Genomic DNA, 288,358 nt, shown 5'->3' on the forward strand with positions numbered 1-288,358 from the left:
TCATCTCTAAGAAATATTTGCTTATCCCCAAGGTCATAAAAACATTCTTTTTTGTCCCTTAGGGCTTTATAAATTTTACTAGTCTTCTTAAAGGAAAAAACTTTTGGCTTTATTGATGTTCATTTGTCTTCTATTTCATTCAATTCTTATTTTATCATGTTCTTCTTTCTAATTTCTTGGAATGTTATAGTTTTCCTTCTATCTTCATGAGATGAATATTTAGATCATGCATGCTAAGAGTTTCTTCTTGTCTGATAAGTTGCACTTAAGGCTATAAAATTTCCTCTAAGCACAGTTGTAGCTTAAGTCATGAGTTTTTCTTATTATCTATGTTTTTCTCGAATGTCAGTCCATTCTTATCTTTTAACGCCTGTATGGTTTTGATTGAATGACAGCCTCTGTGTGTAAAAATATCAAGAAAACATTTGAGGCTCTGGTAATGGTGTATTCACCCAGAAAGGATTTACTTTTTCTTCTAGCAGTCTGTTACATTAATGGCAGACCACTTTAATTCAATCAGGGATTAAGCTGATTTGAGGCTAGAATTTTGGCTCCGTGAGGGCTCAGATTATATCCAGTGTACTCTTACTCCTGTGGTACATAGTTCTTTATGTGTCTCCTCTAAGCCAAAAGTGTTCAGCAGCAACTCTCCACCTTGACAAGCCCTGAACTCCATTGATTTTTTTTCCCTTCACAGTCAGACCATTGAGAGCTTAAGCAATGCTTGTTTATCTCTATGCTGCCACTTGAGAACTGGCAAAATACCTAGAGGAGACCATCAGTATGAAGGTTTGGTTTACCTCTCCTTGCTACATTGGTCTTTGATACCTCGGCCACTCAGTGTTGATTGTTTTATTAGCATTCTTATGCCCTCAAACATATATTTTATCCACCTTTGTTAGTTGTTCTTATCTTTAAGATTAGTCTGATAATCTACCATATGCCAAAGCAGGATTCTCTACCAGTCTTCTGCAGAACAGCCAAAATAATGTTTTCAAATCATGGATCAGATCAGATCACTTTTCTAATTAAAGCCTTTTGAAAGCTTTTCAGGGCACTTAGAATAAAACTCAAACACCTTACCGTAATCAACAAGGCCTCACATGATCTGGCCCCTACATACCATGTATTCTCTTCTAACACTGTCTTCATCTTTTACTGTGTCCCACCTATCATGGTCATCTTTCTGTTCTCAAACACACCAAACTCCTACCTGTCTTGGAATTTTTTGTTCTTTTTTTTTTTTAACATCTTTATTGGGGTATAATTGCTCTACAATGGTGTGTTAGTTTCTGTTTTATAACAAAGTGAATCAGTTATACATATACATATGTTCCCATATCTCTTCCCTCCTGCGTCTTTTGTTCTTTTTGCCTGAACACTTCTACTCAAGAGGGTCACACGGATGATACCTCCTGTTATCCAGGACTCCACTCAAATGTCATCTCATCAAAAAGTCCCTTCCTTGACCAGCCAGGGCTATACAGTACAGTTCAAGGGGACATTATTCACATCATGGTCTGCACAATGGCACTGGAGTTGAGCAGTGCACAGGCTGGTGCAGCATTGTACATCCATCATGAATCACCCTGTCTAAAATTGCTCTCTACCATGCTTGAGCACAGAACTTTATCATTACCTGAAATAATGTTATTTATTCATTTACTTTATAGAATGTGTAGTTGCATGCTGCCACTCTTATCCCAAGAAGGCAGCGTCCTTGCCTTATTTTTCACTGCTATATTCACTGAGTTTAAACCTGGAACGTGGTTTGGCACTTCATATATATTTGTGTAATGAATACAGGTGGTAGGAGTGTCTTCATGCTGATCATAGGTTATAGATCTTGTCCCCCAGGTCTCGTTTGCTCTGCTCCTATAGGGGCTCAGTGGCTTACACTGGTTTCTTATAACAGATGCTAGGTGCTTAATACATACTTTTTGAATAAAATTATTTTAAAGATTCATTAATTAAGATGGTATAGTATTCATGCAAGGATAGGTAAACAGAAATATAGAGCACAAGAATGCAGACAATTTCAAAAATTTTTATGTAATGAGAAACAAAATGAATGTTTTGTCAATTAATGGTACTGGAGAAATGGTAAATTCATATGGAAAAAAGTGATCCTTTACCCTCTAACTTACACCATACATAAAAATTTATTTTAGATGGGACATAAACTTTAATGTGAAAACAAGCTGTAGAATTCCTTGAGGAAAACAAGAGAATAGCTTTAAGACTTGGGGTATACAAAGATTTCCTAAACAGAAAACTAAAACACTAGGCATAAGAGAAAAATAATAAATTAGACACTATCAAAACTAAAAATCTGCTAATCAAAAAACATCATTAAGAAAGTGAAAAGGCGGACTTCCCTGGTGGCACAGTGGTTAAGAATCCGCCTGCCAATTCTGGGGACACGTGTTCAAGCACTGGTCCGGGAAGATTGCACATGCCGCGGAGCAACTAAGCCCATGCGCCACAACTACTGAAGCCTGCATGCCTAGAGCCCATGCTCAGCAACAAGAGAAGCCACTGGAATGAGAAACCTACACACTGCCTTGAAGAGCAGCCCCCACTCGCCGCAACTAGAGAAAGCCCATGCACAGCAACGAAGACCCAATGCAGCCATAAATAAATTAATTAATTAAAAAAAAAAGAAAGAAAGTGAAAAGGCAAGACATAGGCTGGGAGTAGATATTCATAATTCATAAATCTGACAAGATCTTGTATCAAGACTATATAAGGAAAAATAAAGACAACCCTATTTTTTAAACACAAGCAAAATAAAATATCTCCAAAGCTGGTAAATGTATAAAAAGGTGATCAGCATAATTCATCATCAGGGAAATGTAAATTAAAACTGTAATATACCACCACACATTCTCCCAAAGGACTAAAATTTAAATGGCTGACAATACCAAGTGTACTTCCAAGAATTTTGAGCAGATAGAAAGCTTTTTAAAAAAATAATAGCCCAAACTGGAAACAATCCGAAATGGAGAATGGATAATGGTGTGAATACACTATAAACACTTGACATATGCCACATCATAGAAGAATGTTAAAACATTTTGTTGAGTGAAAGAAGTCAAAAGAGTACATAGTATGTGATTTCTTTTGTACGAGAGTCAAGAACAGACAAAAATGATCTGTTAGGATTGATTGGGAAGGTACATAGGCAGTGATGAAAATGTTCTACATATATATATATATTTTTAAATTGGAGTGGTGGTTACATGAATGCCTACATAAGAAAAATTCATTGAACTATACAATTAAGAGTTGTGCGTTTTACTGCATGTAAATTATAGTTCATTAATAATTAGACTAAATAAAAAAGAGAAAATATGTATTGAATTGAGAAAAAGGAAATTGTTTACTACATAAAAAGTGCTCAACAAAGGCTGTAATATATTTTTCCTTTGGAACCACATCTCATTTGATTTTAAGCACTTATTATTGCTGCATGTTGCTTTAAAGTAATGACATATGCTAAAGCAACATCATTTATATTCAGAATTTTGAGCCAAAATTTTAAACTCTTTTTAACTGAAGGAAGAAGGAAGCCATGATTTCTACCCTACAAACAACAGAAATTGTCCTAATGTCAGACTGTTGCAAATAGACTACACCATACTGTGGACAGCAGTTATGAACCTATAATAACAGCAAGGTGACCTTCCCTCTGGTTCTATGAGATAAACAGCTTAACATCCTAATAAGTTACACAAATACTTAGCAGCAAAAATGGGACATATTTATAAACCATGTTTTGTACATTTCACATATTTCCTTTTATGGTTTTCAAATTCTGTCATTTTCCTTCTCTCTGTACCTCTTATACTGACCCCCTACTTTTTAATTCTTAAGAGTTACACCATCATTCAGGACCTTGAACATTTCTCAGGGAGAGTGAAGATGATATAATAAAGAAGCATGATGACACTTTCTCCAATTATTATTTGATTTTACTTTTAATAATGGCATCCACAGATTCAGGGGCTTCTGCCGGGCCCAACTAAGCATATTATGACCCATGATATTTAAACCAATTTCCCACTTTATTCTCCATCTTCATCAGGTGTCCTCCTTTAAGCCTTCATAATATTTTTGTCCCAACTCTTTTCTCCATCATTTTTCTCATAATCCCCTTTACAATTCAAGATAATGACTTCCTACTGCATTTTTTACTGGTGCCTTTCACTCAGCCTTTCTGGATTTGTATAGTATTCTGTGTTTAATATGTACCTACTGTCTTAAGATATGGTATAAATACAGGGTTACCTAATGTTCTGGATATTTCTGTTTGCTTTTCCATGTCTGCTCTCCAGCTTTGCCACTGGGCTCTGTGCCTTAGGAGACTGACTACTTTAACTGTATCACTCATATTCCTTCACTCTCTAGATTCTGGTTGGATTTTGCAGGTGACTTTTTTTGGCCATATATTAGTAAACAGGAATAGAGAGAAATGGGGGTATTTGTTCTGGGGGTATTATAGTGACTGCATTCCTTTATCTAAGGACATGGTTATTGTCATATGACGCCTCTCCCACAACTATAAATTTTGCTGAGTTCTTTTAAAAGCTACCTCTCCTTACCCCTTCAAGCCAAAGGAGGGTAGAAGCATCCTGTGATTTCTAGTCCCAGGATTCTTCACCACTCCTTATGAGTTCCAGGACTTGCCTAAGACTCTTAAATCATTTTTTCATAAAAGTCTCTTTCCTTTCTTTTGGTGTGCTATCTCCCAAGACCGTGATTAATCTGTTTAATGTAAAACAAAAGAAAATGAGACTTGAATATCTGACCATCTCAGAAAACATGAGTTGTTTTCCTAAGTTTTAAAATAATTTATCTCTATTGCATTTCTAGAAGATGTGTATAGAGTGCAGCAGCAGCCTGGCAGCCTCATGGAACTCTGTCTAGCCTTTTTTTTTTTTTTCCCCCGTTGCGGAGCACAGGCTCCGGACGCACAGGCTCAGCGGCCATGGCTCCGCGGCATGTGGGATCCGGACAGGGGCACGAACCTGCATCCCCTGCATCGGCAGGCGGACTCTCAACCACTGAGCCACCAGGGAAGCCCTAGCCTTTTTTTAAAAATGAGATTTACCTAGCTTGCAGCTTTGGGCTCCAGGTTCACTGGAGATTTGAATCACAGAGCCATGAAATCAGAACCAGAAGGGACTTCAGCTATCATCTAATAAAATACGATTTTTCAACCATATTAATTGGAAGCAGGTCGGATCCTAGGCTGTGGAACTAATGGAGGAGCTGAGCATATAAGATTTCAACATCCCTTGCAATGTTGAAATTTGCATGAGCAGCTCCCCTTTTGTCTGTCTTGCAGCTTGAGCTTTTATAAGTAGTTGGGTTTGAAATATGTCATTTAAGGTCAAATCCCTGAACACAAATATCATGGAAATAGTAAATAATATCTAGGATTATCTAATGATTACCATATATTGGGATAACTGCTTTACATTCATTATGCCATTTAATTATGACTACATTTCCCCCCCCCCCCCACCCCACACACACACCCTGAACAAAAAAAGTAAAGAAAGCTCACTCCAGACTGTGGGGATTTTACTGAATATGAGTATATAACTCTATGCTGTAATGTTTGGCCCTTTCAGTTGACAACTGTCAAGAGGTTAAGAATATGAAAAGGTACATACTGAGATATCCCAAGATGTCTCTAAAGCTTACTCACTGGAAATATTTTATTTCTCTAATTAAATTCATCCCTGAAACAGTATCCCTAGTTGAATTTTCTTCACAGTGAACTGACTTGTGATGAGGGTTTGCTTTCAATTAACATTTACTGAACATTCACTGAATATCCTCTATGTGTCAGATACTGTTCTTTCAGTGATAGAAAGATGAACAAGGCCAAGCCCTCAAAGAGTTCACAAATGTGAATAGCAACAAAGTGACCATGTGAATATGAAGTGTTATTCACATGAGCTAGGTCAACTGTAGCTCCTGAAGGACCCTTGGAAACCACCTAGTCCATCCTGCTCATTTTATACATTAAACCCAACTCTAAATGATGTCTGCAGTTCCCATGTCTTCTGAATTCATGGGCTCTTTAGTTTAATGTTAAAATTTAAATGGCTACAAGTCCTCATTCCTTGTATTGAAGGACTAGTGTGTCTTGCCAAATGTATACAATTTGTCAGGGATTTAAATTTTTATGGGTCCATTCCACTCCTATGTTTTTAAGAATGCTTGGTCTTATTCAAGTCTTTCTTTCTGCAATCATTCAGTCCTCTGTCTCTGAGATGTTCAAGAGATGGAGCATAGTTCCTCGTCTTTGATGTCTCTGAAGCATCACCCACACAAGGTTGTCAGCAGTTTTGAGTGTAAGGGAGTGGCACACTGCAGCATACCAAATCACATAAAATTTCATATTTAACATTATGGTTCATAAAAGTCACTCGGGCATTCCCTATGTGAGGAATCATGTGGAAGAAATAGTGTAATGAGCTAGTACTTGAAGAACAATAGGATTTATACATTTAAAAACTGGGGAGAAGGGCATTCCTTTCTCTAGAGGAAATGCTAGAAACAAAGGTAAGAATAGGGAGTGGGACATGAACAATGATCTTTCATGAAAACACCTTTCCGGATTGTCCACCACTATTCCTTCACATACGCTCTTAATCTGGCCACAAAAGAGGTTTTCACTGGCTTAGGGATAGTGGTTTGGCTAAATTGAGGATGCATGTATGAGTACTGTGGATGAAACTTGGGCAAGGTAGTTTGGGGGAAAATAAAGGAGAACTAGCCAAATTTAATTTTATTGTATTTGTTAGCTAGATGAAGGTTTTTTTGAACAGTGGAGTGTCATGACTAAGCCTGGCCTGTCCGGAGATTAATCTGGGGAATCTGGGATAATATGTGTGGTGAACTACAATGTGGAGAGGGTGAAGGGGGAAGCTAGTCATGGTAAACAATGGGATGTGCCCCAAAATTGGGGAAATGCTGCTGGGAGTGTTGTTCATAGACAGCCTTCAGTTGTCCAGCTTGCCATGGATTGGCTCAGCTACCTTGGCCAAGGTCAGGCCGCTAGCAGGATCAACTCCTATCCAATAACTACTTATGCAGGACTATAAAGGCTTGCATATCTTGTCCCAACTTGGTACAACTCAGAAGAGTCATCTTGGCTTCTGAGCTTCCCAAGGGGTAGGTGCTGAGCTCAGGCTGTTCTTGGACCTGACTGTTGCTTTACTTCTCTCTCTGTCCACTCCTGCTTCCTTCTTGTCCTTTCCACAGGTATTGATCCCAAGGAAAATTCTTAATAAATATCCTGTATCCTAAACTCCATCTCAGAGCCTGTTGTCCAGGGAAAACAATCTGTGACATTACTCAGGATATGATTACACTACTAGTCTAGATGACAGGCAATAAAGACATAAATTAGTGTCATTTGGAATAGAAAGGTCAGACATAAAGAAGTCAGCTCATCCATTGAATGGTTTTGCTATCATGTAGACATCACTGGGGATTCTGTAATTAGGATTCACTAGGACCAAATATATGTGACTGCAAAAATGATTCAGCCTAGTCCATCCAAAGTATATGTGAAAACATAATGAGTGAATAAATCAACATGTGAAACAGATGTGGCAAGTTCATTTATAGTTCCATGGATAGAGTGGGACCAGAAATACAGATTCTACTGTTTGGAGGGCTATAGTAATAAGACACAGAGAAGCTGACTGGCTGTCTTTGTTCTCGAATCTGATCCTGCTGTACTTGTATATACAAAAACTGTGATGAGTAAAGCAGTGCAGAACATTTTCAATGAGATATTTACTATGCTACAATTGCAAGTCCCATGAATGCTAATCAGGGATTTGAGATACCCTAAATAGGTGCATCTTATCACAGTCCACTGCCAGCTGGGAAACCTGAAATGGCCTTTTTTCCCAATTAAGTCACAAGCTTTATAAAAAGGTACACTGAAGCATCACCTAACCAGATCCAAATATTTGTAAGTGTGAAGCATCCAGGATTTTTTTTTTAAATCAACACTTTTATTTTATGATCTAGTTAAAAATAAAGCAAGATGATAAACAGAATTTACAGTAAATGAGCTTGTTCTGTTGTAATGTGTTTCTTCCTACTAAAGGTCGAGAGTAAATAAAACCTGACTAATTTTAAATATTTTAGTTGGGCACCAGGTAACTGGCTTTTTATCCTATTAAGGAAAGATAGTTCAGAGGATAGCATAATTTCTACACTGGTAGAGGCAGCTTTCTACCCTGAGTGTGTCCATACCTCAGACATAATAGTTCTTAAAATATACTTAATACCCAAAAGAAATTCATTTTTGCTCAAGATGTTATCATCAAGGCCATGTTTATTAATTTCAAAAATATTTACTGAGTACTAAACATGTACCAAATACCATGCTAAACAGGGGGATTTAAGTTTATGAAAGAATAAAATCAGCTAAGAAGAGAGGGAGGAGGAAGGAGATGAGGAAGGAGGAAAAAAGAGAGAATGTCTAAAAATAAGTAATTTTTGACAGTTTCAATGTTTCTGAGGGTTCAAATACAGTAAGAACCAAAAAGCACCCATTAGATTTGATACCTGGCTCATTATAAGTAACTTTTGAAAATTGGTTTCTGCAGTGAAGAGGCCAGAGTGTAGTGGTTTCATATTAAGGAAGAAAGTGAACACAGCAGGTTCTGAATAGCTTTCAGAGAACTTGGTGTAAAGCAAAGGAAAATGCTGGGGGTGACTTGGGGAGAGGAATCAATGTAGAGGAAGAAGATTTTTTCAGATGTGAGAGAACTGATCTATGCTGAGAGGAGAGAGCTATTAGAGAGGAAAATTTGGAAAATACAGGAGAGAGACAAGATAAATGATGAAGTGAGATCCCCCAGGAGGCCACCTGAGATAGGACTTTGAGGACAAGTGTTGGGATCAGGTTTGGACAACAACGGTAATAATAACAATGATGGTGACTATTAAGTATCGATCACTGCATGACACACCTGCCTCAGTATTACATATTATTTACTCTTCCCCTCAAAGCATTGTCAGATGTGTATAATTATTACTCCATTTTTATAGCTGAGGAAAGTGAGACACAAAGAGGAGAGTGTAGATGCAGATGAGTTTTTAGTTGGGAGAAAGATATCAAGGTATTTATTGCTTGTAGACCTCACTTTGGTCCTAGAAAGCAGAAGCCAAGGAAATCTGCTGAGAATGAGGAGGAAGCTTACACAGTAAAAGACTGGAGTTGGATTTTGAAGGTTGGAAATAGTTGTGAAGGGGCTGAGAGTGAGCTCTACCTAGAAATCACAGGAAGCTCCCTGAGCAGAAATAGCTGAGGTTCAAGATCACAGATTTTCACTATTTGCAATTAATTTAGCTGCGAAACATTGGCTCCTAGAAGCCGAGGAGGTGAACATTTAGCATTGACACCAGGATCACAGTCTTTATCTGCACCACTAAGAACTTGTAACATCGTGGAGGACATCAGTGTGCACATGCTAGCCCATAGAATACTCCATCATCAACGTTCCTTGACCCTCTCTATTCCAATTGCATTCCTGGCCACTTCATTTCATCCACTCACCCCATGGACGTTTCATGAAGTTTATTATGAAGCTTATTCACACAATATATCTACTGGCACCTCATTACTTCCAATAACTTAAATTCCCTATCTTCCCCCAAGCTATATGATTCTTCTTATCTCATTCTGTTCCCAGGTTTAATCATTTTATTAATTCATTGATGCCTTTCCAAGCTATTGCCTCCTACCTCCTTGCACATGCTCCTCCCTCTGTCTAGTATATACTTTTTTCTATATATATTTTTTTGCCTGACAAAAGCTGTTCCATATCAGCTTTTCCAGGAAGCCCTCCAAGTCCCCTCATCCCTAAGTTTATTTTTTAGTTATGTGTCTCCCCCTATGCTCCTTCCCAGCTCTGCACAACTCCTCACATCCTGCAAAGTGATGATTAGTTTATTTTCTGGTCTCCCATACAACTAAATGATCAGGCTCTTGAAGCCTGGGATTGTATTTTTGTTTAATGTCTGTATGCATGTAACCTTGCATAGTGACCTATAGTTTATTAAGTAATTCCTTAATAAACACTTGAAAGATATAATCAGTTTCTTTTTCTTTTCTTTTTTTTTTTTTTTTTTTTTTTTTTTTTTGCGGTATGCGGGCCTCTCACTGTTGTGGCCTCTCCCGTTGCGGAGCACAGGCTCCGGACGCACAGGCTCAGCGGCCATGGCTCATGGGCCTAGTCGCTCTGTGGCATGTGGGATCCTCCTAGACCAGGGCACGAACCCGTGTCCCCTGCATCGGCAGGCGGACTCTCAACCACTGCACCACCAGGGAAGCCCCAGACACCCATTCTTTTTGTAAGAATTTAATAAAACTGATTAATATACCAATTTTTAGTAACCTATACCAGTATTCAGACTCTTGATGCTGTGTTAATCCTTTTATTTGTGATTTCTTAAACAGTGATACATCACATGCAATTCCTGAGAAAGTATCTCAATATTAACATCAGTGATGATAGCACTGGACTGACAAAGTTATTATACTTCAAGGAAAGTTTTATTTTGTTTTTGTTTTTGTTTTGTTTTGTTTTATGCACTGGGTATCCAGTGCATAGTCTGCCTGATTTACCTTGTGTGGAGTACCATATACAGAAACTAGATTACGGGTCCATTATAAACAAACATAACTCAGGAACAGCCATGTGGAAGAGATGCATTAGGACAAGGTATGGGGAAAGTGTGTGGAGCTTCCATGCCTTTCCCTAATATGCCACTCTCCCAGCACCTCCACTGGTTCACCAACCTGGAAGCTTGGAAAGAGTTTTTTAAAAGGGAATTATCTTTAAATTCCAAAGCTTTGTGCTAAGTTTTGCAATTACAGAGAAATTATCTGTGAGATCCAACAGGGCTCAGCCTCACTCTCTGCATTTCTTCTCTCTTGGTGTTGCTCTCACATCTATCCTCAATGGAGATGAAACATTGTTTTCACCATTGATAGAGCATTTTGCTATTTAGAAATGGTGATAAATAGTTGGTCTTTAAAAGTTAAGTTTCACCTATTGAAGAGTTGTTTAGCATTTTTAAGAATAAGTAAGAGTATAGGAGTAACAACGTAGTACAAAAGTTTGAAGAAGTTTAGAATTGCATCATTTAAATCTGGAAGTTTATGTTGCAGTTCTCACCTGATACGTCACTGCCTTGCTCCATAACTGATCTAGGTACAGAACTCACAGGGTGGTGGTCCTTTTGACAAAAGAACAATCTGATTCTAATGTCGCTGAGCTGCCTGCAGATGTCACTCAGAGATAAGACCAATGGCTCTGCACCTGTCTTACTCTCCTCTCTCTGGACAACTGTTCTCTCAAATAAAGGGGAAGAGAACTAACATTTTGTTGTCTATTATGTACCTGACCTTCTTCTAATTTATTTTATGTTATCTCATCTCATCTCATCCTCACATAGTACTACAATGTAGGCATTCCCTAAAATTTATAGACATGGAAAATGGGGGCTACCTACATTAATTAGAAATAGTGAGACACCCTGAAAAGGGCACAAGCTTTGAGTTCAAGCATTGGCCTTAACCATTTCCCAGATATTATCTGAGGCAAACTATTTACTCTCTCCAATCCCCAGTTTTTTAATATGTAAATAATGATAATAAATATCTCTCTTAGAGCATGATTTTGAGAGTTAAGGTAACATATAAAGCACTTAGCACAGTGCTAGGAACATAGGTATTACTACACAGATATATATTATTATGTTAAATTATTTACAGTATAACTTCTGTATGTATCTATTGCAGGAAAATCAAATATCTCTGGCACTTATTAACCTGGTCTTGAGCAGGTCATTTAAGTTCTGCAAGTTTCTGCTTCCTTAGTTGTAAGATGGAGATAATGTAGCTATTATAAAGATACAATGAGATGATTTGTATAAGAGTATTTGCAATAATAATATTTTAGTGTTTTCCACTAAAATTACCATAACTTCTACCACTCCTTCTATACCTAGTACTTATATTTCTATAACCATGCCAAGAGCTTTCTCCACATGATTTCATTTAAAGCTCACAAAACCTTTGATATAATGACCCTTATTATCCAGTATTTACAGATGAAGAAATTAAAGCTTAGCGAGTTTAAATCACTTTCTCAAGGTAACAGAGCTATTAAGTGGTAGAGTAACTTGGGACGTAAAGGCACTTTACAAAGTAGTTTGCCAGTAGAGACATGACATGGCAGTAGAAGTTAATTGTATCGTGTGACAGAATGTTTAATACTCTCAGCAAGTATTTGGGAATTTTCTCAAGAACTCATACTGAAGCTTCTTACCTCTGAATTAACAGGAGCTGTGGGCAGTTATGATTATCCCAACATAACTCACCCTGGAAGGATATAGGTCCACTGCTAAGGCAGTAGAGGAAAACTTCACATACATGCCCAGAGCAATGGGGGCTCAGACATTGATGGAGGCAGTGTTAGGCACTGGAAAGAGCCCTGACTTTGTTCCACACACAAATGGACTAGAAATCAGCTTTACTATCTTGTGGCTTTAGAAAGTTAGCATTCTATACCTCATTTTTCACTGTCTATAAATTAAGAATGACTATACATTAATGACTTCATTAACTTGATAGTACAAAGAGTGACTCATAAGCCAGAAGATTTGCAAGAAAATAACTAGAAGGTCAGGGCATGTCTGCAAACCTTCACCAGGTATACGTCATTAAAATAATTGTTCATTGGTGTGGCCCAGCTTATAATCCAAATATCCATCTTGAACTGGAACTTGGTTCATGAAAGGTAGAAGAGCCAACATGAAGGGGGAAACCTATACAAATTGTAATCCGAGGAATGGGAACAATACATAGAAATACTTGTTACTTAATAACCCTCACAAATGAAATGTGTCCAATCTGTTAGGATGAAGCATTACCTGAAGATATTCCTTGTTTTTGTATGTGTGTGTGTGTGTGTGTGTGTGTATCATTTTTTTTCTGCTTCATTAATATATTGGTACTTACTAACCCAAATCATTCTGGCATGCCCTTACTGCCGCCTCACAGAGTGGAGTGCAGAAGAGAGAGCCTTTTGAGAAGGAGCCTTCAAACAATACTAGAATAGCACTCACTCCCCTTGTTCTGAGTCAGAGTTAACAAAGGAACATCACAATTCACATTTAGATCTGCCTAAGGGGGAAAAGTGCATTGACAATAAAGTGTTCAGGTATTTTCTATCTCTAACACAGAGACTCTTCACAATTTTTCAATAGTTTCCCATGCTGCTTACCACAGGAAAAGAATGTGTTTGTCCTACATCTGCTGTCACTGTGGCAGCTGTTTTCCACTGGGTAACGCTAGCCTCTTGTGTATTTTGCCCAGCATGAGTCAGGTTCTCAGGGCTTGACCACCTTGAGGCACTGACGAAATATTTTCTCTGGGCCTATGAAGCAGAGGTATTTTCTCAGAAGGTGCAGCTTCCCCCCACACATTAGCCTACTCTTACACAGAAAGCATGCACATTTTGGACAGGAGAAATAAATGTACTTGGAGAACTTCTTGGACCCTAAGGTTAGCATGTAAATGCCCAGAAATTTATAAGAAAATGTACTCTTAAAAGAAATCCATTTTGTGGCCCTAGGCAGGCCATGGGAAAGGTGACCTATGTCAGTACTTCCCATCATCCCTCCTGTGACCTTGTTCCTGCTTCTTGATTCCTCAGATCTGTGTAAACCTGACTGAATCCCAGTGTTGCAAGACAACTTCATAGCATAAATTCAAAATTCACCTGAATATTTTAGTCTGACTTAATAATTTTCCAACTCTAGAAGTAAGTGAACACTGAACACACTCAATGCACACATGTCCACGCTACATCTCAGGACAGGAGATGACCGTCTGGACGAATTAGTGAAGTCTTCTGTTTATGGAGCATTTCATAAGTTCAAATTCAGATGAGCACAAAGTAGACAGCATACTCATGGAAGCTCAGTTAGACACATTTTTCTCTTAAACACTGTCCCTCACTTATTAGTTTTCTCCTATCGGCTTGAGTTCACTTGTGTAAAATTCACTTTGAATTTACTTGCATAAAAACATGAGTAAAATACAACTTTTTGAAGACTCCCTAGAGGATACAGAAGAGGTTTACCTTACAAATCCCACAGTCAACAATTTAGAAGAAAAGACAACTGAAAGAAAGAAAGACTTTTTTCAAGTTCTTTCTTAGCCAGGGATCCTGGGACTAGAGGAAAGGGAGTGTTTTCTCTCTTTTCTTCAAGTAGCATCACTGACACCTCCCTGATGCTTGTTTCCTTCCTTTCAGATTTTCCCTTGGGAATTTGAAATATTCCAGCCCTTTTGGAGGATTTCTTTGTCTCACCTCAAGAAACTTATAAGCAAATTGGCCTTGCTGTGTGAGAGATTCTTATACTAGGTCCTAAGGGACAAATTGCATTATTATTTATTATGTAACAATATGAAGAATATTCTTATTGTCATGTGATTGTGCAGTAACATTATGCTATAGAGTGAGGAAGTGTTTTTTTTAATATTTAGGACAATTAAAAATAAAGATAAACCACAGACTTCTATTATTTATAGATTAGAGATCTATCTAGAAATAGTACTCTATACTCTTCTGTGGAATAACTGGTTAATTATAATCAATAATTGAAAAATTATTTAAATATCTAGTACACAATGTCATAATCAATTATCAATAGTGATTCTGAAAAGAAAAAATTACAATGTTGTTAGTCTATGTTTTGGAAAAAAATTTAGCTGTACTGTATTTGAGAATGTTTCTCAGACAGAAGACATTTGATTAAGGTTAATCTATTTTGGCACTGGGATCACACCTTACATGTGGTCATATAAATGGTTTAAATGGGATGGATGCTTGATAAGTCAGCATCCAACTGAGAAAAGAGAAACACTTTATCGCTTTCAAATAGATTATATTTAATACAAGAAATTGGTTATACAGGGGTAGAAGTGATTTTTTAAAAAAAGCCAATAGGAGGTGCTGAGGCAACTTAGAGATTAGCAACAGCAGGAAGATAACAGAGAAATGATTCCAGACTCTAAAAGCAAGGGCTGTTTGGAAATTGCCAGAAGAAGATAGGAGTTACTGGTTGAGGCAGAAAACACAGCTTTTTAAGATCTTGAACTCTAGTGAAGATCTATCTGCTGCCAAATACCATAAGAAGAAGAAAGAGAGGGAGGGAAAACAACACCCTGGCTTATCCCTTCCTTCTGTCATCCTTTCTTCTACCAATGACACCAACTAGTCAAAATTACCATGAAACCAGAGGGAAGAGGTGCTAGGAAATGTAGCTCCCCATAACACAGAGTACAGGAAGGAAAAGGTAGGAAGTTAATCTAAGAGAAAATGGAGTGTTGACCTGCATTAATGCTATTTTGATAATCTGCATTTGTGCTAAGAGGAGGCTAATAAGGCATAAATTTTGTGAAAAGCATTTAGAGGGGACATAGACATTAACTTTTTCCATTGTCCTTCATCACTCTACCATGCTCTTCTTCATCACACCCATCCTTACTCTTTTACTTCCTTTCTTAAAGAAAAGCTGTCCTTACTTAATCCAAGTTTCATAAATCTAACTGCACTCAGATGCTGTATTGCCATAATATATTTCATCTATTAATTCATGGATCCTCCTCTAACACCCTTCTCTCCCCCAGTCTCCCACCTCTCTCTCTCTCACTTTTTCTTTTCAGCCAAGACTGTAAATATTTATACACACATCAGATAACTTAAACATACAAAGCAAATACTAACAGAACTGAAAGGAAAAGTAAACAAAAATACAATAATAGTAGGGGACTTCAATACTCCATTACATTAGATAGATCATCCAGACAGAAAACTCTAAGGAAACAGTGGATTTGAACAACACTATAGACAAAATGGGTCTAACAGACATAAACAAACATTCCATTCAACAGCGCCAAAATACACATTCTTCTCAAGTACACACAGAACATTCTCCAGGATAGACCACATGTAGAGTTTCAAAACAAGTCTTAGCGAATTAAGAAGATTGAAATCATATTGTATCTTTTCTGATCACAGTGGAATGAAACTAGAAGTCAATAACGGGGAAAACTAGAAAATTCACAAACACCTGGAAATTGAGCAACATGTTCCTGAAAAGCCAGTGCGTCAAAGAAGAAATCAAAAGGGGAATCTGAAAGTACCCTGAGACAGACAACAGAACAAAACAAAATAAAACATATCAAAACTTATGGTATGCAGCAAAAGTAGTTCTGAGAGGGAAATTTATAATGACAAATGCCTATATTAAGAAAAAGAAAGATATGAAATAAACAGCTTAACTTTATGCCTCATGCAATTAAAAAAGAACAAAGTAAGCCCACACTTAGCAGAAGGAAAGAAATAATAAAGAGTAGAGCAGAAATCAGTGAAATAGAAAATAGTGAAAGAATAAGAAAAAATCAAATTAAGCTTTTTTTTTAAGATCAACAAAATTGACAAAATCTTAGCTAAACTACCCAAGAAAAAAAAGAGAAAGGACTCAGATAAAAGTAATAAAGAAAAAGGAGACATTACATTTGACACACAAAAATCAAAAGCTCATAGGAGGCTACACTGAACAATTATATGCCAACAAATTGGACAGAAGAAATGAATAAATTCCTAGAAATATACAGCATACCAAGTCTGAATCATGAATAAACAGAAAATCTAAACAGATTAATAATGAGTAAGGAGATTGAATCCGTAATCAAAACCCTCCCCCAAAATAAAATCCAGTATCTGATGGTTTCGCTGGTGAATTCTAACAGATATTTAAAGAAAAATTAACTGAAATCCTTCTCAATTCTTCCAAAAAAATTAAAGAGGATGGAACACTCCCAAATTAATTATTATAAGACCAGATTACCATGATATAAAAGCAAAGATAAGGACACTACAGTAAAAACAACAAGAACAAAAGTCCTGTAACCCTGATGAATACAGATGCAAGTCACAAACCTATAACTCTGATGAATACAGATGCAAAAATTCCTAAGAAAATACTAAGAAACTGAATTTGACAGCACATTAAAAGGGTCATTCACTATAACCAAGAGGAATTTATCCCTGGGATGAAAGGATGGTTCACTAACACAAATCAATAAATGTGATACCCAACATTAATAGAATGAAGGATAAAAATAATAGGTTCTCTCAATAGGCACAGAAAAAACTGTTTGACAGAAAGCAATACCTTTTCATGATAAAAGCTCTCAACAAATTTGGTGTACAAGGAACACACCTCAATGTAATAAAGGTCATATATGATGATCCCACAGCTAATATCATATTCAATAGTGAAAAAATTAAAAGCTCTTCCTCCAAGATCAGAAACAAGACAAGGATGTGCACTTTCACCACTACTATTCAACCTAGTATGGAAGTCCTAGACAGAGAAATTAAGCAAATAAATACATACATACAATTAGGTTAAAAAAAAATAAAAGGTATCCAAATAGGAAAGGAAGAAGTAAAATTGTCCTTGTTTGCAGATGACCTGATCTTGTATATAGAAAACCCTAAATATTCCACCAGAAAAATTTTAGAACCAGAAATGTTAAGCAAATTCAGTGAACTTGCAGAATACAAAGTGAACATACAAAAATCATTTTCATTTCTGTACACTAACCACAAACAACCTGAAGAAGAAATAAAGAAAATGATTCCATTTATAATAGCATCAAAAGAATAAAATACTCAGGAATAAATGTAACCAAGGAAATAAAAGATCTGTACAATCTTATCTGTAATATACTGATGAAAAAATTGAAGAATACACAAATAAATGGAAAGATAGCCCAGGTTCCTGGATTAGAAGAATTAATATTGTTAAAAAGTCCATACTACCCAAAGTGATCTACAGATCCAATCTAATAGTGAACAAAATGGCAGTTTTCACAGATATTTTAAAAATCATAAAATTCATATGGAAATACAGAGGATCCCAAATAGCCAAAGCTATCCTGAGAAAGAAGAACAAAGCTGGAATCATCACACTTCCTGATCTCAAACTACAGTGCAAAGCTATAATGATCAAAACAATAATGGTACTGGCATAAAAATAGATACATAACCAAAAGAACAGTATTGGGAGATCAGAAATAAATCCATCCATACATGGTAAACTAATGTTTGACAAGGGAGCCAAGAATACTCAATATTAAAAAGACTCTTTTTAATAAATGGTATTGGGAAACTGGATATTCACATGCAAAAGAATGGAACTGGACCCCTATATCTTTCACCACAAAATTGAATTCTAAATGGATTAAAGACTTAAATGTAAGACCTGAAACTGTAAAACTCCTAGAAGAAAATGTAGGGAAGAAGATTCTTTCTTTCTTTCTTTTTTTTAGGGAACACAATATTTTATTACTCAGATTCTATCTTTTTTTTTTTTGCTGTGCCACGTGGCTTGTGGGATCTTACTTCCCTGACCAGCAATCAGAGGCCCCCTGCAGTGGGAGCATGCAGTCCTAACCACTGGACCACCAGGGATTCCCTGGAAGAAGTTTCCTGACTTTGGTTGTGGCAATGACACTTCAGATATAACCCTAAAGCAAAAATAAACAAGAAGATAGCAAAGATCAATAAAACTAAGAGCTGGTTCTTAGAGAAGCTAAACAAAATTGATAAGCCATTAGCCAGACTAACAAAGAAAAAAAGGGAGAAGATTCAAAAAACAGAATTAGAAATGAAAAAGGAGAAGTAACAACAGACAAGGCAGAAATACAAAGGATCAGAAGAGATTACTACAAGCAACTATATGCCAATAAAATGGAAAACCTAGAAGAAATAGACAAATTCTTAGAAAAGAAAAACCTTCCAAGACTGAACCAGGAATAAATAGAAAATATAAACAGACCAATTGCAAGCACTGAAATTGAAACTGTGATTAAAAGTCTTCCAACAAATAAAAGCTCAAGAGCAGGTGGATTCACAGGCGAGTTCTACGAAATATTTAGAGAAGAGCTAACATCCATCCTTCTCAAACTATTCTAACATATAGCAGAGGGAGGAACACTCCCAAACTCATTCTATGAGGCCACGTTCATCCTGATACCAAAACCAGACAATGATGTCACACACACACACAAAAAAACTACAAGCCAATATCACTGATGAACATAGATGCAAAAATCCTCAACAAAATACTAGTAAACAGAATCCAACAGCACATTAAAAGAATCATACACCATGATCAAGTGGGGTTTGTCCCAGGAATGCAAGGATTATTCAATATATGCAAATCAATCAATGTGATACACCATATTAACAAACTGAAGGATAAAAACCATATGATCATCTCAATAGATGCAGGAAAAGCTTTCAACATCCATTTATGATAAAAACTCTCCAGAAAGTAGGCATAAAGGGAGCTTACCTCAACATAATAAAGGCATATATGACAAACCCACAGCCAACATCACTCTCAATGGTGAAAAACTGAAACCATTTCCTGTAAGATTAGGAACAAGACAAGGTTGCCCACTCTCACTGCTATTATTCAAATGTGGTTTTAGAAGTTTTAGCCACAGCAATCAGAGAAGAAAAAGAAATAAAAGGAATCCAAATTGGAAAAGAAGTAAAACTGTCACTGTTTGCAGATGACATGATACTATACATAAAGAATCTTAAAGATGCCACCAGAAAACTACTAGAGCTAATCAATGAATTAGAGCTAATCACAGGAATCTCTTGTATTCCTATACACTAAAGATGAAAAATCTGAGAGAAATTAAGGAAACACTCCCATTTACCATTGCAACAAAAAGAATGAAATACCTAGGAAGAAACCTACCTAGGGAGACAAAAGACCTGTATGCAGAAAACTATAAGACACTGGTGAAAGAAATTTAAGATGATACAAACAGATGGAGAGATATACTATGCTCTTGTATTGGAAGAATTAATATTGTGAAAATGACTATACTGCCCAAAGAAATCTACAGATTCAATGCAATCCTTATATTACCAATGACATTTTTCACAGAACTAGAACAAAAAATTTCACAATTTGTGTGGAAACACAAAAGACCTCAAATTGCTAAAGCAATCTTGAGAAAGAAAAATGGAGCTGGAGGAATCAGGGTCCCAGACTTCAGACTATACTACAAAGCTACAGTAATCAAGACAATATGGTACTGGCACAAAAACAGAAATATAGATCAATGGAACAGGAGAGAAAGCCCAGAGATAAACCCACACACATATGGTCACCTTATCTTTGATAAAGGGGGCAAGAATATACAATGGAGAAAAGACAGCCTCATCAATAAGTGGGGCTGTGAAAACTGGACAGCTACATGTAAAAGAATGAAATTAGAATACTTCCTAACACCATACACAAAAATAAGCTCAAAATGGGTTAAAGATCTAAATGTAAGGCCAGACAATATAAGACTCTTAGAGGAAAACATAGGCAGAACACTCTGTGACATAAATCACAGCAAGATTCTTTTTGACCCACCTCCTAGGGAAATAGAAATAAAAACAAAAATAAACAAAGGGAACCTATTGAAACTTAAAAGCTTTTGCACAGCAAAGGAAACCATAAACAAGATGAAAAGACAACCCTCAGAATGGGAGAAAATATTTGCAAATGAAGCAACTGACAAAGGATTAATCTCCAAAATATACAAGCAGCTCATGCAGCTCAATATCAAAAAACCAAACAACTCAATCCAAAAATGGGAAGAAGACCTAAACAGAAATTTCTCCAAAGAAGATATACAGATTGCCAACAAACACATGAAAGGATGCTCAACATCGTTAATCATTAGAGAAATGCAAATCAAAACAACCGTGAGATATCCCCTCACACCGGTCAGAATGGCCATCATCAAAAAAATCTAGAAACAATAAATGCTGGAGAGGGTGTGGAGAAAAGGGAACCCCCTTGCACTGTTGGTGGGAATGTAAATTGATACAGCCGCTATGGGAACAGTATGGAGGTTCCTTAAGAAACTAAAAATAGATCTACCATATGACCCAGCAATCCCACTACTGGGCATATACGCTGAGCAAACCATAATTCAAAAAGAGTCATGTACCACAATGTTCATTGCAGCAGTATTTACAATAGCCAGGACATGGAAACAACCTAAGTGTCCATCAACAGATGAATGGATAAAGAATATGTGGCACATATATACAATGGAATATTACTCAGCCATAAAAAGAAATGAAATTGAGTTATTTGTAGTGAGGTGGATGGACCTAGAGTCTGTCATACAGAGTGAAGTAAGTCAGAAAGAGAAAAACAAATACTGTGTGCTAACACATATATATGGAATCTAAAAAAAAAAAAAAAGGTTCTGATGAACATAGAGTTAGGACAGGAATAAAGATACAGACTTAGAGAATGGACTTGAGGACACAGGGAGCGGAAAGTGTAAGCTGGGACGAAGTGAGAGAGTTGCATTGACAAATATACATTACCAAATGTAAAATAGATTGCTAGTGGGAAACAGCTGCATAGCACAGGGAGATAAGCTCGGTGCTTTGTGACCACCTAGAGGGGTGGGATAGGGAGGGTGGGAGGGAGATGCAAGGGAGAGAGGATATGGGAATATATGTTTATGTATAGCTGATTCACTTTGTTATACAGCAGAAACTAACACAACATTGTAAAGCAATTATACTCCAATAAAGAGGTTAAAAAATAAAATAAATAAATAAATACGATTTCACTGGAGATTGCAAACCTCCCCATTGAGGGAGAGTTCCTGTCTCAGTCAGTTTACTAGTGAATGTTGAAAGAGGAGGAGAAAAAAATCGTTCTCCTCTAGATAGTAATGGTTAAAGAAAAAGGAACATAAGAGACATTTTTATGCTTATTTCATTTTAATGTGGTAATTCTGCCTTTGTCAATGGACTTTTTGGACTTTCCCTCATTCCACAAGAAAAGACATACTTCCTCCTAACTTCCTGAAAGTAAAGGTTATGGAATGTTCTAGAATGTTTATTCTAACTTTCTTCATGTGGCAAAGAAAACATAAATTATTTCTTTATTGATCTTGGCAGGAACACGGGAATAGCACCGCCCCCCCAACCGTCTCTACATTTATGATTCTCAAAATGTAGTGTGCAGAAATACAACCATGAAAGTTTATTAAAATGCAAATATTCTCATTCTGAGAATTCTCATTCAGTATTTGTGAATGAAACATGCTGAAGTCCAGGAATATGCATTTTTAGTAAGCTTTTCTCTGGATTGTTTTTCAGATGGTCCTTGGATTCCACTTTGAGAAACACTCAACATAGTGTCAAGCACCTGTACATAAATTTATAAATTCAAAGAAATAATAAACTCAGAAATAGCTTCAGAAAATAAAAATAAACAAGTTGGACCGCATCAAACTAAAAAGCTTTTACACAGCAAAAGAAACAACAAACTGAAAGGCCATCTATGGGACAAGGTATCCACTAACCATGTATCTGAAAAGAGATTAATGCCTAACACATATTAGAAGTTCATACAACTCAATATAATAACAAAAGAAAAATAATTAATTCTATTACAGATCTGAATTGGCAAAGAGTCTATGGGCAAAGGACCTGAATAGGCTCTTTTCCAGAGAAGACATACAAATGTCCAATAAGTACATGAAAAGTTGCTCAACATCAGTACTCATCGGGGAAATGCAAATCAAAACCACAATGAACTATCACCTCATGCTTGTTAGAAAGGGTATAGTAAAAAAGACAAGAGATAACAAGTGTGAAGAAAAGAGAACTTTTGTGCACTGTTGGTGGGAATGTAAATTGGTACAGCCATCATGGAAAACAGTATGCAGGTTCCCTGCAAAATTAAAAATAGAACTACCAATATGAGCCAGCAATTCCACTACTGCGTATATATCTGCAATTATATGGAATCACCATTTCAAAGGGATATCTGTACCCCCATGTTCATTGCAGCATTATTCATAATAGTCAAGACATGGAAACAACCTAAGTGTCCATCATAGATAAATGTATAAAGAAGAGGTCATATATGTATACAATAGAATATTATTTTGCCATGAGAAAGAAGGAAATCCTGTCATTTGCAACAAAATATATGGACCCTGAGGGCATTATAATAAGTAAAATAAGTCATACAGAGAAAGACAAATACTGTATGATCTCACTGTTATGTGGAATCTAAAAAAAGCTGAACATGTAGAAACAGAGAGTAAAATGGTGATTTCTAGGGACTGAGGGGTGAGGGAAATGAAGAGATTTAGGTCAAACAGCACAAACTTTCAGTTATAAGATGAATAAGTTCCTGGGATAAAAGATACAGCCTGGTGACTATAGTTAATAATACTGTATTGTATATTTGAAAGTTGCTATGAGACTAAAGCTTAAATGTTCTCATCATAATAAAAGCAACAGTGACAAAATGGTAATATGTAAGATAAAGAATGTGTTAACAAACTTTTGTGCTAAATATTCTGCTATATATGTGTGTGTATTAAATCATCACATTGTACACCTTACACAATATTATATGTCAATTATATTTCAATAAGCCAGGAGAAAAATAATTTTGCTGCTGAATTTGCTTTTATTGGCCTCTCTCTCCTTCATATTCTCTCTTTACTTGTAGCTGTGAAGCCAGTTCCTCTAAGTTTTCCTCTTTCTTCTGAAATGGGCAAAGGATAAATTTATTATCTTGATGGGAAGGAGACAAGAAGAGGAAGGCAAGGCCAAGTGGGGAAAATAATGGACTTTCTTTCTTGGAAAGAAGTCGGAAGGTAGGTCCCAACAACTCCAGTAATCTCTCAGGGCAAATCTTCTATTTTGTTCCAACTAAATGGATGCTAGTAACTATGAGATTCCTTGGAAATATGCCACATTTCCCTTGAAAAAGAAAGAAAATCTAATAAAAGGTCATATAGTTCCCAGTAGAGTGGATGCTGTCAGCCCCTAGCCTCAGGCCCAGCTACAAATCAGATACCATATGCAAGCTGTGCTCATAATGCGATGAAGCTGAGCTGGGTGTAATGTCACCCTTAGCAGTGGTTGTAAATTACTCAATTACTCAATCAGTATTATCGAGTCTTGTATAGCATTATGTCAAATGGCTAAAATATTGGAAGGAATTAAGTTCTTTGGTGTGAGTTTTAGTAACACTAACAATTGGCCACTCCCATGGAAGATAGTCTGTCCAATCTTTTGGGTTGCAGAATTTCTTCCTCTCTGCTAGGTCACTGGACTCGGCCAGGCATCTTGTACTGTACTTAAGCCAGCTGGCTGGGACTTGCATTCTTTTCTCATTCCTGCTGAGCTTTGTTTCTTTGGGCTCAGCTCTGTTATGAGTATTCAATGGTTCATCTCAGAAAGACATTATCCAGGGCATGTCTCTGCCATCTGGTTGCTATGTTTTTCTCTGCTCTGCCTTCCTAAAATCAAAACTTTCCTTTGTTTCTTGAACTTGAGGCTTTGCTACTTGATGAGAATCCTGGTAGTCACCTTTTCCTAGGGTCAAAAATTTCTAACCCTGGTGGTGTCTCCTTACTTCTGCTAATTCTTTCCTCCCTCATATGTCTTCCTTGGAAGAGAGAACATGGATGGGAGCAAGCAACTGAAATAGTTAACGCATGCTCTTAGAAGACAGGTTTTCTGTGGCTGGAAACTGCTTATATAATTACTCAATAATTATTATCGAGTCTCTACTCACACTGTTCCCAACTGTGCCAAATATCTAGGAAGGAGACATAGGAAGGATACCCATAGACCCAGACTCTAAAGAGTTTATGATCTAATTGAACAGATGTATAAACAAGTAATTAAACCTTAGTTCCAACCTGAACTCTGTCACTAACGGTGTGACTTTGAGACTTAAATAGATAAAGCACTTGTCTTTCCTATAGTATATGAATATAAATACATGGAGCAGGAATTGGAACCCCAGAGAAGCTGCCCTTACCACTGGAGAAGGAGCCCTTGACACAGAGAGAGGGAAAAAAATACCCTGGTTTCTCCCTTCATTCTGTCCCCCAATCTTCAGGGAATGTCTCCCATTAGCTGAATCCTGCTGGAAGCCAGTTTACTCAGAACTGGGAAATGAAGGTGGAAAAGTTTATCCTCCATTCCCTCACTCTCCCTTCAATAAAGCCAGGGAAAAATATTTAAGGGCAAGCATGACATTGGCACAAGCACTTGCTGTAGGTGTAATGTGTTGGGTGGGGTGGGGAGTAGGGTTAGGGATGTGTAGTGTATATGTGCTGGAGACAGAGGTGACACTGGTGGGGGACAGAAGTGCATGTGGGGGCCCTAGGAAGAGTAAGTCTAGGACAGTAGCCAGTGATCATGTTTAAGAAAACCAGATTGAAGTGATGGCAATAGGGAGTCATTGCTGATTACTGAGCGAGAGCAGCAACAAGATGTGTGATATAGTGTCCAAGCCAGGGCCTTGCAAACACTGGTGACATTTAGAGCCAAATAGGTTTAGTACTTAAAATTTAAGTGGTGGCTAGTCTCAATAATCTACCTGCTGGTCTATCTGGGTAGTAAGAAATGGAAACTGTACTTTTTAAAAAAAGGATTCTGATTTTGTAGAGCAGTTTAAGTTCAAAACCTCATACCTTTCATGGCAATAATTTAGGAATGCAAAGGAGACTCTCTCAAGAGTGTTCCTGATTTAGTCATAATTAAAATATACCTGAATTTACTCGGTAAATATAAGACAGGATTAAATGATTATTTACAGAATTTTTTACACGGCTGCTTTGAAAATTTACAGTATCATAAAATTCAGCTCTATTTCTAATGAATTTTCTTAGCTGTCTCTATGTAATATAAATCTGGCTAATTCAAATGATGGATCATGAAGCAGAAAAACCTGTGTGTTTCTTCCCACACAGTAAATTGGTAGCGGTGAGGTTCATACTAAAGAGTTTCTGGACTACTCTACAATGTTGTTTCCTTCCCATTTATCTTGCTTGCCCACTGGGCGCTGAGCTCCTCTGGGGCAAGATGTATCTTATTTTCTGATGCCCAGGACTTAGTGCAATGTCTGGCACATAGTAGGGTCCAAGTGCACGTTTGACAATTTGCTCTCATTTAATCAACTGCAGAATATTCTTACCAATGAGGTCGCAAGAGGATACTGTTTCTGTCTCTTCTGTTTCTCTAAGGAATTGTCCAAATGGGACTTGAAGTAGTGCTTCTGACAAAGGGTGGACTCATTTTCCCCTCTCATGCCCTCTGATCTGTATTCAGATTTCCTCCGTACCATGTAAAACTAGTCTCTACTCATGCGAAATTAGCTTCTCTGACTTCAGCATTCACATTTGTGACCTCCCCATAGCTACATTCAGAGAGCTGTGAAGGTGAAAGAAAATCACATAGTTGGAAGCGAACAATGATGATTAAGCACTTACTATGAGCCTGGCACTGTCAGCCATTAATCTGCTAGAACACGAACTTATTCCCAGTGGGGTAAAACTTTGGACTGCTTTCCAGGTGATATGGAAGCCTCACTGAATTTGAAGCTACAGAGTTAACTTCAAGGAAGTTGGCTAGGTGTACTATAGCTGTTGAGCTAAGTATATGAGCACCACATGCATTCAACAATTCTTTTCTTCTATTTATTTGCCATGGCACAAAGTCCTACTGGTTCTTCCTCTGAAATATGCCTTACATTTCATCCCTTCTATCTATTCCCTTTGCTACCATAGGCTCTCAACCCCATGCTGGATTACTGCAATAATTTCATTATCTCTTCAACATCTATATTTCTGTCCTTCCATTTCCATACATGCCTGCTAGATTTATCTTTCTGAATAATCTGCTGTAAATCTTACTTTGATTAGAATTGTGGTTATAAAGTTTAGGATTTCCAAGAGTGTTTCCAAGCAGTCTCAAAAATAGAACAAAATAAAAGCTAAAAACAAGTTTTCCCTTTTTTTGTGTGGTACGTGGGCTTCTCACTGTTGTGGCCTCTCCCGTTGCAGAGCACAGGCTCCGGACGTGCAGGCTCAGCGGCCATGGCTCACGGGCCCAGCCACTCCGCGGCATGTGGGATCCTCCCGGACCGGGGCATGAACTCATGTCCCCTGCATCAGCAGGCGGACTCTCAACCACTGCGCCACCAGGGAAGCCCTTTACTTTTTTATTTAACATTTTAATACAATGATTTTGAAAATAACAGTATAGACATCTTTCAGAATATAGGATATTACATCAATTTGGTAGTTTTTGTTTGATATAAAATGCATTAGTGCTCATATTTTTCTCTCCTGACTGAGATCATTAAAAAATTTACCATAGACCAGTATTCAAAAACACTAAAATATACGTGTCCTTTAACAAGTGTTTTGAATCAAAGGCAATCTCTAAAACCAACTCTAGTAAATAGTCGAGGAATTTGGGGGCTGGGAAGGCAGGATAAAGAAAGGGAATAATTTCTCCCATAAACTCCATTGAACTAGTCTTTTTCCCTTCCTATTTCCTCCCCACCTCTCTAACCTAAGTGACTGTCCCATTGTGCCACTCACTCCCTGGAAGATTTCCATCCATCATTATCCCTGATCACATACACCCTGCCTCGCTCATCACTTAGACTGGGGTAAACAAAGATGGAAAGGCCACGTATCCCAGATCATGAACTTTAGATTCGAGTAACTCTGTGTTAGAAATCTCAGGTCTACAGCTTAACTGTATGACAGGAAAGTTTCTTAAAATATCAGGGTAAAAATGCCTAGTACGCATGGTTCTTGATATATCAAAATTGCTCAATAATTTGTAGCTCATATTATAACTATTTTAGGACATGAGAACAGGAATCAAAAAGGTGAAAATATTGTTTCAAAGCTGTTTGTAGGTGCTTAGTCATGAACAAAAAATAATTAAAGATTCTGAGTCACCTTCTTTATTTTCTTTCTCTTGAGCCATTTTGTTGTTACTTTGTCTATTTTGTACAGAGCAGAAACTGTATTTCCTCTCACCAATATGCAGAGAATGAGTTCTGATTTTTCCTAACATCTATGTTAGTTGTCACAAGAGCTCTGACTTATTAATGGAATATGTCACATTATTTCAGAGAAACAAAAATTAACTTAAAATTCGCCCTTAACTGTTAATTCCATATATATATATATATATATATATATATATATATATATATATATATATATATATATATATGGCAAATCAAGGAGGATGGGAGCAGACAAATCCAGGAAATAAGGATCACAGGACTGCTGGGGGAACGTCCAATAAATCCTCAGAGGGAGGCTCAAAGGAAAGAGGTGCTGCTTAAGCAGAATAGTAAAGGTCACCCTTGCTTATTTTTGCTGTTTCAGGGAGAGAAGAGGCAGACTTAAATATATTCAAGGGATTAAAACAGAATGAAGTTGAGACTGTCTGGGTTATCTGACTGCTGGACTTTTTTAGTTCCACTGCATTCTAAATAGAGTCCATCTGTGCAAAGTGTTGAAAACACACACTGAGAAAGCAGAGGACACGGAACCACAAAGATGCCGTGGAAAACAAACCAAATTTAAGAGAGCTGAGATGCAGGGTTTATGTCCTTGAATATGTAAATATCACCTGTAAATGTCATAAAACAAGGTACATCCTGAGCTGGCACCTTATGAAAGTTAGTTTAACTCTCTTCCCGAAAAATCTGTGAATATGTGGACTTTTAAAACAAAATCTAAGAAAGCAAACATTACATTGAAACATAGCACCAAATTTCTATTTTATTTTATTTTAAAAAGTTTTATTGGAATATAGTTGCTTTACAATTTTGTGTTAGTTTCTATTGTACAGCAAAGTGAATCATCTATACCTATACATATATCCCCTCTCTTTTGGATTTCCTTCCCATTTAGGTCACCACAGAGCACTGAGTAGAGTGCCCTCTGCTATACAGTAGGTTCTCGTTAGTTATCTATTTTATACATAGTATCAATAGTGTATATATGTCAATCCCAATCTCCCAATTCATCCCACTCCCCCCTTTCCCCCTTGGTATCCATACTATTGTTCTCTACATCTGTGTCTCTATTTCTGCTTTGTAAATAAGGTGGTCTATACCAATTTTTTCAGATTCCATATATATGCGTTAATATACGATATTTGGTTTTCTCTTTCTGACTTACTTCACTCTGTATGACAGTCTCTAAGACCATCCATGTCTCTACAAATACCCAATTTCGTTTCTTTTTATGGCTGAGTAATACTCCATTGTATATACGTGCCACATCTTCTTTATCCATTCCTCTGTTGATGGACATTTAAGTTGTTTCCATGTCCTGGCTATTGTAAAGAGTGCTGCAATGAACACTGGGGTGCATGTGTCTTTTTATTTTTTCGGTACGCAGGCCTCTCACTGCTGTGGCATCTCCCGCTGCAGAGCACAGGCTCCGGACACACAGGCTCAGCGGCCATGGCTCACGGGCCCAGCCGCTCCGTGGCATGTGGGATCCTCCTGGACCGGGGCACAAACCCGTGTCCCCTGCATCTGCAGGCGGACTCTCAACCACTGTGCCACCAGGAAAGCACCCATGTGTCTTTTTAAATTACGGTTTTCTCAGGGTATATGCCCAGTAGTGGGATTGCTGGGTCATATGGTAGTTCTATTTTTAGTTTTTAAAGGAACCTCCATACTGTTCTCCATAGTGGCTGTATCAATTTGCATTCCCACCAACAGTGCAAGAGGGTTCCCTTTTCTCCCCACCCTCTCAAGGATTTATTGTTTGTAGACTTTTTTTTTAACATCTTTATTGGGGTATAATTGCTTTACAATGGTGTGTTAGTTTCTGCTTTATAACAAAGTGAATCAGGGGTACATATACATATGTTCCCATATGTCTTCCCTCTTGCATCTCTCTCCCTCCCACCCTCCCTATCCCACCCCTCCAGGCGGTCACAAAGCACCGAGCCAATATCCCTGTGCCATGCGGCTGCTTCCCACTAGCTATCTACCTTACTACGTTTGTTAGTGTGTATATGTCCATGCCACTCTCTCACTTTGTCACAGCTTACACTTCCCCCTCCCCATATCCTCAAGTCCATTCTCTAGTAGGTCTGTGTCTTTATTCCTGTCTTACCCCTTGGTTCTTCATGACATTTTTTTTTCTTAAATTCCATATATATGTGTTAGCATACAGTATTTGTCTTTTTCTTTCTGACTTACTTCACTCTGTATGACAGACTCTAGGTCTATCCACCTCATTACAAATAGCTCAATTTCATTTCTTTTTATGGCTGAGTAATATTCCATTGTATATATGTGCCACATCTTCTTTATCCATTCATCCGATGATGGACACTTAGGTTGTTTCCATCTCCGGGCTATTGTAAATAGAGCTGCAATGAACATTTTGGTACATGACTCTTTTTGAATTTTGGTTTTCTCAGGGTATATGCCCAGTAGTGGGATTGCTGGGTCATATGGTAGTTCTATTTGTAGTTTTTTAAGGAACCTCCATACTGTTCTCCATAGTGGCTGAACCAATTCACATTCCCACCAGCAGTGCAAGAGTGTTCCCTTTTCTCCACACCCTCTCCAGCATTTATTGTTTCTACATTTTTTGATGATGGCCATTCTGACTGGTGTGAGATGATATCTCATTGTAGTTTTGATTTGCATTTCTCTAATGATTAATGATGTTGAGCATTCTTTCACGTGTTTGTTGGCAATCTATATATCTTCTTTGGAGAAATGTCTATTTAGGTCATCTGCCCATTTTTGGATTGGGTTGTTTGTTTTTTTGTTATTGAGCTGCATGAGCTGCTTGTAAATTCTGGAGATTAATCCTTTGTCAGTTGCTTCATTTGCAAATATTTTCTCCCATTCTGAGGGTTGTCTTTTGGTCTTGTTTATGGTTTCCTTTGCTGTGCAAAAACTTTGAAGTTTCATTAGGTCCCATTTGTTTATTTTTGTTTTTATTTCCATTACTCTAGGAGGTGGGTCAGAAAGGATCTTGCTGTGATTTATGTCACAGAGTGTTCTGCCTATGTTTTCCTCTAAGAATTTGATAGTTTCTGGCCTTACATTTAGGTCTTTAATCCACTTTGAGATTATTTTTGTGTATGGTGTTAGGGAGTGATCTAATCTCATACTTTTACATATACCTGTCCAGTTTTCCCAGCACCACTTATTGAAGAGGCTGTCCTTTCTCCACTGTACATTCCTGCCACCTTTATCAAAGATAAGGTGTCCATATGTGCATGGGTTTATCTCTGGGCTTTCTATCCTGTTCCATTGATCTATCCATTGATCTATCTTTCTGTTTTTGTGCCAGCACCATACTGTCTTGATTACTGTAGCTTTGTAGTATAGTCTGAAGTCAGGGAGCCTGATTCCTCAAGATTGCTTTGGCTATTCGGGGTCTTTTGTGTTTCCATACAAATTGCAAAATTTTTTGTTCTAGTTCTGTGGAAAATGCCAGTGGTAGTTTGATAGGGATTGCATTGAATCTGTAGATTGCTTTGCGTAGTAGAGTCATTATCACAATGTTGATTCTTCCAATCCAAAAACATGGTATATCTCTCCATCTATTTGTATCATCTTTAATTTCTTTCATCAGTGTCTTATAATTTTCTGCATACAGGTCTTTTGTCTCCTTAGGTAGGTTTATTCCTAGATATTTTATTATTTTTGTTGCAATGGTAAATGGGAGTGTTTTCTTGATTTCACTTTCAGATTTTTCATCATTAGTATATAGGAATGCCAGATATTTCTGTGCATTAATTTTGTATCCTGCTACTTTACCAAATTCATTGATTAGCTCTAGTAGTTTTCTGGTAGCATCTTTAGGATTCTCTATGTATAGTATCATGTCATCTGCAAACAGTGACAGCTTTACTACTTCTTTTCTGATTTGGATTCCTTTTATTTCCTTTTCTTCTCTGATTGCTGTGGCTAAAACATCCAAAACTATGTTGAATAAGAGTGGTGAGAGTGGGCAACCTTGTCTTGTTCCTGATGTTAGTGGAAATGCTTTCAGTTTTTCACCATTGAGGATGATGTTGGCTGTGGGCTTGTCATATATGGCCTTTATTATGTTGAGGAAAGTTCCCTCTATGCCTACTTTCTGCAGGGTTTTTATCATAAATGGGTGTTGAATTTTGTCAAAAGCTTTCTCTGCATCTATTGAGATGATCATATGGTTTTTCTCCTTCAATTTGTTAATATGGTTTATCACATTGATAGATTTGCGTATATTGAAGAATCTTTGCATTCCTGGAATAAACCCCACTTGATCATGGTGTATGATCCTTTTAATGTGCTGTTGGATTCTGTTTGCTAGTATTTTGTTGAGGATTTTTGCATCTATGTTCATCAGTGATATTGGCCTGTAGTTTTCTTTCTTTGTGACATCCTTGTCTGGTTTTGGTATCAAGGTGATGGTGGCCTCGTAGAAGGAATTTGGGAGTGTTCCTCCCTCTGCTATATTTTGGAAGAGTTTGAGAAGGATAGGTGTTAGCTCTTCTCTAAATATTTGATAGAATTCGCCTGTGAAGCCATCTGGTCCTGGGCTTTTGTGTGTTGGAAGAGTTTTAATCACAGTTTCAATTTCAGTTCTTGTGATTGGTCTGTTCATATTTTCTACTTCTTCCTGATTCAGTCTTGGCAGGTTGTGCATTTCTAAGAATTTGTCCATTTCTTCCTGATTGTCCATTTTATTGGCATAGAGTTGCTTGTAGTAATCTCTCATGATCTTTTGTATTTCTGCAGTGTCAGTTGTTACTTCTCCTTTTTCGTTTCTAATTCTATTGACTTGAGTCTTCTCCCTTTTTTTTCTTGATGAGTCTGGCTAGTGGTTTATCAATTTTGTTTATCTTCTCAAAGAACCAGCTTTTAGTTTTATTGCTCTTTGCTATTGTTTCCTTCATTTCTTTTTCATTTATTTCTGATCTGATCTTTATGATTTCTTTCCTTCTGCTAGCTTTGGGGTTCTTTTGTTCTTCTTTCTCTAATTGCTTGAGGTGCAAAGTCAGGTTGTTCATTTGAGATGTTTCCTGCTTCTTAAGGTGGGCTTGTATTGCTATAAACTTCCCCCTTAGAACTGCTTTTCTGCATCCCATAGGTTTTGGGTCGTTGTGTCTCCATTGTCATTTGTGTCTAGGTATTTTTTTATTTTCTCTTTGATTTCTTCAGTGATCACTTCATTATTAAGTAGTGTATTGTTTAGCCTCCATGTATTTGTATTTTTTACAGATCTTTTCCTGTAATTGATATCTAGTCTCATGGCATTGCGGTCAGAAAAGATACTTGATACAGTTTCAATTTTGTTAAATTTACCAAGGCTTGATTTGTGACCCAAGATATGATCTATCCTGGAGAATATTCCATGAGCACTTGAGAAAAATGTGTATTCTGTTGTTTTTGGATGGAGTGTCCTATAAATATCAATTAAGTCCATCTTGTTTAATGTATCATTTAAAGCTTGTGTTTCATTATTTATTTTCATTTTGGATGATCTGTCCATTGGTGAAAGTGGGGTGTTAAAGTTCCCTACTATAAATGTGTTACTGTCGATTTCCCCTTTTATGGCTGTTAGTATTTGCCTTATGTACTGAGGTGCTCCTATGTTGGGTGCATAAATATTTACAATTGTTATATCTTCTTCTTGGATCAATCCCTTGATCATTATGTAGTGTCCTTCTTTGTCTCTTCTAATAGTCCTTATTTAAAAGTCTATTTTGTCTGATATGAGAATTGCTACTCCAGCTTTCTTTTGGTTTCCATTTGCATGGAATATCTTTTTCCATCCCCTTACTTTCCGTCTGTATGTGTCTCTAGGTCTGAAGTGGGTCTCTTGTAGACAGCATATATAAGGGTCTTGTTTTTGTATCCATTCGGCCAATCTGTGTCTTTTGGTGGGAGCATTTAGTCCATTTACATTTAAGGTAATTATCGATATGTATGTTCCTATTCCCATTTTCTAAATTGTTTTGGGTTCGTTATTATAGGTCTGTTCCTTCTCTTGTGTTTCCTTTCTAGAGAAGTTCCTTTAGCATTTGTTGTAAAGCTGGTTTGGTGGTGCTGAACTCTCTCAGCTTTTGCTTGTCTGTAAAGGTTTTAATTTCTCCATCAAATCTGAATGAGATCCTTGCTGGGTAGAGTAGTCTTGGTTGCAGGTTTTTCTCCTTCATCACTTTCAGTATGTCCTGCCACTCTCTTCTGGCTTGTAGGGTTTCTGCTGAGAGATGAGCTGTTAACCTTATGGGGATTCCCTTGTGCGTTATTTGTTGTTTTTCCCTTGCTGCTTTTAATATGCTTTCTTTATATTTAATTTTTGACAGTATGATTAATATGAGTCTTGGTGTATTTCTCCTTGGATTTATCCTGTATGGGACTTTCTGTGCTTCCTGTACTTGATTAACTATTTCCGTTCCCATATTAGGGAAGTTTTCAACTATAATCTCTTCAAATATTTTCTCAGTCTCTTTCTTTTTCTCTTCTTCTTCTGGAACCCCTATAATTCGAATGTTGGTGCGTTTAATGTTGTCCCAGAGGTCTCTGAGACTGTCCTCAGTTCTTTTCATTCTTTTTTCTTTATTCTGCTCTGCAGTAGTTATTTCCACTATTTTATCTTCCAGTTCACTTATCCGTTCTTCTGCCTCAGTTATTCTGCTATTGATCCCATCTAGAGTACTTTTTATTTCATTTATTGTGTTGTTCATCGTTGCTTGTTTCATCTTTATTTCTTCTAGGTCCTTGTTAACTGTTTGTTTCATTTCGCCCATTCTATTTCCAAGATTTCGGATCATCCTTACTATCATTATTCTGAATTCTTTTTCAGGTAGACTGCCTATTTCCTCTTCATTTGTTAGGTCTGGTGCATTTTTATCTTGCTCCTTTATCTGCTGTGTGTTTTTCTGTCTTCTCATTTTGCTTATCTTACTGTGTTGGGGTCTCCTTTTTGCAGGCTGCAGGTTCGTAGTTCCTGCTGTTTTTGACGTCTGTCTCCAGTGGCTAAGGTTGGTTCAGTGGGTTGTGTAGGCTTCCTGGTGGAGGGGACTAGTGCCTGTGTTGTGGTGGATGAGGCTGGATCTTGTCTCTCTAGTGGGCAGGTTCATGTCTGGTGGTGTGTTTCGGGGTGTCTGTGGCCTTATTATGATTTTAGACAGCCTCTCTGCTAATGGGTGGGGTTGTGTTCCTGTTTTGCTAGTTGTTTGGCATAGGTTGTCCAGCATTGTGGCTTGCTGGTCGCTGAGTGAAGCTGGGTGCTGGTGTTAAGATGGAGGACTCTGGGAGATTTTCACCATTTGATATTACGTGGAGCTGAGAGGTCTCTTGTTGACCAGTGTCCTGAAGTTGGCTCTCCTACCTCAGAGGCAGAGCCCTGACTCCTGGCTGGGGCATCAAGAGCCTTTCATCCACATGGCTCAGAATAAAAGGGAGAAAAAGTAGAGAGAATTAGTAGAAGTATGAGGAAAGAAAGAAGGAAAGGAGGGCAGGAAGGAAGGAAGGAAGGAAGGAAGGAAGGAAGGAAGGAAGGGAGGGAGGGAGGAAAGGAGAAAGAAAGAAAGAAGGAAGCAAAGAAGGCAAGAAGGAAAGAAAGGAGGGAGGGAGGGAGGGAGGAAGGAAGGAAGGAGGAAAGAAGGAAAAAAGAAAGAAAAGATACAGTAAAAATAAAGTATAATAAAGTTATTGAATTAAAAATATTTAGGAAAAAAAAAAGGGACGGATAGAACCTTAGGACAAATATTGGAAGCAAAGCTATACAGACAAAATCTTACACAGAAGCATACACATACACCCTCACGAAAAGAGGTAAAGGGGGAAAAATCATAAATCTTGCTCTCAGAGACCACCTCCTCAATTTGCGATGATTCATTGTCTAAAAGAGGGAGGGAAGGAAGGAAGGAAAGAAAGAAAGAAAGAATGAAGGTAAAGTATAATAAAGTTATTAAAATTAAAATTAATTAGTAAGAAAAAAATTTTTAGAAAAACCATGGACGGATAGAACCCTAGGACAAACGGTGGAAGCAAGACTATACAGACAAGATCTCACACAGAAGCATACACATACACATTCACAAAAAGAAGAAAAGGGAAAAAAATCATAGATCTTGCTCTCGAAGCCCACCTCCTCAATTTGGGATGATTCCTTGTCTATTCAGGTATTCCACAGATGCAGGGTACATCAAGTTGATTGTGGAGCTTTAATCCGCGGCTTCTGAGGCTGCTGGGAGAGATTTCCCTTTGTATTCTTTGTTCTCACAGCTCACAGGGGCTCAGCTTTGGATTTGGCCCTGCCTCTGCGTGTAGGTCGCTGGAGGGCGTCTGTTTTTCGCTCAGACAGGACGAGGTTAAAGGAGCCGCTGACTCGGGGGCTCTGGCGCACTCAGGCCGGCGGGGAGGGAGGGGCACTGCGTGCGGGGCGGGCCTGCGGCGGCAGAGGCCGGCGTGACGTTGCACCAGCCTGAGGCCCGCCATGCATTCTCCCGGGGAAGTTGTCCCTGGATCCCGGGAACCTGGCAGTGGCGGACTGCACAGGCTCCGCGGAACAGGGGTGTGGAGAGTGACCTGTGCTCGCACACAGTCCCCTTGGTGGCGGCAGCAGCAGCCTTAGCGTCTCCCGCCCGTCTCCGGGGTCCGTGCTTTTAGCCGCGGCTCGCGCCCGTCTCTGGGGTCTGCGATTTTAGCCGCGGCTCGAGCCCGTCTCTGCTGTTCCTTTAAGCAGCGCTCTTAAACCCCTCTCCTCGCGCACCAGGAAACAAAGAGGGAAGAAGAAGTCTCTTGTCTCTTTGGCAGGTGCAGACTTTTCCCCGGACTCCCTCCCGGCTAGCCGTGGTGCACTAACCCCTTCAGGCTATGTTCAAGGCGCCAACCCCAGTCCTCTCCCTGCGCTCCGACTGAAACCGAAACCCGAGCCTCAGCTCGCAGCCCCGCCCGCCCCAGCAGGTGAGCAGACAAGCCTCTCGGGCTGGTGAGTGCCCGTCGGCATCGATCCTCTGTGCGGGAATCTCCCCGCTTTGCCCTCTGCACCCGTTGCTGTGCACTCCTCCGCGGCTCTAAATCTCCCCCCTCCGCCTCCCGCAGTCTCCGCCCGAGAAGGGGCTTCCTAGTGTGTGGAAACTTTTCCTCCTTCACAGCTCTCTCCCACTGGTGCAGGTGCCATCCCTATTCTTTTGTCTCTGTTTTTTTTTTTTTCTTTTGCCCTACCCAGGTACGTGGGGAGTTTCTTGCCTTTTGGGAGGTCTGAGGTCTTCTGCCAGCCTTCAGTAGATGTTCTGTAGTTGTTCCACGTGTAGATGTATTTCAGGTGTATCTGTGGGGAGGAAGGTGATCTCCCCGTCTTACTCTTCCGCCATCTTCAAGGTCCCCTGTTTGTAGATTTTTTGATGATAGCCATTCTGACCAGTGTGAGGTGATATCTCATTGTAGTTTTGATTTGCATTTATCTAATAATTAGTGATATTGAGCATTTTTTCATGTGTTTGTTGGCTATCTGTATGTCTTCTTTGGAGAAATGTCTATTTAGATTTTCTGCCCATTTTTTGATTGGGTTGTGTGTTGTTTTAATATTGAGTACGAACTGTTTGTATATTTTGGAGATTAATTCCTTGTCAGTTGCTTTGTTTGTAAATATTTTCTCCCATTCTGAGGGTTGTCTTTTTGTCTTGCTTATGGTTTCGTTTGCTGTGCAAAAGATTTTAAGTTTAATTAGGTCCCATTTATTTATTTATGTTTTTATTCTCATTACTCTACGAGGTGTGTCAAAAAAGATCTTGCTGTGATTTATGTCAAAGAGTGTTCTGCCTATGTTTTCCTGTATGCAGAAAACTATAAAATACTGATGAAAGAAATCAAAGATTACACAAACAGATGGAGAGATATACCATGTTCTTGAATTTGAAGAATCAACATTGTGAAAATGTCTATACTACCCAAAGCAATCTACAGATTCAATGCAATCCCTATCAAATTACCAATGGTATTTTTCACAGAACTAGAACAAGAAATTTTACAATTTGGAGAGGCAAGAGACTTTTTCTTCCCTCTTTGTTTCCTGGTGTGCGAGGAGAGGGGATTAAGAGCGCTGCTTAAAGGAGCTCCAGAGACGGGCGCGAGCCATGGCTAAAAGCGCGGACCCCAGAGGCGGTCATGAGACACTAAGGCTGCTGCTGCCACCACCAAGAAGCCTGTGTGCGAGCACAGGTCACTATCCACACCCCCCTTCCGGGGAGTCTGTGCAGCCCGCCACTGCCAGGGTCCCAGGATCCAGGGACAACTTCCCTGGGAGAATGCACAGCGCGCCTCACGCTGGTGCAACGTCACGCCGGCTTCTGCCGTCGCAGGCCCGCCCCGCACTCCGTGCCCCTCCCTCCACCCCGGCCTGAGTGAGCCAGAGTCCCCGGAGCAGCGGCTCCTTTAACCCCGTCCTGTCTTAGCGAAGAACAGATGCCCTCCGGCGACCTACACGCAGAGGCGGGGCCAAATCCAAAGCTGAGCCCCAGGAGCTGTGTGAACAAAGAAGAGAAAGGGAAATCTCTCCCAACAGCCTCAGGAGCAGCGGATTAAAGCTCCACAATCAACTTGATGTACCCTGCATCTGTGGAATACATGAATAGACAACGAATCATTCCAAATTGAGGAGGTGGACTTTGAGAGCAAGATTTATTATTTTTTCCCCCTTTTCTTCTTTTTGTGAGTGTGTATGCGTATGCTTCTGTGTGAGATTTTGTCTGTATAGCTTTGCTTTCACCATTTGTCCTAGGGTTCTATCTGTCTGTTTTTTTTTTTAATTAAAAAATTTCTTTTTCTTAATAATGATTTTTTATTTTAATAACTTTATTTTATTTTATCTTACTTTATTTTATTTCGTTTTATCCTCTTCCTTCCTTCCTTCCTTCCTTCCTTCCTTCCTTCCTTTCTTTCTTTCTTTCTTTCTTTCTTTCTTTCTTTCTTTCTTTCTTTCTTTCTTTCTTTCTTTCTTTCTTTCTTTCTTTCTTTCTTTCTTTCTCTTTTTTCTCCCTTTTATTGTGAGCCGTGTGGGTGAAACGCTCTTGGTGCTCCAGCCAGGAGTCGGTGCTGTGCCTCTGAGGTGGGAGAGACACTTCAGGACACTGGTCCACAAGAGACCTCCCAACTTCACATAATATCAAACGGCGAAAATCTCCCAGGGATCTCCATCTCAACACCAACAACCGGCTTCACTCAACGATCAGCAAGCTACAGTGCTGGACACCCTATGCCAAACAACTAACAAGACAGGAACACAACCCCACCCATTAGCAGAGAGGCTGCCTAAAAATCATAATAAGTCCACAGACACCCCAAAACACACCACCAGACCTGGAACTGCCCACCAGAAAGACAAGATCCAGCCTCATCCACCAGAACACAGGTACTAGTCCCCTCAACCAGGAAGCCTACACAACCCACTGAACCAACTTTAGCCACTGGGGACAGACACCAAAAACAATGGGAACTATGAACCTGCAGCCTTCAAAAAGGAGACCCCAAGCACAGTAAGATAAGCAAAATTAGAAGACAGAAAAACACACAGCAGATGAATGAGCAAGATAAAAACCCACCAGACCTAACAAATGAAGAGGAAATAGGCAGTCTACCTGAAAAAGAATTCAGAATAATGATAGTAAAGATGATCTAAAACCTTGGAAATAGAATAGACAAAATGCAAGAAACATTTAACAAGGACCTAGAAGAACTAAAGATGAAACAAGCAACGATGAACCACACAATAAATGAAATTAAAAATACTCTAGAAGGGATCAATAGCAGAATAACTGAGGCAGAAGAACGGATAAGTGACCTGGAAGATAAAATAGTGGAAATAACTACTGCAGAGCAGAATAAAAAAAAAATAATGAAAAGAACTGAGGACAGTCTCAGAGACTTCTGGGACAACATTAAACTTACCAACATTCGAATCATAGGGTTTCCAGAAGAAGAAGACAAAAAGAAAGGGACTGAGAAAATATTTGAAGAGATTATAGTTGAAAACTTCCCTAATATGGGAAAGGAAATAGTTAATGAAGTCCAGGAAGCACAAAGAGTCCAATACAGAGGAAATCCAATGAGAAACACGCCAAGAAACATATTAATCAAACGATCAAAAATTAAATATAAAGAAAACATATTAAAAGCAGCAAGAGAAAAACAACAAATAACACACAAGGGAATCCCCATAAGGTCAACAGCTGATCTTTCAGCAGAAACTCTGCAAGCCAGAAGGGACTGGCAGGACATATTTAAAGTGATGAAAGAGAAAAACCTACAAGCAAGATTACTCTACCCAGCAAGGACCTCATTCGGATTTGATGGAGAAATTAAAACATTTACAGACAAACAAAAGCTGAGAGAGTTCAGCACCAGCAAACTAGCTTTAGAACAAATGCTAAAGGACCTTCTCTAGGCAAGAAACACAAGAGAAGGAAAAGAACTACAATAACAAACCCAAAAGAATTAAGAAAATGGGAATAGGAACATACATAGAGATAATTACCTTAAATGTAAATGGATTAAATGCTCCCACCAAAAGACACAGACTGGCTGAATGGATACAAAAACAAGACCCATATATATGCTGTCTACAAGATACCCACTTCAGACCTAGAGACGCATACAGACTGAAACTGAGGGGATGGAAAAAGATATTCCATGCAAATGGAAACCAAAAGAAAACTGGAGTAGCAATTCTCATATCAGACAAAATAGACTTTAAAATAAAGACTATTAGAAGAGACAAAGAAGGATACTACATAATGATCAAGGGATTGATCCAAGAAGAAGATATAACAATTGTAAATATTTATGCACCCAACATAGGAGCACCTCAGTACATAAGGCAAATACTAACAGCCATAAAAGGGGAAATCGACAGTAACACATTTATAGTAGGAAACTTTAACACCCCACTTTCACCAATGGACAGATCATCCAAAATGAAAATAAATAAGGAAACACAAGCTTTAAATGATACATTAAACAAGAAGGACTTAGTTGATATTTACAGGATATTCCATCCAAAAACAACAGAATACACAGTTTTCTCAAGTGCTCATGCAACATTCTCCAGGATAGATCATATCTTGGGTCACAAATCAAGCCTTGGTAAATTTAACAAAATTGAAATTGTATCAAGTATCTTTTCTGACCACAATGTTATGAGACTACATATCAATTACAGGAAAAGATCTGTAAAAAATACAAATACATGGAGGCTAAACAATACACTACTTAATAACGAAGTGATCACTGAAGAAATTAAAGTGGAAATCAAAAAATACCTAGACACAAATGACAATGGAGAAACAACGACCCAAAACCTATGGAATGCAGCAAAAGCAGTTCTAAGGGGGAAGTTTATAGCAATACAATCCTACCTTAAGGAACAGGAAACATCTCGAATAAACAACCTAACCTTGCACCTAAAGCAATTAGAGAAAGAAGAACAAAAAGAAACCCCAAAGTTAGCAGAAGGAAAGAAATCATAAAGATCAGATCAGAAATAAATGAAAAAGAAATGCAGGAAACGATAGCAAAGATAAATAAAACTAAAAGCTGGTTCTTTGAGAAGATAAACAAAATTGATAAACCATTAGCCAGACTCACCATGAAAAATAGGGAGAAGACTCAAGTCAATAGAATTAGAAACGAAAAAGGAGAAGTAACAACTGACACTGCAGAAATACAAAAGATCATGAGAGATTACTGCAAGCAACTCTATGCCAATAAAATGGACAATCTGGAAGAAATGGACAAATTCTTAGAAATGCACAACGTGCCAAGACTGAATCAGGAAGAAATAGAAAATATGAACAGACCAATCACAAGCACTGAAATTGGAACTGTGATTAAAAATCTTCCAACAGACAAAAGCCCAGGACCAGATGGCTTCACAGGCAAATTCTATCAAACATTTAGAGAAGAGCTAACACCTATCGTTCTCAAACTATTCCAAAATTTGGCAGAGGGAGGAACACTCCCAATATCATTCTACGAGGCCACCATCACCCTGATACCAATACTAGACAAGGATGTCACAAAGAAAGAAAACACAGGCCAATATCACTGATGAACATAGATGCAAAAATCCTCAACAAAATACTAGCAAACGGAGTCCAACAGCACATTAAAAGGATCATACACCATGATCAGGTGGGGTTTATTCCAGGAATGCAAGGATTCTTCAATATATGCAAACCAATGAATGTGATACATCATATTAACAAAATGAAGGAGAAAAACCATATGATCATCTCAATAGATGCAGAGAAAGCTTTTGACAAAATTCAGCACCCATTTATGATAAAAACCCTGCAGAAAGTAGGCATAGAGGGAACTTTCCTCAACATAATAAAGGCCATATATGACACACCCACAGCCAACATCGTCCTCAATGGTGAAAAACTGAAAGCATTTCCACAAAGATCAGGAACAAGACAAGGTTGCCCACTCTCACCACTCTTATTCAACGTAGTTTTGGAAATTTTAGCCACAGCAATCAGAGAAGAAAAAGAAATAAAAGGAATCCAAATCGGAAAAGAAGTAGTAAAGCTGTCACTGTTTGCAGATGACATGATACTATACATAGAGAATCCTAAAGATGCTACCAGAAAACTACTAGAGCTAATCAATGAATTTGGTAAAGTAGCAGGATACAAAATTAATGCACAAAAATCTCTGGCACTCCTATACACTAATGATGAAAAATCTGAAAGTGAAATCAAGAAAACATTTCCATTTACCATTGCAACAAAAATAATAAAATATCTGGGAATAAACCTACCTAAGGAGACAAAAGACCTGTATGCAGAAAATTATAAGACACTGATGAAAGAAATTAAAGATGATACAAGTAGGTGGAGAGATATACCATGTTCTTGGATAGGAAGAATCAACATTGTGAAAATGACTCTACTACGCAAAGCAATCTACAGATTCAATGCAATTCCTATCAAACTACCACTGGCATTTTTCACAGAACTAGAACAAAAAATTTCACCATTTTTATGGCAACTCAAAAGACCCCAAATTGCCAAAGCAGTCTTGAGAACGAAAAACGGAGCTGGAGGAATCAGGCTCCCTGACTTCAGACAATACTACAAGCTATAGTAATCAAGACAGTATGGTACTGGCACAAAAACAGAAATATAGATCAAAGGAACAGGATAGAAAGCCCAGAGATAAACCCACACACATATGGTCCCCTTATCTTTGATAAAGGAGGCAGGAATGTACAGTGGAGAAAGAACAGCCTCTTCATTAAGTGGTGCTGGGAAAACTGGACAGGTACATTTAAAAGTACGAGATTAGAACCCTCACAAAAATAAGACCCATACACAAAAATAAGCTCAAAATGGATTAAAGACCTAAATGTAAGGCCAGAAACTATCAAACTCTTAGAGGAAAACATAGGCATAACACTCTATGACATAAATCACAGCAAGATCCTTTCTGACCCACCTCCTAGAGAAATGGAAATAAAAACAAAAATAAACAAATGGGACCTAATGAAACTTAAAAGCTTCTGCACAGCAAAGGAAACCATAAACAAGACGAAAAGACAACCGTCAGAAAGGGGGAAAATATTTGGAAATGAAGCAACTGACAAAGGATTAATCTCCAAAATTTACAAGCAGCTCATGCAACTCAATAATAAGAAAAACAAACAACCCAATCCAAAAATGGACAGAAGACCTAAATAGACATTTCTCCAAAGAAGATATATAGATTGCCAACAAACACACGAAAGAATGTTCAACATCATTAATCATTAGAGAAATGCAAATCAAAACTACAATGAGATATCATCTCACACCGGTCGGAATGAACATCATCAAAAAATGTAGAAACAATAAATGCTGGAGAGGGTGTGCAGAAAAGGGAACACTCTTGCACTGCTGGTGGGAATGTGAATTGGTACAGCCACTATGGAGAACAGTATGGAGGTTCCTTAAAAAACAAAAATAGAACTACCATATGACCCAGCAGTCCCATTACTGGGCATATACCCTGAGAAAACCGTAATTCAAAATGAGTCATGTACCAAAATGTTCATTGCAGCTCTATTTACAATAGCCAGAAGATGGAAACAACCCAAGTGTCCATCATCGGATGAATGGATAAATAAGATGTGGCACATGTATACAATGGAATATTACTTAGCCATAAAAGGAAATGAAATTGAGTTATTTATAGTGAGGTGGTGGACCTAGAGTCTCTCATACAGAGTGAAGTAAGTCAGAAAGAGAAAGACAAATACCGTATGCTAACACACATATATATGGAATCTAAGAAAAATAAAAATGTCATGAAGAACCTAGGGGTAAGACAGGAATAAAGACACAGACCTACGAGAGAATGGACTTGAGGATATGGGGAGGGGGAAGTGTAAGCTGTGACAAAGTGAGAGAGTGGCATGGACATATATACCGTACCAAACGTAAAATAGATAGCCAGTGGGAAGCAGCGGCATAGCACAGGGATATCAACTCGGTGCTTTGTGACCTAGAGGGGTGGGATAGGGAAGATGGGAGGGAGGGAGACGAAAGAGGGAAGAGATATGGGGACATATGTATATGTATAAGTGATTCACTTTGTTATAAAGCAGGAACTAACTCACCATTGTAAAGCAATTATACTCCAATAAAGATGTAAAAAAAAAAAAAAAGAAATGTTACAATTTGTATGGAAACAAAAAAGACCTCGAATAGCAAAAGCAATCTTTTTTTTTTTTTTAACATCTTTATTGGGGTATAATTGCTTTACAATGGTGTGTTAGTTTCTGCAGCAAAAGCAATCTTTAGAAAAAAAAAAAAAAGACAAAAAAAAAACGGAGCTGGCGGAATCAGGCTCCCTGACTTCAGACTGTACTACAGGGCTGCAGTAATCAAGACAGTATGGTACTGGCACAAAAACAGAAATATAGATCAATGGAACAGGATATAAAGCCCAGAGATAAACCCATGCATCTATGGTCACCTAATCTATGACAAAGGAAGCCAGAATATACAGTGGAGCAAAGACAGCCTCTTCAATAAGTGGTGCTGGGAAAACTGGACAGCTACATGTAAAAGAACGAAATTAGAACACTCCCTAACACCATACACAAAAATAACTCAAAATGGATTAAGGACCTAAATGTCAGGCCAGACACTGTAAAACTCTTAGAGGAAAACATAGGCAAATTGCTATTTTAAATCTATATTTTAGAGTCAAGAAGCTTTATCTAATAGAGTACTGATTTGTCCAATATCTAACCTGAGATATTTACATAATAGTATGTTTCTTTAAATGTATGTGTCCCATACATTATCAAAGTGACTGACAGTGAAGACTGGAATATGAGAGAAATACTGGTGGGTCATTCCCTCACCCAGGAGAAAAGTTGCAAAGTGTGAAAAACAAGTCTTAGGAGAAAGAGCTGGAGTGAAGGCAAAGAGAGACAATCACTTAGATCAGATAATTAGCTGAACTGAGATAGCTCATACTTATGACCTTTACTCTCCTGGAACTCTAGGTCATTTGGGTAAACAGTGGGATCCTAGGTCAAACCTGGTAAGAATGGAAGTGAGGGACTACAACTACAAGAGGAACGCAGAACTGTGAGCAGCTTAGAACACTGCACTGGAAACAAGTGAATGTTAAGCCCTCAAGGTAGTTGTGGGTGATGCAGAAAGGTAAGATGGGATTAGAAAGCATTTGTGATGTGCTTAGATCTACCCTGGATGGTTCCCCCTGGTGACTTGAAAGTACCATTACAGCATCTTCTCCATCATCTTCTGTTACTGATAGAGGAGTCACCTCACCAGACACTCATCCCTGCCTATGAGCCACTCAGGGCCATCCTTAAATCTTTTCCATCTCAAATCTTAACATATATCATCATGCTAAGATTTAGTTATGAAAAGAATGGATAAGAAAAACCTAAGCTAGAGGACTACAAAATGAAAATTTGTTGGAAAATTTCTGTGACATTTCTGTATTAGTAAAATGGGAATTTGAGGCTGTTGTTAAGGTAGGTTAGACCACTGAATTTCCTCTTACAGTGTATATGTAAAGGAAAATTAGGTTTTAAACATTTTTGTTTGGTAGTTGGTTTAATTATCAATTTCATTTTGCTCAAAAGGGCAATATAAACGTAAGAATGACTTCTGGAAAACATTCTTAGCTTAGATCATACCATTTTAGAGTTATAAGCCTCTTAGAAATAAAGTAATCCAACATTTTAATTTTGTAGTGGAGAGAGAGAAGGCCCCAAAAGATGAAAGAGACTTAAACAAAGTCATAAAACCCATTCATTTATTCCTATTTTAATGGCCTATAATCTGCCAAGTATGTGTACCAGATAATGACAAAGAACACAGGTATTCTCTGCCCTACCTCAGTGGCCTTACTACTAAACTCCACGTTCTGGGTACACCTTGAAGGCCCTAGATCCTCCTGGTTACACCATCTTCTTCAGAGGAAAATGGTGCCAGGTTGTTCTTAATGTATAAAGAATCAACTAATTGCAATCTGCCTGCCTGGCTATTGGATTAAGTCAAAGGAAATCTATATCAGGTGGCACAGTCCAATTTGAAATGCCTGGACACTATCAAATTTGTTCTTCGGCAAGGATAGATACTAGAAAAAAATAGGTGGATAGTGCAAGCTTTGTTGACCAGTTTGGAGAGCACTAGACTCAGATTGGCTAAATGGAGATAAGGAGATTCCCTGATTTTGTCCCCGTAGTGAACGCAAGGTGAAACAATAATATACTATTGTCTGAAGGTACCACAGTTTATTTATCCATTCACTTACTGAAGTACATCTTGATTGCTTCTAAGTTTTGATAATTATGAAAAAACATGCACGTACAGGTTTTTGTGTGAACATAATTTTTCAACTTCTTTGGGTAAATGCCAAGGAGGAGGATTGCTGTATCACATGGTAAAATGTTTTTAAATTTGCATTTCCTTGATGACATATGATGTGGAGTACCTTTTCAGAGGCAAATGCTTATTTTCCATTTGTATATATTCTTGGGTGAGGTGTCTGTCTGTTAAGGTCTTTGGGTCATTTTTAAATTGGGCTATTTGTTTAAAAGTTCTTCGAGTTGGGCTTCCCTGGTGGTGCAGTGGTTGGGAGTCCGCCTGCCGATGCAGGGGACACGGCTTCGTGCCCCGGTCCGGGAGGATCCCACATGCCGCGGAGCGGCTAGGCCCGTGAGCCATGGCCGCTGAGCCTGCGCGTCTGGATCCTGTGCTCCGCAATGGGAGAGGCCACAGCTGTGAGAGGCCTGCGTACTGCAAAAAATTTAAAAAAAACAAAACAAAAAAAACCAGTTCTTCGAGTTTTTCGGATAACAGTCCTTTATCAAATATGTCTTTTACAAATATTTTCCCCCAGTTTGTGGCTTGTCTTTTTATTCTTTTGATGATGTCTTTTGCAGAGCAGAGATTTTAAATTTTCATGAAGTCCAGCATATCAATTTTTTCTTTCATAGATCATGACATTGATGTTATATCTAAAAATTCATCACCAAACTCAAGGTCATCTAGATTTTCTCGTGCTATTTTCTATGAGTTTTATAGGTTTGTATTTTATATTTAGGTCTGTGATTCATTTAATTTTCATGCAGAATGAAAATTTTTGTTTAGATTTATTATCTTTTTTCATGCAGATGTCTAGTTGTTCCAGCAGCATCTGTTGAGAAGAACTTCTTTTCTCCATTGCTTTTGCCCCTTTGTCAAAGATCAACTGACTACATTAATATAAATCTATTTCTAGACTCCCTATTCTGTTCCATTGATCTATTTGTCAATTCTCTCATGATTACCATACTGTCTTGATTGTTACAGCTTTATAGTAAGTTTTGAAGTTGGGTAATATCAGTCCTCGAACTTTGTTCTTATCCTTCAATATTGATTTGGTTATTCTGAGTTTTTGCCTCTCTATATAAACTTTAGAATGTTTGTTGATAACCATAAAATAGCTTGCTGAGTTTTTCATTGGGATTGCATTGAATTTATAGATCAAGTTGGGAAGAAATGACATTTTGACACTATTGAGTCTTCCTATCCATGAGCATGGAGTATTTCTCCATTTATTTAGTTCTTTGATATCTTTAGTCAGTGCTTTGTAGTTTTCCTCATATAAATCTTGTACATATTTTGTTAGATTTATATCTAAGTATTTTTTTGAGGTGTGCTATTGTAAATGGTATTAGTTTCTTAACTTCAAATTTCACTTGTTCATTGCTGGTATACAGGAAAGCAATTGATTTTTGTATATTAACCTTGTATCCTGTAACCTTGCTCTAATTGTTTATTAACTACAAGTTTTATGGTCAGTTCTTTGAGATTTTCTTCATAGATGACCATGTCATCTGCAAACAAAGACAGTTTTATTTCTCATCTTTATACCTTTTATTTCCTTTTGTTGTTTTATTGCATTAACTGGGACCTCAAAGTGATGTTGAAACGCATGGTGAGAGGGGATATCCTTGTCTTGTTCCTGATCTTAGTGGGAAAGATGTAATATTTTTCTACCATTAAGTATGATGTTAGCTGTAGGTTTTTTTGTAGATATTCTTTAACAAGTTGAGAAAGTTTCCCTCTATTCCTAGTTTACTGAAAGTTTTTATCCTGAATGGATATTGGTTTTTCTCAAATGCTTCTGCATCTATTAATATGATCAAAAATTTTTTCTTTGTTAGCCAGTTTATGTGTTGAAGTTACACTAATGATTTTGAATGTTGAACCAGTCTTGGATACCCTGGATAAATCCCACTTAGTCCTAGTGTATAATTCTTTTCATATATTGTTGAAATCAAGTTGGTAATATTTTGAGGATTTTTTTGTATCTATGTTCATGAGAGTTTGCTCTGTAGTTTTTTTTCTTGAAATATCTTTGGTTTTTTCTACAGTCTTCTGAAAGAGATTGTAGAGAATTGGTATAATTCATTTATGAAGTGTTTGATAGAATTCAACAGTGACCTATCTTGGCCTGTATATTTTGTTTAGGAAGGTTACTTATTACTTATTAAATTTCTTTATTAGATATAGGCCTATACATACTATCTATTTCTTCTCGTATGAATTTTGGAAAATTGTGTCTTTCAAGGTTATCTACATTATCAAATTCATGGGCATAGAGTTATTTACAGTAGTTTTTTTTTTTAGGTTGATAATATAACATTTACTAAAATAATGCTATGGGTTAATAGAAAAAAACAAGGACTCAAAGATTTAAAATGCAAGCTATGTAGAATCCCAACTAAAACCCAAAAGTATCTAATGTGTTCATACATTAGTTAACTAAAAGCCCAAGAAAGACAAGACACCCAATATAATAAAACACTGCAAAATGATTGGCATTTTTCAGTTAACAAAATTGTGGAGTTTTCATTTTTTATCCTTAATCAAGAAAAAAATTCCTTTTGAATGTTATATGACACATATAAAACTGGATAGAAAATATAAATGTGGAATAATGGATGTAAATAAATTATGTTGCATGTTTCTTATAGGCTATAGCTTGGTTATAGTACATACATAGCATGAAATTACTAAGATAATAAAGAATAGACAAAAATACATGTGAGCTGTATGGTAACATACAAGCAACACTCCATCTACACATTCTAAAAAATTACATAATACTGTCAGAAAAAAAGTTCATAGTATTTTTTGATTATTCTTTTAATGTCCATGGGATCAGCAGTGATGTTCTCCCTTACATTTTATTTTTCTTTTCTTTTTTTTATTAAAATATAATTGACTTACAATATTATATTAGTTTCGGTGTACAACGTAGAGAGTCAATGTTTTTATAGAATATACTCTCTTTAAAGTTATTATAAAATATTGGTTATATACTCTGTGCTGTACAATATATCCTTGTATCTTATTTTATACATAGTATTTTGTATTTTTAATTCCCTACCTCTATTTTGCCCCTCCCCATCCCTCTCCCCACTGGTACCTACTAGTTTTTGCTCTGTGAGTCTGCTTCTGTTTTGTTATACTCATTCCTTTCTTATATTTTTTAGATACCATAAAAGTGATAACATACAGTATTGTCTTTCATCGTCTGACTTATTTCACTAAGCTTAATACCCTCTAGGTCCATCCACGTTGTTGCAAATAACAAAATTTCATCTTTTAAAAAATGACTAAGTAGTATTCAATTTTATATATACATACATATATATATCTGTGTATATATATATATATATATATAATTTCTTCTTTATCCATTTATCTATAGATGGACACCTAGGTTACTTCCTTACCTTGGCCATTGTAAATAACACTGTGATGAACATTGGGGTGCATGTTTCTTTTCAAATTTTTGTTTTTGTTTTCTTCAGATATATACCAAGGAGTGGAATTGCTGAACTCTATGGTAGTTCTATTTTTAGTTCTTTGAGAAACCTCCGTACTGTTTTCCATAGTGGCTGCATCAATTTACATTCCCACCAACAGTGTACGAGGGTTCACTTTTCTCAGCATCCTCTCCAACATTTGTTATTTGTTCTTTTTGATGATAGCCATTCTGACAGGTATGAGGTGATATCTCATTGTGGTTTTGATTTGCATTTCCCTGATAATTAGCAAGGTTGAATATCTTTTTCATGATGATTATTTTTTATTGATTCATAGTTGCTGTACAATATTCTGCAAGTTATAGGTGTACAATATAGACATTCACAATTTTTAAACATTATACTCTATTTATAGTTATTATAAAATATTGGCTATATTCCCCCAGGTATACAGTATATCCCCGTAGCGTACTTTTACTTAGTAGTTTGTACCTCTTAATCCCCTATGCCTATATTTTTCCTCCCCCATCTCTCTCCCTAATGATAACCATGTTTGTTCTCTATATCTGTGAGTCTGCTTCTTTTGTGTTTATTCGATAGTTTGTTGTATGTTTTAGATTCCACATATAAATGATACCATACATTATTTGTCTTTCTCTGTCTTATTTCACATAATGCCCTCCAAGTCTATCAAGGTTGAACATGCTTTCATGTTGCAGTTGGCCATCTGTATAACTTCTTGAAAAATGTTTATTGTGGTTTTCTGCACATTTTTTAATCAAATTGTTTGGTTTTTTTGAAAATGGAGTTGTATGAACTCTTTACATATTGTGGATATTAACCCCTATCAGACATAACATTTCCAAAAATTTTCTCCCATTCAGTAGGTTGTCTTTTCATTTTATCAATCGTTTCCTCTGGTGTGCAAAAGGATTTAAGTTTAACTATGATCCTTTTGTTTATTTTTACTTTTGTTTCCTTTGTCTGAGAAGACAGATCAGAAAATATTGCTATGACTTATGACAAAGAGTGTTCTGCCTATGTTTTCTTCTAAGAGTTTTATGGTTCCTGGTCTTACGTTTATGTCTTTAACCCATTTTGAGCTTACTTTTGTATATGGTGTCAGAAAATGTTCTAATTTCACTTTTTTACATGTAACTGTCAAGTTTTCCAAGCACCACTTATTGAAGAGACTGTTTTTCCCCATTGTATATTTTTGCATTCTTGTCATAGTTTATTTGACCATAAGTGCATGGATTCATTTCTGGGATCTCTGTTCTGATATAGTGACCTTTGTGTTTGTTTCTATGTCAGTACCATATGGGTTTGATTGCGTAGCTTTATAGTCTGAAGCCAGGAAGCTAGATACATCCAGCTTTGTTCTTTTTTCTCAAGTTTGCTTTGGCTACTCAGGGACTTTTGTGGTGCCATATAAATTTTAGAATTATTTCTTCTAGTTCTGTGAAAAATGTCATGAATATTTTGATAGGGATGCATTAAATCTGTGATTGATTTGGGCAGTATGTGCATTTAAAAAATATTAATTCTTCCATGAGCACAGGATATCTTTCCATTTATTTGCATCGCTTCCAGTTTCCTTCATCAATGTTTATAATTTTCAGAGTATAGGTCTTTCACTCTGTGGTTAAGTTTATTCCTAGGTATTTTATTCTTTTTGTCATAATTCTAAATGGGATTTTTTTCTTACTTTCTCTTTCTGATAGTTCATTATTAGTGTATAGAAAAGCAGCAGATTTCTGTATAGTAATTTTGTATCCTGCAGTTTACTAAATTCATTTATTAGTTCTAATCATTTTTTAGTGGCAACTTTAGGGTTTTCTGTATATAGTATCATGTCATCTGCAAATACTGATAGTTTTACTTCTTCCCTTCTAATTTGGATGTCTTTTATTTCTTTTTATTATCTGATTGCTGTGGCTAAAACTTTCAATACTATGTTAAACAGAATTGGTGAGAGTGAGCATCTTTGTCTTGTTCTTGAATTTATCGGGAAGCCTTTCAAATTTTCACTGTTGAGTATGAAGTTGGCTGTGGGTTTGTCATAAATGGCCTTTATTATGTTGACATATGTTCCCTTTATAGCCACTCTGATGATAGTTTTTTATCATGAATGGATGTTGAATTTTGTTAAATGCTTTTTCCGTGTCTATTGAGATAATCATGTGATTTTTATCCCTCCTTTGTTAATGTGGTGTATCACGTTTATTCATTTGCAGATATTGAACTACTCTGCATCCTTGGAATAAATCTTACTAGATCATGGTGTATGATCCTTTCTATAGGTTGTTGAATAGAATTTGCTAATAATCCATTGAAGATTTTTGCATCTATGTTCATCAGAGATATTGCCCTTATAATATTCTTTTTTTGTAGTGCCTTTGTCTGTTTTTTTTTGGTATCAGGGTAACTGTAGCCTCATAGAATGAATTTGGGAGTGTTCCCTCCTCTTCAATTTTTTGGAATAGTTTGGGAAGAATAGGTATTACCTCTTCTTCGTATGTTTAGTAGAATTCTCCTTTGAAGCTGTGCAGTCCTGGGCTTTTGCTTGCTGGAATTTTAAAAATTACTGATTTGTTTCACTACTGGTGATTGGTCTGTTCATATTATCTATTTTTTCCTGACTCAGTTTTGAAGATTTTAGTTTTATAGGAATTTATCCATCTTTTCTAGATTGTCCAATTTGTTGACCTATAACTATTTTTAGTATTCTCTCATGAGTTTTTGTATCTCTGTGGTATCAGTTGTAATTTCTTTTATTTCATTTCTTATTTTGTTAATTTGAATCCTCTCTTTTTTTCTTGATGAGTCTGGACAGATGCTTATCAATTTTGTTTTTCTTTTCTAAAAACCAGTTCTTGGTTTCCTTAATCCCTTTCTTTCTTTCTTTCTTTCTTTCTTTCTTTCTTTATCTTTCTTTCTTTCTTTCTTTCTTTCTTTCTTTCTTTCTTTCTTTCTTTCTTTCTTTCTTTCTTTCTTCCTTTCTTTCTGGGGGGCTCTATTTTATCTATTTCTGCTTCAATATGCATTATTTCCTTACTTCTGCTGACTGTGTTTGTTATTCTTTTTCTAATTCCTTTACATGGTAGGATAGAGTGTTTATTTGAGATTTTCCTTGTTTCTTGACGTAGGCTTGTATTGCTATGAACGTCCCTCTTAGAATTGCTTTTGTGCATCCCAATGATTTTGGAAAGTTATGTTTTTATTTTCATTTGTTTTGAGGTATTTTCTGATTTTCTCTTTGATTTCTTTATTGACCCATTTTTTTTTTTAGTAGCATGGTATTTAGTCTCCACACATTTGTGTTTTCCCCATTTTTCTTTCAGTAATTAATTTCTACCATTTCATACCATTTCATACCATTGTGGTTGGAAAAGATGTTTAAATAATTTCTGTCCTCTTAAATTTGTTGAGGCTTGTTTTGCAGCCCAGCATGTGATCTATCTGGGAGAATGTTCTATGTGCACTTGAAAAGAATGTGCATTTTCCTGTTTTGGGGTGGAATGTCCTGTAGATATCTGTTAAGTCCAACTGGTCTAACATGTCATTTAAGACCATTCTTTTCTTATTAATTTTCTGTCTGAATGATCTGCCCATTGATGTAAATGGGGTGTTGAAGTCCTCTACTATTATTTTATTATTGTCAGTTTCTCCCTTTATGTCTGTTAATATTTGCTTTATATATTTAGGAGCTCCTATAATAGGTGCATATATGTTAACAAATGTTATATCATCTTTTTGTATTAATTCCTTTATCATTATATAATGCCCTTCTTTGTCTTTTGTTATAGACTTTGTTTTAAAGTTTACATTGTCAGATATGAGTATTGCTACCTATGCTTTCTTGTCATTTACATTTGAATGAAATATCATTTTCTATCCCCTCACTTTCAGTCTGTACGTCACTTAGACAGCTGTGATTTCCTTCTAGTGTATTTTTCATTTCAGTTATTGTATTCTTCACCTGTTTGGTTCTTCTAATTTCTCACTCTGTTCATCTAATCTTCTCTTTAGTTCTTTGAACATCTTTATGATCCTAACCTCGAACTCTTTTTGGAGTAGAAACACTTAACTCTACTTAGCTCTTCTTTTGGGACTGTCTTATTCTTTTGTTTGGAACATATTCATCTCTTGCCTCATTTTGCCTAAATTGTTGTTTGTAATTTCTATGTATTTGGTAAGTTTGTTATGTTTCATGATCTTGGAGAAGTGGCCTTTTGTAGGAGATATTCTATGTGTCCCACCAGTGCACTCCCTTCTGGTCACCAGGGCTATGTGCTCTAGGAGTGCCCTCTACTTGTGCTGCATATTTCCTCCTGTTTTGTGAGGCTGACTGTTGGTGGTCTGGCTGGCATGGCCGACCCCCAGTCTGGTTGGTTGCCAGGCCTTGTCTTGTGCAGAGACTGCTGGCCACTGATGGGAAGGTCCAGGTTATGAGGTTGCTCGCTGTGGGGCCCTGGGTGTTCTCAGGGCTAGTGCTGGCCTACTGGGACAAAGCTGGGTTATGGAGTGGGTGGTTGTGGACCTGGTGATCCAGTTTCAACCTGCTGGTGGGAAAGGGCAGTCCCTAACACAGTTGGCTGCAGGGTCTGCGGTGTCCCCAAACTGGTGCATACTGTCTGGTGGGTGAGGCTGATCCTGAGGCTAGTGTCAGTGCACTGCTGTGCAGAGCAGAGTCTGGGGGTCTCTGACTGCAGGGCCCTGGGGGGTCTCATGCACTAGTGCCAGTGTGCTGGTGTGTGGGGCCAGGTTCTGGGCCTTCTGGTGGACAGGGCAGTGTCCCAGGGTTGCTGTGGGTCCATGGGTTCTGAAGGCAGTAGCCCTGTTGGTGGGTAGGACCGTGTCTCTGCCCAGCTAGTTGCTTGGACTGTGGTGTCACAGTACTGGTGGGCATCCGAGTAATAGACAGGCTGGTGGATGGTGCTGGGTCTCAATGCTAATAAGCTATCAGGAAGATTCCAAAATGGTACTTGTCAGCACCAGGGTCCACGTGGTAGAACAAGCTCACCCAAATGGTTGATCAGTGTCAATGTCCCCATGGTGAGCTCCAGTTGTCTCTTGACTCTCTGGGAGACTCTCCAATATCAGTAGGTGGGTCTGACCCAGGCTCCTTTCAAATTATTTCTTCTTCCTAGATCATGTGAGATTTTGTGTGTGCCCATTAAGAGTAGAGTCTCTGTCCCCCACAGTCCTCTGGCTCTCCTGAAAGGAAGCACCAATGGGCTTCAATGTTAAATGTTTTGGACGTTCATCTTTCTGGTGCAGGACCCCTAGGCTGGTGAACCCAGTGTGCAGGTTGGACCCCTTGCTCCTTGGGCAGAACCTCTATAATTGTAATTATCCTCCCATTTGTGGGTTGCCCACAGGGGGTATGGGTCTTGACTATATGCATCTCTGCCCCTCTTACTGTCTCATTGTGGTTCTTTATATTTTTAGTTGTAGAAGATCTTTTCTGCTATTCTTCCAGTTTTTCTCATCAATAAACCCTTCTCTAAATATTTGATATAATTTGCCAGTGAAGCCATCTGGTCCTGGGCTTTTGTTTGCTGGAAGATTTTAAATCACAATTTTAATTTCAGTGCTTGTGATTGGTCTGTTCATATTTTCTATTTCTTCCTGGTTCAGTTTTGGGAGATTGTACCTTTCTAAGAATTTGTCCATTTCTTCTAGGTTGTCCATTTTATTCCATATAGTTGCCTGTAGTAGTCTCTTATAATCCTTTGTATTTCTGTGGTGTCCATTGTAACTTCTTTTTCATTTCTAATTTTATTGATTTGAGCCCTCTCCCTTTTTTTCTTGATGGGTTTGGCTAAAGGTTTATCAATTTCATTTATCTTTTCAAAGAAACAGCTTTTAGTTTCATTGATCATTTTTATTATTTTCTTTGTTTCTATTTCATTTATTTCTGTTCTGATCTTTATGATTTCTTTCCTTCTACTAACTTTGGGTTTTGTTTGTTCTTCTTTCTCTAGTTGCTTTAGGTCTAAGGTTAGGTTGCTCATTTGGGATTTTTTCTTGTTTTATGTGGTAAGATTGTATTGCTATGAACTTCCATCTTAGAATTGCTTTTGCTATGTCCCATAGGTTTTGGATTGGTGTGCTTTTATTTTCATTTGTCTCTAGGTATTTTTTGATTTCCTCTTTGATTTCTTCAGTGATCCATTGGTTGTTTAGTAACATATTGTTTAGCCTCCATGTGTCCATGTTTTACAGTTATTTTCTTGTAGTTTATTTCTAATCCACACCCTCTTTTTAAACATTTCTTACAAGGCAATTCTACTGCTAAAAAATTCCCTCAATTTTTGTTTGAGAAACTCTTCATTCTCCTTCGCTTTTTTTTTTTTTTTACATCTTTATTGGAGTATAATTGCTCTACAATGGTGTGTTAGTTTCTGCTTTATAACAAAGTGAATCAGTTATACACATACATATGTTCCCATATCTTTTCCCTCTGTGTCTCCCTCCCTCCCACCCTACTTATCCCACCCCTCTAGGTGGTCACAAACCACCTAGCTGATCTCCTTGTGCTATGCGGCTGCTTCCCACTAGCTATCTATTTTACATTTGGTAGTGTACATATGTCCATGCCACTCTCTCGCTTTGTCACAGCTTACCCTTCCCCCTCCCCATATCCTCAAGTCCATTCTCTAGTAGGTCTGTGTCTTTATTCCTGTCTTACCCCTAGGTTCTTCATGACATTTTTTTCCCCTTAACTTCCATATATGTTAGCATATGGTATTTGTCTTTCTCTTTCTGACTTACTTCACTCTGTATGACAGACTCTAGGTCCATCCACCTCATTACAAATAGCTCAATTTCATTTCTTTTTATGGCTGAGTAAAATTCCATTGTGTATATATATATATATATATATATATATATATATATATATATATATATAAACTCTTCATTCTCCTTTGCTCTTGAAGGATAATTACACAGGGTACAGAATTCTAGATTGGTAGTTTTCTTCTCTCAATACTTTCCATATTTCACTCCACTCTTTTCTTGCTTGCATGATTTCTGAGGAGCTGGATATAGTTTTTATCTTTGTTCCTCTATAGATAAGGTAATTTTTCCTCTGGCTCCTTTCTGTATTTTTAATTTATCTTTGATTTTCTGTAATACAAAAATCATATGACTAGATGTTGGGGTTTTTGTTTATTTGTTTGCATTTATCCTACTTGTTGTTCTCTGCAATTCCTGAATATGTAGTTTGATGTCTGACATTAATTTGGGGAAATTTTCAGTTGTTATTCTTTTAGATATTTCTTCTTTTTCTTCTGATATTCCAATACCACATATGTTACACTTTTTGTAATTGTCCCATAGTTCTTGCATATTCTGTTCTGACTTTTTTCAGTCTCTTTTCTCTTTGCTTTTCATTTTTTGGAGGTTCCTACTGAGATATGTTTAAGCACAGAGATTCTTTCCTCTGCTTTTTTCAGTTTACTAATAAGCCCATCAAAGGCATTCTTAATTTCTACTCTGGTGTTTTTGATCTCTAGCATTTCTTTCTGGTTCTTTCTTAGAATTTCTATCTCTCTGCTTATGTTGCCATATTGAAGCTGAATCTGGCCTCTGTACCACTGAATTAAATCTCAGAGAAAGAGTTTTGGGTGAAGTAGAAAATAATAATTTTATTGCTTTGCCAGGCAAAGGGGGCCACAACAGACTAATGCCCTCAAAACTGTATGTCCCAACCTGGAGGGGATAGTGAAAAGTTTTATAGGAATGGTTCAAAGAGGGCACTATCAGCTTGTAGATATTATTTTGATTGGCTGGTTGTGAGGTAAATGGGAGTCAGCATCATCGTGCTTGAGGGGAGCATACTGTTAATTTCACCCACCTGATGGGGGTTTCAGTATCTGCAAAACAGCTCTAAGATATTGTTATGTATATCCCTTGATGGGGAACCAAGACCTTGCCCCAAGGCTGCACTATTGTTTCCCTTGACTGTTTCCTTGTTTCCACATTCCCTTCCTTTCCTAATTAGCAATGGTTTGAACCTACTCCTTGGAACTCAGGGATGGCCATGGAGGCTGAATGAAGACTCTTTTCTGTAATCAAGAAATGGGGGACACAGAAAGGCTTTTGTACCCAGGAGCCCCACATGGTCCTGTTCAGTATCAATATTGCCTTATATTTATCCATTAGAGCCCTTAGCATAGTAAGCATATTTATTTCCTGGTCTGATAATTCCAATATCCCTGTCATATCTGAGTCTGGTTCTGATGCTTGCTCTGTCCCTTTAAACTTTTTTATTGTCTGTTAGTATGTCTTGCAATTTTTTTTCTTCATAGCTGGACATAGTGTACTGGGTAAGTAGAATGGTTGTAAGTAAGCCTTCAGCAATGTAGTGGTGAGATGTGGGGGAGGAGGGGAAGTGTTCTACAGTCCTGTCATTAGGTCTGAGTCTTTTAGTGAGCCTTTACCTCTGGAATGTGAACTTTACACAGGCTTCTCAGTTCTCCTCACTTCTTAGGCTTTCCATCCCCCCACTCAGGTGAGACAGGGATACCATATTCCAGTTCACTCCAGTCATCTCCCATATAGAGGCTAGAGGAGGTTGGAGTTGAGTATTTCCTTTTTTCCACATGGAAGACTAGATCCAACTGGAGTCAAGTATTTCCCTTCCCCCAGGTCAGTTAGGCTCTGATAAATCACCAGCAGATTAAACTCTGGTTAACTAGTTTCTCCTGAGGTCAGACCTTATTAAGAAGAAAAGAATGCTCTGGAATATTTAAAAAATGGTTTCCTTTCCACTTCCTCTGCAGGAAGCACTGGGGGGGTTTCTTCCATATTTACCGTGAGAACCTGATAGAGTTTCAGAAGGTAAAATTCACAAAAGTGTGGGGGCTTCCCAGTGATTGGCTTTCCTGAAGCTTGAATCTTGGATTTGAGGGTGATCAGGGATATCCAGACAAATAAAATTTAAAAGAATTTTTCCAAAACTGAACAAAACCAGGTTCTTAGTCTAACTTACAGATGTTTAATATACTCACAGAGTTTACATCCCTGTCTATTTCCACTACATAAAGCAGGAGGCAGTAATCACCCTGGAGAGGGCCCACTGGAGGAAATGTTGTGTTATAAAAATAAACTTTCCACCTTTTTATTTTCTCAGTAACTGACAGAAACTGAGTTATCTTTGGAACATAAAGCCTTTTAAAATGTATTTCAGGAATATTTTGGTATCATTCAGCTGGGAAAAAACAAATTTTCTCTCTCCATATTTCCCTCCAATTCCCAGGGGGCTTCTAGGGCAGAATCACAGACTAAAAATAACTTAGACTAATTTAGGTTCTGTTAGGCAAGCTATTCATCCTGTTGTGCATAGCTGCTTTTTTTTTTTTCCTTTTTGAACATTTAGTCATTCCATTAATGTTATGAAAGCATCTATGTGGTATGAACAAGACTGCTGTACATATTGAGTCACTTCCTTGAAAGTAATGCTTAGAATTCAACTTTTGTTGAGCATCTATATTTGTCTTTCCAACTGCATTTTGTTACACACTGTTACCACATTATAACCACAAATCCTTTATCATCTGCCTAGTTACTGAACAACATATTCAATTATGCAAACAAGTACATTCTCAACATCTAAATATTTTGGTTGTAACTGAAGAAAATTAAACAGTTTTATACATTTCCCTTTCTTTAATTTCTGGGTTTCATAGGTCACTGTATATTGAGTATTTGTGTCTAGATGTTTCTGTAGTTTTTCCCTGCACATATAAAGTTTATTTGAGTGAAGATACTTTCTTCATTTCTTCCTTGCACACTGTGATCATTATTCATTAATGTTTCATCCATGCTTAGGTTTCTTACTCATTATATCTTTCAAATTCTTCCTTGAAATTTTCTTCAATTTATCTAAAATATGTCTATCTCTATTTCTTCATATGGCTTTTTATGAACATCAGTTTGTGATTCTTTCAGTGTGTAGAATAGCTGTAAAGACTAATGGCAGGTGTGTACTTTCCATGGTTAAGTACTTTCTGGTTATGCACTCTCTTAACCATGTTTTAAGTTAACTATTCCATCTTTCAGCAACTTCTAAGTCTTGCCTCACTTCATCACCCTTGTCACCAACAAGTGTCAAGTTCCAGGGTGCCTTATATTTTGCTAAATTAATAAAGGGTAAAGTGGCTGAATTGATAAGACCCAAGGCATATTTTTAATGTGGCAAATAATCCTTGAGTACTAATAACATGCCAGGCATTATTATCTGGGCACTAAGAATTCATCAGTAAAGTAGAAAAGTCCCTGTACTCAAGGATCTCATAATCCAGTCAGGGAGACAGCCAATGAACAAATTAGCATTAGCTATAAAGAAAATTGGGAAAACAGGATAGAGAGTGATGTTCTGAATTTCTTTTTCATTGGATACACATTTTTAACTTCGATATTCAGGGAGGGCTTCTCTGATGAGGTAACAATTAAGCAGAAACACGAATGAAGGCAAGGAGTCAGCTGTGTAGGTATCTACAAGAAGGAGCATTTCAGATGGAGGGAGCAGGATGGCCAAAGGCTGGAAGGCAGAAGTGCTCTTGGCATGTTTGAAGAAGAACCAAGAAAGGAAGTGGAAATGCAGAACCACATTGGCCAGTCTCTGAAGTGATCATATCTGCTAATACTTCCTTGCCAAAGCAAGTAATACAGCCAACCTCAGAATCAAAGGATGAGAAAATTGACTCTGCCTCTTTAGCAGGAGAAATTACAAAGGTACATGACAAAGGGCATAGACAGAAAAATGGATGAAAAATTGACATTATCAGGCTTCCCTGGCAGCGCAGTGGTTGAGAGTCCACCTGCCGATGCAGGGGACATGGGTTCGTGCCCCAGTCTGGGAAGATCCCACATGCTGCGGAGTGGCTGGGCCCGTGAGCCATGGCCGCTGAGCCTGTGCATCTGGAGCCTGTGCTCCGCAATGGGAGAGGCCACAAAAGTGAGAGGCCCACGTACCACAAAAAAAAAAAAAAAAAAAAAATTGACATTATCTTAGGTAATCTTTACTCACACCCCTAATTATTCATTTAGAGTTAAAAAAAAAAACAGGAATTAAGAGATGAATGCTCTCTTGAGTGTTTTCCTTTAAATTACTAATACACCAAATAGCTTGTTTGATTTTTTAATATTAAATCCTCCTTACATTCTTAGGATAAAGTCAATTTGTTCATGATGTACATGATATTTATGTATTTATGTTTTTGGTTTGCTTATATGTGTTTGGGCTTCTGGATGGACTTCTGGAGATACAATGCATAATAAGTGAGATTGGCCTGTAATTTTCTTTCTTACATTGCCCAGTTTGTTTTGATATTAAGACTATGTTGGTCCTATGAAAGTAATTGGAAAGTACCCTGTGTATAAGTTGGTTTCAGATTGGACTCATTGTTTCTTGAAATGTTTGGTAGAATTTTCCTATGAAGTCATTTGGTACTGTTTTCTTTATGAGACAGTTTTAAATGCTGATTCAATTCTTTAATACTATAGGACTAGTAAGAGTTCCTATTTCTTCTTGTGTTAGTTTTTTTTGTTTTGTTTTGTTTCATTTTGTTTTCTGCGGTACGCGGGCCTCTCACTCTTGTGGCCTCTCCCGTTGCGGAGCACAGGCTCCGGACGCGCAGGCTCAGCGGCCATGGCTCATGGGCCCAGCCGCTTCGCGGCATGTGGGATCTTCCTGGACCAGGGCACGAACCCGTGTCCCCTGCATCAGCAGGCGGACTCTCAACCACTGTGCCACCAGGGAAGCCCCTTGTGTTAGTTTTGATAAGTTGTATTTTTCAAGGATTTTGTAGCTTTCATATGGTTATAACTTTGTTAATAATATTTTTTTCCATTAGTGTCTGTAGGAGGTACAGTGATATTCCCTTTTACAATTCTGGAATTTCTTTTTTTGCCCTTTCTCTCCTTTCTTGATAAGTCTTGCATTATGTTTATCAATTTTATTAACTTTAAAAAGATTGGACTTTTTATTTTATATTTACATTGAATTTTTTCCCTTTATTTTCTGATCTCATTTATTTCCTTCTACTTTCTTTGGGATCATTTTGCTTCTGTTTTTATTACACCTTCGGATGGGTGCTTCAATCATTAATTTTTCATCACTCTCCTTTTGTCATATATGAATTTAAAGCTGAATTATCCTCTAAATGTTGCCTTAACTTCATCTCTTAAACTATGAAATGTATTTGTGTTAGTAAGATAGGATGGGCTATTAATCCAAAAATCAGTGTCTCAGCATAGTGAAGATTTATTTTTCACTCATGTATGAGTCTAATGTGGGTCAAGTAGATCTCATGGGCCAGTCTCCAGGTAGTCACTGAAAAACCCAGGCTCCTTCCATCTTAACATATGCCAACCAAAACTCCTGCTCTGAGAGAGTCACTATGGACGAGAATTTAAGAGTAAGAGGGATTTATGGTTAGATATTGAAGTGTCATACATAATTCCCACCTCTGTTCCATTGGTTAGTGTTCTAGTTACTGAAGCTGCATAACAAACTACCCCAAAACTTAGTAGCATGAAATCACCATTTTATTACGTTTACAGATTCTGTGGGTCAGGTATTCCCACAGGGTACATCAGGAATAGCTTGTCTCTGTTCCACAAAGTCTGGGGCCTCAGTTGGTAAAACTTGATGGCTGGGAGTCACTTCAAGGCTCAGGACTGAAATCATGGCTGTCTCCATGCATATGTCTGGGTGTTGATGCTGGTTGTCATCTGGGACTTTCAGCCAGAATACCTGCCTCTAGCCCTTCTATGTGGTCTGTGTTCTTCACAGCATGAAGGTCTCAAGGTATCTGGACTTCCAGTAGGGTCACTCCAAAGGCAAGTGACCCAAGAGAGTTAAGTGGAAACAGAAAGGCCTTTTCTTACCTTGCCTTGGAAGTTACTCATCATTGTTTTTGCTGCAGTCTAATGGTTATAAGTGAGTCATTAAAGTTTTTCCCAATTCAAGGGGAGGGGGCATAGGCCCCATATATCAATTGGAATAGTGTCAATGTATAGAAATGTTTAGAACCCCCTCATAGTCAGTTACATGGCCCTTAAGTACAGAAGAATCTGACAAGTGTTACTTTCTTACATGCTCAGAAAGAGGAAAATGAAACAGAGTTTTGTGAATATATCACAAGTAGATGCAGCAGGATATTTTATCATTTATTAAAAAAACCATTATGAGCTCCTCTTTGACCAATATTTTAATATTTCAGGTATGTTTATAAAGGGTATGTTCTACAGTCTGTGCAGGGGTTAGCAATTTTTTTCTCTGAAGAGCCAAATAGTAAATATTTTAGGCTCTGTGGGCCACATATGGTCTTTGTAACAAATTTTTCTTTATTTTTTCACAATTCTTTTAAAGTGCAAAAACCATTTTTAGCTCAAATTTCATTCAAAAACAGGTCACAGGCAGAATTTGGCCCAGTTTGCTGGCCCCTGCTCCAGTTCATTGCTCTATATATGACTATTAGGTCAAGTTTGCCAATTGTGTTCAACTCATATCTTTCAATAAAGAAAGATTTCCCACGTCAAACATCAGAAGAGGCATGTTAAAATCTCTGAGATTGTGGATTTATTTCTATTTGTAGGTCTATTAGTTTTTGCTTTATACATTTTGAGGCTTTATAGTTGAGAATTGTTATATAAGCAATTTCTGCTTAACATCAGTAATATGCCCATGGAAAAATGACATTATATGCAAAAACACGAATGGGAGCCAATTTATCATTATTTTAATGGAAAAAAACTATAACGCATCTATGTCAATGGCAAACTCTCAACCAATTTCCTAAAATGTTACTAAAACATAGTAAAAAACTTATTTGTAACTATCTATATGGCTATAAGCTAACATGTTAGGCTACAAAATGTTCAAGACACTACGTCCTAATCACCAAAAAACTAATTTATTTGTTAACCAATATCTGCTTTGTATGAAGTAACAGTCTCTTTTAGCACCAATAATACCTCAGGTAAACATTGTCTTTGTTGACACTCTGATTGCTTTTCAAAACATCTACTTTTATAGCACAAAAATAATGTTACAGATCAATATCTCTTGTGAATATTGGTGTAAAAATCCTAAATAAAATATTAGCAAGCAAAATTCTGCACCATATTTAGAACATAATATATAATGATCAAGTGGAATTTATTCTGGTACTGCAAGAATTGTTCAGTATTAAGATATCCATTAATATAATGGACCACATTAATACATCTCAGGATAAAAGTCATATGATTATCTCCATAGTTATTTGGAAAGCCTCTTCTTAAAAAAATGCAAAAACTCAAGAAAATAGAAATTAGTGGACATTTCTTTAGCATGTGCACATGCGCGCACACAAGCACACATTTGTATGTATTTGTATTTAATCTACATTACTACCGACAATGTACTTGTGGTGTTAACCAATGTAATTAGATAACAGGAAACAACTAGAGTAATAGAAATTGGAAAAAAATAGAAAATCTATCTCTAGTTCAAATGATATGGTGATATTCCTAGAAAATGTGAAAGAATTAGTGATAAACTGAAACAATAAAAGAATTCAGTAAAGTATCAGGATATAAAATTAACCTAGAAATCAGTGGACTTCATGTAAGCAAAAATAACTGTTTAAATAGTGTAATGGAAGATAAAACATATTCAAAATAGGTTGATAAAATTTTAAAATGGGATTGTGTTTAGAAAGAAATGTGTAAAAATTATATGAAGAAAACTTTAAAACAATTCTACAAGACACAAAAATAGATACGAGCAAATAAAAAGGCTTTCCTTGTATTTAAATATAACTTAGAGTCATAAAGATGTCAGTTTTGCTTAAATTAATTTATAATTGTAATGTGATCCCAATAAAAATATCAACAAATATTTTTTTCTGGAGTCAGAAAAGTTGATACCAAAGTTCATATGGAAAAATAAGCATACAGGAATAGCTAGGAAAACAAAGAAAAGAAAAGCTAAGAGAATGAACTAGTCTTATGATATATTAAAATATACTATAAATCCTCTGTAGTTAAAATAGTTTGTAACTTGCATATGAATAAACAAACATTAATGGAATAGAATAGCACGTCTGGAAATAGACCCAAGTACACAGGAAAATTTGATATATGATAAAGATGGTATCTAAAATCACTGGGACACTAGTGAAGTTTTTACTAAATGGTGCTGCAATAAGTGGATAGCCATGTGGAAGAATATAAAAGTAAATCCATATCTCATACCATACACGACAATAAACTCCAAAATGGACCAGATATTTCAGTATAAAAATAAAGTCATTCAGGTACTAGAAAGGGTAACTTCCTCTACACCCATACAATCTAACTGTCTCAAATCCCAGATTTGATAAGATTTAAAGAAGTTGTACCACTGCCTTCTGGCCCTCTAGGGAGAAATCACTGTTTAACTGAACTGTTGTTTCCCTGTGTATAACATATCATTTTCCACTGGCTTCTTTCAAGATTGTCTCCTCGTCTTTGGTTTTTAACAGTTAAGCTATGATGTGCCTACTTCTATACTGCAAATGAAATTCCTATCAGACTCAAACCTCCCGTATGTAACAACTATTAACTCTGGACAAAATACAAAAATATACAAAGGCACTTCAGAGTGAATGAATAACTCAGGATTTTTTTGAGGAGAGTGAAAATTTGAAAGAAGAGGATCACACACAGCAAGTTTTCCCCTTGTACAGCTTTTATCTGAGAAAAGGCCAAAACAGCCACCAAGTAGAGTGGGTAAACCTCCAAGACTGTGGAACACAGAATAGAATTCAGGGCAATCTCAGCCGCTGGGAAGTCAGGGGAGAGCCCTGAAGTAGAGAGCCAGTGTGGGGTAATTTTCAAATTATGTGAGGGAACTCTAGCCAAGTCTTTGCCTGGCCCTTGAGCTATGCATACACGGAGCAGATTCAAAGTAACAACCACATATAAAAGAATTGAATTGAGATTTGAGTTGCCAGCCAGGAGAAATTGTTTGCAATTTAATTTTGATCAAATAAATTGCTTTCAAAACAAAAATATCAGACTTTTTCCAGAGTCTCCAAAACATAATATTCGCACTTTCCAGGATACAATCAAAATTGATTAACAAATAATGAACCAGGAAAATGTGACCCATTTTTAAGGGAAAAGATAATGAATAGAGATGATCCAGATGCTGGAATTAGTAGGCAAGGATTTAAAAGGAGCTGCTGTAACTGTGTGCAGTGAAGTAAAAAGAAATATTGATGGAAATACAATAGAATAACAAAATATCTGAAGTTTTAAAATCATTGGATGGTTTTAATAGCAGAATTGAGATGACAGAGGAAAAGAGCAGAGAACTTAAAGATAGACCAATAGAATATATCTTATCTGAAGAAGAATAAGAAAAAGATTGAAAGAAAATAAACTTCAGGGATCTGTGGGACAATATCGAGTGGGACATATGTGTATTTGGAGTCACAGGAGAGGAGAGGAGAGGATGGGACAGAAAAAAGTATTTAAACATATAATTGCCTATATTTTATCAAAGTTTAGTGAGGCACAGTTTTTTAGATTCAAGAAACTGCGTTTGCTTTTGATCCTGCTTCTAGGAATTTACCCTAAAAATGTACCTCCAACAATATGAAAATACTTATGTATAGTTATTCATTATGGCATCATTAATAATTACAAATCTCAGATACAGTCTTAATATCAATACACTGGATATTATTTGAACAAATTATGAATAACTTTCACCAAGTGAGAGCCAATTTTTCTTAAAGGGCCAGATAGTAATTTTTGGCTCATACTGTCTCTGTTTCAACTACTTACCTCTGTGGTTGTAGAAGTCATAAACAGTGTATAAGCAAATGTGCATGGCTGTGTGTCAATAAAACTTCATTTACAAAAACAGATAGACGGTAGGATCAGATTTTGCCAGGGGGTTCGCAGTTTGTCAACCCCTGATTTACATAATGGAGTACTGTGCGCTTATTTAAAAAAAAAACCAAAAAACTGACTCTCTATAAACACATGGAGTAATTTTAAAGAGGCCAAATAAAAAGGGCCTAATCAAGGGCCATTCGAGTATTAAAATAAATAATGACAATAATGGATTATAACACTTTTAATAAAATACATACCCATGAGTTTACGGAAATGAATGAATGGTAAGGAAAGAAAACATCCTTCTTACAGTAGAATGCCAACAAATGAATATGGAAGGAATGATGGTATTAGAGATATCATTATTTTGTAACCATCATAGTAATAATTAATTCAGACAAGAATCATCAATGGATGCTAAAACTAGTGGGTATAAAGTTTGGTAAGGAACAAGGTATTTATTTTCATAGACCCAATGTTATCACCCTATAAATTACTTATTAATCACAAAGGGAAAATAATAACTTCACAGTAGAATCCAGGAGAATACCATCTTAACCAAGTGATCAAGGTTAACATCACCAATAATGGACAAAATGATATCATATGCTTCCTGATGTGCTGTACCAAGGAGAGCATAATATCACTTTTGTGGTATTCCTACCCATCAATCTAATGATGAAGAAGTGTCAGATGAACCGAAATTGGGGGGGCATTTCACAAAATAACTGACCTGTACTTTCAAAATACCAACTTCAGGGTGAAGACAAGCTGAGAAACTGTTCCAGATGAAAGGAGACAAAAGAGACATGGCATGTGAATCCAATGTATGAACCTGGACTGGGCCCTAGACCAAAAAAAGAAAACTGCCAAAAAGGACAATCTTGGAACAATTTGCAAAATCAGATTAAGTTCTGGAGATTATATAAGAGAATTGTATAATGTTAAATTGATAGCTGTACCTGAATATCCTTGTTCTTAGAAAATTCACATTGAGGTATTTCGGGATAGAAGGGAATGAGGTCTTCAGCTTACTATCCAATAGGTTAGAAAAAATGTTATCTGTGTATAGAGATGATGATATACCAAGTATGGAATATAAATAAAAATATAACAATTAGTGAATTTGGATGAAGGGTATATGTCAGTTCCTTCTACTTTCTATAAACTTTTCTGTAAGTTTTTATTTGAAATTATTTCAAAATGAAAATTTTAAAAGAAAGAAGTAACACATCAAGCTACCATCTTCCCACAGCAGGAGGTTCTCAGTAAAACTTCCTACTTCTACGTATTTGTGATTTTCGATGTTCCACCAATTGTATTGAAATATAACTCAATGAAATGCACATAATTTTGTTAAAACTTGTTTTTAGTTTGATATGTAAATATTAATTTATCACTTAGAGATAGTGTCCAAAAATGTATTGAGAACTAGGTACTTTCTATAAAGTTTGGGTATTGAAGGAAATTGGAAAATTATTAATAGGGGGGTGCTTTGTGTGGTATGACCATATTTTCTAACAAATTAAATATTTTGTCACTATGAAGTTCGAAAACTCAGGAGTTTCTCCAGTGAAATCTGAAACTGGCCCCCCATACACAGAAGGCAAGGAGAGACTGAAGAAAGAGCAGACCACTCCAGATTGGTATGTGGCAGGATTAATAACCAAGGCTTGTCTTGGGCAGCTGCAAGAGATGAGTAGATCTCTGCATCCACCTGCCGGAATCTTAAAAGTTTATATATAGATCTTAACTGGGCCCAGTCATGTATACAGTCCAGATGATCTCAACAACACATGGTCTCTCAAGGCTGTGTCCTTGAAACAGGTCCCACTGTGAGTATTTCCATACATTGCAAGGACAGGGGAGGGTGTAGGAGTCTCTGATTGCTCAGGTGCAGCTTGAGGGTCAACTGGGAGTCATATCCTCTTGATGACCTCCTCTAACAGAAGTAACCCTTTTTATTTCTGTCACCAAAATTATAATTAGAAGCGGGGTGATTCTGTAAACAAAACAAGACAAACAAACTAAACTAAAATATGTGGCATTTTCTCAGATGCCAGGTGATGACAGACAAGGAATCTGTTATCAAATGCAGGAAAGAGGGCAGTTCAAGAGTTACTGGTGTTATGTGGTAGGAAAAAATGGCAAAACCTGTCACCTTCAATCACTTGGAAGACAGACAATGTATCTAATGAGGTTTTAATTGTAAAGAAGAATTGAAAAAAACTAATGTTCATAGCAAATGTTGGTTGCTGTTGGCTGCATTTGGCAATTTAATATAAGAAAGAGATGATCTCTACATAGTATTGGAAAGTTTGCAAGCAAAATTGAAAGAGAATAGAGAGTCCTGAAATGCAGAGACCTGTAAGGTTGAAGAGGCTGTTGGTTTTCATCCCCAAACAGTAAACTATAAAACTGTGAAATTATTTGAGCCCCAAAGGCCTATAAATCTCAGTCTTAACATCAAGGATCAAATCCTTGATGCTTGATCCTTGGCTATTGCTAGTAGATAGGAAAAACTACTGAAATTTCTATGCTTGCCTTTGTAATACAACAATGTTCCAAACACATTTCTTACTCTGCAGTTCTAATAATTTTCAGCTAAAAATCTTGAAATTTTTACAGTAGGCAATTATATCACCTGTAAACTAATAGCTTTATGTTCTTTTTCAAACTTTTCCCTCTTATTTATCATGTTTTATTTAGCTTATTATAGAAGTTCTTAGCTAATAATTATTAGTAATGATTGTAACATCTTTATCTTATTCCTTACATTGATGAAAGCATCTCTGGTATTTCTCCATGTTGGTTTTATGTGAAATAGATCTTCGTCACCATGTTAAAGACATGCCTTTTTACTAAGCTTTTTTGAAAAAAATAATAAATCAGGAAAAGATATTGAGTTTTATCAATTGTGCATTTTGGATCCACTGAGATGATAATAAGTTTTCGAATTTCAGCCTTTTTCTTAAAGGATCTTAGAGATCATTTAATTTGCCACAAATACATTCATTTATTTTATAGCATATGTAAAAAACTGAGGTCTAGGCTGCATTTGAATGTGTTGAGTGATAGGAAACTAACTACTTATAAAGTAATTCCATCCATTTTTGATATGTCTCCATCTACTAGGCCTGGGTGACACTAATCCACAGATCAGCAGTCTTCTTAACAGTCTTCTGACTACTTACAAATCATTCCTCCATTACTCAGTCCATATTTTTCAATCTTGCTGACAAATATATTATACGATTCCCTTGGCCAATAGTTTACTGAAAGTATTCTAATAATTCTATTAAAAGAGAGATTAATTCAGTCGAACATGATTTGTTCTGAGACCATGGTAATCACAAGTGCTTAAAAAATACCCATACAATAATGTTAGAATTTTGGATAGTTATGTTAAGCTCAAATCAAACAAAATATTAAAATAGGTTGCTACTTTAATTTTACTGTTTCTAATATTTAACATAGTAAAATTTTAATATCTGCAGTAGAGGTTTAAATGTAATTATTAAAACCCCTTTACTTAAAAAATTAAGCAATTGAGGTTCAAAGATCTGATATCACCTGCAACTATTTCACTCAGGCCAGAATTTACAGAGGTCATTTATTTATAGAAGATCAAGCCTTCTGAAGCTTCTAGGGTGTTTTTGTTTTTTTCCCTGTGGATTCTACATGCATTAGAATTCAGGGCTCTGGGTCTCCATGCTTTGAATTATCCACACGATTTTCTGACTAAACTGTTGTTTGTAGCTGTTGGCCAACTAACCCCAAACTGCATTTCCCAGAAAAGCTGTTGTGTCAGTGCCTTCCCATCAACAATGGCACCTCATAAACTGCAGCTGCCCAAAGTCTTCAACGTAACACCTTCTTCTTGAGTCATTTGGCAACTAATAATGTTTTCTCAACCTTTTGTCCCTGCTGCCAGTAGCAATATCATTTTCTTTCCCTTTGGGCTCTTAGCCTGAGACCTTCTAGAGGGCAATTCTTTTTCTTGACTTTCAAAATACTGTGTTATATCAAAATCAATCAATCAAACAAACTGCAGGTATGTATAATGAGGTAAAAGTCATCTCTTAATGGCATCCCTCCTTTTCCACATACAGACACACAGCCTACCTTCATCTCCATATCTTGGACCTACAACTTGGTGTTCTTTTTTTTTCTTAATAACATAAACATACTACATAAACATAACAAAATTTCATGGCAATTTTTTTAGCTTGTGAAAACTATACTTTCTTTACTCATCCAACTATTTTTTACTTTTTTAACTTCATTCACCAATTTTCTTCATTACTCCAGATCTACTCAGCAATGCCTCACTTGATTAAAAAATATATTAACTGTCTGGGTTGTCTTTGTTTCACTGTTTTTTTTTAACATAATTGAAGAGATGAAACTTCATAGATAAGCATAAAATGAAGAAAATTAGAGATTGAGGAGTACTTAGTAATTATATATCTGCTTACTGATTAGTAAAGGAGGCATAGAGAGATTAGATGTCCTCTCTCAAATCGTACAGCTTCAGTTAGGGGAATGGTTAGAACAAGGCTTTCAGCCTTCCAATCTAATGCTGTTTCCACTTCCTCATATCATTAAACTCTTTCAGAATCCTCTAATCCTTTGTACACCACTTTCTCCCTCTTGGGAAAATGTCCCTAGGATTTATTGGTCCTGTACTAACTATATTTAAGAAACAGAGAAAAGCATGTCTTATCTTGCAAAGTGATAAATTGATATCACATTATAAGTTTACTGTAATAATTTTTTCAGTGTGAAGGTTGCTACCTGAGAATGAAAAACTTCATTTTTTGAAATGAAACACTTCATGAAACACTTCAACTAACACCACTGGTCTTTTCTAACTTTTCTTTAACTCATAGAATTTGAAATGTCAAAAAACATTTGAATATTACCTTCCCCACTAAATTGTTTACTATACTTGATGTTCCCAAACAGATTACTTTGGCACTATTTAAATTAAACATTTATTAACTAACTCATTCAAGCATCAAAGCTACTGAGTTCTTACAGATGGCAACTGCCACAGACAAATTTCACTATGTATAATTATTAGGCAAAAGTAAGAATTTTAAACCATGACTCCACATGATGGGAAATCAAAGGAGACTCTTTTTTTTAAAAAAATAAATTTATTTATTTATTTTTGGCTGTGTTGGGTTTTCGTTTCTGTGAGAGGGCTTTCTCCAGTTGCGGAGGGCTGGGGCCACTCTTCATCGCGGTGTGCGGGCCTCTCACTGTCACGGCCTCTCCCATTGCGGAGCACAGGCTCCAGAGCGCAGGCTCAGTAGTTGTGGCTCACGGGCTTAGTTGCTCCGCGGCATGTGGGATCTTCCCAGACCAGGGCTCGAACCCGTGTCCCCTGCATTGGCAGGTAGATTCTCAACCACTGCGCCACCAGGGAAGCCCCAAGGAGGAGATTCTTAAATCACGAATAATGTACTTCACAATGATGGTGATTAGTTTTTCAGGGTAAATGTTCTTTTAGTGGCCAAGACTGTTTTCCTATCTTTTCTGTACTGCGTCCATCCATCTGTTCATTCACTCATTCCACATACCAGTGACAAATACAGACCCAGGCCCTCAGAATACAACAGTTCCTGTCCTCTCTGAGCTTTAGTTCTTAGTGTACTGGCAGAGTCAAAAACACTAAATTTGTGACCTCTTTTCTCCTCCATCAAGTTCACTGCTTTCACACTTCCAACATCCATTTTATTGTCCACCTATTTATGGGAAGCAAAAGTACCATTGTCAACAGAATTTCAGACTGTCTGGCTTTCTTCAATCCTATTGCAACCAGTTTCTGATCTTTTCATGTCTGGCTCCTTGCCCTGTCCATCTCCACTTAACTAGCACCTGCCTGGAAAGGTCTCTTTTAACCTCCTAATAATCTTAAGTAGTCAGTCTCCAGTTACTATCACATCAACCTGTCTTATTTTTATTGTAGCCTTTTTCTCTGATACTTTCTCGTTTGCTCGTTTAATCTCTGTCTCCTTCTCTTCCAGGAAGGCAGACAGGCACCTTATCTGGCTAGTTTGCCTCTGAATCCTAAAATGGTGCTTGGCACACAATTGGGATCAACTAAATATTTGTTGAACGAATGGATTCCTAAATGACAACTACTTGAACTACTACAGATAGTGATTCATCCTTGTTGAGTTTCTTTCACTTTGCACATGTATGAAGATTAAATCTGAATTTAAAACTGTCTTAAAATTAAAAACAGTTCGGAAATGTGGGAAACATCTGGCAGAGAGATAATTCTGGCATTTGCAATGATGGAAGGAAAGTTTTTCTCTGAAGTAAGCAGGTTGGTGGCCTCTATTGGTATCATCGGAAAATGCCTATTTTTGTTGATTTGCTCAGGAACTGGGAACATTTGGCATTGGGAACACAGAATGTTGTTCATTTTAAAGTGAAGAGTTATAACTTCGGGGGTTGGGAGTGGGAGAGAAAATGTCCTAAGAAATGAAGGCAGACAGGAGAAAGGAGAGGCTTCTGTCTCTTTTAAAAAAGAGTTCTTTGAGTCTTACTTAAGAGAAGCTTCCTAGAAAGTTCTTAATTTGTATGGTTTCTAAATAAGCAAACTCTTAGGGCCCCCCCCCCCCAAAAAAAGTGCATGTGTGGCTCCACCTACTTTAGGTTCATCTTGGCCCTGAAAGTTGTGGCTACACGACAGGCTTTTTCTGGAACGTCGTTCCGATCCCTTTAAAGGTGGAATCATGACGGAGGATGCGGGGGAAGAAGGCGGGAGCTGACGGCTGAAGAGTCTCGGTTGACATAGTAACTCTTCAGCTCTGTCTCCCTTGCTCTCAGCTCTCAGGTTCCGCTGCCACCCGCCGCCCCGCCTGCGCTCGCTCGGTCCGGGAGCCCCAGCCGCCTCCCCGGACGCACCCCAGAAAAGGTCCCCTTTGCGACCCGCTGCGTGGTGACTTCTCCCCGGGCCAGCGGGTGAGCCGCTCGCGGAGCTCATCTCTCAGGGCGTCTGCCCTCCTCGCCTCACCCTCACCCCCTGAGCACCAGTCTGCCGCGGGCCAGTCCGGCAGGTGACGCGGACCCCTCCGCACCGGGTCCCCGCTGGAACTGCCGAGGCGCCTCCCCCAGGAGCTGGATCCCGGCCAGTCGGGCGTTCCCGCCATGAACCAGAGCTCAGCATTCGGGCCCGGTAGGGGAAGCTCTCCCGGGGTGGCTACCCGGGCCCGCGCGCGGCGCAACGAGAGCCAAGACTATCTGCTCATGGACTCGGAGGTGGGAGACGACGGCTGGCCGCAGCCCCCCCTGCCTCCCTACGGCTACTACCCTTGCTTGTGAGTGCGGGCGCTGCGGGCAGGCCGGGGGCGCTGCAGGCGGGAGGTGTGCGCTCGCCGGAGAAGACCCGGGGCTCCGCGCGCGTCTCCGCACGCGTCTGCCTTCCCAGGGCCGCGCGAGCCGGGCTGAGACCCGAGTGAGAGGAGGGCGCGCGCGGATCTAAGGTTTGCTCCGGGCGAGCACGCACGGGTAGGTTTGCCCGAGAGAGTGAGACCGTGGGGTACCGACGCCACTACAGGTGATAGGTGTATGTCGGTTTCTTTAGTCCCAAGTAATCGGGAGCCCTCAAAGAGACCCTGTGTCGCTGCGCCAAAGGCATGGTCTGGGCGGGGGACTGATTCAAATTTGCGTCCCCAGTGACTCTTAGCATCTGTGGGAGGGATGACCAGAACTCTCGGTCCTGGGCGCAGCTCGGCGCTTCTGCCAGGGGAACTCGAGAACCCGCGCGCCCGCCCTCTAAACACTCCCCACCGTTGCCCTTAAGGGGGCGCGCACAGGTTCTCAGCTACCAGACGGCAGCAAAGTTCGAAGGGGCGCGTGGGAGGGGGTGCACTTACCCCAGGCATCCTCTCCCCAGCCTCCGGTTCTCCGAGTTAAATAGGAGAAATAGAACCTCTAGGCTTTCCCACCCATAGCGCGAAACTTTTACCAAGGGCGTACGGGGGAGGCGAGCCTGTTACAGGTGCGGGCCGGAAATTGATAATTGTAGAAGCTGAAGAAGGTCGTCTGCTCTGGACCCTGAGTGACTACGAGATATTATTTAAGAATCTGGAGTTTCTTTTTTGGCGGGGGATGGGTGGCAGGGGCAAGCAGAGGACGGAATGAGGCAGTCTCCCCTCCCCCACACGCCTGGGACCACAAGTGCAGCTGGCAGATAGTGTGTCTGCCTCTTTGCTCCTTTAGTTGATTGGGCAGTATGGTTTCTTGACATGTCACATCCATCTGCATGCGGTTTCCCGAGGAAAGCAGTTCTCAGTAGCAGTTCTGTTAGCAGCTGTAGAGGGGTGTGTGTGTGTGTGTGTGTGTGTCTCACTCTCGGGGGATGGGGGGCAGGATGGATGGGTGCACCTTCAGATCATTGGTCAGGGCTGCCCAGAGTCAAGGCTTGCTGTAGATCCCTTTCCCAATAAGAACTGAGCCCCGGGAAATGGTGCATCTAATTTTTCCCCTAGATAAAAGAAAAAAAAATTGGAACTGGTTCCATTCATCTACGTGCTGTATGGTTTGAAAGCATTTACTGTTACTTACTTTTTTCTTTTTAAAAAAATTAAGATATATTTCACATTTCATAAAATATATCTATTTAAGTTGTACAGTTCAGTGGTGTTTAGTATATGCACAGAGTTGGGGACCATCACCACTATGTTATTCCAGGACATCACCCTCAAAAGAAATCTTGTACTTGACGTTAAATTAGAAAATATTTCTGTGTCTTTTACTACAGAACTTCTCAAATTTTAATGGCATATGAATTACTTATGGAGCTTGTTAAAGTGCAGATTCTGATTCAGTAGGGTCTAAGTGCAGCCCAAATTTCTGCCTTTCTAACAATCTCTGAGAAGATGTAGAGGCTGCTGGTCTGTGGAGCATACTTTGAGTAGAGAGGAGATATATGCCAAGAAAAAATAAAAATAAATAAATAATTTCTGGATATTCTGAACGCAGCTACTTTCAAATTTGCTTTAAGGGTATCTTTGAAACATAGATGGACTTTTTCATTGACTTAGACTTAAGATCTACCCTTAAGCCTGAGGGTTATGTTTGGTAATGTTACCTGTGGGTAAGTTAAGCAACTTATAAAAGCTATATTGCTTTTTAAAAATTAGACTGCTCCATAGACAAAATCTTTTTTTTTTCTCTCTTTATCACCTAATCATTCTATAGTCACTTGTTACTGTGTGGGGAAAATAATTTGATTTTAAACACTTGTGGCTATATGTTAGTAGTGAGACAGACTAAATAAAACAATAATTGCAAGTTGTCCTGAAAAGTTTCCCCAATGCTTTCTTCAAATGTGGTTTACTGCCTTATTGATTTATCTAGTTTTTACATCATCTACTATTTAGAGAATAAGTATTTTTCTCCCTTCGTTCAGGAATCCTAGATCACTCTTAATGGATAGGCCTTGGCAGTAGAGAGATGAACAGAAATATTTTAATGTGCTTCAACTCTTATTGAGCACCCCCTGTCATGTCAGAGGTATGATAGTAAATTTAAGAGTGAGCCATGTTTCTAAGTAAGACTTTGGTCTTGTCCAAGTCTATTATTTCCAAAAGGTTCTTAGTTACTTTTCATCACTATTTACTCTGGCAAGGTTTTAATTTTTTCCAGTTAAATAATCAAGTAACTGAAAAATTTTAACCAGTAAACAATAGTATTTCACACCTGTGATGTATGAGAAAGAATGAAAGAAAATTATTTCCCTCCTGGGCTTCCCTGGAGGCACAGTGGTTGAAAGTCTGCCTGCCAATGCAGGGGACACGGGTTCATGCCCCAGTCCGGGTAGGCCCATGAGCCATGGCCACTAAGCCTGCGCATCCGGAGCCTGTGCTCCGCAACGGGAAAGGCCACATCAGTGAGAGGCCCACGTACCGCAAAAAATAAATAAATAAATAAATAAAAATAAAAAAATTATTTCCCTCTGTTAGAGAGTACAAATAGGAGCTTCTATATGCTTTTGACTTGCAATTTAAACAATTGTTTGTATATTTTCCTAGAGTGAGAGGCATAATATTTGTGAAAGTGGCAATCACTAGTATACTTTAGATATGGGTACTGCCATTATCTCAAATCACTGAGATTTTTTCCCTTGTAAGATAACAGATTTTTGCAAATTATCAATTCTGTGGGATAAGTTCTATGACTCTTGCTAAAATATTGTCATAGTTCACTTATGTAGAATGATTTATATATATATTTATGAGGCTTTTACTACTGAAAATTTTGGCAAATTATCTTGTTTGAGAGAAATTAAGTATTCTCAGAACTTAAGTGTAAGAAGTAACATTTTGAAGTGGTGCTTGGAAGAAAAAGATTCAAATTCTCCCTTTTTTCAACTTCTAATTGGAAATCAATTAATACAATATATTTTGATCAGTTTGTAATCATGGTTAGCAAGAAATGTCCATGTCCAAGGAGGATCCCAGGAGTTAGAGAGTTCCTTCATTTAGAACTTAAAAATGTCTCTAGTCCTTCCCTTCTGAACATGGAGAAGAATTCTGGACATAAAAAATGTTAAGTGTTTCTAAATTCTCAAGATCTGAAATAGTCCAACTGAAATTTCTGCTTGGAAAAGACTAATTATGAATAATGAAACAAACTGTAAACTAAAGCTCTGGCAAAACAATAGACTGAGATATTCTAAAAAAAATTACGGTTACAAACACCTAGCAGTACTGGATAAAATAATCTAAATGATTTTAACGTGGTACCCAATTTTGCAAAAAATAAAAGGGATTACCATTTGCCAAAAGCAAAGAAGTTAAAAGACAGAGTATACCCTGAGAAACGATGCTGTGGTTACCCCAGTGATTATGGATCTGGGTGACCAGGAGGTTGGAGTCTAATGTCCATGTGAGATGGAGAAAAGCTAAGGCCTTGGTTCCAGATGAGGCAGTGTTGGAACTGAGACATCCCTGTCCGCTGCATAAAACCAGGACCCTTATTTTAGTGAAAAGTTAGACTAGCATAATATGCCATCAGCACGGAGTGAGAACAAGAAACTTTGTTAGTAAGAGGAAAAGGAACCTTCCCCTAAGAATTTCATTCTTTGGGCCTGAACATCATGTGACTCTATTTTTGCTTTTGTTTTTTACACTACCTAACTGACCTAGAAATCTTCAAGTTGAAAAATACTCCGGCTCCTAGAAGAGTAAAACAGAAAGGCATTCTGAAAGTGTAGTACCAACTATCTAGACTGCCAAGGATTTTCAGGAAAACAGCAATCCCTGCTAAAGATATGCTCACTATAATACATAACGAAACACACAAGGAAACAATCAACTAAGAACAAAAGTTAGCAGTCAGTACAGTCCATGAGGGAGAGTTAACATGAGACATAACAGCAGTATTGGATCCTTAATAACTTGAGATAATATAGCAACATGAAAGAGAATATATAAAATGGGTATGTATAAAATGTTGACAGTATAAAAAGAAGTTAAACCCTAACAAAGAATGACTTATTTTTAAAAAACAAATAGAAAACCTGTAAGTGAAAAATATAATTTTGAAATGAAAACTCAATGGAAAGATTAAAAATGCAGATTAGCCATGGTATAATCGATGATAATACCTAGAATGCAGAGACATAAATAAATGGAAAATATAAACATTATTGAGCTAAGAAACACGAAGGTAGGAGTTACAGAAGGAGAAAATAGAGAGAATGAGGGAGAGGCAACATTTGAATAGATAATGGATGATAATTTTCCAGAAGTGATTCATTCTCATGTTTATGAAGTACAAGAATACTAGTGTGATACAGAAAAATAAACCCATTTAAATGTATTATATTGAAATTGAAGAACACTAAAGATAAGAAATATAAAAATGAACCAAAATATAAGAGATTCAAATGAGTGAGTTTTAAAATTTAGAATAAGAAAACATACTCATAGTGTATTTTGATACCCAGTGTATTGATACCCAGTGTATTTTGATGTGTAGCTTATAAGAACTATGGTTTTTCTTTTACATGAAGCATTGTTTACTCTCTAGTTATTAATGCAGTTTTTAATACAAAGTCAGTGCTCCATTGCTGGTAGTATCTCTTTAAACATGGGTATGGACAAAAAGGGATTCCAAGGGTCATTAAATCATGGTCTCAGGAGAAACCCAAAGAGATTCTTAATTGTATACTTTAATTCATATTATGAAACAAAAGTGACCTTTTAAAAAATGTTTTAATGGGTCATGGATCTTTTTAAATTTTTATTGACCTCAGGATGGTTTTGGATGAAACCCATCTATGAGCTCTAGGACCCAGACTTTGAACTCTTGATTTAAGAGAGGTAACCTAAGGTCAGAGACCACAGATAAATAGATTTCCCCAACATAGCCTTCTTTTCTCCAGGCAAAATAAAATATGCTTGAATTTATTTATGTATTAAAAGGGAATGAAAAATTCAGACTGCAGGATAGAAAATGTTTTCTGACATTAACTGCTGATAGAGTACACGAATCCCTTGAAAAAGTTTAGGATTGACTTTAGAGTATGGACTCAAGCCTATGAATCACATTACATTTTTATGTGCTTGTTATCCCTCCATTATTTTTGCCTCCCTATGTCTGATAAATATGTGTATTCAAACATCCGTTTTACTTTTTGCTCACAAATCTCTTTCTACCAGACTGTATGCCTCTAGTCCTTCATTTCTCTACTCTTAACATAGAATCTAGCAAAGAGAAGGTGTAAATTAATTTATTCCTCAACAAAGACATTATCCTCTCATCAGTATTTATTCTAATAAGGAATAACGTGGTGCCAGCTCTTTTCATAAAATAACATCTGAGTCCTTTAAGGAAGACAGAAGAGTGAATGTCCACATAGAAGGAGATACCCAGATCTTATATTCCGGCTGCCTGTCCACTTAGATTCACCTTCTTCTGGGGGATCTGTCACTAATTACTATGCCACTACCATGCTGCTCGCCTTTTTAGCTCTAGCCCCAGACTCTCCCCTTCAAGTTCCTTCTGCTCACCTGAGATGAGGCTGTATCTTTATCAGTACTTGTCAAATGCTTAGGAATAACCAAAGATAATTAACATACAGAGAAAAACTCCTGGCTGGCTATAACTGTCTTTCAGCTCATTTGTGGAGTCTCCTAAGGACTGACCCCTGCCTAACCCCAAGTTTTATCCAACTGGCAGAGAGTATTCTTCCCTCTCCTCCTCAGACCATCCACAGACAATCTAGCCCTTAATAGTCAGTGTTCCATAAATTGGGAGATTGGGACTAACATATACACACTACTATATATAAAATAGATAACTAATAATAATCTGCTGTATAGCACAGGGAACTCTACTCAATACTCTCTAATGGCCTACATGGGAAAAGAATCTTAAAGAAGAAGAGTAGATATATGTATATGTATAACTGATTCACCTTGCTGTACACCTGAAACTAGCACGACATTATAAATCAACTATACTCCAATAAAAATCTTAAAAAAGTTAAAAAAAAAAAAAAGTCAGTCTTAGCCCAGATGGACAAAGGAATACCACCCTCCTCCCTTTATCCAGAGTAAGATATGCCTCTCAAACTCCATTTCTTTTCCTAGGATCTCCTTCTTTCCTGGATCATTGACATTAGGTATGTCTACTCTTTTAAGCAGAGATCCTACCACCTACCCACACAGGTATGGCTTCACTCTCTGACCCATAGGGGCAGTTACCTTAGAACACAGCCACTCAGCAGCAGTATAAGGGATTTCCAAGTAAAATCAAGGACTCATTTCCTTATAAGAACACATTTATCATATGAAAAATAAAATCAATCAAATAGAGTATGTGTGATATCATGATTTCTTATGATATCACAAACATATGTAGTGGTTTAGAATTCAGAGGGAATCCTAGTATCTATTATGTCCTTTGAAAGAAATAGCATCTATAACCATAAAGCAAAGACTTGGACCTTGGTTAAGGGTATGCAGTTTGGAAGCTGCTGTGCTAGCCGGAGAAAAACAAGTGTAAAAATCACCTTTGGATCCGCTTTCCCTTCTTCATTTAGGAATCAACAACTCCTCCAGCTGCCATTTGGATTAATGGTGTGTCTCTTTTTTTTTTTTTTATATACCACATATTCTTTATCCATTCATCTATATTTTTTCTTAACATCTTTATTGGAGTATAATTGCTATACAATGGTGTGTTAGTTTCTGCTTTACAACAAAGTGAGTCAGTTATACATATACATATGTTCCCATATCTCTTCCCTCTTGTGTCTCCCTCCCACCCACCCTCCCTATCCTACCCCTCTAGGTGGTCACAAACCACCTAGCTGATCTGTCTTTTAATTGACCACTTTGAAGTTCTGTGTTCTGCATGACAGAAACCATCTATTTTGTTTCTAAACCTCCCCTGGCTTGAAGTAATCAACATCTGCTGATAACAATTTATTATCATGAAACATCTTTTTTAGAGGTCCAACACCGTAGGTTGTGGAGTTATTTCCAGATGTGCTGAAATGCCCACATTTATTCTGTAACATAATGTTTGTTTACCTCTAGGAAGACATTGCATAACTTTTTTTCTCTAGACAGTTATGTTCCTTGAGTTACAAGAGGTAAGTTGACTTCATAAGGCAATTCATCTTTGCCTCTTAGAGAGTAAATCATAAAAGGAAAACATTTTCTTGAGTCCATTCTTGTTTTTCTCCCTCTTTCATAAAAAATGCTGAATGTAATTGGAACCAGTTGGATAAAATTACCGTTTGTGATTGCTCTTTGTTTAGGAAGCTTCTGCTGGCTTTCAGGACATGAAGTGCTCATCTCTATGTCAAATTTCAATTAAACTTTGGCATCTAAAACTTGGTATGCTGTTTAAGACCCTTAAGATATTGGAATGGATTGAATCACATTTCTTATAGAATGTCCTTTTGGAGCAGCATATAGAAATGAATGTCACAAATACCGAAACAACACGTTAGTTGCAGTCTAACTATTCTCACCCTAATTCAGGTAACTCAGCCAGAACAAAGAGGAGCAGGGGTACTGACTAGAGTTATTTACAGGTCAGGGCGAGTTGCTGTTTCTGTAGAGGACTAATCTAAAGTATTTGTGTATATTTTGGGGGACTAACATTTTTTGAATACCTACTCTGTAGCATGTCCTCTTCTAGTTGTCATACAAATGTAATTTGCTCTTCGGAGCAGCCACCTGGATATTTTTAATGTCTATTTTATAAATGACCATGCTGAAGTTTAGAAACATTGAGCAATATTTAGAAAGTTACACAGCTGGAAAGTTGTTGTCAAGTGGACAAAAACCAATACATTTTAGGTAACGCAGGCTGGAACGCATAAACAGAAGGGCTGGCAGGTTGCACAGAGTCCCCTAATCTCCAGGCATCCCATATAATCATGCCTGTGCCCGGCACAGCTGGATACGTGATGGGTGTCCTCTTGGAGAGCGCACTCACTTCCTTCTCCTGTATCTTTTCATAGGTACTTGAGAAGCCACAGGTTGGCTCTGATCTACGGCACCAAGATTCCTGAGCTGTGCTCCTTTTATCTAAGTTATTCTCTGGTGAGGGAAGAAGACAGGAAGAAAGGTTATAATAGCAGTAATGTGTGTGTTTCACTTCTACCTCTTCTTTCTATTGAAATCTTAGTCATCCGTGAAGATCAAGCTTTATATTCCACTAATTCATTAATCTGTTTATTCATTCATCTTTGTTGACTTATATGATTTTGTCACATAATAATAAAAATAACAACTAGATTTATTAGGGATTTCTATGTGCTAGGCCCTCTAAGTGCTTTATATGTACCTCATTTAATACTCCCAGCAAATCTCTGTTTTACTGATGTTTTAATAAGAAAGAAAAAAGTAAAAATATACCACAGCAAAGAGAGGTTAAGTGATTTGCCAGGGATTACACAGCCAGTAGTTGACAGAAATGAGAAGAAAGAAAGGAAAGAAAGAAAGATCCTATCACTTATCTAGACACAGTGAAACTAGATTTTGAAAAACTGTCAATCTTTGTCACCAAAGGAAGACTGTGAATGCATCAAAACTAAGTAATCTGTAAAGTACTTACTAATTTTAGCAATGGTCCACAAGCTGATCATGACTCTTTTAAGATTACAAAAGAGGAAGCTTTCTTTTACTCTTGATTTCTATCATGTGGATGAAATTGCTTCTTTGTTATGAAACAGGTTGTATTAGAAAAACTGACCTGACTCAAATGGTAGTGTGAAACTGGATTTCATTGCAGGATTTGCATACTTTGTAAAGCATTTTACATATCTGAAAGTATATATTGCTAGAAATCAATTACAGCATGGATAGTTATGTTAAGATTGATTGCCTTTTCAAGGCAGATTTCACGTTTCAGTTACAGAAACTCTGGTTGCAGCACAAAGAACATTTTGTCCTGACATGTATGGGTCAGCACAAAACCCTTGCACAAAACTGGGAAGAGTTCTCTTCATGGGAATTACTAACAAGATTATCTTGAGAATTATAATAGGATTTGGAAATGACATGATTTCTAAAACTCTTTTAAAGATTCTTTTAGGCAGTTTAAACTGTTAGAGATAAAACTTATTTTTATTATTACTATGTTAAACTCTCTGAAACAGAATTTTGCATTGAATAGGTTGAAGGGTGGCAGTAGTTGCTATGAAAAGCTGATTCCTGGGCACTGTAAGAATCTTCTCTTCTCCCCAGTAAAATGTTTTCTGCAGGACCCCTTTTCTTGGAGGGACATTCAGGGCCAGACACTGTATTTCGTCTTGAAGAAAACATTAATTTCTTTCAACAAATATTTGTTTAGCTCCTTTGATGTGCTTAGCACCGTATTTGGGAATCACTGTTACTGTATTTCATAGAGTCCAAGGTTGTATCAATTTTAACCTGTCCTGATGTTTTATATGCCTTTGAAAAACAAGAAAAAAAGTACTGTATCAATTATATTATACCTTAGATTTTTATATTATAGCTATTGAAATAGATCTTTATACTTAATTAAGTGTAGGTTTGGGTCACATATAACTCTTACACACATATGGAAAAAAAAGTCTAAACAAAATAAATTTAGTTAAGGTATTCCTAAAGCTTCTTCATATTCAGAGATGAACTTTCCTGAGTCATTTTCAACTCAAAATATTTGATATCTATGTTTCTCCACACGGTCTTGTCCTTTGTGCCAAGAAGACATTGGTGATGCAGCATTTCTTTAAAGAATCCAAAGAACCATGATAGACCAAAAGCTTTCGGTGCTAGGCTGTTAAACTGACTTTGCAATTACATAGAGCTAGACTATTTTGACTTAGCAGTTCCTGAATGTTGCTGAACAAATCTGATTCGCCATCGTTCCCCATGTACGATCCACTCTCCCCAATACACATATGCACATACACACATGTATTTGTTTCTTAGGCTTGAAAGGAATCCTTAGCTACTGTTTCCAGGATTTATTTTCAAGCCACTGTCATCCATTCTGAAACTTTGGAGCCATTGCTTTTAATGCTTGTACATGCACTGCTAAAGGTAAACTGTCATGATAATGACTGACACCAACTGGCAGCACTGATAAGACATGTTCTATTCCAGAGAAGTTAAAGTGGGAGAATTATGTATCCTAGAATCAATGAAATTTGGTGTTTGGTGTGCTAGAGTCAGGGTAAATGAAAGAGGAGGTGAGATATGAAAGATTACAAGGGAGACAATACACTTTATTATCTGTCCGGAATTTGAACTTTATTCTCTGACTTTAAGACACAGATAAGACTATGCCAGTCTTTTGCCTTATTTATATTAGCTTATTTGATCATCACAGCAAACTTTTGTGATGGGTAATATTGTTTCTACTTGTAAATGAGGAAGCAAGTTCAGAAAGGTTAAGAATTGTCTAAGAATTTATGGCTCTCAAAAATCTGAGCCTGTACTTAAACTCCTATTTGACTGTTTTGTTTGTTTGCATTTGACCCTCACTGTCTGAACTTCTTCCCCTCACTGGAATGGCAGCTCCTTGAGGGCGGGGATACAGTCTATAAACTAGCATTTGGTAGGGACTCAATAAATGTTTGCTGGATGAATACAATGTCTTCCTTATACAAAGTGGAAGGCCAATAGATTGGCCTTATCTCTAAATTCTTTTCTCTTTGGGCTTCATACAGTTTTGTGAGACTTTGCCTTTAGGATACCATGTTTTCATCTTAGCCTTTTCAGAAATACTACAGTATTGGAGTTTTGTATTCTTGCAGCTTAGGTCATTTAATGAATTCTAAGAGCTTTGTGATATATCTGCTTGATCCCTAAAATTGTGCTTGTCAAATATTTTTAAATAATCCTGCAAACAAGAAAATATAAATATAAACCATTTATTTTTTTATATTGTGTTGATAGAACACTCATGGAGATTAGTCTTTTTTGTTTTTACTAAAATGGCAACAGGAAAGGTTCTTGTCTTTTTATTTAAATTAAGTTGAAAAAGTTTGTGAAAACTGAACTTCCTGTGACCAAAGCTCATTACATCCCGAGAAGTCTTAAATACTTATATGAAATAATCCAACTTAAAATTGAGAAAGTGAGAAAAGAATGGTTAAGTAAAAATGATTTTAAAATTACATGTTAATGATATTGTAACTTTGATTTGGATCACATTGTGCAGGGCAAAACTTACACATTTAGTTGATTTTCATGGTAATCTGTCTTCTAGAAATTAGATCAATTATTCTCAAATTGTATTGCAATCCACCTTATGCTCAGACTTAGGCATTATCCTCACTTTCTCACATGCAAGAATTTGATATACCCTCACTAGAAAATTGCAGTGAGATATTACTAAAGGAATAGTGTTGCACATCGACTGATGTAAACACAGAAAAAATCAGCAGCCTCTTGTCTAAACATGTACACCAGATGATGGGGATTAAAAAATGTTTTTATCAGTGGGTTGAGAATCTGGCTATATATTAGAATTACCTGGATAATTTTTAAAAATATAGATTCCCTAATAATTACGAGAGTTCAAATAAATCAGTATTTCTGGGGGTTATGGCCTAGGAATAATATTTTTTAAAAAATTTCCCTAGTTGATTCTAATATGTAGTCAGGTTTAGAAACTTATTGTTTCAGCTACTTTAGATTCACTATGAAAACCAGAGTTAGGAACTAAACCTAATTTCAATCAAGAAAACCATTACAGTGTATTCATCCATGCAAAAATGTGAGACTGAAAATCATTTTTCCGGCTTCCCTGGTGGCGCAGTGGTTGAGGGTCCACCTGCTGATGCAGGGGACGTGGGTTCATGCCCCGGTCCGGGAGGATCCCGCATGCCGCGGAGCAGCTGGTCCCGTGAGCCATGGCCACTGGGCCTGCGCGTCCAGAGCCTGTGCTCCACAACGGGAGAGGCCACGGCAGTGAGAGGCCCACGTACCCCCCCCCCCAAAAAAAAAAAAGAAATTCATTTTTCTACCTAAGATCCAATGATTAGTTATTATCAGATAAATTGAAAAATAGTATATTTTAATTCAGCAAATTCTCATCAAATACCTCCTATACACAAGATGCTATTCTTGATATATTTTAGGAGCATAAGTGATGAGATAGGAGATATGCTTGATAAGATGTCAGGAGAGTAACATGTTGTTTTATGAGAAAAACTACCTTTCCAGTTTGTTTCTTAAATCAAAACATGATGCAATAATTTTATATTTAAATTAGAGGAGAAAGTAATTTATTTGAATTTTATTTTTATCTTAATGTTGACCTTCTTTCTGATTTGAATTATCTGTATTTTCAGAAAATATAGAGGAAGTTTGTCCTTTTTAAATCATCCAAGATTTTATGGGGTAAAATTTTCCAAAAGGGTGAAAATTTTGCTATTGAAGAAGCTTATTATCACTTAACTGGATTTCTTTTTCTGAATATTATGAGGTTTTGTAAAACTTTCTTGAAATTCTGCCTCCAGTGGAATAGATAATCTTGATGGTCATCCTGTTTCAAAACAACTAGATTCTGCATAAAATATAATTTATATTTCTGTGCTTGTAGGAAGCAAGGGAAATCTTAACCCAACCCCTGTATGCAAACACGAACATGCACAAGTCATAGGCTTCTATCAGAGTAGCAGTGAACTCTCTTGAAAGGTGGAATTCCATAAATAAGGTGCTAATGTCAGCATCGTGGTTAGGAGACTCTGCCTTGGACCTGGTAATCCTCAATTAATCCTGGTCCTCTGGGTTCTCTACAAATTGGTAATCTTTAATTGTGAGTATATATTTAATTTACCTTAGATACACAAGAAAACAGCCATCCTGAGTGGGAGTCAACAGAAATAGCAAGCAAGATATAAAATCCTTAAGGACTTCAATATAAGGATTAAAGTTAAGAACATAAAATTACTTTGTTTGAACTGTATAAAGACATAAAGATGGAATCCCAAAAGAGAACAAGCACAAGAAAACTATCAAAAATGAGCAAGCATATTTCTAAAAAAATTTTATTGGGATATAGTTGATTTACAGTGTTGTGTTAGTTTGAAGTAGGTGTACAGAAAAATGAATCTGTTATATGTATACATATATTGACTTTTTTAAGATTCTTTTCCCATATAGGCCATTAAAGAGTATTCAGTAGAGTTCCCTGTGCTATATAGTAGGTCCTTATTAATAATCTATTTTATATATAATAGTGTGTATTGATCAATCCCAATCTTCCAGTTTATCCTTCCCCCTTTGCCCCGTGGTAACCATAAGTTTATTTTCTGTATCTATAACTCTGTTTCTGTTTTGTAGATAAATTCATTTATAACCTTTTTTTAGATTTCACATATAAGTGATATCATATGATATTTGTCTTTCTCTGAGCAAGTGTATTGAAAAAAATGACAAGACAACAATACAGCTTTCAGGAAAAAAAAAAAACTATTGAAAGAAAAGTATCAATGGACCAGAGTTATTCATGGAAGATTAAGTGCAGCTAGTAAGAGAATTTATAATTTGGGAGATAGATATTAAAAAGTTTCTCAAAATGTAATACAGAAAGATAAGAAATGTTAAATGTGAGAGAGGTTAAGAGATATAGAGGCTAGAATTGGAAAGATCAGTTTACATATATTCAAAGAACCATAAGCAAAGAAGAAAGGGAATGTAGTTAAGAAACAATTAGAAAAATAATGGCTAAGTTTTTTGCAGAATTGATGAAAGATATGAAGCTACAGAGAAAGGAGCCACAACACATATGAAATAAGATAAATAAAAAGAAATTCACACCTAGATACAAGGAACTGCAACTACATTATAAAAAATTTATTTAAAAAGATCTTATAAGCAGCCAGAGAGAAAAATACAGATTATGTACCAAAGAAAGAGAATTTTCTTCCAGCAAACATCTCAACAGTAAGAATGGAAAGCAGAAGATAAGAGAATTATATATCCAAAATCATATTAATATTCTGTACTCAGAAACAGCCCCTTTCAAGAAAGAGTTTAAAATAAAGACATTTTCAGGGAAAAAATATAAGAAGAATTTATTACCAACACACTTACATGAAAATAACTTGTAAAGGATATACCGTACTTCAGAAAGATGGAAACTTATCCTAGGAGGATGGTCTGTGATATTAAAGGAATGAGAGCAATGAAATTGATAAACACGTAGATAACATTAAATAATCATTCTCCTATAATATAGTTATGTCTAATTTGTGTTTTTAAAAAAGGACAGAACTAAAGTACTGAACAGTTTCATGTAAACTGGGAGAGAATTTTCAGACTTAAAAAATTCTAGAGTCCTTATGTTGCTTGGGAAGGGGTGGGGCTTAAATTAACTACATTGTAAAATTTCAAAGGAAGTCCATACAAGAATAAAAATAGAGTATATAACGGTACAAATCGGAGAGGGAAAATAAAAAGAAAGAGGAAAATGAATGGACAGAGAACTGGAAAAAAAAAAAAACAAGAAAAAAGCCACCTAGAAAAGAAAAATAGGATAAATTCAAAGCAAAAGTAAGATGGTAGAAACAAGTTCATACGTATCTGTTAAGATAATAAATATAAACTGACTAAATTCACCAGGAAAAATTCCCAGAGATTTAGAGAATAGATTTTTCTTAATCTAGTTATTTTTCATTTAAATATGAGACATACCTGAAAAATAAGGACATGGAACACTGGGAATCAAGACAGGAACAAAGATGTATCTGGCAACACAAAGAGAAATATTGGTAGGTATAATAACATCAAACGAAACAAATGTTTTAAAACAAAAATCATTAGTAGGGAAATAGAGGCAACAACAAAATAATAAAAGATATAATTCACCTTGCAGGTATTGAAGTTAAAAATTTGCATACCCATCATAATGTAGCCTTAAAAATATAAAAGTGAAAATCAAAGGAACTGTAAGAACAACACTGACAAATCTGTCATCATAGTGAGAAATCTCAATTTTTGATAGGTTGAGCAAATAAAAACATTTAAATAAGGAAAACTTGAAAGTAAAATTATCAAATATTATTTATTGGACATATATGGGACCTGGCTGTTTAAATAATATCCACTATTTCTCAAGCACATGTGAAACATTAAAATTTGTTGAGATAACTTTATGGTCTAACACATATAAATGTTACTAAAGAATATATATCTCATAGAAAGACTATCTGATCATGATACATTTGAATTAGAGATGAGTAACAAAAATAAACTGTTGCCATCAACTTGAAAATGTATATATATAAATATATATATATATATAATATATATATATACACACACACTCATACATGCACACTTCATGGAGCAAAGAAGAAATCATAATAAAAATTTTAAAATACTTTGAAATAAACTACAATGAAAATAGCAAATTGTAATAGTGGCAGTAGGATTGGTGCTTAACCTTAAATGTTTAAATTAGAGGAAACAAAAGCTAGCAAATATTTTTATTTTGATAATGTTATTTTTTTGTGTGTTTATTCTCTTCTGTGCTCTCTCTTTTCATAATTGAACACTTAGCTAATGGATAAAATTAATCTAGTTATTTTTCATTTAAATATGAGAGATACCTGAAAAATAAGGACATGGAATAAAATTGAAAAACAATAAAATAGTGGAGATCAACAAATCCAGAAGTTTATTATTTTCAAAAACTAAGAAAGTAGAAAAGGCTGGTGAGACTTATCCAGAAAAGAGAATTCACAGATAAACAATATTAAGCATGAAAAATAGATATATTCACAGGTACCTGAAAGATTGTAAAAAGTGATAATATGGAATGATAGAACATAATAACAGTTATCAGAGGTTGAAAAGGTATGATAATAGGCCAAATTTATGCCAAAAATTTGAAAATTTAAGGCACAATGTTCAATTTTTAGAATAATAGAACATATCAAAATTGACTCAAGAAGATTATATAAAAATCTTCTCATAAAAGACACGCTCAGAGAGTTTTATAAATAAAACAAATTTCCTAAGGATAGATCACTTCAATCTCACACAAACTCTTATAGGGAAACCACTGTAACCATGATACACAGTCCAAAACGAGTATAAGGAAAGAAAGTTATGACAATTTGATTCATCAGCATAAATGTAAAACTTTCTAAACAAAATATTAGTAAACCAAACCCAGCGGTTTAATTCTAAGTAAATAATCTATTTAATTCATCAGATCAATAAATTGAAGGAGAAAAGATAAGATATATGATCATCTCAATGAGAAGTGAAAAAGCATTTGATGAATTTCAGTATTAATTCATAACAAAGCTCAATAAAATAGCAATATCCCCACATTTACATGAAAATATTCTGACACATTTCTTTTAAAATTCAAGAGCAAGACATTGATAACCACATCACTGCTTCTATACTGTGTCCTGGAACCTTAATAAGCACAGAAGAAAAGAGAAAGAAATAAAAATGATAGGCTTATAAAGGAAGAAATAAAACTGCCATTATTATATAAGTATTGTAGCATTATTTATAACAGCCAAATCAACCTACGTGTTCATCAATGAATGAATGGATAATGAAGATGTGGTGTATATGTTTAATGGAATATTATTTAGCAGGATAAAGAAAGAAATCCTGTCATTTGCAACAAGAGGACCTTGAGGGCACTATGCTAAGTAAAATAAGTCAGGGAAAGACAAATATTGTACTGGTATCACTTATATGTGGACTCTAAAAAAAAAATCAAATTTATAGAAACAGAGTAGAAAAGAGGTTGCCAGAGGATAGAGGGTGGGGAAATAGGCAGAGGTTGGTTAAAGGGTACAAACTTTCAGCTATAAGATGAAAAAAGTCTGAGTCTGAGAATCCAGTGTAACATGGTGACTATAGTTGATAACATTGTATTGTATAATTGAAATTTGCTAAGAAAATAGAATTTAAATATTCTCATCAAAATAAAGTAAAGATAAATATGTAAATATTCACATATGGATATGTTAATTGGATATGTTAATTAACTAGATGAGGGGAATCCCTTCACAATACATATGTATATCAAATCATCACGGTGTACACTTAAAATATCCTATAATTTTATATGTCAGTTATACCACAATAAAGCTGAAATAACAACAACAAAAAACCCCTGCCATTATTAGCATAAGATTGTCTGCATAGTAAAGCCCCCAAATTCTGCAGACACATATTACAAATAATAAGAGAGTTTAACACATTGTTCTAAGATCAACATATAAAATCAACTAAATTCATTTATATTAGCAATGGGCTGTTAGAAATTACAAAAATTACTATTCACTGAAAAAAACAATACTTAAGACATCAGTAATAAATCTAGCCAAAAATGTGTATGCTTTAATGGAATAAAATTTAAAATTATACTGAAAGATAAAAGGTTGTTCATGTAAATGCAAATATACTAAACCATCTTCACACATATTAAAACTTGATATTTTAATGATGTCAGCTTTTTCCCCAAATTAATCTATAAATTAACTGTAATTTCAATGAAAATTGCAAGATTTTTTCTTTCCAGAAGATTGACAAGTTGATTCTAATATTTATACATATGTGCAAATAACCAAATTATAGCCAATGTCCTGAAGAAGAATCATCTGGAGGGACTTATCAAATATCAGAATACATATTAAGGTTTTAATAATTAAGCTGGTATGACATTGCTGTGATAATAGACTAATTGATTGAATTAAATTTATATGAAAGAGGTGGCTGGGCAGATCAATGAGGAGAAAGCTGATTTTTCATTAAATAGTGATAGAGAAATTGGATATCCATATGGGGGTAAAAAAGCAGAAATTGGATCTCTACCTCACGTCCTACAACAAAAATCCACTACAGATGAATTTTTAGAAGCAAAACATCTGTCTTTGTTTTCTTCTAAAAATTTTAATGACTTGGGGTAGAAAAAGATTCTTATGGCACACAAAAAAATCACAAAACATAAATCATAAAATTAATAAATTTAATCTATAAAAATTAAGAAACTCTGCTTACCAAAAGATACCATAAATGGAAAAGGAAGACAAGATTACAGACTGGAAAAAGCTACTGACAGCATATAATATACATGACAATATATAAATCTCTAAAAAATGGGCAAAGACATACACAGCTTTCTCACAGCAGCAGAAACACAAATGACAAATAATCATCCTTAGTCATATTAATAATCTGGAAAATGCCAGAACAATCACAAAGAGATACCATTTGACATCCACTAAATTGGCAAAAAGTAAATGAGCTCGATAATATTAAGTACCTATGATGATGTAGATCAATGAAACCCTATACCCAGCGTGTAGGAGTATACATCAAAGGGAAGCAACCTTGTTAGAAAAAGAATTTGGCAAAACTTAGTAAAGGTGAAGATGAGAATACCATATAACCCAACAATTTCACTCTTTGGCATATACCTAAAGCAGTGGTCTTAATGTTGTTCAGGTTGGTTACCCTAAAAGAATGTTAACATCTGAAAGTTTTCATCATATGTAATTGCCAGTATATTGTGAAATTAATGTTTATAATTAAAATGGATCCATTACTTTTAAAATTGTATTTTTATCACCATTAATTTAAAAATATATATGTTCTTGTCACCATCAATTTAAAAATATATAGGTTCTTTAATTAAAAATTGTTACTTCCTTTTACTTGAAATCATACTTTTACATAACTTAACTATCATGTCACAACATATTTTTTGAAGGCTTTTTATTGATGATCCTATAAAAGTTTCCTGAAACAAAAGAAAATCTATGTAAAATTTTTAAATTAAAAAAGTTATTCTGAGTTATTATTACAATTAATAATTACAACAACAACAATAATAGCTAACACAGACAGCATTTCCTATGTGCCAGGTACAATTCTAAACATTTTTTACGTATATTAACATATATAAATTTAATTTACAGTTTTTATGTATATCATTTAATGCTTACAATAATCATAAAAGGAACTTATCATCTGCACTTTACAGATGAGGAATTTGAGGCACAGAGAGATTAAGTAACTCTCTCAAGATTTCACAGTTAGTTAAGTCTTGGGTTCAGGATTGGATTCTAGACATTTTGGCTCCAGTTTTCAGATTTTTTTTTGATCAAAACTTCATATATTTTGATCAGTACTATTACAGTTTATTTTTTCTTTACTAACGACTAGAAATGCATCTTCTAAAAAGATGAATGGGGACTCTTTCGTTGCCCTAATTAAAAAAGGCTTAGTTTGAACTTGGGGACATTTATTTAATGTTCAAGAAGCCTTTACACCTTAGGGCAATGCCAAGAATGAATGAGAGTTGTGCTTTTCCTTTGCAAAGTGAGAGAGGGGAGATTGTGGAATGAGCGGTGGGAATGATGAATCAATATGACTAATTGACTACAAGAGTATTCCGAGGGAAATCTAAGGGAAGTTTTAGAAAAGAGTACATATAGATATGGAGGATTTGAAAATAGATTTCAGTAAAACTATTTCTGTCCTTGCACCTTTTGCAAAGTTGTTGTGTGCTCCATGGGTAGGGGTGCTCCAGTTTAAAGACAGAAACCCTAGAGCAGGGCTTCTCAAAGTGCATGCCCAGCATCACCCTGCAACTTGTTAGGAATCCAGATCATCAGGCCTTACTCCAGACTGACTGAATCAGAAACTGAGGGTGGAGTCCAGCAGCCCGTGTGGTTTTTATTTTTATTTTTTTAATGTGCAGCCTGACTTTGGACCGTTGTTCTAATTGCCATAGACTCTACACAGCTCTCAGGGCATGATGCTATTTTGTGCTATCGTTATGGTTTCACCCAGTTGAAAGCATCACCATTGTAAGATAAAGTCCAATTTTAAAGATCTTAAAATGTAAAAGAAATGGGTGTCTTTGATTGAATGAAGTATTGCCTTGACTTGCCTTGCCAGAAGGTTTGTCCTATGTGAAGGAAAGAATTGTGGCTTCCTCCCCACTGTGTTCCTCTCACCCTTCAGTACTTAGTTATGTGGGAGGTGTTGAGTAAAGACTTGCTGAGTGCACATCAACATTAGGCTGCTTCGTTTATTAAATGTTCTCTGGGTTCTTACTTTTCTCTTCCCTTTTCTGCCCGGACAAGAGCCTCATCCTGAGGAAATAGTAGATGCTCAATAAACATTTGTGGATTCATTGACCAATTATGAAAGGAGCTGTAGGCTGGTGTCAGGAATTGGAGTCAAGTAGGAATTGAGAATTTGGTGGTGTCTTTACTATGGAAGAAGGGAAATAGCCACTGCTTCTATTCCTGGACAGTGAGAAAGGGGACAGTATCCTTTGCTGTGAGAAATATGGGGTTAGAGTCAAGAGAGAAGTCTCTGATTAACCAGTATTTGTCTCTGCATTATCTGAACTCATGCTGTTTGACTTTTTTCCCCTTGTATCTTCACTAGTGTATAATCTCAGTGAATGTGAGACTTGGAGACCCTTTCTACTATATTCCTAGTACCTAGAATGTCACCTCTCTCAAAGCAGACAATCAATCAATATGTTTCGAATAAACAATTGAATAATGTGTCAACTGAGATTTACTAAAGCCTGAAAGGAGTTTTGATGTGTGGAAATTTTTTACAAAATTATTGTTTTAATTTTATTAATTTACGTTGAGTTGCAAAATTTAAACCCTAGTGTTTCTCAAGCTTTTGTTTTTAAAAATATTTATTTTATTGTTATAATTGACATATAATATTATATTAGCTTCAAGTGTACAACATGATTTGATAAGTATATATATTGCAAAAGGATCACAGTAAGTCTAGTTAACATCCATCACTACAGTTACAAATCTTTTTTTCTTAAAAATCTATTTTTTTTAGCAACTTTCAAAAATATAATACAGTATTATTGACTATAGTCACCGTGCTGTACATCACATCCCCAGGACCTATTTATTTTAGAACTGGAAGTTGGTGCCTTTTGATCCACTTCACCCATTTGCCCACCCCTCACCCCCCTCCAGTGGCAACCACCCATCTGTTCTCTGTCGCTATGAATTTGGTTTTCGTTTTTGTTTTTTGATTCCACTTATAAGTGCAGTAGCCTGTGTTTTAACAAGCTCTGCAGGTGATTCTAATACATGCTATATTTTGAGAGCTACTACCGAACAGAAAATTTTACCCATGTGCCCCAGAATATACATACAGGAATGTTTGAAACATTGTTTCTAATATTGAACAATTATGCAACATTACTGAGAAGAAATTGTAGGCTGCCTGTAGGCCTGCCAAGTTTGAAAACAAATTAACAGCAGAGGGTATTAGCAGAGCGGAACCACTCAACTTCCCTCACATTAGATTCCTGATGGGGGTGCTGGGTGCAGGGGAGTTCCTTGGACCCTGGCAGTGTGAGCATGGATAGACATTCTCCATTTCTATAGCTCCATTCAGTAAACAGTTTATGTTTGCCCTCTATTCTCAAGCCAGGCCACCTTTTCCTTACTCTAAATGTACAAGTAGAAAGTGGAGTAAAGAAGGTAAATACTTAATATGAACCTAGCAGGGCATCCCTAGGCAAAAGCGTGAAGAGGCCTGATCTGCTCTCACCTTCGCTCTCCATCTTCTCCACGCTCACCTCCTCCTAGGCTGTGCTTCGCTTACGCTTACTCAGTTATGCCAGAATCTGTCTCTCCTCCCATCCTGTCCTCTCTCCTCCTCCCTCCAGCTTCATTTCCATATATCTCATCTTCACCAACCTCCCTCCATTCATATTTGACTTTTAAAATTCATTAATTCAACAAATGTATGGTGAACACCTGTTATGCAGTGGACTGTGTACTAGGAACAAGAAATTTAAAAGGTGAACGAGACATACATGATGCTGGCTTATGGAGTTGAGATTTTACTTATGAAGATAACCAATTATCAGCTTTAAAATTCTGTAATGTTTTCCTACCAAAAGTCTAATCACCCTTCCATTCTCCTTACAATTAATTTTCCTGATACATCCGCCCCCTCCTGTAGGCACATTTGGACGAACAGAGGCATCATAGTATCTCCTCCGCATTTCATACAGCATCTGGTCCAGATGAAACCCTCACTCCATGTTTAACGACTGCTTGACTCAACGTGTTCTTGTCCTTATTCCATTCCATTCTCTTATTCCATTCCAGTCTCTGTTGTACTACTATTATTATTATCAGTTTCTAACACAGCACTGTGGAATAGAACTTTCTGCAGTGGTGGAAGAGTTCTATATCTGCCCTGTCCAATATGTCAGCCACTGGTATTGAGGTCTTGAAATGTGATTAGTGCAACTGAGAAACTGAATTTTTAGCTTTATTTAATTTTAGTTAATTTGAATTAAAACTTAAATTGCTACGTGTGGCTAGAGGCTACCATATTGGACAGTGCTGTTCCAACACCTTTACACAGGCTAGTTTTCCAGATTCCTGGCTGAGGGCACTTTAATGAAAAACATACTATGGGGGAGGCATTGTCTTAAGCATTTTACACCTCTTAGTTCATTTAAACCTCACTATAACCCTATGAGGTAGGGTTTATTGGACATCCTTGCAGTCTAAGATGACACGTTTAAAATAAAATTCTCTCATAATGATGACTTGAATCGTGCCACTCAGTGGGAGAATCAACAGAACATGTAGGATCTTATTTGGAATTGACCTTCTTTAATTTTGTTCCTATTTATTTTTAAATTTTCTTTTGTTTCCTTGGAAAGATAATCTCAGGTTTAAGCAAGTTTTACATGTTGCTTTGTTGTCATAAGACTGAATGTGTACACAAAAAGGTGGTTTTTTTGTTTACATAGATTTTTTTATGAAGTTATTATCGATGTGACCTTTTCACATCGATGTGACCTTTTCACTTGACCTTTTCAAGTGGAGTCTTTTATCATAAATACCCAGAAGGCACAGCCTATTTTTATTTTTCCTCTGAGCCACCTCAGATGCTCAGCACATCTCAGCCCATCCTCTCCTTGCCTCTCCTTCAGGACCCACACCTACTCCCCCCGCTACACCCATGGTCACACAGCATACCTTGAAGGCTCCAACTGCACCAAATTTACCTCTCCCAGAGACCACACCTCCACCCACTGTTATCCCTGTATAGATTAGGAAATATAAGCCGACATGTCTAAAGTAACTTTCCCAAAGTCACACATAGGTAATTGTCAGACCTGGGATTCAAACCCAAGCAGTCTGACTCCAGAATCTATATTCTAAATTCTTACTCTCTACTTTCAAGTAAGATATTTTTAATACCCACTTCCAATATCATAATCCAAAGAGTCAAAAACAAGGACAAAGGCACATTTCTTACTACATTTCAACTCAAAATAGTAGGTAGCTACCTACATACGGGTATGAATTGCATTATTTTATTATGCAAACTAGAATTTTTGGTAGGAATATCTGGGACAAAATTTAAGCCACTTATTCTAAAATTTCAGGTTGTACAGAAAGAAGCATTTTCATGAAAGGAGTAAAAAGGAAAGAGAACAGAGAAAGAATTTTAAAACACATGATTTGCAAAGGGATTTACCCTGGCAACATTTTGGGCCTCAGGATGAAGTCATAGCTTCTTGAATTTAGGGAGTGCCCCAAAATGACCATTACTAAATATATGACGGCTCATTCACATCCTAACAAGTCCCTTGAAATTGGGTGATCTCCCCTGGTTTCTTCCCTTCCTCTTTGTACCTTTTCCTTTTTCAGTTCTTTATTTTTAAATTTCTTACTTTTCTTCCTCTTCCATGACCTGACCTATCCATTTTCAGGAGGGTTAGAGGAGAAAGAGAAATCAGAATTAGGAACCACTCATAGTCCAAGCAAATTTGGAATTTTACATCTCAAGATGTTTATGTCACCACAGGTTCACTTCACTCATCTTGGCAACTGAGGCCATATTTTTGTGGTGTTATGGTATATCTTAGACATTTGTGAGGTGTGCCCCAAGCAACTCAGTAATAACGAGAGTTAAAGGACCAACATCTCAAAGGAATTTGCTTTTTTTTTTAAATTAAATTTTAAGGGACTTAAGGTAATCCCTAGAACCCCCTGGTATTGACATGCCTTTTCATATGTTTTCCTGAGTGGAAGAGAGAGAGGAGTGAGGCTTCTGTATAACCCAGGCTGTACCATCTATATCCAGTCCAAGGAAGCTTCTCTCCCTTTTGATATCCACCAGCTCAGATGTAGAGTGGAAGGATAAAGGGGTGAGAGCCACTGATTTCGAATGTACTCAAGAGTCTGCATGAAAGTTAAAAGAAAAAAAAGGGGGTGGTCGTTCTGAGTAAATAAAAGAGTTGGCATGAAGCTCATGCATATCATTTATGAGTGCTCATTTGAACCTAAATGAAAGACATATTGAATGTATTTGTAATGAGTTTGATCCTTTACTTTTAGCCTATGGTGTATCAGAAACAACAAATGAGAAGGGGGAGACAGCACTTGAGACTTCTTACTTTTCTGTCAATTACTTTCAATTTGCCTAACAGATTTATATCAAAAAAGATGAGTTACTCAAATAGAATATTATTAGTGTAGGAGGAAAAGTCCCACTTATAGCATTGATATTTTATTGGCAGCATGGTTTAATCGTTGACATTTATAATGCTATCCTTGAGTCATCAAAAGAAACTTAAATTGAGCATTCTGAACATAATTTAAGAAAGGGGAGATGTATGCAATGCATTTTAGAAAGATTTTAAATCTAACATAATTAACAAAAATGTTCATGCTATAAGACGTGGGTGTAAACTGTAATGTTCCCTTATGTGGATTAGTTTGTTGATGCCAATCAAATGCAATCTGAGACCTTACTATGGGACAACTCGATATACTGGCTTCTACAGACTGACTTCCTCCCTCCTTCTCCAACATCATCTCTCCTCACCTTCTTCCCAATTCTTGTGCTGTCACAATAAATGTACTGATACTTTTGACTGCTGTGCCTTTCTTTAGACTATTCACTCTGCCTAAATTACCCTTATCTCCTTTTTTATCAGGCACACCCCTTCAAAGGCTCCTTCCCTGAACAGTCCTCTCCACCCCAGGCTGGAATTGCTTCACCTCAGAGCTCTTGTCGTGTTCTGAGCAGATCTCTTTCATTCCTTTTACAATACCATAGTTCAGTGATTCATTCCTGCATCTGCTGTATGGGACTTTTGGATATTCAAGGGCAGGGGCTAGGGCTTAGTTATTACTTGCTAGCTGCAGAACAGTGTGTCATATACAATATCTAAAAATATCTGAGGCATGGAAGGCTGGTTGAATGAATCAATCTTGCCAACTCAAATGTCTAGGCAAGTCATGAAAAGAAATAAAGCAAGTAAAGGCTGGGGGTGTTGGGGATGTAGTGACCTTGAGAAGATGCCCTATGTAAAAATGGCAGTCTCCACTTAGCCCTGGTCAATTGCTACCATGAGGCACTAGAGGTCTGTGTTCCTAAATCATCTGGTTTTTAAAGAGAAGCCAGAAGTAAGATTTTATATGTGAAATGTCCTGGTTTTTAAAACATCAAATGGTCCAAAATGACTATAGATCAGATCTAACTCCCAGACTGACAATTTTTAAAGATTTAGAATGAATAAAAGGTCAGTTTCCATGAAACCTTAATTAGAGGTTGAATAAATTTTGCTTGCTAATATACCACTATAATGAAACCTACCACTCTATTGATCAAAAAAAAAAAGAATGTTATTATATCTTGGTGGCATATAGGTTTTAATTTTTATTTCTCAACTTGGACTTACAGATGTTACTTTTCCACAAGATGGCTAGATGTTGCTTTGAAAAAAACTGTAAAAAAGAGTGAACTGATGCTTTTAGAGAAATAAATCTTGAAAAATCACTGTAATAAAAATACCTTCAAATTATCAAGAAATTCTGTTAACTCCCTGGTAAAAAACAGTTCACCTTTACTTAAAGGTACATTCATGATATTACGATTATTAAGTTTTATTTACTCTGTTAAAATATATAAAGATAATTTCATGGAAAACCACTCTCTAGGGAATAACTGGGATAGTGCTCCTCAAAGTTTTATGAATAAAATTTTATTTATACAAAATTTTCAACATTTTATATCCCCAACCACAGGAAAAAAAAAGGCTGGTTCTCATAGAAATCTGGTACAGCCCACTGGAAGCACAAATATTCTTTGACATCTGTTTTACATTAAAAGTTTGCATCTTATTCCATAATGTTCCCATGTTTATCTGAAAATAGCTTTCCACCACCCGTTCTTCCAAAAGGATGTAATATGTTTATCTATAGCTTTGTGTGCTGTTAGGTCTTGTCACATGCTCAGTGGTACTCATACAGGATGGGGGAAAGCCAGTGATTCATTCACATCAGTGACTATGAACAAAAAAACGTCAACTCAACCCCTTCCCAATGAGCAAATACACTGAGCACACAGGAACTTCCTAGACAGGAAAAGGTAGCTAGGGGAGCCAAGAGGAAGCCTTTTTAAAATAATAGAATAAAAGGGAGGTCCCTTTCGGCATGGTGAAAGAGTAGGATGCAATATGGCAATTTTGAAGAGAGAGGTATTTGGAATGGAAGAAATAAGATGGAGCCGCCCATATGTTCCATGACCAGTTGACACCAAGCATAAAGCATCCTGCTTTGAAGAATAGGTGAAGAAAGCTGATATCACCAACAAGAGAGTCAGTTGTATCACCTAGTGAATACACACTCCACGTCCATAACCAGTCACAGAGAAAGAATTCGAAAGCCTGAACTCTCCTGTCCTCTGTGGTATCTCTACAGCCTAGCACAGGGCTTGTCACAGTGAGGGCTCAGTGAATATCAGGTCACACTGTGCTAGCACTGAAAATCATAAGCAGTAGGAAACGAGAGGAGGTAAACACTAATGCAGCCTAAAGCAGCTAAATATGTGGAATAGAATCTTTGTGGCCTGTTTTAAGACTGAAGTACAGAGAACAAGACAAACTTAGGACAGTGAGGCAACAGAGCAGGGCTAGTGCCCACACCTAGGGTAAAGAAATAGGACTGGGATCTCTTGAGGGAATATCCAATTCTGATAGCTGGGCCAGCTGCTATCTGAACTTGGAGATTAAAATACATTTCTTTAATTTTTAGTAAGTAATTTTTTTGATTGGTTGTATTTCATTTTGGTTTTAAATTTTTCATCACTGTTTGGGTGAGACCAAAAAAGGATGCAGTGAGACAAATAACTTGTCTTTCTTGTTGCCTGGCCCTGGGCAGCTACCAGCTGAAATTGACCAGGGCACAGAGGTTACTGTAGAGGTCAGTTTCTCTCCTTGTAGCCAGGAAGACCCCCATATACCCAATCCATATATATGTCGTACTTAGAGTCATACAGGCATGGGAAACATGAAGGATTCCAGCATACTCAGGCTGTTGCTTATTCTCTTAATAGGTTAACTTTCCATTGTTGCTCAACTTTCAGATAAACTTAGGTGTCTAGTTAATATGTTAAGCGTAAAATAAATACAAATGAAAGTTTAAAAGCATGAATATATGCAAATCAAAACTTTTTTTGTACAGCTTCTCTGAAACTGACCCCTCAATAATAATAAAAAAGAAAGTAAAAAGGAACAATTTCCACTTTCAGTTCTTCCTGTTGAAATGACAGTACATGGTCTCATACATCCTTTCCATTGCATATACTGGTCTGTCTGCCTGAGATACAAGCTGTCTTCCTTCCTCTTCACTTAGCGAACCTCTTTCCATCTTATCAATGTACTTTAAAATCACCTCCCTGTGAATTCAGCTCCAACTCAGGCTGAGTTCAGTGTGTCTGTTTCTGTATTTTCATATTTATTGTATAAACTTCTAGTGTAGCATTTAAAGCAAATATGAAAAATGCTCACATGAACATTTTTCCCACTAAAGTATGAACACTTACAACAGCTTCCAGGACAGAGCAGAAGTTTACAAAATACTTCTTGTTTGCAAGTGTCTTATTTTCCTTTGTGTACATCCTTTTACTATGGGCTTCGCATTTGGAACATGACAAATGTTAAGTGAATTTCTGTGGAGAGAATGAAGTATGGGTGTATTTACTCTTCTAGAACTAACTATGGGAGCCAAAGAAGACATGAATACAATAAAGGAACTTTTTGATACATATATGATAGAATATTTTATAATTCTTAGCGGACTTGTTACAATGTATGCTGAGATCTCAGCAGGAGAGCTGTTTGAGAAGGGAAGAAAGCCGGAAACTGTTAGGAACACGGTCTAGGTTGACTCTAAAGTTTTGATTAGAAGTCTCGATTACAATGTCCAAAGGCATGGGACCAAAATTACTTGGTTTAGGTGAACATCGGCATCCAAAAGGATCTGTTCTAACAGGTGGGCAAGGCAGCAGGAGTCAACTGGTAGTGAGACATTTAGATTCATCCTATGGTGTCATCTTAATTATTATTTTTTTAATTTATGTATTTATTTATTTTATTTTTGGCTGCATTGGGTCTTCGTTGCTGCATGCTGGCTTTCGCTAGTCGCTGCCAACGGGGGCTACTCTTCGTTGCAGCGCTCGGGCTTCTCATTGCCGTGGCTTCTCTTGTTGCGGAGCATGGGCTCTAGGCGTGCCTGCTTCAGTAGTTGTGGCATGTGGGCTCAGTAGTTGTGACTCACAGACTCTAGAGTGCAGGCTCAGCAGTTGTGGCGCATGGGCTTAGTTGCTCCGCGGCATGTAGGATCTTCCCAGACCAGGGCTCGAACCCCTGTCCCCTGCATTGGCAGGCAAATTCTTAACCACTGTGCCACCAGGGAAGTACCTTAATTATTTTTTATTCATCCAATTGAAATGAGATACCAAATCTAAAAAAGATTCAAGGAGAGGATTACAAAGCCTAGTTGGGGAGAAACAAGAACAAAAAAAGGCTGTATCAGGGTTGGCAAATGTGGAATAGGTTATAGGGAAGAGTATACCTCAGGGGAAATTTGGTTACTGTACCAGGCCTGTTTCAATTCCTAACTTCACAGGCTAGAGTAATTGTACTGGTCAAGACTAGCTCAGGTTCATGGTCTTGAGCACCAGCTGCTGAGCCAGGCATGGAAAGAAGGGGCTAACTGCCTCGTTTTTTTATTACTCCACCCCATAGCTCTTATCTTACTTCCCATTAATACCCTACTTCCTGTTTTCTGCAAAAACAGACTTTAAGGAAGCTTCTCTTTTCACATTAACTGAATACAACTTAGTTTCTTCTCCATTTTCAGGGGAAAAAATGATTTCCCAGTCCTGATATTTTCATTTCATTTCTGCCACTTGAAGCAGAAAACCACACTGGATAAAGTCCAACAATATTTGTAACTATCATTCTTGTTCATGCAATAACGTTTACACATATGTTTTTCTAGGCACTGCCTAGAACTCAGAATTAGACCTGACCCTCATTTATTGGGGAAAGATAAATACTCAGTACTAATACAACATAATAATGTAGGAATTGTAGAGGAAATATGCAGTTTGAGACATAAGCAATTAGACAGAATTTTTAAAAATTGAGTAATCTGATAGCTAAGACAATTTCTTTTAGAATTTGTGGTTGGAGTATTGACCACTGCTCTCTTTTTGTTTGGGGCAACAAATAAACAAACCTAAATGGAAAGAAGAGAAGAAGTCTCAAAAGCAAAACTTGAAGTTTCTGGCTCACTGCCTCAGTTTCTGTTTTGTGCCAGAATGTATTGACTAAAGTTTTATTATTTCGTCCAAATGTTTCCTGGACCATTTTTGTTCTTGATATATAAACCACCAAGACAGAAGGTGACAAAAATATTTAGAGCCAAGTAATTTTGGAAAATTCTGCCTCATGCAGCTTTATTATTATTTTTTCAAATATAGGTCATGTTGTGTTTCAAATATGGGTTATGTTGATTTCTCTTTATCATCTATTTCTTTTGTCTCTTACAGCAAGGGGTAACTAGCTGCACATTGGAAAATGTGCAGTGAGTGGCCCTGGCTTCCTTTAGTTAAAGGCAATCAAAACCAGCTAAGTCCTGCAAATATTTTATAAATTGTAAGTAAATTGCATGATCTTACTGATGTCTAGTACTGCGAAGGGTCTGAGATTTTACTTCACTTGCAGACTTACAATGTAGCCTCTCATAGCTGCATGGATACTGGTAGAAGACACAAACCTCCTGGGTCTGAGATAAAGGACAGTTTATTACCCTAGCAGTAACAGTGGCCAGAGTATTCACATTTTCGGATTGGTTCCCCAAGCTGCAGTTTCCACAGGGAGACATGAGAGGTCGAGATGGTGCTGTACTCACAGTGAGTTGCATTACAAGAGAGAAACTCTGAGCTTAGGGAACCTAAATCTTTTGAAATGGACAATAACCATGACTGCCGTTGTGCTCTGGAGAAGGACACCATTTCTGTCTTCCAAGGCTCTTTGCTGTTCTAGCATCCTTGGAGTTATAGTTTAGAGCAAAGGACAATCATTGCCTCACACATAAAATATGTAGAAACTCTAGACTTATCTGTGAATAATTGGATTTTAGGAGCTTTTTTGAGTCAATAATTGGTAGAGACAATATATTGGGGGAAAAGGTGATTTTAAAATTATTTATAACTATAGAAAAAAATTGCAGACATGACTATATGAGGAAGTAGTGAAAAGCAATTTAACTTAGGTTTGAAAATGTCAGGTTTTTCTAAATGTTATTTCTCAAGAGAGCAATTTAAATAACATTACTCATTTTTCAGTATGAGAAGTTATGCTCCCCAAAGAAAAATAGTTTAAATGGTCAAATCTAACATATTTTAGGCTTTCTTTTTGACGAACTGTTTATAAAAATTTTTTTATTAAGATTGTCACCCTAAATTGGCCATAAATATAGTTTACTCTAATGCTTTAAAGTTTGTCATGCTTAATGAGTGCCAATTCATGATATTCAGTTAGTCCTTTTAATTCATTTAGTAGTTTCACTGAATGTATTTACTGATTAAATGTTAAATACTCATTTCTAGGACGTTTAAAATTGAACTATTTTTTATAGAAGTATGTTGACTTGAAAATATGTTCTTATATCGAGAAGCTATTTTCTGATTACTAAAGTACAGAAGCATTTTCTCCAAGAAAACTAGACTAGAGAACCTGACTACTTTGTCCTAAATACTTACATATTTATAGTCATATAACTGCTCTTAATGAAAATGATTGTTTTAACTTTGGCTAATGCAGCACCAAAAATTAAGTGTTTCATTTTTAAATCACATGGTTCAATTTCTTTTTAATATTACAATCCAATAAAATGTAGGAATCATCTCTTATCCCACAACAATGTTAAGTGAACCTAGTGAACACATAATTTAGCCTGTGTATTATTTTTTAAATAAAAATGAAACATCAACATGGAATATTAAAAAGTACTACATTTGGTCCAAATATATTTTTCTAAATTTTGAAAGTTTATACCACCTGCTCTGCATGTATCACATACATTTTTAGTTAATCTGTTTGTGTTTTATGATGTATCACCTTATAAAGTCTCTAAGAAACATTTATATAAACAATAATATAGTATTCAACTGCCCTTTGTCATTTTTTAATTAGTGCTTATGGCATATATTATAAATTTAGCAATTGAAAGTAATTTTTCTTTTTGTTGCTTAAAAACACTACTCTGTGTTTTAGGGTTATAAAAATTATTATCATTAGTTGCACAAATATTTTCATAACAGCATTAATAGAAATCAAATTAAAATTAAGAAAAAAGTATCAATACATCTGAACTCTAACAAATCAAAATATAATTCTTTTAGTTACCTTCATGTACCTATGCATATATATGTATCATTTTCCACCATAGTATATAACTCTGAACTTTCTAACTGTAATTAGTATTATACCAATTTTTTCACATGTATAATATATATTTTTTATAATAGTTATGTTGAAAGTCACATAAAATTCTGCTGAGGAACTTTTTTATTAAAGAATTAATTATTATATGATTAATTATTTCCTTATTGTTGGACACTTGTAAGTTGATTCTAAATTTTTGTTCTTATGCATAGTGTTTTGAAAACCATCCAACATAGCATATTTTTTTCCTTTAGACTTTTTTTTTAGACTAAATTCCAAGAAGGAGAATTCTAAAGCACAAAAACTTAATATATGTTCATGATTCTTAGACCATATTATTAAATTATTTTCCAAAAAGATTTTTCCAATTTCTGTGTCATCAGTAAAAAGGGACGATACAAATTTCACTTCAGTCGTATACTTTTGGTGATATCATTCTTTTTATTTCTAATTTAGTATATGAAAAATAATACCTCATTTTAGTTTTAATTTGCTTTTATTTATTAGTTGATTGACTGTTTTTCCAAATTTGCTTGGTTTGTAGTATTTTATAATGTGTGAATTGTATTTCCGTGATGAATATTGTCTATGTATTTATTATAGTCATTATTATTCTCCTCAAAATTTTATATAAGCTCTTTTCAAAATATAGTAACTAACCCTTTGCTGTTTTATTCAGTATAGGGTTTTTCTTTCTACCACTTTCTTTTTACTGAGTTTATTTTATTATAAACATTTAAAACTTTCTTTTCATTATGGTCTCTTCTATTTCATCAAAGTTTATTAACATAATATCTGATAAATATTAAATTCCTTTTTATTGTCCTTTTTTGCTATTTTCTTGGGTTTGTTTTTATTTAGTAAACTAAATAAAACTCATGGAAATATTTTTTCACATATAAGTTTTTTAGTTATATGGTATTATTATATGAAATGTAAGTAATATAATTATTTTTCCTTATAGCTGATTTATTATCCTCACATAATTTCTTTTTCAGAAAACTAAATTTTTTGCTGTGGTAAAATACATATAACATAAAACTTACTGTCTTTAACATTTTAAAGTGTACAGTTGAGTGGTATTAAGTACATTCATATTGTAGTGCAACCACCAAACATTCCAGAAGTCTTTTGATCTTGCAAAACTGAATTTCTGTATCCTTTAGAAAATAACTCCCATGACTCCCTCCCCCCAGTCCCTGGCAACAATCTATTTTCTTTCTTCCTTTTCTTTTTTTTTTTTTGTAATCTCCCATTTTTCTCCACTCTCCAGCCTCTGGTAAATCAACATTCCACTCTCTCTAACTATGCATTCAGCTTTTTAAAATAATATGTTCCACATATAAGTGGGAACATGGATTTTGTCTTTTTGTGTCTGAGTTATTTCACTTAGGATAATGCCCTCAAAGTTTATCCACATTGTTGCAAATGCCAAGATTCTGTTCTTTATTAAGTGTGAATACTATTCCTCTCTCTCTCTCTCTCTCTCTCTCTCTCTGTCTATATATATATATATATATATATATATATATATGTCTTTATTCATTTGTCTGTCAATGGACATTTAGTTTGTTTCCATATTTTGGTTATTTTGAATAATGCTGTAATGAACATGGGAATGCAGATATCTATTCAAGATATTGATTTTATATTCTTTGGATATATATCCAGAAGTGAGATTGCTGGATCATATGGTTTTTCTACTTTTAATTTTTTGAGGAACCTTCATACTGAATTTCCTATGGCTGTACCAATTTTCATTCCCATCAGCAATGTACAAGAGTTCCCTTTTCTTCACATCCTTGAGAACTTTGTAAACTTCTGACTTTTTAGTAATAGCCATCCTGACAGGTGTGAGGTGATATCTTATTATGGTTTTGATTTGCCTTTCCCTGATGAGTAATGATGTTAAGCATCTTTTCATATACCTGTTGGCCATTTGTATGTTTTCTGTGGGAAAATGTCTACTCAGGTCCTTTGACCTTTTTTGTGTGTGTGTGTGGTATGCGGGCCTCTCACTGTTGTGACCTCTCCCGTTGCAGAGCACAGGCTCTGGACGCGCAGGCTCAGTGGCCATGGCTCATGGGCCCAGCCGCTCCGCAGCATGTGGGATCTTCCCGGACCAGGGTACAAACCCGTGTCCCCTGCATCGGCAGGTGGACTCTCAACCACTGTGCCATCAGGGAAGCCCCTTTGACCATTTTTTAATCAGATTGTTTTTTCCCCTTCTATTTAGCTGTAAGAGTTCCTTATATTTTTTGGATGTTATACTCTTATCAAATAGATCACTCAAATATTTTGTACCATTCTGTAGGTTGCCTTTTCATTTTGTTAACTGTTTACCATACAGAAAGTTTTTTGTTTGACATAGTCCTATTTGTTTATTTTTGCTATTGTTACCTGCTCTTTTGTTGTCAGATCTAAAGAGTCCTTGCCAAAGCAAATGTCAGGGAGCATTTCCCCTATGTGTCTTTTTAGGACTTTATTTCTCAGGTCTTATGATTAAGTCTTTAACCATTTTGAGTTGATTTTTGTGTCATAAGATAAGGGTCCAGTTTCATTATTTGCATGTAAGACAGTAGTCCAATTTTCCCAACACCATTTATTAAAGAGACTGTTCTTCCCCCCATTATGTGTTCTTGGCGGCTTTGTCAAAAATTTCATGACTGTATACTGTGGGTTTATTTCTGGAGCCTCTGTTCTGTTCCATTGATCTATGAGTCTTTTTTTTTTTTTAATTCAAATACTATACTGTTTTTTTTTTAATTTTTTTAACATTTTTATTGGAGTATAATTACGTTACAATGTTGTGTTGGTTTCTGCTGTATAACAAAGTGAATCAGCTATGTATACATATATCCCCAGATCCCCTCCCTCTTGCAACTCCCTCCCACCCTCCCTACCCCACCCCTCTAGGTGGTCACAAAGCACCAAGCTAGTCTCCCTGTGCTATGCAGCTGCTTCCCACTAGCTATCTATTTTACATTTGGTAGTGTATATATGTCAATTCTACTCTCTCACTTTGTCCCAGCATACACTTACCCTAAACTTCCCCCTCCCTGTGTCCTCAAGTCCATTCTCTACATCCGAGTCTTTATTCCTGTCTTGCCCACAGGTTCATCAGAACCCTTTTTTTTTTTTTTTAGATTCCATATATGTGTTAGCATGTGGTATCTGTTTTTCTCTTTCCAACTTACTTCACTCTGTATGATAGACTCTAGGTCCATCCATCTCACTACAAATAACTGAATTTCGTTTCTTTTTATGGCTGAGTAATATTGCACTGTATATATGTGCCACATCTTCTTTATCCATTCATCTGTTGTTGGGCACTTAGATTGCTTCCATGTCCTGGCTATTGTAAATAGTGCTGCAATGAACACTGTGGAACATGCTTCTTTTTGAATTATGGTTTGCTCAGGGTATATGCCCAGTAGTGGGATTGCTGCATCATCTGGTAGTTCTATTTTAAGCTTTTTAAGGAACCTCCATACTGTTCTCCATAGTGGCTGTATCACTTTACATTCCCACCAACAGTGCAAGAGGATTCCCTTTTCTCCACACCCTCTCTAGTATTTACTGTTTGGATTCAGTGATATTGGCCTGTAGTTTTCCTTTTTATGACATCTTTGGTTTTGGTATCAGGGTGATGGTGGCCTCGTAGAGTGAGTTTGGGAGTGTTCCTCCCACTGCTATATTTTGGAAGAGTTTGAGAAGGATAGGTGTTAGCTCTTCTCTAAATGTTTGATAGAATTTACCTGTGAAGCCATCTTGTCCTGGGCTTTTGATTCTTGGAAGATTTTAATCACAGTTTCAATTTCAGTGTTTGTGACTGATCTGTGTATATTTTCTATTTCTTCCTGGCTCAGTGTCTGAAGGTTGTGCTTTTCTAAGAATATGCCCATCTCTTCCAGGTTGTCCATTTTATTGGCATATAGTTGCTTGTAGTGGTCTCTCATGATCCTTTGTATTTCTGCACTGTCAGTTGTTACTTCTACTTTTTCATTTCTAATTCTGTTGATTTGAGTCTTCTCCCTTTTTTCCTTGATGAGTCTAGCTAATGGTTTATCAATTTTGTTTATCTTCTCAAAGAACCAGCTTTTAGTTTTATTGATCTTTGCTATTGTTTCTTTCATTTCTTTTTCATTTATATCTGATCTGATCTTTATGATTTCTTTCCTTCTGCTAACTTTGGGGTTTCTTTGTTCTTCTTTCTCTAATTGCTTTAGGTGTAAGGTTAGGTTGTTTACTTGAGATGATTCTTGTTTCTTGATGTAGGATTGTATTGCTATAAACTTCCATCTTAGAACTGCTTTTGTTGCATCCCATAGGTTTTGGTTGTCATGTTTTCATTGTCATAAATTTACCAGGACTTGATTTGTGACCAAAGGTATGACCTATCCTGGAGAATGTTCCATGAGCACTTGAGAAGAAAGTGAATTCTGTTGTTTTTGGATGGAATGTCCTATAGATATCAATTAAGTCCATCTTGTTTAATGTATCATTTAAAGTTTGTGTTTCCTTATGTATTTTCATTTCGGATTATCTGTCCATTGGTGAAAGTGGGGTGTTAAAGTCCCCTACTATGATTGTGGTACTGTTGATTTCCCCTTTTATGGCTGTTAGTATTTGCCTTATGAATTGAGGTGCTGCTATGTTGGGTGCCTAAATATTTACAGTTGCTATATCTTCTTCGTGGAATGATCCCTTGATCATTATGTAATGTCCTTCTTTGTCTCTTATAATAGTCTTTATTTTAAAGTCTATTTTGTCTGATATGAGAATTGCTACTCCAGCTTTCTTTTGATTTCCATTTGCATGGAGTATCTTTCTCCATCCCCTCACTTTCAGTCTGTATGTGCCCCTAGGTGTGAAGTGGGTCTCTTGTAGACAGTATATATATGGGTCTTGTTTCTGTATCCATTCAGCCAGTCTGTGTCTTTTGGTTGGAGCACTTAATCCATTTACATTTAAGGTAATTATCTCTATGTATATTCCTATTACCATTTTCTTAATTGTTTTGGGTTTGTTATTGTAGGTCATTTCCTTTTATTGTGTTTCCTGCCTAGAGAAGTTCCTTTAGCATTTGTTGTAAGGCTGGTTTGGTGGTGCTGAATTCTCTTAACTTTTGCGTGTCTGTAAAGGTTTTAATTTCTCCTTTAATCTGTATGAGATCGTTGCTGGGTGGAGTAATGTTCATTGTAGGTTTTTCCCTTTCATCACTTTAAATATATCCTGCCACTCTCTTCTGGCTTGCAGAGTTTCTGCTGAAATATCAGCTGTTAACCTTATGGGGATTCCCTTGTATGTTTGTATTTATTTGTTGCTTTTCCCTTGCTGCTTTTAATTTTTTTTCTTTGTGATTAATTGTTGATAGTTTGATTAATATGTGTCTTGGCATGTTTCTCCTTGGATTTATCCTGATGGGACTCTATGCACTTCCTGGATTTGGTTGACTATTTTCTTTCCCATATTAGGGAAGTTTTCCACTATAATCTTTTCAAATATTTTCTCAGACCCTTTTTTTTTTCTCTTCTTCTTCTGGGACCCATATAATTCGAATATTGGTGCATTTAATGTTGTCCCAGAGGTCTCTGAGACTGTCCTCAAGTTTTTTCATTCTTTTTCTTTATTCTGCTTTGCAGTAGTTATTTCCACTATTTTACCTTTATCTTATCACTTATCCATTTTTCTGCCTCAGTTGTTCTGCTATTGATACCTTCTAGAGAGTTTTTAATTTCATTTATTGTGTTGTTCATCATTGTTTGTTTGCTCTTTAGTTCTTTCAGGTCCTTGTTAAACTTTTCTTGTATTTTCTCCATTCTATTTCCAATATTTTAGATCATCTTTACTATCATTACTCTGAATTCTTGTTTTTCAGGTAGATTGCCTATTTCCAATTCATTTGTTTGGTCTGGTGGGTTTTTACCTTGCTCCTTCATCTGCTGAATATTTCTCTGTCTTCTCATTTTACTTAACTTACTGTGTTTAAGGTCTCCTTTTCTCAGGCTGTAGGTTCATAGTTCCCATTGTTTTTGGTGTCTGCCCTAAGTGAGTAAGGTTGGTTCAGTGGGTTGTGTAGGCTTCCTAGTGGAGGGTACTGGTGCCTGTGTTCTGGTGGGTGGGGCTGGATCTTGTCTTTCTGGTGGGCAGGGTTGTGTCTGGTAGTGTGTTTTGGGGTGTCTGTGAACTTATTATGATTTTAGGCAGCCTCTCTGCTAATGGGTGGGGTTGTGTTCCTGTCTCGCTACTTGTTTGGCATGGGGCGTCCAACACTGGAGCTTGCTGGTTGTTGGGTGGAGTTGGGTCTCAGTGTTGACATGGAGATCTCTGGGAGAGCTTCGCCAATTGATATTATGTGGGGTCAGGAAGTCTCTGGTGGTCCAATGTCCTGAACTCAGCTCTCCCACCTCAGAGGCTCAGGCCTGACACCAGGCTGGAATACCAAGACCCTGTCAGCCACACGACTCATAAGTAAAGGGAGAAAAAAAGAAAGAAAAAAATAATAAATTAAAAAAAAATTTTAATTACTAAAAAAAATAATAATAATAACAAAAAGAGACCAACCAAACCAATAAACAAATCCACCAATGATAACAAGCGCTAAACACTAAACTAAGATAAAAATCTGAAACAAATCAGTTCCAGACAACTGTAGACAATTGTAGACCCCCAAGTGTGCAATTGCTCCCAAAGTCCACTGCCTCAGTTTTGGGATGCTTTGTTGTCTGTTCAGGTATTCCACAGATGCAGCGTACATTAAGTTGATTGTGGGGATTTAATCTGCTGTTCCTGAGGCTGCATGGAGAAATTTCCCTTTCTCTTCTTTATTCTCACAGCTTCTGGAGTTCAGCTTTGGTTTTTGTCTCACCTCTGCATGTAGGTCACCCTCAGCCATCTGTTCCCATCCAGACAGGCTGGGGTTAAAGCAGCGGCTGATTAGCAGGCTCTGGCTCATTAAGACTGGGGGCGGGGAAGGAGGGGTACAGTAGTTATAATTGGAATGCAGGGTGAGCCTGTGGTGGCAGAGGCCAGCGAGATGTTGCAACAGTCTGAGGCACGCTGTGTGTTCTCCCGGGGAAGTTGTCCCTGGATCACGGGACCCTGGCAGTGGCGTGCCTCACAGGCTCCTGGAGGGGAGTGTGGATAGTGACCTGTGCTTTCACACAGGATTCTTGGTGGCTGCAGCATCAGCGTTAGCGTTTCATGCCCATCTCTGGGGTCCAAGCTGATAGCCGTGGCTTGTGTCCATCTCTGAAGCTTGTTTAGGCAGTATTCTGCCTTCTGTGGGCAGATGGGGAAGGAGTCCCCTCTCTTCACGGACCCCAAAATAATGGTCTCTTGCCTCTTAGGCAGGTCCAGACTTTTTCCTGGACTACTTCCTGGCTAACTGTGGTGCACTAACACCCCTTCAGGCTGTGTTCTTGCAGCCAACCCCAGTCCTCTCCCTGGGATCTGACCTCCAAAGCTGGAGCCTCAGCTCCCAGCCCTCACCTGCCCCTGTGGGTGAGCAGACAAGCCTCTTGGGCTGGTGAGTGCTGGTTGGCACTGATCCTCTGTGCAGGAATTTCTCTGCTTTGCCCTCTGCACCCCTGTTGCTGTGCTCTCCTCCATGGCTCCAAACCTTCCCTCCCCTGCCCAACCCCCATCTCTGCCAGTGAAGGGGCTTCCTAGTGTGTGGAAACTTTTCCTCCTTCACAGCCTCCTCCCAGAGGTGCAGGTCCCATCCCTATTCTTTTGTCTCTGTTTTTCTTTTTTTTGTTTTGCCCTACCCAGGTACGTGGGTATTTTCTTGCCTTTTGGGAAGTCTGAGGTCTCCTGCCAGCGTTTAGTGGATGTTCTGTAGGAGTTGTTCCACATGTAGATGTATTTTTGATGTATTTGTGGGGAGGAAGGTGATCTCTACGTCTTACTCCTCCACCATCTGGAACGTCCCCCCGAAATACTATACTGTTTTGATTGCTATAGCTTTGTAATACAGTTTGAAATCAGGAAGTGTGATGTCTACAGATTTGCTCTTCTTGCTCAAGATTGCTTTGGCAACTTGGGGCCTTTTTGGATTCCACACAAATTTTAGGATTTTTTTTTATATTTCTGTGAAAAATGCTACTGGAATTTTGATAGAGATTGCACTGAATCTGTGGATTGCTTTGGTTGTATAGAGATTTTAATAATATTAATTCTCTTAATTTATGAACATGGAATGCCTTTCTATTTATTTGTGTCATCTTCAATTTCTTTTATCAACATTTCATAGTTTTCAGTGTATAGCTCTTTCACTTCCTTGGTTAAATTTATTCCTAAGTATTTTTTTATTTTTTTATGCTATTGCAAATGGACTTGATTTTTTAAATTTCTTCTTCAGATAGTTCGTTGTTACTGTATAGAAATGTAACTTATTTTTCTATATTGATTTTGTATCCTGCAACTTAACTGAATTCACTTATTAGTCCTAACAGTTTTTTAGTGGAGTATTTAGGGTTTTCTATATATAAGATTATGTTTAGCTTGACTAAGGAAAAAAGGGAAGACTCAAGCAAATAAAATCAGAAATAAAAGAGAAGACATTACAACTGATACCACAGAAATACAATGGATCATAAGATACTACTATGAATGATTATATGCCAACAAATTAGATAACTCAGAAGAAATGGATCAATTCCCAGAAACATATAACCTACCTAGTCTGAATCATGCAGAAATGGAAAATCTGAATATGCCAATAACAAGTAAGGAGATTGATCTAGTAATCAAAAATTCCCCAACAAAGAAAAGTCCAGGAGTAAATGGCTTCACTGATGAGTTCCACTGAATATTTAAAGAGTTGATAGCAACCCTTCTTGAACTCTTCAAAAAAATTGAAGGTGAAGGAACATTTCCAAGCTCACATTTTGAGGATAAATTACCCTGATACCAAAGGCAGACAAAGCCACTGTAAGGAAAGAAAATTTGCAGGCCACTATCTTGATGAATGTTAATGCAAAAATACTCAACAAAATATTAGCAAACTGAATCAACAGCATAGCACATTAAAAAGATTATACACCATGATCAAGTGGGATTTATCCCTGAGATGCACTGATGGTTGAACATATGCAAATCAATAAATGTGATACACCACATTAACAAAATGAAGGGTAAAAATTATCAGATCATCTCAATAGAAGCGGAAAAAAACATTTGACAAAATTCAACACCCATAATAAAAATTCTCAAAAAGTTAGGTATAGAAAGAATGTACCTCAACATAATAAAAACCATATATAACAAGCCCATGGTAACATCATACTCAACGGTGCAAAGCTGAAAGCTTTTCCTTTAAGATCAGGAAAAAGACAAGACTCTTGCCACTTCTATTCAGAATAGTTCTGGAAGTCCTAGCCAAAGCAATCAGGCAAGAAAAAGAAATTAAAAAGCATCCAAATTGGAAAGGAAGAAGTAAAATGGCCTCACAGAATTTAATGTAATTTCAATAAATAATTCCTTTATTTTATTATTCCTTTGATTTTGTAATATATCCTTCTTTTTTCATCAAACTGTTGAATACCCTGAGTGTATTTCTAGGCTTCACATTCTGTTCATTTTACACAGAGATTAATTTTGCATCTTACTCACTCTCTAGTCACTTTAGGAGATTAAAGCAGACGTATGTAGTATTCAGTTCCTCCTGGTAGTAGGCCTTACTCTTTATCTGAACATCACACCATCTTTTTTAAAGAAAACTAGTTTTCCTTTAATAAAAAAGTGATATTTGAGTAGGAAATAAATTAGAAAATATAGAAAGGTAATAAGGAAAACTTTAAATCTCACTGCATAAGCCCTACCCTCAGTACTACTCCCCAGAGTTACCCACTGATATTTCCTTGCATGTCCTTTCAGAAAATGTCTATACATATGCAGCCCTGTGTAGATATATTCTTTTTACAAAGCAAAATCAGATTATTTCTTCATACTTTTCTACACTATGATTTTTTTTTACTCAACAGTATATGCATTTTGTAGAATCTTGCATTTTATTTTTTTTAAGGTATGGATTTTTTAATAATAGTAACTTTTAAAAAAATTTATTTATTTGGTTGCACTGGGTCTTAGTTGCAGCAGACAGGCTCCTTAGTTGTGTCTCACGGGCTCCTTAGTTGTGGCTCACTGGCTCCTTAGTTACAACATGTGGGCCTCTTAGTAGCAGCAGGCAGGCTCCTTAGTTGTGGCATGCATGTGGGATCTAGTTCCCTGACCAGGGATCGAACTTGGGCCCCCTGTACTGGAAGCGTGGCGTCTTATCCACTGCACCATCAGGGAAGTCCCGAATCTTGCATTTTAGTAACTACATATAGATTTATTCCATTCTTTCTAGTAGCTGCACTGTATTCCATTGTATAGAAATAATTTCTAAAAAGTTTTTAATAGTTCTTTTATCTCAGTCTTCTTTTTATAAATAAGCATGATTGTTTATGAATGCAGCAATGGGAGGGTATGGAGTTTGCTGTCACATAAGATTGAAGTCTAATTTTGGTTAAATGGCTTGTTTTCTCCTTGGACAAAGTACTTAACCTTTTTAAATCTCACTTTCCTCATCTGTGACATTAGTATAATATGTATATTTTTAGGCTGTTGGGAAGATTAAATGAGGTAGTAAATGTTTAATGCCTAGTATATAGTACATGAAGAGAAGAAAGGAGAAAACTCTATTTAGAAAGCCTACTTTGTTGAAGTTCACTTGGTTTCTGGTTGGTTTTATAGAAATCCTATTTTAGCCCCATTACTGAAACAATAGATTCAAAGTATATGGCGAGACTTCTGTGCTCTGAACAGCCTTAAGGAATCTTCAAGTCATAATTGGCATTTCCTAGAGACAGTTTACATGTGATAAGTATGTGTGAATATATTTGAATGTTGTATATTTATTGCCATAACAGTTCTGATGTTGAAATTGGTTGGTAGTCTCATTTTAGTGTCCCTTAGTTTGCTTTATAGTCATGAATATCACAAATTAATAAATAGGAGAGAGGCAGCAGGCTAGGAGAATATTGCGCCTATTGAGACCAAAGAAAATATAACTGTGTAAAATATACCTGTTCCATTCTCCATGTCCCTGTGTTAGTCTTTGTCTGGCCTTTGTGTTGTCTCTTAGGACACAAGTCTGAAACACTCACAGGAAGATTACCACCTGGATGTCTTTTAGGAAAGCCTGTCTTCTATACAAGGTTTCTGGTAACTCACTGCTTTCTAAATTACAGACAGGAGAGACATTCTTAAGACTAAGCTATAACAGTAATTGATAGCCGCCTGGGGGTATGCTTGGCATAACCTGCAGGGATCATAAATTCTCCTTAGTTTGAACCAAGGAGGCTTTGGGGATTTCTAAATCGGGTACTAGAATTCTGAAAAATTTTCCTGGCAGCAGAGTTTTTTTCTCTGCCATTCATCCTGTGCACACTTTGGAGAACTTGAGCTGCTCTGTTATTTCCCATATCAAAAAAGGAAAATTTTACTCTGGTAGTTTATGAGCGCCTAGGAATCTTAGGCCTTGCCTTGCTCCTAGTATAAATATACTTTGGGGATATTGAGAACCCTGGGTATAAAAGGCCTTTGTCTCTTTCTGTGGTGTCCCTTTACCTGGGACCACAGCCTTGAGACTCTATCTTATTTTTCTTCTCTTATTTATTCATTCAACCATTTATTTATTTATCAACACTTTCCCACTCACAATTGTAACCCAGTGTATAGATACAAGTTTCTGACTTTTTTTTTTTTTTGCGGTACGCAGGCCTCTTACTGTTGTGGCCTCTCCCGTTGCGGAGCACAGGCTCCGGACGCGCAGGCTCAGTGGCCATGGCTCACGGGCCCAGCCGCTCCGCGGCATGTGGGATCTTCCCGGACCGGGGCACGAACCCGTGTCCCCTGCATCGGCAGGCGGACTCTCAACCACTGCACCACCAGGGAAGCCCCAAGTTTCTTCCTTTTAAGACTACATTTTAATGGGGAAACCTGACAAATACATAAGTTAAGCAAATAAAGTAATTTTAAAGAGTGGTAAATATTACTTTAGGAAAATAAAGTTGTGCAGTGGGACATAATATGATAGGCTGTAGAGCTTCCTTAGCTAGGCTGTGCAAGGAAGTAATGTCTGAGGAGCAGAGAGCTACATGTAAATCTGGGGGGAAGTTCATTCCATGTAGACTAGAGAGACCCCGAAACAGGAATGGGCCTGGCATATTCCAGGAACAGCAATGGCAACAAAGCCAGTGTCCCTGGAGCAGAATAGAAAATAGGGAGAAGAGTGAGCCATATATAATCAGACTGCTAGTTACCTATTTGATTTTTTTCCTAATCTGCCTTGGGAAAGAGTTTAACACTATTTGATTGCATTGGGAAACTATTGGAGTTTGTTTGTTTGTCTTTTACCAAAACAAGTATACTGTCTGATTTTATATTTTGAGAAAATATTTGGACCTCTGTGTAAGAGGCAAGAATGGATGCAAAAGAGCAGTTATGGAGTTATTGTGGAATATCAGGGAAGTGGCGATGGAGGCTTAGACCAGGATTTTAGGCGTAGAAACATTGATATGTATTAGGTTCCAAATATATTTTGGAGGCAGAACCACTGAAAACTTTATTGATATATAGGTATTAGATGTAGGGGAAAGACAGAGATTAAGGACTACTCTAAGTTTTCTGGCCTAAGGTCGATGGTGGGACCATTTGCTGAGTTAAGGAAAATTGGGAAACAGGAAAAAATGGGATATAAGAGTACCATTTTGGTCATATTAAATTTTAAATGAGTATTAGGCATCATGAAGTGGGATCAATGGCCTCAGGGATGAGGCTAGATCTGGGTATATTGATTTGACGTTTAAAGCCAGATACTGGTTGAGCTCTTCTAAGAAGTGAGTGGAAATACAGGAGAGAAAGGGAACCAGAACAAGGACCCTGGATATTATAACATTTAGAGGTCAGGCAGAGGAGGAGGGGCTGAAAAGGAGAAGCTAGTATGATAGGAGAAGAACATGGGAATTTGGTATCTCAGGAACCTAGAGAAAATAAATCTTTTAAGAAGGTGAAATACTTGCTTGTGTCTTTGATGCCGGAACAACAAGCAGGATGAGTATAGATGAATTGACTTTGAATTTTCACAGTAGAAGTCAATAACCACCTTGGTGAAAAGTGTTCAATTCAGTAGTTAAATACAAAATCCTGATTAGAATAAGTTGAGGAGAGTATAAGGTCGAGAGGATAGAGATAATAGGTCTATTCAAAACTTTTGAAAACTTTTGCTACCTGGGGGTAACTTTTTTAAACCAAACATCCAGTGCCCTCTTCTTGCCTCTTCTTTCCCACATTAACCTGTTGAAAATACAGTAAATGCCTCCTGTTCTGACCCTAATCGGACTAGTAGTTAACAGCTTAATTGGAAGAGTGGATTGAATAAGAGAATTATGAAAAATGCATAAAGTTAAAACACATCAGGATTGACTCACCAGTATTTTGATGCTGTGCTCTTATATTGCTAGTCATATTTCCTTCCCCAGTTTAAGTACAATGATGTATAAAATACTACACAACCTTGTACCTATACAATGTGTTTTGAAATTGTGACCTTTTTCATCCCTTCAGCCTTTGTGTGTACCGTGAAATAGTGTAACTCATTAGAAACGTGACCTAATTAAAAAATGTACATTTCCTATACTTTGGGAGATAAGCCTATCTAATAAAATCATCTTTTGATATCAGAACATTCTAGAAAGAATTTTTATATACAAACAAAAGACAATTTAGGAATAACACATCTGGAAAAATCCATTCAGTAAAAAATAACTGTGGTTATTGATGTTGACTTTAAGAGGAGAAAGGGAAACTAAGATATATAATATTTTTTTGAAAGTTAAAAAGTATATATCATATATAAACTTCTAAGGACAGAAAATATACCATAGTTAACTTATGTTCAGTGTTTAATACAATTTCACATGGAAGTTAGCACTCAAAACTTTTATGGGGATGATAGTGGTCCTCTCTCCATTGGAGGAAACAATTCCATTATTTAGAGGTGTCTGCATTATCCCCATGAGTAGTCATTGTTCAAAGGAAAGCTGCAGAATGGGAGGAAGAGAGATTCATATTTACGCTTTTTCATTAATATTGATATATATTAAACACTCTCCACGTCCCAGAAATTGTATGAGGGCCTGGGGAAAAAATGGTTCTTGTCCTCTTGGAACTTACATTCTACTGTGTGATGAAAATACATTGTGATAAGCACCCTACAATGCAGGTAGTGAGCACAAAGGGCTATGGAGCACAGAAGAGAAGTAGCTGCTCCTATCCTAGGGGATCAGGAAAGGCTTTCCTGATGTGTTCCTTAGTCCCCATTCCTGCTACCTTACTTTAGGTCACCATTGTCTTACACCCAACTTTTAGCCATAGTCTCCTAACTGGTCATCCTGCCTCCTGTCCCTTGCTTCTGTCCACTCTAAATCTAATTTAGAAGCTTTCAGTGTCTCCACATCACCCTTGGGATTCAGTCCAAACACAGCATTATGTCTCAAAAAGTCTTTCTTGGTTGGGATGCCATTTTCCTTCCATCCTAATCTCTAGCTATCCTGTTACACCTGACCCTCAAGTGTAACTAAACTACCTTGAGTTCCAAGGTCATGTTATGTTCATGCTCATCATCTGCCCCTTGTGCATGTACTTCCTCTTTCTAGAACATTCTCTTCTCCCTTACTGCACCTGTACCTGGCTAATTCATTCTCGTTGTTTAGGTTTCAGCTCAGATGTATTCATCCAAACCAGAAATATTAGTGTCATCCTTCTCTCTTCCCTTTATCTTGTCCTTTCCATTTAATCAATCATCAAATCCTAAAAATTCTAAGACTAAGCATCTTTGCTGTGGATTATTTAAATTTTTTTCCTACTTATTAAAAAACCCCTGCAATGTTGGTATTCTTACTCCCCTGGTGAAACTGAAGCTAAAAGGGATTAAGTTACCAATTCAGGATCACACATTTAATAGGTCACAAACCTGGGATGCAAGTCAAATTCCATCTGACTCCAAAGCCGAAATGCTCTACCACATTGCCTTTCCACTACTTTTCCAGACTAATGACCATTATGTCTTTGTTCCAAAAATGTTATTACTTTGAGATGTTTAATTTCATTTTGTTTAATTGTTTCTTTCATGGTTATATAAAGTGAGTGGCTAACAAAATTGGGCACTAGACTTTTACTTTATATTTCTAAGGGATAGAAAGTGAGCAATAATTGGAAAGTGAATGAAGCCGGTGTGTTCATTTTAAATCAAAGAAAAAGAAATTATTTAAAAAGTATTTCAGGCTGATGTCACTTCATATGTGGAATCTAACAAAGTTGAATACACAGAGGCATAGAGTAAAATGGAGGTTACCAGGGACAGGGAGCGGGGAGAAATGGGGAGATGTTGGTCAAAAGGTACAAAGTTGCAGTTATGTAAGATGAACAGGCTAGACATCTCATATACAGCATGATAATTATAGTTAATAATTCTGTATTGAATATGGAAAATTTGCTAAGAGAGTAATTTCAGGTCCCTTACCCTCACAAAAAAGGTAACTATGTGAATAAATGGATATGTTAATTAGCTTGACTGTAGTAATGATTTTGCTATGTATACATATATCAAATCATCATATTGTAAACCTTCAGTATAATCAATTTTTATTAAAAAAATAAATAAATAATAATCAGGCAAAAATGTGATTATAGTTATGAATCTGCTATTAACAAATAAAAAATTTAAAAAATATTGCAAGTGAACTATAGGAAATTCTACCACCCACCCATAGATAACCATTGTTATCAAATTTTGCTGTATTTTATAAAGGTCATATTTATAACACTATACTCACATATCATACTTCTTGCTACTCACTGTTTTGGGAAATGGGGAATATTGAAATGAAAGACCCAGTCTTGAAATTAAAGCTCTTACAATATGGTAGAATTACTTTTTGACTTAAATATATTCAGATCTAAAGGATAAAAAAAGGTCTGGCAGACACTGAAGTTTCCATCTCTTGGTAAATTCACCTGAGTCCCTTGACGAGCCCACAGTCCCAAATTTGTAAAAGTAAGACTACAGTAAAGATAAAAAGTAATACAAATGAGAGTCTACTTTTAGATTGGAGAAGTGCTAATGAACCAATTGGAGGCAGGCAGCTGGCTATCACTGAGTAATCTCACGTTGACTTTGGCAAGGACAGAGCCTGTCTAGCTTAGAGAGATAGCTTCCAAATTAGCCATTATAATTTTAGAACCACAAAGGAATACAGGGGCACAGAAGTGAGAGAGGAAAGAATGTTTTCCTCAAATTTTGACATGGGAGGGGCAGAAAATTTCATGTGGAATCACTGTATCCACTTTTAATCTTTTAATAATCAGAAAAATTTTAAACAACTTTTTTTTCTATTTATATATACATGACAAATAATCATTGCAAGCAGAGCAGAGTATTCAAGTAGTGATTAGATACATTTTTATGTCAAATGAATAGGTATGGTCTTTTTCAATTTGTTCTGTTTCAATTTCAGCCAGAGATAAGTATTTGTGAAGTGAACAACTGTCTAACCTAAGGGGAAATATGGAACGTTTGATTTTCTACTGTCTACTGAAGATTGAAATTGGTTTTATCACAGAGTTAGTCTCCAAAGATTAGTGGAATCTATGTTTATTTCTGGTACTGTTGATTTAAAATATTTCAGAATAAAGACAAAAGAACAGAAAATTCCAGGTAATGGAAGACAAGGGCCACTGCCTAGCTTCTAGTCTTCTAATATATCTTACAAACAGTAAGGAACAAGAAAGGGTAAATAAAATTTCACAGAAACCATGCCCATGGTATAACTTGAAAACAGAGAATGATCAAACTTCAAAATAACAGTAATAAGAAAAAGGAAAAAAACCTACTAAATCCTAGTGCGAGATCTCATCTTCCTGACTCTCCTCCTCTACCCTGGCTTGCTTTGGTGCAAGCAAGGACAGACCAAGAAAAACTACAGGGAAGAGAGAAGAAGAAGGCTAGTGAATACTCTCTCATTGATCTATAACTACTGTCAGAAATACTAAGCCGACCCTAAGTCTGAAAAATACTAAAAAAGTACCCTGGGGGACTTCCGGGAAGATGGCGGAAGAGTAAGACGCGGAGATCACGTTCCTCCCCACAGATACACCAGAAATACATCTACGCGTGGAACAACTCCTACAGAGCATCTACTGAACGCTGGCAGAAGACCTCAGACCTCCCAAAAGGCAAGAAACCCCCCACGTACCTGGGTAGGGCAAAAGAAAAAACTAAACAGAGACAAAAGGATAGGGACGGGTCCTGCACCAGCGGGAGAGAGCTGTGAAGGAGGAAAAGTGTCCACACACTAGGAAGCCCCTTCGCGGGTGGAGGCTTCGGGAGGCGGAGTGGGGGAGCTTGGGAGCCGCGGAGGAGAGCACAGCAACAGGGGTGCGGAGGGCAAAGCGGACAGATTCCAGCGCAGAGGATCGGGCCGACCGGAACTCGCCAGCCGAGAGGCTTGTCTGCTCACCCGCCGGGGCGGGCGGGACTGGGAGCTGAGGCTCCGGCTTTTGTCGGAGCGCCGGGAGAGGACTGAGGTTGGCGGCGTGAACACAGCCTGCAGGGCGTTAGTGCACCGCGGCTGGCCGGGAGAGAGTCCGGGGAGAAGTCTGGAACTGCCGAAGAGGCAAGAGACTTTTACGTCCCTCTTTGTTTCCTGGTGCACGAGGAGAGGGGATTAAGAACGCTGCTTGAGAGAGCTCCAGGGACGGGCGCGAGCCGCGGCTAAAAGTGCGGAGCCCAGAGACAGACATGAGACGCTAGGGCCGCTGCTGCCGCCACCGGGAGGCCTGTGTGCGAACACAGGTCACTAGCCACACGCCCTTCCGGGGAGCCTGTGCAGCCCGCCACTGCCAGGGTCCCGGGATCCAGGGACAACTCCCCCGGGAGAACGCACAGGCGCGCCTCAGGCTGCAACGTCTCGCCGGCCTCTGCCGCCGCAGGCCCACCCCACCCTCCGTGCCCCTCCCTACCCCCGGGCCTGAGTGAGCCAGAGCCTCCGAATCAGCGGCTCCTTTAACCCCGTCCTGTCTGAGCAAAGAACAGACGCCCTCCGGCGACCTACACGCACAGGCGGGGCTAAATCCAAAGCTGAGCCCCTGGGAGCTGTGAGAACAAAGAAGAGAAAGGGAAATCTCTCCCAGCAGCCTCAGAAGCAGCGGATTAAAACTCCACAATCAACTTGATATACCCTGCATCTGTGGAATACCTGAATAGACAACCAATTATCCCAAATTAAGGAGCCCTGTGGATGAAAGGCTCTTGGTGCTGCAGCCAGGAGTCAGTGCTGTGCCTCTGAGGTGGGAGAGCCAACTTCAGGACACTGATCCACAAGAGACCTCCCAGCTGCACATAATATCAAACAGCAAAAATTTCCGAGAGATCTCCATCTCAATGCCAGCACCCAGCTTCACTCAACGACCAGCAAGCTACAGTGCTGGACATCCTATGCCAAACAACCAGCAAGACAGGAACACAACCCCACCCATTAGCAGAGAGGCGGCCCAAAATCATAATAAGTCTACAGACACCCCAAAACACACCACCAGACGTGGACCTGCCCACCAGAAAGACAAGATCTAGCCTCATCCACCAGAACACAGGCACTAGTACCCTCCACCAGGAAGCCTACACAACCCACTGAACCAACCTTAGCCACTGGGGACAGACACAAAAAACAACAGGAACTACGAACCTTCAGACTGCAAAAAAGGAGACCCCAAACACAGTAAGATAAGCAAAATGAAAAGACAGAAAAACACACCGCAGATGAAGGAGCAAGATAAAAACCCATCAGACCTAACAAATGAAGAGGAAATAGGCAGTCTACCTGAAAAAGAATTCAGAATAATGATAGTAAGGTTGATCCGAAATCTTGGAGATAGAATGGACAATAGAATGGACAAAATGCAAGAATCAGTTAACAAGGACCTAGAAGAACTAAAGATGAAACAAGCAACGATGAACAACACAATAAATGAAATTAAAAGTACTCTAGATGGGATCAATAGCAGAATAACTGAGGCAGAAGAACGGATAAGTGACCTGGAAGATAAAATAGTGGAAATAACTACTGCAGAGCAGAATAAAGAAAAAAGAATGAAAAGAACTGAGGACAGTCTCAGAGACCTCTGGGACAACATTAAACGTACCAACATTCGAATTATAGGGGTTCCAGAAGAAGAAGAGAAAAAGAAAGGGACTGAGAAAATATTTGAAGAGATTATAGTTGAAAACTTCCCTAATATGGGAAAGGAAATAGTTAATCAAGTCCAGGAAGCACAGAGAGTCCCATACAGGATAAATCCAAGGAGAAATACGCCAAGACACATATTAATCAAACTGTCAAAAATTAAATACAAAGAAAACATATTAAAAGCATCAAGGGAAAAACAACAAATAACACACAAGGGAATCCCCATAAGGTTAACAGCTGATCTTTCAGCAGAAACTCTGCAAGCCAGAAGGGAGTGGCAGGACATATTGAAAGTGTTGAAGGAGAAAAACCTGCAACCAAGATTACTCTACCCAGCAAGGATCTCATTCAGATTTGATGGAGAAATTAAAACCTTTAGAGACAAGCAAAAGCTGAGAGAGTTCAACACCACCAAACCAGCTCTACAACAACTGCTAAAGGAACTTCTCTAGGCAAGAAACACAAAAGAAGGAAAAGACCTACAATAACAAACCCAAAACAATTAAGAAAATGGGAATGGGAACACTCATATCGATAATTACCTTAAATGTAAATGGACTAAATGCTCCCACCAAAAGACACAGATTGGCTGAATGGATACAAAAACAAGACCCATATATTTGCTGTCTACAAGAGACCCACTTCAGACCTAGAGACACATACAGACTGAAAGTAAGGGGATGGAAAAAGGTATTTCATGCAAATGGAAACCAAAAGAAAGCTGGAGTAGCAATTCTCATATCAGACAAAATAGACTTTTAAATAAGGACTATTAGAAGAGACAAAGAAGGACACTACATAATAATCAAGGGATCGATCCAAGAGGAAGATATAACAATTGTAAATATTTATGCACCCAACATAGGTGCAACTCAATACATAAGGCAAATACTGACAACCATAAAAGGGGAAATCGACAGTAACACATTCATAGTAGGGGACTTTAACACCCCACTTTCACCAATGGACAGATCATCCAAAATGAAAATAAATAAGGAAACACAAGCTTTAAATGATACATTAAATGAGATGGAGTTAATTGATATTTATAGGACATTCCATCCAAAAACAACAGAATACACATTTTTCTCAAGTGCTCATGGAACATTCTCCAGGATAGATCATATCTTGGGTCACAAATCAAGCCTTGGTAAATTTAAAAAAATTGAAATTGTATCAAGTATCTTTTCCGACCACAACGCTATGAGACTCGATATCAATCACAGGAGAAGATCTGTAAAAAATACAAACACATGGAGGCTAAACAATACACTACTTAATAACGAAGTGATCACTGAAGAAATTAAAGAGAAAATAAAAAAATACCTAGACACAAATGACAATGGAGACACAACGACTCAAAATCTATGGGATGCAGCAAAAGCAGTTCTAAGAGGGAAGTTTATAGCAATACAATCTTACCTTAAGAAACAGGAAACATCTCGAATAAACAACCTAACCTTGCACCTAAAGCAATTAGAGAAAGAAGAACAAAAAAACCCCAAAGTTAGCAGGAGGAAAGAAATCATAAAAATCAGATCAGAAATAAATGAAAAAGAAATGAAGGAAACGATAGCAAAGATCAATAAAACTAAAAGCTGGTTCTTTGAGAAGATAAACAAAATAGATAAACCACTAGCCAGACTCATCAAGAAAAAAAAGGGAGAAGACTCAAGTCAATAGAATTAGAAACGAAAAAGGAGAAGTAACGACTGACACTGCAGAAATACAAAAGATCATGAGAGATTACTACAAGCAACTCTACGCCAATAAAATGGACAACCTGGAAGAAATGGACAAATTCTTAGAAATGCACAACCTGCCAAGACTGAATCAGGAAGAAATAGAAAATATGAACAGACCAATCACAAGCACTGAAATTGAAACTGTGATTAAAAATCTTCCAACAAGCAAAAGCCCAGGACCAGATGGCTTCACAGGCGAATTCTATCAAACATTTAGAGAAGAGCTATCACCTATCCTTCTCAGACTCTTCCAAAATATAGCAGAGGGAGGAACACTCCCCAACTCATTCTACGAGGCCACCATCACCCTGATACCAATACCAGACAAGGATGTCACAAAGAAAGAAAACTACAGGCCAATATCACTGATGAACATAGATGCAAAGATCCTCAACAAAATACTAGCAAACAGAATCCAACAGCACATTAAACGGATCATACACCATGATCAAGTGGGGTTTATTCCAGGAATGCAAGGATTCTTCAATATACGCAAATCAATCAACGTGATACACCATATTAACAAATTGAAGGAGAAAAACCATATGATCATCTCAATAGATGCAGAGAAAGCTTTTGACAAAATTCAACACCCATTTATGATAAAAACCCTGCAGAAAGTAGGCATAGAGGGAACTTGCCTCAACATAATAAAGGCCATATATGACAAACCCACAGCCAACATCGTCCTCAATGGTGAAAAACTGAAAGCATTTCCACTAAGATCAGGAACAAGACAAGGTTGCCCACTCTCACCACTCTTATTCAACATAGTTTTGGAAGTTTTAGCCACAGCAATCAGAGAAGAAAAGGAAATAAAAGGAATCCAAATCGGAAAAGAAGAAGTAAAGCTGTCACTGTTTGCAGATGACATGATACTATACATAGAGAACCCTAAAGATGCTACCAGAAAACTACTAGAGCTAATCAATGAATTTGGTAAAGTAGCAGGATACAAAATTAATGCACAGAAATCTCTGGCATTCCTATACACTAAGGATGAAAAATCTGAAAGTGAAATCAAGAAAACACTCCCATTTACCATTGCAACAAAAAGAATAAAATACCTAGGAATAAACCTACCTAAGGAGACAAAAGACCTGTATGCAGAAAATTATAAGACACTGATGAAAGAAATTAAAAATGATACAAATAGATGGAGAGATATACCATGTTCTTGGATTGGAAGAATCAACATTGTGAAAATGACTCTACTACCCAAAGCAATCTACAGATTCAATGCAATCCCTATGAAACTACCACTGGCATTTTTCACAGAACTAGAACAAAAAATCTCACAATTTGTATGGAAACACAAAAGACCCCGAATAGCCAAAGCAATTTTGAGAACGAAAAATGGAGCTGGAGGAATCAGGCTTCCTGACTTCAGACTATACTACAAAGCTACAGTAATCAAGACAGTATGGTACTGGCACAAAAACAGAAAGATAGATCAATGGAACAGGATAGAAAGCCCAGAGATAAACCCACGCACATATGGTCACCTTATCTTTGACAAAGGAGGCAGGAATGTACAGTGGAGAAAGGACAGCCTATTCAATAAGTGGTGCTGGGAAAACTGGACAGGTACATGTAAAAGTATGAGATTAGATCACTCCCTAACACCATACACAAAAATAAGCTCAAAATGGATTAAAAACCTAAATGTAAGGCCAGAAACTATCAAACTCTTAGAGGAAAACATAGGCAGAACACTCTATGACATAAATCACAGCAAGATCCTTTTTGACCCACCTCCTAGAGAAATGGAAATAAAAACAAAAGTAAACAAATGGGACCTAATGAAACTTAAAAGCTTTTGTGCAGCAAAGGAAACCATAAAGAAGACCAAAAGACAACCCTCAGAATGGGAGAAAATATTTGCAAATGAAGCAACTGACAAAGGATTAATCTCCAAAATTTATAAACAGCTCATGCAGCTTAATAACAAAAGAACAAACAACCCAATCCAAAAATGGGCAGAAGACCTAAATAGACATTTCTCCAAAGAAGATATACAGAGTGCCAACAAACACATGAAAGAATGCTCAACATCACTAATCATTAGAGAAATGCAAATCAAAACTACAATGAGATATCATCTCACACCAGTCAGAATGGCCATCATCAAAAAATCTAGAAACAATAAATGCTGGAGAGGGTGTGGAGAAAAGGGAACCCTCTTACACTCTTGGTGGGAATGTAAATTGATACAGCCACTGTGGAGAACAGTATGGAGGTTCCTTAAAAAGCTACAAATAGAACTACCATATGACCCAGCAATCCCACTACTGGGCATATACCCTGAGAAAACCATAATTCAAAAAGAGTCATGTACCAAAATGTTCATTGCAGCTCTATTTACAATAGCCCAGAGATGGAAACAACCTAAGTGTCCATCATCGGATGAATGGATAAAGAAGATGTGGCACATATATACAATGGAGTATTACTCAGCCATAAAAAGAGACGAAATTGAGCTATTTGTAATGAGGTGGATAGACCTAGAGTCTGTCATACAGAGTGAAGTAAGTCAGAAAGAGAGAGACAAATACCGTATGCTAACACATATATATGGAATTTAAGAAAAAAAAAATGTCATGAAAAACCTAGGGGTGAAACAGGAATAAAGACACAGACTTACTAGAGAATGGACTTGAGGCTATGGGGAGGGGGAAGGGTAAACGGTGACAAAGCAATAAAGAGGCATGGACATGTATACACTACCAAACGTAAGGTAGATAGCTAGTGGGAAGCAGCCGCATAGCACAGGGAGATCAGCTCGGTGCTGTGTGACCGCCTGGAGGGGTGGGATAGGGAGGGTGGGAGGGAGGGTGACGCAAGCGGGAAGAGATATGGGAACATATGTATATATATAACTGATTCATTTTGTTGTGAAGCTGAACCTAACATACCATTGTAAAGCAATTATGCTCCAATAAAGATGTTTAAAAAAAAAAAAAAAAAGTACCCTGGTAGATCAGAGCCTGAACTATAGGTAAAGGACTATAGGGAATGTATGGTTTCAAAGAGCATTCTTCAAAATGTGTACCATCTGCGGGAAAGGTAAAAATGATGTGAAAAGCCCCCTTTGGTTATTAGGTAGTGAAAGATAAAAGAAGTGAAAAAGAAGCTTCACTTCAAATTTCTGGTTATCTATTGTCTGTCCTGGAAGACAATAGATAATCAGAAATTTGGAGGATATACAATCTCATCTCCCACCACCAAAATAGCAACAATCCACTAACCTATCTGAGCTTTGAAATACTGACAGAGAGGGTGCAATTGAACTAGGAATCTTGTACAACAAAAAAAAGGAACAGAAAATAGTTCCAGTTGTCCTGCATCCTTACCAAAACATGGTATGATCATTCTCTTTAATTTTAGCCATCCTAATACGTATGCAATTGTATCTTATAAAGGTTATCCTTTGCATTCCTTTAATGGCTAATAATATTGAGCATTTTTTCCTATGCTTATTTGTCATTGATATTTATTTTTTGATGATTTCAAATCTGTCAAATCTTTGCTTATTTTTAAGTGGGTTCTTTGTTTTATTGGATTCTTTCTTGCCTTTTTAATTGAATTTTTATTATTGAATTTTGAAAGTTCTTTATATATTCTGGATGCAAGTCCTTTATTAGGTAGGTAATTTGCAAGCATTTTCTCCCAGTCAGTGGCTTTCCTTTTAATTCTCTTAACATTGTCTTTCAAAAAGTGAAAGTTCTTCATCTTGATGAAGACTAGTTTACCATTTTTTTAAAATTCATGTATCATTATTTTGGTATCATATCTAAAATCCTTTGCTATTCCAGGTTGTCAAATTTATAGGCATAAGGTAGTTCATAATAGTCTCCTATTATCCTTTTAAATCTGTAGAATCTGTAATGATGTCATGTTTTTCATTCTTGACATTGATAATTTGTGTTTTCTATCTTTTTTGTTTCTAATCTGCTAGAGCTTTATAGATTGCATTGATTTCCTAAAAAAAAAAAAACCCTCTATATAATGCTGTCACTGAAGCTACACCAAACAATTTCTTATAGGCAGTCAATCCAGGTTATATCTACTCATGCTTTCATCCATTCAGCAGACATCTACTGAGAATTTACTAGGTGCATTGAGAATACATTAGGAAAAAGACCCTATACCTTTATAGAATCTACATTCTTGTGAGAGAGGCAGACAGTAAACAAGATAAATAATTAAAACACATAGATGTTGTGATATGTGGTAAGATGAAAAAAAAAGCAGGGAATGTTAGAGATTAGGATTTTACCTTTAAATAGTAGCCAGGTAAGGCCTCAATGAGAAGGTGAAGACCTGAAGAAACTGGGGGTGTGTACTCAGATACCAGGGGCAGAGTTTCCAGGCAGAGGGTAGAAGAAGTGCAAAAGCGCCAGCACACTTGGTACATAAAGGAAGAGCAAGGAGGTCAGTGTGGCTGGAGAAAAAGGATTGAGTGGGGTTGGGTTCCAATACAGGGTGGATACAGAGAACCAATACAAAGTCAGATTGTGCTGGGCCTTCCTTATAGGTCATGGTAAGGACTCTCCTTTTGTTTTGAGACCGGGAGCCTTTGTAGGGTTTTGAGATGAGAGGTGATATAATCTAACTAACATTTTTAAAGTATTACTTTGCTATGTGGTAAGAATAGTCTTTCTTGGTTGGTGGTGACTGCAAAGAGGCACGGAAGCAGGATGGAAACTATAGTAATAATCTAGACGAAAAGGCCTGGGCTAGGATGGGAGCATAACACCGGGATTTTTTTTTCTTGAGTAACTAGAAGATTGGAGTGCCATTAACTGAGATGGGGAACAAGATAAGAGAAGCAGTTTGGGAGAAAACATCATATTGTTGAATGTTTTCCCTCAGTTTTCACCTGATTTCAGGTTATTCTGCTTAGTCTGTATCCTCAAAGCTGTTGAAAATGAAGATAAATATTCGACTTATTTAAAATAAAGAGAATCAAATTAGTATTAACTGTAATGGTCCTTAGAGATTGCTTTAAAAGCAAGAAAATAGAAGACCAGAGAGGAAAACTGATGTTTTTCTCTGAGTTGAATTGGTGGTAAACATTGGAGTGACCCAGTTGGCTCAGTGCCACAGTAACATCAATGAGTGAATTTACTCATGGATTTTATTACTACTCTGGGCTTCAGCGAAGAAATGAAGATTATATACTCAGCCAACTCTTTGGCCTTTCCTGCTTTGACCTGGCCACAATCTATATGGGAATAAATTTAGCACCAGCTATGGAAATATCTGAGGAACAATAGTTGTTTGTTAAATTTGATCTTTATCATAAGAAAGTTCCTCTAAACAGGACCAGAAACTAATTTCCTTTAAATAACTAATTTATTTTAAGGTAATAGCATCTTGGAGTGAAAATGAGTCAACAGTTCAGGGTTATAAGAAGCTATTTAACATTGGGCAAGTTACTTTGGGCCTCAATTTTCTCATATAGAAGGTAACTATATAATTTTTTAAAATAATTTATATATATTCCCTCTTATAGAAAAATTTAAGGCAGATACGTGAAAAGTAAGAAAGTTGAAAGAGACAATTTCTAAGTGCTGTTCTGATACTTTCAGTCTGTGATCCTACTATTATTGCCTTGGTAGGTGAAGTGAAAGTGATGCAGAAATGTATCCCATACATTCAGACATTTAAGTAACTTACGTTCACTAAGTGACTGATGGCAATGATAATCATAGAATAGGATGCTTAGAGAGACTGTGACCCTTGGGCAGGATTCTCAATTATAAACGTTCTAGCAGAGCAATATAATGCAGTTAATAAAAAATGGTTTGAGTTATAACTATAGAAACTGAAGCTCATTATTACCATAAAAGAAGAATTGTAAGTTAAGAATAACTTCTCTGTAGAATCGTAGACCCTTATTTTTTGTTCACGTGATACCAAAGCCTCCAGAAGTTAGTCAGCTAGGTTTGCTTTGTGTTGTATCAAAGCAATTACTTTACTGGTTTCACTGAGTTTGTTTTTTCCTTTCCCCCTTACTTTAGAGAAGTCATATAACTTTTATAGCTCAAGTTGTCTTGAAAGTCCCATTTTAACTAGAAGCTCATTGACCATGCCTCTAAAAGTTGAATATAGCTGAAAATGGAGATAGACACATTCCATCCTTGGCTCAGCATAACTAGTAGCTTTACATCTAGTACGGCTAGTTTTGCTACGTAACTTCCAGTGTAATTCAGTGTTTTGTTCTTGTGAAATTGGTTTTTAAAGATACAGACAAAAGAAGAGATGAAGTGAAGACTTGGCTGATAACCTACATCTAGAGGACTTATGGAATAAGTAGGAAAAGGGCTAGCCCCTCTCCTCTCTGAGGTGATTTGCCTTCACCTACTCCTACAGAATAACTGTAGTATTGTCACGAGCAGCAGAAGGCTGGCCAGATGCCTTGCCAGATGTCTGGCCAGATGCTGCAGCTCTGGTGAGCCCCGTGTTTCCTAGGACTCCAGGCGATCCACCACTGCCTAACCTACAGGGGCCCTTGTCAACTGTCAGGGAAGCTGGAGCCAGACAGTGAACCACAGACTCTGCTCTTCTTGTCATATCATAGGAGCCTTCCCCCAATAGTGTAACAGTGGCAATATTTCCTTTTCCTTATTCTTCCAGGTTTGTGCTAAGTACTTAATTTTTCCAAACTGATCTATATTATTTAGGGCATATAAAGATGGAAAAGCTATAGCAATAAAGTTGAGGACATTTAACCCAAAAGCTAGGTGGTGGTGTAGTGGTCACTTGTTGGAGTTCAGGGGGAGATAGTACTAATTCAAAATGGGCACACAGAGGTTTCCAAAGTTATCAGTGATCTAATTCTTAGAGGACAGATGGGGGGCAGGGTTGGTAAATGGTGTTAATTTTATTATTAAACTTAAATCGTAGCTCTTTTCAGCATGTATGTTTCACAGTGATAAAAATAAGATTTAAAAAATGAGATACAATATCTGCAAAGCTAAGTTTACAATCTTGCTTTACTATTTGTTACTAGTATGAACTCAAGGAGTGTTCTATAGATCATAACTAGTTCTAGGTACTGTAGAGAATTCATAAACATTTTCTTAATGTACTCAGTCTTAGCTTTTTTTTTTCAGCTGTATTAAAAATATAACAACAACAGAAACAACACTTTTCCCTATGCATACCATTTCTGATCCCTACTGATCACCGAACATTTCTTCATGTGTAAAGTGGAAGTAACAAAGCCAACTTTACCAACTGCAGTGAAAATTAAATAAAATAACATCTATAAAGTGACTGACACATAATAAACCCCAGTAGTTGTCGGTTCTCATCCTCCCAGTTCTAGTCAAATTAATATAAAATATATGTTCATAAGTGTTTTTCCAATAATTGTATTTATATTATTTTGTTTTTTATTGAGAGATAATTGACATAACATTGTATTAATTTTAGCTGTACAACTTAATGATTTTACATTCGTATGTATTGCAAAATAATCACCACAATAAGTTTAGTTAACATCCATCACCACATATAGTTACAGATATTTTTTTTCTTGTGATGATATTTTTTTTGCGGTACGTGGGCCTCTCACTGTTGTGGCCTGTCCCGTTGAGGAGCACAGGCTCCAGATGCACAGGCTCAGTGGCCATGGCTCACGGGCCCAGCCACTCCGTGGCATGTGGGATCTTCCCGGACCGGGGCACTGAACCCGTGTCCCCTGCATGGGCAGGCAGACTCTCAACCACTGCGCCACCAGGGAAGCCCGATGATGACTCTCAAGATCCACTCCCTTAGCAACTTTCAATTATCTTATAACTGGTAGTTTGTACCTTCGGCGCCCTTCACCCATTTTGACCCCACTCCCTACCCGCTGCCTCTGGCAACCACCCATCTGTTCTCTGTGTCTATGAGTTCAGGTTTTTTGTTGTTTTGTTGTGCTTTGTTTAGATGCCACATATAAGTGAGATTGTACAGTGTTTTTTTTTTTTTCTCTGTCTGACTTATTTTACTTAGCATAATGCCCTTGGTGCCCACCCATGTTTTTGCAAATAGCAGGGTTTCCTTTTTTTTTAACAGCTGAATAATGTTTCATTGTATATATATACATCACATTTTATTTATCCATTCATCCATCTATGGATACTAAAGTTGTTCCCATGTCTTGGCTGTTGTAAATAATGTTGCAATGAACATGGGGGGACGCAGGTATCTTTTTGAAATAGTGATTTCATTTTCTTTGAATACATACCCAAATGGGATTACTGAATCATATGGTAGTTCTATTTTTAATTTTTTGAGGAACTTCCATACTGTTTTCCATAGCAGCTGCACCAATTTACATTCCTACCAACATTGCACATGTGTTTTAATTTTATTTATATAAATTTTATAAAATTTTATTTATAAAGCTAGAAAAATTATAGTAACTATATAGTGAACTTACAACTTTACTTGACACAATTGGCATGCTCAAAATCAAACTCTAGCAAGTTGCCATGTTTCATTCTCACTGAGGGTGGACAAGTATATTTGAATTTATTACAAGTAAAAATTATTTTAAAATACAGTAGAATAGTAATAAAAATTAAGACTATTTATTGAGCACTTATTATTATCAAGTAGTAAATGCTTTACATTATCTTTACCTCAATGAGAATAATAAGTACAAACTACATAAGATTGTTAAGCTTCCTTAAGACTTGCAGAGCACTTAGTATTATGCAAGGGCTATAACTGATATTTCCAAATAAAATACATACATTATTATAATCCTCCCACAAATCCTGTGAAATAGGGTCATTATTATCCTTATTTTGGAGGAAGCCAGGGAGTCAAAAAATGGGCACATCAGAACCTGAATCCATGTTGGATTACTCAAGCATTTGTGCTTTAAACCACTGTGAATCTGAAGCATTTGATGAAAATTTACTAATTTGGTCACAGGATGAGGAAAAAAATGTGTAGCTTTACAAAGTCTGATGTTGCTGTACTAGGAATGGTATAAAGGACAAAGTTATATAGATTAGTTTTGAAAGTCATTGAGGCAACATTTACTATTTATGATGATTTCTAACACTTTGCCCTATATTTCAAAGGAGCCAGCCTATTTAAAAGAGAGCATTGTGGATTATTGGAAGATCTTAGCTGTATCAAGTGAGTATATAAAAATTGGTTGATTTAGCCTTGTGACCATTCTAATATTCAGACATAAAATTATTTTATCCCACAGATTCATGAGCTAAAACCTGATGTGTTGTTAATTAGATTACATCCTTCTGGGTAGGAGAAATCCTAAATGAATACACTGTCATTTTGTAGGAAGTGAAGCAGATGTGGTTACACCTACAGAGTAGTCTGTCTACCTTCCCCTCAACTGCCTGAATAATGCAGGGACATTATGAAGAGTCACCCTTACTTGGTAAATAAAGGATACACTTTTCAAAATTTGACTCTCTGACAGCACAGGAAGCTTGTGTAGTATGGTTGTTATACATTTGATCATTGATGATAAATGATATTCTAATTGTATAGTAAAACATAAGTTCTTGATATGGAATAAAATGGGTTGGGAAACTCCTAAAAATGTGACAAAACAGAATGCTCTCCATTAATTTTTCTTTTCATCCTTTTTTCTTTCTATTACTTATTCATTCACTTGTAGATTCATAGACATTTTGTGCCTGGCTTGTGCTTGGCACTAGAAATTGAAGACGGATTTGGGTTTTAAGAGCACATGTAAGGGGGACTTCCCTGGCAGCCCAGTGGTTAAGACTTCACCTTCCAATGCAGGGGGTGAGGGTTCGATCCCTGGTTGGGAAACTAAGATCCCATATGCCTCACAGCCAAAAAACCAAAACGTAAAACAGAAGCAATATTGTACGAATTCAATAAAGACTTTAAAAATGGTCCACATCAAAAAAATCTTAAAAAAAAAAAAAAGAGCTCATGTATACGAGAAGAGTAAGGGAAATACACAATCAAGGGATGAAGATAAAAGAATAGAACATAGTTTAAGAACAGTGTGAGCAAGAATGAAGTACAGAATATTTTAAAGATTAAACAAAAAAAAACTCAGGCAATGAAAATGGCTTGTTAGCCATGTTTACATACAGAGCAAGGAGAAAAACAAGGAACGGTCAATCTGTTATTTTAGGCACATGGTACAAATTTAAGAGATTGCATTGGGGAAAGGAAAGCCATTTAATGACTGCTTACCTTCCACCTTGTTTATTAAATAGAACATCTTCAAACTGGAAAGCTTTGAACAATTATAGTTAAGAAGGGTTTGAAGTCCATAAGAGATGAGGCGTCGAACTGCCTTAAGCTGAATGTCATGAGTCACCAATTTCATAGTAACCCTGCAAAGTAACTACTATTCCCCACCCCCCATCCACCCATTTAATAGCTAAGGAATCTGATGCTCAGAGAGATGATATAGCTAGTAAATGACAGAGTCCAGATTCCCAACAAAGTTCTTCTTTCTTCAAAGCAATGTTCTTCCCAGTATTTGGCATAGCTCCCCAGAGTTGCCTCAAGTCCAGATCCCTAAAGACTCAGTTCTCAGGAACCATAAATTTGTTCTTAATTTTCCTAAACTTGTGAACTTGAATTATGTAAGCTCCAAATGCCTCAGAACAAAACCCCTTGAGCTGGAGACCCAATAGTTGAGTTCTGAAGCTTGAATCTCCTAAAATGGAATCCTTAGCTGGTTGGGAGTTACCTAAATTTTCACTTTTCTGCCCTAAGGTATAAATGCTATGTGTTGAACTGAGGTCAACAATGGAACCCAGACCTCAGCTTCTAAACCCTGAGCCCTCAATTTTCAGTTAACCTGAGCCAGGAATAAGAAGTCCCTTGGGGGAGGGAACTCCTGTACATTCCCACCATAATGGACATCTTTCCATTTTCTCTAGACTACTGACTTATACAAACAAGTATGGTTCTCTTTGCCTGGAGTGTTTTTCTCCTCTTCCATCCCTTCTGCTAACTTTTCCTTCTTTCTTACAAGAAGGGAAATGTCTTCAGAAGGCTTTCCCTGACCAACAGGTTGAGTTGAAAACTCCTTGTTATTCATTTATATGGCACATCATACCTTTTCTTTAATAACATGCATCACCCTCTAATCTTCTGTTTACTTTTCTCTTTTTTCTGCCATGCCTTAAGTGTCTTTCCTTGCTGTGTCCCCCATGTGCCTAGCATAGTGCCTGGAAGTGCAAATATTTGAACTGATGAGTGAGTGATCTGTTAAGATCCTGATGGTGGATGTGAGGTGCGATAGTGGTATCTAAAATTGTGCTGAATCAGCAGCAAAGAAAGGCATTCCATAATTTTGTTTTCTAAATAAATTAAACTATGTGCTGCATCCTTTAGTCATCTTTCTCTATAGTTGTACTCTCTTATACATTCCAGGTGCATATAGACTTAAACCCACATTATGAGTGGTTGGATCTAGCCCTGGAGGTAGAGATTGAGAGCATGTTCCAGATCTATTATTGCAGTCTAGCACTGTTATCTCCAGCAGTCAGCAGCTTCAGCCTGTGCTGAACACACAATCTAAACAATTCTGAATGTTTCTATATCACATTACCCATTTTCTCATCCTCAGAATCAGAGTTGTTCCTCCTAAGCCTAAATTGGATGGATGATTCTTAGTTAAAGGCTCATTTTTTAAAATAATGGACTGCCTGAAATTGAATGTGGGTATCTTTCCTGACAGATAGATTATAGAGGGAAAATTAAGCTCAGAAAGGTGAGAACTGATGATGCATCAGTGACTCATAATAAAAGATTAAACACATCATTTTCTCTATGCATATGTTTTCGTCAGTGATTTCTGAAGGATATAATCATGGCAAAGTCAAATTCACCTAGAGAGTATGTGTTGGGTGTTGTTGGCTTCGCTCTCATGGTCACTCTCCACCCTTTGCACACTCTCCTCTGCCTGGCAGGTTGGCATCAATGCAGACTGTGTAGACGGTATCAGTGGGCTCCTTTGTCCCCAGCCCTTGGGTTGGGTACAGCCCATGGGAGAGCCCCTCCATCATATCAGAGGGCAGGAGAGTGAGGTCAGGGTATCAATTCCACTGGCTCTCTCCTGGTGGGTTGGCTGTTACCCTCAACCAAAGGTCAGAAATGCTGTCAAGTGGCCCTTGCCTTACAGTTACCCTGTTTAACTGCTTGTAACTTCTTCTTCCTTTTGCCCCTTCAGGCTGAAGCCTACACTGTCCTGCACTGGGTACTGTAGGGCACCATGCTGGATTTCACAAACTTCTGCCAACACATTCCTAGAGTCTCTTCATTAAAGTTGTCAGATTGCCTAATTTAGGTATTTTGTCTTTTTTCTGCCTGGAATCTGTCTTATACAGAAGTTATTGTTGAACAGGATAATATGCTTGTATAATACACAGGACTATGATAGCTGTTGATAATAGAAGCAAAAGGTTTAAACCTGTTTCTTTGATGAGATAATTGGGGTATATCTTGCTTGTATTAGACATAAACTTTTTTATATTTCCAAGAGTACTCTGTCAAAATAGATAAAAATAAATGCATGTGCCCAGAGATCTACAAAAGAGCATTTCAAAGAAGGATGACATGACACATGAAATAAACCACAAGCTGAAGGCTGAAAAGAAACAATGACATTTCAGACTTAGTTGTTTTACAAAAAGTAAGGTTTCTATAACTGTTCCATTATTTACTCATGTTTTCATTTTCTCATATAGTTTGGTTTCTACTTTGTACAAGTGAGATGCCAACTGGTGATAAAAATAAACAAACAAAAATATATAACATGCACAAGACATTTTTCAGTCACACTTTTGCTGGTTCCCAACTGAAAGCGACACACAGTTCAGGTTTCTATCATTTTGCTTCTCAAAGTAATAAGGCAGTGTTGTGATGTAGTGTGACTGATTAAATAGAACGTTAGTATTTGATGAAATGAGGGGAGTCCATGGGGAAAATCGAAGCTAACTGAATCGAAATAAAGAACTGTTACTTTGAAAAATATCTGGAGGTTAAAGGGATTTGGTAATGCATTGTGAAGATGGGTGTGAAGGTGGGTGGTTATGCTCTATGCGCAGTGTCAAGGATAGACAGAGCAATAGAGGTGAGAGAATATTAGTTTTACCTTTAAGGACAAGAAAATCTCCACTTCTGGATCAAAGACAAGTCACAAGGATGCCATTTAAAAAATATGCCTTTCAATTTTCTTCATTCGCTATTGAGCTTGATGCTTATTTGAAATGAATGCAAACTATTATATGTACTCCAGGACACATTGTGGTTAAACCTTCATGTTGTGTTCCTTTTTTTTTTTTTTTTGTAGGGTTGTATGTCGTGGTGATTTGCTATTGGCTTAATAGAGGGCAAACAGGCTTTGATTTTTTTTTTTTTTTTTTTTGCGGTATGTGGACCTCTCACTGTTGTGGCCTTTCCCATTGCAGAGCACAGGCGCCGGATGCGCAGGCTCAGAGGCCATGGCTCACGGGCCCAGCCACTCCGTGGCATGTGGGATTTTCCCGGACCGGGGCATGAACCCGTGTCCCTTGCATTGGCAGGCGGACTCTCAACCACTGTGCCACCAGGGAAGCCCAGTCTTTGATTTTTATTCCTTTGACAAGAGGGACTCATGCATTTGAAGTTATGTACAGAGCACTTGCAGTGTGCCTTTCTACTAAGTGCTGGGAATCCAGTGGTGAATAAGACAAAGTAGTCCTTGCTCTCGTGAGAAAAAGGAAAACCACTCTGATTGTGTATTGCTCCCTCAACCCCAGAGGAAGGACCAGGAATGTGTGGCTAGAGATTAAGTAGAGTAAAAACAATCTCATTGTTATAAAATTAGAATAAAATTACTTTTATCATTTATCCTCCTAAAGTAATATGCAAAATTGCTAGTTGTGTTTGTTGTTAATCTCTAAATATCTACGTCTAATTTTTCCCATGGATAATTGTGCATGTAATTTTTCCCATGGATAATTGTGCATGTAATAAAATATACATTCTAGAATTTTCTTAATTTTCACCTTCCTAGGATACATCTAAAAGTCTACTCCTGTGGCTCTTCCATGCTGCCTGGAATAGTTACATGCCATTTATGTTTCAACACTTCTGCTTTAGTAGAATTGTGCTTTATTTAAATATTTCAAGGATTTTTGAAGCAAAAAATAAAAGTGAAGCTAGATACTTAATATAGAGCTTAGTTTGTATAGGAGCAGTTCTATTTGATAAAAGTGCATCATATTTGAACAGGATGTAGAGGAAATTACTGCACATGCCCTGGCCTCAAGCACACAGTCCATTTGACTCAAAAGCTAATTCACATTGCTGGCACTTTCAGTAGAGATGGATTATTCCACCTCTCACTATCTGGGGCAACAGGCACTATTCTGCCAGCAAAAAGAATAAGGAAAATGAGGTATGTAAAAACTTGTTTTCATGACCTAATCAATATTTGAGTACCATGGGGGCAGTGGCTAGATACATTCTTCCTAGAACTGGTATTTATGTACTGTGATAAAGCAAATTACAAAAATACAGTCATGAATATGTAGGTTACTGAACATTCAGCCATGCTAAATATAACTAAAAGGATGAAGAAAACAATCTTAATAAATATTTTTCTTAAATAGAAGAGCCCACTTTGCAAAAGTGTGCCCTTTAACTGGAATGAAAATGTGTCTTTTGTTGACATGGTGCTTTGGGCTATTGTTCCTCTTTCTAGTAGACAATTTTTCTAGGTTACACTTGCAATTAATGTACAATTCTATAATATAGCCTTATAAAATCCATTCTATAATCTGGCAACATCTAGTATCTTTCTTGAAAGGCTTCAAATGTTTGTCATTTAAAAAGCTGTTTTACACATTTTGCTTTTGCGTTTCAACAAGGATTAAGCAGCACCACTTATGACAAAATACTATACATGAAGCCTTTTGTTGCTTCTTTAGACTGCAGTTGGGAATGATAAGGAGACAGTAATGGATGCATTTTGTCAACGTGCAAGCACTTTCCCTTTATCTCACTACCCATGCAAGGAGTACTGCCTTCATTGTACATTTAAGAGTTTTCTTCCTAAAACAATCTTAAACACCTCTGTAAACATTCTTTATCTGGCTTTCTCATTGACAGAGTGCTAAAGAGATGATGATGATCCAGGCCTTTTAATAAAAACATATCTGAAATTTATGTAACTGCAAATGATTAAAATTTGTGATAGAGACAGGAAAAGATTTGAAACTGAAGAAAACATTTTCCCTGGAAATGTCTTTCCTGTTCTTCAAACGGATGGAAGTTATAGGTATGAAAGCATAATAGTTTAGAAGGAAATAGGATATATCCTTAGGATTAGTGCCTTGCCAGTATAGAACTTGCCATTATTCAAATTAATAACATTAAAATCATAAATCATTATTTTAAAAGTTTAGAATTAAAAAATGTCACAACTCAGTCTTATTCTACCTCAATGTAAATTTAGAGGTGTTATATGAACAAATAAAACTTTGGAAACTAGGTTAAAAATTGAGATATGAGGGGCTTCCTTGGTGGCGCAGTGGTTGAGAGTCCGCCTGCTGATGCAGGGGACACGGGTTCGTGCCCCAGTCCGGGAGGATCCCTCATGCCACGGAGCGGCTGGGCCCATGAGCCATGGCCACTGAGCCTGCGTGTCCGGAACCTGTGCTCCACAACTGGAGAGGCCACAACAGTGAGAGGCCCGCGTACCAAAAAAAAAAAAACAAAAAACAAAAAAAAAAATTGAAATATGAGTAAAGTTGCTAATCATAATTTTTCTTTCTATAAAAAGACAAAAAACACTTATATCAATTACCATCACAGTCCTTGGCTTTTCGTGGGTTTTCTAATTGAATAACAGCTGAAAAATTATAAAGTCAGTGTCCTTCTTCTTCATATAAACGCATATTCCTATGTCTGTAAAAATGATGAAATCCAAATTTAAGTGCTTTCCACATTCATAATTTCAATTGACCCTAGAAGTAATCCTGTAAATTAGGCTGGTATAATTATTTCTCTCAATCTTACGGGGAAAAAAAGAACAAAAAAGAGGCTTGATCCTTCGTCTTTTGGTATTTGGCATTATTTTGTGTCCTGTTTTTTTAGTTACACAAAAACCTTTCTTGTGCTACCAGTACTTTCATCTCACTTTTATAAATCCCCTGATCCTAGCTCTTTTCTCCTTTAATTTTACAGGTTTTCATTTTCAAAGCATTAACCATGTTCAACAGATACGTCCCCTCCCTCTAATCTTTGAACTTCCTCTTGTCTACAACAGAAAGTATGGAAAGTAATTTATACAGAAGACAAGAGAGGAAGTGAAAGGCTAACGAGGTTATTAGAAGTCAGAAAAGTGACTGAAAAAGGGAAGAAGGTTCAGAATTTCAGAAGGAAATGATGGATGGTTGCTCATGCAACAAATCTTGGTGACTTCTTATCTCTTTCACTTCATCCATCCTGTTAACTCAGAAATAATGCTGCTCTTCTAGAAACTCGCTTCTATGTCAAGAGTCACCTTTTGCCAAAATCAACATTAGACGCTGGCTGATTCTTGTAGGAGAAAATTACATTCTCTTTGTAAAGACATTAGAAATAATATTTATTTTTTTAAATGGAAAAGAATATCTCCTAAGGATCACTAGTTACTTGAGGAAAAACTTTTTTTTTTTTTTTTTTTTTTTTGCAATACACGGGCCTCTCACGCTGTGGCCTCTCCCGTTGCAGAGCACAGGCTCCGGACGCGCAGGCTCAGAGGCCATGGCTCACGGGCTCAGCCGCTCCACGGCAGGTGGGATCTTCCCAGACTGGGGCACGAACCCGTGTCCCCTGCATCGGCAGGCGGACTCTCAACCACTGCGCCACCAGGGAAGCCCTGAGGAATAACTTTAATATAAAGTATTAAACAAACATAAAAATATAAAATATAAAAACAAACATAAGAAAAGTGACTTAGGAATAAATTCTCTGAAGTGTTCTGATCTGTGTTAGAGTTTTTATCACTGATGTCCCCAGAATTAGATAAGATACTGTGTCTTTGAAAGCAGAAAAGATCTTATAAACAGAAACATTTGAAGAATAAAAGATGTTCTTAAAAATTAAAAATGTAATAGCAGAAAAAAATTTTCAAAAGATATTAGAGGATAAAGTTGAAGAAATATTTCAGAGTACAATGCAAAAAGATAAACCATTGGAAAATAGAAGAGAAAAGATAAAAAAGTAAAAGGATATTCCAGAATGTCCAACATCCAAAACAAAGGAGTTCCAGAAACAAGGAACACTGTAAGCAAGAATCAAAACTATCAGAGAAATAAATCAAAAATATTCTTCAGAAAAGAAGGACATGTTTTTCCACATTAAAAGTTTTACTGAGTGCCTAGAACTATAGAGGAAAAGAGATTCCCTTCAATAACAAAGATCATGTAACTGTAGGGCACCGGAGAGAAAGAGAATTTCTAGAATCATACTCCTTGATAACAACTAACAAAAACTAGAATCTAACAGAACCAGACTTTCAAAATTATTGTCATCCTAGAATTCTCTACCCAGCCAAGCTACCAATTAAGTTTGGAGGTAAGACAAAGTCATTTTTAGACATACAACATTTCAAGAAATTTATTTCCTATGCCTGCTTTCTCAGTCAGCTCCTGGAGGATGTACTCCATCCTCCAGGGAGTAAACTAAAAAAGAGGAAGATCTGGGGTACAGCCAGTAAGGAACCCAACACAAGAGCAAAGCAAACAGAATCCTTGGAATGATGCTAAAAGGAAGATTCAAAGACAACAAATATTCACCAACTGGTGATAGCAACTGGTCCAGATGAGCAGATCAGAAGGTGACAGGGAGATTCTTCAAGAAGCTAAAATTGAAAAAAAACACATAGTATGTTGAATGTATTAAAAGAAGATTTATACTGAAGGAGATTAATTTTGTTGAATTTCATAAATACGTAGAACATTAAGCATATGAATACAGAAAGATGATTTTTAAAGACTGGGTTGCAGGACACAGGGAAGCTGTACCAGAAAAGACACCACAGTATAGTATATACTACTTGTCATAGCTATAGCTAGCACCTACATTGTCATAATGTAAATAGCTACCTAACAAAAGTTATGATATAACTATACTGGAATGATAAGGGACCATGAAGCATGTGTGTGTGTGTGTGTGTGTGTGTGTGTGTGTGTGTGTGTGTGTATGAGAGAGAGAGAGAGAAGGATGTGAAGGTAAGGTGGGAGATTGTGAAAGTGAGCTAAATACTCAACTTTCATAATGGGAAGTCTGTAGATAATACCAAATCTGAAAAAGCAAGAAATAGCAATGTTATGAAGTTATATGGATGTAAGGATTTAAATTATAAAATAACCAGCTAAAATAGTTGAAATGTATTTCCTCTGGGGATCAGGATATGGAGAAGGTGAAGAATAAGGGACTGCTGTTTTTTGTAACAAGCTTTTAGAGTCTGTAAACACGCACATGCATAACTTGGGTACAATTTAAAATGGAATCGGAAACAAAACAATAGCTATAGAAAGCAAAATAGATATATAAATCATTCTCTTATTACTTAATAAAAGCTATGGACACATTATCTAAAGATCTATCTTAAAAATTACTAGTATTATAGCATATGTTTGGCTATGGCCCTTAATGTCATTTTTAAAAAATTTACGTAGTTGTCAGTAAAACATCAGCCTGGTTAGTTTTGAAGAGGTCATGGCTGGCTAAAGGGTTCACTGCTGAACGAAAGTCTATGAAAAAGTTTTGTGAATATGGCAGCAGACTCATGAAGCTCCTTGGAGAGCCACAATCTATTTCTGAGTTGCTGACATTTTGCTAACTTCTTTGGGCATCACACTGCCATTGTCAACATTGCCTGGAGCTTTGGTATAAAGATGGATAAGGGTTAGTATGGAAAGAAAATTAGTTTCTCTTAGCCTGGCCACATCGGAGGGGAAGATGGCTTATGGGGTCTTTGGATCTATTTAAATTCTCTTTATATGGGGAAGTTTGTGACAGTCTTTGAAGAGGGATGGCTTTTAGAACATTTATAAAGAGAAGAAGCGTCTATGACGTTAATCATCAATCACACCTTTCTTCTTCTTTTCAGGCTCCCCTTTAACCTGGCTCTTCTGTATTCTGCAGGAACTTGTCCTTTTTGGGTTTCCAGTTAGTGATAGTGACAAAGCTTCAGCCCTTCAAACTCAAAAACACCTTAAGACATAAAGTTATGAATCACTAGGGAAAAAAATCCTCATTGTAGCATTTCGATCAGAGGAGGAATCACTGTTTCTTATCACAGAACGAAAGCTGACATTGAAGGCTGGCCTCCTCTTTGACCACGGTCTCCATCACAGACTCATTCCTTCCCACTTACCACCTGGATCACAACTTTCTCAAGTTACCAGTGATTTTTAGAACAATGCCTACCAGAGTCCAATCCATTAATTGTCCTTGTTAATGAAACCTACGCTGTGGCAGTTGATCCCTCTGCTGGAGAAAGCTCTCTACCTATACCTGACCTCATCACACTCTCCCCAAACACACTGTCACCTGACTCCTGCTATCCTTCCATTTTCAGCATGTCACTTTCTCCCAGAAGGTAGGTTAGATGCCCCTGCTATAAGTTTATCATGACAATTAAACAGCTGATAACAAGGTAATGTGCTAATTGCCCATTTCTCCCTTTGAACTACAAGATTTTTAAGGACAGAAAGGTTTCTTTTTTTTACCATTGCTTTTTTCCAGACCTTATATAATGCCTGGCCCTGGCATAGGAGGGACTCAATAAATATATGTTGACTTGAATGGATTTGCTATTTTCCTACTTATTTTTTATATTTTTACACTCTATGTCATAACGGTGACATTTTGGGTCTTTCTTGTATCTATAATATCTGCGATTGAAAAACACACATTAATCTCTGTGTGCATGGCACAGAGAGACTATGGGAATTGCCAGAATCTCCACCCCAAATTAAAATGTCAAAATCTGCAAAGTGCTTGGCTTTCTAAAAAGAGGACTTCTTGGAATCCATTAACAAATAAATGCATCTTCATTTGTATTATAGCTGGTCTAGAGATGATGAGACAACATCTAATATACTTGAGGATTGCATTAGATGAATGGTAGGTCATTTTACACACTAAGATGCTCTTAATATGATTTGTTCACAATCTTTCTATTTTATTACAGCCGGGGCACCGACAATAGACTGACCCACCGGCGGCAGACAGTTCTCCGTGAGAAGGGGAGAAGGTTAGCTAACCGAGGACCAGCATACATGTTTAATGATCACTCAACAAACCTGTCTATTGAGGAGGAACGCTTTTTAGATGCAGCTGAATATGGCAACATCCCAGTGGTAAGGAAGATGTTAGAAGAATGCCTCTCACTCAATGTTAACTGTGTGGATTACATGGGCCAGAATGCCCTGCAGCTGGCGGTGGCCAATGAACATCTGGAAATTACAGAACTTCTTCTCAAGAAAGAAAATCTGTCTCGTGTTGGGGATGCCTTACTTTTAGCTATTAGTAAAGGTTATGTTCGGATTGTGGAAGCCATTCTCAGTCATCCAGCTTTTGCTGAAGGCAAGCGGTTAGCAACCAGCCCCAGTCAGTCTGAACTCCAGCAAGATGATTTTTATGCCTATGATGAAGACGGAACACGGTTCTCCCATGATGTGACTCCAATCGTTCTGGCCGCCCACTGCCAGGAATATGAAATTGTGCACACCCTCTTGCGGAAGGGTGCTCGGATTGAACGGCCTCATGACTATTTCTGCAAGTGCAGCGAATGCAACCAGAAACAGAAGCATGACTCCTTCAGCCATTCCAGATCTAGAATTAATGCCTACAAAGGCCTGGCAAGCCCAGCTTACCTGTCATTGTCTAGTGAAGATCCAGTCATGACAGCTTTAGAGCTTAGCAATGAGCTGGCAGTGCTGGCCAACATTGAGAAAGAGTTCAAGGTAGGTCTTTAAGAGTCGAAGTCAAGGTATATTTACAAGCTTCCACTAGGTACTCACACCCTGTTAGGTATCGTAGACAGTAGGCAATTTTACATGTCTTTTTTGCCAACAAGATCATTACTATATAGAGTAAAAGTTGTGATCACTGCCATTTGGAGATGATCTACTATACACTAGACATTTTGCATTTATTATGTCTAATTCTTATCACAACCTTGAGAAGATCTTAGTTCCTATTCAGATGCAGAAATGGAGGCATAGAAAGGTTAAGTAAGGCCCAAGATCCACAACTGGTAAAATGACAGAGCTGGGATCAGAATCCATGGATGCTGATCTCTAAAACCCAGATTCTGTCTCCTGTAAAACACTGTTTCTATATTCAGAGCATGGTGATAGCTGCTGTTGAGGTCAGAAAGATGAATATGATAAAGGAAGTTGTAGTTTGACTTGAGAGACAGATGCATGCATGCATAAATATGGTATAAAGAGAAATGAAACTACTAGGTAGGGCTATAAGCTGTGTGCTGTAGCGGTTCAGAGAAAGCAGTATTTAATTCACATTAGGTGTCGGGGAAGTTACATGTAAAATGGTGTTTCAGCTGTATATGGCAGAATGAGTAGCATTTTGGAAGGCAGAGAATGAGGGAGAAGATATTTTAGGCCAAAGTAACATCCAAAACAAAAGCTTGTAGATATGGAAGAAGTAGTCGCTTCGAGGGAAGTTTGAGCAGTCTCTGAATAAAAGGTAAGTGGAGAGATACCGTATCAGATGCTGCCATTTTCCCCATGGTTTGTGCTACATCTGGAAAGGGTGAAAGTTCAGATTCCTAGTCTAAGGTCACACACCTACACACATACACCTTTAAATTCCCTCCACAGGTTATCTGACCTGTCTTACAGTGTTCATCACGTTCTGCTGTACATTACTGTTATTTAGGGTGAGGTTTTCTCCATTACTCAGCTATACACTGCTTGGAATCAGGCCTGATTCATCAAATACAGTATTACACAAAGATAAATATTGGTTTTATTTTCTCTGTTCTCTATGCTATGAGGAAGCATGTCTCTACATTCCACACTTTGGGGGTCTCTCCTGTGCAGTTTCTTGGTGCCTCTGTCATTGAAGGAACACTGTTAAACCCAGCATGGTATGTCATGTGTCCATCTATCCTTGGGTCCTATCCATCCAGGCAGGGAGGGGGAGGTAAATGGTGACTGGAACCTTTCAATGGCCCCCAGGGTGGAGGATGCTGCTTTTCCTTTAGCTACCTGGCAGCTGAGGGTACAGGACAAGCAAATGATCGCTTACAATCCTGTCTCAGTCTTTCCTACTTCTCACTTTAATCCCATGACTCAGTGAGTCAGAGAGCTATGCAATCTTCAATTAGAGAAGTTTCTTCAAAATCTGATTAATATTATTTTAAAATTTGTATTTAATTTTTTTGAAATTTCACTGCTTAAGTTTCAACATCTCTGTTTCTGCAATTGTATCTTTGTTTACACACTTCTCTAGACCACAGAAGAATATTACATTCTTAATTCATTCGTTCACTTGCTTACATCTTTTGAGCCCACGTTTGTACCAAATATTGTACTGGGGAGAGTTGAGAAGGGAGGATGGAGATGTAGCACGAACACAAAGACAATTCAGTCAGTAATCCTGCCCTCAATTAGTTTGTAATCTAATAGGAGAGGAAAGACCTGTGTGTAGGAACTATAATATAAGGCATGACCTTGTAGAGTGAGGGGGCGGGCAGGTGGGCCAAAGGTGAGAAGAATCACATCTAACCAGAATGTGAATTTTTCACTGTCCCTAAATGCATTGCATAATGTAAGAGCCCCTTTAGGATTAAGAGGATTTAAGGATCTGGACGTTCCTTTATTTGTTCACCACACATTGTTTCTGCTCAGGTGGTGCAAGGTACATGGATCAGGCACTTTCCCTCCATTCATACTTTCTCTGTGTAGTTCCACTCTCTTTAGCAGCTACCTAGAGCCTCTACTCAGGCTTACTGTCTGCTTAATGCCCTGCCTCTGTGAAGGTTTGAAGGCAAAGAAAAAACAAATCTCTCTGAAAACACATATCTCTTTAATAGTATTTTATCCCTAATATCTTTTTAAAATTCTTCGCAAATATTACATTAGTTTACTGTTAAAAGAGGATAGCAGTTCAGAAAAATGTTTTTAAAAGTATATCCTAGAGCTCGACAATCAGCAGTTTTTCTAATTAGAAATTTGACTCCAAAAGTTCTTGTATTACACAAGGAGAAAGGCCAGTTCTTGACTTTTTTAAAAAAGTCTTTGGCAAATACAAAATAAAAAAGCACAAGGTTTTCTTTCTCACCAGACAGAACACTCTAAAACAAATATTTCATTCTCCAGCCTAGTTGGGTCCACAGAGGCAAGAACAGCCTCATACGAGGATGAGCTGCCATTGCCTTTGTGTGTAAACTCAGGGAAAACACATCCTCCATCCACCACCATCCATGGTGTTGTGATGCTAAACCTGTTCCCAGCAGCCCAGCCTCAGTTTACAACAGGATGGGACCTGACAGGGCTAAAGAGATTGGTGTCTCTGGTGAGATTTCTGGCTAAGTCTGCTGCTCTACTCTTCAAAAGTAACTTCTCTTTTCTTACTTTAAAAGGATACAGTTGATCCTTGAACAAAATGGGTTTGAAGAGTGCGGGTTCACTTATATGTGGATTATTTTCACTAAATATAGACTACAGTACTACACAATCCCAGGTTGGTTGAATCCATGAATGTGGAACTGTGGATACTGAGGGTCCACTGGAGAGTTACATGAAGGTTTTCAACTGCACAGAGGTTGGGTGCTCCTAACCTCTGCTTTGTTCAGAGTATATGGTCATGTTAGAAAATAATAATATAAAAATGAAGAAAAGTTTAAAAATCATTTCTATTTTGCCACCAAGAAATAAACACTGATACTGCAAACACGCCAGCACATATGCTTCTATTTGTATTTTTAGTAGTCAAGTCCCTTAGAGTCTCAGGGAACAAAGATTGCAGAGTCTGGACCACCTGAGGCCTGGGATGCCTCACAGGGACCTGAGAGATTGTACTGGCCACAGGCAATCCTTTCTGCTCATGGTCTTCAAATTCTTTTGCTTCTTTTTCACCTGAAAGACATTTGAAAAATTCTGTGCTCATGTGCACATTTTAAAATTGGCATCTAAATATTTTTATTTTTAAGTTTAAATATTTTTAAAAGATATAATTTCTGCATAGTGTAAATATTGACATTTAAAAATAGAACTCTTAGTGCTCCTTCAGATGTATCTAGGGGCCTTTAAGTGCTGTGATTTTATGTATAACATCACCTATTTTAAAAATAAGTAAACAACCTCCTTTTTAACATTCAGAATAGCTACATCTTTCCTTTTCTCCTTGAGCTTGTATTTCCAGTCCAATTTCCTCCACAAATATGATTCCTGATGTAATAGCTTTTTATTGTGTAAAGTCCTTTATAGATCACCCAATTACATATATATTATATATATGATATATATTATATAACACATATTAGCAGTATATTTGATCAAAACTACATAAGTTGAACATAATTTTTCAAAATAACAAATATGTACAAATTTTGAAAAGTAAATTTTAAATATATGACACAGTTCTTATTGGAAATGAATTTTTAATGGGATTAATCATGTCCATACTTTTGTTATATATTTAGTGAAAGAAAAAGTTATAGCCTGCTAAAATAACTTGATTTGTCAGCTATCATATTATTTTAGTTTTTGTTAATAGGATATATAAATTAATAAAATTAAATATAAATTATTTTATGTAATAAAATTAAAAGAGCTGACTGTAGTTGGAATAACTATTTCTTGATGTGATTTGATAACTGCCTTACTGAATTATCCACAATGAATCTGAAAAAAATCACATAAAAGTTTTATCCATGTGTTTTAGCCAATATCCTATGAAAATTTTGAGTCCTGGAAACCATTCCAAATCACATTAAAAGGAATCATCCTCCCAACGTTTGCTGCCTTGCCCATTTGAGATGTCTTTCCTTTAAGCTAATAATACATCCAAAAGCTGAGTATTAATAATTTAAAAGAATCACATTTAAGTACATGAAGTGATTTTTGTATTCAGTATTTCCTACTGATACCTTCTTTGCCATCCTCTTATTCAAGAAGGATGCATTCTTTGACAGTTGTTGAAGAATGAAGAGGCAAAGTACATTAAGCAAAAATTACCATTGTTCCTATCACTACACTGCACCATACATCTAAATTTAGAACATCACAACATGAACCAGCATGTTGTATTTCTATCATTAAACTTCATCTTCAACAGGAATGTGTATTAGGGCAGGAAAATACAGGAAGCCCCTCAGGTCTATGGTACCTGGGTTAACTATTAAAGGAGAATTCTCCATTGTTTGCTACATGGGTGAGTGAGAGTGGGGAATTATTTTGTAAAGGGGTGAAAGATCTATTTTCAAGGAAATCAGTTTTAGGAAAGTTGAAGATCTGGAAATGTATTCCCTTAAAACTATCAGTGTTCTCTGGCCGCTTGGAAAGTCTTCACATATCTCTGTTTGGGGCTTCCCTGGTGGCACAGTGGTTGAGAGTCCGCCTGCCAATGCAGGCGACACGGGTTCGTGCCCCGGTCCGGGAAGATCCCACATGCCGCGGAGCGGCTGGGCCCGTAAGCCATGGCCACTGAGCCTGTGCGTCCGGAGTCTGTGCTCCGCAACAGGAGAGGCCACAACAGTGAGGGGCCTGCGTACCGCAAAAAAACAAACAAACAAAAAAAACATATCTCTGTTTGAAGGCAACTAATCTATTTTATGAGAGCTAGAGAATGAGAACTTTCACAAAGATTTTGTAAACTCCGATATATAGCTTCTCTAAGCTCCTCCTAAATTCTCCTTTTCCATAATTAACCCATAGTCCTTTAACAAAAGAGGCCAGAGTAGTTGCTACTGAATTCCTCAGGCAATTGTAGTCTTGCACCTTGAATCTTCTAAACCGAACAAATTGCACTCATTACCCGTATCATCAGGTCTGGAGCTGGCTCCGTGTGGGGGTGACAACCAGACCACAGCAGAGAAATCTAACAATTAGATGGAACCACAGGAATAAGAAGAAAACCCATAGGTCTGAGAGATTTCAGGTCTTCAAAGTGAATGGGGGAGAAACCAGATTTAAAAGTTTTCACCCATTCAAGTTTAATTTTTATACTGAATTTTTTTTTAAATAAATTTATTTGTTTATTTATTTTTGGCTGTGTTGGGTCTTCATTGCTGTGCACGGGCTTCCTCTAGTTGCAGCGAGCAGGGGCTACTCTTTGTTGTGGTGCGCGGGCTTCTCATTGCAGTGGCTTCTTTTGTAGAGCACGGGCTCTAGGCGTGCGGGCTTCAGTAGTTGTGGCTCGTGGGTTCAGTAGTTGTGGCTCACGGGCTCTAGAGTGCAGGCAAGTGGTTGTGGCGCACGGACTTAGTTGCTCCGCGGCATGTGGGATCTTCCCGAGACAGAGCTTGAACCCATGTCCCCTGCATTGGCAGGTGGATTCTCAACCCTTGCGCCACCAGGGGAGTCCTATATTGAATTTTTATAAATAAGTTTTTGCTTTGGTAGCAAGAGACCTCAGCCACCTTAAACTTAAAACTTGGGCTAAACCTAATTTTGGCAACAAACACCAAATCGATTAAAAAAACACACACAGAATTTTGACTGTTTTTGATCCTGGTGAAGCAGAGCATAACTCCTGGTTTTTCTCCTTGACTCAAGACTAAGAATTATCATAAAGACAAGGAGATCAGTACCAGGGGTGCTTTTTCAGCAAATTCATTCTCCCAAATTCAGAACTTCCTTTTAGTATATCAATATGTACCTATGACTTATGTCTCTAAACCCTTTTTTGAATATATTTATATTTTAGGTTGTTTGTGGTAATAAAAAGGATTTCCTTTAATTACCCTAAAATTACCCCCTCTATACATCAGAGTTTGCCCTCTTCCCTGTCATTCTAGATAAGCAGCTTTTCTGAAGCTTTTCCAGATCCTTCATGTCTTCCTGCGGGGTGTGTATCTAAACAGGCACATGGCCCTCCAGATGCCTCTGCCACTGACTTTGAGGAAAGGGAAGACACTCTGCTGTGTCCATTTTTAAACTGTTGCTATGTTCTGGCGTTCAAAATGTTCAAAAATTCCTGGCATTTTTGAAAAAGAAATACCCTCTAAGAAACTGACTGAGTTGAAAAGCAGTTTTTGTTAGCAGAAAGGCAGTGTGACTGTTATCAGACCTTAGCAGGGTGACAAAGGTGTCACTTGCATGCTAAATAGCCTACAGAAGCACAGGGCAGGGATCCAGACCAAAGGGGAAGGAGGAAATGGACCATTGTTGAGCTTCATGAATCATTCTAAGTGATTTACACTCTAACTTTATGATATAGCAGCGTTTAAGTTCTCCATAATTAGGAGAAATTATCAAAAGGCCAGAAAATAAAGTAGCCTTTCAAGATCATAGTTGTTAAGTAGCAGAGCAAAAATTCAAACACAGGTATGTTTTATACCCAGTCATGCTCCTTTCTTTATATGACACAACAAAAGTTTTGATTACCTGCTGTGTGCCGCCCACTGTGCTGGAAACTCAAAGGTGAGTAAGATACAGTCTTTGTTCTGAAGGATATTTGATTCTATTCAAGAGAGACAGATACATGAACAAATGCAGTTAAGTATATGAGTCTGTTTGTTCTTGTCTTTGAATTTCCGATCAGTTTAAATAGATGGGCAGGAAAAATCCATTCTGGCAAAATTTTAGATCTAAGGCAAGTCAACAGTTAGGGATGGAAGTTATGTGCAACAGTAACAGTAACAGAGACCTTAGCCCCTGAAGCACCTGTTTACCTTCATTGCTGCTCTTCAATCTTCCTGGCTTCAATGGGACCTGAGAATTTCTATGCAAAGGAAAGGATAAAACCTGTTTATCAAACACTCTATTAAGTTAAATAAGTATCCACTGCTGTGGCAACAATCTAAATAAAAGTCAGTAGCGTCTGACAAACCTAGGAAAATGTCTGTCTTCAATTCTTGTTTGAAAATGTATCTCATCTCTTTTTACTTTTTCTTTAGAGTAGTGTCTGATTACCTTTTATGTCCCTCACAACCCCACATATTAGGTGCTATAAAAATGCTTGTTAATCATCCTCACATCAGCTGTGACAGGGTTCAATGATCAATGTGCCATTGAGTGACAATTATTCTGAAAAGCCTTAGAGTTACTTATGGTCCCAAGAAGCAGGACTGGTTAACTCGATCACTAGATAGATAATGATACTCTGTACTTTCTTTACTCTTTAGGAACATAATCTCATTTTACCAAACTCCCATCTTAGTAAGACTGCTGTATCTATCACAGCACTAGTTGCTGATTGCTTGCTGAACATTTGTAGAATATTTGTTGAAAGAATGAATGAATGAATAATCATTTTATTTTCAGTACATTCAAGTGATACCCAATGTTGATGAAAATAATCTGTAAACAATCTACAATAGGAATAGAAAAGAGTTTTATTTGAGGACTATAGCCTGGAAGACAGCCTCTCAGATAACTCTGAGGAACTGATCTGAAAAAGCATGGTTTTCAGCACAGTTTTATATGTTGTCAGAACAAAGAACATTAAACAAGTCAGGGATATGTTCCTTCAAGGTTTGAAAAAAAAAAAAAACAGATTAGCATGTACACAGCAAGTCAGTATGGCCTTGGCACCTGGAAAGGGAGTCTTATCATCGAAGGAGAACCAGCATTGGCCTCCCAGGAAGAGAGGCATTTAATCGTTACTTTTAACATGGATATTCTTTACTTCTGGTCAATGTGCCCTTTACTTAATAATTAAAGCAGGTATAAAATGTATGTTTGACAAGCCACAAACAGGCAATTTTAGCTGGCATAAAATTCAAGTTAACTCATGTATAAGCTAGAATGACTTACCCATACCTCAGTATGTGGAAATATCTTTTACCCCCAGGAATCCCATAATGGCTTTATTATTTTTTAGCACAATTTTGTGCCTAGGTACTGAGACTACTTGGATATTGTTTATGAAATGATGAAAACAGCAACAATAACAATTGCCATTGATTCATCCCAACCCTGGGCCTGGAAGTGGCATTTGTTATCTCATATAATCTTCACAGTAACCCTAGGAAGTAGGTACTTACATTACCCCTGTTTTACACATGAGAATTCTGAGGCTTTAAGGGATTAAGTAATTTGCCCAAAGTCATGCAGCTAGTAAGTGTTTGCACCTATTTTCAAATCCAGGTCTGCTCTTCTCCAAAACCCACAGGGTTGATTAGTGAGAATTAAGGCATGCATTTTCCCCCACCCTCTTGATTTCTATAAAGCAAATGTTATTCTATGTATAGATCCAGACATTAAAATTACACACCATAACATATCTTCTACTATGTAAAATCCAACTAAGATGACCCTTTGACAGGGTGCTTTTAACAGGGTATTTCATGTCTATTAATCTCTAAACTCTGTTCTATTAACCCACTATCAGTCATCTCTTTATAACTCAAAGGTTAATAGGCAAGCACCCACTTCTAATTTATTAATGTATGGTGTGGGTGTGTGAGCCAAAGGCCGAATTAAATCAACCGTCAGCTTCACTTTTTCAAAAAACCAAAATCACAGTGCTGTGTCTGGCTAATGAACTGCCAACATCTCATTTTAAGTGAGTTTACATTTCAATTTGAGAAAACTTAAAATATGAAAATATTTGTAAATGGATTCCCAAGGTAAAAAAAAACATGCAATTCTAAAAGCAGTCTTATTCTTTATTTTATTTTTTAATTGTTGGTTTTTGTTTTGTTTTGTTTTTGCTTGGAATATGTCTTGAGAATTAGCAGTGAATTGGAAACAATTTTTTAAGTCAAGATATGAAACAGCACAGAGCTCCTGTTCTTTACTTTTTCAGTCCATGTGGTTTCTACTAAAAATGTTACTCTACACTTGAAGGGTCATACCCTCCTTTGAAATATCTAATTTCACCTGAGCTTTTTTGGAATTCGAGAGAGTACTGGTTTTGAGTCTTACATTTTTATCTCCAAAAGGACTAAAGATACATCTAGAATTGAGCACTATAAACAAGAAAGCCTAGATGCATTAAACTCCATAGGTACTTACAAATGTCAAGAAATGGCCTGTTTTCAGATCTTGCCTTTGATGATATAAATAAAATAATTATGTTTTATCAAATGCTTGCTATGTGCTTTGCAATGTGTGATTTCTTTAACAATTACTCTCACTAAACCTTAGTTTTCTCATCTGTAAAATGAAAATAATAGTAGCACCTACCTCATAGAGTGATTTGAAGCTACCTAAGATCACATGGCTAAAAAACAGAAGAGCTGGGATTCGATTACAGGTATATCTAACCTTAAAAGCCCAAGCTCCTAACCACTATAATATGGAATAGTGGGCATGGACAGCATATGTATGGATGCTTCCACACCTCAAAGTTCTTCCCCATGACCTTAATTGACTATTTCATGACAGGGGTAGAGCTGTTTCCTTGTGACCTTATTTATACTATCTGACCAGATACCTGTTTAGAAGTAGTTTGAGCCATTCTCAGTTAAGACAGAATTTGTTTTATTAATTTTCTTTTATAGAATCTGTTTGAACCTACAGTTAGCAAAGTGAAACTTGGCATGATTTACGGGGAGGAGCCCAGGAAGGTGCTTTGCAAATACCCAAGTTGAAGCTGTTTTCCATTTAGCCGCTCCGCAAATATTACCTATTGATTCACATCCAGAGCCTCTCATATTTCTCCAACATCTTTCTCTCTTGATCCCTGCAAGGAATCTTTTTTTTTTTAACATCTTTATTGGAGTATAATTGCTTTACAATGTTGTGTTAGTTTCTGCTGTACAACAAAGTAAATCAGCTATATGTATACATATATCCCCATATCCTCTCCTGCTGGAGACTCCCTACCACCCTCCCTATCCCATCACTCTAGGTCGTCACAAAACACCGAGCTGATCTCCCTGTGCTAAGCAGCAGCTTACCCCGAACCGTCCATTTTACATTTGGTAGTGTATATATGTCAATACTACTCTCTCACTTCATCCCAGCTTCCCCTTCCCCCTGACCGTGTTCTCAACTCTGTTCTCTACGTCTGTGTCTTTATTCCTGCCCTGCCACTGGTTTCATCAGTACCGTTTTTTTTAAGATTCCATATATACGCATTAACATATGGTATTTGTTTTTCTTTTTCTGACTTACTTCACTCTGTATGACAGACTCTAGGTCCATCCACCTCATTACAAATAACTCAATTTCTTTTCTTTTTATGGCTGAGTAATATTCCGTTGTATATATGTGCCACATCTTCTTTATCCATTCATTTGTCAATGGACACTTAGGTTGCTTCCATGTCCTGGCTATTGTAAATAGTGCTGCAATGAACATTGTAGTACATGACACTTTTTGAATTATGGTTTTCTCAGGGTATATGCCCAGTAGTGGGATTGCTGGGTCATATGTTAGTTCTATTTTTAGTTTCTTAAGGAACCTCCATACGGTTCCCATAGTGGCTGTATCAATTTACATTCCCACCAACAGTGCAAGAGGGTTCCCTTTTCTCCACACCCTCTCCAGCATTTATTGTTTCCAGATATTTTGATGATGGCCATTCTGACTGGTATGAGGTGATACCTCATTGTAGTTTTGATTTGCATTTCTCTAATGATTAGTGATGTTGAGCATCATTTCATGCGTTTGTTGTCCATCTGTATGTCTTCTTTGGAGAAATGTCTATTTAGGTTTTCTGCCTATTTTTGGATTGGGTTGTGTGTTTTTTTGATATTGAACTGCATGAGCTGCTTGTATATTTTGAAGATTAATCCTTTGTCAGTTACTTCATTTGAAAGTATTTTCTCGCATTCTGAGGGTTGTCTTTTCATCTTGTTTATGGTTTCCTTTGCTGTGCAATAGCTTTTAAGTTTCATTAGGTCCCATTTGTTTATTTTTGGTTTTATTTCCATTACTCTAGGAAGTGCATCAAACAGGATCTTGCTGTGATTTATGTCATAGAGTGTTATGCCTATATTTTTCTCTAAGAGTTTTATAGTGTCTTGCCTTACATTTAGGTCTTTAATCCATTTTGAGTTTATTTTTGTGTATGGTGTTAGGAAGTGTTCTAATTTCATTCTTTTACATGTAGCTGTCCAGTTTTCCCAGCATCACTTATTGAAGAGGCTGTCTTTTCTCCATTGTTTATTCTTGCCTCCTTTGTCAAAGATAAGGTGACCATAGGTGCATGGGTTTATTTATGAGCTTTCTATCCTGTTCCATTGATCTATATTTCTGTTTTGGTGACAGTACCATAATGTCTTGATTACTGTAGCTTTTTAGTATAGTCTGAAGTCAGGGAGCCTGATTCCTCCAGCTCCATTTTTCTTTCTCAAGATTGCTTTGGCTCTTCAGGGTCTTTTCTGTTTCCATACAAATTGTAAAATTTCTTGTTGTAGTTCTATGAAAAATGCCATTGGTAGTTTGATAGGGATTGTATTGAATTTGTTGATTGCTTCGGGTAGTATAGTCATTTTCACAATGTTGATTCTTCCAATCCAAGAACATGGTATATCTCTCCATCTGTTTGTATCATCTTTGATTTCTTTCATCAGTGTCTTATAATTTTCTGCATACAGGTCTTTTGCCTCCTTAGGTAGGTTTATTCCTAGGTATTTTAATTTTTTTGTTGTTGCAATGGTAAATGGGAGTGTTTCCTTAATTTCTCTTTCTGATTTTTTTGTTTTTAGTGTATAGGTATGCAAGAGATTTCTGTGCATTAATTTTGTATCCTGCTACTTTAACAAATTCATTGATTAGCTCTAGTAGTTTTCTGATAGCATCTTCAGGATTCTCTATGTATAGTATCATGTCATCTGCAAACAGTGACAGTTTCACTTCTTTTCTGATTTGGATTCCTTTTATTTCTTTTTCTTCTCTGATTGCTGTGGCTAAAGCTTCCAAAACTATGTTGAATAATAGCGGTGATAGTGGGCACCCTTGTCTTGTTCCTGATCTTAGTGGAAATGGTTTCAGTTTTTCACCATTGAGAATGATGTTGGCTGTGGGTTTAATGTGTCATTTAAAACTTGTGTTTCCTTGGGCTTCCCTGGTGGCGCAGTGGTTGAGAGTCCACCTGCTGATGCAGGAGACATGGGTTCGTGCCCCAGTCTGGGAAGATCTCACATGCCGCGGAGCGGCTGCGCCTGTGAGCCATGGCCGCTGGGCCTGCGCGTCCGGAGCCTGTACTCCGCAATGGGAGAGGCCACAACAGTGAGAGGCCCGCGTACAGCAAAAAGAAAAAAAAAAACAAAATAAAAAAAACTTGTGTTTCCTTATTTATTTTCATTTGGGTTGATCTGTCTGTTGGTGTAAGTGGGATGTTAAATCCACTACTATTATTGTCTTACTGTTGATTTCCCCTTTTGGTTGTATTGATTTCCCCTTTTATGGTTGTTAGCATTTCCCTTACGTATTGAGGTGCTCCTATGTTGGATGCATAAATATTTACAATTGTTATATCTTCTTCTTGGATTGATCTCTTGATCATTATGTAGTGTCCTTCCTTGTCTCTTAAAATAGTCTTTATTTTAGAGTCAGTTTTTCTGATATGAATCTTGCTACTCCAACTTTCTTTTGATTTCCATTTGCATGGAATATCTTTTTCCATCCCCTCACTTTCAGTCTGTATGTGTCCCTAGATCTGAAGTGGGTCTCTTGTAGACCGCATATATGCAGGTCTTGTTTTTGTATCCATTCAGTCAGTCTGTGTCTTTTGGTTGGAGCATTTAATTCATTTACATTTAAGGTAATATTTGATATGTATGTTTCTATTACCATTTTCTTAATTGTTTTGAGTTTGTTTTTATAGGTCTTTTTCTTGTCTTTTGTTTCCTTCCTAGAGAAGTTCTTTTAGCATTTGTTGTAAAGCTGGTTTGGTGGTGCTGAATTCTCTTAACTTTTGCTTGTCTGTGAAGCTTTTGATTTCTCTGTCAAATCTGAATGAGATCCTTGCTGGGTAGAGTAATTTTTGTTGTAGTTTTTTCCCCTTCATCACTTTAAATATATCTTGCCACTCCCTTCTGGCTTGCTGAGTTTCTACTGAAAGATCAGCTGTTAACCTTATGGAGATTCCCTTGTATGTTATTTCTTGCTTTTCCCTTGCTGCTTTTAATATTTTTTCTTTGTGTTTAATTTTTGTTAGCTTGATCAATATGAGTCTTGACATGTTTCTCCTTGGGTTTATCCTGTATGAGACTCTCTGCACTTCCTGAACTTGATTGACTATTTCCTTTCCCATGTTAGGTAAGTTTTCAACTAAAATCTCTTCAAATATTTTCTCAGACCCTTTCTTTTTCTCTTTTTCTGGGATGCCTATAATTCGAATGTTGGTTCACTTAACATTGTCCCAGAAGTCTCTGAGACTGTCCTCCATTCTTTTCATTCCTTTTTCTTTATTCTGCTCTGTGGCAGTTATTTCCACCATTCTATCTTACAGCTCATTTATCCGTTCTCCTGCCTCAGTTATGCTATTGATTCTGTCTAGAGTATTTTTAATTTTAGCTATTGTGTTGTTCATTACTGTTTGTTTGCTCTTTAGTTCTTCTAGGTCCTTGTTAAACATTTCTTGTATTTTCTCTATTCTATTTCCAAAATCATCTTTATTATCATTACTCTGAGTTCTTTTTCAGGTAGTTTGCCGATTTCTTCTTCATTTTTTTGATCTTGTGGGTTTTTATCTTGCTCCTTTGCCTGCAAGATATTTCTCTGTCTTCTCATTTTGTCTGATTTACAGTATTTTAGGTCTCCTTTCCCTAGGCTGCAGGTTCATAGTTCCTCTTCCTGCTTCTCTCTTCCCGCAGTGGAGAGGTTGGTCCAGTGGCTTGTGTAGGCTTCCTGATGGGAGGGACTGGTACCTGTGTTCTGGTGGGTGGAGCTGAGTCTTTCCCTCTGCTGAGCAGGGCTATGTCAGGTGGTGTGTTTTGGGGTGTCTGTGACCTTAGTATGACTTTAGGTAGTCTGTGTGCTGATGGGTGGGTTTGTGTTCCTGTCTTTTTTGTTGTTTTGTATGAAGCATACAGTGCTGGGAACTGCTGGCATTTGGGTGGAACAGGGTCTTGGATTCAGATAGAGGCCTCCGTGAGAGCTCTTGGCGATTAATCTTCCCTGGGGCCAGGAATTCTCTAGTGGTCCAGCTTCCTGGACTCACTGCTCCCACCCCAAAGCCTCAGACCCAACTTCCAGTCGAGGAACCAAGACCCTGCAAGTCACTCATTCCCACAATAAAGGGGATTTAAAAAAAGAAAGACTACCAAAACCCCAGACAAATGGTAAAAAGTAAAATCAAACAAAAACAGAAGCAAGGAAACACACACACATACAAAAGAAATAAAAATAGAACCAAATAAAACAAAAAGCAAAGAACAACCAGACAAATAGAGGAACTCAAAGGCGAAATCAAACAATTAGGATCAAAACTAACAAAACCACAAAACCAAAGCAGTGTGCCAACTGAAGAATAAAGTAAGGAAACAGAACCGATAAAAAGGATTAAAAAATAATAATAAAATAAAAATGGAAAAAACACAGGACAACAGAAAAGCAAAGTAGAAATGGAAATATTTTTAAAATAAATAATATATTAAGGAAAAAGAAGAAGAATAAAAATAAGGGAAAAGAACACAGAACAACAGAAAAGCAAAGTAAAAATAGAAATATATATTTAAGAAAGTTATAAAACATGAAGATCCCAAAAGACTAAATTAAAAAAAAAAAACTAAAACAATAACAACAACAAACAAAAAAAGAAAAAAAAAGAAACAAACAAAAAAGCCAGAACCAACAACAGAATGAATGAAAACATGATAAAATTCTTAGTAATAATTCTGTTTCCCTGGGGTCTCCACTGTAAGTGTCCTTGCACATGCAGTAAGACACAGCCCACCTCTGCCTCTGGGCTGGTCTCTGGAACTGCTGTGGGCCCTGTGGGAACCACTCAGACTCTGATTGGGCCCAATTCCTCAGTGTGCTTGCCCCCAAAGTCCACAGCTGCCAGAGCTAGACTGTTTTCATTTGTGGGAACACTCATTGTCTACTCAGATATTCCATAGACACAGGGTCTACCTAGCTGATCACGGGGATTTAATCTGCAGCTTGAACAGCTGATGGAAAGATTTTTGATCTTCTTCCTTAGTCACCCTGTTCCTGAGGTTCAGCTTTGGTTTTATCCCCACCTCTCCCTGTGGTCCACCCACAGGAGTCTGGTCCTGAGGCTGCCTTGGAGCTCTTGGGTCTGCCCCTGTGAGGACGGGGTGCAGAGGTGGTATGGCTGCTTGGATCACAGGACCCCTGGTGGCACCAAATGCACAGGGAAGCTGGTGGCCACGGGCACAAGAGATATGGCCCAATGAGGGCCTTTTCTGGTGCTCAGCATAAGGCGTGTGAGGGCCAGCCCTGAGAAGGCTTCTTTTATTGGTGCCGGTGTGTGGAGAGAGAAAGGTTACAGTAGCGGCTCCTCCCCCTGCAATAGCGCCCTGTTTCCATGGCAGTCCAGTCTTCCTCCATAGGCATTCCCTGCTGCGGATTTCCTCCCTCCCGTCCCCTCAGTTTGTCTCCCCACAGCCAACAGCAGTTCTCGCTCCAGGTCTATTCTCCAATCCCCACAATCCAGCTCCCAGCCCCCTTGAACACCTGTGAACACACATCCCAGTCTGGGGCACATAGGGCTGTGGTACAGACCACCTGTATATTTCTCACTGTGTCCCATCTGCTGTAGATCGGCCGCTTCACCCTCTTCTGACAGCCTCAAATGTTTTTCCCTTCTGTCCCAATTGATTTCCCTGTTGGAGTGGGGGTTTCCCTGAATTCGGGAATCTCTCCTCTGCTTCAGCTCCCTTGCCCCGAGGTGCATGTCCCATCCCACTTCCTCTCCTCCTCCTTCTCCCTCCTTTTTTTCATCCTACCCAGTTATTCAGGGATCTTTATAGTCCCTTCTGGTGTTGAAGGTTTTCTGCTAGTTTTCAGCCGGTATTCTGTGAGAATTGTTGCATCTATAGGTGTATTCCTGATGCATCGTGGGGAGAGATGAACTGCATGTCCTCCTACTCCTCTGCTATCTTAACTCCCCCTGCAAGGAATCTTTTTATCCTACAACACAATGGTGGCTTCAAGATGGAGGAGACAACCAATTCTGAACCTACAAAGCTGGCTTTAAGAGTAAACTCTGCCATGGAGGCAGTGACCTCAAGGGACCTTAGTTTTGTTTTGTTTTGTTTTTCGGTACGCGGGCCTCTCACTGTTGTGGCCTCTCCTGTTGTGGAGCACAGGCTCCGGACACGCAGGCTCAGCGACCATGGCTCATGGGCCCAGCCACTCCGTGACATGTGGGATCCTCACGGACCGGGGCATGAACCCGTGTCCCCTGCATGGGCAGGCGGACTCTCAACCACTGCGCCACCAGGGAAGCCCGGGACCTTAGTTTTTTGATGTGCAAAATGGGACTAGTATTTCCCTGGCTTGCCTCCCAGTTCTTCATAGATCAAAATAGAGAAGCATTCTACAAAAAGACAAAGTGGCATAATTCTTACAGGCAAAGGGTTTAGAGCAAAACAGGGTTACATTTAAAGCCTCATTTTGATACTTGGTGGCTGCATGATCTTGAACATATTATTTAACCTAAGGAATCAAGGCAACTGTGAAGATTAAATGATATGATCCACTTGGAATGCAACAAGTTCTAACTAATAGGTTTTCTTTATTAACATTGGGTTATAAATGGCCTTATTTCAATGTAAGAGAATAAAGAGGAAGGAAATATCAAAGACCTGAATGAATGCATGGTGTATGTAAGTTCAAAATGAGTTTTTGGTGTTTAAATATGATCTGTACTCTCTAAATCCTCCCAAAATACCATTAGTTCATCAGCAGTAAATTACAGTGAAAGCATTTTCATTAAATTTCCTTTTCTCCAAAGAAGAATCTCAATTTGCAGACTTTATATTAGATCTTGTCTTTTGACCCTGTGTTTGGTAAATAAAATTCCTCGGTAACAATTTAGTAAATAGATAAGTGATATATGTTTGCTTTTGTCTAGCAAATATATATTATATGCCTAGCTGATGAAGTTATGAACATAAGAGATATAGGTACGCAACATAGTATGAGCATGCTGTGGGAAATGTTGCTTACTTTATATTTCTCCTGAATCAGTAGATGAGTTTGGCACAGTGCAGTACTTTTTGATAACTTTGGTTATGTTTTAGACAAATTTCCTCTTTCAGAATATAAAGAAAATCTTTATTGTGCTAAGATATTTCAGAGATCACTCAGCAGAACAGCAATTGAAGATGTTAAAAGAATAGTAAACCTAAAAATAGAGTTTTTTTCCTCTACAGACCATCAAATCACTGATAAATTCTGCAGCATAACATAGTAAAATTTGCTACTTCTACATTATTGTTTTTTGCTTTGCTTTGTCTTTCCTAGAATGACTACAAAAAACTGTCAATGCAGTGCAAAGATTTTGTTGTTGGACTCCTCGATCTGTGCAGAAATACCGAAGAAGTAGAGGCCATTCTGAATGGGGATGTTGAAATACACCACAGTGGTGGAGATCACGGTCGTCCAAATCTCAGCCGTTTAAAACTTGCCATTAAATATGACGTAAAAAAAGTAAGGTCAGGCCTGAAGCCCCTTTTACATTATTTCAGTTTTTATTGGTGCTAAATCAGGATGAAGGGTTGGCATAATTAGATTGAGCTGGTTTTTTCTAATTAATTGCACTAGGTAGGTTCTCTAACAATTCTAAGTGCCTGGTTGTGAGGCATTTAACCTACACTAATGCCAGTCTTTAAAACCTAGACTTGTTTATGCAGTGATTGACACTTTCTTTTACTTAACTAATGATACAAAAATGACTTTGTGTGTTCAAACTACAAGGTATTTGTTATAGGATAGGAACATCATTATTTAAGACCCAACTCGGTTTTCCCATTTGTTAATATATTCCAATTCCAGACCAATGACTTCTATTCCTTCTTTAGAGCATTTGAATCTCCTTCATCTTTATTTGTGGAGTATTTTTATTTCTGTCTTCATGTGGTGCCCCCTATCCTTGACTGCTTTCTTAGGTTATGTAAGATATCTTTAAGAAAACAGTTTTTAAAGGTAGGTTTTCTAATAAAAGTAACACAGACTTATGGTAAGCTTTCAAACAATATAGACATTCCATCTTTCTATCTTCTCAATTCTTAACAGAGAGTGGTTAATCAATATTATATTTCGCTCCATAAATTTATACCTTGGACATCTTCACATATCAGTAAATAAACATCCACTTAATCTTTTCAAAGGCTGCATATCGTTATGTTTATTTATATTGTTATGTTCATTTAGTCAGTTTACTATTTAAGGATGTTTATTATTTTCTTTATTTTTTTTGTTATTTCAAAACATTTGCTAAATTTCCCTTCAAAAAATGTACACCAGTTTACACATGTCAACAGTATGTGAGAGGGATTATTTCTTCCACTCATAATGGGTATTATTTTTTTTTTATTTTTTAAAAATAGATCTTTATTGGAGTATAATTACTTCACAATACTGTGTTAGTTTCTGTTGCACAACAAAGCGAATCAGCCATATGCATACACATGTCCCCATATCCCCTCCCCCTTGAGCCTCCCTCCCATCCTCCCTATCCCACCCCTCTAGGTCATCGCAAAGCACCGAGCCGATCCCCCTGTGCTACATAATGGGTATTATTAAACCTTACCATTCTGAGAAGACAAACATTGTATCTTGATTTAATTATCTTCCAGGTTAACCATCCTTAAGAAACATTTTTAGTTCCTTTATATAACCTGTCCTTTGTCTAATTTTTAATATTCTTTACCAATTGTTATTTTGAGTTGTTGCTTTTTGTATATTAAATAATGCAGCTCTCTGTCATATGTAGGGTTCATTTGTAAGCAATAAATATGTAAGAATAAAAAATTCTGAAAAATTAAGAGTGAAATTTAATTATAAAGTTTTCTTAATTGAAAGAGTTTATGGTGCAGGAATAAAAAGAAATATCAGTAGAATAGAATAGGCAGTCCAGAAAAAGACCCATATGCAAATGGGAGCCTAGTATAAAATAAGTTTAGCATTTTAGGTCAGTGCAGAAAAGGTCATATACTTTAAAAAAAAAGTATTTAGACATCTGATCTAGCAGGATCTTTATATCACTCCTTCTAGATGGAAAAAATATATAATCATAAAAGTCCTTTTGTAAAATATTGATGAATCATTTTCCAATATTAAATTTCCAAAATTTGTTTGTGCTTTGAAAGAAAACCCATTAGTCATAAAGCAAAAGTTGGAATCTTTGAATTTATGTAATACATATTAGAACCCCCTGCCATCTTGCTTAATACCTGCCCGTTAGATATTTTACATTTGTTCTTTAATTCTAAAAATATTTTTCATGGGCAAGAACAGAACATAATATTAGAATGCAAGAAAAGAGTTTATGCTGAATCTTTAAGCAAGCTGTTAAATGTTTTGTCACTCCCCTGCTAGTTTGTAGCTCATCCAAACTGTCAACAGCAGCTTCTGTCCATATGGTATGAGAACCTTTCCGGTTTGCGGCAGCAGACCACGGCAGTCAAGTTTCTTGTGGTCCTCGCCGTTGCCATCGGACTGCCTTTCCTGGCTCTCATTTACTGGTTTGCTCCATGCAGCAAGGTATGTCTGTGAAGCCTGCACCTCTGTTATCTCCTAGTAGTGTATCTGGTTTATATATCAGAGCCAGTTAAGCAAAGAAAATTCTATTTCCCAAATAAAAATTTCAGGGAAGTCAGAGTTGGGTTTAAATAATCTTATTGTTTTTAATATTATAAAAATAACATATATTTGCTATAAGAAATAATGAAAGCAATGGAAAGAGAAAATTCACCTGTAATATTACCACTGTTAATATGCGAAAGAAAAACTCAGTATATTTCCTATTTGTCTTCTCTCTAGTTACACCTATGCATATATTTTTACATTTTTGATGAGGTATGCATTGAGCAGATATCTCAAATAACACCCTAAAAGAACATGTTTTCTTTTGTTATTTCTCCTCTGGCAAACTTTGAGATGAAAGTTTTTGTTTTGTATTTATTTTAGCGAATATGACCAGATAAATCTTAATATAAATAAAAGGCAATTGTGTAAATATTACTATAATGCTTGTTTCAATGAAGACTATTTGTTTTAAGGACAGAATACATTGTAATCTGACAACAAAGATAGCCTGTTTTTTGGGGTTTTTTTGTTTTTGGCAAACTCTGCCCAGGATTTGATGAAACTAATTTGTTCAGATGGACCTAGCCTTTCATTAGTGTGACAGAAGAAGTTTGGAAAATGTTGACCTGTCATTCTGTTAACAGGCATAGAGATTTGTCTGCCCTGCATTGCCAACAATCTTATTCTGCATGTTTTTGAAGCCACATTTCTGTAATTGTCAAAGTTTCAACTCTTAGAGTCAGACTGAAATAACTCTAAAGCTATGTGGCTGAAATGTCTGCTGGACCATCTATTTATGTGCCATGTCGATATGCCAGTTGAATCACTTGCTGTTGTTAAATCTGGGCATGACTCATTTTCAAATATTTGTAACATGTGGGTGCAAAGACATATATCACCATTACCTACATATTTTCTTCTTATTATTACTTAGTCATATATTTGGTGCTTTAACCTTACAGGAATGTTATTAAGTGGCTTATGGTAGGAAGCTGGTGCAAAGCCTTACATAGTGGGAACTTCATAATTACTTCCATTGATGATGATAGGAACTGCTGGAAACTTGGCATTTTCTCCTGAGGGTAAAATCTGTCGTTATAAATGTTTTTCCCTTAAATATATAAGGCCAAAAGTTGGCCTTATATATTTATAAATAAATTATAAAGGAGGAAAATAAAATGAAAATAGTGATATTTACTAGAATTAGAAATTTATAGCATGGATTTTTTTCTAGAAAGTTAAGATTTTTCTTTTCTTCCCTTTTTCATAGGAATGACAGATTCCACTTTGAAAAAAGAATTAATTCTCCTTACTAGAACATAAGCTACATCTATGTATGTAGTCTCTGTTCTGCTTCTACTTCAGAGATTTAACCTGAATTAAAAGTGGGGGGGGGAAGTGGGGGGGGTTCGGAATTATCCTTGTTATTACTCTGTGATCAGTTAAATTATAATCTCTCTTCTAAGGTGAATAATTGTGCCTCCCCATATCCAGTGAGTTCAAAAGCATAATGCCTTCCAGAGTGTTTGGTGTTTTGACAGACTAGTTTTGGCAGTCCTTAGAGTTGCACATTTCTTAAATTTTGATTGAATCCTAATTAACCTGATTTCCTTCACTATTTCTTCTTTCCTGGCCATGTTTCTTTCTGGTATGTTTTCCACCCTCGTTTATGAACCCTGAGGCAAATAATCAAATTAAAAGGACACTGTCAAGGACACTGTATTTTTTTTCATATGTAAAATCTATTTTACTGTTATTTAATGTTTGAAGCATGATGATAAAATCTATTTTACATTTTTCCCTTTGGTAATATATATAAATATTATTTACAGTTTAGAGAATTGATTTTTTTAAACAGGGGGGAGATTGCTCAAGCTATATTGATGCTTTTATTTAAAATATTATTTAAAATATTAAAAAATTCCAAAGCATCCATGAAAATTAAGCGAGATCAAATTGCAGGCATATGCACCTTGACAGAGTCCTTGTTTCTATTTAACGTTTGGTTTTCTTTCCTCAAGTCTGCTCTTTTCTTCAAGAAATTCTTTTTGTCCTTACTTGTTCTCTTTTTCCACCATAACCCAAATGTGTTTTATACTCATTATAGTAAAAATAGGTCATGCTGTGATTTCAAATCATTTTGGCTTAAGCTATCTTCAACATTTTCTGCTACTATTGGTATTTGATAGTTATTTGATCATCAGTAAATACTTAAAAAGAGTATGATATAATATTTAAAAGCAGGTATTTCTTTCAGTGCTTACTTTCAGTCATTTTTCCAGGTACATCAGTTTTTCACCTTGTTCAATTTTTCTTTACAGTTATTTTTTAGAAATCTGTTTACGTCACAGAATATATAGATGACAAATTTTACTAAAATGAATAACTCATTTCAGTTCCTAAAGTCCATTGAGTGGTACCAGAATCTCCTTTAGTTTAAAGAGAAACACAACTCTCAGTGATTTGTAATAAGAAATAGAAGATATGATTATCCAAACACACCACTTTAGTTTCCTGTCAACCATCTTTTTGTTTATGTGTTTGTTTTTTTAAATTTTATTTATGTATTATTATTTTTTAAACATCTTTATTGGTGTATAATTGCTTTACAATGGTGTATTAGTTTCTGCTTTATAACAAAGTGAATCAGCTATACATATATTCCCATATATCCTCCCTCTTGTGTCTCCCTCCCACCCTCCCTATCCCACCCCTCTAGGTGGTCACAAGGCACCGAGCTGATCTCCCTGTGCTATGCGGCTGCTTCCCACTAGCTATGTATTTTACGTTTGGTAGTATATATTTACTAAGCAACAAAAGTACCTGGTTTGATTCTCTTCTCTCCCTTCCGAATAAAATAAAGGAGTCATATTGTGTAAGAACCAGGAACCCAGGGAAGAAGGAAGGTGAGGCAGGTCAGGAGTGAGGGGCAGATCAGATACCATGCCCTGAATAACTGAACGTTGACTTTAGATGTGTCCAGACAGCTGAACTCAAGTTCCAGACCTCTCAAGCTTGAGGCACACTCTAATGTGGGTAGCTTTATTCTCACCTCGTTTTATGTCTCCAGCCTTTTCTCTTCTCCTTCTCCTATTTTAATTTGTGCTCTCTTGAGTTTTTCGTAATTCTGTATTTTGAAGGCCGCCTCTGATTCTCTCCTGAACAAAACAGGGAATAAATAAGTTTTCCATAGATTTTACTACTAATAGTCAATGCCCCAATCCCAGTTTTCCACAACAGTCAAATAAACTGAGAACTTTAAAAAATTGGTTTAATATTTATAATAATAGCTCTTTTCACCAGGAAGATATTGAACCTTGCAATAAATGATTAAATAAATCTTGTACACTTGATTAAATCTTATATAAAACATGATTAAATAGCCATGATTACAATAAATTGTATATAAAGCAAATGTAGAATTAAAATTGTATATGTGGCACACCATAGAAAAAGAAATTAAAGTCGCATTAATGTTCAGTTTTTAATAGTCCATATTTTTTTAGAAAACATTGCTAAGGACAATAGGCAAAAGAAAAATCAAGCCTACTTTCTCTCCCATTTGTTTTAACTTTATTTGAGAGTTCTATTTAAACAAGATCTTAAAAAAACACAGAAAGTACTCTGATTCAATCTAATGAGCATTTACTTATGGAAGTATGGTTTTTGGACAACGTTTTTACAGCAACCTTTTACAAAGTAACCTTGGATTGGGCCTGCAATATATCTAACTGTATAGATCCATTGGCTTAAAACTAGATAGATAGAGCGGTTGATCTATTGATCTAGATAAACACACACACACACACACACACACTCACACATGCATGCATGCACGCACATACACACCCTGGTATTCTGCCTGACCTAAGATTCTAAATATCAAGAGAGAAGGGACTAAACTATGTGATTCATCCTAGCTCTAACTTTTATGATTTTGAAAACCATATAGACAGATAAAGTGTGTAGGAACAGAGAACATTGATTGCATTCCTTCCATTATAGCATTTAGCTTTTTAAAATCTTAGAACCGTTTGTTCTCTAAGAATTTACATATATATGTACTTCAAAGAGAAAATATGAACTTGTTTTGTAAACCAAATAGAAACATTAACTCAAACAAGTATGCCTGGGTTCAGATTCCAGCTCTACCACTTATAAGCTGTGTGACCTTTAAGCTAGTTTCTGGACCTCACTTCCTCAGTTTCTTCATCCATAAAATGGGCATTTCAGCAGCATATACTGCTTTGTATTGTAATTATATCATGGAATTAACAGGGTAAAGCACTTAAAACAGTACATAAAAGTACTGGCCAAGTGTTGGTGGTATTATTATTAATTTTTACATTTTTCTGTAATAATAAACTCGTTTGAAAAGCTGTCGAAAGCTATTGGCCCTCTCCTAAGAAAAAATTCTTGCATACTTGTATTTGAGTTTTGTTAACCATTACAGGGGATACACAGAGCCCTTGAGACACATCCTGGGCACACACCATCCCTCTGCCCCAGCTAGGATTTGTGCATCTCAGATGGAAATGATTCCTGTACTATAGATGCACAAGAGCTTTTATTGTCTCCATATTTCATATGAAGAATCTGACTTTCACATAATTTAGGAAATTCACTCATTGCTACTCAGCTAATGAGGGAATGAAACTGGAACCTGAACCTAAAATGTGTTGGTTATGTGACCAGAGATGTATGTAATTGCCAATCTGCATTTCTTACCACACTGATGCAATTCTAGCCAAAAAACCCCACAAAACTTTTTTTTAAACCTTTTCCCGAAGCCTATGAACAGCAAATATAAAGTGATTTCCAATAGGCTTCTGCAAATATAAAAAACAGTTTGAAGACCCTACAGCCACCCTTACAAACTGCTCCCATTGAGTCCCCGTTTCCAGCCTCTGCACCTGAGACCCACCCCCTACTCGATTTCCGTCGCCTGGGCCAGCTCCAGTGAATTCACCCATTCTTCCTCAAAACTCCCTTCCCAATGCGAGACCAAATGTTTTAACCTTTTGCTCCTATCCTATATTTAAAGATTTAGAGACGTTAAAAAAAAAAAAGACACTTGGACTTTTTTCAATCCAGTGTCATTCCAGGACATCTTTCCAGTACGTGATGGGAACTGCCTTGCTGTCCTGTCCTGGGCTGGGAGTTCTCTTCTTGGTACTCCTGACTCTTACTCCATTTACAGCATCACTTGAAGCCTGATTTGCACCCATGTCAGTGAAATGCACATGAGGACAACAAGCAGACAAACATCAACCAAGGGTGTACACACTGTAAAGCAGATTCAGGTTAATATTTTCATTGCTGCTTCCTCAATACTTCACACCCACTAAATTAGTTTTCTTTTTATGAGTAATGGTGATACTATGCTCTGCCTTTTGTCATTATTATATTCATAAAATATTTTGTCAGTAATATCTTAAGAACTTAAATATCATTTAATAGAAATTAATTTATTTAACTATCAATCCAGAATATCAGCATATGTAGCTGAGCAACATGACCAAAATTTTATATCAGCATAAGGAATTATTTTTCTATTATTAGTTATATAAAGGTACATAATTATCTTAGGAGAAGATTGGAGTGCACAGATATTTATTCTTGTGTATACACATGTGTGTTTTGCAAAATGTACAGAACAAAGCTAAGATTTTCTTTTGGTGTGTGTTGTGGCAGATGGGGAAGATAATGCGTGGCCCATTCATGAAGTTTGTAGCACATGCAGCCTCCTTCACCATTTTTCTGGGGCTACTAGTCATGAATGCAGCTGACAGATTTGAAGGCACCAAACTCCTTCCTAATGAAACCAGCACAGATAATGCAAAACAGCTGTTCAGGATGAAAACCTCCTGCTTCTCATGGATGGAGATGCTCATTATTTCCTGGGTAATAGGTAAAGACTGATTTTTCTATCATCACTTATTTTTACAGCCTTAGCAGTAGGACTGATTCCCTCACACATCAGTTATACAGATGTATACAGCATGATACAATGCTCCACATAGCATGTTTTTTTGTTGTTGTTTTTAAAGCACAGTTATCTTGGGTTCATTATCAGTACCACAGTCTTCTCACATGTCACATGCTTTTTAGATTTCTAAGAAAAACTCAGGAAGAAAATGAACAGGATAGTATGAATCAAACCTTGCCAGTGACGAAAAACTGTCATTCATGTTTTAGGAGAGCTGTGACTTCAAGTTTAAAAATAACCACATGATTTTATGTTGCAATTTAATAGGAACTGAAGGTAGTAGCCACTCACATCTATTGAACATTTGTTATGTACCAAGAACTGTTCAAATCACTTTACATACATCATATCACACACTCTGTTTGTGCCTTAGTGGTCCAATCTGTCATATAATAATGTCTACACTACAGCATTAATGTGAAGATTAAGTAATTTGCTTTAGATCTCCCAGATGTTAAGTGATACAGAGGGAATGTGGTCTTAATTACTATGCTATTTATCTTTAGAATCACTCATCCATATGGCTTGTCATTAAATATAATGCAAATGAAAGATATTTCAATTGGATATTTATGAATGAATAAAGTCAGTAGCTATTACCTACCTAATAGCTGTCTAACAAAGTGCCCTCATTAGATAATGAGGATACTGAAGTGAATGAAATGCAGTCTTTATAGTCAAGGAAGTTAGGTCTGGGGGGAGGGGACAGGTCAATAAGTAAATCAATAAAGAAAATCTATGTGACACATACTGTAACTGAGGAGCTATTAGGGTGTTATGAACACACATGGATTGGGCATCTAAATCTGAATGGGGTGGGGTATGGATAGGGCGAAGGAGGCCTCCCTGAACAGTATGTTCAATCTGAGACTTTGAAGATAAGGACATGTTAATCCTACAGAGTGTTTATGGGGAGTAAGGACACTACGAGGTATGGATGCAAAATGTTAGATGCAAAGGTGTGACTTCATGCATAGTCAGGGCCTTATGAAGATCGCTGAAACTTTATCCACAGCCTGGCTTCTCCCAGGGGTTGCAAAGGTCGACAGCTGGCACCTCATTTGCAAAGTCATGTGTTAGGTCCGGCTATAATGCAGGTTCACTTATGGATGTGGGTGATGGGAGATAAGGGTGGTGACATGGCCAGAGGATGATTTTCAGCTGTTGGTGATGTGATCCATCACATTTTAAAAAGATCACAGTGGTTGTGAGGTAGAGGGTGGCTTTGGGGAGGAGTGAGTGTGGAGGCTGAGAGACAATTGAAGTGATCCCTGTGAGGAACATGGTGCCAGAAGTCAGGGCGTGGGGAAAGGAGTTGAGAGCTTCTTAAAAGATACGCTTCAAATAACTTGGTGATGTATTGTACATGGAAAGGGAGAACTGTGGATTCTGCCTTGGATTACTAGGTGGTGACTGCAAGTCTCTAGGAAGAAGAATATAGAGGGAAGATCATGCTTGAGACTGGGAGAATGAAAAGCTGGTAGGTAAGTTTGGGTTGTGATTGACTTTGAAGTGCCCATGGGATTTCCAGTTGAAGATGTCCGCTAAAATGCAACCCCTGGGAGAAGCCAGGCTGTGGATAAAGTTTCAGCAATCTTCGTAAGGCCCTGACTATGCATGAAGTCACCTAGGGTGTAATGTGGAGAGTGTCAAGAGAAGAAGGCCCAAGGAATCTTCATACAAAACCATTGGTAGCCCATAAGCTTGGTTCTCTTCCAGTGATCTGGAGAAGCATCTGCAGTCAGTTTTATATCACTTCTAGGGCAGGGGCTGTCTTCTTGGCTTCCTCATACTGGGGCTGATAGGATGATCCATTGAAATACTACAAAGCACTATACAAATTACCATATGATCGTTTTAAATGCATATGAGGTAATTCAACAGCATTGAGAGTTACTCAAAACTTCTGAATCTCTTCATTTCCTGGAAATGTTCCAAGGAGAAATATAGTGTCTTAACATGTGAATTGCATCACTAAAGTAAACCTTAGATAAAGAAGAGTTTGATTTTCCACTTTTTCTTTTCGAATTTAATTGATATTTACCTTATAACATAATGCTATAAGAAATAAATTACATTTCATTTTGAATATTTGATTTAAAATAAGAATAATCATTTGGACATTGCCTTTACCTCAAGCTAAGAGCCTATATGTTATAGGTTTTGTTTTATGTTAGTATGTTTAAAGTACATATTACAGCACTTGGCACATAGGAAATGTTTAATAAATTTCAGATAACTATGATTACTATTAAACTCTTCATTAAGAGTTCATGTGTTTTATATGGAAGTGCTATTTCCTACTGAAAACATATTAAGCAAGATATGACACTTCAGTTCAAGATTAAACTTTGAAAACATTAAATTTTATGTAAGAGGATTAAATACAATGAATGCACATTTTATTCTTTATCAAAACTAATTGACTCTCCTCATACTAATATTTTAATATAAACATTGGAAGTTTTTCCTTTTTCACTTGGAAACCTAAACCAAGAATGTTAACTTTTAATTTTATGAATAAAAGCCGTTTCCTTGGAACAACTGGCTGGATAACCTTTACGGTTGAGATTCAGAGGTGATCTCACAGCATTCATTTAAAGGGAAGACAAGGAACAACTCAGAATGGACAGCTGATACTTTGTAGCATATGTTAGACTCCTGGTTCAATTTCTGACACTGGTATTTATTTTTCTTTTTGAAGTTATTCTTGAAAGACAGTTGCTGTACTTTCTGGAAATATTAATAAGAAGTGGACTAGTTAGGTCAAGATGCTAGTTGGCTTGAGGGAAAAGACTGACATTATTGGTCACAGAAAGCAAATTTATATAATTTTTAGTAGACAAAATGTTGAAAGGCTGGATGATGGAATTGACATTCCAGGAGATCTTGACAAGGCTGAAGGGCAAGCTGAAACCAATGAGAAGTGTAGCAGGAACACAGGGAGGGGGGAGACATGCTTGATGACGCTTCATCTAAGGAGCACTTTTTAACTTAACATCCAGTGTGAGCTGCTGAGGAAGCAAATGCAATGCTGGGTTGACCCTTCAACAGAAGGAGAGGACTGCAGGCAAGGGCCGTAATTACACTGCTGCTCCACACTCTGGCCACATCCCATCTGCAGGCAATTGGCAAACTAGGGAGCATCACAAATTGAAAGCAACCAGAAAAGGGAGTGGCTCTTCCAGGGAACAGCACTTGTGGGAACTGCGGAAGCTTACTCTGGAGGGTGGAGGTAGGGCAGAACCCTGGGATTGTGGAACCTGAAGTTTAGTTATTTGGAGGGCCCCATTTAGAGAAAAAGAAGACAAAACAGAGCCCTAGGAGGAGCCTGGGCAGATAAGACATCTTGAAGTTTAAATTTTATTAGCTTTGTGGGAAACCTGCCTCTGCTGTAGAAGCATAGATTTAATGAGTGTGCAGGTGTTTGTGCTTTGTTTTATTCTGTTTTGCTTTAAGAAATTTAAAGGCAGAGAGAGCAGACTCATTCTCTTCTCTCAAGGGCAGAATTAGCACTAACAGGTCCACAGTGAAGGGATGCTTCCTAAAAAGTCAACAATGGGATGAGCCGTCTTCAGAAGTAGTCATTCAGGACGTATTCAAGAAGAGGCTCAACCCTGTGGAGAAGTCCCCTGCTTGCTGGAGAAGTTGGACTAGATGGGGGATTTCAATCTATGCTTGGCAGCTCCTGGGGGTCCACAGGGGAAATAAGACGGGAACTCTTCCTTCAAACAGAAGAGTTCGCTCTATCTATTTTATTTTTTAAGCTTTGGTGAGATATCATTTTTTACCAAAAACTGTACATCTTAAAGAGAGAGAAGATGGAGAAGTAGGAGGAAGAAGGAGAGAAGTTTTGAAAACAACTAAACGATATGAATTTAAACCGCCCTTTAATTCCTATTCTTCAGTTACTCTAAACTACCCTTTTGTCCTATTGAGGAAGCTGGCAGGAATCCAGGGACCACAAAAAAAGGCTGCCCTCAGATTTTTTTCACCCCTGCTCATAGTTGTGTGCATGCACGTATGTGTTCATGAGTGTACACATGTAGTGTGTCCTGTTTTAAATCTGATCCACTAAAGTATATATGAATTCAATTCTAGTCTCCTCTGAATTTTGAATAATTACAAATAAGTAAGTTGTGGGCTACAGTGAATGATCATTTTGAGAAAAGCACATAGTAAGCTGTTGGAAGAGTGGAGACCATGGCTTTTGTAAACCCCTGAAGAGCTCTACAGTCATTCACATGGCAGGTTGTGATAAAGGTTCATGACAAATGTGGGGACTTGGGGAAGGTGCTTGGTAGGAGAAAGGGGAGAAGATTAATTTCAACTAGGGGAACATGGAGACTTGTTGATGCAGGTAGCCTTTGACGGATTGTTGGAGTTTGGCTTGTATTTCTCCAGATGGCTCTAGGAGGAGGTGGGACATCAGAGCATAGGGATCTAAAGATAATAGGGGTAAAGTAACTTCTTTTTAATAAAGCACGATTTTTCAGATGAAAAAAGAAAATGTGCCAGACATAGGAAATTTTAAATAGTAAATGCTCAATCAATGTTAGTTATTTTTTCAAGTGCCAGGCACTGTGCTGAGCATTTTACATGTGTTATTTAAGTCTCATAACAAACCTGTGAAGTAGGTACAAACTACTATCATCCCCATTTTCCAAATTGAGTTTTAGAAAGTTTAAATAAGTTGCCAAGGATTACACAGCTAATAAGTGGAAGAGCAAAGTCTCAAATCTGCGGCAGTCTAATTCCAAAACCTATGCTCCTTCCTGAGTACCACATTAAGTTTTGGAGCGAATATGCAACATTATTAATAATTCCACCATCAAGAGACAACTACTATTAATATGTTCCTGTAATTACTTCTAGTCTTTTACTATGCTTGTTTGAAACATAAAGTCATACAATATATAACATTTTTTACTTAGCATGCTTGAATGTTTATGACATAAACATTTTCCAATGTGTATTAGTCCAGGTCCTCCAAGAAGCATATGCAAGACAGGATTTAACGTGCAACAATTTTATTAAGGAAATTCCACGTGAGAGAAAATGGGAGAGAACTGAAGAGAGCTGCAAGGGCTGTAAGACTGGGATGCAAGTCTTATCTTGAGGGAAGGAAAGTAGGGTAGAAGTATCCTAGATCTCTATCCAGTGTAAAGAAAGTTTAACAAGGCTTAACAAAGGATTTCCGTCAGGAAATCCTTGAGCCAAAGTCAGCCATCAAAGGAGTCCCATGTCTCTGAAGAAGGACTGTCCTCAGTCACTACTGGGGAGCAGCCCATGGGAAGCATGGCCTTAGGGCAAAAGTGGCAGTAGTTTTCAGAATGCTGTAGCTGAGGCCCATGGTCAATTAAATTCCTGTAGTTGGAGGTCTGGGAGGTACACTCCTGTGGCCACTATCCCATGGTAATTAAAATATCATATGAAATGGCTGCATAATATCCCATATGTAGAAGTCCCATGGTTACTTCTATTTTGAGTGTGTGAATGTGGGTGTGTTTGTATGGTTTGATTGTTATAAAGAACCCTACACTGAACATCTTATTAATGTATTTTTATGTATAGAATTAATGGATCAAATCATGTTTGATCCATTGAATCAAACATTGAATGCCCTTGATGAAATTTGTCACATTGCTATAAGGTAATGCACTGATATTGTTGGACTCTAGGATTTGTGGGGACAAGATAATTATGGCTGGATGGGTGGGATGAAGCCAAATTTTGAAGGGTTTTGAATATCAGCCTGAGATCTTTCAAATTTATTTTGTTTTATTGAAGAGCTAAGGCTGGAATGAAGTTGGATTGATATTTTAACCTCTTTCTAATACAGGCATGATATGGACTGAATGTAAAGAAATTTGGACTCAAGGCCCCAAGGAGTACTTGTTTGAGTTGTGGAATATGCTTGATTTTGGAATGTTGGCAATCTTTGCAGCATCATTCATTGCAAGATTCATGGCATTTTGGCATGCTTCCAAAGCCCAGAGCATTATTGATGCAAATGATACTTTGAAGGATTTGACAAAAGTCACATTGGGAGACAATGTGAAATACTACAATTTGGGTGAGTTTATAGGACACAGTCAATGTAAGTTTATAAAATGCAGAATTTTCTTATAAAAGTACACATCAGTAACAGTTTGATTACTACTCAGCTCTCATAAAATTGTTGGTCAGTTTCCAGCTTCTTTAGAGTATCTGTGTCTGAAGAAGCATGCTTTCTACCTCTTCCCTTGATATTTCTTCTGGCTGGAAACCTCTTTTTTTTTTTTTTTTTTTTTCTTTTTGGAAACCTCTTTTAATCACAAGAATCATCTCACTTTATCTCTGGGATTAATTGGCTAACCACCAAACTTCATTGAGAATGCCTGTATTATGTCTTGGATTTATTTTTTTCCTCTTGTCCATTAAAAATAGTATACATTTAAGTACTATTTCCATTTAAGGCATATAAACTATTTGAAAGCAAAGGAATCATTGGAGGCTCTAGAGGGCCCCCAATAAATAACACCACTTTTTCTCACCCAGTCTTTGAAACTAGATGAGAGGTAAAACCAAAAGCTAACACGGAGGCCAGATCATCACCTCTAATAATGACAAAGTTCAGGGTGGATGACATAATTCTGAGTTTATTAGCCAGCCGGCTCAGTAATATTGAACCTCAGGCTTAGGCAGATGTATGGACAGGGCAGTATTCCTCAAACAGGGGTATGGCAGCAAGTGTCTGATCATGTGAGATTCCCCCATGGAAGACCAGAGGAAAATTCTCAAGAAAAAAGAGGGCAGAGCTGAACCAAGTATGCTCAGTTTCCACCCCAGTTTAGTAATCAGATAAGTCATTCCACCTCCCCAGGAGGAAAGTGACTAAGTGATAGAAATAGATTCAGTTATTTACTTAGGGAAAATCTCTCCTTGTAGAAACCTAGAGTGGGGAAAACAGATTCTCTTTGAATACTTATTTCAAATCCTCTGTTAAGATGTCAGTTAACAGTCAATTGACATCTCTATGGGTTTTACTGGCTATGTCACATAGGGATTTCTTTTTTATTATTTCTTTTCAATATTTCTTTTAATATTTAATTAACAACTTTTAGTGCATAATGTAAGGCTTTTATATATTGTACAGCACAGGGAATGTAGCCGTTATTTTATAACAAAAATTTTTATTATATGGAATTTTAAAGTCAGAACTATCTATTTATATATTGTACTTATATTCAAAGTGCTATAAAAAAGGAAAGTGCTTTTATTAGTTTACTGTATCCTTTCCTGATTCCACTTCTCAGCAAATAAGCAAATACAAATTTATAATTATATTTTTCCTCTTTCCTACACACTGCTTTTCTTCATAATGGTTTCTTAATTAGGTTTTTGATGACCTGATGTAATAATGCCAGAAGAACTCATAAGTGAATAATTACTACATTTTTATGATAAAAATAGACTTGAGTGACCAATATAAATTACTTTAGTAAGTTTAAATAACTCCAAAAGCCCCAAATTACATTATAGTGTAATTACAGTTTAAAATTAAATAATGATATCATGTATTTAGAGCCTTCTTTTCTTTTATTATAGTTTAAGATTAAATAGTAAATGCTATCATTTAGTTAGTGCCAAGCAGTTTCTAAACACTGAATGTATGTTGACTTACTGGATTCTCACAACAGATGACAGAGGTAGAAGCAGTATTATCCCATTTTTAAAGAGGGGAAAATAAAACTAAGATAAGTAATTTGTACCAGTTCTTCCAGCTGACTTTAGATAGATAGATAGATAGATAGATAGATAGATAGACAGGTAGGTATTGGAATTTTTACATATGCTGAGTCCACAGTTTGTACTCTTTTTTTTTTTTAACATTTTTATTGGAGTATAATTGCTTTACAGTGGTGTGTTAGTTTCTGCTTCATAACAAAGTGAATCAGTTATACATATACATATATCACCATATCCCCTCCCTCTTGCGTCTCCCTGCCTCCCACACTCCCTATCCCACCCTTCTAGCTGGTCACAAAGCACTGAGCTGATCTCCCTGTGTTATGCGGCTGCTTCCCACTAGCTATCTATTTTACATTTGGTAGTGTATATATGTGCCTATATACACTACCACTCTCTCACTTTGTCCCAGCTTACCCTTCGCCTTTCCCGTGTCCTCAAGTCCATTCTCTAGTAGGTCTGCGTCTTTATTCCTGTCTTGCCCCTAGGTTCTTCATGACCATTTTTTTTTTTTTAGATTCAATATATATGTGTACTCTTAACCATTATGCTATACCTTATGGAATACTTCCAGCAAACCAGGGGCATAATTTTCTCAGTAAATTCAGAAACTCAAATACACCTGACACTTAAAGAAGCCCTTTAAGATAAAAGACTTCCGTCAGGAACGGGATTGCTAATGTAATTTTATTTCTACCCCAGAAAAGAAGTTACCTAAGTAAAAAACTTAAATAAACTCACCATAACTCTTGTCTTTCCTTTCTCCTAGCCAGGATAAAGTGGGACCCCTCTGATCCTCAAATTATATCTGAAGGTCTTTATGCAATTGCTGTAGTTTTAAGTTTCTCCAGAATAGCCTACATTTTACCAGCAAATGAAAGCTTTGGACCTCTGCAGATATCACTTGGAAGAACAGTGAAAGACATCTTCAAGTTCATGGTCATATTCATCATGGTGTTTGTGGCCTTTATGATTGGAATGTTCAACCTCTATTCCTACTACATTGGTGCAAAGCAAAACGAAGCCTTCACAACGTATGTGCTTTCAGATATTTTGATCATGGAGATCATCGATTAAATAAATGTTAGCTTAACAGTGTTCATATGCATCCATGGCATAAATAATGTTTTGGTGAAGACTTCATCTCCAGTTACTCTTTAGCAAAATGAGAGGATTTTAAAATGGGTTGGAAGAACTCAATAATGTAGGCAACCTCTGTAATATTAAGTAATTATAGCTAACATTTTTAAGGCTAGGAACTACCTCACACACATCATTTTATTATCTCTGTTTCAGAAGAAAGAAAGGAGACTGAAGTTCAGAAAAGTTAAATGATGTGCTGAACACTGCATAGCTGCTAATAGATAGAAAAGCCAGGACATAGTCCCTTGTCCACTATAACATCTGTGCTCTTCACTGCTGTGTCCTTCTGCTTACTACAGACTCCTGGGATGCTGACTATGAGAACAGCTGCTTCCTAATTCAATTTGTTGGATCTTATCACTGAGACAATCCAATTTATCAATAGTGACAAGAGTTTTAACTTATGTTCACCATAGACATATGTTTTTTATAAAGTGTGTTTGGAATACATTATTCAAATGTTAGGTATTCAGTGTTACAATAAGTATTGACTGAAGCATAACCTATTACCCATATTCCTGTAAAGTTCAGTTTATGAGAGAAGTTAAACCACCTGGGCTAAGCAGAGGGGCTTAGTTTAAGGTCAATAATTATGCTTAAAGCATTGAAATTCCTATGTAAGACATGTCAGTGATTTTGGTAACATCGACTGTATTTATATTGTCATATTTTCCTTGAGACACCTTTAAGACACATACTATTGTAATCTTTTTATTGGAAATTATTGGAAGTATAGATGAGCAGGAAACCCAAAAGGACTCTAACAGATAGCATTATCTTTTATTAAGCAATACATTTAACACTTCCATTGCCACAACTATGGATTATTTAAATGTTAATATCTGTGGTTATGTAATTATGCTGGCATTTACTGAGTGCTTATTATGTTCCAGATAGTGAGCTATGTGCTTCATATACACAATATTTCCTCATCCTTGCAACATTCCTAGAAATAAATAGTTATTGTACCCATTTTATAGAAAAGAAAAATGAGGCTCAGGGAAGTAAAGAGTTTTCTCATGAATATCTAATAATTTTCAAAGACACTAAATCAACTCACTTTTATTATGGTACCATTTTTGTTTATTTGTACACTTTATCATTTCCTTTCTCTCCTTCTTTTTCACCAGAGTGGAAGAGAGTTTTAAGACACTGTTTTGGGCTATATTTGGACTTTCCGAAGTGAAATCAGTGGTCATCAACTATAATCACAAATTCATTGAAAACATCGGTTATGTTCTTTATGGAGTCTATAATGTTACAATGGTTATTGTTTTGCTAAATATGTTAATTGCAATGATCAACAGTTCATTCCAGGAAATTGAGGTATAATCTCTATACATTTGTATACTATGTGCTGCATGTTTTAACTATTCCAGGGATCAACTCAGCATTGGTGGCGACAGTATAGACTGCTTTCCATCTGTTCTTTCCCTTTTTACATACTTCTTTATATACTATATATACTGTAGAGAATATCTATATTTTTGTATACTTTATATACAGGAATCTAGAAAATTTTAATGTTTTGCTTCCAAACACAATATCTATGGTTGTGGTGGGATAGTAAGGCATAAGGATGAGAAATGATGTGTGATTTGTTATTATTATTTACAAACTCTTTAGAAATACTATATCAGCATGAATTTATACTTTATTTTAAAAATTATTGCTTCCGAATACCACTATTCTCCAAATCTTGTTTTGAGTGATGTTCAGAATTGACCCTTTCTCAAACTCAGAGTGACAGTGTACATCTTTATTCCAGAAATCTTGGTCTGTCTCCCAAATTAATCAAAGTAGTGATCTGTTGCAGAATAAAAAAGTGAATAATTTTTCATAGTGTTTTCTCGAATGTAGGAAAATGCATTTATATCTTTCAATGTATTTATAAACACATGCAAGTTTTGAGATCTATAGATCTATAAGCCTGATAAAATTTTAGGCAGATTTAGGAAAGAGTGTGTGAATTGTACCTTAACATTTTTGAAAAAATCTTGGAGTGGTCTTTGGGGCCTGAGAGTGTTGTAGGCATCATTACTTCCATCTAGTCACGCAATGTTAGAAGCATCCCAGTAATTCTTTTTACGCATTTCCTTGCTGAACTGTCATATGTATTTGTATAGGATGATGCTGATGTGGAGTGGAAATTTGCGAGGGCCAAACTTTGGTTTTCCTACTTTGAGGAAGGAAGAACTCTTCCTGTTCCCTTCAACCTGGTGCCAAGTCCAAAGTCCCTGTTTTATCTCCTACTGAGGCTTAAAAAATGGATTTCTGAGCTGTTCCAGGGCCATAAAAAAGGTTTCCAGGAGGATGTGGAAATGAACAAGGTGATTTGACTTGATAATTTAAAAGTATATTTTTAAATGCTGAGACCATTATAACCACTGTGCCACATCCCTTTATAAAGAAGCAGTCTGTGATGACATGTCCATCCATTCCCAAATGTAGTCACTTAGCTCAGAGCAGTCCTTTAGCTTGTGTCTGTTTATTAGGAGAACACTGGGCATTTCTGCTTAAAAATATAAGAAAAATTCATGAAATGTAACTAAAATAATGTACTACATTATCTGGAGTGGGTACTGAAAGGGAGAGCTATTCTGGGCCCCATTTTTGCTGTTGTGGCTACATGTCCCTCACTTCACCTTCAATTTATACAGCTAGGTATATTTATATACTTCAATTTATACAGCTTCCATTTTTTGCATGTTCAATTTATACAGCTAGCTGATTATGACTTGGGGGAATCTGACAGACAAGTAAGTCGTACATTGAAAAGTTCAGAAATCAATTGATCACCTGTAATATGGGAGACCAGGTTTGGCGTTAAGTAGTTCAAGAAAGAAATATCTAAGGAGACTAATTGGAAACAGTAATCCCATGAGGCAGTACCATCTTAAGAAGCCATGAAAGTGAAGAGGTCTAGTGCTTAGATGAAGGAGTAGAACAATCACAGTGGGTTTAGAAATGTGTGGAGCATGTGGAATGCTGTGTGGAATGCATGGGGGTGGGGAGGTTACTCTCAGCAGGGAACTCTGCAGGGGACAGAACTCTATATCCAGGAGCACTGAGGGACTAGATACCTCCAGAGGAGGAGGGCCAGGAAGGGAACAGGTGTGGATATGGTGTCATATTATGGGGACGTGAAGGAGCTGGCTGCTTCCAATTCCCAATTTTAATGAGGAAGCACATTTAATTTTCTCTTCAAAAATAGGAAGAGAGGCAATGGGCAAAAGTTGCAAATAGTTCATTTTTAGTTCTATGTAAATAAAATTTGTAACAACAAGATCTGCCCAACAGAGTGGTGGGCTGTCCTGTGAAATAGTGAGCTCCCCATCATTGCAGGTAATCAATAAATGTTGGCTGACCAACATTAGGAATTTATAGGTTTTCCTACACTGGTGAGCAACTGAGCCAAATGATTGTAAAAGTTCCTTGCAGCTATAAGATTCTATTATTGAATGATTTGCTACTTACTACGTGAGATTCTCAAGTTAAGCTCCCAGAGCTCCAATTTCCTCAACTGTAATATGGGAATAAAAATTGCATCTACATCATGAAAATCAAATCAGATAAATATGTAAAAGTGCTTTGAGAATTCTAAAGCCCTCTTTAAATGTATTATCATTATTTTGTATAGGAATTTTGGAAAAATATGCCATCTTTGGTGCTCCCCCAAATGTATAACTTACAGAACTCAGTGTGTTGAGTGGCAAAAATTTCCCTCACTTTACTTAATGTTATTAAGTGTGTAGTTTACAGGTGTGATTAGAGCTGCAACCCAAGACAATTCAGTCTCCAAAAGGAAATGTCCAAGTACTCACCAAAGGGAAGACCTGAATAAGAATATGTTTCTCTCATTGAAACTTGCTGGAGAATTGGACCAGATGGCTTTTAGAATATGGAATAAAGAAAGAGTGAAATTCGTTTTATAATTCCCAATGTAAAATTAGTGATTGTACCTATTTTACTCTCTATCTTTAAAAGAGAAATGAAGAAAAGAAATTTGGAATTCTGGGAAGTCATGAAGACCTTTCAAAATTATCACTTGACAAAAGACAGGTAAGATCACATTTGAAAATATGAAACCACGAGTAGGTTCAGGCTTTCTACTCAGAGAAAAGGACAGATGTTCAGAAGCAATTTCAAGAAACAGTAGACACATTAAAGAATTAACAATTTAACAATGCTCAAAGAATCTGTTATTGAGAAGTAAAAATAAGCCTGTGTCCTGTTAATCAGCAAAAAGAATTACATGGCTGTTTAAGACAGATAGTAAACAAGTATACTGGGGTACTTATGGGTGATGGAATATAGAAATTGTGATGTAAAGAAGGGAAAATTGAAACAATAGGGACCTGATGGAGATATAATTAACTTAATTCTCGGCAGCTCAGGTGGAGATTATGCACACCTAACAGAGCTGCATTATTTGTCAGTAATCGAGAAGCTGTCACAAAAAGGCACCCTGAGAATTTAATGGCTCCTGTCATCAGCCCAGTTTATAATGAGCAATGTACCCTGGAGCTGCATCAGCTCCGTAATTTGGAGCGGCAAAATCCCTGATGCTGAGGACTTTTGCTTCATTCTGGCAGCAGGCACATAGTAGGGATACAATAAATGCATGTTGCTGAGGGAAATTTTGAGTGAATTCATTAGGAGAAGGCAGTGTATCCGGTGGGACTAGCATTCAGTTGCACATATCATGGTGTTTTCAATAAGACAGTTGTTTTTCCCCCTCTCATTTAACTCTCCAGAGTTGGCAGTACAGGACTGTTGCCAGGAGTGAGTCTCTCTGATTCTCCTGGATTTTTTTGTCATAGTCAGATGCAAGATGACACCTTCACCTCCAGACATCTCACCCACTTTTCAGGCATGAAGAAGGAATGGGGCAAAGGAAAAGTGGACCCCTAGCTGAATCACCCTCAGAGATGCCTCCCAACAATTTCTGTTATTATATCTCATTAGCCAGAACTCTGCTACAGGGCCACCCCATGGGACACAAATGCCAAGGAGGGATGCTATTTTGTTTTGTTTTTAAGCCAAGTATGTTTCCTCCTCCAACAAAATAGGAATACTCTTATGTATTGATATAGTATTGATATAGCCAGATCATTGAACCAAGTAGTCAGAAGATTGGGATCTCATCTTATCTCTGCCCCTTTAGCAATTCGTTTGACTTCTCTGAACCTTAATTTCCTCATCTACAAGATAGGAATGATCAAGTTGTACAGCCCATCACACAAAATCGTTGAGAGGATTCAGTTGATGCTTTGTAAATCACAAACACTATTATACAAATAGTGAAGTACTTGTTATAAAGAAGCAGCTTTTTGTTATTTGGTTATGAATAACTCAATAAAAATTTTTCAAAAATAGGTCAGTGTGAGTTGGATTTTATAGTTTTCCAGTAAGAAATTACTTGTGCTGAAAGTATGATGAATGCATGATAACAATAAAGCGTTGGACAAATATGAGAAAAATTCAAGGGGGATCAACATGGCTTTTTTCTTTACGATAGAAACTATAGTGTCTTTCAAATCAAATAATTTTATTTTCTTTAGAGTTTCTCAAAAAATGTGGAAACTTAAAATTTGTTTTAATCATCTGGAAAATACATTTTATATTTTTTAAACATAGCTTGGATTACTCTACACTTTCCGATAGCACATATTTCAATCCCAGGCGAAAGCAAATTCTTTAACAGCAATACGAAGCCTCTGGTATCTGATCACAGTGGTAGATCGATGAAATGTTGATTCCAATGTCAGCTGAACCTTCTAGAGACCCTTTTGAGAGACTGTTTATTGTGGCAGCCATGGGAGTGTACGGCTCATGTTTTCTTTCGAGAGAGCCTGCTTCAAGGAGTTCGGTCAGCTGACAGCCTCCGGCTGCAGCATCTTTGGGGTCCCCTCAGCTTTCCCGCCATGGCCATGCTCTTTAGGTCCCGGATAGTTCAAGCCAACACAGGACCTCTCTTCGGGCATTCTGCACCGCAGCTCCCCGTTGGGCTGGCTGACTTTCCCAGACAATCTTACTACCTTTCCCTCTTTCCCAGGTGAGCCATGCCTCACGGTCTGGGAGCTTTTTATGCCTTCTGCTGCCACTTCCCATTATCTTTCACAGGCATAATTCTGAATACATCTCATATTTCTCACTTTGTCTTGGCATTTGATTTCTAGAGGACCAAATCAACACAAGTGTCTATTTTCCCTTACCATTTAAGCTTGTGGTGAACAAAACTGAGGCATATTTCACATAGCTTGCTTTTGCTTGATACATTAACTATATTCCTGAGAAAATGTTTTTTAAAGCAACCATTTATAGTTCCAATCAGTTTTGCCTGTTGCTGTGTGTTTTCCCTAACCCATTTGCATGGCTTTTGTTCATTCTTTTTCATAAAGTCTATGTCTAAAATGGCACAGTTAAGTTTCTATTTTGCTGGGGTCTTCTTTCTTGGCTCCTTGAAAGTTAAAGTGGTTAGGTCGCACAAACCTTCCTTCACATCTGCTTCCTTCACATCTGCTCCACGGACACTATATAAATCAGTCAGATGAGCCATATAAAAATACTTTTTAGCATATCTATTTATTATCTTTAATCATCTCCTTCAGCTCTGAGTATCACTGACTTTGGTGGTTAGCATTAGCTTTTCGGACATATAGTCTGAAAGGACAGCATACATTAATATTCAGTCTCTGCCATACTGTATTACATGTGTAAACCTGAAAATGCCAAATAACTTCTTGAATATTTGCTCTGTTCTAGCTCTAGAACAGATCCCCTTCAAGTAGTCAGTTTCAGAGCAGGTTTTACATGCCATGAACCATAGGCAAGTATGGAGTGTAGATGTTATTTTAGGATTTGGAGTCCATTCTGTACTGGATTGAATGAGATGTGGAGATTTTTTTGTTTTATCAGTTACATATCCAGGAACTATGTCCTTTAGCTTCTAATTAGGTCAGGAGCTTTCTTTTTAGTCATCTGATGAACCAGTTATATAATGTAGTGGTTCCAATTTGTTACTATCACCAGGGTCACTTCAACAGATGAATTTGTACAAATTACCCATCCTCTTCTCCAGGTCTATAGAGTTAAAATCTCTGGCCATTGGGCCTGGAAATGTGCATTTTAATAAGTACTTAGGAGATTCTAATGCTTATCTGGGTATGGGAATCACTGAGTATTTCATTCCCTGGATGACTTAGTCATGGACATGAGCACATCAGTAAAAAGCAATATTCAGCAAAGTGTCTCCAAAAGAAATAGAGCAGATTAAAACTAACCATGAAATAGGCCTAAAGCCACATAGTAGATAATTATCCTTCTGTACAATAATAATAGCTGTTGACACTTGTACAACATCTACTATGTCAAGCTACACACCTTATCTCTTTAATCCTCATATTAACTCTAGAAGGTAGGTAATATTATTTTCCCTATTTTATACATGAGAAACCTTAGGTTAACAGAGGTGAAATGACTTGCTCAAAGTCCCACTTCACACACATGACAGAGCCAGAATTCAAATCCATATCTGTTTGATTTCAAGCAAGAGCTTTTACAAGTACTGTACCACATGGTTTCATGTCATATGTGCACCCCCTGCTGACTGATCATATTTCCTCTACATTTTCAGTTCATTGCTTTGATCCCTGCCTCAGACCCCTCAACGTGGGGAATGGGAGACTGACTCCTAGTACTATGTCCAACAACATAAAAAATTCCCAAGCCTGAGGCTTACTTGTTATTCTTAATGAATAACAAACAAGTTATTTAGTGTTCTTCACTCTAATCCTACAATGAAGCTGCAGCAAGATAAGAAATGCTAATATCAAACTAATTACTAGGATTAAAAAAGAAAAGAAACATAAAGAATGCAGGAAATGCGGTAGAAGGTATGGGGAAAAAAAGGACAGGCAGTGCTTTATTCAGAATCAGAGTGTGTATTTGCATTACACAGGAAGAAAGCTTATTACACCCAGTCCTTCCTGCTTCTACTCAACAAGCTCCCCTTTCCCACTCCCATCACATTATGCGTCAGTGCCATCTATAAATGTCCAAATCACTAAGGTTTAAATGCTATTCATATTGCCAACTGAATTCCCTTGACTTCCCAGTCTATTTTAGTAGCTGTACATCAAAACAAATATAAATTAGAATTTTCTGCCACCAAGTGGTAATAATGCTTCTTTGCACCATTGGGTAAGTTTCTTCTTACATATTACTCCTTTGTGTTATTAAATTTTTAAACATGTATTTGTTGAATACCTACTATATATCAGAAACTGTTTAGAAATTTTTGCTAAATAAATGTTATATTTGCATCCAAATTCATACTTCAGATTTAGAGCAGAACTCTTCACATAAAAGTGATCCAAATTAATTTGTAACTGTTTAGTCATATACCATTTAACTATACTAGTGGTTCCCACTGAGAGGTAATTTTGATTCCACACTACCAGCAGTCCAGGGTGCATTTGTAATACCTGGAGACTTTTTTGGTTGTCACAACTAGAGAAGGGAACTGTTATTGGCATCTAGGGTATCAAGGCCATGGGTGCTGGCAAACATTGTACAATGTACTGGAAGCCCCCCACAATAAAGAATTACCCAGCCCAAAGTGTCAAAAATGTTGCAGTTGAGAAATCCCAGACTCTACCCATTGGGTGCATGCAAAGAGGAGCTGTGTGTTATAAAACTGTATGACACACTGTAGCTGCAGTCATTGACACGTCAAGATCTACAATCTGGAAAATCTACAATTATACACATTCTCAAATGAACAGAAAACTGTTTTCTGGCTTTCCTGGTACTGTTACCTCTTCTGTGTCATCCAGGGTATTAATTTGTAAGTCATCTGCCTCAGACCTTAAAACCATGTTTCAGATTTATCTTTCCCGTGTGGTTGAGCTGCAGCCAATTGGTTCATGAACCTGTATTGTACACGTCTTGTATAGCAAGTTGTTCAGAAACCAGGTGAACTCTGTTAGTGACCCGAAAGCACTTCTCCCTTCATTCATTCACCAACCAACAACTTTTGAGCACTTACCATCTGCGGGACAGCGATGGCTCTTAAGGCACTGAGATAAACTAAACAAAGTCCCTCCTTCTGTAGAGCCCAGGAGGATGTAGACAATAACCATGTAAACAAGCCAGTGAATAAAGTAATTAACAATTGTGAAGCATGTTTTGAAGGGTACAAAAGGCCTAGCTTGCTCAAGATCTGTTTTCATGGGGTAGGCAGAGAAAGCCATTTGAGGAGCTTATGTGTTGAGCTAAACTCCAGAGGATCAGACAAAGCAAGTCAGACAGGCAAAGAGCCAGGAAAAGAGTGTTTCAGGAATTGGGAATAACAAACCTTAAATTAGAAAAGAGCAAATGAAAAAAAGCCTGCATAGTGTTCATATAATATTAAATTTACAAAAAAGGATGATTGCCATAGGCATGGTGGGTTGTGGAGCTGCCTTAATTTGGAATGACCGGCACGAGTATTAAGGTCCACACATTCATCTCTAAAAAACTCTCAAAGAAGTATAATTTTTCACTTTCTTTTTTTCCATGAACACCATTTGGATGTGTTAGTGGCCTCTAACAAAAGAAGGAGACATCAAATTAATGATTTGCCACCATGAGGCTGTGCATTCATGAAGAGATGGACGTGATGCACACAAAGATTTCCTTTTCCTGGATCCTTTCGCTCTGATTATGAACCTGTCCTCACCCTCCATGCTTTATCATAAAAACTGGGGGATGGAAGTGATGACTCTGGTCATCATGTTTAATGATGTCTTTAAAGCATAAATCATAGTTTGAAATCCAGGAATCATATCTAATATATTAAATATCATTATATTTTATAATATTATAAAAATAAATGATTATGTAATTTGAAAATAAACATTAAAATATGTTGAAGTTTGCATTTGTTTCACGAATTCATAAATTAGTAGGACTTGAAGGACTGTAGAGGTCAACTAGGGCATTCCCTTCACTGTCAGAAGAGATTGTAGGGTTTCAGCTTCTCACCTAGTATCCCACAGCTAACTTGTGGCAGAGCCAGATTTGAGTTTTCAGGTTTCTGTCAAGCGCTCTTCTACAGAACCCAAGCTGCCTCTGGTTAATTTGGTCAATTGTACAATTTTATCTTAATTTTTTAAAAGTTAATATAAAGTTAAAAAAAATACGGACATTTTGCTGACATTATTAGAGAGGGTGAAATAAAAGGCAAATAACTACATGGAAAAGGATGCTATCTAAACAATATCTTCACAATGAATATGAATCTTGTCAGCCTTGCCATACTTTTCCCATTATTATAACTCAGCTAGATCATAGTTATTTATGTTATTCATTAAATACTCAGAACATAGCACAGCACCTTATATATAGAGGTCACTCACACATACCTGTTTAATGGATGAATGTGTGCATAGCTGCTTGAATTCAGCATGTGGCCATTTAAAGCATCAATGCATTGAAGTCAAGGATTTTAATTGAGTCTCATCGAGCTTTACCTGTAGCAACTTAGATGTCATTGGGAAATATAAATCATGGCTGTCTTAGTAGATAGTCTTGAAGTTTTTTCTCCCCTGGAAAAGAGTTTTGCACCCCCAAAAATGTATATTTGGAGATGCTGTGTTTTGCTCAATTTCTCCTACTTATTTCTTTGTAAAACCACTTTTTTCCCTTTAGAAAATGCCTTAAAGAGGTTTTTAATCATCCTCTTATCATGTTAATATGGTACTTTACCACCTCTCTTGCAGATTACTTTCCTTGTTATTTTCCTATTCAAGCAAATGTATTATTTGAAAAGTGCTGCCCAGATAGGATACTATATATATCCTAAAATTCAAATGGTTTATTAGTGCTTTCTTGGCACCTGAATCCTATCCTACAACAAAGTCTTACCCTGGTGTTTCTTCAGGAGTCTTAGCACAGTCTCTACTGCAGGTGTGGATGGTGTAGTCAATCATGCTGGACTGTGGATCCCTCATCAATGGACTTCTGAGATCACCACCGTTATTTTCTCAACTTGTTTGCCTCTTCCTCCACCAAGGGTGTATCTGTGGGAATGTTAAAACATGACTCTCATGACAAAATGATTGATAACCACAAAGTCTAAGAGTGTCCTCAGACAACCTCTAATAGACACTGAGAGGCTGAACACACCTAAAGTGTCTATGATTTGTCTTGGAAGACAGAATATTAAGCAAATTAAGTTAAAATGGCACTATACATATAGAAAAGATTATTTATATATATGAGACTTAGTTCACATATATAACAATGAGATAAATATCATCACATTGAAAAAAAATTAAATGATAATCAATTTCTAATTCTTTTCAAAATACAGTTTGGACATAGTAAACAATCAAGCTTAAGAAGTTCAGAAGATTTCCAGTTAAACAGTTTCAGTAATCCTCCAAGACAATATCAGGTAAGCATTAATTTTTAAAGAAATAAGACTAGTTATTTGTAATATTTAGAAACTCAAACTATGTGATTAGTTAAGTGAAAATGAACTGTTATGATATTTTTCTCAATATCAAAATAATACACTAATTCAAAAAAATATTTATTGAGTAACTACCACGTACCATGCACTTTCTAAGTACTAGAGATATAGAAGCGAACGAAATAGATGAAGTCTTGCCATCATGGAACTTAGAGCCTACACGTTTATTGTAAAAAGCCTATCTTACTAATGTGAATTCTCCATTGTTGTTCTTTTCCAAGTTGTTTGGGTTATTCTGTTTCTTTGCCTTTCCATATAAATTTTAGAATTGATTGTGTATTCCAAAACTGTGACTGTGTTGAATCTATAGATCGATTTGAGTAGAATTGTTGTCCTAACTATATAAAGTCTTCCAATACATGAACACAGACAAAAAAAAAAAAAAGTCTATCTTACAAAAAACATAAAGAAGAGAGTAAAAAACCGCACCACTGAGAAGTAAAGACTACTTACTGTTCGTGAATATTCTTCCAGATGATTATATGTATGTATATAATTTTACATATAGTTTAATATTATAATAGAAATGTATATGTAATATTATATAAATGAGTTAACAAGACTCATGAATAATAGTTTTTCACTTCACAAAACATATATTCATATTAATTTTAATGGATGTACTATATTCCTTTGTACAAATAAATAATCCTCTATTGATGGACATTTAAGGGTTTTTTTTTTTTCACTATTGTAAGTAGACTACTATGAACATACTTGTCCATGTACTTAATTACATCATTAGGATAAGTTCTTGAAAGTGGGATTTGACTATCATTTAGTTTAAGGTTTAGGTAGCAAGATTTGGTTTAGCTATATATCCACCCAGGACTTCCTGCATACTTGCTGAGCCTCTTACTTTTTATGAAAAGTACATAGTAAAAGCAATATCCTCATGGTGGAAGCTCAAGTGCTAGAGAAATATTATTACATTGAAGCTAGCCATTCCTAAATTATTAACAAGTATAAAATCAAAACTGGCTCCATTTCTTTGTAATGGAGGGGAAAAGCCATAAATGAGGGCACATTTGCTTAACTTTCCATTTCCACGTGCAGAAGTGCACACCTCTGACCTGCCCAGCTGTTAAGGCTGTGTCTTGTTCTAACACTTTCAAGTAAAATACAAGCAATGAAGGATTAGATGTTTGCTCTGAACTTATTCTTTTCTCAAGAATTAACTTTTCAGTCATTAGTCCTGGTGATGTGAAAATTACTTTTAAAATCTGGAGATAGTATGCATCCCCTACCAGATAAATCATCTTAATCTTTCATAGCTATCATTTCTGAAGTGCTTACTAAAGAGAGAAAAAATCAGACACTTATTCCAAATGAGTGATTTATCATGAACGTAAAACTAAGATGGATTTCTCTTTTCTCTGTCTAGAAAATAATGAAGAGGCTCATTAAAAGATATGTATTACAAGCCCAGATAGATAAGGAGAGTGATGAAGTGAATGAAGGTGAGTTGAACACAGGGACAAGTCAGCCCCTGAGCATAAGCCAGGACCTGGGGCCTGAGGCAGAGCTGAGGGAGAGCTGGAGAGATGGGCGTGGGAAGGGTGAGCTTCAACAGGAGAAGACAGGATCTCGCCAACCATCAGTATTGCTACACACTGGGGAAATAGGCTATGTCTCCACAGTTGGGGGCAGATGACACTTGCTAGATATGTAACTACAGTCATCTCTTGGTATTCGTGGGAGGTTGTTTCCAGGACCTGTGTGGATACCAAAATCCATGGGTGCCCAAGTCCCTTATATAAAATGAAGTAACTACTACAGTCTACCCTCCGCCTCCGCACACCTAATACCCGAGGAGAGCGAACAGTGTTATATCCGTGGGGGGCTTGGAGGGAGAAGGAAGTGGTTGGGAATAGTAAGGGTCCATTGCCCCCAAACCCTGTAACATTTGCCACCAGTGTTTCCCTTCCACTGACTTCAGGAGGACGACGTTGTAAGTTTTCTCTATAATCTTTTCACTAACCAAAATACTGAGCTGAGAAAATAGAAACCTGCCCCCATTAAAAAGTGATTTCCTTTGAAGGGATTCAAAATACAGGTGTGTGTGGCATTAAGGCTCATTTCAATCTATCCCAGAATCACTAGTTTCTCTGCATTACGTATTTACAATTGACTTCTTATCACTCTTGTTTTGCAAAGGGGAGCTGAAGGAAATTAAACAGGACATCTCAAGTCTCCGCTATGAACTTCTTGAAGAAAAAACTCAAAATTCAGAAGACTTGGCAGAACTTATTAGAAAACTTGGGGAGAAATTATCAATGAAACCAAATCAAGAGGAAAGCAATAGATAATGCAAAGTCTTTCTTTAAAATTCATATTTATTTGTCCACTTGAAGCCATGTTATTTTCTGATTTATTTTTTTAACTAGCAATATGACCAGCTTTTAGAGAAGAAAATGTTCAAAGATAACTTGGGTCATCCTATTATTTGGAACTCTACTATTTAATATTTTTGATGATTAAATTTCATTATTCAGGCTAAAGGTTGCAGATTATGATGAAAATTATTCCCAGTTGTTTGGTGCTTGTTGTGTAAACTGCTTTCTTGGGTACAACTATTGTGATGATGTGATTGCCATGTAGTGTTTGCCTGGGAATCATTTTAGCTGGCAGGGCAGACACACCATATTGTGGTATTTCCCTGATGGAGATATCAGGTACCTTCTTGCCTGCTCTATGGATCCCTTGCTGGTGACTTCCAGACTTGAAATCTAGAAAAAAATAATCTCTTGCCATTTAGAGAATACTGTTTAATCATCTACCCTTCTTAGCCCCCACAGAATATGATTGATAATATCTGCAAAATGGGGTTAAATCTTTCCTAAATTTTCTGATTCATCTCTTTGAAAATGTTACACTTACCAGTGAAAAAGTGTTTCCTTCACTGAACTCTGGAAACATAGTTCAGTTCTGTGTGTGTGTGTGTGTGTGTGTGTGTGTGTTTGCACATGTGCATGTGAAATACTTGTCCTATTTTCTTTTGCAGCCAATACAGATACTCAAAAGCTCTTTATATTATACTTTTTATTGTACAATGTACAATTTTTTATTTTATTGAAAAATTATTGGCCAAATAAGAACACTTTATTGGAGAAGTATGAAAGCCACAAACAATTATCGTTATTTGCTTCAATTATAGCACAATTTTTGTGCCATTTCCAAGGGGCTTTACAGGTGAATTCCTATGTTTGGCCTCAAATGTAAAGCAAAAAACGTGTTGAGGGAACTTGCAAATACTTAGTATGTCCTACCCTCCTCTCAAAATATATAAAACAGGAATCTGAATTCATGAGCATTTACCAAGAGATTGCTATTACTTACTGATGATATGAGGCCATATCTAAAACAACTAAAAGAAAGAAATGAAGGTTCACTATTCAGCTACCCAAAGACTGTCAACATTTGGATGATGCTGAGCATTGACTGGAAGTGCTGCTTTAAATTCAAGCAAATTTTAAATTTCATTTTAAAGATAAAATGGTCACAGGGGCTTCCCTGGTGGCGCAGTGGTTGAGAGTCCGCCTGCCCATGCAGGGGACACGGGTTCGTGCCCCAGTCCGGGAAGATTCCACGTGCCACGGAGCGGCTGGGCCCGTGAGTCATGGCCGCTGAGCCTGCACGTCTGGAGCCTGTGCTCTGCAACGGGAGAGGCCACAACAGTGAGAGGCCCACGTACCGCAAAAAAAAAAAAAAAAAAGATAAAATGGTTACAGAGAATCTATTTAGCCCCAACTTTGATTTAGTTTACATCAAAAAGCCTTTATGTAACCAGATCAGAAAATATAGCTGAGATTTGTGATTTTGTGTTTGGTTATTACTTATTGAGAAATTATTTAGTGATACAGAAAAGGTCTGTTTTCAAATGTTTTGTGACAAAATTTCAATCAGAAATTTTAAAAATCAACCTCAAAACCAAATGCACTAGCTGCAAATTAAAACAATCTAAATGCATAAAGCTTGTGTGTCATGCCATGCAAGAGACTGGCCTCCAAGCCACTATGACAGCAAATGGGCTTGACTCCAGAAGATTCTGGAAAAGGTATTTAGACGTCTCAGTGTCTTTTAAGTTGGGTTGACTTGACAAGATGTAAGTTTTAGGAAATGCAACAGGCATGACAATGAGTTCCTCAGTAAAAGACACTGCCATCAAGGGCCACCTGTTATTGTTCAAAATTAAATGTCCTGAAGTCAACACATTTTCCTTGAAGTGCAGCTGAATTGGCATCTCTTCTAATTTCCTTTTAATTGGAAGATGAAAAGACAACTCAAGCATATTTTAAGAAAGGCTTTAAAAATTCCAGCAAGAACTTAATTCAAGGCATATTGGCAAAGGATTGTCAAAGCACAATGATCCTTCAAATATCTCAAGACCACTGGCTTTAAATCCTGTATTCATGTTGCAGTAAGCTTAATCTTTTAAAATTAGGTGGTTAAGAAATTTAAATGTGTTTATCCAAACTGCTGTCTCTCATATTTCTCCTCTGTGGTTTGGTGCTTTCTGGAAGTTTGGGTACCATAAGGAGGACAGAACAATGATATCTGGCACTCTGACCATACAGCTACTCCCTGAGGCGCCAAGCCCTGCCCACTCCTCATGGCAGACCATCCACCAAAGAACAAAATGAAGCCCCTGGTTTTGTACATCGCTGCCTAGTTTGACTCTCTGCTGTTCTCATTACTCTGAGACTGAGAAATAACACAAATTCAATATGATTTTACTAGGAATATAAAATGAATCACCAGAATCTAGTCTGCTTAAAACTTTGCCAGGGATTAAAAGGAATAAAAAATGTGTCTGACCTCAAGGAATCTGCAACAAAGTAAAGAAATAAGACTTAATACAACTATAAGAAGTGTTTATTGAGCACTTACCATGTGCCATGCACTGTGATAAATGCTTTCCATGCTCTATATAATTTAATCTAACTTAATGCTTACAACATCTATATGAGGTAACTATTGTTACTATCCTCATTTTAGAAATGAGAAAACAGAGACTTTTAGTGGCTAAGTAACTTGCACATAGAGCAAGTGTCAGAACCAGGAACAAAACCTAGGCCTGCCTCTCAGCAGAGGCCTCACAGTTACCTGGGATCTTGAACAGCTATTTTGGAGTGTGGTTGTCTCATTGTGAAGCTTATATTTCAACCTCTAGGTGAGGAAAAATGGGCTGTATCTGAAAAGCCAAAATTCCATTCCATTCCAAAATTCCATTCTATACCAATCATGTTAATCAAGAAAGGCTAGGGGTAAAAAGAATACTTGGCTTCAAAATGATTGCAGATACAAAAAAGAATAAAAGATGGAGATTTATATTAAGAGGTGGGGATAGTGTGAGCAAGGCCAAGAGTTGGGCATGAGTGTGGGACACTAAGGGAGAAATAGTGAATTCAGTGGCTGTGACTTGGTGAGAACAGATTGACTTTATTTGGACAATCTCTGCCACCCATCCAGCACTATTCCAGTATTAATCTTATCACTATGTGAATAGTAAAAGAAAACCAAAAACTAAAATTTTACTTAAAATGGAGAGACTATACAGTAGTATTTGCCAAATAGGCAGCCTGACCTACGAGTGCCCCAATAGAATCACTGTCAGGACCAATTTCCAGCTTTGGGCCAAGGGTTTTCTCTAAGTGCCACGTTCTAAATATGGCCTGCATCTATTCTGATTCTAACAAGCAGATACAGCCTCCTTCTTCACTCTGAAACCGTCCGTCGTCATTGTGTGCCAGGCAGGGTTTATGAAAGCCATGGCAGCTGTCCCCGCAGCTCTGTTGAGTGGTGCTGGGTGGGAGGTCCTACATTGTAATTAGAGTCTCTGCCCTTCAGTGCAGAGGGTGCAGGTTGAATCACTGGAGAACAAAAAAGGATGTGAGTTCCTGACCCAGACCTCTGTGTTGTACTCTGGAAACTTACCTGAGAAAGTTAACCAGAGGTTGTGTAGGAGCACAGCTCGGCACCCTACCACTGGCAGAAGTTGAAAATTCAGCCAAACATCTGTTACCGTACACAACATTGACTTATATTCTTTTTTTTTTTTAAGAAGTTTTTTTTAAAATCATGAGTGAATGTTGAATTTTGTCAATACTTTTTGACTTATATTCTGAGTCTTTACTTTTATGTGTGACTAGCTGAGGTTAGAGATACACCACAAACTCTATGAAAGACCCTGGTAATTAAGGCAAATGTATTGTTTTTCTTGAATCACTAGAATGATTGCTTGAAGTTTCTTCTTTACTCTATTTACAGCAACAACTGTAAATGTTTCTATGGAAACTTTTAAAAATACTTCTCCAGGATGAATATGATAACATCTATTCACAAGTCACAAAAGCTTTCATTTTGGAATCAATTTTTGTAGAAATTTTGTACAACTGAGTAAATAGCTAGAGACACTGACCAACTGTATGATAGGCTTTTTTTATATTAGTGCCACTTGATAGAGAATTTATCCAGTGTAAGTGAATCATAGGGATATTGATTCATGTTTTTCAAACTCTTTGAAAATGACAGATCAAATAGCCCACATAGTCAATGGTAAGGGGAGTTCTACATGCTAAGGAGATTACATAAGTCACAGTACTAAAAATTAGTTTTTCAGATTCATCATAGTCATAGTACTCTCTAAGTATAATGTTATCAAAGACACTGAAGTAAAAACCAAGAGAAAATAGGTATGTCCAGAATCTCAGAATGCTTTACCTTTCTTCTTTTTCTAATGCCCACTCTGGAAGCCATTGTCCACTGATAAACTGTAGGAACAGTGTGTAAAAAGTAGGCAGACAGGCATGTCCTCTAGTAAATGCACAGAACATTACTTTTTTCCCTAAATCATTAGAGGAAGCCTTGATGATGACATTTGAGAAGTGAGTCTTGAACTTCACTGCCCTGCCTTTTTGTCCTCATCATTGTTCATGAAAATAGACTTTCATAGCACCACAAGAACAGACTCAGAATAAATTAAGTTTACTAATTATCATGTCTGAGACTAAAAGTACTATGGCAATGCTCTGCTTTTGCCTTAACCTTTCCAGGATTTTGTGATTCAGTCATCTGACATTTACCTTTCACTCTTCCTCAGAAAATGTACTCTCAGACTAGTTGTAAAAGGTCAAATTTCAGTGTTACCTTATATTTCAAAAAATGTTAACATGTCATATCGTCGCTACTATTAATATGTAGAAGAATATATGTACACACTATACATATATATAGTTTGTCATTATATTTAGTCTATAAACATATAACACATATATAATATATGCATGTTATGTATATATATATACACACATATATGTGTATATATATATATGATCAAAGACATTTTTCAAAGCATAGTAATGATCTTAGAAAAAAACATTATGCTTACAAATCTGGATTTTATTTGTTTCTTTTCTCACTTGTCCTTTTCTTTCTTTTTTCATTTCAATGATTTCAACCTTTTTTCCTAGTCTCTATATGTTTTCTACCTCTTCTACTGAGTTCTTTTCAGTCTAGTAGCTCAGAGTATAGGATCTAGAGCCAGAAAATATGGGCTTGAATCCCAGCTCTGACAATTACCAGCTGTGCATTTTTCACTAAGTTGTTTAACCTTTCTGGGTCTCATTATCCAAATTCCACAGATTAAAAAAAAAGCTAACATCATCTCCTGCATAAAATTTCTGTGAGGATGAAATGGGTTAATACCTCTTAGACTCAGAAAATCATACTTGGCACATATAAGCATTCAGTTAATGTTAGCAACTGTGGAGAAAGGATATGGCTCTCAAATTCCTTTTTCTACCCTGTCTTAAATCTCTCCCTCTTAAACCTCATAAAATCTTATGACATTTAAGTTTCAACTCATGTTTCTCTGATTGGTTGATATACAGTGTCTGGAGCATTGTGCTGAGAAGGAATCTGAGGCCCCTGTGGAGAAAAGGAGGAAAGAGAGATGTAGAGACAATTAACAATGCTTGCCATGCACATGGTAAGTTGGCCCTCATGCCACATATTTGCCATCCTTGAAAAAAAGGAATCATATATGAACAATATTTAGGAAAATTTCAAGGCACATTTGCTACTTTTCACTGTAATAATTTTGTTATCATTTTAAAATAATATCATAAGATGGTTTAGGGCAGGTACCATATTAAATTCCACTCATAGAACTTTTATTTAAAACCTATTATATTCATTGCAATGTGCTGTGTACCAGTGCCAATAGCAGTACTAGAAACAGAATACAGAACTGACTTATAATCAGTAGTTCCATGAGGCCTATTTTAACTTGTTCATCCTAGAGAGCTATACAACACTTGGGAAGAAATTCTTCAGCATCCACAAAGTAGGAAATGAAGCCTGGACTCATTTGTGTTAGGTTTAGTTTACCTGCTAGGGTTTGTGGTTTCATCTCATTTCTTAGAGGACATACCAAACCCATGTAAGGAAATCTTGGCATTCCTGATTGATTTCTACCTCCTTCTTGGAGGGTAAGCAACATGACTCATTCACTTCATACTTTTGTTTAATAAGATAGTTATCCTTTGGCTCAAGAAGTAGTAGGCAGTAATGAATTGATCATATGCCAGCTTTTTTCTTATTAATTCATTTATGGGTCTAGCCTATTGAGTTTTCTCAAAGATGTGATTCAGTCGTCTTTCACGATTGACTAAGAGGATACTGTTAATCCTCGGCTGTGTCATTAGCTCACTCAGCGTTTAGCCTCATTAATAAGGAGGAACAGACTGTCATAGTTTGTTGCTTCTCCCTGATGCTGTCCATTCTGGAGCCCAGTTACTTTTCCTCACAAACCCCTAACTCAGGTCTCTAATTACCACCTGGAATATGTTTGAGTTTTTCTCTCTTAAACCGATGACATCTGGCTGATGGCTTAAGAGCTTGGTAGGCTTTATAAAGATAACCTTGGTGTGAGGAGTGGTCAAAGGCTAGAGCGTTTTGAACGTCCATCCTTCAGGACAAATCAGAAGTCCTGAAGTATTGTTTGTGCTTGGAAATATCATTTAATATGTTACAGGATCAGCACATTTAGAAAAAAAACAACTTTATTCTCTAAGCAATCTGGGCTGAGGTTGTGGCATTATGGGAGAATAATGATTTTTCCAGCAATCCACTACTACCTATTGTTAGAGAATCTGGACGTTAATTGTAGCCTCTCTGCAGCTGACTGTAACTCGTTCCTCCTCCTCCTCCAAGCAGGCGCCAGGCCTGCAGCCTGCTAGTATTTTACAATATATCATGAAAATTGCAAATATACTAATATCAAATACATTACCATAAATTAAAATAATACTATATTCAGTGTGCTTTGACCTGTGCTTTACAAGAGAAGTATCTAATGCTATTGATACTTTCATTCCAGTGATTTTTATGCATCTCCATGCCCGGTGCAGCACCTGGGATGTTGTGAGTGTCAGCAATAGGGGTTTATTCAGTCATTTCACTTAAAATTCAAACAACAGTCAGGACACAGTTTCTGCCCTCAAGGAGTTCTTAGTCAGACACAGGAGTCAGTCATGTCGCCTGATCGATGCCATGAAAACCCCCAGGCGGAGCATCAGGGTGTAGGGGGGAAGTGGAGTGCTTTATTTCAGGTCAGAGAGGCTTCTGGTTGGAAGTAGCATACATTTCAGACAAGCCTGCATCAGGCTGAAGCATTGCTCCTTTTACCCTCTGGGAACAGCAGTATTGGAAGTACATCTGTGGCTTGGCACGCTGCTTGTCTTTATGTAGCCTGTCTTAGAGAACGTTCCCCAGAAGCAGACTTGGAATGAAGCAATGCTTCCAGGCCCAGGACCAACTGATGAAGAGTTGGAGAAAGCAGGACAGGGAAGAAGAAATCCACACAACCGTCTGATGCAGGCAAAACCCTGCTAAGGGTAACTTCAGCCTGGCCCTGCAGAGGAATTCTGAAGTTCTGCCTCTGGACTTTCATGCCCTGGCCCATCAGTCCTTTGCTTAAGGGCTGGCCCAGGGGGATGCAAACTCCCAGACATTTAATATATAATATAAACCTTCAGTGGCCCAAGGGCAGCCCCTCCAGAGAACACGTCACTTACTGGCATTTAGAAGCAAAAGCACACAGATGTCAGGAGGAGATGCGCTGTAAAGAGGTCTGCTGGCATCTGTAGAAGCACTGACCGCATCCACTCCACTCCCAATGTACAGTGCCAAGGACGGTATTCTTTGTAACTATAGATTGTGTCAGGATTCTAAAATGCTACTTGGTTTTCTACGGATCTTTGGAAATTTGAGAAATAGTATCTGTTTTTGAGTCTGCAGAGGAGATGGTTAAGATCTTCTTGAAATCAAGGAGATTCTGGGTTACTTGTACTTGGTGGTTTAACCTCAAGTGTGTACCCTCCAGAAACAGGGCTGTTTCCACAGGTGGCTGCTTACTTCATTAAACTAAATAAGTGTTGAGAGTTACACATATATCCTGGACCGACATACCTCATGATGCAACTAGGTCCTTCAAATTGCCCACCAGTTGGTATTCCTTTAAGTAGAGGTATAGTATGTTCCTTTGAAATGTAATTTTAATAAGGGTGATACATTAACCAATTATGATCATCAAACTGAATGAATTTATCTAAACCTCTAGAGAATGAGACCCAGAATTGGTAACTTTAGATGTAGGTGGGTCCAAGAAAAAATCCAGAATATGGGGCCATTCAATTAGACACTTTACAACCAAGAATATCATAGCAGTGTCCCTGGCTTAAGGCACAGCAGAAATGTAATAGAAGGCTGTGGAGAATGCAGGAGCCAAGTGCAGCCTTTACAAAATGCATCAAAGAGCAGCAATGACTAATTTTTCCCTCGTGTGGCCTACTTCACCATATTCATGATGCTATTGCCGCCAAAGAAGACTTTGCATAACCCTTCGAGAACCATAACCCAAGGATTTATGTCACAGGCACTTTCAGTGTTCCCAGCACATACTGGGTGCTCAAAAAATATTTTCTGAATGAATACATTTGTTGGATGAATGTGTTTGGTGCCACTTGATACCCCAACGGGGCTTGCTATACCTCGGGAGAAGAAAAATAGAACAGGCTTTAGGCAGAGAAAACTCCTGAGGGAGACCTGTTTAAGAATTGCTGGCCAAACACTTTGACATGAGACCCCCAGTAACCTCCTGCTGGCTCGGTCAGCAGTGCGGTCTAGTGAGGGACACAGATCTCTAAGGCTGTGAGGCTCTCTCTGTCTGGCCACCATAGGGATCTACCCATAGACCGAGAGAGAGAACACACAAATCTGCCTTGACTTGGGCTCTTTGTTTCCCCACTTTTTGAGGACTGTATTCTGGTCCCAACCTTCTGGGTATCACCTTTCATTCACATCAGAAGAGAGATTAGAGTTGGGAAGAAGTCTGCCTGGGTGACACCGTGCAATCAGAATTGCCAGGGAGAAAGGGGCAGAGGGAAGCAGGCTTTATCTCTGCCACCTTGGTTTCCTTTATCATCAGATGAGGGGGGTAATCCCTGCTGTACACTTGACATCCTGAGATTAACGTGAGGTGCCAAAAAAAAGTGATGTCTCTAAAGTTTTTAAAAATTTCTCCACAGAGCAAGACAGCTACCCTGAACAGAAAGTCAGTGATGGCATTCTACCCCTTAAGGGTTTCCATTTGCTTGGAATAATTGAGACTCTTCTACCAAAATCTCATTGACAACTAATGGGAAGAGAGCAAATATCAACCCAGTCTTTGACTGGTTGGTGGTAATTACCACCAACCAGGTAATTACCTCCTGGAAGGTGGTAATCTGTGGGTCCATGGAATCCTGTGACTTTGACTTTTACCTCTCAGAATTTCTTTCATTCTCTCTCTCTTTTTTAAAAAAATTAATTTATTTATTTTTGGCTGTGTTGGGTCTTCATTTCTGTGCGAGGGCTTTCTCCAGCTGCGGTGAGCGGGGGCTACTCTTCATCACTGTGCGTGGACTTCTTACTATTGCGGCCTCTCCTGTTGCGGAGCACAGGCTCCAGACACGCAGGCTCAGTAGCTGTGGCTCACTGGCCCGGTTGCTCCGCAGCACGTGGGATCCTCCCAGACCAGGGCTCGAACCCATGTCCCCTGCGTTGGCAGGCAGACTCTCAACCACTGCGCCACCAGGGAAGTCCCTCATTCTCTTTTTTAAAAAATTGAGATATAATTGACATGTAACATTATGTTAGTTTCAGGTATACAATATAATAATTCTATATTTGTGTATATTGTGAAGTGATCACCATGATAAGTCTAATTAACATCCATCACCACAGTTACAATTTTTTTCTTGTGACAAGAACTTTCAAGATCCACTCTCTTAGCAACTTTCGAATATACAATGCAGTATTATTAACTATAATTACCATGTTGTACATTACATCCAACTTGGGCCTTTTTTGTTCCCATTATGCCTGGCTGCTAGCCAAACCACAAGGTATTCTATTCAGACCTGGGAGGTCACACTGACACAGTTCAGGCAGGCTGGCGACAGGATGTGTGAGGAACCGGGCAGGATGGCCCCAGCCTGCTGGTGCCAATGTGTGGCAGTGTGGTTCAGAGAAACACACAGAGCTTCAGAGACAGATCTGGAGGGAGACCCCATGCTGCCACTTACCACCCCCCGTGTGAGCTTGGACTAACGTTGAACTTTTCTGAGGCTCATTTTCCTCAGCTGTTTAACAATGCCTTCCTCGTGAGGTCAACGTGAGGATTAAATAAGAATATGTGCAAGAAGCACTTCATCTTTGAGGATCTTACAATTGAGCATCTCCGTCAGACATTGGGTGATACAATCCTCAGACATCTTTTACCCCTCGTCTTCCCAGACACCCAAATCACTTTTTCAAAAATTGAAGTACAGTTGATTTACAATGTTGTGTTAGTTTCAGGTGTACAGCAAAGTGATTCAGTTATATATACATATATATCTATTTTTTCAGATTCTTTTCCCTTATAGTTTATTAAAAATATTGAGTATATTTCCCTGTGCTATACAGTACGTCCTTGTTGGTTATCCATTTTACATATAGTAGTGTGTATATGTTAATCCCAAACTCCTAACTTATCCCTCTTCCCCCTTTCCCTTTTGGTAACCATGTGTTTTCTATGTCTGTGGGTCTATTTCTGTTTTGTAAATAAGTTCATTTGTATTGTTATTTTAGATTCCACATGTAAGTGATGTCATATGATATTTGGCTTTCTCTGTCTGACTTACTTCCCTTAGTATGATAATCTCTAGGTTCATCCATGTTGCTGCAAATGGCATTGTTTCATTCTTTTTTATGGCTGAGTAATATTCCACTGTATAAACATACCACATCTTCTTTATCCATTTATGTGTTGAAGGACATTTAGGTGGCCCGACTCACTTTTGAGATACCTGTAAAATAATCCCAGGACAAGCCTCAGGATATGCACCTGGGCCAATAAAGACCAGGCTAAGATGTGTGTTGACCTTTGCCAGGTAGTTGGGGGAGGGGAGTCGTCCAGAGGCACATCAAGGCCCACATGCCCCCTTCTCGTCTGTAGGCCTTGGTTCATCTGGATCTGAAGTTTCCCCTCCAAACTTCACACATAATTTACCTTCAATATATGGCTGCTCTTCCTGATAGAGACAAGAGTTTCATTCTGGGCTTTGTTTTCTCATACCCCTGGGGTCCCAATGGCAGGGGCTTAATTATTGGCACCCCCAGTCTTATGACTATTCCTCAAAGTTACCCCCCCACAGACCGAAGGCCTCTACTGCTGAGTCTTAAACACATTGGCACATGGAAACCCCACTGGATCAGAAGCCCCACCTTGACGCTCCTGTGTGAGCCCCTTGTGCTCAGGACTATTGAGTCCCTTGAGTTTCTGTGCCCCACCCAAGACACGGTGCTGAGAACAGCAAGCCCAACATTAATTTCCTGTGGAACAAATATGCACTGGGCGCTCACATGTACGAGGCACCACTCTGGATGGTGAAGCGCACAGGAAACCTCTGCCTCCTCATGGAACCTACATTCAGAAAGGCATAGTAAACTAGAAGCAGAATAAATAAGTGAAGCACACATTGTGTAAAAGGGTGACATGTGCTATGAAGAAAAACAAAGAGGTGAGGGAGTTGCAACTGAAGGGTAAGCTGGGACAAAGTGAGAGAGTGGCATGGGCATATATACACTACCAAATGTAAAACAGATAGCTAGTGGGAAGCAGCCGCATAGCACAGGGAGATCAGATTGGTGATTTGTGTCCAGCTAGAGGGGTGGGATAGGGAGGGTGGGAGGGAGACGCAAGAGGGAGGAGATATGGGGATATATGTATATGTATAACTGATTCACTTTGTTATACAGCAGAATCTAACACACCACTGTAAAGTAATTATACTCCAATAAAGATGTTAAAAATTAATAAATAAGTAGAGTGGCTGGAAAAGATCTCATGAGAAAAGACCAGAAGGAGGCAAGGGAGGGGATTTAGCAGATGTGTGAGAACATTCTCGTGGGCGAACCTGAGAGCAAAGACGCTGAGACAGGAACGTGTCTGGTGTGTTTGGGGAACAGCGAGGAGGGGAGTGGGGTTGGCACAGAGGGACGGGGGGGGGAAAGTAAGAGAAGATGAGGGCAGACAGGAAACAAGTGCTGGCCGGGTTGCTGGCCTTGAAGCCAGAGATGGCAGAGGCTTTTATTCTGAGTGGCATCGGAAACCGTAGCAAGATCTTCAATCAGTGAAAGCAACATTCTTCCCCAGTTATCTCTCTGGGGTCTGATTCTTACCCTCATTTCTAGACGCTGAGCCCTGTCTTTCTTCATCTCACATTGCCATCATCTCACGAATGGCAGGTTGGTGAGGAGATGCTGGGAACACCAGAACTGGCTGGGTCAGAGTCCACCTGGTGACGTTCTCTGCACACCTTTGCTCTTGACATACCTGCAGGAAATGAACTGGGTCAATCACATCCCTGTATATACTCTCTCTGATCACAGCTTATACATGCAGGCTTCCAGCTGAATCTTTCTCTCCTTTCCCCCATCCTTTCCCCATAATTTCCTTGAAATGGGCTATTTTGTCCTTATCATATCATGAAACTGGCACCAGTCTCAGGGCTTTCTAAATATCTGCTAGAAGCTGGTGACAGATGCTAAGCTGCCTGGTGATTAGTGGGAAGATTCTGTATCCCCCTCTCTGCCCATTTCTATCAAGAAATTATAATAAAAGTAACATAACGCTTGCCTCAAGAATTATAGGTTAAGAGGAGAACAGATAAAGGAAAGAAGGAAGGAAGGAAGGAAGGAAGGGAGGGAGGGAGGGAGGGAGGGAGGGAAGAGGGAAGGAGAGAGAGAGAGAAAGATCTCATCAACTTGTTTCTTCATGAAATTGACTGACTTGAGCCAGTATTTCAGAACAAGATGCGCTTGGTTACTCAGCGGCCAGTATGAGCCATATATCCAGGTCACCCTCCAGCATCACTCTCTGGCTGAGGAAGAGTGATGCTGTGGTTCTTCAGTTAGCTGGCCTGGCTTGAGGACCAGCATGTCTTCCAGCTTCTGAAGCAGGCTGCCTGGCAGCCCAGAGCACTGTGCTGGCTCCGTAGCTTTTCCGAGGTCCCTGGTGACCTCTAATAGCCCTGCTTATAACCATGGCCTTTGAGAAGGGGCCCTGAAGACTGTCTGAAGAGGGAATGCAATTATGGCCTCGACTTATATCAGGGTCACACACAATTTTCTCCATCATATTATCTTCCCCAACAATGTGTGGGACTCTGCTGTGATATTTGAGTTTTGCAAGTAAATGTATTCAAATATAACATGAAGAAAATCTAAAATTATAAAGATTTTTAAATGATAACATTTTTATTTATAGTTTGAGATTTTATAATTTATGAATCCTTATTATTTGTAGAAGATTTAGTAAGATTAGTCAGCAGCAGTTGTCATCTAGGAAACACACATCAATGCCAGATTCTGTGCTAGATCTCTCCCTGCTGTCTCATGTAATCTTCAGACAACGCTATGAAGGAGATATTATTGTTTTATCAAGGATGAGAACATTCAAGCTCAGTTAAATCACTTAATTTGCCCAAAACCATGCAGCATTAACGGTACCTCATATTAATGTGGTAGAGTCAGGACTTAAATACAGGTCTGAAAACTACAGTGCTGCGGAAGCAGTGAAGGTGTTGGGAGTTAAAATGCCTGCGATTCGTAGAGCTGTGGTGGCTTCTCTGGACAGAGGGTGGTTTGCGAGTGTTTAATGGTGTTGCACAGTGGGTGTAACAGCGTTGCACAAATGGAAGGATGTATCTCAGCTCCCACTTCAGTCCCCATTCCACTTGCTATCACAGCCCATGGAGAACACTACTCCTGAGGGGGACTGTGACAGCAGAAGTCTGCAGAGCCCCCCATCACAGCGACAACTCCCGCTCTGCACTGCCGTGTCCCGAGATCACAAAAACAAAATACTTACTTTGGTTGGTCCCAAAGGTCCAAAAATATGAAGCTAACATACAAAGAGTGGTTTAGCTGCTTACCCAATTAGAATTCTCTTCCATTCCCTTATCATATGGGTTAAAACAACCCTAGCTCTACAGTAGGAAGAACTTGGAGCCTGAGTTCTGCAACTGCTGAAAGAGATACACAGAAGGTTCTAATGAGTATACAGGCCAAGCTGTGTTTAATTCTCTTAGCAGAGCATTTAACTCCATACTAAATAAAGATGACTAAAAGATTTATTAAGAATCCCTATGCCCCTCTGGTCATTTTTATATATTTGGATCCTATCTGACTATTAAAGTCAAATTTCTGATACCCAGAGTAAGAACAAATAGGTGAGCCCTTGGAGAATACCTGTTTAATGTGTACTGTTTTTCTCTGGGTGTGCTTCATGTGATATCTTACACATTTGCTTATTTTAATCTTCACATCAGCGCTCATATTGAGGTTTAGAGAAAAAAGGAGCTAACATTTTTCTGGCTTGAGACCATGATTCTAATCCCAGATCTTTTGATGCCAAGGCTGGTACTTTATGCATGCATTTTCCATAACAATAAAAGAAGAGACTATCTCCAAAAGGAAGAGTGTTGAAGCAATCTTCAGACGCTGGTCAAGTTGCTCCTGTCCATCAGCAGCGAAGTTAGGCAAAGAAGAACAAATTGTCTTTTAATTTACCAGGCAAGGAGAGCAGCAGAAAGCGTCCTGAAAAATGTCAGCCACTAGAGGGTGCCATTGCCCTTCTGTGCGCATGTGGTAAAGCACTCCTAGGATGCTTGCTCTGCCTGCCTTCAGGAAGAGGTCCAGGTGAGAGGTCCCCAAACTTCTGAGGATATATATATATATATATATATATATATATATATATATAAAATGAGGATATACGCCCCTGCATCTTCTTTCCTCAAAATTCAAGAGATCAAAAAGAAAATTTTCCTTTAAGCAAGTAGGGAGTTGCACTTTATGGATACAGATAATTTGATGTCTTTGAAACTGTCTTCAGATTTTTTAACTCACTAAAAAATATTTTTAAATGACTAAATGAGGCCCAGGAGGGAAACAATAACTCCTATTGTCTTTCTTGAAATAACTTTAATTTCCTCTTTTAGGCAGAAAGGATTAGTTCGTAAATAATCAGCTTTTCCTAGTTCTGTCAGGAGAGCCAGAGAGTTTAAACTTTGACAGAGAATTATCTCTAACCTTATTCCTCAACCACCACCAATTCTGAATTCTCATCCAGCCATTTTACTGGACATGGGAGTAAAACAGTGGACAATACAGGGACTTCTGTCAACAGTGAGCACTTAATGACTGCTGGTCGAACAAATGATTGACTCAAATCTCTGCTTAAATACCACCAACAGTAACAAGGTGATGGAAACCTTCCCCAGCTACCCCTCCTGCCATGGTCTTGAGCTGCCTGCCTTATACCTATCAGTAGTGAGCATGTTGAAGATCAAGCATAGATGACGTTTAAATTTGTCCTTTTCCTATCCATGGTTACAGACACAACTTACGCTCCTGGTAGATGCTTTATAAATACCTGATGAGTTGAATAAGTAGGAGCTGGCTCTAATTAGGAGTGCTAGATGAAACTGAGCCCTGGAAAACTGAAGATGGAATAGTTTAAGTGGGAGAGAGTAATGGTAAAATCTGCTGTGTGTAATCACCTCCCATCAATAGCAGTGGCTGTCCCCTACCTTAATTAACTTAGAAAAAGAAATAGCTCGGCCCAGAGGCTGTCTTGCAGGGATGCTATGAGAGGATGAGAGAGATAGGAGAAGCACAGTAAAGATGCCCTAATGGGTTTTCCACATCTAGGTTGATTGACTGTTGAGAAAAGAAAGAACAGCTTGTACTATTCTGGGTAGCATGAGCACTGTAATTTGTGACAGCTATAGGTCATGTATCTATTTTTCTGTCTGACAAGGACAAGAAGCAGCTGGTGGGTGGTACAAACCAAGATTGGCTTGTTCAGGCTGTAAACTATGGAGATAGAGCCTTGGTTTTCGATCTGAGCTATACAGGAGATAGAGCGTGTGGTTAATGCTTGCATGTCTGTGCAAACAGAGTTAACAGATTTCTGGCTGCAGGTGGGAAAATGAAGCTTAATGATTCTAAGAGTTCTGTCCCTAATTTCCTTCTGAGCATGAAAAGAAAGTCAGTTTTATACCTGTCTCTCCCCTCTCCACTCCCATCTTCAATTCAATTAAGTCTAACAAACATCAACGGAGCTCTTACACCTCACACCATGCTGGGCACTGAGGCAGTGAGGTGAGTGTGGCCTGCTCCCTGCACCTCCAGAACTAGTTTTATACAGAAGGCAGGCAAGTGATCATATAGAGTAGTAATCGTGACAATAGATCAATGCATAAAAACTACAAGATGCAGTACAGAGAAGGGAGCGGTTTATTCTATTGCTATAGATAAGGAGAATTGTAGAAAACTTCTGAGTTCGTGGATATGAGAACATCATACTAAGGAATGAGAATGGCTTTCCAGCACATAATCCTAACGTTCCCCTCCTGTAAACTGATTAGAAAAGAGCTGAGAGGTGAAAGGACTCATCTAGATAGCTGTAGGTTCCTTCCAGCACGCCCCAACTGCCACCCTCCCTTCCGTGCCAAGGGGTGAGCCTCCTTACTTGGGCTGTTCCATTGGCAGCTGCTCCACTCAGGCTCCCAGGACGGTGCCATTAGGGTCTGTGCCCCCAACTTTATTTCATTTCTTGATTTTTTTTCTCCTACAAAATTGTGATCTTCATTTTATCTCCTTTAGACAATAAGAGAAAAATTCTGGCAAATGCATTCAGCTAGAGTGTTCTTGTCTTTTACAAGCCAGACGTGCCAACATTTCCCTTAAGAAAAGGGTATTGTCAAGATCCATGAAGTTAAGCCACAGGGTGAATGCATGTAACTAAATCCGGTAGTTTAGAGGGTCAGGCACACAGGGTTTCCTGACGTCTTCTAGTTGTTCTTTACATGCCCATTAAGTCTGTCCTCATTTCCCCTTAACCCTCCTCTCACAGACCCTCTCCCTGCCTGCCTGTGATACCTCAACAAAGTCCTCCTCATATAAACTGTCAAATTTTGACAAAACTAAAACAGTTTAGTCAAAGTTTGATGTCCTTTATTCAATGGAAACAATCCATGGGTTGGGGAAGTACATTGCTCACAAGCAGTGGAGCATTCTGCCCAAGGGATTTGGGGCAAAAGTGAGTTTTAACAAGAGTTAGAAGCAGCAACATAGAAACAGGGCATAACTGGCTGGAAGGTCAAGGTCAAGGCAAGCGGGTCCTATTTTCTAGGGAAAGGTAAAGTAGCTAAAGTTGAGTTGGAGGATTGCAATTGGTGTTGTTAGGTTTCCTTGACAAGTGTTTCCCATAAGTGCAGGCTGATGTAGGTTTAGATTTGTGATCTGGGCTGGGTCACTGGGATGGCCTCCATCTTGAGGTCTTGATATATGAATTAATATTATCGACATCTGACACTTCTCCAGGAAAAAAAAAAATGGCAAAGTGGAAAGTCCTGGTGTCCTCTTGTTATAGGAGTGTCAATGTATTCACTTTGGGACACTGATGCAGAAGAAGCAATGTAAGGATGGAAAACAAGTCTGTGTATCTGGAAAAAAACTCATGTTCTTGGAATAAATCCATGCCCTCAGATTCTTAATGGAAGAGAGTAATAAAGCCATAAATAAAAATATAAATTGAAGTAAATTCTCCATGTTAAATGAAGAAAATTCAAGGAGATTTTTAAAGAAATTACCTGTAACAACTGGAATATTCCACTGTGCAGCAGCAAGTGCCTTTACATTTGAGGACAGTCCCCTGAAGCCAGATGGAGCCTCAAGATTGTCAGAAAACCAACAAACATCCCCACAAGGGTATTCCTCTCTAATCCTAGGATTTGCTGTATCAGCCAAGCACTTAAGTCTTTTCCATTTGATTTAGGCAGTTTTCTCTACTTGAGTCTGTCATGCTCATCTATGTGGCAATGACACACTCCTCTCCTCCAGAGAGGAGTTGGCAAAAGGGTTCCTTCTGAAGCAATTCAGGTTATGTTTAGGCTGCAGCACATATCAGGAAGCCTCTGAACATATATGCATCCTGGAGGAGTTTGCTAAGCATTGGATGGGGATGTGCAACAGGTTTAAAGACAAACCACAACTTAGGAGGCCTTCAAACCAAAGGGCAGTGTGGACTCATGACTGTTATGGTGTGTCAGGTAAACAGGAACCTTTTATTTAGCCAAAGCTTGGAATTTTTAGTGTTGTCAAAGGAGATATCCAGGGACACAATCCGCTCCCCTTCATTACCAAATGAATTTAAACATTACCAAATGAATTCAAGCCCAGCTGTTTTTCTCAGCCACCATGAGTTTGTCTTCTGATGAGACTCAGTTGAACCTGGGAAAAAGAAACTAAAACCATTAACTGTACACCTCATAGTCTGGATCTGGCAACACTTAAAGTTGAAGGCAGGGCCTAGATTTAAACTCTCATGTTGCCAGAGATGCATCCAGGACATTAAAATCAATTTTTTTCCAGTCTTAGCAACCTAAATGTCCATTGACAGATGAATGGAAAAGAAGATGTGGCACATATATACAATGGAATATTACTCAGCCATAAAAAGGGTAAAATAGATAGCTAGTAGGAAGCAGTCGCATAGCACAGGGAGACCAGCTCTGTGCTTTGCGACGACCTAGAGGGGTGGGATGGGGAGGATGGCAGGGAGGCTCAAGAGGGAGGGGATATGGGGACATGTGTATGCATATGGCTGATTCACTTTGTTGTACAACAGAAACTAACACAGCACTATGAAGCAGTTTTACTCCAATAAAGATACATAAAGAAAAATCAAATTGTTTCCAGTCTTAATGGCTCCAGCTGCAGGAAGCTCCACGGGAGGAGCAGCAGGGATCAGGCCTATTCCACTTGAGACTGGGACCCCAAGGCTTTACTCATTAGACAGAGGACAGCAGCCTACATCCTTTTCATCACTCCACCTTGAATTTTGCACATGTCAGGCCCTGAGGCATTACCTGTGGAAAGTTACCCTGCAAACGTCAGGATGGACTCTGGGGGTTTTGTGGTAAATAATTTTGGCAAATGTTAACTATTTTATTCCCTCCTGAAGAGTCACAATATTCTTGGTCATTTTAAAGACATCAGAAATTCTGAAGTCAAAACATTTTCATTTTTTTTTGTATTCCTTTACATATTTTTTAGTCCAGCATTTTCAAAATTTCTTTAACCATTGTTAAAAGATAAACTGAGGCATATTGAACACCTTAAGAGTTTATTTGAGGAAAATCAATTTATAACAGGCAGCTCCAAGCTGAAGTGGTTAGGAGTACTCCAATAGGAGCTAGAAGAAAGACTTATAAAGTGAAGAAGTAAAAAACAAATTACTGATTATCTATGGCTTAAATCCCAGTTGGCTGTTTGTGATCGGCTGTCCTTAGGTATCAGCTCCTTAATCTTCAGGCCGTTACAGGCTTAGATTTGGTTTGCTTGCATAGGTCACCATGATGTTAGAGCCACCTCAATCTAATGGCCTTCAGGTTTAATTAATTTAACACCATGGAACCCTTTTTTTTTTTTTGCGGTACGCAGGCCTCTCACTGTTGTGGCCTCTCCCGTTGCGGAGCACAGGCTCCGGACATGCAGGCTCAGCGGCCATGGCTCACGGGCCCAGCCGCTCCGCGGCATGTGGGATCTTCCCAGACTGGGGCACGAACCCGTGTCCCCTGCATCGGCAGGCGGACTCTCAACCACTGCGCTACCAGGGAAGCCCCATGGAACGCTTTTTGCAGAACAATTATTAGCATCTCAAGAAATGAGTGTTCGGCAATACACCTTTCTATTTTTTTTTTAATTTTTATTTTATTTTTTAACATCTTTATTGGAGTATAATTGCTTTACATTGTTGTGTTAGTTGCTACTGTATAACAAAGTGAATCAGCTATACGTATACATACATCCCCATATCCCCTCCCTCTTGCATCTCCTTCCCACCTTCCCTATCCCACCCCTGTAGGTGGTCACAAAGCAACAAGTTGATCTCCCTGTGCTATGCAACTGCTTCCCACTAGCTACATTTTACATTTGGTAGTGTATATATGTCAATGTCACTCTCTCACTTCATCTCAGCTTACCCTTCCCCCTCCCCATGTCCTCAGGTCCATTCTCTACATCTGCGTTTTTACTCCTGTCCTGCCCCTAGGTTCTTCAGAACCTTTTTTTTTTTAGATTCCATATATATGTGTTAACATACGGTATTTGTTTTTCTCTCTCTGACTTCACTCTGTATGACAGACTCTAGGTCCATCCACCTCACTACAAATAACTCAATTTCATTTCTTTTTATGGCTGAGTAATATTCCATTGTATATATGTGCCACATCTTCTTTATCCATCTGTCGATGGACACTTAGGTTGCTTCCATGTTCTGGCTACTGTAAATAGTGCCGCAATGAACAAAAAAGGCACACCAAAGTGGCAAGCACCTCACACAGCAAGTTAACATGGTACAGAGCTACCTGCAGGTGAGGAAGGATATGAATATTTGTATAAATCCATGCTCTCAGAGCCTCAGGGAATACTGTGATGTAGGCAGTCAATACTGGCCAGGTGATTCCTTGCTTACAAGTGAGGGTGTACTTGGTGGAAGTGATTGTTAATTTCAGCTCAAAGCAAAGGTTATTTGCAGAGGGAGGACTCCAACATTTAGGTAGTTCCATCAGACCTGTCAGATCACAAAAGCCCTGGGCAGGGTGGATCCTGAAACCTTATCAGAACCACACGATGATTCGCCTCGGGTGGGCCACATGTGGAACAGGGCTTGTGGCTCCCGCATGGGCCACCTACAATACTATGAAGAATAAGAGTAAAGGGAGGGAGGGGGAGACCACACAGACTAAGATCAGCAGTTTTCCTTTCACTTTAATGATCACCAGTTACAGCTGATTTGGAATGGGAGCCCTGAGCATAAACTGAAGGCCCCTGGCCTGGGAGAACTGAGTTGGGCTCTCATTCTTCAAGCCCTGCTGTAGTTAAAATTTATAGCTCTGCTGTGGACGGGAGTAGCCTTAGGAAATAGAATTCCTAGTCTGAGAGTATAGGGATAGCTTGGGGACAAACAACACATTACTTGAGATTGTTTATCAGAGATTTGGGGAAAATATCCAAGAGAAAAAAATTCCTCAAGAAAAACAAGCCCTGATGGAGTTTCTCTTTCTGGCTTTTTTCCTCATAGACTAATACCAAAGGCTCCTGTGTTAGTTTGGACCCTCCTAAAAGCGGACTCAAGACAAGATTGGATGCATAGGAGACTTACTGTAAGGATAAAGGGGAGAGAAAGTGAGAAGGTGGGCAGAGACGGGCACCAGTGAGGGAAAGGGGGCAAGAAGGACAGTCCAGGCGGGTGGGAAGAGATTCATTGGACCTGGAATGCATGTGTCTTCACTGCACTAGCCACCTTCTCCTTGTCCTGTCTGATGAGCTCATAGTCACTGATCAGGTTTACCAGGCAGCTGAGCTTGGGGCACACTGCAGTCTGTCCCAGGATCCGTCTTGTTTCTGCAGAGGCCAGCCTATGACTTAAATGGAGACATGACAGGGACCATGAGCTCTGCATCTTGAGGTGCCATCCCTCCCAGGATGAACTATATCAATCAGCATCTGAAATTTGGCTTAGGTCTGGGAACTGAGCACGGAATTTTGACTTTGTATTGGGATAGCTGTCTTCAGCCTCATGCTCCTCCGTTCTTCCTTTTTCTGGCTGTAGGTTTTTATGGCTCCCTTTTTGGCTGCTGTCCATTTTGCTCCTGGGAACGGTATGCTCAATTAACCATCTACAAAACTCCCTGAAGATCAAGCCCTCCTGACTTCCCTCTCTACCTGCCAGTTATTATGGTAATTATGGTCTCCTGGCTTCTGGCAGTTAAGTGCTAAGGGCTGCCACCTAACATCTAATACCTCAAGGTTCCGTCATCCCCATGGACACTAACAAGGCCAGCTCTGTCAGCTCTGTAGCACTGGCCTGCAGAGGAGAGCTCCCACTAAACTGCTGTCCTTGTCATCAGTACATTCCTGATGGCCTTGGTGAATGGTGTGTCCTCTGGGCTTTCCTGCAAAACAGAATTCTGCTGGCTCTTCTGCCCTTACAGAATATATCCATGCTGGCATGTCCACATCCCTCAGCCCCTTTATTCCTTCCTCTGCTGTCTTCCAGGACTCAGGCATTTGCACTTTACTCAAACTGGGCCATCAATTTCTCTAGGTTTCCAATAGCCACCCTAGTAGTGAATTTGCCTCATCCCCTAGGGTCCTTGCCAGGGTGGTGTTAAATCCAGTGTCTTGAGAAATTTCCCCCAAGTCAATGAATTCTTGCTTATCCACTCTTTCATTCCATCACCCTTGATCAAATACCCTCAGAATACAGTAGTGGTACAGGCTAGCCAGTTTTTGTGGCTCCTCCTAGTATATAGTCTCTTCCTTCTCTTATCAGATCCAGCATATCTTCAACTGGTTATCAGTCTGGATCACAGGAGATAAAGTAGGAGTAGCTCTTATGTGGGGAGGGTGCCTCTTGCATTGTTGGGAAGAAGTCTCTGCTGCATCTTCCAGTATAGGGGAAAGTGTTAGTTCTTACTAGGGAAGGGTAGCTACCTGCTACAAGCTCTGAGGATTGGCAAGGGGGCTGTGGTGTGTGTACAGAGCCAACATTCTCATACTCATTGTCGTACTTCTCGATACCCTCATACCATTTTTCAGGGTCCCAAGTTTTCTCAACCTTTTCCAAGCTTTCTCACCCTTTTCCAAGCTTTCTCACCATTTTTTACATCTTAGGAGCTCCAACTTCAAAATTCAGATCGCTGGTCAGCTACTCAACTGTGTCAGCTTTCCCACTGCAGGAGATAAGGTTTTAAAGAAGCCCTCTGGCTCTCACACATAGCCTTTAAATGCTTGTTAAAGGTCCTCAGTTTTTCATTATCCTTGCATAAGACATCACTATAGTTTAGCAGTCACTGACCAACTTCTCTGTCCCCCAGACATTGCACCTCCCAAATTTTTCAAAAACTTGAACTGTGTACCTACAGTGATGCCCCCCTCCATGGGGGAGTTTCTCCAAGTCATGATTTGTGAAATCTTTAGCATCTGAGAGGACACCTTGTGCCAGAGACTACCCATGCACTATATACACCACTCAGGTTGGCATCCTCCCTGGGCAATGAGCAAGCCAGTCCCAAATTGCCATCTTACTGCCTTTTTCTTGGATCACTCCAGGCTCCACTTGTGTTAGTTCAGTTCCTGTAAGAAGCAGGTATCAAGATGAGATTTGATTTAGTGAAGGAGATGTCAATTAAGAATTAAGGGAACAACACCAGAGAAGGCAGGGAGAGCCTTTAGGCCATGGTACAGGTCTTAAACCTGTGAAGACAAGGAGGTCTTGAGAAAGTGAAAGGAACTGAGTAATAAGAGTCTCAGATCACAGCCCAGTTCTATGAAAATTTCAGCCAGGTGGAAGTTCCCAAGCAAAGCCACACGCTAAAAGAGTCTGTGTTTTGCAGGAATAGTCCTTCATTAGTTCTTTGACTACACTCATCTATTAGCTGGGAAGAACTCATGGGAAGCATGGTCCTAGCATGCCACCCAGAAGAGCAGCAGCTGAGGCCACCAGTCAATTATGCTCCCTGAAGCAAGAGATCTGAGCGTCATATTTTCATGGCACCACAACCTCCCTGATACAGTGTGGCTGTGTCCTCAAGACGTACCTGTCACTGAGGTGGTGTTCTGGAGGAGTCTGTCCACACCTTAAAGAGGCCTATTCTGTAGACACATATTATTCCTGTGACTGACTCCTACCTAAACTGAAGGATGAAATAGCGCCTCTTTTCTGTTAAAATTTAACAGAAAAGTAGAAACCAGAAAATGAAGAAGGGCTAAGTCGGTGTTAGCCAGAGAGGCTGCAACAACTAACAGAGAGAGGACTGCAACAGCCCCCAACATGATTTAGGGAAGGACAAATGTTGTCTGCCCTTACTCTGCCTTGCATAGCTTGGGAGTTAGAGCTTTAAAAAGAGAGGAAGGGCTTCCCTGGTGGCGCAGTGGTTGAGAGTCTGCCTGCCGCTGCAGGGGACATGGGTTCGTACCCCGGTCCGGGAGGATCCCACATGCCGCGGAGAGGCTGGGCCCGTGAGCCATGACCGCTGAGCCAGCGCATCCAGAGCCTGTGCTCCGCAACAGGAGAGGGGGGAGGCCACAACAGTGAGAGGCCTGCGTACCACAAAAAAAAAAAAAAAAAAAGAGAGAGAGAGGGAAAGGAAATATCCCAGAGGCAGATCATGCTTCTTCTGGTCTCACCCAAGCTGAAAGTGCAAGAGCCTCCCTCCTCCAACTCCACCCAACTGACTAACAAGAGGAACAGAGGAGATCAGATTAATCTTCACTAGGAGATTTGAGTTTTAAACTTGATAGACTTTTTAGTTTAATATATATGTTAAAAAAAAAAAAAACAACCCTAAAGCAAACACATGACGTAACACAAGAGATCAAGAATCATCAATATCTTTTAAGCCTTCTATGGGTTTACCACTCCATACTGTGTCCTTTTTCTTTTTTTTTTTTAATATCTTTATTGGAGTATATTTGTTTTACATTGTTGTGTTAGTTTCTGCTGTATAACAAAGTGAATCATCTATATGTACACATATATCCCCATATCCCCTCCCTCTTGCGTCTCCCTCCCACCCTCCCTATCCCACCCTTCTAGGTGGTCACAAAGCAACGAACTGACCTCCCTGTGCTATGCGGCTGCTTCTCACTAGCTATCTATTTTATATTTGGTAGTGTATATATGTCCATGCCACTCTCTCACTTCGTCCCAGCTTACCCTTCCCCCTCCCCATGTCCTCAAGTCCATTCTCTACATCTGCATCTTTATTCCTGTCCTGCCCCTAGGTTCTTCAGAACCTTTTTTTTTTTTTTTAGATTCGGTATTTGTTTTTCTTTTTCTGACTTACTTCACTCTGTATGGCAGTCTCTAGGTCCATCCACCTCACTACAAATAACTCAATTTTGTTTCTTTTTATGGCTGAGTAATATTCCATTGTATATATGTGCCACATTTTCTTTATCCATTCATCTGTCAATGGACACTTAATTTGCTAAACTTGATAGACTTTTAATAGACAAAAATTACCTGGGGTTAAAGAATCTGCCCAATATGTCATGAAAGACCCTGCTCCTGAGCAGGAAGTGTTGATATTGACCACCAGCAGTGAATGGAGAAAATTAAAACCATTTCAAGGTTATGTGCCTCCAAATTGAGACAGTCCAACAAACTGATTATAAGAATTTGAAGTTCTCCTCACGGCCATGAGGAGACATAAAATTTTTTAAAGGAAGAGGATCAATTGATCATATTCACATTTAGATGGATCACTTGGCACAATGTGAAGAATGGGTTGTAGGTGAGTATGTCTGTGTGTGGGCAAATGGCAGGGGGAGAGCATTTGGAAATCAAGCTAGAAGGAGGCAGAGCAACTAGAAGGTGGAATAGTGTTGGTGGAAATAGAGACAAGAGATGAATTTTGCAAAGTGAATTGAATTAAAAGTCCTTTGTAGTTGACTGGATATTGGGGGTGGGGAGAGGTGGAACAGTCAGAATAATTTCCATGTTTCCAGCTTGAGCAACTGGGTGGATGGCACTGCCATTTACCTAGATGAGGAACATGGGAAATAGCATGTTTGAGGACAAGATAATGATTTTATTTGCAGACGTGCTGATTTGAGGTATTTATAGGAAAGTCAAATGAAAGATAATGTTCAGTAAGCAGCTGTAAATAATGATCTGGACTTCAAGAGGAAAGAGTAGGATTTGGGTGGGAGATAGAGACTTTAGAGTCATCAGCTTATATATAACAGTTTAAACAATTGACATGAATAAGAATAACCAGAAAGAGTAAGAAAGTAAGAGGTACCTGAACAGAATCCTAATGGTGCCAATACTGAAAAGAGTGGACAGTAAAAAAGAAGGTTAAAAGAAAACTCTAGTAAGGAGTGTAAGAGAGTCAGGACATGCTGTTTCTAAGAGAAGAGATGGTTTCAAGAAGTGGGGAGGAGTGGTTATCACTTTCAATATGTGGTCATGTGGCATTTGAATGTAAAAGTGACTTTGGGTTTAGCAAGAAGAAAATCATTAGTGACCTTGATAGTTGTAGTTTCAATGGAGCTGAAGAAGCTGAGCCCAGATTACAGAGGGTTGATGAGTGCAAGGAAGCTGAAGAAGAAGTGAAAACAGGTGTAGAAAACTACACTTTAGTAGCTAGAAGTTTATCATATTGGAAAGAGGATATTATTATTAAGATAGGAGACATTTAAACATATTTAAATGCTGTTAAGCCTCAAGTTGAAGAGATGAGAGAGATCACTAAAGCAAGAAACCAAGTTATCTGTGGAAATAAGAGGGCATGCAGGAGTACAGAGGAAGAGCTTACCCTTGGACAGGAAGGCAATACCTCTTTATTTAATGGTCAAGAAAGAGGAAGGATGCCAGTGTGGATTCCATAACTGTGTGAGTTTGGTGGGAGAGTATTTAAGGAGTTACTGTCTGTTGGCTCTTATTTTCTCTTTAAAATTGGAGATAAAGTTTTTATTCCCTAACCATTCTGTGCCTCCTGTCCCTTGATCATTATTTCCATGTTTGTCCTTTCCCAATATGTACATTGAATCCTTTATGATTTTGTATGGATTTCAAAAACAATGTTCCTTTTTTCTGGGGTGACTGTATAATTTATCTTCCAAACTAAGACACTTTGGAGAGTAAAAAGTAACAATAATTAAGCCAGGCAACAGATTTTAGGCTGGGTCCAAATTTGGATATAAGGTCAATCCTACCTATATACTCACTATTTTATTTATTTATTTAATTTTTTTTGCGGTACGCGGGCCTCTCACTGTTGTGGCCTCTCCTGTTCCGGAGCACAGGCTCCGGATGCGTGGGCTCAGCGGCCATGGCTCACAGGCCCAGCTGCTCTGCGCCTCGTGGGATCTTACCGGACTGGGGCACGAACCCATGTCCCCTGCATCGGCAGGCAGATTCTCAACCGCTGCACCACCAGGGAAGCCCAACTCACTATTTTAAAAGAACTTTTCCTAAACCTCCTTGACCTAACTAAATCATAGCTGTTCCCAGAAGGTACAATTCCTCTGAAGTCCTCTTCCATGAGGGCTGCATATTGTCTTATATTTTATAAAGGGGAAGGTCAGAGGTGTAGTCAGCATTCTCCTAATTCCTCAATGATGGTTTCATGATATAATTCAATTACTCCTTGAGGCTCACGTATCTGACTATAGTATCTTCTCATAATCTTGTCTGTTACTAACCAATCCTGTGGTTATAGATTAAAACTTGGTCTCGTCTGATATTGTTCCACTCAGAAATTGTAAATGTTGAAATTCCTTTGATAGTAATCACTTTTTACAATCCTCTCATAACTTTACAACTATTATAGCTTCTCTTCATCACCATGACTTAAAGTGTCTTAACAGAATAGACCATTTTCTCATCAGACTGATGGGTAAGGGCCCATGGAATATTCCATAAAAACTGACCAAACTTAAGGCACAAAAAACCTCAATACATTCACCAAACTAGAAATTATCTGACCCAAATTCAATAAAATTAGAAAATAATTCCAAAGAAAAATATAAAAACAAAAAATTTCCATCAATTCAATTTTTATAATCTCTCCTAAATAAGAATTTCAAAGAAAATTTAAAAAAAACTAAAATTTCAGAATATTTAAGAGACACTAATAATGAATATACTATAGATAAAAATCTAGTAAATAACTCTTAATAAATGATGTCTCACCAACCCTGTTGATGGCACAGAGGACGACATCATATATGAAGAAATTTTGTTCTGAGAGTATCTTTACCATTTTATTTCTCTTGGCTTTTCCTTTTTTTAAGGCATGCACACAATTGTTATAAATTAACAACCAATATCTAAATATTGTATTTATGAGTTGTTTCAATTAGTGCAAAATTGTGGTTCTAATAAATGTATTATTTGTTCTTATATATTTATTTGTTTATGTTTATTTGTAATATACTTTGTATTTATTATTATATAGATATTTATACATTAATTGACAGAAGTTTTTATTTCACAGAGGTGAATAACAAAATGGTATACATATAGCTAGCTTGCAATTCCCTGGTGACATATGGTATTGAAAATCTTTTCATATGCTTCTTTGACATTGTCTATTTTCTTTAGGGTGGTGTCTGTTCATGTATTTTGCCCATTTTTAAAAATTAGATTGTTTATTTTCCTATCATTGAGTTTTAAGAGTTCTTTGTGTATTTTTGATACCAGTCCTTTACCAGATATGTATTTTGCAAATAATTTCTCACAGTCTGTGGTTTATCTTTTTATTCTCTTAGTGCTTTCATAGAACTGAAGTTTTTACTTTTAATAAAGTCTAATTTTGCAATTAAAAATATCTAGTAAATAAAATTAAATCTATGACCAGAAGAAAATTCATAGCTTTAAACATTGTATGTTTACATAATTTTTAATGATATAAGTATTTAACTAATGAAGCCAGAAAAGAGCAAAGAAATGAATCTATACAATTAGAAGAAAAGAAATAATGATAGACTCTTAGAAACTAACGAGTTAGAAAAGAGAAAAATAACCTCAGAGATCAAGATCTCCAAGGAGTAGGAGAATGTTGAGCTCACTTTCCCTCATGAACAGATAAAAAATACATCTATGTGTGAAATAATTGTCACTGAAAACAGACTGGACACTGGCAGAAAGACTCATACAATCAAAGCTGTAAAAAAGAGCTACATGGAATCAGGTAGGAAGGAAAGAGAAGCGATCAGGTTGGGACCTGTGTCCCTGTTGGGGGGGACACAGAGAATGAGGGGGATTACATGGGATTGCAGATCCTCCCTGGGGAGTGAGTGATTTGAACTACATATTGGGTGCCCCAACCCTGGGGATTGATGCCAGGAGGATGAGTACCCTTAACTGGTTTGAAAGCCAGTAGGACTGACAGTGGAGTTGTAAGAAAAGTGTGTGACTCCATGTATACACACTTGCTTACTCCCCAAACAAGGTGGCAGAAGCAGATTTAAATGCCTGGAACTCTGGCTGGTTTCCTGTGACTGCCCCAGGGCACCCAGGCCAAGCCAAGCACCCATTCTGGCACATCTAACTCCTGCACAGCTTCACACTAGTGCAAATGCTGCCGTTGCCAAGGAGAGTGTGCCATTGAGGGGTATGGAGCCGACTTGGACCTGGCACAGCCTCCAAACTGGATGAGGGCAGCCATTACATGCATTCATGGAGATGACAGATTGGGAGCAGTCTGGAGCACTAACTGGTGTGACAGTTCTGCCTTAGCACACACCCTGGCCCATACCGAGCAACCACTTTGGCCTCTCTCGCTTCAGTGCTGCTCCCCTCTGGGGCGAAGTTACCACTGATGGGATGGGGAAGAGAGCACATTTAGATGGACTAGAACTAGCTCAGACATGACCTCCAGGGCTTCTGCTCCAGCACCTTGTGACCCTAAGGTGGTGACAGCCACTGAGCATAGGAATAGCCCCAGCTCACATCAAGGTGATACCTGCCAACACACCCTGGGGGCATATGTGGCCCATGCTCACTTCAGATCCAGCTCTCCCACCAAAGACACTAGGCACATATAGACTGCATAAGGACACTTTCACACAAGGATACCCATCTAGACCAGGGTAACTGTTTCACCTAATTTCATAGACAGAGAGAAAGTTAAGCAAGATGAGAAAATGGAGGAAAATACAACTAATAAAACAAATAAATAATCTACCAGATAAAGAGTTCAAGGCATTAGTAATAAGAATGCTAATGGAACTAAGGAAAAGAATAGATAAACACAGTGAGAATTTTAACAAGGAACCAGAAAATATTAAAACAAATAAAAAGTCAGAGCTGAAGAATACAATAACTGAAATGAAAAACCACTAGAAGGAATGAACAGCAGATTAGATGATACATAAGAAAGCATAAGTGATCTGGAAGATAGAATAATGGAAATCACTCAATAAGAAGAGCAAAAAGGAAAACAAATTTTAAAAAATGATAATAGTTTATATGACCTCAGAGACAAAATCAAGCATACTAACATTCACATTATAGGGGGTCCCAGAAATAGATGAGAGAAAGAAAAGGGTCAAAAATGTATATGATGAAATTGTGGCTGAAAACTTCCTAAACCTGAAGGAGGAGACAAATATCCAAGAGTCCCAAACAAAAAGAATCCAGAGGAGTCAAGGCAGAGTAGGAGGACATGGAGTTCACATCTCCTAAAAACTAGAACACCTACCAGGCACAGCTGGGGGACATCCAACACCTAACGGGATGAGAAGAATCACTGTGTGACCAGGTAGGATGTGGAGGGGCAGGAGTGGGAGAGGAAAAGTGGAGGTGGAACAGGACTAGCACCCTGAGGAGCATCTGGGGGAAGGGAGGGGTTCCCATGATCAGAGGGGCCCACCCACAGAGTGGGGATTAGCAGAGATGGGGAGAGATATTTGGAGGATTGGAGGGGAATGAGGCTAGTGTCTCCCTTGTCCGCATGGGCCCCAGCAAGCCTGCTGGTGTCCCAGGCCTAAATCTCAGCCCTCTGGGGTCACCTCCAGCCACACCAGTGCCCCTGAGGGGAAGTGGTTGGGGGGAAGGGTTCCCACACTTGGAGGGGCCCATGCACAGAGTGGGGATTAGCGGGGAAGGGGAGAAACCTTCAGAGAATTGAGGGATTGGAGGAGAATGTGACTAGCATTTCCCCTGCCCACTCAGACCCCAGTGAGTCTGCTGGGGTCCCAGGCATGAACCTCTGCCCTCCAGGTCCCCTCCATTGGCACTTAGCATAAGTCCTGCCCCCACCACACCCCCCCCAGGGCCTTTTCCAGCTGTGCATGTCTTGAGCTTAGTACCTGTCCCTGGCTAAGCCCTCCCCCCACAAGCCTGCCCCCCAGGGCCTTTTCCAGCCTTTTTTTTTTTTTTTTTTTAATGTTTCGGTTCTGTCTTGCCTTGTTGTTGCTGTTTCATTTATATTTTTATTTTCTCCAATATATTTTTTATTTTCCTAATTTTACGTTACTGTTTATTCTTTGTTATTCTTCTGCTCTTTTATTTTTTTCTGTGCTGGGCAGTTTGTGGCATCTTGTTTCCAAGGCTGGCGTTTGGGACTGAAGTCCTGTGGTGGGAGCTCGAAGTCCAAACCACTGGACTAACAGAGAACCTCAGACCCCAGGGAATATTCATTGGAGTGAGGTCTCGCAGAGGTCCTCAACTTAGCACCAAGACCTGGCTCCACCTCACTGCCTGCAAACTCCAGTGCTGGACACTTCAGGCCAAACAACCAGTAAGACATGAACACAGCCCCACCCATCAAAAAAAATGAGACAACAAAAAAAGATGTTACAGATGAAGGAACAAGGTAAAAACCTATAAGACCAAATAAATGAAGATGAAATAGGCAACCTACCTGAAAAAGAATTCAGAATAATGGTAGTAAAGATGATCAAAAATCCCAGAAATTGAATGGAGGCCCAAGATCGAGAAAATACAAGAAATGTTTAACAAGGACTTAGAATAACTCAAGAACAAACAGTGATAGAGAACACAATAACTAAAATGAAAAATACACTAGAAAGAATCAATAGCAGAATAATTGAAGCAGAAGAAAGAATAAGTGAACTGGAAGAGAAGATGGTAGAAATAACTGCCAAGGAACAGAATAAAGGAAAAAGAATGAAAAGAAATGAAAACAGCAGCAGAGACCTCTGGGACAACATTAATTGCACCAATATTTGAATTATAGGGGTCCCAGAAGAAGAAGAGAAAGAAAAATGGTCTGAGAAAATATTTGAAGACTTTATAGTCAAAAATTTCCCTAACATCAGAAAGGAAATAGCCAATCAAGCCCAGGAAGCACAGAGAGTCCCATACAGGATAAACCCAAGAGAAACACACTGAGACAATATTAATCAAATTAACAAAAATTAAATAAAAATATTAAAAGCAGCAAGGGAAAAGAAACAAATAACATACAAGGGAATCCACATAAGGTTATTAGCTGCTCTTTCAGATAAAACTCTGCATGCCAGAAGGGAGTGGCAGGATATATTTAAAGTGATGAAGGGGAAAAACCTACAACAAACATTACTCTCCCCAGCAAGGCTCTCATTCAGATTTGACAGAGAAATCAAAAGCTTTACAGACAAGCAAAATCTAAGAGAATTCAACACCACCAGACCAGCTTTACAACAAATTCTAAAAGAACTTCTCTAGGCAAGAAACACAACAGAAGAAAAAGACCTCTAAAAACAAACCCAAAACAATTAAGAAAATGGTAATAGGAACATACATAGAGATAATTACCTTAAATGAAAATGGATTAAACACTCCAACCAAAAGACACAGACTGGCTGAATGGACACAAAATAAGACCCATATATATGTTATCTACAAGACATCCACTTCAGACCAAGGAACACATACACACTGAAAGTGAGAAGATGGAAAAGATATTCCATGCAGATGGAAATCAAAAAAAAGCTGGAGTAGCAATATTCATATCAGATAAAATAGACTTTGAAATAAAAACTCTCACAAGAGACAAGGAAGGACAGTACATAATGATCAAGTGATCAATCCAAGAAGAAGATATAACAATTGTAAATATTTATGTACCAACCATAGGAGCAAATCAATACATAAAACAAATGCTAACAGCCAGAAAAGGGGAAATTGACAGTAACACAATAATAGTGAGGAGCTTTAACACTCCACTTACACCAATGGACAGATCATCCTGACAGAAAATACATAAGGAAACAAAAGCTTTAAATGACAGAATAGACCAGATAGACTTCATTGATATTTATAGGACATTTCATCTGAAAGTTGCAGACTACACATTCTTCTCAAGTACACATGGAACATTCTCCAGGATAGCTCATATCTTGGGTCACAAATCAAGCCTTGGAAAATGTAAGAAATCTGAAATCATATCAAACATCTTTTCCAACCACAACACTATGAGATTAGAAATCAATTACAGGGAAAAAAAATGTAAAAAACACAAACACATGGAAGCTAAACAATATGCTACTAAATAACCAAGAGATCACTGAAGAAGTCAAAGAGGAAATAAAAAAAATACCTGGAAACAAATGACAATGAAAATATGACAACCCAGAACCTATGGAATGCAGTAAAGGGGTTCTAAGAGGGAAGTCTAAGCAATATAGTCCTACCTCAAGAAACAAGAAAAATCTCAAATAAACAATCTAATCTTACACCTAAAGGAACTAGAGAAAGAAGAACAAACAATCCCAAAGTTAGTAGAAGGAAAGAAATCATAAAGATCAGAGCAGAAATAAATGAAATAGAAACAAAGAAAACAATAGCAAAGATCAATAAAACTAAAAGCTGGTTCTTTCAGCAGATACACAAAATTGATAAACCTTTAGCCAGACTCATCAAGAAAAAAAGGAAGAGGGCTCAAATCAATAAAATTAGAAATGAAAAGGAGAAGTTACAATTGACACCACAGAAATACAAAAGATCATAGAGATTACTACAAGCAACGGTATGCCAAGAAAAAGGACAACCTGGAAGAAATGGACAAATTCTTAGAAAAGTACAAACTTCCAAGACTAAATCAGGAAGAAATAGAAAATATGAGCAGACCAATCACAAGTAATGAAATTGAAACTGTGGTTAAAATTTTCCAACAAACAAAAGTCCTGGACCAGATGACTTTACAGGTGAATTCTATCAAACATTTAGAGAAGAGCTAACACCTATCCTTCTCAAGCTCTTCCAAAAAACTACAGAGGGAGGAGCACTCCCAAACTCATTCTACAAGGCCAACATCACCCTGATACCAAAACCAGACAAAGATATCACAACAAAAGAAAATTACAGACCAATATCACTGATGAACATAGATGCAAAAATCCTCAAAAAAATACTAGAAAACTGAATCCAGAAAACATATTAAAACGGTTTGGGCTTCCCTGGTGGCACAGTGGTTGAGAGTCTGCCTGCCAATGCAGGGGACACGGGTTCGTGCCCTGGTCCGGGGAGATCCCACATGCCGTGGAGCAGCTAGGCCCGTGAGCCATGGCCGCTGAGCCTGTGCATCTGGAGCCTGTGCTCTGCAAAGGGAGAGGCCACAACAGTGAGAGGCCCGTGTAACACAAAAAAATAAATAAATAAAAATAAAAATGGTAATACACCATGATTAAGTGGGATTTATCACAGGGATGCAAAGTTTCTTCAATATACACAAATCAAACAATGTGTACACAATATTAACCAATCAATAAAAATCATATGATCATCTCAATAGATAAAGCTTTTAATAAAATTCAACAACAATTTATAATAAAAACTCTCCAGAAAGTGGGCATAGACGGAATCCACCTCTACACAATAAAGGCCGTACATGACAAACCCACAGCAAACATTATTCTCAGTGGTGAAAAACTGAAAGTGTTTCCTCTAATATCAGGAACAAGACAAGGGTGCCCACTCTCACCACTATTATTCAACATAGTTTTGGAAGTCCTAGCCATGGCAATCAGAGAAGAAAAAGAAATAAAAGGAATCCAAACTGGCAAAGAAGAAGTAAAACTGACACTGTTTGCAGATGACATGATAGTATACATAGAAAATCCTAAAGATGCCACCAAAAACTACCAGAACTAATTAATGAATTTAATAAAGTTGCAGGATACAAAATTAATACATAGAAATATCTTGCATTTCTATGCACTAACAGTGAAAGATCAGAAAGAAATTAAGGAAACGATCCCATTTACCATTGCAACAAAAAGAATAAAATACCTATGAATAAATCTACCTAAGGAAGGAAAATACCTATACGCAGAAAACTGTAAGATACTGATACAAAATCAAAGATGACAGAAACAGATGGAGAGATATACCATGTTCTTGGATTGGAAGAATCAATACTGTGAAAATGACTATAGTACCCAAAACAATCTACAGATTCAATGCAATCCCTATCAAATTACCAATGGCATTTTTTTCACAGAACTAGAACAAAAAATTTTACAATTTGTATGGAAACACAAAAGACCTCGAATAGCAAAAGCAATCTTGGGAAGCAAATATGGATCTGGAGAAATCAGGCTCCCTGATTTCAGTCCATACTACAAAGGTACAGAAATCAAGACAGTATTGTACTGGCACAAAAACAGATATATAGATTAATGGAACAGGATAGAAAGCCCAGAGATAAACTTATACTCCTACAGTCACCTAATCTATGACAAAGGACACCAGAATATAAAATGGTGCAAAGATAGCCTCTTCAGTAAGTGCTGCTGGGAAAACTGGACAGCTACATGTAAGAGAATGAAATTAGAACACTCCCTAACACCATACACAAAAAATAAACTCAAAATGGATTAAAGACCTAAAGGTAAGACCGGACACTATGAAACTCTTAGAGGAAAACATAGGAAAGACGCTCTTTGACATAAATCACAGGAAGATCTTTTTGACCCACCTCCTAGAGTAATGAAAATTAAAACAATAATAAACAAATTGAACCTAAGTAAACTTAAAATCTTCTGCACAGCAAAGGAAACCATAAGCATGATGAAAAGACAACCCTCAGAATGGGAGAAAATATTTGCAAATGAAGCAACTGATAATAGATTAATCTCCAAAATATACAAACAGCTCATGCAGGTCAATATCAAAAAAACAAACAACCCAATCCAAAAATGGGCAGAAGACCTAAAAACACATTTCTCCAAAGATGACATACAGATGACCAACAAACACATGAAAGATGCTCAACATCACTAATATTAGAAAAATGCAAATCAAAACTGCAATGAGGTATCACCTCACACTGGTCAGAATGGCCATCATAAAAAACCTACAAACAATAAATGCTGGAGAGGGTGTGGAGAAAAGGGAACCCTCATGCATTGTTGGTTGGAATGTAAACTGATACAGCCACTATGGAGAACAGTATGGAGGTTCCTTAAAAAACTTAAAATAGGGGCTTCCCTGGTGGCGCAGTGGTTGAGAGTCCGCCTGCTGATGCAGGGGACACGGGTTCGTGCCCCAGTCCGGGAAGATCCCACATGCCATGGAGCAGCTGGGCCCGTGAGCTATGGCTGCTGAGCCTGCGCGTCCGGAGCCTGTGCTCCAGAACGGGAGAAGCCACAACAGTGAGAGGCCCGCGTACCGCAAAAAAAAAAAAAAAAAAAACTTAAAATAGGACTACCACATAACCCAGCAATCCTGCTACTGGGCGTATACCTTGAGAAAACCATAATTCAAAAGGACACATGTACCCCAGTGTTCAATGCAGTACTATTTACAATAGCCAGGACATAGAAACAACCTAAATGTCCATCTACAGATGAATGGATAAAGAAGATGTGATACATATATACAATGAAATATTACTCAGCCGTAAAAAGGAACGAAATTTGGTCATTTGTAGAGATGTGGGTGGACCTAGAGTCTGTCATACAGAGTGAAATAAGTCAGAAAGAGAAAAAGAAATACAGTATATTAATGCATATATGTGGAATCTAGAAAAATGTTACAGATGAACCTATTTGCAGGGCAGTAATAGAGACACAGACATAGAGAACAGACATGTGGCCACAGTGGGGGAAGAGGAAGGTGGGATGAATTGGGAGATTAGGATTGACATATATAAACTACCATGTGTAAAATAGACAACTAGTGGGAATCTGCTGTATAACACAGGGAGCTCAGATTGGTGCTCTGTAATGACCTAGATGGGTGTGAGGTGAGTGTGTGGGAGGGATATATGTGTACATATTGCTGATTCACTTCGCTTTACAGCAGAAACTAACACAACATTGTAAGGCAACTATACTCCAATAAAAAGAGAAGACTTCAAAGAGACCCTTTTCAAGACATATCATAATTAAAAGTAAAAGATAAACAGAGAATTCTAAAGGCAGCAAGAGAAACCAAATAGTTACATACAAGGCTAGCAGCAGACATTTTTGCAGAAACTTTGCAGGCCAGAAGGGAGTGGCATGATATATTAAATTGCTAAAAGGGAAAAAATCTGCAACCTGGGATAGTCTACACAGCAGAATTGAAGGAGAGATACAGAACACCTCAGAAAAGCAAAACCTAAGAGTTCATCAGTAATTAACCTGTCCTAAAAGAAATGTTAAAAGCTCATCTCTAAATTTAAAAGAAAAGGTTACATCAAGAAACAAGATTTATAGAAAAGGAAAAATCTACCTAGTAAAGGTAAATATACAGTAAATGCTGTCAATCCACCAATTAAATAAGCTAGTATAAGATTAAAAGAGTAAAATCAACTATAGCTAAAATAAACATTTAAGGGATAAACATGAAGATGTAAAATATGACATCAAAAATACAAAATGTGTGGGAGGGAACTAAAAACATGTATATCTTTTAGAATGTGTTTTAGCATAAATGATCAATTTAAAATAAGTAGATATAGTTATATGTAAACATATATGAACACAATAGTAATCACAAATCAAAAATCTACAATAGATATAGAGAAACTAGAGAGAATGAAACACGAGAATACCACAAAAGAAAATTATCAAACCACAAGGGAAGAAACTAAAAGAAGAAGAAAAGAACAGAGAAGAACTACTAAAACTAGCAGAAAACAAGTAACAAAATGGCATAAAGTACATACCTAACAATCACTTTAAATGTCAACAGAATAAATGCTCCAATCAAAAGACATAGGGTGGCTAATTAGGTTAAAAAAAAAAAAAACCAAAACAAGGCCAGTCTATATGCTTCTATGTTGCTTACAAGGGACTCAATCAGAGCTAAAGACACACAGAGACTGAAAGCGAGAGGATGGAAAAATATTTCATGCAAATGTAAATGACAAGAAAGCTGGGGTAGCAATCCTCATATCAGAAAAAGTAGACTTTAAAACAAAGTCTGTAAGACAAAGAAGGGCATTATATAATGATAAAGAGATCAATACAAGAGCAGTATATAATATTTGTTAACATATATACACCTAAAATAGGAGCACCTAAATATATAAAGGAAATATTAACAGACATAAAGGTAGAAATTGACAATAAGGCATAATAGTAGAGGACTTTAATACCCCACTTAACATCAATGGACAGATCATTCAGACAGAATACCAATAAGGAAAGTGATCTTATGACAAATTAGACCAGTTGAACTTAACAGGTATCTACAGAACATTCCACCTCAAAACAGCAGAATACACATTCTTTTCAAGTGCACATAAAATGCTATCCATGTTAGACCACGTGCTATGGCACAAAAGAAGTCTCAACAAATTTAAAAGGACAGAAATTATATACAGCATTTTGTTCTGACCACAAGGGTATGAAACTAGTATTGGGCGGGGGGGGGGGGGGGAATGGGAGAATACAATCATGAAGAGAGTAAATAACATGCCATTAAAAAACCCGTGACCAATGAAGAAATCAAAGAGAAAATCAGAAAATACCTCAAGAGAAATGAAAATGAAAAACACAACTTTCCCAAATCTAAGGGATGTAGGAAAAGCACTTCTAAGAGTAACATTTTTAGTGATACAGGCCTACCTCAAGAAAAATCACAAATAAACACCCTATTGTACCATCTAAAGGAATTAGAAAAAAGAAGAACAAACAAACCCAAAAATCAGAAGTAGGAAGAAAACAACAAAGATCGGAAAATAAATACATAAAATAGACATTAAAAAATCATAGAAAAGGTCCATAAAATCAAGAGATGTTTTTTGAAAAGATAAACAAAATTGATAAGCCTTTAGCCAGGCTCATTAAGGAAAAAAGAGAGAGGACCCAAATAAGCAAAGTAAGAAATAAAAGAGGAGAAATTACAACTGATACCACAAAAATAGAAATATGAACAGTTACATAAAAACAAATTGGACCACCTAGAAGACATGGATAAATTTGTAGAAACATACAGTCTTCCCAGATGGACTAGGAAGAAATAGACAATCTGAATAGACCAAATACTAGTAGTGAAACTGAGTTAGTAATCAAAAACTCCCAGCAAGCAAAAGTCCAGGACCAGATGGCTTAACAGAGGAATTCTGCCAAACATACAAAGAAGACCTAATACCTAAGCTTCTCAAACTATTCTAAAAACTTGAAGAGGAGAGAACACTCCCAAATTCATCCTACAAGGACACCATTACCCTGATACTGAAACCAGTCAAAGACACTACAAAAGAGAAAATTACAGGCCAATATCTCTGATGAATATAGAGGCAAAAATCTTCAACAACATATAAGCAAATCTAATTCAACAATATATTAAAAGAATCACACACCATGATCAAGTGGGATTTATTCCAGGGATCCAAGAATGGTTCATATCTGCAAATCAGTCAATGTGATACACCACATCAATAAAAGAAAAGATAAAAATAACATGATCATCTCAGAAGCACAGAAAGCATTTGACAAAATTTAACATTCTTTCATGATAAAAACTCTCATGAAAGTTGGTATAGAGGGAACATATCTAAACAAAATAAAGGTATTTATGACAAACTTGCAGCTAACATCTTACTCAATGGTGAAAAGATAAAAGCTTTTCCAAATCCAAACTGGAAGAGAAGTAAATCTGTCACTATTTGCAGATGACATGATACTATATATAAAAAACCCTAATGTCTCCATCAAAAAACTATTAGAACTAATAAATGAATTCAGTAAAGTTGCTGAATTCATTTATTAGTAATCAACGATTAATATACAGAAATCTGTTGTTTTTCTCTACATTAATAATGAACAATCCAAAAGGGAAAGTGGTAAAAACAATCCCATTGAAAACCACATCAAAAAGAATAAAATACCTAGGAATGAACTTAATCACAGAGGTGAAAGACCTATACTTTCAACATTATATGACACTGATAAAGGAAATTGAAGGTGATACAAAGAAATGGAAAAATATCTCATGTTCATGGATTGGAAGAATTAATATTTTTAAATGTACATACTACTCAAAGTAATCTATAGATTTAATGCAATCCCTATCAAAGTATCTATGACACTTTTCACAGAAATAGAACAAGTACTCTTAAAATTGATATGGAACTACAAAAGACCCCAAATAGCCAAAGAAATCTTGAGAAAAAAGAATAAAACTGGAAGTATCATGCTCCCTGAATTCAGACTATACTGCAAAGCTTCAATAATCAAAACAGTACATTTGACACAAAAACAGATATATAGATCAGCGGAACAGAATAGAGAGCCCAGAAGTAAGCCCACATATTTATGGTCAATTAATCTATGACAAAGGAAGCAAGAATATACAATGGAAAAAGACAGTCAATTCAATAAGAGGTACTGGGAAAACTGGACAGCTACACGTAAAAGAATGAAATTAGAATATTTTCTCACACCATATACGAAAAATAGACTCAAAATGGATAAAAACCCTACATGTAAGACTGGAAACCATAAAATTCCTAGAAGAAAACATAGGCAGAACACTGACATAAATCATAGCAATTTTTTTTAGACCTTTCTCCTAAGGCAAAGGAAACAAAAGCAAAAATAAACAAGTAAGACCTAATTAAACTTAAAAGCTTTTGCACAGCAAAGGAAACCATTGGCAAAATGGAAAGACAACATACTGCAGAGGAGAAAATATTCTCAAAAGATGTGACTGATAAGGGGTTAATATCCAAAATATGTAAACAGCTCATAAAACTCAATATCAAAAAAACAAACAACCTGATTAAAAAAATAAGCCAAAGACTTGAATAGACATTTTTCCAAAGAAAACACAGAGACAGTCAATAGGTGCATGAAAAGATGTTCAACATCCCTAATCATTAGAGACATGCAAATCAAAACCACAATGAGATATCACCTCACACCACCACAGAATGATATAGTCACATAATGACTATTATCAAAAAAATAAAAAATAAATTGTTGTTGAGAATGTGGAGAAAAGGGAACCTTTTAATTCCTGTTGGAATGTAAATTGGTGCAGTCACCATGTAAAACAGTGTCAAGGTTCCTCAAAAAACTAAAAACGAAACTTCCATATGATCCAACAATTCCACTCATGGGTATATATTTGAGGAAAATGAAAACAACAATTCAAAAAGATACATGCAACCCAATGTAATAGCAGAATTATTTACAATTGGCATGATATGGAAGCAGCCTAAGTGTCCATCAACAGACGAATGGATAAAGAAGATGTGATACACACAGACACACACACACACACACACACACACACACACACACACACACCATGGAATATTACTCAGCCATAAAAAATGAAATGCTGCCATTTGCAACAATGTGGATTGGCCTGGAGGATATTATGCTAAGCAAAGTAAGTCAGACAGAGTAAGACAAATTCTGTATGTTATCACTTATATGTGGAATCTAAAAAATAAGCAATGAATGAATATAACAAAACAGAAACAGATTCACAGATATAGAGGACAAACTAGTGGTTACCAGTGGTGAGAGGGAGGTGGGGGTGAGAGGATGTTCGGGCTAGGGGAATAAGAGGTACAAACTACTACGTATAGAATAAATAAGTTGCAATGATATATTGTACAGCACAGGAAATATAGTCAATATACTATAATAACTTTAAATAAAGTATAGTCTATAATTATACTGAATCAATATGTTGTACACCTAAAACTAATCTAATATTTTAAATCAACTATACTTCAATAAAAAAAGAAAAGAGGAAAACAATAGGATCACTAAAACATATATGATGTGTTTAAAGGTACACACATTAAAATATATGACCAAGCTAACCTAATTAAGAAAAAAAGAAAGAAGATTCAAAGACAAAAAGGTTGAACACTAAAAGAAAAAATGTATTCTATCAGAAATTATTGAGTACTTTGAAAAATATGGCAACAGATTTGAAGAGATAAATGAGATGTATAAATTCATAAGGAAATATGAATTATCTATCTCTGGTTATTTTGATAACACTTTGACTTCTTGCAAAGCATTGATCTGTTTAGGTTTTCTAAGAGTTAATTTCTCACAAAAGGCCTACATAGTCACTGAAGTGTTTTAAGCAGAGAGGTGAAATGATCAGAATTGTATTTTAAGAGATTATTCCCTCCCTCCAACTGGGCCATTCCTTATTCTGAAGCCAGAGAGAATGTTGGCAGAACTCTACTCTGTGCTCTGTGGTGACCTAAATGGGAAGGAAATTCAAAAAAGAGGGGATATGTGTATATGTATAGCTGATTCACTTTGCTGTACAGCAGAAACTAACACTACATTGTACAGCAACTATACTCCAATAAAATTTAATTAAAAAAAAGAAAAGAAGCTATTGCAAAACACCAAAGAAGGATGTTGGTGGCTTTGACTGGGGTAGTGGCAGTGAAGTTAAAGAGATGTGCACAGATTCAAAAGGTATTGAGCGGAATCAACATGATTGGTGATTAAGTGGATGAAGGGGAGGAATGGGGATTGCACACAGCAAATTGATCATATTCATTCTTTCACTTGTCTCTTTCCCTTGATTGTCTTCATAGCCCCAATACCTAGCATAACGTCTATCACATAACAGATATTCTGTGAATTGCTCATTGGTTTACTCAACACATATTTATTCTCAAATAACACTCAAGAGATGCTGATCTATTTTCTGGGTGTTTCAACTTAGACAATAAGTGTTATAAAAATTATCTAGATGTAAAAATTGCTAAGGAAATAAAAAATTTTAATAAACAGACCATGACTCTTGATTTTCATTAAAAAGGACTGTAGTGAATGCATTATCAAAATTCTAAGAATTTGAAGAGTGTGGGTTGGCATTAGAGTGGCCATTTTCCACAGAAAAAGACTATCAACTTATGACCCTATTCACAAAGATAGTAGAGAACAACTTTTGGTTTGTCCATACTTGATAAAACATAAGCCCATATGAATGAATTTGAAATGAAATCTGAGGTTTTAAAAGCATATTAGAAAGTACATAATAACTAAACATATTGAAAATGCGATAGACTGTTATTCTGCCAGCATACAATAAGTCTCAACTTGTAGTCAAAATTCCCAAATATTCAAAATGTTTTTTTTTAAATTTTCATAACTAAGAGCCTTTTCTGCTTGCCCCAGACAGGGTTCCTTGACTTCCCTTCTTCTATTACAGCACTTACATTACATAAAAATAATTGGATTTTTAGTCAGCCTACTTTCACTTGAGTTTGAACTTCCTAAGGACAGCAATAATGGCTTATTTATTTTTATGTCCTCATGGATAGTATTTAGCACACAATCAAGGTTTAATAAATATTGAATAAATGGAACTCTGCGTCAGTGCTCCCTCCAAAAAATATCTTTGGATTGTCAAAGAATGGATGAGTTGAGAGAGAGATGCAGTTTAAAAATGTTTCTGTTCTTTTTACCATAAGCTACTGCCAATTCAACACTTACTATTTCATGACTTAGTCTCCCAATTTCTTCTTTTTGTCCAGGGTTTCTTAGTCTCAGCACTGTAGACATTTGGGGCCAGGTAGTTCTTTGTTGCAGGGGGCCTCCCTGTGCATTACGGGTTGTCCAACAGCACGCTTGGCCTTACCCACTAGATGCCAATAGCTCTCTCCTCGTTGTAATCGTGAAAAATGTCTTCAGGGATTTCCCTGGCGTTCCACTGGTTAAGACTCCATGCTTCCACTGCAGGGGACGTGGGTTCCATCCTTGGTGGGGGAACTAAGATCTCACATGCCGTGTGGTGCAACCAAAACAAAACAAAAAAATCTTCAGACACTGTTGATTGTTTCTTGTGAGGTAAAATCACCCTAGGTTGTGAACCACTGCTTGTATCTGACTGGGACTTTATGGTACAAAGCAGTAAGGAAAACAAAACAAAACAAAACAAATCCTTGTCTAAGGTCAGTTGGCATGTACAAAATTACATGACTCCAAAGTGAGAGAGCAAACCCAATCCTCAGTTGAGTTACAATGGGAATAAAGCCTACTCTAAAGATTTGTGGTGGGAATTACATGTGATAAAATGTGTAAGAATGCCTGACATACTGTTCTTGGCTCATATTGGCCATGGGAATCACTTGTTGAATGTGAATGCTGATTGATGTAGGATGTCTTTAGAAAGAGGTGTAATTTAGCAAAAACTGGCAACAAAGTCATTTTGGGTTTGCTGTCAGCATGTTTGGCTGCTTTAGTGGTGTTTTTCACATTCCAGTGTTTCTAGTTTCCATCTTTTCTCACATGTCCACTCCAGTTGCTGCATTAGTAACCCATGCAGAAATCATGCTTGTCTACCAGTGTGCTTAGGTAAAACTCCTGCATACAGTGGGGGAGAGATGCCCGCTAGCAATTTAATTATTTCAGGATAGTTCATAATGTCATCAATAACCTGGCTCCATTGGCATGTGAATGATGTTTTATTTGTAAAGTTTCCACTTAAAAATAAATTAAGACCAACATGACAGTCTTCATATTTAGAACAATTTCCAAAGGAAGGATTATATTATTTCTATCAACATTATTTATAGAACATTGTTGACATGCAAAATAAAAGGCTGAAATGGCCTATTTTTAGTATTTGGAATCCTCTCACCTCTTTATCTTATGTTACCATTTATAAAAAAATAAAATGATAGTTTTTAATAGAATTTTTATAGATTTTTTATAGAATTTTTTATAGAATTATTCACTTTAGTCAAATTTTAATTTAGTCATGCTCTATTAAAATTCATTTTGACATAGATGGAGCCTCACTATCACCAAAGTCAACATTTGACAAAAGTCATTACATGAATCTAAATACTGATTTTCTAAATTTTCTAGAATGCTTTAACTATCTTTAGTTTTGACTCTGACATAAAAATGGAATTAAGGAGAGGAATTAAACCTAACTCTACATGTGTTTATTGACAAATCATCTCATATCCAAATGTTTGCATTAATCAAATCTTAAACAAGGAGAAGCTTAAAAAAATACACAAGTGTGCAACATGGCATTTTCTAGAAACCTGAATAGAAAATATTTTCCCGAATGGGATATATAGCTTAAGTGGCAGATTCTGCCTTATTTCCTGGCCCAGACTTGAACATGTAAGGTCATGTTGTCCTGCAGAACAGGTCTCCATGGCCTTGGGTATACTTTCATTTTGCTATGGGAGAAGGAAAAAATAAAAAGAACTGTTTTCCTCTGCTTTCAGGCAGGGGCAGCTCATCTCTTGGCAAGCCTGCTGCATTCCTCGTGGCTTTGGAAGCAGCCCACACAGAGTCCTGGAAGTCTGACTACCCTGGGACTTCTCTGTATGAGAATCGTGTTTGAGACAGGGGCAGTACATAGTCTAAAAGACGGCTACCCGATCTTGCAAAGGTATCATCTGAATGATCAGGTCTTGACTCTACCACCAACCTAGCCCCCCAGTTCCCCAGCTCTCCACACCTGGCCTTGGTGCAGGTGCCTTAAAAATGTCTCCCTCTTCATTATTCAGGGCTGCCTTGGGGACCTTCCACAAGCCCTTCCTCTCCCAGTTCCACCACTTCTCCAGACACTGCTTCAGATCTAGTCCCTGCAGTCTAGCATCCCCATGACCATGACTTATCATGTCTCATGGCAACTCTTATAAAGAAACCTAATTTTCTTTTTCTGTATGCACAGGGACCACAGTTGCCTGTGATTGAGGATTTACTCCTCTGGAAGAATCCTAAAGGAACCATATAGGGGGGCTTACATGCTTAAGGCATATACCTTTCTTTGCAGGTAGTAAGAATCTAATACCTTGGTTTTACAGGCATCAGGACTCAAAGTTGTGTTCACATTCATCTAAGCTTAAAGGCAGAACCAAATACCATTCTTATTTTGGGATATAGTTTTGGAAAAAAACAGTGCTGTTCCTTGTCAATGCTGTCTGTGGTAACAATAAAGATGTCTGCACTAGGCATTCTGGGAAATGGCGAGATAGTCCCTTGTCAGCAGCTGGACTGAAGTTACTTACTGTGGCAGGACTGTTTAGTTGCAGCTGAAAGGAACTGGAAAGAATGATGAATCTGGAGACAGACTAGTAATAATAATTAATAACTCCATAGATCATGTTTTTTAATCCTCATATAATCCTTTAAAATAGGTATAACTATTATCCTTATTTTAACCAAAGCATAAAATAGTTAAGGAACTTACCTACTGTCTGACTAATACTTAATGGAGGCATGATTCAAGTGCAGCTCTGTGATTCCAGCATCTCTGTTCTCTGCCAACATGCTCTCATGCTCCAGAGAACATAGATTCATAATAGTCCTAGTTTTGGAACTTAGTTGTGACTTCCTCTTGTTTACCTCAGTTCAAACTCTTAGAGGAAAACATAGGCAGAACACTCTATGACATAAATCACAGCAAGATCCTTTTTGACCCACCTCCTAGAGAAATGGAAATAAAAATAAAAATAAACAAATGGGACCTAATGAAACTTCAAAGCTTTTTCACAGCAAAGGAAACCATAAACAAGACCAAAAGACAACCCTCAGAATGGGAGAAAATATTTGCAAATGAAGCAACTGACAAAGGATTAATCTCCAAAATTTACAAGCAGCTCATGCAGCTCAATAACAAAAAAACAAACAACCCAATCCAAAAATAGGCAGAAGACCTAAATAGACATTTCTCCAAAGAAGATATACAGACTGCCAACAAACACATGAAAGAATGCTCAACATCATTAATCATTAGAGAAATGCAAATCAAAACTACAATGAGATATCATCTCACACCAGTCAGAATGGCCATCATAAAAAAATCTAGAAACAATAAATGCTGGAGAGGATGTGGAGAAAAGGGAACACTCTTGCACTGTAAATGTAAATTGATACAGCCACTATGGAGAACAGTATGGAGGTCCCTTAAAAAACTACAAATACAGTGCTTCCCTGGTGGCGCAGTGGTTGAGAATCTGCCTGCTAATGCAGGGGACACGGGTTCGAGCCCTGGTCTGGGAAGATCCCACATGCCACAGAGCAACTAGGCCCGTGAGCTACAACTACTGAACCTGCGCGTCTGGAGCCTGTGCTCCACAACAAGAGAGGCCGCGATAGTGAGAGGCCCGTACACTGCGATGAAGAGTGGCCCCTGCTTGCTGCAACTACAGAAAGCCCTTGCACAGAAACGAAGACCCAACGCAGCAAAAATAAATTAATTAATTAGTAGACTCCTACCCCCAACATCTTAAAAAAAAAAAAAAAAACTACAAATAGATCTACCATATGACCCAGCAATCCCACTACTGGGCATATACCCTGAGAAAACCATAATTCAAAAAGAGTCATGTACCAAAATGTTCATTGCAGCTCTATTTACAATAGCCAGGACATGGAAGCAACCTAAGTGTCCATCATTGGATGAATGGATAAAGAATATGTGGCACATATATACAATGGAATGTTACTCAGCCATAAAAAGAAACGAAATTGAGTTATTTGTAGTGAGGTGGATGGACCTAGAGTCTGTCATACAGAGTGAAGTAAGTCAGAAAGAGAAAGACAAATACCGTATGCTAACACATAATATATGGAATCTAAGAAAAAAGAAAAATGTCATGAAGAACCTAAGGGTAAGACTGGAATAAAGACACAGACCTACTAGAGCATGGACTTGAGGATATGGGGAGGGGGAAGGGTAAGCTGTGACAAAGTGAGAGAGTGGCATGGACATATATACACTACCAAACGTATAGATAGCTAGTGGGAAGCAGCCGCATAGCACAGGCAGATCAGCTCTGTGCTTTGTGACCACCTAGAGGGGTTGGATAGGGAGGGTAGGAGGGAGGGAGATGCAAGAGGGAAGAGATATGGGGACATATGTATATGTATAACTGATTCACTTTGTTATAAAGCAGAAACTAACACACCATTGTAAAGCAATTATACTCCAATAAAGATGTTAAAAAATTAAAAAAAAATGCCAGTATAAGTTAAAAAAAAAAGTAAATGGTACAACAACACTTATCTCAGAGGACCTTTGTGGAAATGACAGAGATAATGGACCTAGAAGTGAAAATATTTAGATTTTAGGATCTGTCACTGTTATAACAGGATGTGGTGCATTGTGGAACTTATGGTAATACTGTGGACTGACTTCCAAGAGATGCTTTTCATCACTGAATTTAAAGGAGTATGTCTCTATCTTTGTGCCCCGATTTTTTTGGAAACTCAGTTTGACTTACATTTTATGACCAAGTTGAGTTTCAAACAAAACACTTTGACCTGGGCTTTGCCAACCTGGATTAATTGTCAGGTTGTCACTCTGATCCTTAAAGAGCAAACAAAGATTGGGACAACATCTGGCATGCTTATCACGGGCAGTCATATGGTCAAAACAAACTTGGAGCTTCAGTCAAGGTTTGTACTTGCAGAAGAAAAACTAATGCTATTTAATAGCATTTCAAGAAACTGGATACTAACATATCCTGAATGCTGCAAAAACTACTAGATACTGGAAATATTGGATAACCAAGGGAAATACAATGTAAAATAAGAGTGGTCGAAAAGAAATGATGAAGTTTGAGGATGGCCCATAGGAAAATCATGTGAATGCCACTTTATAAGCACAGAAGCATTCTCCTCCCCCAAATTGGTATAGTACAGATATCTTTTTCCCTTTTGGATCTATTTAGAAACTGTTTTCTCTTTATTTTCTTTCTCTGCCCCCATTTTATTATTTAAATCCCTTAAAGGAATTAATTCCAGGTTCTAATGTATTTTTGTTGTTGTTGTTTATTCTCTGGCCTCCTCTCGCTAGGATGTGAGCTACCTGTACAACAAACTGTTCTTTTTAACTCTGCCTGAGATTCTGCTATTGGAGAGTCCTTCTTTGTTCTAAGTATCACTCTTTTAAACCTATCCTTCCTTTTTAAAGGGGAAGCCATTATGAAGGGAGGCCAGGGGTACTACTAGCATGAGTGATTTCTTCAGTTTCTCAGAGTATTTTACTTAAGTGTCTTGTAATGGAAGTAGAACTTGTTTCTAAGTCAAACTATTAAGTCATGTCAAATTTCAGCCTTGCCACTTCCTAGCTTTGTGATTGTAAGTGAGTTACATAAGCACTCTGCAACTCAATTTAGTCCTAGATCTAACAGTAAAAATAATAACAACTTTGTAGACTATTTCATGTAATTCTTACAAGATACTGGAAGAAATGCACGTAGATCTGGGCTTGTTATACAGGAAACACTTGGTAAACTGTTTCCTGCCCTGTCGCCACCTTTGTTCCCCAGGATTATTCAATTCCAATGTCTGGGAGATGGAAGGAAAAGGAAAGTAGGAAGCTAGAAGTGGCTATCACCTTAGGAATAGTCATGCCAGTTTTAACTAAATTTAGACAACATGTTCTCCCTTGGGTTATTACTCTAGCTATAGGCAGACTTCTCATGCTGGAGGGAGCAGTTAGTATTTAATTTAGAATTAGCAGTAGTATTTAGGGACAATTAGCAGTTAGTATTTTTAAAATGATGGATCACTTTTTTTTTTTTTTTGTCTAGGGCTTTACACTATAGAGATGAATAAGGCAGAATTCCTTCCTTCAAGGAGATTCCAGTCTTGAGATAGCAATTCTTAAATTTCAGGTTTCACACAGGCTATACAAGGCTGCTTGTTTGTTTTTTACGGACATAGTAATCAGGAGGTAGCATCTGATTAAACCATGTTTCCTTCAGGTTTTCCAGATTAAATTTTCTCCCTTCACAGAGTGCAAAATTCTAGAGCCTCACCCCAAAGCTTGTGCCAGTTTTGGAGAAGAGATCAAGCTCTTTCCTGAGGAAAATGCTGTTTCCTCCTGCTGCAGCCCTTCTTGCTGCTCCCTCCACCTCATGCCAAAGGGGCTTCCCGCCTGCCCCTTTGTCAAGGCAAGTCTACAAACCCCGCTCTCCATCTTCCCCACATAGCGGCAGCCTGACCCTTTCCATACTTGAGAACTACACCACTTAACTCTCACTAAAACCAGCACAGTATTTGTGCTTTAAGAAATTCAGTCCTGTGGTAGGTAAGACAAAAATAGAAAACAAGGCACAGCCTGCCTTACAGGCAGCTCACATTCTAGTGAGAAGAGGCCAGAGAATAAACAATTAGAGCCCAGATTTACTTCCTTTGAGGCACTTAAATAATTAAAAAGGGGCGGAGAAAGAAAATAAGGAGAAAACATTTTCTATAATAGGGCAGTCAGGAAAAAATGATATTTCAACTTAAAAAAAGAAAGTCATGCAAAGGGCTGGAGAAAGAGTAATTTACCTGGGGAGCCAGTGGGTTTAAGGCCCTGAGGAAGAAAAAAGCTTGGTGCGTTTAGAGGAAACTGAAGGGATTGTGGGCAGCCCGAGAGAAGGACATTTCGGGGAGGAGGCTGAAAAGTGGTTTGAAAATGGAAACCAGGGGAGAGAGCATGTACCTCATAGCCCTCTTCCCCTTCTTCATGGAACAGACTAGATGAAGATATCCTCACGTGAACATCAGGACACCTGATTCTTGTCTTGAGGTTCAGTTTCAGAGGGGAAAGGATTACAGTGCCATCGGCCACATCAGTTTCCCCTGAACCTGCCAGAGGGCAGGTAGAATGAAATAAGCTGCCTTGACTCCTTACTCAATTCCCTGAAGGAGCCCCTTCATCTCAAAGACCTTGCCTGACCTCTTGAAAATGCTTTTCTGTTCAACCCACCAGGGTTTTGCCACAGCTCATACTAAGCCTAGGAACATTAGCGATAATACTGGAATGTTTTAGTGTTGGACAACTATTCACTAGTTTGGCTTAGAAGGAATATTGGAGTCTAATTTATTAGACTGAGGAGATTAAGGACCGTTTCTAGAGAGCTGTCAAGGAGCCCAAGCTCTTCCTCTCCTCTACCTGAAGTTCTCTCCTCATGTCCATATGCCCCAATTTCCCCCATCTACTCTGTAATTGACTGCTCTTTGCAATGACCCAAATATGCCATCACTTGACAATTTTCAATAATCTACAATCCATTCCTACTGGCCACATTACTATCCAAACTCTTTCCCAAAAGAAAAAGATAAATTTAGCTTATGCTTGATGTTGGGATGGGAGTGGAGAGATGAATCATTAAAAAGAATCACACTAAGTTGTAAATAACTTACTGAGATTCCACTTCATACCTCCCAAAGATATTTCCATTTTTGGAGAACAGTCCAAAACCTCACAAAATAATAATTCTCTGATGGTAAAATCCTAGAAAAGGTAACTTTGACTTTGTGTATATTAAACTTAGCTGAGTTCAATAAAAGATTAAGAACTACTGAAGAGATTTCAGACACTCATCTAAGTTTTGATTCCACTGTCTCACCTCATAATCACCAGTTCCAAATTTACATAAAACATTCTATTAGGTAAAGATGAATTTAATGAAATAAAATTAACTCTTAATCTAAATGCCCAGCTTGATTCTAGCAAATATCAAGCATATTTGTATAATTAGTGTAGAATTTATTTTGGAATGGTTTTTAAGCATTAGATGATGTGGGCCAATAAAAAGAAATGAAATTGAGTTATTCGTAGTGAGGTGGATAGACCTAGAGTCTGTCATACAGAGGGAAGTAAGTCAGAAAGAGAAAAACAAATATCATATGCTAACACGTATATATGGAATCTAAAAAAGAAAAACAAATGGTCATGAAGAACCTAGGGACAAGATGGGAATAAAGACGCAGACCTACTAGAGAGTGGACTTGAGGACACGGGGAGGGAGAAGGGTAAGCTGGGACAAAGTGAGAGAGTGGTAGTGTATATATGGACATATATACACTACCAAATGTAAAATAGATAGCTAGTGGGTAGCAGTCGCATAACACAGGGAGATCAACTCGGTGCTTTGTGACCAGCTAGAAGGGTGGCATAGGGAGGGTGGGAGGGAGGGAGATGCAAGAGGGAAGAGATATGGGGATATATGTATATGTATAACTGATTCACTTTGTTATAAAGCAGAAACTAACACACCACTGTAAAGCAATTATACTCCAATAAAAATGTTAAGAAAAATAAAATAAAATGAAAAAGTGACTGTGAGGTCAAAAAAAGAGAAGATGTGGGCCACTGATTCACTCAAGATCTGTATGATCCTGTTTGAGCAGTTTCTTTATTCTCTGGGTCTTTTTCTTCATTAGTAAACTGATGGAGTTGAACTAGATATATAATTTTGGGGATTATAGGAATGTATGATATGTATTACTTATGAGTCCATGAAATGCATACAATTTTTAACACACTAGCTAAGTCACACAGGCTTCTTTTGATACAGTCTTTCAGTAGATATTCATCTTAATCACAGCATCTTTCCTATAGGCAGTTGAAAATGTTGTTGATCTAAAAGGTATAATTGTTCTACTTAATAATGCCTGAACTTTATTCCAACAAGGACAAGATATTTTAAATTATAGCAGTAAAAAAACACCTGTAATAGGAACTCCCCTGGCGGTCCAGTGATTAAGACTCCATGCTTCCAGTGCAGGGGGTGCGGGTTCAACCCCTGGTGGGGGACTAAGATCTCACATGCCACGTGTTGTAGCCAAAGAAACAAAACAACCCCCTCCAAAACCACCTGTAATATAATCATAATACATTTTGCCAAGTATATATTTTCTTAATCTTCTATTTTTATATTTGCTTTCTATGTGAAGACAAAATACCAGATTCATTTTTTTTGTTGTTTTACACAATGAGATTCTTTATCCTAAAGAGCAGCGTTAAAGTACATTCAGCAAAAGCAGGATAGAGTTTATGCACTGCCATGCACACAGCTAGGCAGAGGCAGGACTCCGAGGATAATTTAACATAATTTGAAGATTTTTATACAGTTGGCTGAGTAGCATGACCCAGGAGTTAAATTGAGTAAGGATTTTGATCAGATTAGATTTCTGATGACAATGAAAAAGAAGCCTGGAAACAATCCTGAAAGGAAGAAACTCATTCCTTAAATCTGCTACTTTCATCTTTTCCTTTTAACGGTCCATCAAAACCCCTCATTCCAGCCTTTTCTGTTCTTGAAACTTTGATTGGTTTTGATTTAAAGCTCAGTTGCATCTCTTCCTGAAAGATTTGTCATCTAGCCTAATTCCTAAGTAATAGTACGTGTTTCTAAACATCTTTTCTTACTCCAAAGAGTATTCATATTTTATATTTCTTTCATCTGCCCTAACATCCTTCCAAATTGTACAGTTTTGCCATTTTACTCTAAAGAAAATTATGTTCTGTTTTCCCAGAAAAATCTCATTTTTCTATCTGAATTCTCAGAGTCTCAATATCTTTGAAGCATGTGGGACATTAATTACTACAAGATAACTCCTTAATTCCTGAAATTCAGGCTGTTAGTCTAAGGAAAGAGGCCAAAATTCAAGTCGAAGGGTAATCATCCATGCATTTTAATTTTGTACCAAATTTTTCCTATGTGAGGTTATCATGTTACTTACTGAAATTTCTGTTTTTTATGTAACTAGTGGATTGCTGAAGCTCCCTGTAAAAACTCTACACTGAATAAAGAGATGATCCTATACTTAAGCTATTTACAATTTTTAAAGAAAGAAGAAGACAGCTCATGCTCCCTACCATATTTTCTGGGGATTGAGTGTGTTTAGACATAACTCCAGCTACTAACTTTAGTCTGGAACAAGTCTTGTGTTAGTCACCACTGCCATACATGGTTCCTGTCTCTCTATTTAAATACTCAACAAATGGATATGCTCACCAATGCTGCTGCTGTTGTTTTGTTATCATTATCATTACCATCATTATTATTATTTACCATGTAATGTACTAAGTGCTTTATAATACTTCATTTAATATTCACAGCAGACTCTTTGACGTAGGTAATATTTTCTTTATGCTACATTTAAGGAAAATGAGGCTCAGAGAGGTTAAATAACCTTTCAGAGGTCCCACAGTTAGAAAGTAATTAAATGAAAGTGTATCAGTGATCCCCTAGAGTTGTGTTTTGCATTGTATCATATGATTTCCTTGGAGGCTGGTATTCCAAGGATACACAGGAAAGTAAAGCCATATTGCCTCCAGGGACCTAGGATTAAATGGATTTCACAGTTTCCCCCATGTGTCCTTAATGCCCCATTATAGTCCTGGAACTTCTCCCATCTAACTGGAATCAATTTTCCATTCTTAGTAAGTTTAAATCACATTTAAAGCATACCTCTTTGGCCTGCTTTCATTTAGTCCAAACTGTTCAAACTGAAGATAAAATTAAATCTGCTTTCAACAAGTTAAGTATCTGTTCCATGAGTGCTCTGATTTTTTGATCCATAGTTTGTACATCTTCTTGTTGCAAGAAGCCCAAACCAAATTGACAAAACAATAAGGAAATGTGTTATCTCACATAACAATAAACCCAGAAGTAATGTGGGCTCCAGGGTTAGTCATTTCATCCTCAACACTGTCTTCAAGTATACAGAATAAGCATTTTCTTCTCAATAGCAAAGTGGCTATAGCAGTTCCAGGAGTTGCCCCCAGAAATAACAGGGTTTAGTGGAAGAAGAGGAGCCACCTCTCTATACTGATCTCTCTTAGGAGCAGTAAAACTTGTAGAATGAAGGTGGAACTCTCATGATTGTCTGGGTGTATAGATGTTGGACAGTCAAGAACATTGTCATTTCAACTTGTAGACTGCTTCTACCCAGGATGATTCACACCTAACCATAGCTCTCACGTATATAACTGTTTAACAATGCTGTTAGATGGATGTTACTTGATTCCCAGTTCTACAGATGTAGAAACTGAGGCTCAGAGAGGGTAAGTGTCTGTCCATAGTGAAAATGCTAGTACATTGAATGAGGCATGAAGTTAATGGGCAGGGATTAGCAGCTAGTGATAGAGTTATTCCTTTTATTTTAAGACATGACCCCCAAATCCAAATTTTCTCTTCAACTTTATGGCCAGAATGAACTGTTGAAGATACATGTATGTGTGTATATTTTCCTACTCTTTATTGACTAACCAACTTCTAAAGTAGTGGTTCTCAACCCTGGCTGCTCACTAAAACAAAAGCAAAACAAAATAAGACAAACAAATAAATACTTTTAAAGAATACTGGTGCCCATGCCCCATCTCATAAAATTAAATAAAAATCTTTGGAAATGGGATATAGACTTTTTAAAATCTCCCTCAGATTATTAATGTGCATCCAAGATGTGAATCATAGTCCTAAAAATAAAATCTAAGCTTCTATCTTGAAACAAAACTCATCATGACCTGACCTCTCCATCCTGTGTCACCAGTGAGTATTTTGCCTCTCTAACCTGGTCCCCTTGGGGCTCTATACTCTAAAAGTACCAACCTGTTTCTGAACAAATAAGTGTACCAGACTCTTTCATAATTCTGAGCCTCCGCACATATCGTTTTGCCTGAAATCCTTGTTCAACTACAACATATCCTCACCATAGGAATTTGATGAACCCCAGTTCAGCCTTTTCATTGTAGCTCAGATATAACATCATCAAGAACATCTTTCTGGACCCTTCCTCATTAAATAAAGATAATCACTCTTTCTGCTATGTTTCCTCATTTTTCATTTACATGTCCAAGTGCAATATCAAATTCACATACCAAGTGAAGTGAAACTGAGTGTCATGTCTCCTCTAATGGGCCATAAGCTTTTTTAAGGACAGATACCAGATTTTACTATCTTTAGGTACTTAGAATGATGCCTAGCACTTGGAAACCACTTAATAAATGTTTGTTGAATTAATTTCTTTTACTTTTTCCTCAATTTCAATAAAACATTTCCTTTTAATTATTATTTTATTTGCAAAAGACACCCTGTCTTCTAGGCATTCCTCTTTTAAAAAAAACAGAGCAGAGGCATATTTTTTATTTTATAATCTACCTGTACATAGTCCAAATGTTTTTCTTACCATTTATCATTCAATCTTAGCAAGAGAATCTTGTGCTAATTTACCCTTTGATAGCTCCACTAAAGCAAATGGAAAAAGAATCACTCTTTCCCTTGGAAGAAAAATCATGCTGTCGCCAGTATAGCAATTTGATAAAAGTCCACTATGTTCTTGTCTATCACATTTCAAGTTTGGAGCAGGCTAGAAAATCTGACAGTCATTTTGTATTTGATCAGGGCAGGAATAAAACGGCTGTCTGAGTACTGTGTAATGGTTTTTGTAATATATCATTGAAAGTGGCAATCTGATTTGTGGCTAGTCTGAAAAGACAAGTGAATATTGCCACAGACACATTATATTCAAAGTGTATATGGAAAGTTAAGCAGAGTTTTCATACTCTTCCAGTCTAGCTTTCACAAGAAGATACTACCAAATGGAGAAAAATCAGTATGCAATCCCAAATTGAGAGGACTTGCAAAGCTGTGAATCCAGAAGGAATAAAAATCATCAAAGGGCTTCCCTGGTGGCGCAGTGGTTGAGAATCTGCCTGCCAATGCAGGGGACACAGGTTCATGCCCCGGTCTGGGAAGATCCCACATGCCGCGGAGCGGCTGGACCCATGAGCCATGGCCACTGAGCCTGCGCGTCCAGAGCCTGTGCTCCGCAATGGGAGAGGCCACAACAGTGAGAGGCCTGCATACCACAAAAAAAAAAAAAAATCAAAAATGACGGAAGTATTAATGACATGAAATGCATTCCTGTGAAACATAGATTTAATTATTTACAAAGGAGGACCGAGGCATTTTTATTGGTCTTGGCAATGACAATTATATATATATATATATATATATATATATATATATATATATATATATATATATATATATATGTATGTATGAGAGAGAGAGAGAGAGAGAGAGAGAGAGAGACTTATTATAAGGAATTATATAATAATATAATTATATATATTATAATTATATAATCACAATCATGTGATGTGGAGGCTGGCAAGTCCAAAATTTGCAGATTAGGCCAGTAGACTAGAGACACAGGAAGTAGATGCTGCAGTTTAATTCAAAGGCAGTCTGCTGGGGGAACTCCCTTTTCTTTGGGGAATACAGTCTTTTTCCATCAAGGCCTTCAGCTGATTAGATGAGACCCACTCATATCATGGAGGGTAATATTCTTTACTCATAATCTCATCTGAAAAATACCTTCACAAAAACTTCTAGAATAATATTCAACCAAATATCTGGGTGTAACCAGGTTGACACGCAAAATTAATCATCACAGATGATATTTGAGAAATTTCTAAATAAATAAAAGCAATCTTATTCACTCAGAAAATAGGCAATTATAGTCTAAACTATATGAGGGAAATGAGTGAGATTGAGGTTGTTCCAGGATCCACTTTCTTCTTCACATTAGCACCAAGAGAGAGTGAGCAGAAGGAAGCCCTAGGAAAACAGGATTATTACCTTGATCACTATGGTCAAAGCTGGTAGACCAGTTGGCTCCTTGCCCTTCCTGACTTGAACTGAGCAATGGGCAGCAGCAACATTAGCTCACAGGTTACAGCTCCGCAGGGACACAGGGGTGGGAAGGGCAGCACAGAGCTCTTGGAGGAGTAGGAATCACACACTCCTAGGAGTCAAGCTGAGGGACACCACACTTAGTGGCCCATCTCTTACTTTACCATGATCACATAACCAGCACCTAGCAAAAGGAAAACAGAAGTTCTTAAATTCAGAGATTAAAAATCACAATCAAAATCACCAGCCATCTGAACAACATATGCAAGGAACTGTAAAAAGAACAGTTTGACTAAATAACAGAATGTCAAGGAATAACATGGCATGAGATGATATTGGAGCATTAAGAAATTAGATCATGCAGCACTTTGTAGGCCAAGAAAACATTTTAACTTCATCCTAAGGGAAACAGAAATCTGTTAAAGGGTTTTCATCTTTGATGTAACATGACTAATTAAAAAACAAAACAAAACAGATCATATGGCTGCCAGTGGAAACTAGTTTGGAGGGACTTTCCACTTCCAGTTATGATAGAGTTGGTAACCAAGAAAACTTTCCAGTGGTTACCAGTGGGGAGAGGGAAGGGGAGAGGGGAAATATAAGGGTAGGGGATTAAGAGGTACAAACTATTAGGTATAAAATAAATTACAGTGATTTATTGTACAACACAGGGAATATAGTCAACGTTTTATAATAACTATAAACGGAGTATAATCTTTAAAAATTGTGAATCACTATATTATACAGCTGTAACATATAAAATTGTACAGCAACTATACTTCAAGTTTTTAAAAGTTCTAGATAAAATATAAAGCCATCAAATGAACTAGAAAGAATATATGCAACATTGAAGTCAAATCCACATGAAGTCAAGAACCCAGATAGATAAAGGGACATAGAAACAAGCTTTTGGCCTGGGTTCAGCTAAACCTGCAGAACTTGAGCTTCGTTCTTCATTCTTTTTGGGTACAGGCAAAATAAGACAGGGCAAATCCAACCATAGTAAAGAAGATAACAAGAGACTCTACCCTCATGAAGCTGGTACCTAAACTCATCTCCTCCTAGCCCCTCTCTTGTTAAGGAAAACTGCCTCTTTCAACCATGGCACTGAGTGAAGGGGGAAAACACCCCTGTGAAATGTAACATAAGCTGACTTTCTCATGGATTTGCATGTCAAATTCCCATGCCTGGGTAAAGCAAAATACCTTAAGTTGTGATTTTAGTTAAAATGATCCCACACAGGTAGTGCCTCTAGCTGCTAGAGAAATAAAACAAATCTGCATTGAAGTAAATTGCCTTTATCCTACACATCAAAGAATTCCCACAAAAACATATGATGAAAATGTGCAGCTCACAGTAAAAGTATGGTAAAAATAAATTACTAGACACTAAATAAAACAAGCCATCATGAGTGAAGACCAGCCAAAATAACAAAGAGTTGTAACAGACTGGCAGATAATATGGAATAGTTGTTTACTATATTTAAGGTAATTTAAAAAAACTTAAATATCAATGCAGGGAACAGGAAACTAAAATGACAGAAAAAATTAAAGTATCAAGTAACAATTCAATAAAGAAATCAATAACTAATATTTAAAATAATCAATGGATGGTTGTTACAACAACTTAGACAGAAGTAAAGAATTTGTGAACTGGAAAATATATCAGAAAAAGAAATCTTCATTGTAACAAAAGAGGCAAATACATGGAAACCAAGAGAGATAACATACATAAGGGATAGAATAAGAAAGCCTAATATATATCAATCCAGACTCCCAGAAAAATAATAGGACAGAAGCTATATTTGAAGCAATAATTGCTGAGAATTTTCTAACTCTTATGGAAGACACCAATTCACAAATACTAGAAGTTTAATAATTTTCTAGTAGGATAAAAACAAGTCTATATTTAGGCACTCATCTGAACACCAAACATAAAGATATATATTAAAATCATACAAAAATACACTTTTTAAAAGGATAATAGACTGAGAATTGACTTATCAATAGCAACACAATGGAAGGGAAATTATAGTGAAATAAAATCTTCAATATATTGAAAAAAATAACAATTAAAATATTTAACTAGATGTTTCTGTTAACTGCAAATCAGCTTCTTGTAAGTAAATACTTCTTCTAGAAACAACTAGAAAGGCTAAACAAATACAAAGTAAAACAAAAATCTGTTTGAAGGTATCAAAGACCTACCCAGGCACCAAGGGATTGAGGGACCAAGCACAGGGAATTGATCTTGACATCCACTGTCACTTTTCTCTCTGAGGCATTTGCTGACTTTAGATGATTAAAGACTGAGAAACTGAGCAGAGCTTTGAGTGGTCTTATAGGGCTGGGGCAAAATAGAGCTCAGGGCCAGAAGGAGTGGGGGGCCTGATAAACACCTCAAACTGTCCGTTTGAACTCCCAAAGGTCTACACTCTAAGAATAGGGGAAAATTATAAATAAATACAAACCCTGAAGCCCAGCTTGGAAACAATTTTAATTTTTAATTAAACTGAAACAATCTGTTCCAACCTTAACTGGTTGACAGAAGCAAAGTAAATGATTTTTCTTCAAAAAAAAAAAACAGATTAGCCATCAGAGAAATGCAAATTAAAACCACAATTTGATACTACTACATACCCATCAGAATACCAAAAATTAAAGAGACTGATAATTCCAAATGTTGGCAAGGATGTGAAACTGTCATGTGTTGCTGGTAGGAGTACAGACTGGTGCAAACACTTTGGAAAGCTGTTCTGCAGAATCTATTAAATTTCAGAACATGCACATACTTTATTCCCAAACAATTCCACTCCTAGGTACATAGCTAACAGATCAGTATATGTACATTGAAGGATATATGTAGGCATGTCACTTAGTATTATTTGGAATAGCCTCAAGCTAGAACAATACAAATATCCATCAACCATAGAAAGGATAAGTAATTTCTAGTATATCCATACAGTGGAACACCATAAACAATGAAAATGACCAAACTATTGTTACATACATGGATGAATCTCACCAACATAATATTATACAAAATAAGGTAGAAACCAAAGAATACATAGTATGTAAAATTATTTATATAAAATTTGAAAGCAGGTGACACTAATCCATGGTTTTACATATCGAGATAGAAGTTACCTCTAGGAAGGAGGGGGAGAGGAAGGTCATTAGGGAGCTCCAAATGTTTTCTGTCTTAATCTGAGTAGTGGTTACTCTGGAGTGTTCAGTTTGTGGTAATTCACCAAACTGAATACTCATGAATTATTAATCATCTGCATGTATGTCATATTTTAATAAAAATTATTTTAAAAGGTTATACACAGTGAAAATATCTTTCAAAAGTAAGGACAAAATAAAGACATTTTCAGACAAATATAACAGCATACAGCTTGTTAAAGCAGACTCATTAAAATAAGTTCTAATTGATGTAATTTATGCAAAAAGTGATATCAAATAGAATGTCTGTGATACAAGAAGGAACAGTGAACAAATAAATTATTAATTGTACAGATAAAGGTAAATCAATGTTTATCGAGTCAATAATAATATCTTATTTGGTTTTTAAAAAGATGAAAATAAAACATTAAACAATAGTATATAATTTGGGAGTAGGTTTAAATGGAATTGAAGTTTTCTGAATTCTTATACTGTTTGAAAAGCAAATAGGACATTAATTTTAGTTTCTGAAAAGTTAAGATTCATGTAATAATTTCTAGCCTAGACTCTTACAGAATAAAAATGGTGTAACACTTCCAAACTAGTAAAGGAAAATAGGAAAAAAGAATCAGTCCAAAGGAAAACTAGTGAGGAAAGGAAATATAACATAGAAAGGACAGGACAAGTAGAAAGCATACAATGAGTTGGTTCCTACAAACCAAAATAATCACTATCACAGCAAATATAGATAACTTAAATTCCCCAGTTTAAAAACAAAACAAAAATACAGATTAAATAATATAAAAATCAATCCTAGGTATAAACTCTATGAAAAAATGATTTAAAAGATAAGAAAAAAGGATAAGGATACAGAAAGGTTAAAAGTAAAAGAATAAAAATTATATTTTAGTCAAATAATAACCAAAAGAAAACTGTTCAAAAGCTTTGTAAATATTAGGTTAAATGGACTTTGAGGCAAGGTATTCATAGAAATGTAGATGAGAACTTGATACAAATTATAAGTTCAACTCACCAAGAATTAACTATGTAAATAATTTGGTCACTTAGAACAGTGTAAGATTTTTACACACATATTTATTTCCCTTGTTCTGTGAGTTTTTGTTCTATATGTGTTGAGAATGTAATTTATATGTGCCTAAAAATTTGTAGATTAAGCAGATAATCAGTAAGGTATAAAATATTTGAATAAAATAATAAGCTAATTTAATGAACACAACATAAATACAACATAAAACACTAAACCACAAAACAGCAGGATATACATTTGTTTTGTCTAGCCTACATAGAACATTTACAAAAACAGACTGCAGACTGGACAATACAACAAGGCATATTTCTAAAAGGGACAATAGCGATTTTTCTCTGATATCAATAACATTAAGCTGGAAATACTGATAAAAAGGTGGCTAAATAAACTGTATGTTTGGAAATTAAGAAATATACATCCAAATAATTCATACATCTAGAGGAAATCACAATGAAAATTAGAAAGTATTTAGAACTCAATAGACACTATATTAAAACATGTGTCATATGATTAAAGAAATAGAGATAATTTTTACAGACTTAAAGCTTATATTAGAAAAGAAAAATGGCTAATATTTATTGAGTTAATCATTCATCTTTGGGAATTAGAAAAATAAGAGCAAAATAAACCCCCCAAAATGGATACGTAGAAGGAAGTAATAAAAGCAGATGTGGGAAACCAGTTAAAAATTAGTGAAATGTTCAATTGGAAGTAATCTCTTTATTGACATTGGAGATGGAGAAAAGAAGACTAAATCAAGAAATAATATGAGGCAGGAAGGGGGGATGGGATGAAATGGGAGATTGAGATTGACAGATATGCACTACTATATATAAAACAGATAACTAATGAGATAACTAATGAGATAACTAATGAGATATGCACTACTATATATAAAACAGATAACTAATGAGATAACTAATGAGATAACAGATAACTATATAGCACAGGGAACTCTGCTTAATGCTCTGTGGTGATCTAAATAGAAGGAAATCTAAAAAAGATTAGATATATGTATATGTATAACTGATTCACTTTGCTGTACAGTAGAAACTAACACAACATTGTAAAGCTACTATACTCTAATGAAAAAAAAAGAAATAGCATGAGGCAGGAAAAAAATCTCTGTGAATCAAATGATATAGAAGAGTGAGGAGAAGGGAGATTTTAAGGTGTATTCCCCACTCTGGGATTAATTCAAATTCGTTTCCTCTGGGAATTGATGAACAACTTGGCCAAATATAGGAAACAAATGTTGAATGCAAACATTACCAGTACTGTGCCATTCTACATATTGGGTCTTATTAATTCTCATGACTGCCCTTTGAGCTGCACCTGTTAATATTCTCAGTTAAGCTGAGGCTTCAAATCTATTAACCAACCAAATCAAAGCTAGCATATATGTGTGTGTGTGTGTATATATATATATATATATATACACATATTTATATATATATATATATTAAATATATATATATATAAAACTGAGATTTCAATTGGGTCTTGCATTTAAGAGTCCATATTTTTTCTAGATTCCATTTCAAACATGTTAATTTGAGTTGTCATAAAAACACCTAAGAAATCTTGGCAAGTGTGTATGATCTGACTATTCCAAAAAAATAGTCAAATATAGGTTGAAGATATATTTCAAACGAACAACTTCATCAGCATGTTATTGAGTTGCATCTGTGATTTTTTTCTCATAATTCACTTTATTTTTCATCATGATATAGGTGTGTTTCCTTTCCCAACAATTACTTTAATGCACATAAAAAGCAGGGATTTATGAAATGTAATACTTTACAACGTATAAACTCTGGTTTCAATGTGCTCTGCTTGTTGATTTATGAATAACTTGTAGAATCAAATCAAAATCCAGTGCCCTTAAAAGTCCACTCAAAAAAAGAGAAAAGTTAGCAGTCTTCCAACATATAGATTAGAATGTTTTACCTGGGGTAACACAAGGCTCAACAGAGAGCAGTCTCTACCTTTTAACAAAATAATCTTGAAAGAGAAACTTTATCAGAGGAGGAAAACAGTAATTGTTCAAGGGAATGTCCAATAAATAACAATTTTACATAAATACTGGGTTTTTTCATGAAACATTTCATGCCTGTCTAATCATACACAATGAAGAAACAAATAGAAATGCATTATTTTGCCATGTTAATTTCTGACAGCAAAATTGCTCAATGAATCCTAAAGAATATGTAATCACACATGGATGCTTCTTCCTTGTGAAACTAAAAAATTATTAGAGTAAAATTGAATATGCAAAAGAGTTCAGGAGAAAGATAATTTTTAAAAAAATCATTTATAGAAAAATAAGGTAAGTTTTCAGGATATAGAAGGTAATGTTAAAGACATAGAAATTCCACTTTTTAAACTCAACTCTCAAATATTCAGGAATTAAAAACAAAGCTAGTTCCAGTTCAAGATGGTGATGCAGGAGGATCCTGAACTTAACTCATCCCAGGGACATACAGAACCTATAGCTACATATGGAGCAATTACCTCTGAAAAAATACTAAAACTAGCTGATCAACTCCTACACATCAGTAAACAAGAAAATAACCCACACTGAAGTGGTAGGAGAGGCTGAGACACATTCTTTTTTTTTTTTTTAGTTGAAATTGGTTGGCCAAGGTGATAGAGTAGGAAGACCCTGAACTCACCTCCTCCCATGGGGACAACCAAATTACAAATATTTATAGAGTGACTATTGATGAGAATGACCTGAAGACTAGCAGAAAACATCTACAACTAAAGATATAAAGAAGGAACCACAATGAGTCAGGTAGGATGGGCAGAGACTTGGTATAGTCAAGACCCATACCCCTGTGTAGGCAACCTACAAATGGGTGAATAATCACAATTGCAGAGGATCTCCCCAAGTAGTGAGGAGTCCAAATATCACTTTGGACTACCCAGCCTGGGGGTCCTGTACTAAGAAGAAGAGCACCCAGAACATTTGGTTTTACGGCCAGTGGGACTTACTTTCAGGAGAGGCCCAGCACTGTAGAAAACCAGGACTCTGCTCTTAAAAGTCACACACAAAATCTCACATGCTCCAAGACCGAGGGCAGAAGAAATAATTTGAAAAGTGCCTGGGTCAGACTCACTTGCTGATCTTGGAGAGTATTCTGGAGAGGGACAAGGCAACTAGGACTCATGCTCAGAACATAGATGCAGGCAGCAGCAATTTTAGGGAACGCATTCTACCATGCTGGTGAACACCATTTTGGAGTCCTCCCTCTAGCTTATTAGTGCTGCAGTCCAGCCCTGCCAGTCAGTAGGTACCAGCCAGTAAGGAACAGTCCTTGGAACCCCGAAGCCAAGCAGCTAACTACATGGATACACAGCTCTCCCAACCAGAAGTCAGGCTTCCATAGACCTCCACTGAGCACCCCAGTCTCCTGAGACACAACACCATACAACAGAGGGCCCTGGACCTGGCCCCACCAACCAGCAGGCCAATACCAGCTCCAGGAGCCCCAGGGCCCCAAAGCCAGAAACCCTGGGCCATAGATCTGCCCACCAACATGTGGACACCAGTCCTGGGACTGGTGGTGGTGCTGGGACCACCACAGCCCCAGAGCCAGCCACCCTGGGATTTGACCCCACCCACCAGTGGGCCAAGACTAACCCAGGATCCAACCTTACACACCAGCTGGCTCACAATCTTGGGCCCCAGAGTGAAAGAACCCAGGACCCGGCTCCACCCACCAGTGAGCAGGCAATAGACCTAGGATCTGGTCTCAGCCGGCAGTGGGTGGGCTCTAGTCCTGGTACCCCCTGGTATGTTCCCTACCCACCAGCAGCAGACCCTAGCTACAGCACACCCTGGGGCCTTCAGCCGGCCATGTCAGGTCCCAGTTCCACCCAGCAGTGGGCCAGCACAAGCCCAGGCACTGGCCTACCCACCAGTAGGCAACACCAGCTCTGGGACCCCTGGCCCTGCAGCCTGCTATCCTATAACCCACACCAGTGGACTGGCACTAGGACTGGGACTACCTGGGTTATGCAGCCAGACAACAAGACTCAGCCCCACCCACCACTGGTTGGAGCCTCCACACTAGGCAGAGCCTGGCAACCAACCAGGCCGGGAGTCAGCCATGCTTATTAGCATGCCCACAGCAGTCAGCTCTACCACAACAGAAGGGCCCATGCAGCCCACATAGAGGTTATCCTAGAGCATATAGCTCTGGTTAGCAGAGGAGAGTGTGCTGCTGGGCTCCATAGGACATTGCCTACATAAGACCACTTTTGCAGGATCAGGCAATGTAACCAATCTACTAATTTCATAGACATAAAACCACTGGATTAGGCAAAATAAAACAAAGGAATGTGATCCAGATGAAGGAATAAGATAAAACTCCAGAAGAAGAACTAAGTGAAGTGGAGATAAGCAATCTACCCAATAAAGAGTTCAAGATAAGATTACAAAGATGCTCAAAGAACTGGGGAGAAGAATGGCTGAACACTGTGGGAAGTTTAACAAAGAGTTAGAAACTATAAAGATGAACCAAACAGCACTGAACAGTACAGTAAGTGAAATTAAAACTATACTAGAAGGAATCAAGAGTAGATTAGATAAGAAAGAGGAATAGATGAGTGAACTGGAAGCAGAGCAGTGGAAATCACACAAGACTAAGAGGGAAAAAAGCTAGCCAAATTGAACAATACATTAAAAAATCATACACTATGATGAAGTGGATTTATCATAGGGATGCAAGAATGGTTCATTATCTACAAATCAACCAATGATACATCACATTAACACATTGAAAAAAAAAATCAAGTGATCATGATCATCCCAAAAAATGCAGAAAAAACTTTTGACAATATTTAACATCCATTTATGATAAAAATTCTCAACAATGTGGGTATAGAGGGAACATAATATTAAAAAGGCCGTGTATGAAAACCCATTGCCAACATTATACTCAATGGTGAAAAGCTGAAACCATTTTGTCTAAGTTCAAGAACAAGACAAGAACATCCACTCTTGCCATGTTTATTCAGGATAGTATTGGAGAGTTCCTGAGGGATTCCGGAGCCAACCGGGACGCTCTGTGGGACCTCGTCCGACTGGGTAGCCGAGGCACCGCCCGCACCCCGCCGCCGCGTCAAGGCGATTCATGCGCCGCCCAGGAGAGCGAGCTCGGATCATCTTGTGGTGCGGCCACGCCTCGGGGCCAGGAGCGGGGAAGCCGAGCACCAGAACCCCCCGGACCAGAGCTCAGCCTCTTCCTGCCGACCGAATCATCATGACCCACTTCAACAAGGGCCCTTCCTATGGGCTCAAGATTGCTTCCAAGTATGATCATCAAGCAGCAGCAGATCTTCGCAATTGGATAGAAGAGGTGACCGGCATGAGCATTGGCACCAACTTTCAGCTGGGCTTAAAAGATGGCATAATCCTCTGCAAACTCATAAACAAGCTATAGCCGGGCTCAGTGAAAAGGTCAATGAGTCCTCATTAAACTGGCCTCAGTTGGAGAATATTGGCAACTTTATCAAAGCTATTCAGGCTTATGGTATGAAGCCACATGACATATTTGAAGCAAATGATCTTTTTGAGAATGGAAGCATGACCCAGGTTCAGACTACAGTGGTGGCCCTAGCAGGTCTGGCTAAAACAAAAGGATTCCATACAACCATTGACATTAGAGTTAAGTATGCAGAAAAACAAACAAGACGTTTTGATGAAGGAAAATTAAAAGCTGGCCAAAGTGTAATTTGTTTGCAGATGGGAACCAACAAATGTGCCAGCCAAGCAGGTATGACAGCATATGGGACTAGGAGGCATCTTTATGATCCCAAAATGCAAACTGACAAACCTTTTGATCAGACCACGATTAGTCTGCAGATGGGCACCAACAAAGGAGCCAGCCAGGCGGGGATGTTAGCACCGGGTACCCAAAGAGACATCTACGATCAGAAGCTAACATTACAACCCGTGGACAACTCGACAATTTCTCTACAGATGGGTACCAACAAAGTCGCTTCCCAGAAAGGAATGAGTGTATATGGGCTTGGGCAGCAATTATATGATCCCAAATACTGTGCTGCTCCCACAGAACCTGTCATTCACAATGGAAGCCAAGGAACTGGAACAAATGGGTCAAAAATCAGTGATAGTGATTATCAGGCAGAATACCCAGATGAATGTCATGATGAGTACCAAGATGACCAAGTACCCCAGAGATTACCAATATAGAGACCAAGGCATTGATTATTAGATTCACAGAGGAGCTCAGTATTTAGCCTGCTGTTTTTATTCAGTGAGAACCAAGCTAGCCTTGAGTAATTTTTACCTTGTCTTCCTAAAACACTATTATGCTTATTGTACCTAAAGGAAATACTGCCTTACATACATTCCTTTTTCCTTTTTCTTCCTCTTCCCTAAATAGTTGCCTTTTAGTGCTGTAACAGTTAAATCCTACAGCATAACCAATAACTCGCATATGAAGTAAAAAGGAATATGGTGAAAGGGGAGTACTCTTGCACAGTCAATTCTTTTGTTAAAGATCTATGCATTTTTACAATCCTCTACTTTAATTGGTATTTTCAAACAATAGTAAGCATTTTTTTTTTTTACAGTTTAGTATTGGTTTCTACATGGAAGACTAAACTCATGCTTATAGCTAAATGTGGTTTTTGCCAACTAAATTTAAGATGCAGCATTTTAGAAATTTATATATCAATGTGTTTACAGTATTGTTTGCTAATTTTTAAATAAAGTCCTGATCAGTGTGCCTTTGTGATTATATGTGTACTCATTCTTACCTAAGCCGACAAAATCTTTTCCGATTGGTGTTTTCAAAGGAGTGTGAACAAAGCTGGCCTTCAGACATCGATCTCTGGGGGGGGGGGGGGGGGGGGGGGGTGTTTGCTCTTCCTGTTTGTGCCAATGTATGGATGTAGAGTTGCTCTGTTTTCTTCCACTGTATTTATTGCTGCATTTCTCAGCATAAACTTATCCCATTGTATTTTTTATAAATAAATATTCTTTTTGAGAAAAAAAAGATAGTATTGGAAATCCTTGCCATAGAAATCATACAACAACAACAACAACAACAAATCAACTGAATCCAAATAGTAAGGAAGAAATAAAACTGTCACCGTTTCATATGGCATAATATTGGACTGGCCAAAAACTTCGTTCGGGTTTGTGCGTAAGCTGTTACAAAAAAAAACCTGAGTGAACTTTCTGGCCAGCCCAATACAATATATAGAAAACCCTATAGACTACATCAAAAAACTAATAGAAATAATGAATTCAGTAAAGTTTCAGGGCACAAAATTAATCTGCAGAAATCTGTTACATTTCTATACACTAATAACAATATACTAGAAAAAGAAATTAAGAAAACAATCCCATTTACAATTGCATCAGAAAGAATAAAATACGTAGGAATAAATCTAACCAGGAGATGAATGACCTTTACTCTGAAAACTATAAGACACTGATGAAAGATATTGAAGATAACATAAACAAATGGAAAGATATACCATGCTCATGAATTGGAAAAATTAATATTGTTAAAATGGCCGTACTTCTCAGGGCAATCTACAGATTCAATGCAATCTCTATCAAAACACCAAGAGCATTTTTCACAGAACTAGAACAAATAATACAACAATTTGTGGAAATAGAAAAGAGCTTAAGTATCCAAAGCAATCTTGAAAAAGAAGAACAAAGGTAAAAAAAAAAAAAAAAAAAAAAAAAAAAAAAACCCACTTTTAAACTATACTACAAAGCTACAGTAACAAAACAGTGTGGTACAGGCCCAAAAAGAGACACATGAATCAATGGAACAGAAGAGAGAGCCCAGAAATAAACCCACACTTATATGAGCAATTAATTTATGACAAATGAGGCAAGAATATACAATTGAGAAATGACAGTCTTTTCAATAAGTGGTGCAGAGAAAAATGGACAGCATCAACTAGCTTTCCTTTAAGGGAAAATTGTCTAAAATATTGATATTCTCTTTTTATTTTTATTTTCCCCTTATTAATTTTTTATTGAAGTATAGTTGATTTACAATATTATGTAAGTTTTAGGTGTACAGGATATCAATTCAGTATTTTCTTAGATTATACTTCATTATAGGTTATTACAAGAAAATGTCTATAATTCCCTGTGCTATACAGTATATCCTTTTTCCTTATTTATTTTATAAATATGAGCTTGTATCTGTTAATCCTATACCTCTAATCTGTCCCTTCCTTCTCCCCTTTGGTAACCACAAGTTTTTTTCCTGTATCTTTGAGTCTGTATTTTTTTTGCATATGCATTCATTTGTATTCTTTTTTAGATTCTACATATAAGTGATATCATACAGTATTTGTCTCTCTCTGCCTGACTCATTTAATGAAACATAATATTCTCTAGGTCCATCCATGTTGCTGTCAATAGCAGAATTTCTTTTTTTTATGGTTAAGTAATATTACATACCACATCTTCTTAAGCCAATCATCTGTTGATGGGCCTTTGGGTTGCTTACATGTCTTGAATATTGTAAACAGTGTTGCTATGAACATTGGGGTTCACATATCTTCCTGAATTAGTGTTTTCATTTTTTCCACATATATACAGAGAAGTGTAATTGATGGATCACACGGTAGTTCTTTTTTTCATTTTTTAAGGAACTTCAATACTCTTTTCCATACAGGCTTCATCAGTTTACATTTCCAACAACAGTGTACAACAGTGCCCTTTTCTCTACATATTCCCCAGTATTTGTTACTTGTAGACTTTTTGATGATAGCCATTCTGAAAGGGTAAGGTAATACCTCATTGTGTCTTTGATTTTCATTTCTCTAATAATTAGTAACATTAAACATCTTTTCATGTGCCTGTTATCCATCAGTATATCTTCTTTGGAGAAATGTCTATTTAAGTTTTCTGTCCTCTTTTCCATTGGGCTGTTTTTGTTGTTGTTGTTATTGAATTGTATGAGCTGTTTGTACATTGTAGATATTAACCCCTTGTTGGTCACAACATTTGCAAATATTTTCTCCCATTTTGTAGGTTGTCTTTTTGTTTTGTTGATGATTCCCTTTCCCGTGTAAAAGCTTTTAGGCTTAATTAGGTACTATGTTTTTAAATTTTTGCTTTTATTTCTTTTTTCTTAGGAGACAGATCCAAGAATATATAGCTACAATTTATGTCAAAGAGTGTTCCACCTAGGTTCTCTTCTAGGTGTTTTAGGGTTTCAGGTCTTACATTTAGGTCTAAACCATTTTGAGTTTATTTTTTTATATGGTGTGAGGGAATGTTCTAATCTCATTGTTTTTATATGTGACTGACCATTTTTCCTAGTACCACTTTTTGAAGAGATTGTCTTTTTTCCGTTGTCTATTTTTGCCTCCTTTTTTGTAGATTAATTGACTGTAGGTGTGTGGGTCTGTTTCTGGGCTTTCTATTCTGTTTCATTGATCTTTGTGTCTGCTTTTATGCCAGTACCACACTGTTTTAGTTATCATAGCTTTGTAGTATAGTCTGAAGTCTGGGAGGATTATTCCTCCACCTTTGTTCTTTTTTTTCAGGATTGCTTTGGCAATTCAGGGTCTTTTGTGGTTCCTTATAAATATTAGGATTATTTGTTCCATTTCTGTGAAAAAATGTCATGGGTATTTTGATAAGGATTGCATTAAATCTGTAGATTGATTTGAGTAGTATGACCTTTTTAATAATATTGAGTCTTCCAATCCAGGAGGATGGGATATCTTTCCATTTCTTTGAATCATCTTCAATTTCCTTCATTAATGTTTTATAATTTTCAGAGTATAGTTCTTCCACCTCCTTGGTTATGTTTATTTCTAGGTATTTTTGATGCATCTTTAAATAGAATTTCTTTTTTACTTTCTCTTTCTGATATTCCATTATTAGTGTTTAGAAATGCAACAGATTTCTTTATATTAATCTTGTATCCTGCAACCTTGAATTCATTTATTAGTTCTAACAGTTTTTTGGTGGAGAGTTTAGGGCTCTCTGTATAGAGTATCATGTTATCAGCAAAAAGTGACAGTTTTACTTTTTCCCTTCCAATTTGGATACATTTTCTTTCTTTTTCTTGTCTGATTGCTGTGGTTAGTACTTCCAATACTGTGCTAAATAGAATCAGTGAGAGTAGGCATTCTTCTCTTGTTCCTGAATTTAGTGGGAAGGCTTTCAGCTTTTCACCATTGAGTTTTATGTTGGCTGTGGGTTTGTCATAAATGGCCTTCATTATGCTGAGATATGTTCCCTTTATACCCACTTTGATGACAGTTTTTATCATGAATGAATGTTAAAATTTTCAAATGTTTTTTATGCATCTATTGAGATGACCATGTGATTTTTGTCTTTCCTTTAATTAATGTGATATATCACATTGATTGATTTGCATGTGTTGAACAATTCTTGTGACCCTGGAATAAATCCAAGTTTATCATGGTGTATGATCCTTTTTACATATTGTTGGATTCAGTTTGCTAATATTTTTTTAAGGAGTTTTTCATCCATATTAATTGAAGTTATTGGCCTGTAATTTCTTTTTTTTGTAGTGTCTTTGTCTGACTTTGGTATCAGGGTAATGGTGGCTTTGCAGAATGAATTTGAGAGTTTTCCTTCCTCCTCAGTTTTTTGGAATAGTTTGAGAAGCATAGGTATGTTTGGTAGGATTCCCCTCTGAAGCAATGTGGTCCTGGACTTTTGTTTGCAAGGAGCTTTCCCATTACAGGTTCAATTTCACTTTTAGTGATTGGTGGGTTTAGACTGTTAGTTTCTTCTTGACTCCATCTTGGCAGGCAGCATGTGTCTAGAAACTTGTCCATTTCTTCTAGGTTGTCCAATTTGTTAGCATATAACTGTTCATAGTATACTCCTATGATATTTTTGTATCTCTGTGGCATCGGTTGTTATTTCTCCTCTTTTATTTCTTATTTTATTTGAGTCCTCTCTCTCTTTTCTTCTGGGTGAGCCTGGCTAAAGGTTTATCAGTTTTGTTTATCATTTCAAAAAACCAGATCTTGTTTTCATTGATCTTTTCTATTTTTTCTTTATCTCTATTTCATCCAGTTCCTCTCCAATATTTATTATTTCATTCCTTTTGCTGACTTTGGGTTTTGTTTATTCTTCTTTTAATAATTCATTTAGGTGGTAGTTTAGGTTGTTTAGTTGAGATTTTTCTTGTTTCCTACAAAAGGCCTCTATTGCTTTGAATTTCCCTCTTAGAACTGCTATTCCTTCTTCCCATAGGTTTTGGAAAATTGTGTTTTTATTTTTATTTGTTTTGAGGTATTTTCTGATTTCTTGGATTTTATCACTGACCCATTGTTTTTTGTTTGTTTTTCATCACTCTACATTCTAAGACATGCCAGTAATATTTTAAATCCATAAAAAGTAAAAAGTATACCAATGCAAAGACTAAATTTATCGTCATCTTTCTGCAATTTAAATATATTTAATCCTTTTTTTACTTGTCACTGTAAAAATTTAAATAAAGAAAACCTGAACCTCAAATGAAAAATGTTACTATTTTTGTTATTTTTTCTCATAGAATTGGATTGATTATTTCCTGCTCAATCACTTTTTTTTCTGTTTTGGTAGGTGAAAACTTCTTGTACATGTCTCATGGATGTCTCTTTATGGTCTCAACATGGAGCATACTATGAAACTTGAATACACAGTTTCCTTGGTTTGTTGCAATAGAAAGCTTTACACAATGAAGGAGGAAAAAACAAGTGAGTGGCAAATTCATGTTAATGTTTGTTTGAGGAGGAATTCTTTTATTTTGATGTTCCAGGCAAAAGGCAGATTAATAATGCAGAAATCTTCCCACCAAGCATCTACAGAGGCTGAATTTTCTGTAAGTATGACATATATAAAGTTTATATATAGATGTATAAGAATGTGTTTGTGTGCATGTGTATACTGTACATTCTTAACTGAATTCTCCAAATAGAATGGAAAAATCCATAGGTACCAAAAAAAAAAAAAAATCCTAGAAGTCTGATGTTGATGGAAACCCCAGCACTAAGGGGATGGGAGCTTACCATACAGGTTTTGGCTACAGACTTGATTTGGTCTTATAAGAAAGAAGAAATTGGAACTAAGACTTTTGCATAAGGCCATGATCCTCAAATAGGTGAGCACTTAGTTTAAAAAGATAAGAGAAATCCACTCATGTGGACCTCCCAAAATTTACTCTTGCTGTCCCTGGTGGTTTTTCTCTACTCCTTCAGACCAGAAGGGCTGGGTCTAGCTTCACAGCTTATTCTCTAGGTATAAATGCCCCACTTTTACTATCATATTTTCTTAAAGAATAACATTAGGAATATGGCTTCACCCTATTCTTCTAGCCTTCTCTCTATCAGGTATGAGTCAATATCAATGTATTAGATTAAATAGCTGCAAGTAAAAAAGAAAAAAGATCTGGACTTTAAGACCTGGTCTTCATTGAGGAAAAAGGGGGTATTGAATCAGGATAGAGGTAACTCTATGGATGGAAAGAGGAGGAACAGCATAGTGTACTAATTAAGGCAGGAAGGTAGGCAGGCACAGGGAACACTAATCTGGGATCCAAAATCCAGGGGGGAGATTGAGAGCAGAGTTCAGAGCAGCATCTTGATAGTCATGACTCACTAGCTATGCTTGGAACAATACTTAGTATTAATAATAATAATATAATAATAGACAATATTTATTAATTATACACTACGTGCCAGTTGTTTCACTTATGGTATTTCATTTTATCCTCAAGAAATTATATATCTTAGTAGATATCATTATATTCATTTTATAGATCCTGAAGTTGAAACTCACTAGATTAAGGTGTCTTCCCCAAGTTCCAACAGCCAAAATGTGGAGGATCTAACCCTGGAGTCCAGATTTGTAGGAGTCTAGTGTCCATACTCTCTTCATTACTTCTTTGCCTGTTTAACAGCCTTGAGGTCATTTGGCTAAGACTACCTTCCAAAATAAGGAAAAAAATGAGTTGATATGTCAAATTTAATATATCAAAGCTGAGCTGCAAATCAACCCTGCCCCCTCACCCACCACACACATGCACACACCAATTCTGTTTCACCTGCTACCTTTCCATCTGACCTGCTATTACCAATAATTTTAGTTGCTGAGGTCATAAACTTTGGAAGTATCTTTGGCTCCTTTTTTAGCTATGTCCCACAGATGATCTGACAAGGAAACCTAGTAGACTCCACCTTCAAAATATATCCAGAATCTGACCACTTCTCACCATGTTTCCTGCTACCACCTTAGTTTGAGCTCTCGTCATCTTTTACTTGAATTTTTGTAATAGCCTCCAACATAACAGACAGTGAGTCTTCTAAAAGTAAGCAAAAGTTTGTCATTCCTAGGCTTAAAACCTTGTAAAGGCTCTCCAAGACCTTCTATTATCTGTGTACAAGCCCTCCCTGTGTCCCACATCACAGACCTAGGAAAGTAAGAAGTTAAGTGTCTTGCCTAAAGTCACAAGGCTTATAGTTATAAAGATGAGTAGAACCCAACTCAGTGCAATAAGACAAGAATGGTAAGTTTCATGTTTTTCCAGTCACACTGACAATTTATTCAATTTAATTCATAGTGGAGAAAATGTGGGAGAGGACTGTTTTCCCTACCAAAATTAAAATTGGTCAAAGGCAGTGATTAGTTCTTCTAATTCTAGATTCTTCCCAGGATCTTTCTTAAATGAAGGAATCATTCCACCTCAAAATGACCAAACGTGTAATGCAATGACTGACTTTCAGATTGTATACTGTATTTAGGTAATGGATGTCATCCATCAGTATTTGTCACCATCAGGATTCTACTACTAGTCTTCCCTGGCTATGCCCAGCAAGTCATTAAGAAAATCTTAACGAAACAATGGTTTCATTGTTTCAATGTATAATGATGGTTTATACATTTATAAACAGGAAGTGCTTAATAATAATAGTATAAGAGATGATGAAACTATTAGTTCTATAATATCTTTAGACTCCTCAAACTCCCAGCAACTTTTTGCTAATGTCTACTACTCTGCTGAAAATGATCTCTTCTCCTCATCCTCACTTCTACTTCTACACACATGTGAAATAAGCTCTGTTAACCTGAACTCCCTCCTTAAGAAAACAATCACACACTTTGCACTGGGCCTGGTTCAGAATGTTATTTATTAAATCTATGGTGGATGCTGAAAATGAGAGTTCCTTAATGAATACTGGGTAACATGGAGGCCCCATCTCCAGGGGCAGCAGGCCCTATTTGTACCTTTTCCCACAAATGGAGGAGGTAAGTACAGATCAAGTAGGTAAGGTTATAAGACAAATGCCTATTGTCCTTTTGTATTATTCCAACCCTGCTTATCAGTCTGCTTGATTCTAGAGAAGGGGATTCTGTTGATATTAATTGCTCTGGTATGCAATATTTTTATTAGTGCCCTTCACCAACATGATATTTCTGATAGTGGCAAGAGATAGATGTAAGTAGACTAACATAATAAATATTATGTTATATACCTACATGTTAATAACCCTAAGAAATATCAAAAATGACACTCTTTTCAACCAATCAGTTTTTTTTAATGTATTTAAAAATAATATAATAAGTACTATTTTGAGTTCCATTCTCTGAGTTAAAAGTCTTTTGAGTGCTTTATGTCATTTCACTCTAGAGAGCTGTTTATAAAACACTCACTTATTCTTTATTTCATAAATGGATCAAAAAGGGGGTCAAATCATTTGCTCACAGATACAGAACAATGTTGGCACCAAGTCCCATGATTCCACCACTCAACATAGAGACACATGAGGCCATTTGTGAAGTTATGATAAACAATGCATCAGTGGAGAGAGATGGAACCAGAGACCCTAAAAGCTTTCCTTGCTCTAATTTTCTTGATTGGAAGCAGCATCAAAATTGCTCCCCATTTTCCACAGTGAAAAATACTGCTTTTGAAGCCATTCTTAAAAGGGTATATTATGAGACGCTGTCTGTGAAACAAACATTTCCCAGGTTGTCTCCATCCCTAACAACCCACTTGCACTCAAGAGGGTAGTTTGTTTTTCACTTCGCTTAAAGGATTTGGTCAGAAATTGGAAAATAGAATATCCTCAACAGAGAGCTCCTTTCATCTTTTGAAAAGTAAGATGGAAAACAAAATCCAGGAAAATCTTTCAATAACTTGGGGATAGTGCCTGGGGAGGTTATTTAAAGGCTGGGCACAGTGTTCTAGCTTGAATGCTTAACAGCCTCGTTTCTGGTCATGTCTCTTCCCAATACACTGTTGCAATTGTATTGAACTCATTGCAGCCCTTCTGAAATGCAGCCTTGAGGTGATAGGGAGAGCATGCTGTTTCCTCTGCGTTTAATATTCTTCTCTTTGCCTGGATAACAAAAATGCCATTGTTCAGAATTCACCTCATCCAGGAAACTGTTGTGTTTTAGTGTCCCTCCTCTTGTCCTCCTATACATTCCTATACTACTCCTACTGTAGCCTGCCTTACAAGTTATTAAATTTACCTGTTTACGTTTATGTTTCCCTCTACTGTAAGCTCTCTGAGGGTGAAAACTATGTATTCCTCGAGCCTAACATGTTTTTACTCAAATATTTGTTGAATTCATAAAAGAAGGAAGTATGGTTTGCCTTTTTCCTCTTCCCATCTCACAGTCCTCATACTGTCACGTAAAATATGAGAAAATCTAGTGAATTTCATAGTGTTTAAATCATTTTTTTTGTTTTTCTTCCCCATTAAAATTTATCCTTTCATGATCTCATCTATCAGAGTCTTGATCTACATGCCCATTTGTCTAATAGTGGCTCACATTTCCCCACCAGCTTCCCAAAGTAGTGACTTCAGGCAATCTAGGCATTGAGGTAGATGAGGTTTCTGTCCAAATCATACCACAAAGGGTCTGCCTGCTTTATCAACACATACGCTCTGTTGTAGCATTATGACACTTAACTTTCAGAAATGTATGGGCTTTGATGTTCTGCCAATTGGTATGATCACTGTTATTCCTCTGGAAAATATCTCTAATTCAGAGAAAGGTTATTTCACTAATTATAAATATTTGTCTGAAATTTCTAGATTTTGGAAAATACTTCTGAGATTATTATGTTTTAACTCTCAAATTTGTACATGGGTGTTTTTTATAAAAAGACATAACTTTGACAAGTCTGTCTAGAGCAAACAACATGAAAAAGATCTGGTATCAGAAAACTACATTGTTTCTCTCCATGGGAGAAAGTTTAAAAAATGCTGGGAAGAAAATTCTTCATTTCCCAGTTGTTTAAGAGCCAGGGCTTCTTGACACTTTGCGCCTCTACTGTTGACCGCCTTACACAGCTTCTTGGACTTAAGGTTTAAGGTTTCTGGATTATAAACACAGAACAGGACAGAATGTGGCTACAGCAGCCAATAATGCCTGTTTTAAATTGGAACCATTCTAAGGCTGCCTAAGCCTTCAGATACTGTTTGAAAAAGACTGAAGAAAACAGATTGCCAATAAGGGAGCAGGAAGAAGCATATTGCTAGTCTAGAGAATTCTCTGCAAGCCAGGCAAGCACACATTGACTGTAGGTGTGTTCTGTGTGCGGTAATAACAGAAGCAAATCCTTGTAGGTCTGGTGGCATTAAATCAGCTTCTAAGATACCTAGATTTGGGCTGGGCATCTAAGTTTTAGTCCTGAGTGGAATGGTAACTTATTTGGCAACACCAGGAGTATAAAAATTATTGTAGAAACTATTCCTTGCAACAAACAAACTTCTTTGCCCATATTACATTAAGTTCAACCTTTAAATTCTATGGAATTATCCCCTTGGGAGTTTAGATGATTTTGACCTTTAGGATTTTGCAATAACAACTATAAAAGCTAAGAGGGAGAAATCTGAATAAGAATCTCCTGCCAGGACATTTCTCATCTGATCCTTCTTAGAAGTGAATTCTTAGTGCACCAAGGAATTTCCTCTCTTCTGTCCCTTCATCCTGGGAAGTAGTAGCAAATTGTTATCAGTAATACTTGGCACTTTACATAGAACATTTACATGCAATATCTTGGTCCTATCAATACCCCTGATGTCAGATAGGACAGTTGTTACTACCCCAGTTTAGGAGATAAGGAAGTTGGCTACCAAAAAAGCTAAAGGACTTAATCAAATTCATTAAAAAAATGAAGGATAGTGAAGATAAGATGATAATCCTTGCTTTCTGTCTCTAGAGCCAGAGATTGTTCCACCAGTGGTTCCTGTCTCTCTTATTCCACTTATGAGATGCTGATATATACAATTATCCATATATTAAGAAGCACACATTAACCTCTTAATAGATATTTGTGGAATTAACTGAAAACTATTATATGGAGGGAGAAGAAAACTTACTGTAAGTCTGGAGAGTATAAAAGTACCTAACACACAGAACCTCATTTAATCCTCGCAGCTACCCCATGAGGCAGCTACTATTGCCATCTGCATCTTACAGGGGCAAAAAAAACAATGAATTTTTGAGATGCTTAGGTATGTAATTTATGGAGATATTATTATGTGTCTGGCATATGTAATTTGCTTTACATAATTGTTCCATTTAATCTTCACAAGAATCTTATGTGATAGGTAGTCTCACAATTTTTCCCATTTTATTTTATTTTTTACTTATTTACTTATTTATTTATTTATTTTTGGCTGCATCAGGTCTGCACTGCTGTGTGCAGGCTTTCTCCAGTTGCGTCGAGCGGAGGCTACTCTTCATTGCGGTGCGCGGGCTTCTCATTGCGGTGGCTTCTCTTTTGCAGAGCACAAGATCTAAGGGTGCGGCCTTCAGTAGTTGTAACACACGGGCTCAGTAGTTGTGGAACATGGGCTTAGTTGCTCCATGACATGAAGGATCTTCCCGGACCAGGGATCGAACCCGTGTCCCCTGCATTGGCACGGGGATTCTTAACAACTACGCCACCAGACAAGTCCTTTCCCATTTACAGAAAACTGAAACTCAGAGAAGATACGCAATTTGCCCTGGGTCAGACACAGAGCTGACTTAGGTGCAAATTTTTATATTCTGACCCTTCTCCACTGTACAAGCCCGGGTTTCCTCTGCTGAACAAGCCTTGGCTCATAGGCCTGTGACAGCTGGAGTCAGGATTTAACCTCAGACTTCATGGGCCGTTCTGTTTCATACAGACTGCGCTGCCTCCTGAGTAACTAGGTGCACCATGAAGGCTTGAAGTATAATAACAACTGGACACTGTTAAAATCTTTGTTCTATTGCATGTTCTATAGGAATCTTGTACTCAATATAAATAAAACAAAATTTCAAAATTGGTCTCGTAGAAATTCTCTAAATGAAAAGAAACCATAAATTCTGCTTTTTGTGACTCGCATTTGTTTTCTTATTTTTCTGTGGTCAATACCACAAACTTGCAGAGTCTTCATATTCCCCATTAACATCAAAGTAGTTGCTGACAGACATTAAATTCATTTTTATGTGTAAGCAGGAATCACCCAGACTGTGCTTATTTTGTAAAGAAGACTGAGAGGAATGAAAAATCCTTACAAGTGACATTATGATCTCAAGATCCATATGTAAATTACAAATTTGTCCTTTCCTTTAGCAGACAGGAACACCTAAAACTGTGGTTCCCAAACATTTTGGAGTTGTGAAGTTCCATAGTGCAATTTTTTAGATTTCAATACATCTGTTCCTTTCTCCTTCAAAAGTAATACGGAAATGTGTGCAAGTTTTCTAAATTTAGAGTGAATTTCATGTTAAGATCTTTTTGAAAAATTAATGACGATACCTGACATAGTTGTGCCATGTTGTAAAACAAGAATTTGGAATCACTTGTTAAGTACTACCCAAAACCCCAGCTATATAATTTCAATAAAAAGTCAATAATGGCAAAGTTGATTTGTGGAAGCAAAGGGCCAAAAATATCGTTCCTCAAACAAATGCTATTCCGTCAGCATTTAGTAAAATAGAGGAGATGGGATATATTCATAAAAACTATAATTTAATTCAATTATGAAACTATTTTTTTTTTTTTTTTTTTTTTTTTTTTTTTTTTTTTTTTTTTGCTGTACGTGGGCCTCTCACTGCCGTGGCCTCTCCCGTTGTGGAGCACAGGCTCCGGACGCGCAGGCTCCGCGGCATGTGGGATCTTCCCAGACCGGGGCACGAACCCGTGTCCCCTGCATCGGCAGGCGGACCCCAAACCACTGCGCCACCAGGGAAGCCCATATGAAACTATTTTTTAAGAATCAATTTTATGCCCAAAACTATATAGGATCCTGTCTTTGATACAATGATGAATAATATATGGTTTCTCTCATCTTGGAAATTACATTCTAGTGAAGGAAACGAAATACACATTATATACTAGAAAAGATAAAGTAGAACGTAATGGTTTAAATAACATGATGTGGGAGTTATGAGGCTGAAAGAGATACATTCCAGGGAGGAAAATCTGGAATGGATCCTTGGAGAAGATATTAGAGATGTGCTTCCTCCTCACTTAAAAAACAAGGTGGGGGGGAATCTGCGTCCATGCCAATCAGGATGCCAGTCCAGTAGAGTATTTATCAGCCTTAATTCTACTTTACCGTTCTGAAGAATTTGATACTTTTAACCATTCTGTTCTTCTTTCTTTAAATTCTCTTCTGGTTTTCCTTCTCTCTCTTTTTCTCTATCCTCAATTTCTTCCTCCTTTTCTTCCATATAATGTTTCCTACCAGAGTTCCTATAAGCGTCTCTCTTACCATGCCTTGCACTTCCTCTGGTGACAGCATTCTTCATACTCCCACCATATGTTTATGTCTCCCAACTTACATCACCTGTTCTAGCTGTTGTCTGAATGCTAATCTGTACATCTAACCATCGACTGTATTCTTGGTTATCTCACTGATGTCTAAACTCAGTATGTTCAGAACCACATTTGATTTCTCTCAAACATGCTTCTCCTTCTGAAATCCCATGAGTGGCATTGCAGTCCACTGAGACATTGGAATATCCTAACCTGATCTCACTCATTCCTCTTTTCAGAAAGTTAACAAGGCCTATGAATTCTACTTCATCAGCATACTGTATTCCTTGGGTCCATCCTGGTTATAACCTCAGTAACAGCTTCAATTCAGGCCTCGAAGTAGGCTTCTTTTTGTATCCAGCTTGTCCTCATCTATCTTCTTGCTACAGAGTAAGAATTCTAAGTTTAAAATCCATCTATCTTTACCCAATATTTATCCTGAATATTGTGTAAAGTAACAGGGAGATTTCTAACTCTGGGTGTCTTTGCACAAAAGGCTCCTGCTTATCTCTCTGGGGTCAATACTCAAGCCTCCTCCTTCATGTCCTGCTTCTTCATCCGTTTCCCCAGCCTCTAACCCAAATACACCGAATTATTTTCAGAGAAACAAAAGCATTGTGCTGTTTAATGCCATTGTACCTACAAGCACAATTTTGCCTAGAATTTTATTCTGTCCTCTGGTGTAGTTATTCAGTCTTAAAAATTCAGCTCAATTATAATATATTCCTTCATTGCCCACAATTTCATTTATATGACCTTTCTCTGCTTTCATAGCACAAATGCATACGTTTATCAATATTGCTTTTTATTTATATGTCTTCCCTTCTCACTAGGCTGATGTTTATTTTAACCTTTTGGGAGAGTCATTTACACTTATATCTTTGAGATTCTAATAAATAATTTGGAACTATTTTCTAGAAAAATGTAGAATCATAAATTTTTCTCACAATTTCCAGTGATGTGCAGATATCTATCCAAGTATTCATGAATAAATTCCCAGGGACTCTAGACCAAGTGCCCCTTCTTAAACAGTAAGCTCCTTGAGGATAAAAGCTATATTTTTTCCTTTAATTGACTTTATTTGCCCAGTATTTAACACAATGCCTAGCATAAATTAGTCTTTCATCATTAATAAAAAAATGTTTATTCAATGAGTGAAGGGTAAGACTTTGACATTTGGATATGGCAAAGGGTCTAAGGAAAGAAAGTGATCTTTTAAGACAAATGAAACAGCTTGATGGATTATGGTTTTAACTTCATAGATAATATGTAATTAGTTATCTTTGCAAGTGGTTAAAACAGTAGAGGTAAGATTTAGGGCTCAGTTAATTTTTCCTCATAAAGTTGAAACTATAAACTGGAGGCTTCATAAGCCTAACCATTTACCTGAAAATTATTAAATGGATAAAGTCTAAGAATATCTTATTTTTGGCTGCTCACCTCCAACCTGCTTGCTTTCAGTGCCTATAACTGAAAGATAAGTAGATTGGTCTATGTAATTAAATAATAATGGAATTAAGGATATGATCACAATTTAAACATCACTCATAGTGTGTTGCATCATCCTAAATCTGATACAAGGAGTGTGTGAGTTTCCGTGTGGTGTACTAGTCATCCACAGTTGTCTGGCTGTGCTGAAAATTCATTCTTACTTCTCCAAGAGATGAGGAAAAGATTAGATTACAATAATTGCTACAATAGGATGTGTCAAAAAGTTGACTACATTGGCATAAGAATTCAGTCCAAAAAATACACCCAAACTAGTTTTTCTCCTACCCTTAGAATGTTGTTCTGAAGCTGTCTCTGCTCCAGAACAATAAACAATCAAAATGATTCATTCCTGATCTTGAATACACATTAACACCTCCTTTCCTTTGATACTAAAATCTGCATAATAACATATACTTGAAGCACACTGTTTTGATAGTAGTTGACAACCTAGACATTGGAGTCAGATAAACTGTGGTTCAAACCCCCATTCCACACTTTTAGCTGTGGTATTTTGGACAACACATTTTACAGGTAAGGAAATTGGGGTTTAGAGAGTTTAAAATTTAGGTTTACAAAATGGTACCCTCTAAATTATTATTATTTATAAAATGGTACCTTACATTTTAGTATGTTTTGCACATTAAATCAGAAAGTAACTTATGTAGAGAGTTGGATTTGACTTTGCCAGAAGAATTTCTTTTCATGGCATCTAGTCAGAAAGCCGTGAGTGCAATAGCATGGCAGCCCAGATTTTAGAATTCCCAGTAATCACATAAAATGATATAAATTGCAAATGCACAGTCCAGTGATCTCTCACTGAAGACTCAATAAATATTTACTGAATGAACAGCAGAGTTTAAAAGGAACACATGATAAATATATTAGTCAAACATTGAATGTAGATAGCCTTTCCGAGGATATCTTCACATGATTACTTCACAAATATGAAAGATGTGGCACAAAAAAAGCTCCCTGTTGTCACATAAACTATTAGAGTTAGATGTGTGAATAAAATGTGAATCATGAGATCTAGTAATTGCCTTGAAGGGAGGTCAAAACTGTTGTGTAACAACCACAACTTGCTAAATTTCACATCAATTAATTAATACATAGAATATTTTAAATTTTTTAATGTATTGCATAAGGCAAATATACAGTAATTGCTAATAATGAATGGAGAGAGGGATTTTGTTAAAGCAAATATTTTCTAACTCCAAAGGAGGGCGCTAAAGAAAAAGACAGTTATGCCTGGTATGTTTATATTTTAACTGGCTTTGAGCACAACACATGTTATTTCTTTTTTTCTTTTTTTTTGTCTTTCTCTGTCTGATTAATTTCACTAAGTATAATACCCTCAGGACCATCAATGTTTCTGGAAATGGCAAAATTTCATTCTTTTTTTTATGGTTAATATTCCATTTTATATATATATACACACACACACAAACACACACTTACACATATATATTTCACATCTTCTGTGTTCATTCATTTGTTGATGAAAACTTGACTATTGTAAATAATGCTGCAATGAACACGTTGAACATTGGGGTGCATATATCTTTTTAAACTTGTGCTTTTTTTTCTTCAGATATATACCCAGGAGTGGAATTGCTGGGTCATACGGTAGTTCTATTTTTAATTTACTGAGGAACCTCTATACTGTTTTCTATAGTGGCTGTAACAATTTATATTCCCACCAACAGTGTACTAGGATTCCCTTTTCTCCACATTCTCACCAACACTTGCTATTTGCTGTCCTTTTTTTTTCATATCTTTATTGGTGTATAAATTCTTTACATTGTTGTGTTAGTTTCTGCTGTATAACAAAGTGAATTAGCTATATGTATACATATATCCCCATATCCCCTCCCTCTTGCGTCTCCCTCCCACACTCCCTATCCCACCCCTCTAGGTGGTCACAAAGCAACGAGCTGATCTACCTGTGCTATGCAGCTGCTTCCCACTAGCTACCTGTTTTACATTTGGTAATGTATATATGTCAATGTTACTCTCTCACTTCATCCCAGCTTCCCCCCCTCTCTCCGTGTCCTCAAGTCCATTCTCTACATCTGTATCTTTATTCCTGTCCTGCCACTAGGTTCATCAGAACTACTTTTTCTTTTTAGATTCCATATATATGTGTTAGCATATGGTATTTGCTTTTCCATTTCTGACTTACCTCACTCTGTATGACAGACTCGAGGTCCATCCACCTCATTACAAATAACTCAATTTCATTCCTTTTAATGGCTGAGTAATATTCAATTGTATATATATGCCACATCTTCTTTATCAATTCATCTGTCGACAGACATTTAGGTTGCTTCCATGTCCTGGCTATTGTAAATAGTGCTGCAGTGAATATTGTGGTACATGTCTCTTTTAGAATTATGGTTCTCTCAGGGTATATGCCCAGTAGTGGGATTGCTGGGTTACATGGTAGTTCTATTTTTAGTATTTTTAAGGCCCTTCCATAAAGTTCTGCATTGTGACTGTATCAATTTATATTCCTACCAACAGTGCAAGAGGGTTCTCTTTTCTCCACACCCTCTCTAGCATTTATTGTTTCTAGATTTTTTGATGATGGCCATTCTGACTGGTGTGAGATGATACCTCATTGTGGTTTTGATTTGCATTTCTCTAATGAGTAGTGATGTTGAGGATCCTTTCATGTGTTTGTTGGCAATCTGTATATCTTCTTTGGAGAAATGTCTATTTAGGTTTTCCACCCATTTTGGATAGGGTTGTTGGTTTTTTTGATATTGAGCTACATGAGCTTTTATATTTTGGTGATTAATCCTTTGTCAGTTGCTTCATTTGCAAATATTTTCTAAAATTCTGAGGGTTGTCTTTTCATCTGGTTTATGGTTTCCTTTGCTGTGCAAAAGCATTTAAGTTTCGTTAGGTCCCATTTGTTCATTTTTGTTTTTATTTCCATTACTCCAGGACATGGATCAAAAAGGACCTTGCTGTGATTTATGTCATAGAGTGTTCTGCCTATGCTTTCCTCTAAGAGTTTTATAGTGTCTGGCTTTACATTTAGGTCTTTAATCCATTTTGAGTTTATTTTTGTGTATGGTGTTAGGAAGTCTTCTAATTTCATTCTTTTACATGTAGCTGTCCAGTTTTCCCAGCACCACTTATTGAAGAGACTGTCTTTTCTCCATTGTGTATCCTTGCCTCCTTTGTCATAGATTAGTTGACCATAGGTGTGTGGGTTTACCTCTGGGCTTTCTATCTTGTTCCATTGATCTATATTTCTGTTTTTGTGCCAGTACAATACTGCCTTGATTACTGTAGCTTTGTAGTATAGTCTGAAGTCAGGGAGCATGATTCCTCCAGCTCTGTTTTTCTTTCTCAAGATTGCTTTGGCTATTCAGGGTCCTTTGTGTTTCCATACAAATTTAAAAATTTCTTGTTCTAGTTCTGTGAAAAATGCCATTGTTAGTTTGATAGGGATTGCATTGAATCTGTAGATTGCTTTGGGTAGTATAGCCATTTTCGCAATGGTGATTCTTCCAATCCAAGAACATGGAATATCTCTCCATCTGTTTCTGTCTCTTCTTTCATCAGTGTTTTATAGTTTTCTGCATACAAGTCTTTTGTCTCGTTAGTTAAGTTCATTCCTAGGTATTTTATTGTTTTTTGCAGTGGTAAATGGGAGTGTTTCTTTAATTTCTCTTTCTGATTTTTGTTGTTAGTTCATAGGAATGCAAGAGATTTCTGCGTATTAATTTTCTATCCTGCTACTTTACTAAATTCATTGATTAGCTCTAGTAGTTTTCTGGTGGCATCTTTAGGATTCTCTATGTATAGTATCATGTCATCTGCAAACAGTGATAGTTTTACTTCTTTTCTGATCTGGATTCCTTTTATTTCTTTTTCTTCTCTGATTACCATAGCTAAAAATTCCACAACTATGTTGAATATTAGTGGTGAGAGTGAGCACCCTTGTCTTGTTTCTGATCTTAGAGGAAATGGTTTCACTTTTTCACCATTGAGAATGATGTTGGCTATTGGTTTGTCGTACATGGCCTTTATTATGTTGAGGTAGGTTCACTCTGTGCTCATTTCCTGGAGATTTTTTTTATCATAAATGTGTGTTGAATATTGTCAAAAGCTTTATGTGCATCTATTGAGATTATCATATGGTTTTTATCCTTCAATTTGTTAATGTGGTGTATCTCATAGATTTATTTGCATATATTGAAGAATCCTTTCACCCCTGGTATAAACCCCACTTGATCATGGTGTATGATCCTTTTAATGTACTGTTGGATTCTGTTTGCTAGTATTTTGTTGCAGATTTTTGCATCTCTGTTCATCAGTGATACTGACCTCAGTTTCCTGTTTTTGTAACATGTTTGTCTGGTTTTGATATAAGGATGATGGTGGCCTCATAGAATGACTTTGAGAGTGTTTCACGCTCTGCTATATTTTGGAAGAGTTTGAGAAGGATAGGTGTTAGCTCTTCTCTAAATGTTCGATAGAATTTACCTGTGAAACCATCTGTTCCTGGGATTTTGTTTATTGGAACGTTTTTAATCACAGTTTCAATTTCAGTGCTTGTGATTCATCTGTTCATATTTTCTATTTCTTCCTGATTCAGTCTTGGAAGTTTGTACTTTTCTAAGAATTTGTGCATTTCTTCCAGGTTGTCCATTTTATTGGCATAGTTGCTTGTAGTAGTCACTCATAATCCTTTGTATTTCTGTTGTTTATTTGATATTTTTCTCATTTCTTGAGGTAGGATTGTATTACTATAAACTTCCCTCTTAGAACTGCTTTGCTGCATCCCATAGGCTTTGGGTTATCATGTTTTCAGTGTCATTTGTTGCTAGGTATTTTTTGATTTCCTCTTTGATTTCTTCAGTGACCTCTTGGTTGTTTAGTAGCATATTGCTTAGCCATGTGTTTCTATTTTTTACAGCTTTTCTCCTGTAATCGATATCTAGTCTCATAGCATTGTGGTCGGAAAAGACACTTGATACGATTTCAGTTTTCTTAAATTTACCAAAGCTTGGTTTGTGACCCAAGATATGAACTATCTTGGAAAATGTTCCATGTGAACCTGAGAAGAACATGTATTCTGCTGTTTTTGGATGGAATATCCTATAAATATCAATTAGGTCCATCTAGTCTAATGTGTCATTTAAAGCTTTTGTTTCCTTATTTATTTTATTTTGGATGATCTGTCTATTGGTGTAAGTGGGGTGTTAAAGTCCCCTACTATTACTGTGTCACTGTCAATTTCCCCTTTTATGGCTGTTAGCATTTGCCTTATGTATTGAAGTGGTCCAATGTTGGGTGCATAAATATTTACAATTGTTATATCTTCTTCTTGGCTTGATCCCTTGATCATTATGTAGTGGCCTTCTTTGTCTCTTGTAATAGTCTGTATTTTAAAGTCTATTTTGCTCCTGGGGTTCAGCTTTGGTTTTGATCCTGCCTCTGCTTGTAGGCCTCCCTCAGGCATCTGTCCCCTGCCCAGACAACAAGGTGTTAAAGCAGCGGCTGATTAGGGCTTTCTTGCTCACTCAGGCTGGGGAAAGGGAGGGGTACGGTAGTCACAATTGGGATGTGGGGAGTGCCTGCAGTGGCAGAGTCCAGTGTGAAGTTGTAACAGCCTGAGGCACAACATGTGTTCTCCCAGGGAAGTTGGCCCTGGATCAAGGGAGCCTGGCAGTGGCGTGCTGTACAGGCTCCCGGGAGGGTATGGGTAGTGGCCTGCACTTGCACACAGGACCCTTGGTGTCAGCGGCGGCAGTGGTAGCAGTCTGTGCCTGCCTCCAATGTCTGAGATGATAGCTGTGGCTTGCACATATCTCTGCAGCCTGCTTAGGCAGTGCTCTGCCATTTGTGTGCACATAGAGCAGGAAGCCCCTCTTCTTGCATACCCCGAAAAAATGGCCTCTTGCCTCTCTGGCAGGTCCAGACTTTTTCCCAGACTCCCTCCTGGCTAGCTGTTGCACACTAGCCCACTTCAGGCTGTCTTCATGCAGCCAACCCTTCCTCTCCCTGGGGTCTGACCTCCAAAGCCTGAGCCTCATCTCCCAGCTCCCACCCACACCAGCAGGTGAGCAGACAAGTATCTCAGGCTGGTGAGTGCTGATTGGCACTGATCCTCTGTGCAGGAATCTCTGCTTTGCCCTCTACACCCCTGTTGCTGTGCTCTGCTCTGAGGCTCCGAAGCTCCCCCCACATCCCCACCAGTGAGAAGACGTCCTAGTGTGTGGAAACTTTTCCTCCTTCACAGCTCCCTCCTAGAGGTGCATGTCCCATTCTGATTCCTTTGTCTCCTTTTTTTTTCTTTTTCTTTTTTTTTCACCCTAGCCAGTTACCTGGGGATTTCCTTGCCTTTTTGGAAGTCTGAGGTCTCCTGCCAGCATTCAGTAGATGCTCTGTAGGAGTTGTTCCACATGTAGATGTATTTTTGACTTATTAGTGGGGAGAAAGGCGATCTCCATATCTTACTCCTCCACCATCTCGAAGGGCCTCTCCTAATTTAGTCAATTCATGTTATTTCTAAATGGAATTCTTGATTTTGGAAAATATTTTCTCCCCCAACCCCCATAAATTCTGTACTGATTTTGGACCAATTTAGTTTTCCTTGGCAATACCTGTCAACATGTCAATGTCTGCATTAGCAAAATTATTTCCATTTAACTGTCTTGTGTTGTCTAATGCATTTCTTCTTGGTCTAATATAGTGTCCAAGCTTGACCAATCGTATCTATGAGAACTCATCAGTCCATGGATGGCTAAAGGGATAGGCCCAGGAGGCTAACTTTTGTAGTGTTTGTGCCAGATTTCCCCTTCCATAGTTGATTGAACCACGTCTGGGTACCTGACTTAAGAAAGTGATGTGGTCTGGTGAAAAACAATGAACCAAGATGCCCATGAACATCAAAAATGTCAAAAGAAAAAGCTAAAGATGATAAGGCATGACATAGAAAGAAAAGGGTGTGACCATGATGGTCATGTACTACTAAAGTAATGAGGTAACAGAATTTATAAGGAAACTGGAGTGGTAGAGAGAAAGAAAAAAATAGAATTAATGTGTATAGAGAAGGTGAGCCTTCAAAATAAAGAGCCTGTGCTGCCCATAAGAGAGCAAAGGAAAGTTGTTGCTGGATTTGAATTCCTCAGCCTAGTTCAGCTTATGGAGATCTTTTCATTAACTTCTTATATATATGAAGTAACTTGACTGATTCTTTGACTTAACCTAGGCTCTACTGTGTTTTCCCAGCACCCAAATTAATGGCACACTTGTATGCCATGGTATAATACATAGAAAGTTCTACTCTACCTGAAAATTAGTTGTCCCCCAAGGACACACACAACCCCCACACATGATGACCCATAAAATGTATTAGCACATCAACACAACTTGCTCAATCCTTCTCTTTTTGGATCCTAGGAGAATGATGGTCTGGAATACAGAGCAATGGACGTGTCCTGGCAGTTTGTGGTTAGGATTAAGGAGGAATCCTTCCCACAAAGAATTAATAATTTCAATAGAGGCTAAAGGGCAGAAAAATATGTAATCCATAATTATAAATACTAAGTGTTTTTGGAGGGGATCTTAGGGTGATTGAGACCACTAACTTGCTCCAAATATCCAGTCTCTGCCTTTTCTTTATTAAGAGGGCTCTGGTTGTGTTTAGAGCAGCAATGACCCCAGCTATTGGGTTGGCCAAAAAGTTCATTCGGGTTTTTCCGTAAGATGTTACAGAAAAACCTGAACAACCTTTTTGGCTAACCCAATAAAATGTGACATTTCTCAATCAGTTTTATAGAGCTCTGTGATAGCATTTTGGTTATCAGCAGAATTTTGTGAGTAGGACTTTCCGAAGGATTCTGAAAAGGAAAATAAACATCTGGGATTTGTTTCTTCTTTATTTCCTCTTCCAGCTTCTTGTCTAGAATGAAGATATGATGACTGGACCTCCAGTAGCCATCTTGGACCATGAGGTCATTGTGAAAACAAAAGGACTAGTAAAGCAGATCGATAGAAGGAACATGTGCCCCTGATGACCACCGAGATGCCCTAACAGCTCTGGGCTGCCTACTTTGGGGTTTCCTCTACATGAGAGAAAAA

The 288,358-nt window shown here is 37.5% G+C and overlaps 1 protein-coding gene and 1 pseudogene across 3 annotated transcripts; both read left to right on the forward strand.

Moving 5' to 3' along the window:
• Positions 1-74,401: 74,401 nt before the first annotated feature.
• On the forward strand, positions 74,402-197,254 carry TRPC6 (transient receptor potential cation channel subfamily C member 6; the record flags this gene model as incomplete). Of its 2 annotated transcripts, XM_082660560.1 has the most annotated exons (13): positions 74,402-74,571; positions 147,757-148,531; positions 166,094-166,279; positions 168,170-168,334; positions 174,074-174,290; positions 180,211-180,444; positions 182,869-183,133; positions 184,373-184,568; positions 185,369-185,572; positions 187,230-187,304; positions 194,602-194,685; positions 196,148-196,223; positions 196,921-197,254. In XM_082660560.1, 13 exons carry the CDS (start codon positions 74,402-74,404, stop codon positions 197,070-197,072), a joined length of 2,799 nt encoding a protein of 932 aa, XP_082516686.1. In that variant the 3' UTR covers positions 197,073-197,254. The 2 variants fall into 2 exon arrangements, with proteins under 2 accessions (XP_082516686.1, XP_082516687.1); XM_082660561.1 differs by lacking the exon at positions 187,230-187,304.
• Positions 197,255-264,244: 66,990 nt separating this feature from the next.
• Positions 264,245-265,219, forward strand: LOC309826753 (calponin-3-like; annotated as a pseudogene). Its single transcript has one exon. The product of its transcript is annotated as a calponin-3-like (transcript).
• Positions 265,220-288,358: the final 23,139 nt, after the last annotated feature.

The sequence above is a fragment of the Grampus griseus genome (genome assembly GCF_964374135.1).
Source record: "Grampus griseus genome assembly, chromosome: 8".
NCBI lineage: Eukaryota > Metazoa > Chordata > Mammalia > Artiodactyla > Delphinidae > Grampus > Grampus griseus.